The sequence below is a fragment of the Natator depressus genome, chromosome 1 (genome assembly GCF_965152275.1).
Source record: "Natator depressus isolate rNatDep1 chromosome 1, rNatDep2.hap1, whole genome shotgun sequence".
Lineage (NCBI taxonomy): Eukaryota > Metazoa > Chordata > Testudines > Cheloniidae > Natator > Natator depressus.
This window is the reverse complement of record NC_134234.1, coordinates 267,080,298-267,368,655: the sequence shown is the minus strand read 5'-3', so window position 1 is coordinate 267,368,655 and position 288,358 is coordinate 267,080,298. Positions and strand designations below refer to the sequence as shown.

The 288,358-nt window shown below is 42.5% G+C and overlaps 3 protein-coding genes and 3 long non-coding RNA genes across 9 annotated transcripts in view; 4 read left to right on the top strand and 2 right to left on the bottom strand.

Annotated features, from left to right (window-relative positions):
* Positions 1-103,294: 103,294 nt before the first annotated feature.
* On the bottom strand, positions 103,295-178,804 carry LOC141980573 (uncharacterized). 2 transcript variants are annotated; one of them, XR_012637580.1, is made up of 4 exons: positions 178,676-178,804; positions 174,927-175,038; positions 108,032-108,250; positions 103,295-103,401 (listed from the first exon to the last, which is right to left on the bottom strand). It is a non-coding gene; the product is annotated as an uncharacterized LOC141980573 (long non-coding RNA). The 2 variants fall into 2 exon arrangements; XR_012637579.1 differs by lacking the exons at positions 103,295-103,401; positions 108,032-108,250 and adding an exon at positions 157,971-158,711.
* A 449-nt stretch (positions 178,805-179,253) lies between these two features.
* On the top strand, positions 179,254-232,722 carry NUDT4 (nudix hydrolase 4). Of its 2 annotated transcripts, none has more exons than XM_074941911.1 (5): positions 179,254-179,411; positions 200,492-200,602; positions 219,018-219,062; positions 225,393-225,477; positions 228,839-232,722. In XM_074941911.1, exons 1-5 carry the CDS (start codon positions 179,313-179,315, stop codon positions 229,039-229,041), a joined length of 543 nt encoding a protein of 180 aa, XP_074798012.1. In that variant the 5' UTR covers positions 179,254-179,312; the 3' UTR covers positions 229,042-232,722. The 2 variants fall into 2 exon arrangements, with proteins under 2 accessions (XP_074798012.1, XP_074798011.1); XM_074941910.1 differs by having other exon boundaries at positions 225,390-225,477.
* A 3,567-nt stretch (positions 232,723-236,289) lies between these two features.
* Positions 236,290-263,958, bottom strand: UBE2N (ubiquitin conjugating enzyme E2 N). Its single transcript, XM_074941909.1, has 4 exons — positions 263,657-263,958; positions 241,032-241,278; positions 240,693-240,833; positions 236,290-239,972 (listed from the first exon to the last, which is right to left on the bottom strand). The coding sequence occupies exons 1-4, from the start codon at positions 263,684-263,686 to the stop codon at positions 239,932-239,934; spliced, it is 459 nt and encodes a 152-aa protein (XP_074798010.1). The 5' UTR covers positions 263,687-263,958; the 3' UTR covers positions 236,290-239,931.
* Positions 240,944-247,107, top strand: LOC141980571 (uncharacterized). Its single transcript, XR_012637578.1, has 3 exons — positions 240,944-241,313; positions 243,966-244,137; positions 245,821-247,107. It is a non-coding gene; the product is annotated as an uncharacterized LOC141980571 (long non-coding RNA).
* Positions 263,959-274,056: 10,098 nt separating the features above from the next.
* Positions 274,057-285,499, top strand: LOC141986511 (uncharacterized). Of its 2 annotated transcripts, none has more exons than XR_012639305.1 (3): positions 274,057-274,171; positions 281,790-281,929; positions 285,448-285,499. It is a non-coding gene; the product is annotated as an uncharacterized LOC141986511 (long non-coding RNA). The 2 variants fall into 2 exon arrangements; XR_012639304.1 differs by having other exon boundaries at positions 274,083-274,171; positions 281,746-281,929.
* A 611-nt stretch (positions 285,500-286,110) lies between these two features.
* MRPL42 (mitochondrial ribosomal protein L42) overlaps positions 286,111-288,358 on the top strand; it is a 12,083-nt gene continuing 9,835 nt past the window's right edge. Inside the window, exon 1 of the mRNA XM_074951049.1 lies at positions 286,111-286,266. The gene's annotated coding sequence lies outside the window, so the exon portion shown is untranslated. The remainder of the gene's footprint in view (positions 286,267-288,358) is intronic.

The window sequence follows — 288,358 nt, the reverse complement described above, 5'->3', positions numbered from 1 at the left end:
GAAAAAGGAACGCTTGATGAAAAGTTCAGTGCCATGGCCAAATTTGTCCACTTTTAATAAAATCAGATAAAGGCGCTTCTGTTCCAGACTCAGTATTTCCATTACTGTTAATACAATCCCTAATTTCTGAAGAGGCAGAAGTGCCCCCAAGCCTCCAGCTGTCTATGCCCACAAGTACAGTCACATACCGTACTGATGTGGCTCTTCTCTTTCGACCCTGCAGTGAGTGAAATTTTCAGGAGAATTTTTTCCTTTTTGCATTGTCACGGACAAAGAATTGGTGAGCACCATTTTCTGGTACATGAAACAGTGTTATCTGTGAGATTCTGAGCACCTTGTGAAAGCAATGCATTTATATGACATACAAGCCTTTGTACTTGCTACAGCTTTTGATGGTAAAATGATTTCTTAATATGCTGTTGCTTTTTTTACACTCTGTCCACCTGCTGTGAGGCATCCATGTCAGCATCCTTTGTGTTTGACTGTCATGAGACACATCCACAGCAAGTCTCATCATATTCTTCTATTCAGATGTGGGGTACCTATCATTGCGATAGCTGGGCACTGGGCTGAAGTTAAAGTGAATGAACAACTCCTGCCAACATTTGGCACTAATCACATCCATCCCTGTCTTTCTCACTCATGCATGTCGATGGATGGAAACCCTCTGGCGATGGGACTAAATTAAGAAAATGCCAGAATAAACTGATGCATCTTGCTACATGCTAAAACTCATGCAAGTTAAGCTTTGGATCGTAGGATGAAGCAAATTCAGGCTCCAAAGACCCTCCACCAAAACCCCCTACCTCCCATGCCATGGGGCTCTCCAGCAGAATGGATATGCTGAGCACAGCACAGACTCGGAGGCAGCACCGGAGCACATTCTTGACAGAACATGAAACTTATGAAAATTCAGCTTTAAACAAAAAAGGAGCAGAGATTTCAGGCTTGTGCTGAAATACAACCCCCTGCTCCTCATCCCGCCTTCTAACAAGAAAGTAACAACGTAATTGAATGGTGGCAGTTGAGCCTTTTACTCATAGTTTACTGGCTATGATAGTATCCTCTATAGCTAACACTATAGAGGATACTATCATAGCCAGTAAACTATGAGTAAAAGGATATGGAACACTACTAATGCGTGTTAGCAGTTCCCCTTATTCTTTCCATGTCAGTCTTTTCCCTCCAAGTTGTTTCCTTACTTTTCCCCGCTGTTCCTAGCTCTCTCCGTCCTTTAGAATATTCTGCTGCATTTCTCTCCCTTCCTATCCTATCTACACTCCTGAACATTGGATTTGTCAACTCCCTGACTTTCTCTTCTTGAGTCATAGAATGATAAACATAGGATTGGAAGAGACCTCAAGAGCTCATCTAGTCCAGTCCTCTGCACTCCTGGCAGGACTAAGTACTATCTCTAGACCATCCCTGACAGGTGTTTGTCTAACCTGTTCTTAAAAATTTCCAGTGATGGTGTGATAAATGAAGGGGGGTGGGGGGGGAGCTCCCTTTTATGGACACCCAGCCAGCTAGTTAGCTATAAAGTCCCTCTTGGTGGCTGTGCTTGCTTAAACTGTAAAGGGTTAACAAAGTCCCCCAGGTAAAGAAAAAGGAGTGGGCACCTGACCAAAAGAGCCAATGGGAAGGCTAGAACTTTTTAAAATGGGGGGGAAAATCTTTCCCTTTGTCTCTCTGTTTGTTCTGGGTTGAAGAGACATGGGCAGCTGGAATGTTGTGTAAAGTTTGGACCAGGTATGAAAATTTATCTTCCATACCTAGAAGGATTCATTGGGACAGGGAATGTTTAGATAGATGCGGTTAGGTTATTTTCTGTAAGGTTTGTGGACTCCTCTGTGCTAAGTCCAGATGCTTCTGATTGCTTGTAACCTTTAAGCTGAACCCCCAAGAAAGCTATTTTGGGTGCTTAATTTTTGGAATTGTTTTAAAATCTAGCAAAAGCCTAAGTTCCAGATGTATTTTCTTTCTTTTTGTTTTTAATAAAATTTACCTTTTTAAAGAACCTGATTGGTTTTGTGTCTTAAAGGGTCTGTCCATATGTTTTTCAATTAGCTGGTGGCAACAGCTGGGTTTCCCTTTTGTTTCTTTTCTTCTTGGCTTCCTCGAGGGAGGGGTGGAAAGCCGAGGGGCCTCAGGGAAAACTTCCCAAGTGAGTTTTTCCAGGATATGCAAGAGGCAGTTTTTCACTTGAGTGGTGGCAGCGTTACCAAGCCAAGGTCAGAGAAAAGCTGAAACCTTGGGGGTTTACTACAAGCCTGGAGTGTCAAGTATTTTTTTAAATCCTTGTGGACCCCCACCTTCTGCACTCGAAGTGCCAGAGTGGGGAATCAGTAATGACAGATGGAGATTCCACAACCTCCCTAGGCAATTTATTCCAGTGCTTAACCACCCTGATAGTTAGGAAGTTTTTCCTAAGGTCCAACCTAAACAGCCCTTGCTGCAATTTAAGTCCGTTGCTTCTTGTCCTATCTTCAGAGGTTAAGGAGAACCATTTTTCTCCTTCCTCCTTGTAACAACCTTTTATGTACTTGAAAACTGTTTATCATGTCCCCTCTCAGTCTTCACTTCTCCAAACTAATTAAAACACCGTTTTTTCAATCATCCCTCATAGGTTGTTTTCTAGGCCTTTAATCATTTTTGTTGCTGTTCTCTGGACTTTCTCCAATTTGTCCACATCCTTCCTGAAATGTGGTACCCAGAACTGGACATAATACTCCAGCTGAGGCCTAATCAGCATGGAGTAGTGCGAAAGAGTTACGTCTCGTCTTGCTTACAAAACTCCTGATAATACATCCCAGAATGATGGTTCACCTTTTTTGCAACAGTGTTACACTGTTGACTCATATTTATCCCCTTGTGATCCACTATAACCCCCAGATCTTTCTGCAATACTCCTTCCTAGGAAGTAATTTCCCATTTTTTATGTGTGCAGCTGATTGTTCCTTCCTAAGTGGAGTACTTTGTATTTGTCCTTATTGAATTTCATCCTATTTACTTCACACCATTTCTTCAGTTTGTCCAAATCATTTTGAATTTTAATCCTATCCTCCAAAGCACTTCAACCACTCCCAGCTTGTATCATCTGCAAACTTTATAAGTGTACTTATGCCATTATCTAAATCATTTATGAAGATATTGAACAGAACTGGACCCAGAACTGATTCCTGCAGGACCCCACTTGATATGCCCTTCCAGCTTGACTGTGAACCACTGATAACTACTCTCTGGGAATGATTTGCACTCACCTTACAGTAAGTAGCTCCATCTAGGTTGTATTTCCCTAATTTGTTTATGAGAAGGGCATGCGAGACAGTACCAAAAGCCTTACTAAAGTCAAACTACCGCTTCGCCACCATCCATAAGGTTTGTTACCCTGTCAGAAAGCTATTAGGTTGATTTGACACAACCTTGTTCTTGACAAATCTATGCTGAATGTTACTTATCACCTTATTATCTTCTAGGTGTTTGCAAATTGATTGCTTAATTATTTGCTCCATTATCTTTCTGGGTACTGAAGTTAAGGCGACTGATCAGTAGTTCCCCAGATTGTCCCTATTTCCCTTTCTCTAAACTGGCACTACATGTGTCCTTTTCCAATCCTTTGGAATCTCTCCCGTCTTCCATAACTTTTCAAAGATAATCACTAAGGACTCAGATATCTCCTCAGTCAGTAAATTGAGTATTCTAAGATGTATTCATCAGGCCCTGGTGACTTAAGATATCTAACTTGTGTAAGTAATTTTTAACTTGTTCTTTCCTTATTTTTGCTAAACTTCCTTCCTAGTTTAGCCTGTAGACTCTGTCACAGGCTCTGGTTTCTCCCTCCGCTCTTTCTTCCTTTCCTCCCTCTAATCATGGGCAGGGGGTATAATAGGCCAGGCGAGGAGGCTAAGCCTCCACAAACAGCTGCTGACCCGTCACCTTTGCGAGTGCAGACGCCTGGGCCGGGGCCCCTCTTGCGTTCTACATCAAGGACCCACTCCCACTCTTCCCCCTGACCCCGCCCACGCTGCATCTCTTCTCGCCCATGGTACTTCTCTTTCCCCCCTGAGGCCCATCCTTGTTCCGCCCCTTCCCATCCCTGTTCCCCTGAGGCCCCCACCACCTGCTGCTCACCAAGTCACTCCTCTCCTCCACTGCCCCTCCCCAGAGGTCCCCTGCTTGCTCCTGTCCTCCGCAGCGGACAAGAGGAGTGATGGCGGGGCGGGGGAGGGGGCAAGTGGGGGCTAGGGCTGAGTGGAGGCAGGGGATGGAGCATGGGGCAGAATGGGAGTGGAATGGGGGCAGGGCCTCAGGGGAGGAGGCTGAGCAGGGGGCAGGGCCACAATCCGGGCACCCTGGAGCTTCCGGTGCTCATGCCAGCTTCCCCAAATGCTGGAGCCATATACCTCTCATGCTTCTAATAATTGCTTTCCATAAACTCCATTCATTAGAATGGTCTGAAACAGTATCATGAACATCACGTAAAACAATTCCCTCTCCTTCCACTCTGAAGGTAATCTGGGTTCCAACTGGCTAAATGCATTACCTGATTTTGAATTAACATGTTTTGATCTAAAATTAGGCAACCATATAAGAGCTTTAAATTGCAAAGTATAGTGATACATAGTTTAAAAAAAAAAAAAGTGTGTGTTGTTATAGGTGGAGTTGATAGTGCTGCCTATTATTAAGGATGCCTGACATGTCCCATTGTAAGACCCTGTTTTCAGCTACCTAAAACTTTGCCAGTCTAACTGTTTTGGTTGAAATTTCCCATGCCAGATGTCTGCTTCAGGATGTGTTTGTTTAAATTTTGGCAAAAACGATTCAGCCATTTCCAAGTATGAAACTTTAAAAATTTGTGTCAACCTTTTATTTGAAAACCTCTAATGTTCCCATGCTTTGGAGCAGGGATGTGAAATTTGACAGGGATGTGGGGTTTTGGAGGAGTTGTTTTTGGTTGTTTTTTTGTTGTTGTTGTCCCTGTGAAAATCTACCCGAATTTGGACAAGCTGTAAACCTTTGAAAAATAGCAGTTTGCACATACTCATTAGATATTTGCTAGAGTTCAACAGCTAAAATTTCCAAAGATTCCACCTCCACTGTGTATGCACCAGTCCAGCCCAAGGCTGCAGGGGACTGAGCAGGACTTTCCCTGCAATTGCTGCTGTAGACCAGGCCAGGGCCAGACACTGGAACTGAAAGCAAGGAGACTATTTCTTCTTTGCTCTCAATGCCCCCTCTCATAAGAACTGAAGAACCAAAAAAAAGGCCATACTGGGTCAGGCCAATGGTCCCTCTAGTCCAGTGTCCTTTCTTCTGCCAGTGCCAGATGCTTCAGACAACGTGAAAAGGACAGGGCACTGCATCAAGGAATCTATCTTCCATCACCCAGGCCCAGCTTCTAGCAGTCATGGGGATTGCATCCCTGAGCATCTTGGCCAATAGGACCTATCCTCCATGAACTTATCAAATTCTTTTTTGAACCCACTAATACTTTTGGCCTTCACAACATACTGTGGTAACAAATTCCACACGTTGACTGTGTGCATTGTGTGAATAAGCACTTCCTTATGTTTGCTTTTAACTTGTTGCCTATACATTTTATTGAGTGAACCCTGGTTTGTGCTTATGTGAAGGGGTAAATCACACTCCTTGATTCACTGTCTCCACACCCTTCATGATGTCATATCCCCCCTTAATCGTCCTTCTTCCAAGCTGAACAGTCCCAGCTTTTTTAATCTCTCCTCACACGGAAGCTGTTCCAGTCCTTTAATCATTTTTGTTGTCCTTTTCTGCACCTTTTCCAATTCCAATATGTCTTTTTTGGCATAGAGCAACCAGAACTCTATGTAGTATTCAAGTTGTGGGCATACAATGGCTTCATATAGCGGCACTAGGATACTATCTATCTTATCCCTTTCCTAATGGTTCCTAACATTCTGTTAGTCTTTGACTGCTGCTGTACATTGAGTGGATGTTTTCAGAGAAACACCCGCGATGATTCCAAGATCTTTCTTGAATGGTAGCAGGTAATGTTAGACCACATCTTTGTATGTATAGTTGGGATTATGTTTTCCAGGATGCATCACTTTGCATTTATCAACAATGAATTTCCTCTGCTTTTTGGGGGCCCATTCACTTAGTTTTCTGAGATCCCTTTGTAACTCTTGCTTTGGGCTTAACTATATTGAGTAATTTAGTATCATTTGCAAACTTTGTCACCTCACAGTTTACTCTTTTTTTTTTTTTTTCCTGATCATTTATGAATATGTTGAACAGCACCATTATCAGTACAGTTCCTTGAAGGACACGGCTATTTAACTCTCTCCACTGTGAAAACTGACCATCTATTCCTATCCTTTGTTTCCTATCTTTTAACCAGTTACTGATCCATGACAGGCACTTCCCTCTTATCCCATGACTGCTTACTTTGCTTAAGAGCTTTGGTGAGGGAACTTGTCAAAAGCTTTCTGAAAGTCCGAGTGCTATATTCACTGGATCACCTTTGTCCCCATGCTTGTTGACCCCCTCAAAGAACTCTAGTGGATTGGTGAGGCATGATTTCCCTTTACAAAAGCCATGTTGATTCTTCTCCAACATATTTGTGTTTACCTATGTGTCTGATAATTCTGTTTTTTTATTATAGTTTCAACCTACTTGCCCAGTACCGAAGTTAGGCTTACCGGCCTGTAATTGCCAGGATCACCTCTGGAGCCTTTTCAAAAAAAAAAATAGTCACATTAGCTACACACAAATCATCTGGTACAGCAACTGATTAAGCAAAAGTTTAAATACCACAATTAGTAGGTCTGCAAGTTCACATTTGAGTTCCTTTAGAACTTTTGGGTGAATACCAATCTCCCTCCTGATGCCCAGGAAGCGTGGAGAAGTAAGCTACTTTATCTCAGTGCAGAGGGGACAAGAACTGGACTGGAGGATGAATAGGAAAGCTGAGTGCAACAGGGAGCCTGGGCAGAGGGGTACTGAAAGTAGGGACTAGTAAGCAGAAGCAGGGGAAAAGGAATACTGGGACAAGGAGTTAGGGTGGAAGAAACACTAAGATTAGCTGAGCATGTGAGTGCTTGATTTTGCAACCTTAATAATGTTCTTTTAACATAGTTTTCTGTGTGTAATATTAACATAACTTTAGCATTCTAATCTTTTTTTCCATATCTCCACTGTTTGGAGAGGTAGAATTCATTGCCACATGCAAGAAGACTGTGCTGAAGGAAAGAAGGCAGCAGGGGCTCTGCCTACCCTGAAACACTGACAGTGGACTCTCTGAAGAGATGAGATCAGATTAGGAGAGGATGCATCTCAGGTCTTCTGTTTTGTGAAGATCTGTAACTCTTGAGGGATTTTTAGGAATCAAGTGATTGTGGTTAAGTAATTCCTTTGCTAAGCCTCTGTTCTATGCCTTCATCCCATGTTGTCCCTGACAGAGTTAAAGTAGAAGCCAGAGTGCCCATAACTAGGTGGAACTCTGAAGAAGCATAAGCAAGTAGAGGGCTCAAGCGGTCTGAGGCACTGGTTCCATGATGTGCAGTGGCTGAACTGTGGAGTCCCACATCCCAAAGAAGGGCCCAGACAAGATGTCTGGGCCTGAAATGTGCCTTAGAGACCCAGAGCTAAGAACAGAGAGTAGTCTCAGCCCAGGCCTAGCTTACTTAGGCCTTGTCTTCTCTCCTTAAAAAGGTGCTGGGTTTTTTTTACAGTGAGATAACATACATGCTAGTTTTCTTTCTGTAAAAATCTTAAGTAATATTTGTAGTGTTTACCATGAGGTAGCTAGGCAAGGTCAGCACTATACCCCCACTTGGAGTTTACTTCACAGTAAACCTAAAGTGCCTCATCTCCACTGTGTTTTTACAGCAGGATAAATAACACATTATTTACCCTGATGTTTTTTAAAAAAAAAAAATTGTCAGTGAAGACAAATCCTTAGATGCAGTCAGAACCCAGCATTGGGTTCACTTACAACATATTGTTGAACACACAGAAGGGTACTGGGCTAGGTTGGAGCAAGCTGCCTCCAAAATTATCCCCCAAAGTTTCAGGTTAGCTATATAGTGCTCATATCACACCTTCCATTGGAATGCAGGACACTTTCTTTTCAATTCTTTTATGTTGTGCCATTTCAGAAATGCTATTCATATTCCGTTATAATAACCCAATGATTCAGTATCCAGTTGGATATATTTGCCAAGTTAATCTTTTGTATAACTCCTCTTTGTAAGAATATGAAGCACCATTAAAGTGACCTTTACAAAATTCTTTGGCAAAGCCCCAGATTCCTCCACCACAATCTAGCTTTTGGTTCAGAAACCAATCCAAGTTAGACCATCATATCTATATAAAGCTCTAAGTGCTCTCTGTCAATGAGTCCTTAGTACGGCTATAAAACAGGGGCATTGACATCAAACACATGTCAAAACACAAAGCATGCTAGATTGAGCATTTTTTAAAAATCCAAGTTATGTAACTGCAGCAGCAATCCTCTATGGCCCCTTAACCTGCCAAGGTTTCCACGTCAACCTCTTATAGGAGTTGGCATTTGTTGCTGGCATGGCTCCCCTTTCTGTCAGTTGATTGAGGCAAGCACTATCTGCTCCCTGCCAGTTTTGACACCAAGATTAAATTGGCTCTGAGAACCCAGAACCTTTAGAGTGAAATAGTTTGAGCCAAGTGAATCTAATGTTTGCCAGGAGGCTAAAAAAAAGTGTCCAAGGCAGGCTTTAGCCTTTGAGAGACACTGTAGACAGGGCACTGGACTGAGAGTTAGGATGCCTGGATTCTTGCTCCAGCTCTGCTAGTGACCTGCTATATGCAGGGCTGGCCTTAGGCAAAATGGTGCCTTGGGCACACTTGTATTTTGGCCCTCCGTGCATCCCAGTCACTTTCCCATGGGCTGCATAGGGGGAGGGCAGAGAGCAGCAGTTCCTGATGCTCGCCTCACAGCACAGCCCAGGTGGGGAAAGTGACCTGGATGCACGGAGTGCTTGGTTTTGCTACTCGCTCCCCCCCCCAGCCCCCAAGGGGGTCATGGAGGAATGTTGGGGGAAGGGGGGAACAGTACCTGTGCATCACTGCTCACCCCCCACCCACCCCCATGTTCCTCCCCTGGGAAGGAGCAGAGAGAAATCTGGATGTCCTCCCATGCAGCACTCCCCTGCCAGCAGGGAGCAGGTTCTGACTCCACACTGGCAGCGTGCACAGATCAGCGCTGCCACACGGTGACCCATGGGCCATGGCGCCCTTGGGAGGTCACCCGAGTGGCCCACCCCTAAGGCCGGCCCTGGCTATATGTGACCTGGGGTAAATCATCTCTCTGTGCATCTGTTGCCCCTGCCTATCTTTTATCTGTCTTGTCTATTTAAATTATTAGCTCTTCAAGGTAGGGACTCTGTGTTCATACAGTGCCAAATACAATGGGGGTCCACTATCAGTTGGAACCTTTAGGCATCACTGTAATACAAATAATAAAACAAAGTGGGTACAAGCTGATAGACTAGTATTCAGCTGTGTTATCTGGCAAATTCTGCTGCTATTCACAACATCTATTTTTGCAGTATTTGACCATCTCTAAAAATCAGCCAGGTTCTCTCAGGCTACGGCTACACTAGAGAGCTTTCAGCTGCACTGCTGTAAGCCACTAGTGTAGCCACACTCAGCTGACTGGAGAGAGCTCTTCCGTTTACTTAATACCCCACCCCCACCCTCCGACGAGCAGCAGCAGTTATGTCAGCGGGAGAAGCTCTCCCTCCAACATAGCGCTGGACACACACTGCTTAAATTGGTATAAGTTATGTCACTCGGGGGGGTGGGTAATTCACACCCTGAGCAATATAAGTTATGTTGACGTAAGCTGTAGTGTAGCCATAGCCTTTGATACATCAATGAAAGTCCATTGAAGAGAAATCTAGTGAAAGGCTTGAAAGGGCAGAATGGAGCAGCAGGAAAGGAAGATCATCACTGAGGAAGCATTTGCATAGAGTGGTGAGGGAGATGTTGTGTTGAAAGGGCAGGGAGAGTGGTAGGATGGAGTAATCGAGACAAGTGATGCTTGAATAGCTGGCCGTGAAACTGACTAATGATGAGGACTGCAGAACTCATTTCCAAAGTTCCTACCCAGTTGATTGGGGTGTTTTTTTGTTGTTGTTGTTTTTTAAGAAACCTTGCACTCCATGGCTGAGAGGGGGAAGGACAGCCTGTCCTTTCTGATTATAGAGAATAAGGGCTTCACTTTAGTTAGAAATATAGCCCCTTTAATGAAGGGGAAAGAGAGGATTTAAGGAAGCAGAGCAGCTGGAAAATCTACTTCTTTAAAAATGTTGGTAGACTGTCCCACATCTTCAGCTATTTTCCTGGGGAAATATATTGCTTAGACAAGTTTTTTGAGAGGCACAAAAATAGCAGTGATTTTGGATAGGAGAACAGTTGGAGGAATCCAGTCAGAGGTGGTTCAGATCAGGGCCCTCATTTAGTTGAACTGGGTATATGGTGTGTGGCAATTTCGATATTTGAATAAAAGATTTCAGTATTGCCCCACTTCTAGCCTTAATGATAGAATTGGAAGGGGGACTGCACTTTCAATTGTGCTTGCAAGACCCTTGAACTTCATGAGCCTGAAACGTTGCTGATGACAAATCATTTCAATAGGGCTGATGTTCCAAGAGTGAGACGTGTTTGTATTAAGTAAACACCAACCAACACAGCTTATCTATCCTATCTTCAAAGACCAACAGTCAGTGGGAAGCCTGGTGGTCTTCTGAAATGCCTAAGTTAACTGTAGCCTGTTCTGTTTAACTATTAAAGACCCCATGGTATCTTTCTTAAGAGTAGGGGGGGCTGTCCTGGTGTCTTTGGCCAATATTTCCCCTCTTCCCACTGTTGTGCAATGTGTCGTGCCAAATGGCTGCCTTCCTCCCCTGGCAGGCACAGCGGCTTTTAGCATTGCTGCATTATGTGTAAGCCACTGGTCAGGATGTGTTATACAACTCCCTCTTTGTCTAACGCACAGAGGATAAGAGTGTTATAACTCTCTAGCTACAAAGCCTGGCTCTTTAGATCCAGCTGTGAGACTCATGTTTTAGCTCTAGAGGTCCCCAATTCAATCCCCAGTGTTGATCAAGGTGGCGGCCATCATATACATATAAGGCTAAAGTTTCTGTTTAACTTCAATTGAGTTAGGCAGGCAGACAATTTGGGCCATGATTTTTAAAGCTTTGTGGTTTCCTTTGGGATCGAAGCTGCTGAGCCAGTAGAAGATAGACATTGGGCCCAATTCCCTCTCTGAAGGTAAACCAGTATAAAATTGAGAGAACCTCCATTGATGCAAGTGATAGCACATGGGGGGGGGAAAGGGCCCATTATTATATAGACATACTTATAATCCAGGAGGTACCTTCCTAAATGACAGCGGAAAATGAGAAGCACTGACATGAGATAACACCCAGGGTGTCAGCATGGAGGGGACAGACCCATCAGAAGATTCAGTCATGCTTGGTAGCAGAAGGAAAGAGATGAAGTCAATCCTAAGAGATCTATCTAGGCACAGGCAGAGAGGAGGTTGAGCCTGAGGTTTTATACCGTACGGTATAAAGTAATTATTCAATTAAGGGGGGGAAAGCTACTCTGGTTTTTAATGCAGTCAGAATATTTTCCTAAAATGTTTGTTCTATTTTAGAGCTTTTCTTCCCAAAAATATTAGAACTTACACACACACACAAACCTAAAGTGTTTGAGAACTTAGAAGCTTTACAGCTTCTCTCTATCTTGTTTGATTAAAACATTTTAAAGCTGGGTCATCAGCTTCTGTTTCCAGGGAGATAATATTAAGGTTACATACAGCACACTAAAAATAATATTTGTCAGCCACATTGCTGCTGGATCACCAAAGGCTGCAGCTAGTCACATTGTTACTCTGAGTTGTGTGCTTGATCTGAAGTTGAGATGGCAACATTTTCTAAACAGGGTGAGTCAGTAAATTTAAGATATTCAACCTATATTAGAATAATAAAGAAATGTCTCCAATGTTGTGTTCGTTATTTTATCTTCCTTTTCTAGATAAATTTATCTATGAACCAATAAACCATGAGCAAATGTTTCGTAGTTTTCTCATCCAAGTTTATTTATGTGACTCTTTAACCTCCACCTAGAGCTGTAATCTACAGCCATTATGCATGCAGGTAGTCCCTTAAGAAGCCTCACTGAATCCACAGGATTGTTCATGGGAGGACAAGTATCAGGAACAGGCTCCTAAATATGTTTCTTTTCTTCAAAAAAATTAATATTTCTGTTTTTTTTCCTCCGCTTCCACAGGGCATTTCTCTCCCTATCTTTTTTTTTTTAGAGAATGGAGTTCTGTAAACAAGAGTGGGCTTCTGCCATCAGGCACTGCTAGAGGAAACATCTATTAGGTTCCCAGGGTGAGAAGTATATATTTTTACACACACACACACACACACGAGTACAGCTTGAAGTTTGAACCTCCAAAGTATGGATCATGCCTGTCTAGACTCTTGGCTAGATTTTAAGCTCCTCGGACAGGGATTCTATCTTCCCTGGTCTTTGTACAGTGCTGATCAGGCTGTTTACTCTCAAATAACAATAATGATGAGCTAGATCACCCCTCCTCTGTGAATATCTGCAGGAGTGGGGTGGTCTTGTTTTGCAGAGTTACTCCATGACTCCATCAGGGAGTGCAGGCAAGTTTTCCACATTGCAGGACCACCCTTAAGTGCCACTGATTTGGGGGATATACATGGCTCTCTACAGCGAAGCCCTGTGAATCTGGTGCCCCTCTGTCCTGAATATTCCCTCCTACATAGGAGCTACATTACCAGCATGTTCCCCTGAACCAGTAGTGCTTGCTGCCTCCCAGCAGAGGTCCACTCACTTATTGCACTAACCCACACCCACAGTGAGCTGTAGCTCACGAAAGCTTAGGCTCAAATAAATTGGTTAGTCTCTAAAGTGCCACTAGTACTCCTTTTCTTTTTGTGAATACAGACTAACACGGCTGCTACTCTGAAACACTCCCCCTATGCAGATCTCAAGAGTGTTCTGCAGAGCCCACGGATGGTGGTGCTATAATTCCCCAACCCCCTTTTCTACATGGCAGGGGGAAATTCACACCTGGATTATGGGGTGCTGATTTGGCCTAAATAGAAGTTGCAATTCTGGGGAGCAGCTTCCTGCTGTTTGTCTGCCCTACTCTACATGTGCCTGGTCTTTCTGCCTGAGGTGTGGGGAAAACCACACAAGGCAGTTGCTGCTTTGGCCTCACAACCCTTGTCATTAAGCTAGCTGGTTGAAACTGCTGTAATGATGGGTGGAACAGACCACTCCTTACTGACAACATTTGAATTCTTCAGAGTTGACAATTCACAGTGATTAACAGATCCTCAATCCACCTGCAAAACTGTTTAAGATACATTTTCACTTCCCAAATGGTTTCTACTGATTGGGGGAGTTTTAGCAGCTTGTGATTTAATATTCTTCCCCAATCTTTGTCCATGCCCCACTAAAGCAATTCAGTACAAATGACTTCTTCAGCAACAAGTGGGAAAATACAAAGCAAGGAGTATCCAGACTAAATTTGTAAGATATAAACGTTGAGTGAGGGGGCAATTCTGCAAATTGCTTGTGCTATTCACAAAGCAGAACCAACACTTATACCACAGTCCCTTAAATGAAAATGTAATGGCACATATATTATAACAGCCAGAAGAGCTATTATGTACCATCCCAAAAGGGGCAAGAAGGAGGCAAGACAATGGCCCTACTCCTTTTGGAAAAAGCAATAAAGCCAAGACAGTGTCTCCTGGCTCTCCTGATGGGCTAAGTCCTATCCATCATGAAAAAAAAAAAAATCAGGAATACTGTATTAACCAGCACAAATGATTTTGTAATTAAAACACTGTACTGGGAGTTAAGAGACCTGAATCTCATTTCCAGTTCTGCGGCAGACTTGCATGTGATCCTATGGGGCTCCAGGAAGTGAGCAGGCAAAGCCCGCCCACTGCTAAAGGATCCCCACCCCCACCCCCCCAGCCTAAGAGGGAGATCCACAGGACCTGGACACCAAATAAATCCGGGGGACAACTAATGAAATAACAAGGACAGGAGTGTGGTCAAAGGGTCAAACAAAGTGAACCGGATGGGGACACCGAGCAGAGAACCCTGGACAGCGCCCACTGCTCCTCAAAGGCATCAAGGGAGTCAGTGGACACCTTCCAGAGGAACTCTGCCCAGATAGGTGAATGGACCGAGGATCGGAAATAGGCCCCACAGTCACAGGAGACTCCATCGGCCAACCTCCTCACTCTGGTTTTATAGATGGCCATTTTAGCTAGGGCCAGGAGGAGGCTGACCAGGAGATCCCGTGACTTTGTGGGGCCGTAGATAGGGAGTGCATAAATAAGAAGGTGAGGGGAAAAGTGCAACCAAAAACGTAATAAAATATTGGTGAGGAGCCGGAATAGGGGCTGTAGCCTGGCATACTCCAAATATATGTGTGCCAGGGTTTCCCTTATGCCGCAAAAGGGGCAGGTATCCGGGACAGGGATGAACTGTGCCAAGTACACACCCGTGCTCACGGCTCCATGAAGAAGCTGCCAACTGATATCCCCAGCAGGCCTCGGGACCAAGGTGGAATATAAGCTGGCCCACTGAGGCTCCTCACCCTCCAAAGGTGGCAGGAGGTCCTGCCATTTTGTATCGGGGCGGGACACGAGGGTGAGGGCATGAAGGGTGTGGAGCACGAGCGTGTATAGATGTTTCCTTGGCATGGTCTGGAAGCAGACCGGCTGCAGCTCGTGCAGCCAGCTCATGGTGAAGGGGTGGGGCGGTCAGTTGGGTCCATGGGGCATGAGGCCCAATTAATAGGTCCGGCGGGCCTGGGGTGGAGGGTGGGCGGGGCGCGCCCTCGTGCAGGACCTGCTCGAGGTAAACCCGAGCAGCGGGCAGCAAAGCGGCCTTCACCTCCTGAAGTACGCGTCAGGGAGTAGGAGGTCTGGAGAGCCGCATGCGCTTGAAGGCAAGTGACTCATTCAGTCTCACTGTAGTGTGTGGTGAAGTGATAGATTCACTTGCAGTACATTGTGCAGCCACTAGAAATCTCTATACCTCGTGGAATTCCAGTCAAAGGGGATCAAGCTGTAATTTGAGCTGTGTGGAAGCCTATCTGGAAGCCTGTAGTTAATTTCTTTAATAAATGCCTCCTGATTAAGGACTGCAAATTAACAAGGACATATATCATGACACCTTGTACCTCAGTCACCTATAAACCAAGAATATTTCTCGATATCATAGGCACTTCCAGTGATGGGAGAAGTACCAGAGGTGTTGCAAGGATAAATGGATATATACTTGGGAGGTCTTCAATTACTAGACCCATGGATCTCAAAGTTTTATATTGGTGACCCTTTCACACGGCAAGCCTTTGAGTGTGACCTGCTCCCCCTTATACATTAAAAACACATTTAATATTTAACACTATTATAAATTCTGGAAGCAAAGCAGGGTTCGGCGGTGGTGGCTGACAGTTTGCGATCCCCCAGGTAATAACCTCATGACCCCCAGTTTGAGAACCCCTGTACTAGACCATAAACGCACCTTAATAGAAATATTGTCTCAATCAGTATTCTATCACAGTTATTACACTGGAAAGTCAATAGAGTTGTGAAATTTGCGCTTCATCTATAATATATCTTTGGACAAAAATGTTTACACATCAATTTTATAGGTCCCCATGACAGCATTCCTGCCCTCCAGTTTATCATTGCTCAAGAAAGCTACCAAAGCTGTAATTACAGTTCCTAGTGCCTTTTCAAAATGTAACAGCTGGAGCCAGTGGATAATAATCCCTGCCCTATGACATTTGTAACCCTGCCTCATTGCATATGAATGGGGCCAGGAAATGAAGACTAGACTTTTACCAGCCCTTCTGTGTGTCACACCTTTATTACAGAAATAAAACATTACTGCTGTATACCTGTAGCCAGAAATGGTGCCAGAACAATTAAGACATTAATCTCCTATGGTCTCCCAACAAAAATACTTGCATATTAAAATGTGGCAGTCTTTACACACAAGTTAAAAACAATAATTTGCAGTGGCAGGGGAGGGAGAAAACAATGGCTTGATCTGGATAGTGCTTTGGGCATAAAACTGCCTTTGAACAGGCCCCCAAAAACTTATCTCTGAGACACTCACTTTAAGAGCTACTTATGACTCATTCAGCTTGTTATCAGAAAATTTCTTCTCAGTATCATGCCAGATGTCCACTGTACACAAAAGAAATATGGCACAATTATAATTGATAAAGTGGCATCATTTGTCAATAGTATATATGTGGCATGTTACTGGGCTCATCGAAGGGGGGGGGGTGAAAGTAACCCATGCCCTAGCCTATGCCAGAAATAGGTCACTGTGATTACTATGACCTGGCAAAGTTACAATACTTGAAGCTGCTTGTAAGCAATAAATCCCCAGGTAGTTTTTTTCAGTTAATTGTGTCACATGGGATGGCGTTTGTAACTGCTCCCAGCACTGACAAAGGGACATATTCACACCTATTGGTGAGGGGGAGGGGTTTACAGGTTGCACTCTCCAAACTCAGGGAATCAGCTACACCACAATTGTGATTATTCCCCATGGGATAGGACTGCCAGTACCACAGACTTTGTGGGGCTTTCAGTGTTGCAAACTTGTCTTGCAATACTTGGTATTTTTCTTAAAGACCCCACTCCTGGACTTTAGTAGTTCCATAAGAATTTCAGACTTCATTTTACACACCACACACAGACACAGACAAACTAAAAGAATGCATTTAGAAAAAACAAACATGATTTTTGAACTCTTGAGGTTGGCAATATTGGACAAAATTACTGAACTCCTCTATGCCTCCATTTCCCCAGTGAAAGAATAGAATTAAAAATTTTGTTAAGATGTTTTAAAAAAGTGAATGGTACAGAGTTTAAGCATAGGAGTTTCTGGTTATCAGGGAATAACATACAGATTATCAAGGGGTGCAAAGTTTGGTTTAAGATTGGGTGGCGTAAGGAATACATAATCTGCAATATCCCCAATTGGGGGTAAAAGGTTGACGGATCAAAGTACAGACATTGAGATAAGAGGGTATGTTGTTCATATAATGGCTATGTTCAGGTGTGGAGTATGAGTGGATACAATGAGGATGGATTGACCCTTATTTGGTGAGATTTAATGCTCAGTGAGTTTATGGTTCTAGTTCATATGGTCCAACGGACAGAGTCTCTCAGTCCCTTTCTCGTAGTCGAAGCACGATGTCGCTCCGGCTCACGCCTCCTGGTACTGTCGATGGTCGGTGACGTGTTTGATGTAGATGTCCCTGGACCATCGGATGGTGTCTGAGACCATTAGGCGCCACATGAGCTGTTACTACTGCTACCACCAAACCTTAAAGGGATGTTATGAGATTAAATTCATTGATCTTTGTAGAGTGATTTGAGATTGGCTAGAAAGCATTAGAAAAGAGCAAAGTGTTATTTATACCACCTTTTAGAGTATTTTATTTAAGTAATATATATATATATCTTCTTTGGCTATCCATCGATGTGAGGATGATGTCTGCCAAGGGGGTTCATTGGTGGGTTTTTAAGTGGTTGAGAAGCCCAATTCATGCCCTGTAGATTGTCCCACAGAAATGACAGCTGTAATCTTGGAGGAGACATAGCTGTTGTCTGGACCGTTGTGCCCTTTCTTTCCTCCTTTATCTCATGAGTACATCTGTTCTCCTCAAAGTGAGCTGTGGTGTATGGTGTGGTGCCACTGTTCTGTTCCATGTTGAGTCCCCCCAGTTTGTTGGGTTGATGCCTCCCTTTTTAAGGTGTGCTTTCAAAATGTCTTTGAAGTGCTTCTGCTGCCCTCTGCAAGCCGTTCTTCCCTACCTTAACTGAGAGAAGAGTACTTGCTTTGGGAGGCAAATGTCAGTCATACATTACACACAGTGGCCAGCCCAGCAGAGTTTGTGTTTCGTGACCTGTACTTCTATACTGCTGATGTTGGCTGCAGAAAGAACATCAATGCTAGTGCGTCGGTCTTCCCAGCTGATCTTGAGAATCCTCCTGAGGCAATGCTGCTGGAATCACTCCAGCCACTTGAGATGTTGTCTATAGGTTACCCAGGTCTCAAACCCATAGAGAAAGGTGGGAATGATAACTGCCTTGTAAACCAAAACCTTGGTGCCTGTTTCCAGATCCCTATAATTGAAGACTCGTTTGAGTAGTCTTCCAAAAGATGTGCTGGCACAGTGGATCCTGTATTTAATTTCTGTGTCAATGCTGGGTGTTTGGGAGAGGTGGCTGTTAAAGTATGGAAAATAGTCCACATTTTCCAGGGATTCTCCACTAATGGTGATTTGTGGAGTGTGAAGAGTAGTTTGTGCAGGTGAGGGCTGGTAGAGTACCTTGGTTTTCCCGATGTTGAGAGAGACACCCAGGCTGTGATAGGCATCTGCAAAAAGATTTAGCAAAAAGAAAAGGAGTACTTGTGGCACCTTAGAGACCAACCAATTTATTTGAGCATGAGCTTTCGTGAGCTACAGCTCACTTCATCGGATGCATACTGTGGAAACTGCAGAAGACATTATATACCATAGAAAGCTCATGCTCAAATAAATTGTTGGTCTCTAAGGTGCCACAAGTACTCCTTTTCTTTTTGCGAATACAGACTAACACGGCTGTTACTCTGAAAAAAGATTTAGGGCACTTTGCAGGTCAGCTTCTTTGTGTGCAAGAATGACGCAGTCATCTGCATACCAAAAGTCAGTGATTTAATTTGGAGACGTCAGAAACTGGGGAGCTGACTACCCATAGGATACTCAATCCCGATTGCATCAGGAAGGTGGTCCCATATGAGAATCAGTGCTTGACACCAGCGCAAATGATGAATGCTTCGGTCTCTGAGCTATTGCACTGAATGGTGGCAATCATCCCATCATGGAATAATCTGATGATGGAAACGAATTTCTTTGGACAGGAAACCTACAGAGAACCTTCCATAGGGCATCACGATTGGTAGAGTCAAAGGCCTAGGTTAGATTGATGAATGCCATGAACAGTTCCTGGTGTTGCTCTCTGCACTTCTCCTGAATCTGTCGTGCCATGAAGATTATGTCAGTTGTGCCTCGGGATGTCCTAAAACACACTGTGATTCAGGGAGGAGTTCCTCAGCAAGGAGGAGAAGGCGGTTTTGTAGGATCCGGGCAAGGATCTTCCCTGAGATGGAGAGAGGACAGCAATATATACTTCTGTAATTCCCACACAAAGATTTGTCCCCTTTCTTGAATATTGTAACAATAATGGCATTCTTAAAGTCAGGTGGAATTTCTTCGCAGGTCCAGATTTTGTCGAGGAGTTGGCAAAATTTATGCTGGAGCATTGTTCCACCAGCTTGAAAAACCTGAGCTGGGATGTCTTCTGGGCCTGCTGCCTTGTAATTTTTTGTCTGGGTGATGACATGCCGGACTTCCTCAGAAGATGGGGGAATCAGCAGGTGTTCTATTGCTGAGCGTTGTGGAATAGACTTGATGGTATACTATATTAAAGGCAACTCTCTGACTGAGTTACCTTTACACTACTGTCATCCGAGAATAAGAGCTGTTCAAAGCTGTGAAACCTCCTGATCAACATCCTATACAGCAAACAGGGACAGATTAAGAATGACTTCTCAAAACTGGATACTCTCATAAAAAACCAACCTTCCACACAAACTTCCTCATGGATAGATTTTACAAAAACTAGACAAGCTATTTACAACTCAAACTTTGCTTCTCTACAAAGGAAAAAGGACACTAAACTATCTAAACTACTACATGCCACAAGGAGCCACAACAGTGGTTCCCTCAACCCACCCAACAATATTGTTAATCTTTCCAGCTACATTCTTAGCCTGCAGGAGAGTTTGTCCTATCTCGGGGCCTCTCCTTTTGTCCCTCCAGGCCCAGGAACATGATACAGTTCTGTGGTGACCTAGAATCCTACTTTCGACATCTCCGACTCAAAGAATATTTCCAACACACCTCTGAACAACTACTAACCCACAGAATCCTTCCTACCAACACTACAAAAAGAAGGATTCTGGGTGGACTCCTCCTAAAGGTCGAAACAGACTGGACTTCTACATAGATTGCTTCCGTCGACGTGCATGGGCTGAAATTGTGGAAAAGCAGCATCACTTGCCCCATAACCTCAGCCATGCTGAACACAACGCCATCAACAGCCTCAGGAACAACTCTGACATCATAATCAAAAAGGCTGACAAAGGAGGTGCTGTCGTCCTCATGAATAAGTTGGAATATGAACAAGAGACTGCTAGGCAGCTCTCTAACTCCACATTCTACAGGCCATTATCATAGAATCATAGAATCATAGAATATCAGGGTTGGAAGGGACCCCAGAAGGTCATCTAGTCCAACCCCCTGCTCGAAGCAGGACCAATTCCCAGTTAAATCATCCCAGCCAGGGCTTTGTCAAGCCTGACCTTAAAAACCTCTAAGGAAGGAGATTCTACCACCTCCCTAGGTAACGCATTCCAGTGTTTCACCACCCTCTTAGTGAAAAAGTTTTTCCTAATATCCAATCTAAACCTCCCCCATTGCAACTTGAGACCATTACTCCTCGTTCTGTCATCTGCTACCATTGAGAACAGTCTGGAGCCATCCTCTTTGGAACCCCCTTTCAGGTAGTTGAAAGCAGCTATCAAATCCCCCCTCATTCTTCTCTTCTGCAGACTAAACAATCCCAGCTCCCTCAGCCTCTCTTCATAAGTCATGTGCTCTAGACCCCTAATCATTTTTGTTGCCCTTCGCTGGACTCTCTCCAATTTATCCACATCCTTCTTGTAGTGTGGGGCCCAAAACTGGACACAGTACTCCAGATGAGGCCTCACCAGTGTCGAATAGAGGTGAACGATCACATCCCTCGATCTGCTCGCTATGCCCCTACTTATACATCCCAAAATGCCATTGGCCTTCTTGGCAACAAGGGCACACTGTTGACTCATATCCAGCTTCTCGTCCACTGTCACCCCTAGGTCCTTTTCCGCAGAACTGCTGCCTAGCCATTCGGTCCCTAGTCTGTAGCGGTGCATTGGATTCTTCCATCCTAAGTGCAGGACCCTGCACTTATCCTTATTGAACCTCATCAGATTTCTTTTGGCCCAATCCTCCAATTTGTCTAGGTCCTTCTGTATCCTATCCCTCCCCTCCAGCGTATCTACCACTCCTCCCAGTTTAGTATCATCTGCAAATTTGCTGAGAGTGCAATCCACACCATCCTCCAGATCATTTATGAAGATATTGAACAAAACCGGCCCCAGGACCGACCCCTGGGGCACTCCACTTGACACCGGCTGCCAACTAGACATGGAGCCATTGATCACTACCCGTTGAGCCCGACAATCTAGCCAGCTTTCTACCCACCTTATAGTGCATTCATCTAGCCCATACTTCCTTAACTTGCTGACAAGAATACTGTGGGAGACCGTGTCAAAAGCTTTGCTAAAGTCAAGAAACAATACATCCACTGCTTTCCCTTCATCCACAGAACCAGTAATCTCATCATAAAAGGCGATTAGATTAGTCAGGCATGACCTTCCCTTGGTGAATCCATGCTGACTGTTCCTGATCACTTTCCTCTCATGTAAGTGCTTCAGGATTGATTCTTTGAGGACCTGCTCCATGATTTTTCCAGGGACTGAGGTGAGGCTGACTGGCCTGTAGTTCCCAGGATCCTCCTTCTTCCCTTTTTTAAAGATTGGCACTACATTAGCCTTTTTCCAGTCATCCGGGACTTCCCCCGTTCGCCACGAGTTTTCAAAGATAATGGCCAAGGGCTCTGCAATCACAGCCGCCAATTCCTTCATCACATTATCCTCTGATCCCACTGAGGGTTACCAAAAGAAACTACATCATCTGCTCAAGAAACTCCCTGAAAAAGCACAGGAACAGATCTGTACAGACACACCCTTGGATCCCCGACCAGGGGTATTCTATCTGCTACCCAAGATCCATAAACCTGGGAATCCTGGACGCCCCATCATCTCAGGCATTGGCACCCTGACAGCAGGATTGTCTGACTATGTGAACTCTCTCCTCAGGCCCTACACTCCCAGCACTCCCAGCTATCTTCGAGACACCACTGACTTCCTGAGGAAACTACAATCCATCGGTGATCTTCCTGAAAACACCCTCCTGGCCACTATGGATGTAGAAGCCCTCTACACCAACATTCCACACAAAGATGGACTACAAGCCATCAGGAACAGTATCCCCGATAATGTCACTGCAAACCTGGTGGCTGAACTTTGTGACTTTGTCCTCACCCACAACTATTTCACATTTGGGGACGATATATACCTTCAAGTCAGCAGCACTGCTATGGGTACCCGCATGGCCCCACAGTATGCTAACATTTTTATGGCTGAATTAGAACAACGCTTCCTTAGCTCTCGTCCCCTAACACCCCTACTCTACTTGTGCTACATTGATGACATCTTCATCATCTGGACCCACGGAAAAGAAGCCCTTGAGGAATTGCACCATGATTTCAACAATTTCCATCCCACCATCAACCTCAGCATGGACCAGTCCACACAAGAAATCCACTTCCTGGACACTACTGTGCTAATAAGCGATGGTCACATAAACACCACCCTATACCAGAAACCTACTGACCGCTATACTTACCTATATGCCTCCAGCTTCCATCCAGGACACACCACAGGATCCACTGTCTACAGCCAAGCTCTAAGATATACCGCATTTGCTCCAATCCCTCAGAGAGAGACAAACACCTACAAGATCTCTATCAAGCATTCTTAAAACTACAATATCCACCTGCTGAAATGAAAAAACAGATTGACAGAGCCAGAAGAGTACCCAGAAGTCACCTACTACAGGACAGGCCCAACAAGGAAAATAACAGAACGCCACTAGCTGTCACCTTCAGCCCCCAACTAAAACCTCTCCAGCGTAGCATCAAAGATTTACAACCTATCCTGAAAAATGATCCCGCACTCACAGATCTTGGGAGACAGACCAGTCCTCACTTACAGTCAGCCCCCCAACCTGAAGCAAATACTCACCAGCAACCACACACCACACAACAAAAACACGAACCCAGGAACCTATCCTTGCAACTAAGCCTGATGCCAACTCTGTCCACATATTTATTCAAGTGACACCATCATAGGACCCAATCACATTAGCCACACCATCAGGGGCTCGTTCACCTGCACATCTACCAATGTGATATATGCCATCGTGTGCCAGCAATGCTCCTCTGCCATGTACATTGGCCAAACCGGACAGTCTCTACGCAAAAGAATAAATGGACACAAATCTGACATCAGGAATCATAACATTCAAAAACCAGTAGGAGAACACTTCAACCTCTGTGGCCACTCAGTAAAAGATTTAAGGGTGGCAATTTTGCAAAAGAAAAGCTTCAAAAACAGACTCCAACGAGAAGCTACTGAGCTTGAATTAATATGCAAACTAGACACCATTAACTTGGGTTTGAATAGAGACTGGAAGTGGCTGGGTCATTACACATATTGAATCTATTTCCTTAACTTAAGTCTCCTCACACCTTCTTGTCAACTGTCTAAATGGGCCATCCTGATTATCACTACAAAAGTTTTCTCCTGCTGATAGAAAAGGAGTACTTGTGGCACCTTAGAAACTAACCAATTTATTTGAGCATAAGCTTTCGTGAGCTACAGCTCACTTCATCGGAGCTCATCTTAACTAATTAGCCTCTCACAGTTTGTATGATAACTTCCAACTTATGTGTATATATATATATATATATTTTATCTTACTATATGTTCCATTCTATGCATCTGATGAAGTGAGCTGTAGCCCATGAAAGCTTATGCTCTAATAAATTTGTTAGTCTCTAAGGTGCCACAAGTACTCCTGTTCTTTTTGCGGATACAGACGAACACGGCTGCTACTCTGAAACCTGAAATTTACTTTTATACATCTGATGATGAGCATAAACCAGGAAATACATGCAGCATTTACCTCTAGAGGTATAGATTAAGTGAAAAGTCTGAATGTGTTTTATTCATGTTTAATAATAAAATATGAGTACCCATTCTGAAGGCACCTTCCTGTGATGTCTGATATGTGAAGACAACAACCTCAATGAAAATACAGGAAAGTGTAGATCTGTATATCTGAATGAAATCCACATGAATTGTTAAGTGCACCAATCAGCTGGTGATAGAAAAAAATCAAGCCTAACATAAACCCCTTCAAAGCAACCAACAGTGAATCTCATGCAGATGATAAATTAGAACCATAAGCCATCTGAAGCAAATGGTGAGGGAGGCACGATGCAAACCACCAGAACACAATGCTGTAGATACCAATTAGTAACACAATGGAGACAGTATCTTATGTTCCAGTGTATGGAATCCCAACAGCTCTAATATGATCAGAACAGAAGACGGCAATTACAACAAAGTCACCATGTAGTTTAGATTTTTAAAAGGGTGAAGCTTGCCTATGTGGGGAAACAGAACTTCCTTGCGTCAAAGACTACGGAATGAGTTATCCCAAAAAATATGGACCGTCACAAGCCACACCATCTTCCACTCCGAGTGAAGACACATTTCTTTGACCAGGTCTCCTCTAACATACATACAGGTATATTTATTAAAAACCCAAAAGAAACAAAACATGCACAGTGTGTGAACCCCCAGTTTGGGGAGGCTATAGCCCCTGCCCCACCCCTTCTGTCCAAGGCCCCACCCCCCCCACTCTCGCCCACCGGGGCCAGAGACACCCCAGCCGGCCCACCCAAGCCCCAGCTCGCTGGAGGAGCCCCAAGCCCTGGCTGCCTGAAAGAGCTCTGTGCTCCGCCGCAGCCCAGCCCTGCAGCCAAGGAAAAGAAACATCCAAAACAAGACATTCCACAGCACACACTTCTCGGCCTGGGAAGAGAATGAGAGAACAAATAATATGTGAAAGGTGTCAGTCTCGTTGCTTACTGTAGTACTAGAAGATACTCAGATACTACAGTAATTGCAGTTTAAGAACCTATACAGAATAATTCTAGTCCCTGACTGATGAGAGTCTAGCTGAGGACAGAGGTGATTAGTAAAAGATCATTCAGAACAATATTTTCTAGCAGTTTTGAGATTAAAGGGAGAAGCTATTATACAATAAATACAGCAATTGATAAATATGAGCTATTGTTGCGTGATACGCAGAATACCCTATAATCCTCTTTGTATTCCCAGAACAGGTATGGCATGGATGATACACCACCAGCATGTTTCCACTCAGATTTTGAGGCGCCACCTCTGTGTGGGAGGGTAGGTTAGTCTACAGTGAATCCTTGGCCTCCCATCTTGAGCCTCCCAACAAAAAGTTTCAGAGTAACAGCCGTGTTAGTCTGTATTCGCAAAAAGAAAAGGAGTACTTGTGGCACCTTAGAGACTAACCAATTTATTTGAGCATGAGCTTTCGTGAGCTACAGCTCACTTCATCGGATGCATACCACAGTATGCATCCGATGAAGTGAGCTGTAGCTCACGAAAGCTCATGCTCAAATAAATTGGTTAGTCTCTAAGGTGCCACAAGTACTCCTTTTCTTCCAACAAAAAGTGTCGATTAGTGCCAATCATGAATTCTGTGATGTGGAATGTCATCACCAAACTCATTTCAACGTGATGTGATAAGATCTTTCGACCGCTGCCAAGATAGGCTAGCTGACATCCTAAAAGTGAGAGATGGTATACTGCTATCATCCTAATCACTACTGTTCCCTCCAGTGTCTCTCCAACATCAGCTTCCTCAGCTTTAGGTCTAACAAATATTGAAAATCTAAACAGGTTTTTCTGTCACATTAGGCCTGTCACATTAACAACAACAACCTACCTACTTATCTACCTGGTGGTCCCTCATCATTCTAGTATCCGAGAGCCTCACAAATATTAATGGATATATCTTCACCACAGCCCCTGCAAGGTGAGGAGTATTGTCCTCATTGTACAGAGGGAGAGACTGCGGCACATATCTGTGCCTTATCTTCACTCTGTGCTAACCCCAGGATAAGTAATGGTGTGCTTGTCAATGTGCGGTAGCCTATCCTGCTACTGCACAGACACATTGTGGATGTTAGCGTGCTGTTGTATGGGCACTGTACCTGGCTGTGACAATCAATACAGCTATCTGGGATCATATCCCAAGATTCACAACACCACAACGCATGGCAAAGCACTCTGAGGAGGGAGCTACTAATGGTCCAGAAGCATGTTGCTATTGCCCTCTGGAGTCTGGTAGCTCCAGACTGCTACAAATCTGTTAGCAATCAGTATGAGGTTGAAAAATCTACAGTTGGCATGGTAGTCATTGAGGTTTGCAAGGCAACTAATGCCTTGCTGTCTCCCAGGCTTCTCCAAATTAGAAATTTTCCCGACATAATGGCAAGGTTTAAATAAGTGGGCTTCCCAAATGGTGCAGGTGCAACTGATGGCATGGGATGCATAGACCCCTCCTATGCCTGACACTTCAAGCAAGAGTATTTTAGCAGTAACAGACACTACTCCATGGTTATACAAACCCTTGTGGCTCACCATGGCACATTCATGGATACTTACATCAGATATACTGGAAGGATGCAAGATGTTCCTTAAGTCTGGCCTGTTTCAGTGTAGGCAAGTTGGTACATTGTCCCTCCTAACTTTCCTAGCAGTCATCAGTGGGATAGCCATACCAACTGTGATTTTAGGCAACCCCAGGATACCTCTGCTGCTCTGGTGGATGAAGCCTTACCCTGATGTGGGCCAACAAGACAAGAGGCAGTCGAACTACAGTCTGCACAGGTTCAGGATAGTGGTGGAATGTGCGTTTGGCCAACTAAAAACCAGATGGCACTACATACAGAGCCATTTGGACTGTAATGCGTTGAATGCCAGACATGATTGGGGTATGTTATGTTTTACAATATATGTGAGCTTAAGTGAGAGTACTTAAGGATGGACTGGGTTACAGACTCACAATTATGAATCAGGGGATATTTATAGACAACCAAAGAATGAACCTCTTGATGCCACAGGGGACTTTCTAGGAAAGTTCATAGACGATACCATTTGCACTCATATGTGAGCTGCATGGCAAATCCACTGGGGCTGAATACTGGGGTTGCATGATAAATTTGAGCTGCTGTATGGTGCATTGAGGCTGTTGCTTTGTATTCAAATGTAGCATTTATGCAGGTGTTCAAGAAATAAAAATTCTTGTCTCTTTACCTTTATTGAAATTCAGCTGATGCTAAAAAAGTGGCATATAAGACGCCCTTGCCTGAAAGGATGTGCAAAGAAGAGACATAAGATAAAAATGGGTCACTCATATGGACTGTAGAAATCATTAGTTTGTTCTGTTTCTGGTGTATTGGATCAGTGAAGTATAGAGTGAAGCTGATACTGCTGATGGTGTGAGGGTCCATGGTTCCATGACTGGCTCCCCCAGGAATATTTCTGCATATTTTGTAGTACACGATCATTTCGAGGTAGTTCCATGAGACTCATGATTCCGTGGGGTTTGCCCTCCCAGCTCATGACTTTGAATAGTGCCTCAAATTTGTCCCTGTGAAAGTCCATGTCTTGCTCCCCCATCTCATGATTATGGTGGAGATACTCTGACAGCAACTCTTCCTTCCTTCACTTTCCTCAGCCTTCTCCTCCTCCTCCAATTCCATGTGCTTTTCTGACTGCCTGGAGTATTCTTTATGCACCTCCATCATTATGTCACGCCTGCTCCTCCATTGCTTTGCCCTCAAATTCAGAATTCTGTTACTGACAGTGAGTGGTCTGTAAGTTGCTGGGCCATGCTTAGTGCATCAAATACTGTTGCACTTGTTCCTCACAGACAGAGGGGGGGAAATTTGGGAAGTGCCCTTGAATTCTTACATTTTATTCTCTGAGTCACAAGCCAAAAGTGACCATTTTTATTTCAAAAGAATGCTAGTCTGTTGGCTTCCTCATTCTGCTGAGAACTTTTTGAAAGCAGTTATTCCAGGATAAGAACCGGTCAGTTAATTTTACCTTTCCAACTATCCAAAACATTTGCGGGGGAGGGGGGGGCAGTTACTGGAAGACAGAGCAGCAGTGGTGACTATGTTGCACCCTTTTCAGTTTGCTGCAGCCTCACAAGGTGTTGTGCTCCTTCAGATACCAGAATAGAAGAAAGTCCAGGCATTGGAGAGGAGACCCTCAATTTAGGTGAGGGAAATCTTTCCACATCTTGTGATAGATAAACTGATCATTGACTGGGCAGGGATTGCAAGTTACAACACTGGCAGGCAGAGGCTTGCCTTTCTAAGAAATCTCAGAGACTGCCTGGAATTTTTACGGAGCAAAAAATTCTATTTTGTTACTCTCCAGAAATGGACCAAAATCAGATCAACAATAAGCTGGCTTCTGCAGTAGTGAGAGGGTGCCTTCACATCCAAATGGCGTGGGAGGGTAATGAATGCCTTCAAACGTAGTTTTATAGCAATTTACATTTTGGCAGGGATAGAGCCACAAATGTTTTATCATTTTTGTATTCAGGCTTTTTCATTAAGAAAAAGCGACTGCGTTCATGTGCTATGAAATGCCAGTTTGCATTTCTTCCCCTGCCCCAATTTGTCTGTCATTTTGAATCGCATGATCAGGAGAGGGAGGAGAGCAAAGTACGGGGAAGTGGACAAGTGTAAATGCACTCCTTCAGTCTGCAACTAATACCCAAGAGCTAGGATTACAGGCTACAAACATGTCCAAATGTTTCATAATAATAACAACAAAGAGGTAGCCTCCATTTTACCTGCCTGAGATACCAAGACCTCTCCCACTTCTTTGGTGTGGGAAACCTCCTCTGCACTGTGTTCTTCCTAGTATGTATAAGGGAACAGCTCCTGTGAATCAGAGCCAAGCTCAGTTCTCAGGCTAGGGCCACCACCCCTGCCTCTCCCTGCTGGCTGTCTTGGGTGGGCTGGCGTTGGATCATATTAAAGAAATTCTGTATTAAAATCACAAATGAGTTTGAGTCCCCATACTTTAAATTCCAGGGTATTACTAATTAAAAGGTCTCTTGGTTTTTGGTACTGTTTCTCTCCCTCTATGTGTGAAACTTGCAAGCTGCTAATTGTGTTAGTACATTCTAAGACAGAGTCTGTTCTCAAAGCAATTCTTTGTAACAACAACTACTCACACAGAGAGAGACTCAAAGCAATACTCTGTAACAACAGAAACAGCACCCAGAGACTCCCCGCCCTTTTGTTGTATTTATCTCGCTTTGTTAATAATTGTGATTAAAATAGAGATAGAGGATGTATGTGGATGGATGCTTGGTGTGGATAATAACTGAATGATCAGGGAGGTGCCAGCCTAAGAATCCAGTGTCCATCGGCTGAAGAAGGCGTCAAGTGGAAATAACCAGAGGACCCCCGGAGGGCAGACTGGAATCCACCCAACAGCCTCAAGAATGGGAGAACCAAAGAACAAGATAACATCTGGCAGCACGGAGCTGTCAAGAATGTGCCATCTGCTGATTGATTCAGCAACAGCATGATGAAGCAATTCCCATAGACTGGCATAGGAAGAAATTCCTATAAAAATTCTAAAAAGTGAGAACTTTGGGGTCTGATTCTGCAAACCAACTTCCAGGAGCATCAGATGAGCATCTGACAAGGCCCTGCTCCCTCCTCATGTCCAGGCCACCTGGCCAGTGGCTTGGCATGAGCAACTCTAAGGCTGGTAACTATGATAACAACCTTGCAGAACCTGTGAGTGTGTGTGTGTGTATATGAATGAATGTGTGAATAAATATGAGATTGAATGGAATGTTATAGCTATAACTAACTGCTTACTATGATTCTTTCTGTATTCACAATAAATGTGGCATTTTGCCTTTTCTCCTTTAATAAGATCCTGCTGGTTTTTATTTTATTGGCATAACACTGGGTCATGACAGACATCCAAATTCTGAACCCACACCCATCCCAGCTCCACCGAGAAGTCCATGCTGAAATGGGGCTCCTTGATTGCGTGGCTGCTCAGAACTTGGTCCATTTCATTGTAAAATGGATAGGCTGTTGGGGCACCACCATTTGCCTTATTCTTGTCCCTGGCCATCTGGTCATTCACCTTGAGCCACTTTATCTTCTCCCTGCACTGTTGTCCTGCCTGTTCAATCCAAAGTTCAGCCAGTAGCTGCTTAGATATACCTTTGTACAGTTCAATGTTCCTCTTTGTACTGTTAAAAGTTGTGAGTTTTCCTCACTTCAGTCCAAAGCTGCACCAAGATTCCAATACGTTCATGTTGCCAAGTGGCGACAGGCTTCTTAGAGGCTATTGTTTTGCTGTATCAAACACTGCAGATGGGTGAATCTAGACAAACTGCAAGTAGGATGAAACAGGGGATGCTGAGCAAAAAGATATGAAGGTAGATTAGCTGTGCTCTGATCCCTGATTGGAAGCAGATTGCAAGGTAGTACATAGGAGGGCTCATGGGGGATTGGAGGACCATGAAATCTTGATTGTTGTGGATGCCCATTTTCACTGCATTAACTTTATGGTCTGCCCTATAGCTCAGAGCATGGTGGCTGCATTGCTGTGTGGCACTGACAGCTGTATGTGGCTGTGTGAATGTGCACCATGTTATGCAGGGAACAAGGGTTAAATATGATGTTAGCATGCAGTGAAGACAAGGCCTGGCTCTAGCATCATTCCATTGTCACAAATTAGTCTGCCCTCACAAACAAAATGGAAAAGCAGAATTTGAATATTCTAGGTAAGATGATAAGCTTCGCTGAGAAAGTACACAAACCTCCTGTCACACTGGGGAACCACTGTGTGAGTTTCAGAGGGTACATAGTAACTGACTGGTTAGTATATGGCTGCCCACAGATTTGTACTTTCATAGCAACATCATAATCCACATCATGAGAAGTTTTTCAGATTAGAGGCGCACCAGCGCAAGTCACTCTTTTGTGCCACTGCATCCAAACTAGGGGTTGAAATTACCAGTGTTGACAAGTCTGATCAAGTGAGCATAAAAGGAAAAAATGTATCCATAGCAGGATTAATGGCACTGTGTTACAAACACAGTAAAACTTACCCGCCAAAGGAGATGTATCATTTATGTAACCATGATTCAGTCACAATTATAAAGGTTCCCAAACGAACAAAGGCTTCATTTATTTCTGCTGGAGCTTTTTCCTTGGTAAAAACACTGGATATGCATGTCTTTAGATACAAATTTAGCAGATCACTTACCTGACAATCCATATACAAATGAAAAAACACAAATAGGATTTTGGCAAATTAATGAAAACTAAACGTAGATTTCTTTCCTTCCCGCCCCAAACAAACAAAAATAAAAAAGCAGACATTTTTGTAGGCTACAATAGTTTCAGATTTGATCAACTAAAGTCATCTACATATAGTATGAAAATTTGTCAAAATAAAATGCTTGCCATAAAGCTATTAATATAATCCTATTTTTGAAAGGTGATGGAGACCAAACAAGCAGAGCTTTCCAAAAATAATGGATGACTTCAGTGTATGAAACCAGCTTTGCACAGCTCACACTAGTATATGGTTACACTGGAGATCTATTTTTCACAGATCAGTCTCATGGTAGGTTACATTATGGATCCACATATCATGGTGTCAATTCTGGCTTCTGCACCATTACAGGAACTCTGCTCAGCTGACCAGAATTATGTAATTTGCGTAAATCAATCCCTCATACAGTGTACTGAAAGACAGCTGGAAACAACTGACTCAGTGGGTAACAAGTATAACCACACAGGACAAGACTATAAACTGTTCACTGAAAATCCCCATAGATTATCAATGCACCTCTATTTCCCTGACTGTTTCAACATTCTACATAGTTGTATTAATAGGTAAAATAGGTAACTTTGGGACAGACACTAGAAATCTCTCTATAGGTCAAAAAGCTGAAGTATGGTGGTAGGAGCCAAGAGAGTTTTCAGTTCTATTCCCTTTTCTGCCACTGAGATTCTGTATGGCACAAGGTAAGACACTTCACCATACTGTGATTCAATTTCCCCATCTGTGAAACTTAGATAATGGATTAGTTACTGCACAAAGGTATTGAAAGCATTAATTAAGGTACTGTTCTTTTTTTCTTGCACTTGATTCCAATATACCACTCTTCTTAAACATGCAATGATCCTATTACCATCAATGAGACGTCCCACGCATGTAGAGAGAAAAGCAATATTAGAACGCAGGTCCAGTCTACAAATCAGAAGGTATAAAATCCAGCCATGCCAATCCATGGACAAAAGTCACAAAATAAATTATAGAAAAATCTCATCAACTTCAGTGAATGAAAGAAAGTGGAAAAAAACAAGGAAAGGCTCCTCACCCAAAGCAAAAAGAGTAAGCGGGGATGTAGCAGATCTAGAAGAGAAAGCTAAAGAGAGCAAAGTGATTTTTAAAGTGTATAAAAAACATAATTCCAAGGCCCATATTAATGAAGACACTGAGAAAACATCTCACATAAAAAAATCTTTTCATTTCAAGAGATTAATTTATCTTGAGGAAGTACAAGTATTAGAAGGATATTTTCTTGGTTATTTTAACTAGTTTATTAAAGGGGAAAAAAAACACCTCTTCAAGAATAGTATTTATAGGAGTACTAGCTCCCCTTCTAATGTGACTGAAAATATTTCACCTTCAGCCTTACACTTCTCAGTGCCCCAGAGTCATCCTGTGTCAATACCTCCCTACAGCTTGTTCTGTTTAACTGTACTGTTAAGGAAAAGTTATCACATGTGACTCCATTTTGGTTTGGGACCCACCATTGTTTAAATGCCAGCATATCATACACCAGGAGGAGTAATCCTTAGATACTGAATCCATGTGAAAATCCTCCTATTCGTAGCACTTGTGTGCGTGTCCTACCAGGTGTAATTCGTAACAGTATACAGAAAGAATCCCACTACCAAATGAAGGAATAGCCTCTCATTTATTAATCACCTCCACTTTATTTGATCATTTGTTAATGTGATCCTCCAACTGATAAATTTCCACAGGTACTTGTTGAAATAGTGAAGTCACTTGTTTATGACTAATTTTGATATTGTCAGCTAAGAAAACCAGATCTAACCAGGATATCTGGAAGCACACAGAGGGAATTTACATGAAGCAGAAGAAAAAGGCCTTCCTTCTTGTCTTTTTTATGCCATAATTTGCCTATAGGGAGTGACAGAAACCATCCTGAAAGAAATAAAAAGAAAGGTATTTCCTCTCAAGGATATTGAGAGGAAAACCACACTAAAGAATACCCTCACCCTTTAGTCATCTTCACAAGGCAAAGCACTGAGGATTGGCACAGGCCATTGTGAGTGTTTTGCTGACAAACGGGCTGGAGTGGCAGAGCAGCCAATCTAAAAAGCAAACAAAGAGGCAGAAAAGTCATTAACAGACATCTGTATCTCCTGCTAGGTGATGGGAACGTGAAAATGTGAAGGGGCAACTTCCCATGAGCTCATGGAAGAAGTGGTTCAAATATTTTGGGCTAGAAGCAGGGATGGCCAGACCACAGCTTGCAAGCTGCATGCAGCTCTTTTACAGCTAAAGTGTGGCTCACAGAGCACCCCACCCCCCATTCTCCATCTACCAGACTGGGGTGGGGAGCTCAGGGCTTCTGCCCTGCAGTGGGGTAGTGGGACTAGGGACTTCTGCCCAGTGGCAAGGTGAGTCTCGGGGCTTCAGCCCCTCGGGGCTCGCCTGCCGGGGCTCAGAGCTTCACCGACACTATTAACTAACACAATATGCCTAATCTGAATTTGTCTGGCTTCAGATTCCAGCCATTTGTTCTTTTTATACTCTATTGCATTTATAATATCTCACTTCAAGTACTTAGCTTTCAAAAGAAGAGCTCACTTCTAGAGCTGAAGAGGATGCTCATTACATCATGGAAATATGTTCCTCCAACCTGACTAAGTACTTGGTATGTTCTGATAGCCCATTGCAATGAACAGACAAGCTGTCAAAAATAATAATGGTGACAAGCATGTTTTGGTAGCAGTGGGGAGGTTAAACAAGCAACATATTAATTTTCACCCTGCTTTTATATTAGCTTCAAGAGTACTAGAGACAGTCAAAAGAGTCAGTAAATAAAGTTCACTCATGACCTGCAGCGCAACCTGATTGTGGTCTAAAAACTGCTGGTGCTATAAAAAGTTCCTCTTTCCTACAAGTAAACAGTTTGAGGTTTCCAAACACATAATATTGGTTTCAGAGTAGCAGCCGTGTTCGTCTGTATTCGCAAAAAGAAAAGGAGGACTTGTGGCACCTTAGAGACTAACCAATTTATTTGAGCATAAGCTTTCGTGAGCTATAGATCACTTCATTGGCTGCATCTGATGAAGTGAGCTGTAGCTCACAAAAGCTTATGCTCAAATAAATTGGTTAGTCTCTAAGGTGCCACAGGTCCTCCTTTTCTTTTTGCAGATAATATTGGTTGTTTCCTAACTAAATGTACAAAATTGAAAGGAAGTTCAGCTTTAATGAGCATGTCTGGATTACTGGATACAACAAGACAACACTAAGTAATTACAAATTCCTTGCTTCAGAGAAGTATTGGAAAAATTCCTCTGAGTATGATTTTGAATTTCCACTTATGGAAGATGTGTGAGCTTAGCACCTCTGATAATCAGGTGCATACGTAAGGAGTTAGGTGCCCATGTATTAAAGGATCCAGATTTGAGCTTTATGGCCATACTGTTTAAACCCAGTATATTCTGGTACAGAATCAGGCCCCAGGCTTCCTGTAGTACAGATCAGGCCACACTATAGGTGGTATAGTACAGTACAGGCCACAGGCTACCTGTAGCAATGCACTTACCTCCCTGATGCAGTATTACCAACCTCAAGAGATCAAAAATAATTAATCAGACCTCCCCCCCACACACACACACACACAAAAAATAATCACAAGATTGGTCCCAAATCACGAGTTTTTCAAACAGATTATATTGTTGTTTTTGTCTGTCTTTAGGTTTTTGAACTGGCCCTATCACTCGTGTGTGTGTGTGCTTGCATATGTACATGCATATGGAGATACTCACCGCGTCGCTGCCCAGCAGAGGTATGGCAGATTGTCCTCTTTACTGCCACTCTCTCCTGGGGTGGTGTGTCCTTCCAGTGACTTGGCCCTCTAGTCATGTCAGGTATTCAAGTCTCTCTCTTTGGGGGGCATGTATAAAGAGTCCAGAAACAGGGAGGGCTTCAGGATTAAGCAGGGGCCTCAGGCCCCCCACATTAGGTCAAGATCACACATCTCAGACTCTTCTCTTCAGTGCCTTCTCCCCCCATCCAGGTTCCCCACATCAGGGACAGGCCTCTGGAATTGTCCCTCTTTGGAGATTGCTTTGGGAGCCCAGGCCTTCCTTCTCCACCAAGCTCCAATCCAGAGCCAAGTAGTAGGCAGCTAAAACCTGCACCCTGGGGTGCTCTGCAGCTGCCTCCCTGAATTGCTCCCTACCACTGCCTTCTCTTCCCCTGGAAGAGAAGGAAAGAGCTAACACACAAAGATGAAGTCTCTGCCTTCAGAGAGTCACCAGCACCTTTTCTGCAGGCCTGATCAGGCCACTCTTGCCAGGTCTCAGGCAGCAAGAGCTCTATGATGCTGCTTCCTCAGGAGCTGAGAGCGCAGTAGGTTAGCTCACCTCCTCTGCCTGCCCGCTATTGCTCTACTCTGCTCCCCCTTTTAAAGCTCCTGCTCCAGACTGTTTGGGTGTTCAAGGTGCAGTGCAGTGGGACCTTCTTGGCCCAGAGCAGCTGCTTTAACCCCTTCCTTTCCAGTCTGGGGTTTATACACCTGACTCACAGTGTGTTGTAATTAGTGTTGCCCTCTCTTCCAGATACTCTGGGTATGGTGATTTTGGCCCCCCAGTGCGGGAGCTATCATAGCTACATTTGCCCACCCCAGCAATTAATTGTCTTCAACTCCTGTATCAATCCTGCCCTCCCAGTCCTGTATTATTTCTGCCTCCACCTCAGTTCTGCCTGGCCATGCACCTTCACATCTGTCCAGACCCCACCCAAGCATCAGTTCTGCTCTCCCCGAAATCAATCCAGCCCCCCCACACACACACACCAATTCAGCTCCCACCCAGCCCCCCATCAGTTCAGTCTCACAGCCTCACCTCGGATCCTCCTGGGTTTCTTAACCCCATCTCCCAGGCCTGGACATCTGCAGTGGGGTCCCCTTCTCCCCTTTCCAAGCTTGAGGGTGGGGGGAAGCTCCAAAGGCTCTTCAACCCCCTCTGCTCTTTCCCAGGCCTGATATTACCAAGAGGGAGTGGGGGGAGGAGGGAGGAGCAGACAGGAACTGTCCCGTTGCTCGCTGCAGGGGAGGGGAGAAGGGAGCAGATCCACCCTGTGCTGGACTCTTTCTGCTAGGTCAGGCAGCCAATCACTGGGGATTTTCATCCAGTGGGTTGTTCCCTCTCATGAGAAGTTGGTTTAGCCCCCAGGTTTACCAAAAACTGCATCCCATGTGGGGTAACAAAGGCCAAAATGACTAATGCTGTCCAATGAAAACTAGCTAAGTCTTCCCCCAGTCTCCCAAGTCACAGGCATCTCATACGGGTCTGTGTCAATTCGTACCGTGGCACAGGGTGGAGTTCAACAGGAATTTCCCCATGTTCTGAAAGAAGCTCCAGCTTGGATCTCTAGAAGGAAGAAGCTGCTCTGTCCAGACTCCATTCCCATGCTGCTCCTTTACCAGGGACTCTTCCTTCACCTTTCCCAGTTTCCACCCTACTCTAGAGCTTCTAACAAACACCACGACACAAGAAAGAAGCCAATACAGTACCAAAATAAACCAACTTTCCCCTCTCTTGAGTTTCCTTCTACTCATTCATCTGGCTTTTCCCCATGCTTCCTCCAAAGCCCTTTGGTGAAGTGACTCAGAAGCAGTTCTTCCTCCCCCCCAGATCTCTGCCTCACATTGAGTGAGGGTGGGGAAGAGGTTTTCAATGTCTCCAGTTTCAATTTCCTTCAACCACTGGCTCCTTATGTCACTACCCCACATTACCAGGATGCAATCTTCTGAGGCCTACTACTCCCATTAGTTCTTCACAGGCAGGCAAACGTGATAAGAGGGGAAAAAATCCTTTCATGGACCAATAACTGGTTAAAAGACAGGAAATGAAGGGTAGGAATAAATGGTCAGTGTTCAGAATGGAGAGAGAGAAATAGCAGGGTCCCCCACGGATCTGTAGTGGGACAGTGCTGTTCAACATATTAATAAGTGATCTTGAATAAGGGGTAAATAGTGAGGTGGCAAAGTTTGCAGACTATACAAGATTGCTTAAGATAGTAAAGTCCAAAGCAGACTGCAAAGAGTTACAAAATGACCTCACAAAACTGCGTGACTGGGAAACAAAATGGCAGATTATATTCAATCTAGATAAATGCAAAATAATGCACATTGGAAAACATAGTCCCAACTCTCTGTCTATATATATCTATAAAAATGATGGGTTCTAAAGTAGCTGTTACCATTCAAGAAAGATCTTGGAGTTGTTGTGGATAGTTCTCTGCAAACATCCACTCAATGTGCAGCAGCAGTCAAAAAACGTTAACAGAATGTTAGGAACCATCAGGAAAGTGATAGATAATAAGACAGTAAATATCATAATGCCATTATATAAATCTATGGTACACCCACATCTTGAATACTAGGTCCACTTATCTCAAAAAAGATATATTAGAATTGGAAAAGATGCAGAGAAGGGAAACAAAAATGATTAGGGGTATGGAACGGCTTCCATGTGAGGAGAGATTAAAAAGGCCGGGACTGTTCAGCTTGAAAAAGAGACAACTAAGGAGGGATATGATAGCAGTCTATAAAATCATGAACAGTGCGGAGAAAGTGAATAAGGAAGCGTTATTTACCTCTTCACATAACACAAGAACTAGGGGTCACGCTATGAAATTAATAGGCAGCAGATTTTAAACAAATCTAAGGAAGTATTTCTTCACACAGCACACAGTTAACCTGCGGACCTCCTTGTCAGGGGGTGTTGTGAAGGCCAAGACTAAAACTGGTTGAAGAAAAAAAAAAAAAGAATTAGATGAGTTCATGGAGATAGGTCCATCAATGGCTATTAGCCAAAATGGTCAGGGATGCAACCCCATGATTTGGGTGTCCCTAAGCCTCTGACTGCCAGATGCTGGGACTAGATAACAGAGGATGGATCATTTGGTAATTGCCCTGCTCTGTTCACTCACTCTGAAGCATCTGGCATTGGCCATTGTTGGAAAACAGGATACTGGGCTAGATGGACCATTGGTCTGACCCAGTACGGCCATTCTTATACTACAACGGGCTGCCACAGTAACTGGACCCTGGGCCAGTCCTTAGAGAGCCAGCAAACTCTGTTACCCTACCATTTAGCCACATGCTGCTGACGTGGTACCATGTATGCCAGTTGCACTGTTTCCTTAGACAGGGATTTTTTTCAGAGAACTATAGTATAGATTATCTCAAGGCTGTTGTTAGTTTGGCCTCAGTTGTAGTGTGCAGAGTCTTAGGTGGGCTTGAAAGGATTAGATGTCAATGTCACCATGCATACAAACCTCAAAAATATTCCATCCATAATAATAGAAATTTACAGAGAAGCAAAGTAAGAAAAATGCTGCTTGAGAACTTATTAGAGTTTGATTTAAGGATATTTAGTGTGTATATTTTGACATGTGATGCTGACAATTTGTGTTTTACCTGTTATACATCTTTAACTTTTTGAACCTCAGTGTCTACTGTCATTAAGTGATTATTGTTTGACCCTCTCCATAATTTCCCATAACTGTGGAAATTTAAGTCAATACATTTTTTAAAAATTGCTTAAAACAAACTTCAATATTATCCCTCAAAAGTATTTAAAAAAAATTCTGCCAAGCCTAGTCTTTTGGCTTCCACCATTTTTCCTGACAAATAAATGTTGGAGTGGGATGTAGAGGTAACTGCAATAGTTTGATGGTATTTAAGAAAATGATATAAAGTAAAATCTACTTAATTTAAAACAAACAAACAAAACACTTAAAGAATAAAGGGGTCATTTCAGGGCTGGTTGAAGTAAAATTAGACCAGCCAGCTTTCTTTTGGACGCCAGGTGTGCCTGCATGACACTGCTGCTGTTACCCACTGAGCCTGTCATCTTATTTCTTCTGAAGAGGCAAGACATTCACATTTGCTTCAGCCCTACTCACTGTGTTGAGAGTGTCAAAGCACCAGATCTGTGTCAGTTTGAATGCTCAACCTCCTCACGTGAATGCGGGAGTCAGGTTCAAACACAGACCATGTAACAGAGATGTAGGTGGCCACAATCAGAGGAACCCAGTGCTATGGACAGTCCTTGTGAGGTCACCTAGGAACACTACTGGTTGAATAAAATTCATGAATAGTTTATTCAATTATTTATCACTTGACAGGAAAAAACATTAGTTGTTAAGAAAGGATGTTTTGTCTTGTTTTATTTTTCCTTATTCAACCAGTTCTATAGGTGGTCAAAACATATTCACGAAATAAATAAATTCCAGTGTTTTTTGTAGGATAGCAAATATATGTTATGTGAGCATAATCTTGTTCCATCATCTGACCAGCCTGACCCAGGAAGGTAAATGTGGATAAAAGATTATAGTTTCAAGCTTTGTTTTCAAATGCTAGATTTCCACAAAGATCAGCATGACAAGGTAAGAAAGGATTTCCATTTTAAAATAATACAATTGACTATTTATCTGAAATTAATCATAGAATAGAATATCAGGGTTGAAAGGGACCTCAGGAGGTCATCTAGTCCAACCCCCTGCTCAAAGTAGGCCCAATCCCCAACTAAATCATCCCAGCCACGGCTTTGTCAAGCCTGACCTTAAAAATATCTAAGGAAGGAGATTCCACCACCTCCCTAGGTAATGTATTCCAGTGTTTCACCATCCTCCTAGTGAAAAAGTTTTTCCTAATATCCAACCTAAACCTCCCCCACTGCAACTTGAGACCATTACTCCTTGTTCTGTCATCTACTACCATTGAGAACAGTCTAGATCCATCCTCTTTGGAACCCCCTTTCAGGTAGTTGAAAGCAGCTATCAAATCCCCCCTCATTCTTCTCTTCCGCAGACTAAACAATCCCAGTTCCCTCAGCCTCTCCTCATTGCCCATTTAAGTCAAAAAGATCAAATTCTACTGCAGCTTCTGACAAGGACAGCCAATTAGCACATAAATCAAATCCTTCTTGTGCTTTATTTGACTAGTCAGAAGGGGAACTAAATTTTGAGTTGATCCTCCATATTCCTTCCTCCCTTCACTGTAAGCTACTGAAACCTACTTTTCAATACTCACCTCTACCATTAAACTAGCTTCTGTGTTTTCTACTCACAATCATTCCACCTTTGAACTTCCTAGCATTGTTTGAGTGTAGGAAGACACCACCCACCTCACCTTTATGAATTTGTTTTCTCCTTTAGGCCTCATTACATTAACTTTTAACTAATTTTATATACATATTGGGCATTAACTTTTTAACTTTCAAAGTGCCTTATCAGATTCTTTTTATGTGTTTGGTCTCATTAAAAAACACCCTGTTCCCAACCTGAACAAATAACATCCACAAGGACCTTGAGAAGATAAAGAACTGCTTTTGCAACAGGCACTAGAGCTGCGTGGATTGGTGGGGAAGCCACATTTCAGTTTTAAATACTTGCCAGAAATCAAAAAGCTCTTATTGGGCTTTCTTAAATTCTGTTTGCAACAAAGAGATTACAAGACAGAGACCAAGGAACAGTGTAGGGTGTGACTACTCACTGGACTATACAACTGTCTGCCATAATGTGTCATCGCAGCCACCTCTTGAGCATCCCATCAGGTCCAGAGGTGGTTTTGCCACACCCTGCCTCTGTTTTCCCTCCTCAGGAGCCCTACACAGTCTTTCTTGTGGCTAACACCAGCCCTCACCTGGGGCTGATTTAATAACAGACACAATTCAAAAACAGGTTTCAGAGTAACAGCCGTGTTAGTCTGTATTCGCAAAAAGAAAAAGGAGTACTTGTGGCACCTTAGAGACTAACCAATTTATTTGAGCATGAGCTTTCGTGAGCTACAGCTCACTTCATCGGATGCATACCGATGAAGTGAGCTATAGCTCACGAAAGCTCATGCTCAAACAAATTGGTTAGTCTCTAAGGTGCCACAAGTACTCCTTTTCTTAATTCAAAAACAGTCCTCAAAGTCCCAGTCTTAAAGTCCATCACCACAACCCAAAAGCTTATACTCTGCTCTGGCTCTCCTACCTCACACAGAGCTCTTCTTCTGTCCATCTGTCCTTCACAAAGCTGCCACTTGCAGCCTTTCCTAGCCGCCTCTCAGCCACCTGGCTCTGGCTTCCTTCTCCTGTCAGCATCTCCTCTTTTCTGAGGGAGAAAGCAGCATATATACTATGCTTCTTCAGGGACATCCTGCCAGTTGGCTGGGAGAGAGGGGAGCCCTGATCCACCCTTTGCTACAGGGCTTCTGATCCCAGGCCCTTACAGACACAGTGTCCTGAGTTTTCCCGTATCCAACTACTAATTCCCAGGACTGCGGCCTCTCTTCTGGCTTCAGCTATTTTCTACAACTTTGCTTGTTCCAGTGTTCCTGGAACAATCTTCTGGACCCCTCTAGGCTTACAGAGCCAGTATATTCCACTACACATTAAATTCAGAATTTGTGGCCCAATCAGATTTATCAGCATTAGTGATTCTATATACCATAGTAATCCCCCTCGGTCCTCCAACATCACCATTTATACAATGATGTTGATGAATGCACTAAAGAGTTCTATTGTTAACAATAAAATGGGATTAACAACCTTGAGGGGACAGGTTTTTCCCTAGAGATCTTTACAAAATAAATTAAACTGAATTGGAAGGTTTAAAAACGCATACCTTTCATGTCACAATTATGCAAAAAAACTTGGTCTGAGTTAATGAAATGACAGGAAGAAAAGGAGGACTTGTGGCACCTTAGAGACTAACAAATTTATTTGAGCATAAGCTTTCGTGAGCTACAGCGCCCTTCATCGGATGCATTCGATGAAGTGAGCTGTAGCTCACGAAAGCTTATGCTCAAATAAATTGGTTAGTCTCTAAGGTGCCACAAGTCCTCCTTTTCTTTTTGCGAATACAGACTAACACGGCTGTTACTCTGAAACCTATCAATTTAGCTTAATTCATCAATAAACAGATCACATCTTTCCAGTGTGGAAAAGGCGGTGGGGGAGAGAAGGGTCAGTTGTCTCTACAGCAGCATTCCCCACTTTTCTTCTACACCTTTGGAGGCTCTCTATGCGTCTGTCTTCGCTGCACAGTTAAACCAGGTGATTGGCACCCAGGTCTGAGTACCTAGGTTAGCCTTGCCCAGGTGCAGACGTCCCAGCTGCATAGCGCTACTAGTCTTCCTGGCTCTGCACTTGCCCAGGGGTGCAGGGGAGTATAGCACAAAGAACCATGGGGTGAACTGCTCTAGGATTATTTCCTAATCAGTTGCAGGATAATTATTATTTTCTTTGGGGGAATTGTGGGCAGGGCATTGGAAGCCTGTCAGGTGATTTAGCTTGTGTCCTCACTGCAATGTGGGTGGATTCCAGTCCAAGTTAAAGTGGAGTTCAGGCTCTAACCTATATCCCAGCCATGGAAGCTAGGCTGAAAATACCTCTAAACCTGCATCAGAGGTGTTTCTGTTTGGAAGGTAGGCCTAAAACTCAGGTACAAGCGGAGTTAACTGTGCAGTGCAGACATACCCTATGAGTCTAGGGATTCACAGGGTTGGGGGAAGGGAGCCAGCTGGCTGAGAGAGAAGAGAGTGAACTGGGGTTGGTCAGGAGCAGAAACCCATTGTTCCCCAATAAAGTTAGCTAGATCCAGGCCTTCCGAGCTGGGGAATCCAACATTTAAAGAGGGGTATCTCAGGCAACTGCTTCCTGAGAAGCCCTGTCAAAGGCTCTGTCTAAAAAACTATGATTTAAGGTGTTAGCTCTTTGGATGGAGTGAACATTTGAACTCTACTAGTTCAGCACATACTAAAGCCAATGTGCCTTGTCCACACCAGACTTTTCAAATGTGTTAGCTTGTGCAAACACCATACATTTTAATTTTTTATCCTAGCCTAGACAAGACTAAAAGGGGCCTCAGTCAGGCTCTTTAGCGGACATGAAAGCTGCCTGCACAGATAGCCCTGGCCTCCTGTCTATCCACCAGGATTCATGAGGTTTGCAAGCTTGCCCTATGGCCTGTTCTCTGTGTGGTGGGGGGCAACTCCAGTCCCCCCGCCCCACCCCGAGAAAAAATGCAGGGGGAACTTCTCAGAGATTTCCCTCTCTTGAGCCCCCATCCCATGGGCTTTCCTGTGGGAGGGGGCAGTCAGGCTATATTTTTCTGGTATGAGAATAAAAAGAGCATAAAAAAGGAAAAAAAGTGTGGCAGGAAGACAGACAGTTGAGGTTTTGAAATGCACAAGACTTCCAGAGACTGGGTTCTTTCTCTAGGAGCCCAAACTGGCCCTGGATTCTCTAGTAGTACATCATCTAGACACTGCAGAAATTAAGATTCTGCTACAGAAAAATCCTACAGATTATGGATTAATAGCAACTATTGTGTGTCAGATTCGACAATCAAGTTTCAATGGGTATGAAAGTCAAAACTTCATGGTGAACCTCAAAAAGCATAAGTAATTGTCTTATCACAGGAGCTGTGTAATGTCCTGATTCTCAAATTCCAATGTGCTATAAACTTGACTGCACACACTATTCTGCAGCTTCTTATTTCTGCAGTGTTCAGGTCTTGTTTACATTAACTTCACATTGGTGTAACTACATTGCCCGTAGTTAAACTGGTGTACATTTCCTTCATAAAAATATGGCCTGAGGGTTGGTCTACATACAAACTTATACCAAAACAACTAAACTTGTTTTAATGCACACCTTTAACGTTTTATGGTACAAGCCCATATGTGGACACTTATTTAAAATTAAAAGTACCCTCTTTTGATTTAGTTTAAGTTGCTTTTTTTCCTCTTGCCTCTCATGCAAGAAAAGCCAGAATCTGATCCCAAATTATGGTAAAGAAAAATAACGTTGCCATGCTGTAGTGTTGCATCATGCATACTAAAAAAATTTTTTAAAAAATTTAAAAATCTACCGGTACATACATATTGAAGGATCAGTGATCAAAACAAGTGTTTTTCTTTTCAACCCTATTGTTTTAGTCAGGCTAAAGAAGCTGAACAGCCTCTTGTCTGTTCCATAATATAGACAGAACAACAGGAAACTGAGTCAGATTCCACAATGCTTGTCACTGGTTGTGCTGTATATGGTCTAAAGCAGATGGTATGGACTGTTTGATTAACAGATCATCAGCCTGCAGGACTAACTCAAATGAGGACAATAGTTCTGATTAATACCATAAAGAGAACACATGAGTAAGTGAGGAAGAAAACAAACCTACATGAACTCCAATCAAGTATTTTTAGGGGGAGATTTTCAAAAGCACAAAAGGCAGTTGTGCACCCAACTCCTATTGAATGACAATGGGAATTGGGCACCTGACTGCTCATTGTGCCTTTGAAAAAAAAAACCAAACACCAACCCTTTATCTGATAAACAGAATATGAACTGACACCAAGATGGCATAAATATATTCATGGCACACAGTCTGGATGGAATGCAGGAAGGTTCATGGTTCTGACATATGCATATACGTTGGGAGGAACTGACCATCCAAGCTGACAAAAATATAATCCCCATCAGAGAAGGTTGCTCTCCAGTTTAAAATTCTATCATTATCTCAGCAGTGGTAGTCTGATATTTATTTAAAATAATGGACAGTCATCCATGAATGGATGGATAAAGTCATCGCAGAGAAACTAAATGAAGTCTTTGCTTCAGTCTTCACGGCTGAGGATGTTAGGGAGATTCCCAAACCTCAGCCATCTTTTGTAGGTGACAAATCTGAGGAATTGTCACAGATTGAAGTGTCACTAGAGGAGGTTTTGGAATTAATTGAGAAACTTAACAGTAACAAGTCAGCAGGACCAAATGGCATTCACCCAAGAGTTCTGAAAGAACTCAAATGTGAAATTGCGGAACTATTAACTATGGTTTATAACCTGTCCTTTAAATCAGCTACTGTACCCAATGACTGGAAGATAGCTAATTTAACGCGAATATTTAAGAAGGGCTCTAGGGATGATCCTGGCAATTACCGACTGGTAAGTCTAATATCAGTACCGGGCAAATTAGTTGAAACAATAGTAAAGAATAAAATTGTCAGACACATAGAAGAACATACATTGTTACGCAAAAGTCAACATGGCTTCTGTAAAGGGAGATCATGTCTTACTAATCTATTAGAGTTCTTTGAGGGGGTCAACAAACATGTGGACAAGGGGGATTCAGTGGACATAGTGTATTTAGATTTCCAGAAAGCCTTTGACAAGGTCCTCACCAAAGGCTCTTACGTAAATTAAGTTGTCATGGACAAGAGGGAAGATCCTTTCATGGATTGTGAACTGGTTAAAAGACAGGGAACAAAGGGTAGGAATAAATGGTAAATTTTCAGAATGGAGAGGGGTAACTAGTGGTGTTCCCCAAGGGTCAGTCCTAGGACCAATCCTATTCAACTTATTCATAAATGATCTGGAGAAAGAGGTAAACAGTGAGGTGGCAAAGTTTGCAGAGGATACTAAACTGCTCAAGATAGTTAAGACCAAAGCAGACTGTGAAGAACTTCAGAAAGATCTCACAAAACTAAGTGATTGGGCAACAAAATGGCAAATGAAATTTAATGTGGATAAATGTAAAATAATGCACATTGGAAAAAATAACTGCAACTTATATAAATCCATGGTACGCCCACATCTTGAATACCACGTACAGATGTGGTCCCCTCATCTCAAAAAAGATATACTGGCATTAGAAAAGGTTCAGAAAAGGGCAACTAAAATGATTAGGGTTTTGAAATGGGTCTCATATGAGGAGAGAGTAAAGAGGCTAGGACTTTTCAGCTTGGAAAAGAGGAGACTAAGGGGGGATATGATAGAGATATATAAAATCATGAGTGGTGTGGAGAAAGTGAATAAGGAAAAGTTATTTACTTGTTCCCATAATATAAGAACTAGGGGCCACAAAATGAAATTAATGGGCAGTCGGTTTAAAACAAATAAAAGGAAGTTCTTCTTCACTCAGCGCACAGTCAACCTGTGGAACTCCTTGCCTGAGGAGGTTGTGAAGGCAAGGTCTATAACAGGGTTTAAAAGAGAACTAGATAAAGTCATGGAGGTTAAGTCCATTAATGGCTATTAGCCAGGATGGGTAAGGAAAGGTGTCCCTAGCCTCTGTTTGTCAGAGGGTGGAGATGGATGGCAGGAGAGAGATCACTTGATCATTACCTGTTAGGTTCACTCCCTCTGGGGACCTGGCGTTGGCCACTGTCTGTAGACAGGATACTGGGCTGGATGGAGATTTGGTCTGACCCAGTATGGCCATTCTTATGTTCTTATGACAGCTTGAAAATAAAGAGATTAATCCACAGAAGGCTTCTGCTAGTGACATGATATCACAAACTACTTGAATTTTGTTCTAGTGCACTAGACAAATATATTATGGAACAATTCTGTATTGACAGGAATAACTTAGGTGGTCTTTACCATCTTTGATTTCTATATACTAAAGTACAGCTTTCTGAATGCTATCTACTTTTGTTGTATTAAAAATTGCTTGTAAAATGTATTTGGGTTTATGTATCATGAAGAATCCTAGATAAATAAAATAACATACTTTTCCTATAAAAGTGCATGTGACACCATGCTGTCTGCTATGCTCACAAGAAATTTTACAAGAAGTGTTTAAGGCTCTGCTTCAGCAAAGCCTTTAGACACATACTTAAGTCCCCCCTAAAAATCAATCAATGGGACTTAAATACATACTTAAGTGGTTTTTTGAATCAGGTTACCTACTTTTGTAAAATGGCATAATAGCAGAGCAGTGTTGTTGTAGCCATGTTGGTCCCAGGATATTAGACTACCATTCACAGACCTGAAGAAGAGCTCTGTGTGGTGTAATAGCTTGTCTCTTTCACCAACAGAAATTGGTCCAATAAGAGAGATTACCTCACGCACCTTCTCTCTATAATAGCAGATCAACAGTTCTACTAAAGTTAAAGTTAAGACCAGCTTTCTGTTTAAAGCTTGACTGTTCAAAGTGCTCTAAAATCCATACAATTAATCGAATTGCCTTGAAATTTGGTGTGGGGTACGGTCACAGATCCAAATTTGGGGACATTTGACCAAGGGTTTGCCAAGATACAACCCCTGGGGAAAAAACAGCTTTTCGTAAAGTTGACACAGTCTTGAAATTTTTTTGCTCAGACAGAGACCAAACCAGGGTTCAGCTCGTTGCACCAGGGTCTCAAACGCTTGAGGGTTACCCCATCAGAGTGCGTGGCATCCACCAGCCCTTTCGGGGAAATCAAATTAAAACATTGTTTGAAAAAGCATTTGCTTCTCCAGTTAGGCACACTGAGACTCACACGCCTATTCAGGTGCCTTCTGGATTATACTGAGCAACATAGCTATGCCAACCTAACCCCCTGTGTAGATGCAGCTATGTTGACCGATGAAAGTTTCCATCAATGTAGCCATCTTTGTTCAGATGTTCAGAGCTAGTGTTCCTACACTGATGGAAAAAACACTTTTGTCCACATAGGCTGCATCGACACTATAGGGTTACGCCCTATATGTATCATGTATCATGAAGAATCCTAGATAAATAAAATAACATACTTTTCCTATAAAAGTGCATGTGACACCATGCTGTCTGCTATGCTATGTGTCAGTTTTCATAGACACAGCCTAAATCTTTTTGATTATTACCTAAATATAGTACCATATAAATAGGAAACCTAGGTGAGAACTACAGCTGCCTAAATAATCACCAGCTCCTGCCAACAAATATTTCTTTGTATTAAAAAACTAGGAAGTTCAATGGCAAAACCCTTCATTAAGTTTGCCCAATGATAGCTCGTAGCCTTCCAGAACATCAAGTTCAGCAAAACTCAAACTTCTGAAAAATAGGAAATACAGAGTTAAGGTAAATGCCCCCACAACCTTAGCTCTGCCCTCTTTGAGTGATGCCCCATAACACACATACTCACACTCTGCCTCTTGATTGTCGTGGACAGGCACTGCCTACATTTGCCCTACACTCAAACACTGAGCCTACTCCCTCTGCAACAGAATACTACCCAAGTAAAATGTAACAACCACAACCACTTTGTGCCCTTTAAATCCCCTGGACACTTTCACACAGGATACCACCTAAATCTATACATTCCCATACCCATCATTAAATCCACAGACTGCTCTCATATCTCACCTCACTACTAATAGCCATGGCAAGTCCACCACAGTGCCCTGCTGCTGATACAACCTTCAACTCTGTATTAAAATGATTCGGACTGGAACATCAAGATGCACACAAACACCTGTGTCTTTTGGGAACATGCATGGAGGGACTCGGATTTCCTCATATCACGGCCAAAGCTCTTCTAAACTGCTCCAACTAATCCCTCTGTCAGAAACTGGGATGGAAACAATCAGGCCTAGTGGTCCAAGCTCATAGCAGGAGTCCAGGGTGGGGTTGGAGAGAGGCTGGAGCAGGCTAAGGTCTGGGGAGTCTGTTGTCACCATCAGGCAGGAGAGAGTTCCAAGCCCTACAGTGACGTTGAGCAGACTGAGCAGCTGTTCCTCCTGTGCAATTTATATACCTGGCCTCAGTGTCACACAACCAGTTTCTGGCTTGTGGATTGGCTGGAGCCTAGCACAGGAGTGACTCACCACCTTACAGGCTCCACCATTCGCTATGGGTACATCTAACACACTGAATGCAGATAGAGCACATGCTGATAATTCCAGGGGCTATTGCCAGCTCCAGGGGGACTGAGCTAAGGTGCCATGGGAATTTAACTCTGTATTTTCTGAAGTTTGAGTTTTGCTGAATTCAACATACTGGAAGGGCACAAGCTATCACAAGGCAACCTTAACTTTCCATTCATGAAGATTCTTTTCCCATTTGGTTAATATCTTGAACACCTCCTCAATAAGCCATCAACCCACTGGGGATTATTGAAAGACGCGGGACAGAAAATATATGAAAGCTTGAGTCTAGAAAGAAAAGTGTTGGCTAGAAATGGTTGAAATACAGCAAATTGTTTGCACAAAAAATTAATTACAATGGGTTTGTCAGGTTTTGTCAAAACTTCAAGAACACTGGGCATGTTCTGACTTAGGCAGTGACCCCGAGGCTCCGAATTGCGTGTACTTATTGATAGTTAGAATATGGCTGTGGTTTGCAGTAGAAGCTCATTGCAATGGGATTGTCAGTCTTATTTTAAAAAAATAAAGTGAAGTGAAGTGAGCTGTAGCTCACAAAAGCTTATGCTCAAATAAATTTGTTAGTCTCTAAAGTGCCACAAGTCCTCCTTTTCTTTTTGCGGATACAGACTAACACGGCTGCTACTCTGAAACCTGTCAGTCTTATTTGTTAGCATTTGACTTAAAGCACAAGTCATCTAACATAGTTAAGAACTTTGTTTCTTTGCAAAACGCTGTTTGTTGTTGAAAACACCAACCCTTTATTTTCATTTCAAAACTTGTCACATGACACAACATTTATAGCCAGCAGATGCTTAACACCCATAACAGAAAAACACTGTATACAAGGACAATCTCCTTAAGAGATTCATATTGTACTCTAATGAACATGTCAGGACATCCTTGCATAATAGCCTGAAGACCTCTTCCATTAGAGAAATTAACATACCCTTGTGTAAACTGCTCTTGGGGCATTCTTCTAAGTGGTCCCCCTTGATTCACCTACTATACAATTAGACCAGTCTATAAATTCTTAACCTAAATTGAGTCTATCAGCTCTTAACCACCAGGGCTTGCAGTTTTCTTGTCTCATTGACAGTTCCCTAAAAGCAGCCTGGGGTGAGAGTGTTGCCCCTTCCATATAACAGGCCTTTCTGCCTCCCCTTCCTTTCCTGTTCTTCCTTCTTTATAGCTGGGCTTGTTTTCTTCATTGGTCCAGCTGTGGCTGAATGCCCCATGCGTCCACCATTGGCAGTTCTGGCAGCTGTGGGAGTGTCTGGTCACCCTGATTGCCTGTAAGCAAGGAAGACTCTCCTCTCTCTTCTACCTGTGCTCAGTATGGGGTTTGTAAATCCCATATTAACACCTTGCTTTAAACACCACACAGATCTTCATAGGCTTGAAGAGTAGTCGCATGATCTAATGGATCGAGCAGGAGACTGGGAGCCAGAAACATGCCTTCTAATTTTAGCTCTGCCAAAGACTCCTTGTGTGATCTTTCTTGAGCACTGAACTTCTCAGTGCCTCATCAGAAAAGCAGGGGCAACAGTACTGCTATACCTCTACGGGGGTGTGGGAGGTCTAGGCTGAACAGTCTTTGGAGGCGTGACAGATTTGCTTAGTTTGCAAACTTCTGTTACTCATGATGATGCATGGGATGGAAAGAACCCAGCTTGACTGTTAGATCCCAGCATGAATTTGTGGGGCTGCCAGGTAGGGAAAATAAAACCAAGCATCTTTGGCCAAGAACAAGGCCTTACACACCTAAAATGCTTTAGCAGCATTGCTGTGAAACTACCTACACCGACAGGAGGCGTTCTCCCGTCACCACTGGTATTCCACCTCCCCAAGAGGCGGAATACCAATACTCCTGTCTATAAGTAACATGGTAACTTTCTACATACCCTATCTGATCAATTCCAACATTTTAGGGAATCTTCTAGGCATCCCAGCAGTGATTTTGGTGAAAAATTGAAAAACCAGAAGGGTGAAATGGGGGACATACACAGCCCCTTATATCTGGTTAGCAGACTCAGCAGCTCAGCAATCACTCTGTAATTGTATATAGAACTCAGAACCAGTTGACAGCATCCATTAACACCTTCCAGTAAAACAATACCCCCCCAACAATACTCCCACAACTCAGCTCTGCCCATCATCCCAATACAGGTTAACATGTTTAACCTTGAATGACTTATCTCCCAGACAGAAAGAAGTGAGGGAGGGAGGGACGGAATGGGACTCCATAGAGCCCCTGGCATGGAGGGAGAATGGGGAACAATGGTATGGGGGAGGAGGACACACAGAGCCCCTGGTAAGTGGAAGGGGGTTGCAGGAGTCCCAGAAATAAAGGAAGACTCTTCACCTGGGAAAGGGCAAAGGAGGGTGAAGAGGCCCTGGAGCTGCTGCCCCCAGCCTGGGGAAGAGGGGACCCTGATGCAGCTGTCCCAGGCCTGGAAGGGGGGGCGGGGGTGAAGAGCCCCAGGAGAGGTAGTAGGAGTGGAGGTGAGGCTGAGGGGACAGAACTGATAGGCTGGGGATGGGTAGACATGGGGGAGGGGGGGTAAGAGATCCTGCAGCTGGGGGCCAAAATAATCTTAATAAATTTGGGAGCATTGGCAACACTATTTGTCACACACACACACACATACACTCCACGCGGGGAGGGGGCAGGAGGAGACAAAAATTAAAAGACAGCCCAAAAACACCATAGGTTTTTAATCTCATGATTTTAGGGGTCTGACTCATGATTTTGAATCTTAGGGCATTGGTGATACTGCTTTCTTAAGCACTAATTTTACTTTAAATTTATTAAAATCTGTTTCCTTGTGTTTCGAAAATTCAGTAATCAGTCACCACAACAATAAAGGGTGAATTTTGAACAGAGGGACAGAGGAGCCTCCAACAGCAAACAGTGAGTAGTAATTAATCACCTTTATCAGAGGCTGCATACCCAGCACTGGTAAACAAAGACATGCATGCCAAGTAATAATGAAAACAGTGCCCATCTCATCCCAGTGACATTGGGGTAGGGTAAGTCTCTCATGACTGCTGCAGACACCAAAATGCAATTATTTCCTTAGGTCCAGGGTTGACTGTGTAGCACAGTGGAATCATCTCCCAGCTGCCATTATGGTCCGTAAGAACAAGACACCTGTTCAGATGTAAAGGAGGAGGCCATTAGTTTAAAGTGGTACATGGAAAGAGACTGACACAGACGTTGCTTTGGCAGGGGAGGAAGCAGACCTTGAGAAGTAGGAGCAAAGGTCAAAAAGTGCTGCTGAGTGCAGAACGATCCAAATCCAGGGGATCTGTCTGGCTAGCCAGGCTGAAAATCAAAGGGTTAATCTGAAAGTATGATTCTAATCGTTCTTTCAAAACGTTCTTGGGGGGTTTCTCCCATTCCTGTTACCCGCAGCCTTGAAAATACACAAACTCCAGCAACCTTCTCCCCACTTCAGTTAACAAAAATAATTCAGCTTTGCCAAAAGCTGGTATTTGCAGTGCTGAGGTCATGAAAGGGCTAATGCCTCTGGGGTATAGGGCCCCTTTAATTGTAGGGTGCTGTAGCCTCTCATTCAATTACTGCTCAAATTGTGCGCCCACCTCTACTGGAGGGAAGTGAGAGTCTACTTCAGAAACTGAAGGACTCACCTGGAGAGTGCCTGCACCCTTGTATGCTCCTTCTTGCGGTGCAGGGAGTTCTGCTTGGCAGGGGCTTCTTGCACCCCAGTAAAAAGGGATTGGAGGCAGGCAAGCAGGCCTCAAAAAAAGCAGGGTCAGGTGATGTGGATTATGTCACTGCAGGGATTCCATCATTTCCTCTCTTCCCCCTTTAAAGGGTTAAGGGGATATTGCAACTAGCACCCTGCAGGCTGGGACAAGGAGTCCTTCTTCCATGTGCAAATGAGAAGCCCAACCACTCAGTCTGCACACTGGCTCAACGATTAAGCCCTACAGAATCACAGTAGCATCCCATAAAATGTTAGACATTGCACAAGGATGTTTAGGTGGTCCCAGGTACCTTAATGTAAGCTCCCTTAATCAAAAACAGATGGATTTCTTTGTTTTAAGGTGATGGAATTTCATGTCACATCATTAAGCAATTATCTTTAGCAATGGAGAAACCTCAGAAAGGTTCAGCTAATTTCTAAGAAGCATTCAGAAGTGAGCTCAGAGGCTTATCTGGACCTTTCAAGATAACAAAATTATCCTGGAAATTTAAAAGATCAGGCTTTCTAATGAAGTTTCAGTGTTCCTTGCTTCTAGTCTGGCTAGAAATAGTACAAGAAAAGCCACTCTCCTAGTACTCTGGCCTTTTCACTTTGGGTTTGGGCTCAATTCTGGCAGCAAGAGGTTCCTGGAAATGGGGAGGAAAAAATGTGGGAGAAAGAGGGTGGCATTTTTATAATCTCTTCTTCTACCACCCAAAAGGGTTGATTTTGAATTCAGTTAGGTTTGGGGCAAAAGTTGAGAGGAGAAATTGTTCTTAATTTTTCCATACTGGTTCACCCCTCCCCAATGTAATTATTATATATTATAAGGCATTTATCTAGGGTTAACATGTCACAACTCTATTGTCACCTAAGGTTATTATTATTATTTTTAAAAATATCCCGACTTTGAGAATGAACATACAGCTGTTTGTCTCAGGCAGCCAGTATACTTCCATTCTGCTTCTTTCTGACTGTTCACCAAATGGATATTGGGAGGTCTGCTGTTCATCTTGGCTGAAAGGTCTTATTTAGAACCATAAAGCCAGATTTGTTCTGTTAATTTTTAACTATCCACCCCACCCCAGTAAATGCCTGCCTTCCTTCCTGAAGGCCACCCATGCTAGAGTATTCCAGCAAGATCCGGTTACAGATCAGCACACAGCCCTAGCTATGCACTCACTTTACCTTCACCAAAGGGATTTTAAGATACTTAACCCCCAGACAATCTGGAAAATCTAAGTTGATCATTTACTGCTATTCAACCTGGCAAAAGATTCCACTGGGTTGGTGGTGTGCACAGGTATTTATAGCATTTGCATTCACAGGCACCATTCTTGGTGCCTCTGTATACCTATAAACAGGGTGTCGCCAGCAATTTGAAATCATTATGCACACTGCCTGATCTGCTACCCCTACACTCCCCACCTTCACTCCTCTCTGAGGCGGATAAACCAATACAAACAATGGGTCTGATTCTTCAACCAATGAGAATCAGAAGTTATCCCTTTGTATTCAGTGAGTTTACACTGGTGTAAGTGAGGGCTGGTCTACAGAAAGTTTTTGCACCAAGTTAACTAAAACTGGTCATTAAATTGGTGCAAAAAACTGTAGATTGACCAGCCAGCTCTCAGAGACGAAACAAGCCGTTATAGTCACTAACGTAACAGGTGCAGTTTGATACAGTAATTCAGCAGTGTGCTGAGAAAAGGGATGATGAAAAACAAAATAAATCACCTCTTTAATCATAAGAGCTCTAGACTCCAGGAAACAAATATTGTTTGCCATGCTCTTAACCTGCCTCCAGCTATGCATGTGGTCCAGGCACGTCTATTGGGAGGGAAATAGTATTGAAATAGCTGCTAATTTCAAAGACCATATGTTGCGAATACTTTAACCTGTCTATACGCAGCCAGCGGTTACGCTGTATAGAATGTAAAGTGGGAACACCAACTCACTTAGATCCCCGCAGGTGCCCTGTCTGTCAGCCACTATCTTGGACTAAGAAAAGGAGGATTTGTGGCATCTTAGAGACTAACCAATTTATTTGAGCATAAGCTTTTGTGAGCTACAGCTCACTTCATCGGATGCATGCAGTAGAAAAAAGTTGAAGTGAGCTTTTCCTTTTCAAGTCCTCCTTTTCTTTTTGCGGCTACAGACTAGCATGGCTGTTACTCTGAAACCTATCTTGGACTAGTAGTGGTCATAGTTGTGTACTTCATGTGAACAATTCTTTCCTGCACCCTTCAGTTCCTCAGCCCCCAAGTGTTGGGTGGACGCTTCCGCCATCAGTTTGGCTGACAGGCAGCCTGCTCCGATATGCTTTAAGATCTTTTTGATGCTCCAATAACTGCAGCTTCAATTTTGCTTCTTTCCGACAATTCACCAAATGGCTATCGGGAGGTCTGCTGTTCATCTTCCTGGTGATAGTCCCCAGTGGGCCTCTCTCTGCCTCAACAAAGAGTTACAGCAGCAGAGTGTTTCCCTGGGGCTTTCTCCCCTGCGATAGAGAGCAAACCAAAGACAGAGAGTGGCCAGTACGTGGAGGATAAAACTGCAAGACAGGTGTTGCCTCCCTGAACCAAGGGAGCTGCCTCCATTGAACAGGACAGAGTGCTACAGGCAGATACAAGGGAAGCTGCTATGGAATCTATGGCCCCCCACCTCCCTCCTTGCTCCATTTGAGGAGAAGGGAGGAGTGGCAACTTATACCAACACAGCAGACAGGCCAAGTGACGTAAATGGAGGGAAGCCAGCCCTAGCAAGGGCCATTTCTTTCCTGTCCACCTGCCTCTTATCTGACAAACCCCCTCAATACTGCTGAGGCACTAGCCAGGAACTCTAGCATTCCTCCCCTGATGTGTCTCCTCTGGGACTCCTGTGGCTCTCTTCTTTGTGGCTGTGTCAGACCACCAGCCCTTATCTCAGTTCCCTCTGGCCAGCTTTTCCAGGTCTCACGTGCATCCCCTGTAGCTGCTGCCAGGTCGTGTAGTGGGGTGTGGCGCTTTTCTAGTCAAAACTATGCAGTCCTGAGTCTGCTGATAGATGCCAGCACCTGAGCTGTAATATTGTAGCTCATTAAAAATTCTAATAACTTTAGCATTTCCAAGTAGAATCTGGGCAGAACAGAGTGATTTCAACATAGCAGGTTATTACAACTTGTGAAGTCAGGCAAAATTAGTTAAATAAAGCAAGAGCAGCATTTGGTGAGAGAAATCCTGCAATTAGAAGCTAGTCTGTTCAACCAGTACCAAACAATTAGCTTTATCTGATAACTAGCTAAGCAAAGAAATGCTTTACTCTCCTGTCAACAGGCTCAAACAGACTTCACCACCTGGCCAAGCAGAGCTGCTGTGTTTTCAAACTATTTGCTCACACAAATGCTTGAAATTCTTGCTGAAGTTGTATCCCCTCAGCTATTGGAGAGCTGTTAATGTCTGCATGACGACGCTACAATATTTGGGAAAGGCTCATGTGTATCAGCTGCACGCAGTGCTGCAACCTGGCATGTGCAGTGAATGTGAAAAATATTTGGTTAGTCCTCGAACCTTGAAAAAACAGGATTTCAGACTCCTAAGAGAACAATCGCTCTATTTGTTTCTAATCCCATTGTCATGGCTGCCTTCCCCCCCGACACAAAAACAAGGGAAGCTGGTGAGTGTTTGGTGTGCTCACGGAATGGAATGGAAGAAGGCACGGACACATGGTCTGGGTTTTAACTAGGCTTTATTAGTTGAATTACATCCAAAGTTCCTGTTGGGGAACAGCCCAGCACCGTTACTCACACCCCATTGATCCTTTGCCAATTCTTGCAGGCTCCCACTACTGGAGGAGTCAATTGTCACACAAGGAGGGTCTTTGGGCACCTCCACTCACCCACTAGCATCCCTCCCTGTTTCAGGGGTGGAGGGAAGAGGGGACCATAACCTCCAGAGAGCACCACCATCAAGTGCATTGCTGGGGCGGTCTCCCCAGATAATGCCCCATCCCCTAGTTCACATGAGCGCCCAGGGAGTTAGACATGATGCCCCCATCTTGTAAGGAGATGCCCTCAGAAGACCCACTGTGTTACCTTTTTGGATCTGGAGCCTAAATCAGAGAGTTCCTGCCACTAGGCATCTGCCACAAGGAGGCGCCAGCTTCAGTTTGGCTGCCTCCACCCCCATCCCTGACAGGCTACATAGAAGTTCAGCCAACCCAATACCAAGATCATCCAGGAACAAAATGGCACCTGTACCAGAGAGGTGTACTCTGTCCTCTTGTTAAAGCTCAGCCACACACTGGGCTGATAGCTGAGCCACCTCAGGACTCCAGCCATGTCAATACTTTCCAGTTGGCCTTCCTCTGGGCCCTGTCAACCTTTTTTGTAGGTGGACTGAAATCATGTCCAATTTCCTGCTTTGCCTTCCAAATCAGTTGGAGACACCCCCCCCCCCAGGTCATTCTCCCCTAGGTGGATAATGATGTCCGGCATGTACATGTACATAGGACTTATAGGCCCTGGATCATCCACGCCTGGACCTCTGATGCCCTACACACCCCACTGAATAGCTGCTGTTGCAGCCCCTATATGGAACGAGTGGGATCCATACTCTCCTAGAGGCAAGCCCTAGAATGACAGCCCCTTCCTACACACTCCCACAAACTGGAATTTGGTTAAGAAGGAACGGTCCTCTGGGCAGAACCCTCCCCAGGTGGCCATGGAGCCACATGTGCCTATACAGGACACAGGTCCCCCTCCCCAGATCAGTGCAGAGCAACAGCCTCGCCCACCCCAATTTTATCAGATTTTTGATCTGTGGCCCTTGAGCTGCAGAGTCCCCTCTTGCCTGAAGGGAACAACTCACTGACCCAGGAGACCCCAAATAAACCTGATGGAAAGGCTGCCTTGAAGAGTGCAGCCTCACCCCCGAATGGTAAACCCAAGGAAGAACCTCAATTAATTGCCAAGACACCTGCAAGGTCACTAGCTTCCTAATGTTGCTCCATGTCCTGACAGCTTGGGCCCAACCCTCCCACATCCTGCAGATCATGAATCCCCAATACGGATCCCGAGGACCCACAGCCCTACAGTAAAAGGCCACCCCAGATAACCAGTTAGCTGTAGCAAGACCATGAAGCGTCGGATTTGGGGTTCTGGTATAGGCCAGGCCTTGGCCAGACTCTCAGCCCCCCCTGAAACTCCTAAATGCTGCTGTGCAAGCTAAAAAGGTGTGCAGTGCAAGTGCTCCCTTGGCCATGGATAATGCCTTTAGCAAAAAAGATGCCATAGGGCTGCCGGCATCTATTCCAGCACTTCCTTGGCCTCCAGTGCTTGTGCTCTGAATCTGTTGACCTGCAATTAAGAGAGCATCAGCTATGTCGTTGTTAAGCCCAGGCACATGCATGGCAGTGAAGTGAACATTGAAGTGTTCGGCAGTGTTAACTGGTAAACATCTCTAGACAGAAGAGAGTGCATTGAGAGCTCTAGTTGCATTAAGGATTCCATGCTGTTGGAGTCACTCCTTCCCCTCCCTGTGAAGGGCTGCCAAGCCCCATGCTAGGAAGGGAAATCTCTCTTCCGCAGGGCAGTGGGTGAGACTTGAGATAGAAGATGTCCTGCCCTTAATCATTCCAGCAAGAGGGGAATTCAGTGCATTCCAGTTTCTGTCAGGGAGGACAGAGGACACAGACAAGCCTCTGTTCAGAGCAAAATGTGCACATTTCACAAAGCGCGGACCATTTGGGGAAAGTAAGACTGCATCCTCGGAGCAACTCACTCATCTTAGCACCTGATCTGCATGCTGCATGCCCACGTGAGGGCGCACAAAGAAAGAGATGGAAAATCACGGGAGCCACCAAAACACACCACTTGCCAGGCTCAGGGCCCTCTTGGGGAGGGAAGAGTTGAATTTGTTGGCACTGCAATCAACCCCAGTGTTTTGTACGACATGCTCGCTTTTAAGGGTTGTCTCCTTAGCCTTGCCTACACTAGAATACCTTGCACCTTATTTTACAGCCACACTGAAGCTGCATTAGTGCTAGCAATGGTTTAAGGGCTACTGTCATTAAAGCTCAATTAATTGCTGTTTTTCATGTTTAATCCATCATTCTTAAGTGTCAGAAAAAATAAATCAATGTCCTCTTAATTTCCCTCATCAGGACACGCACAAGGTCTATGTGCCACTCCAAGCTCAGTTGAGCCAATAGTACAGGGGTCAGCAACCTTCGGCACACAGCCCATCAGGGTAATCTGCTTCCTGCAGCTCCCATTGGCCATTGGGAATGGTGAACCGCAGCCCCTGGGAGCTGCGGGGGGCAGTGCCTGCGGTTGGTCAATGCAAACAAAATGTCTCGCGGCCCACCAGCGGATTACTCTGACGGGCCGCGTGCCAAAGGTTGCTGACCCCTGCAATAGTAGCTGCTCTGTACAGTTAGGAAACAGTAAATGGAGGAGTTTATGAACCAAATGTGAGCATCCTGAAACAACATGCTCCCATTACAGCTTTACTGAGGACTCAGGGTTGTGTCTACATTAGCACTTTTTGCAAGAGGCAATTCAGTGTCTGGTCCACTTGCACAGTTCCTGGATCCCTAGGTTCAGCAGATGCAAGGACTCCACAAGTTTTGCATAGCTGATGATGGCACTAGATTCCCCAAAGGGAGTTTCAGAATGAACACCCCATCCCTGCACAGGCTGGTGTCCAGCTCTTAAAATGATAGGGGGTCAGTAAGCCTTTTCAAAAATGATCCAATGATTTTGCATCTCTGTTGTCTGTGAATTGCTATTAAACAGCTCCCTACACCATCCTGATAACATGAGAGAATTGTACTGTCTTCAGTCACATAATTTGGTAGGGTGCAGAAAGTGAACTCCACATTACAGCTTTTAAATCAATCAAGTGGTAAAATCCTCCTTTCCACTATTTACAAAATGAATCACAACTAAGGTCTTCTTCCCAGTGGGTCAAATTCAGAGGAAAGTCTGAGGTGATGTAACTTATAGCTCCTTCTGGGCCCTCAGCCTGTTATATCAGATTTGACCAGGTCTACATGAGAAAAGCTTCACTAGTATAGCAATGCTGGCAAACGCTCCTAGTGTAGATGCAGCTTAATCCAGAAGAAAAGTGCTTTTGCCAGTTACCAGAGCAAAATAAGTTATACTAGCAAAATCATTTTTGTCCTGCTCTAACTGTGTCTAACTAGGTATGCCGGGGCGCACTTGCCCTGCACTGGATGGGGAAGTGTTAATCCTACATTGTGGGTTGAGGAAGCCACACCCCCTTTACTCTCCTGGGCATGCTCCAGGTGCACTGGTATAAAAGGGAGCAGCTTAGCTCAGGACTGACTGCCAGGAAGGAAGGGTGGGCTCTACTGGCTTGAGCTGAGGCTCAGCTGAAACCAGAAGCCTAGGAGGCTGGAGATGCTGTAATCCAGGCAGATGCTAAGGTACCCACAGAGACCCTGCTGCATCAGGAGTTGCCAGGGACAGCACAGACCAGGGTACCTGGACACAGCAGAGACACCCAGACTGCAGTAATGGGAACTATGGTGGGAAGCAGCCTAGGGGAATTAGATAGTGACCTGGTTAGTGAACTGGAGTTATGAGTCAGCATGTTATGGTTGGGATCCCACTGCTGACTCAGTGGCATGTGCTCCTGCCACTACCAGGGTGCTGGGCTGGGGCCCAGTGGAGAGGGAGGGCCTGGACTGCCCCTGCCCCCCCCCCCTCCTTGTGTGTGGTGGCCCCCTTCCTGACTGACTTTAGCCACTAGACCTCACTGCCCTATGGAGAAGTGCAAACCTATGGACTTGGCTGCTAGGCCTTACAACTCTGCTAATGGGGGAAATTTATTGATGGTGACCAGTGGGCCACACTGCCTTGCAAACCAGGGTAAATTTATTGACTTTGGCCACTAGGCCTTGCTGCCCTGCTGAGAAAGATGGATCTCTGGCTGCTAGGCCTGACTGTCCTGTCTTCCTAGGGCAAATGTACTGATTGTGGCTACTAGCTCTTTCTGTCCTGCTAAGAGGGGTGAATCTATTGACTTTGGCCATTGGGCTGCACCACCCAGCTAGAAGAGGTGAATACATTGACTCTAGCCATTAGGCATCATTGCCCTATCACGAAGGATGAATCTGTGGCCTCTAGCTGCTAGGTCTTACTGCCCTGTCTTCCTGGGGCGAATGTACTGATTGGGGCTACTAGGCCTTACTACCCTGGTAAGAGGGACAAAACTATTGATGCTGGCCATAGGGCTGCATTGCCCTGTCCCATTAGGGCAAACTTACTGACTGTAGCCGCTGGACCTTACTGCCCTGCTGACTGGGGCCAATTTAGTGACTCTGGCCATTGGGCCGCATTCCCCTGCTAAGAAGGGCAAGTATATAGACTGGGGGTAGGCATGTGATGGGGTGCACTTGCCCTGCACTGGACGGGGCTTTCCCCAACCCTATCACACTAGGGCTTTTGCAGGTCTAGAAATGTCATTTAAAAAAATCACACCCCAACAGACATTGCTATTCTAGCAAAAGTTTCGTAGTAGACCTCGCTTTTGACTCTGTTTCTCTTAGGGTATGTCTACCCTGCAATTAAAAACCTGTTGCTGGCCTGTGCCAGCTGACTTGGACTTGTGGGGCTCAGGCTAAGGGGCTGTTTAATTATGGTGTAGATGTTCAGGCTCTGTCTGGAGGACCCTAAAGTGGGAAGCAGCCCTGGAGGACCCACCTTTGTGCTGCTTCCTGGGGCAGGCTGTGGTAGGACTGTGGGGCCTCCAGCACAGGGCCTTGAAGGGCCTGGTATACCCCATCAGATACACTAACACAGTGACATTATCAGTAGGTTAAACAAGAACTTCTCTGGTCTATAGAATTGTGCTAGACCTCTAGGAACTAGGTGGAATATACTTTGACAGGGAAAGACTGCAAAAATAGCACCCCAAGGTCATTAGGCCCTCCTGGACTTGACTCCTGACCAGAAATGGAAAGCCCAGGTGTGCACAGAGATATAATAAAACACAAAGAGTAGGTAACTGAGCCCCAGTCTACACAAACTTTAGATCAACCTAGCTTTGTCACTCACAGGTGTGAAAAATTCACACCCCAGAACACCTAGTTAAGACCAGCTAGATCAATGGAAGAATGGGTGGATTTCCTACACAGACAGAAAACCTTTTCTATCTATTTAGAAAGTGTCTACATTACAGTGCTTCAGCAGCATAGCTGGAGCACCGGCGGCTGTTCTGCTGGGCACCCACGGTGTAGACATGTCCTGAACTCTTGCAAGTCTGTCAAAAGTTTAATGCCATTCTGATTTTATCCAAACCAGTTTAGCTGTCCTTAGAAATCACATCTGAGCAGGCAGGTCCACGATTTCAATCCCTATAGATTCCAGGGAGTGTCCGGGTTGAAGTTATGCTAGGATTGAGCCTCAGTTGCTCATGAAGAGGCCCCAATATTACAAGGGAAGAAAAAAGCATGTGAAGCGTTGCCAAGGCTATAGTTCCAGGAGCTGTGCCAGCCAGTCCTGGTTTGGCTCCTGGTCTGCTGTCAGTCTGTATTACACCAGCAGACAGGTTCTACCATGAGATGGTGTGAGGCTTTGGGCTATGAAAGTAGATGCAATAAGAATCTTTCCCCCGGGTTTTGGCAGATTATTTTCCAACATGATCTACGCACATCAGCAATGACGTTATTCAGCGCCTAATCTCGAGCACAAATCCTGGGTACAGCTTCTCGACGCTCAGTCCCATTACATAATGCTGCTGCAGGTGATGGGAAGTTCCAGATTTACATCATTGAGAAGTCAGGCCGTTTAAGTATTTACATTCTAAAAATGATTGTCAGGGTCCTGGGAAAAGAGAGCTAACAAAGTAACAAATATACTTTGGCTTCTCCCACAGGCACTTGCAGCCACTGTATGGGAAAAGTCAAAGCTCTGCCATGGTTTCATTCGCTAGCCTGCCCTCCCTCCTTCCTTCCGGAGGCAGAAAAAGAAAAGACACAGCACTCCCTTTCTAACTTTGTTTACACAACATAAGTGTACATGCTGCTCCTTCAACCTTAGCTGTAGCTGTGGTGCGGTAGCACAGACCTGGCCTTAACTGCTTCCCTGTTTGCACTTGTAACATGAGAAATAATGTGGAGATTTTGGTTGTTTGATAACAAACTGTGACCTCTGCTTCAGAATTCCTTGTAATGAACATTGCCCTTTGTTTTGGGCTGTCTAGTCTGAGTTACTTTTGAAATCTAAGACTGAGTGAACTAAAATCTTAAATATTCTTGCACTGATATTTTATGAAACAGTCCATCCTGGCTAAAGAAGGAACATAAACATAGCTCAATTCCTGTTTATTTTTTTATTCAACTCAGTGAAATACAGGACAATGGACCAGAGTAGACAATGGACTCTTAGGCCTGGGCTACACTGGGGGGTTTCCAAACTAAGATACGCAACTTCCGCTATGCTATTCACGTAGCTGAAGTCGAAGTATCTTAGTTCAAGTTACCTGGCCGTCCTCACGGTGGTGAGGTGACCGCGGAGAGGTGACCACGGCGGCTCCCCCTTTGACTCCGCTTACTACTCCTGCCAAGGTGTAGTACAGGCATCGATCCCCGATAGATTGATCACTACCCACCGAGGTGGCGGGTAGTGAAGGCGTATCCTTAGTGTAACTCCACTGACAACTGAATTATATCCATTATGATTAAATCATTTCTGATTTCCTATTTGACAGATGTTCTCTGTTACAGGATTTCTTACACAATGAGCTAGTGGATTTTACTAAACATCAATTAGGCTCCATAAGAACTTGCCTATTACTTTTAACCACTTGCCTGATAATGAACATGTGACATTCCATATTCCTTATGAAAATATTATATGAATGACATAACTGAGATACTTTATGCAAGATGGGTCATGTGAGATCATTGGAAAGGTTATGATTTGCTGAATGCAATCATCCAATTTGTATGCCTGTATCATTTCTGTATCTGAAGTTAATATCGACTATGTATCTGTATTTCAACTATGCTACTTTGGGTGACTTTGCTAACGCTTCAGGTACAACAATGGAAAAGCCAGACAGATTGGATGGCCCATCAGCGAGGACAATGAACTGTGAAAAGCTTGGCCTTCCTGTGGACGCTCCATACTGCCATTGACTTATGGACGCTGTGATCCCACTTAGTCAATAGTTCTTGTCACCCAATACTAAAATATTATCTGGGACTTCTTGTAACTTTCCACTGTAAGGGAAATGGGGGGGGGTCAAGTTTGGGAAATAGGATTCCTGCTTTATGTAAATCCTATTTAAGAGTGGGGAGAAAGGCAAACAGGACTCCTCCTCTCCGTGGCCTGTCTCCCCAAAAAGAAAGACTGAAGGCAAGGTGAGAGTCCAGACTGAGACAGGGGTCCAGTCTGAAAAGGAATATAAGTGGAATTCTGAACCACAGAAACTTTACAACCTGCCTGCAACAATATCTAGGGTGAGAAATGCTATTTGTAACCAATTTCTTTAGTGAAACTAGCTTAGTTTGCATGTTTGAGTTCATTTGCCTAGTAATCTGCTTTGTTCTGTTTGCTACCACTTAAAATCTGCCTTTTGTAGTTAATAAAATTTGTTTTGTTTATAATCAAGTTTCTGTAACTTCTAATGGGGGGGGGGCAAGAAGTGTGCACACCTCTCTCCACATTGGGGAAGGGGCAAATTTAATAATATATCTTTGGGTTTGTACTCCCAGGGAGGTGGACATCTGACTGCTGGAGCAAATCCCTTAAATTGAGTCTTTCCAGAGCTGATCTGCAGCTGGGTGTGGCCCTGCCTGTGTGTTACAGAAGGCTTTAATAGCCTGCCTCAGCAGGATAGGTTAAAGAGGGGGCCCATGCTGGCAGAACAGGTAGACTCTGTGGTATCTCAGCACCCAGGTAAAATGCCCGCAAGGCAGCCTAACACCACTCATTTCTGTTAATAGGACAGGAACATAGCAGGTGCAGTGTAGCAGCAGCAAGGAGTTGAATACTGAAATGTTAGATCTAGAAAGGAATTCCATTATTCTTCACGGTGGATATTTTCTGATGTGCCATTTCCTCAGGAGTTAAGGAAAGGAAAACCAGGGGTCCTCCTTATCTTATGACATGGAGGGTTGTGCCGCTAAAAGCACTGCAATCCAAACCAGCCACTTTAAGGCTGCAACTGTTTGCCTTTCCCAAATTTAAAGGGACAGCAGCCAGAAAAGTATGCTAGCAAAGGTTCCTATAAGAGTGAGCTCATATTAAAGAGTCTGGTGTTTCTAGGCAATCGCAGCAGAAATAGCTCCCAGGCAAATGGTTTAAATCCTACCTTCCTAGGGACTGAGTGAGAGATACTGGGGTTTCCAAACCTGGAGCCTACTGTATTGAAACAGTTCTGCCCATTTGTTTTCCTTTAAATAGAATTCTCTTATAGAAATCTAGGGTTTGGGGGCTGTACTACATACATCCTGTGATTTAAATCTTCTCATCAATGCATCAGAGTGCCCCCATCCAGACCTCTGGGGGCAAATGCTCTGCAGGGGGTAGTAATAACCTACAGCAAACAAAGGCTGGAGCCAAAGTGAGCTATGTTAGCGACTGCATCAACAAGACAAGAGTTCCAACACAATAGCGTGATGTGAAAGAGGTGCAGCCATGGACATGCTAACAGTTGAATGGCAGAATTCCAACCCTGCTTAGAAATCTGCACTCAAGTTTTTTGTGCTCCTCATCTCCCTCCTTTTGCTCTGCCCAAGCCTTCCGCTTAATCACTCCCACATCCTCTTCCCATTCACCTTGGTACCGTCTTTCACATTGTTCCATCATAAAGAGCCATTTCTGACTCTTGTGTGTCTTAACTACCGCCCCTTCATTCCAATCCCTCTTTAAAAACACAATCTTAATAATAAGCCACTTAATAGTTTATATTTTCAATTTTTACAGCTCTGAAATTGGGTCTTGCAATCCTTGGTCATCCTGCTTTTTTTTTATTATGCATTGTTTCATAATTGCATTGCCTGTACTATGCAGATGCTCCAGGGCAGCAAGAACAGTCACCTATGTACTCTACTGCACTGAGCAAACACAATGCTGGCCATTCTAAATTTAGAACCATCACCTCTCTAATTCTATGTAAACAATTCACTAAGCCTTTGCTCATTTAGAAATTATAATTATGTATATAAATGTCACTTTTTATTTCTAATTTTAACTCATCTTTCTCTTTTGAAGTATCATTAGAGACCAAAGTTACTATGGAAAATGACATGCATTCCTGATTATTCAACTTATCTGCTCCCTGCACATTCTTAAGTTATTTTCTAACTTAATTGACATTAACAAATTTTCGCTCCTGTTAGCATTGCAGAGACAATGCTGCTATGATAGAGCAAATTGATTTGTACTCTGCTGCCTTCATCAACCCCCATATTGTCAGCAGTATCTTTCATATTGATGATGCTGGATGAGGGAGAAAGAACACAGTTTAATTTTTAGGACCCTGGTTCAGTTTTACCAGGCTAGCGGTTAGGAAAATAGTCTTGACTTAGTAAACTGAATGAATTTGCCAGGGAAGTAATTGAGGAAGCCTAGCTGTGGAGCTTTATGGTGTCACTTTTAGTCACCTTTCTAATTATACCCACATGTAAAAATACATTTGAACATGAGAAACAGAGGCTCACATCACTGATGTTTTTCTATCTTTCATCAGCAACAGGATGCGCAGCTCCCAGTTAGTGTGGGACACATCTTAGATGTCAGAATATTAAATCTGATTTCTAGGTACCTCATCTAGCAAGTTCTGTGGGTAACCAAGTTCCTGGTGTGAAGCTGTTCTCAGGCTCTTACTTATCTAAGTCACTCAGAGCTGACTCTGAGTATGTCTCTTCTCCCCCCACCTCACCCCATCCTCCTTTTTAAATCAACTTGGTGTACATTCTCTCTCTACAAATAAGTTCTTTAGATATTCAGTGTTGGTTTTAAGATTCTAAAATGCATCCAGACATTAATTTCCTCCTCCTCAAGTCCAGGTCACTAGGCCCCCATAAGCTGCTTGTGCAGATCAAGTGATTTACCAGACTGATATATCATAATGTCAAGAAGATCAATTTCAGTATTCTGGGGGAAACGCTGCATCAGACAGGAAGTCTTCAAGAAAGAAGCAACCAGTCTAATCAACCAGAGACCAACTCTGTTGGCTTGCCAGTACAATATGTAATAATTTGTACCATAATAACACATCTTTCAACTGAACAGCTATCCCACCTGCATACAAATTAGAGATCAATACAAAGCACAAAACAGATTTGGATTCTGGCCCACAAAGCTTGGGGGTATTTCTGTCTGAGATTCATGTGCAGCCCATTAAAGAGGTGATGCTCAAAGGCAAAATTCAAACAAGATGCAGGTTCAGTGACTGAATATCTCACAGTCCATGGGTGTTCATTACAGGTTTTTGGTCCATTTGAATTACAACTATGTACACATGGTTGTGAAATTTATTAGAACTGTATCAGGCACATTCACACTTCTGAGATGAAGTAATTGTTAAAAGTCTATGCAAATGTACCTTCTAATCATTCTATTTCATATTACACACACAACTACCCATAACGAACGTTACTGAGGTTGCAGAGTCAATCACTGAACAGTTAGGAAATGCCAGAATTAAGGTTACTCATGCTCCCTTTTCTCAGTTCCAGTGTGAAGCCCCACCTAACCTGAATCAGCCATTTTAGGGAAAGGCCTTCTGAGTCCCCTTCACCCTGGGCTGCAAGCTCAGTGGCTGTGTGGGGATGGTGCCTGCACAGTCTGGCCAGCACTAGGAACTATGAGAAGCTAAGGCATGCTAAGTAAGGATAGACTCATCTAAGAATTTAGCTGCTAAAATTAAAGTCTTTACTGACCATGTGCAAACTGCGGTTTTTCAAAGGTCTATATCATCACCAAAATTGTTCCAAAGTATGGGCACTTTAGAGCATTTCAAAGAAAAGGACTCAAGAATATTTTTAACATAAGCAAAGCCAGGTATTTCCCCCTAGCCTTGCTCTCAGAAATGGCTCCGCTGGTTTGACTGCAACTTTTAAACAGAATAATTCAGCCTGAGACAGGCACCCGGCATGGAAAATCTGAACCAAAATGATTAAAGTTCAACAAAGTTATAATCCACTAAAAACAGGGTCTTATAATAGGAAGTGTCAGGCAACCTTATTAATAGGTGGTGCTATCAACCTGTCTATAACTTTAATTATGTATTTTTGTAGTGCTTTCTTTTGCATTAATACTCCTGTATTGGTTTGACTAAATATCCATTCGTTCCAGTAAGTTTAACTCTGCTTCAGTAAAAAACATGAGCCATAGCTAAATATTGAGGCGCTCAAGCATACAGAGTTTGCTCAAATATACTAGCTTACTAAATATTCCATACTTACCCATGTGATAGTTAAGATCCAGTTCCAACAAAGCAGCAGCTCATTTGTATCACATTCTAGATCTTGAATATAGAACGCTGCATCAAGAATGCTGACAATCATAAAGTTAATTCCTCCAGTGCCAGTTGTCTTCTGTACCTGCTGTACAGCCATTCTATTCCCAACATTGTAAATGGAACATTAGAACATACCTACATGTTCTACTTGGAATATCAGTCACAGGATTAATCATAGAAATTTACTCTAACATTTTAAAAAGTTATATTATTTGGACTTTCCAAATATAGTATTTGTAGGTTCCCCTTTTAGTTTTGTTCTGCATTGTACTTTACAAAGAAGCCTCTGTTGTTGAAAGTTAGATATAGGGACCGTATGCTGAGCAGTAAGAAGAAAGGGATTAAATATATATAGTATAGATGAAATGGTAAAGCAGTAACAAAGTTTTCCATTAAACAAAGATTATAAATTAAGAGTAAATGATCTTTACAGACTACACACACTAAGTTAAAAATACTTCATTTTAAAAACAATAACAGGTAAACAAGTGCAGAGTCTCCCACACAGACTTCTAAAAAACAAGCATAATATCCTATTTTGTCCTTGAAATAGTCAATTACAGATAATTGAATCTACTAAAAAGCTTTTTTTAAAAAACCACAGTAGTTTCTGTATGTGACTGAGAAATGAAAATCTTATCAGATGCAATATAGGAGGGGAAAAATCACTTAGGTGAATAAAGGTTTTATGTTTTGAATATTAAAACAACTGAAAACCAAAGGATTTAATATGCCACTTATTAGAACCAACTTTTTTAAAAAATGGGTTTCAGAGTAACAGCCGTGTTAGTCTGTATTCGCAAAAAGAAAAGGAGGACTTGTGGCACCTTAGAGACTAAATAAATTGGTTAGTCGCTAAGGTGCCACAAGTACTCCTTTTCTTTTTTTAAAAAAAATGTTTCTCATCCTCCATTTAATTTCTACTTTTGTTCATTCATTCACCAAGGCTTCAGAGGATATATGTGTTGTTTTCCTTCAGATTTCAACAGGCAGGATACAGAGCTTTTGCAAGGAGAGTGCGTAAGGTAGTGAATATATTTTCTAAATAAATGCATGAGCACATACAACATGTAACCTATATGAGTTCATATTTGGTCAGATAATGTTCTTCCACCTGTTCATTCAGGCTTTAGACCAAAACACTTGTGAAGCTAATGAATGACATCTGAACAGGGCTGGATAAAAATAGTTTGAACTGTTCTTGTAACATTAGCAAAAGGATCTGACCTAATAGATGACATCATCTTATTGGATAAATTATCTAAACTGGATGTTTCCTCATGGTCTATGACTTGGTTAGTCTTATTTTGTATGTATAAAATAGCTGACCTCCACGGTGGGGCACCGACCTTGTTCAGTTACACGCACCATTCGCTGAGTCAGTCCTACACAGTTTATTTTCTGTATCTATGATACTAACATTTTTACCTTATAACTATCACAATCTTATTTAATCACAGATCAGCTTGAAAGGTACAAATTAAATTATACTATATAAAATTGGTGATAGATAACATTGCTTGTAATGGCCCTGTTTTTGTATGAGCGCAGTATCTCTCGCTGTCTATCGTATGTAGGTATAGATACTTACTCTGTTCTTTACTGCAGTCTCTCTTCTTTAAAATTCTAAGATTTACTAATGAAAGTGGGCACATGAATAGAACAATAGTTCCAAGGAGCAGATGAATACACGTGCAGTGTGTCTGAGCTCTGCTCTAATTACTAAGGTGTAGCCTTCTGGCAGTAATCTTCGTTTAGCTTTGCCCGTGTAACTCAGGGCTGCTCGCCCCTTGCAGAGCCCCACAGGATGGTGGCTAAGGAACAGCTTTGCACAAGGGATACAAGGATACAAACTGCACCCGCCTCCTGCATCCATGGGGGTGAATGAACCACAGCATCTGCAGTCAGGCAAGAGAGAGCACAGGCAACCAGCTGTCCTGCTGCTCCATCCCTATCACGTGTCTGATCAGCTTTTTCAGGCACTGGTTCAATTTAGAGTGACAGGTCACAGCTCAAGCATTAATGGGGCAACAGCAACAAGACGCCTCATGACCTAGAAATCCATGGGTGCTCCATGTTGACTCAGAGTTTAGAATGAGTCCCAGCTCACGGCATGTGAAACATAGCAATCTGGGCTTGAATCTTGTCTACACGCAAGTAAGTTGCACTAGTTTATGCAGTTTTTACACTGTTTTAGGTAAAATGGTGCAAACTCTTCTGTGGAGACACTTATTTGGATTTAAGCGTGGCCTGCTTTGATTCACCAACTCTTGTCCAGCAGCTCCTGATCGACTTAAGCTAAAACAAAATAAAGGGTTCTGTTTGGTTGGGTATTTATTGAGCCATGGCATACTGTAATAGGAAGGACTGCAGGCTGGGTTTAAGAGTCAGTGTTTGGGGTGTTGCTTCATTTCCCTAAGCCCTGGTCTACACTAGGAGTTGAGGTCGAATTTAGCAGCATTAAAATCGATTTAACCCTGCAACCGTCCACACGGCGAAGCCCTTTTTTTCGACTTAAAGGGCTCTTAAAATTGATTTCTTTACTCCACCCCCGACAACAGGATTATCACTGAAATCAGTCTTGCCTGGTCAAATTTGGGGTAGTGTGGACGCAATTTGATGGTATTGGCCTCTGGGAGCTATCCCAGAGTGCTCCATTGTGACCTCTCTGGACAGCACTCTCAACTCAGATGCACTGGCCAGGTAGACAGGAAAAGGCCCGTGAACTTTTGAATCTCATTTCCTGTTTGGCCAGCGTAGCAAGCTGCAGGTGACCATGCAGAGCTCATCAGCAGAGGTGACCGTGATGGAGTCCCAGAATCACAAAAGAGCTCCAGCATGGACCGAATGGGAGGTACAGGATCTGATTGCTGTATGGGGAGAGGAATCCGTGCTATCAGAACTCCATTCCAGTTTTCGAAATGCCAAAACATTTGTCAAAATCTCCCAGGGCATGAAGGACAGAGGCCATAACAGGGACCCGAAGCAGTGCCGCGTGAAACTTAAGGAGCTGAGGCAAGCCTACCAGAAAACCAGAGAGGCAAACGGCCACTCCGGGTCAGAGCCCCAAACATGCCGCTTCTATGATGAACTGCATACCATTTTAGGGGGTTCAGCCACCACTACCCCAACCGTGTGCTTTCACTCCGTCAATGGAGAGGGAGGCAACACGGAAGCAGGTTCTCGGGACGAGGAAGATGATGATGATGAGGTTGTAGATAGCTCACAGCAAGCAAGTGGAGAAACCAGTTTTCCCGACAGCCAGGAACTGTTTCTCACCCTGGACCTGGAGCCAGTACCCCCCGAACCCACCCAAGGCTGCCTCCCAGACCCGCCAGGCGGAGAAGGGACCTCAGGTGAGTGTACATTTTTAAATAGTATACATGGTTTAAAAGCAAACGTGTTTAATGATTAATTTGTCCTGGCATTCATGGCTAGTACAGCTACTGGAAAAGCCTGTTAACATGTCTGGGGATGGAGCGGAAATCCTCCAGGAACATCTCCATAAAGCTCTCCTGGATGTACTCCCAAAGCCTTTGCAAAAGGTTTCTGGGGAGGGCAGCCTTATTGCGTCCTTCATGGTAGGACACTTTACCACTCCAGGCCAGTAACACGTAGTCAGGAATCATTGCAGAACAAAGCATTGCAGCGTATGTTTGCAGGCATTCAAACAACATCCGTTCTTTATCTCTCTGTGTTATCCTCAGGAGAGTGATATCATTCATGGTCACCTGGTTGAAATAGGGTGCTTTTCTTAAGAGGACATTCAGAGGTGCCCATTCCTGCTGGGCTGTTTGCCTGTGGCTGAACGGAAAAGTTCCCGGCTGTTAGCCACGAGGAGTGGGAAGGGGTTAGCCACGCGGTGGGGGGAGGCAAAATGCGACCTTGTAACGAAAGCACATGTGCTATGTATGTAATGTTAACAGCAAGGTTTACCGTGAAAGAGTGTACCCATTGTTCTATAAAATGTGTCTTTTTAAATACCACTGTCCCTTTTTTTTTACTCCACCAGCTGCATGTGTTTCAAGGATCACAGGATCTTCTCCTTCCTAGAGGCTAGCAATGGTTAGAAGGTGAAAAAAACGCATTCGGGATGAAATGTTCTCTGACAGAGCACAGACGAATGTGTGGAGGAAGACAATGTCAGAGTGCAGGAAAGCACAAAACGAATGCGAGGAGAAGTGGTGGGCTGAAGAGAGTAAGTGGCGGGCTGAAGATGATAGGTGGCAGCAGCGTGATGAGAGGAGGCAGGATTCAATGCTGAGGCTGCTGGAGGCTCAAACTAATATGCTCCAGCGTATGGTTGAGCTGCAGGAAAGGCAGCTGGAGCACAGACCGCCACTACATCCCCTGTGTAACCAACCACCCTGCTCCCCACGTTCCATAGCCTCCTCACCCAGATGCCCCAGAACGCGGTAGGGGGGCCTCCGGCCACCCAGACACTCCACCCCAGAGGATTGCCCAAGCAACAGAAGGCTGGCATTCAATAAGTTTTAAAGTTTTAAAGTGCTGTGTGGCCTTGTCCTTCCCTCCTCCACCACCCCACCCGGTGGTTCCCTCCTCCACCACCCCTCCTGGGCTACCTTGGCAGTTATCCCCCTATTTGTGTGATGAATTAATAAAGAATGCATGAATGTGAAGAAACAATGACTTTATTGCCTCTGCAAGTGGTGATCGAAGGGGGAAGGTAGGGTGGTTAGCTTAAAGGGAAGTAGAGTGAACCAAGGGGGGGAGGGTTCATCAAGGAGAAACAAACAGAACTTTCACACCGTAGCCTGGCCAGTCATGAAACTGGTTTTCAAAGCTTCTCTGATGTGCACTGCACCCTCCTGTGCTCTTCTAACTGCCCTGGTATCTCGCTGCGCGTAACCAGCGGCCAGGCGATTTGACTCAACCGCCCACCCCGCCATAAACGTCTCCCCCTTACTCTCACAGATATTGTGGAGTGCACAACAAGCAGCAATAACAATGGTAATATTGGTTTCGCTGAGGTCTAAGCGAGTAGGTAAACTGCGCCAGTGCGCTTTTAAACGTCCAAATGCACATTCTACCACCATTCTGCACTTGCTCAGCCTGTAGTTGAACAGCTCCTGACTACTGTCCAGGCTGCCTGTGTATGGCTTCATGAGCCATGGCATTAAGGGGTAGGCTAGGTCCCCAAGGATAACTATAGGCATTTCAACATCCCAAACAGTTATTTTCTGGTCTGGGAAGAAAGTCCCTTCCTTCAGCTTTTGAAACAGACCAGAGTTCCTGAAGATGCAAGCATCATGTACCTTTCCCAGACATCCCACATTGATGTTGGTGAAACGTCCCTTGTGATCCACCAGTGCTTGCAGCACTATTGAAAAGTACCCCTTGCGGTTTATGTACTCGCCTGCTTGGTGCTCTGGTGCCAAGATAGGGATATAGGTTCCGTCTATGGCCCCACCACAGTTAGGGAATCCCATTGCAGCAAAGCCATCCACTATGACCTGCACATTTCCCAGGTCACTACCCTTGATATCAGCAGATCTTTGATTGCGTTGGCTACTTGCATCACAGCAGCCCCCACAGTAGATTTGCCCACTCCAAATTGATTCCCGACTGACCAGTAGCTATCTGGTGTTGCAAGCTTTCACAGGGCTGTTGCCACTCGCTTCTCAACTGTGAGGGCTGCTCTCATCTTGGTATTCATGTGCTTCAGGGCAGGGGAAAGCAAGTCACGAAGTTCCATGAAAGTGCCCTTATGCATGCAAAAGTTTCACAGCCACTGGGATTTGTCCCAGACCTGCAACACTATGCGGTCCCACCAGTCTGTGCTTGTTTCCGGGGCCCAGAATCAGCATTCCATGGCATGAACCTGCGCCATTAGCACCATGATGCCCACATTGCCAGGGCCCATGCTTTGAGAGAAGTCTGTGTCCATGTCCTCATCACTCTCATCATCGCGCTGACGTCACCTACTCGCCCGGTTTCGCTTTGGAAGGTTCTGGTGCTGCATATACTGCTGGATAATGCGTGTGGTGTTTAATATGCTCCTAATTTGCCAAAGTGATCTGAGCGGGCTTCATGCTTGCCGTGGTATGGCATCTGCATGGAAAAAAGGCACGGAACGATTGTCTGCCATTGCTCTGATGGAGGGAGGGGTGACTGACGACATGGCTTACAGGGTTGGCTTACAGGGACTTAAAATCAACAAAGGGGGTGGCTTTACATCAAGGAGAAACAAAAATAACTGTCACACAGAATGGCCCCCTCAAGGATTGAATTCAAAACCCTGGGTTTAGCAGGCCAATGCTCAACCCACTGAGCTATCCCTCCCCCTGGTATTCCAGGCAGGACTGAATCTCCATTAAACTTTCCTGACAGACCTCACCAAAACGATTGTCGGCCATTGATTTCACAGAGGGAGGAGCAAATGAATACAAAACAAATCTGATCTATTTCTTGTTTTGATCCACTCCATATATCTTTTACATCTTTGGCTGGCAGTAGACGGTGCAGTAGAACTGCTAGCCATCCTCATCTCCTGGTTGCTCGCCAGAAGACAGTGCAATACGACCAGCAGGACTAAAGAGAATGACCTGGTCGAGTCACTCCTATTTCAGTCCCTGTGCCCATGTCTGCCCAGGCGCTCCTGACCGACCTTACCGAGGTGGCCAAGAGCACCTCGGACATGATGATGATGATGGTTAGCAGGCCTATTGCACCGTCTGCTGCCACAAGACAATGAACTGCTGCTGTGTAGCAATGCAGTACCGTGTCTGCCAGCACCCAGGAGACGTACAGTGACAGTAAGCTGAGTGGGCTCCATGCTTGCCATGGTATGGCGTCTGCACAGGTAACCCAGGAAAAAAGGCATGAAATGACTGTCTGCGGTTGCTTTCACGGAGGGATGGAGGGAGGGAGGGCCTGATGACATGTACCCAGAACCACCAGCGACAATGTTTTTGCCCCATTAGGCATTGGGATCTCAATGGCTTTTTCTGTACTATAAGGGAAGAATATTGAGAGAGCCTGTTTAGGAGGCAATCCTGTAAAGAATCAGTGCTGGCTCTGACACAGACACACTCTGAGGCTTTCGGCAACATCGCTGCCCCGTTTCTCCATCTGGGAAATGAAGATAAATATCTTTCTTACCTACCTCACAGGACTGGGAGGATTAAGTAGATAATGAATTAGGCCATGTCTACGCTACAAAATTATGTCGCCCTCGCTGACATTGGCATACAGCCACTGCAGTTATTAAATTGCTTGTGTGTGTGCACACTTGGCTCCTTGTGTCGGTGGTGCGCATCATCATGAGAAGTGCTTGTAGCAATTGTATATGCTTGTACAATACATCACACAATTGTCAGTGTGGGGCATTGTGGGATGGCTCCTGAAGGCTAGTAACTAGGTTGCCAACTTTTTAATCGCACAAAACCGAACACCCTTGCCCCACCCCTTCTCCAAGGCCCCACCGCCACTGACTCCATCTCCCTTCCCTCCGTCATTTGCTCTCCTTCACCCTGTTGCTTGGGCTGGCTGCTGAGGAAGTGAGTTACTTTCATTTTCACTTCTTCAGCATGCAGCCAGCCAGCCCCGCCCCTACCCCCAGCACCTCACCCAACTCAGCCCTGCTGGAGGGGAGGGGGGAGAGAGGGGTGCTCCGTGTGGGGGGAGAAGAATGGACGTTATGGGGGGCAACAAAGGATACTGCCAGAGCTGCTGAGCCTGCCTCATCTCACGCCGGGGGAGAGAGTCACACTCACAGGTGAGTTTCTTCCCCTACCCCTAGCCCCTCCCCTTCCCAGAGACCCCCAGCAGCCAATCCCCTCCCTCAGACTGTGCTGCATTCGGCTCTTTCTAGGACCCAGCATCCCTGCTTTTACATGCTCCACTGCTTCCTGTCTATCCGGGCTTCTGGCAGAGTGGTGCCCCAGACATACTGGTGCCCTACGCAGCTGCCTATTCTGCCTATGGCTAAGGACGGCCCTGTGGATAGCATTTTAACATGGCAAAGTGCAAGCCTTTATCACACTTTCACTAACCATTTCCAATAAATTCTGTCACCAATCCCCATGTTATCTTTTCACATCAGTTGATGAAGCCTCAAGAAAAGGAAGTGGAATGACTTGAAGATAATAGAGAGAGAACCCAGTTCTGTCTCTAGTATCCAAATGAATGTCAATAAACTATCAACCAGTTTCATTGCCAAAACAAATACAAGGGACTGGCACAGGAAAGGGTTCTGCAAAGCTAGAAATGTGGAACAAATCCTGTATTTGCTTATCTCGAGGTGGTACTGCAAAACATAAAAGGGGGCCTCATGTAAAGCACTGGAGATGAAACTAGGAATCCACAAAGCTCCTATATTGCAGCTGACAGTGCATATAACACAACCTGCTTTTTGCACACAATCTGAACAGCTGTTTGCAGGAACATTTGCCACGTAGGTCACTCGAGAAAAAGAGTAAGGCGTTGACAGACTGACAAATGAGTTAGGTTGGCGTAGCTCCGACCCAATTGGAAGACAAACACTTTCATGTACATGCATGTGCAGTACTAACCACACACATTCAGATGAAGCATGCACCTACTTGGAATCACCCAAAACTAAGAAATGCCAACCACATTACCCCTCAATTCTCTGTTAATTTAAAAAAATATATTAGAAGTTCAAATGAAACTTATGAAAAGGCCTTCATTTGAAAGGCTGCAGCTGCTGTGCCTGGAAAGGATCGTGCTACTGTGCTCACAGACCTAAAAGATAAGCAAGTGCCCAATTACTATGCAGAATTGCTCCCTGTTTCTCAGCCAGAAGCAGCACTCCACTGGTGTCTTTCAGGGTTTTGGCAACACCTGCGTAAGGAGAATTTTGCTAAATGGTCAGCTAGCCATGGACACACACGAACACAATCTAGTCATTGTTCTAATTACTTGGCGTTCAGTGGTACATGAAATCCCAGAAATTTAGTCCTTTTACACTCTACAGGAAATTCAATATTGAACAACCCCTCCCACCCCCCTCCCAAAAAAAAAACCTTGCAAACCACACTTTAAATGAAAGAAGGATTTTTTTTTTCTTTGCTCTTCATTCCTAGGGTAAGGACCAGCCTGTTTCAAGGAAACCTTTCCTCAATATAGGCTTCATAAGGAGGTGGATTATCGCACCAGTATGGTAGATACTAGACCTGAAAACTGGTTTTGACCTAATGATTAGAACAGGGGACTGGGAACCAGAAATCATGAGTTTCAAACCCTGCAACTTGCTTGCCAAATGGCCTTAGGCACATCATTTAACTTCTCTGTACAACACGTGTAATAATACCTTCCATGCCATACAGTTGTGTCTCACTGGTTTGAGCATGGGGTTGGAAATGGAGTTGGAAGACCTGTATTCTATTCTTGACTGCCACTGACTCACTGTATAACTTTAAGTTCTTTAACCCTTTGTACCTCAATTACTGCATTTGTGAAGTGACAAATAACACTTACCCACCTTTGGAAAGTGCTGTGCAGCCTGTGGATGGAGAAAATGCAACTGTTCAGAGTACGATTCCTCTTTATTTTGTATTATGAGTAGAACACTTAGAATATAGAATCATAGAAATATCGGGCTGAAAGGGACCTCAAGAGGTCATCTAGTCCATCGGCCAGTGCTGAGGCAGAATTAAATATACCTAAATAATCCCTGACAGGTGTTAGTCTAACCTGTTCTTAAAAGCCTCCAATGACAGGTATTCCTCAGCCTCACTAGGGAACCTGTTCCACTGCTTCACTATCCTTATAGTTAGAAAGGTTTTCCAAATAGTCAATCTAAATCTTCCTTGCTGCAAACTAAGCTGATTACTTCTTGTCCTACCCTTGGTAGACATGGAGAACAATTGACCACTGTGTCCTCCTTAAACAACCTTTTACATATTTGAAGACTGTTATCAGGTTCTCCCTCAGGCTTCTCAGCTCTTGACTAAACCTGCCCAGTTCTTCCAACCTATTCTCATAGGTCAGGTTTTATAAACCTTGGATCATTTTTGTTGCTCTCCTCTAGATTCGCTCCAATTTGTCCTCATCTTTCTTCAATATATAACTGACTACCAAATCACTTACTTACCAAATATAAAAACTCTTCAAAGAGATTTATCTCCATCTCTCCTTTCACCTGGTGCTACTTTGGAATTTTCATGATCTTAACTCTTGTTTATTAATAATAATAATAATATGTAGCATTTATATATTGTCATATAGTGCTGTAGTGAGGGGGCATGGCCTCCCTTGGAGACTGATGAGGAGGGACGGCCACGCACTCCTACAAATGTGTTTTATCTTCAGATCACTTTACAGATATTGCATTCAATTCACCTCCTCTGGCACTGGGGGACTGACCTCTGTGGAAGGTAGTTGGTATTTATATCTCATAGCCTTTAAGGCCAGAAGAGTCTATCATGATTATCTAGTCTGACCTCCAGCACATTGCAGGCCGCATAACCTCACCCACTCACTCCGGCAGTAGGCCTATAACCTCTGGCTGAATTACTAAAGTCCTCAAATCTTGATTTAAAGACTTCAAGTTACAGAGAATTCACCATTCACTGTATTTCAAACCAGCAAGTGACCTGTGCCCCATGCTACAGAGGAAGGCACAGAAAAAAAATCTGCAGGTTCTCTGCCAATCTGACCTGGGGAAAATTCCCTCCTGGCCTTAAATATGTTAATCAGTTAGACTCTGAGCATGTGGGCAAGCCCCTCAAGTCAGAAACCTGGGAAAGAATTCGCTGTAGTAATTCAGAGCCCTCCCCATCTCCGGCCATTGGAGATATTTGCGAATAGTAGTTGCTGATGGGCCATATGTTCTGTGCTCCAAGAGGTATCTTTCCTTGCTGGTCCATCCTATCTTCCATTCCTTGTAGGCTTTCTGCTTTCTCTTAATAACCTATTTGAGATTCTTCTTCACCCAGTTTGGTCTGCAACTCTTCCCTACAATTTTTTCCCCTTGCTTGGAATGCAGGCTTCAGGTAGTTTCTGCAACTTTGACTTAAAGTAATTCCAAGCTTCCTCCATGTTCAGATCTTTGAGTTCTTCAGTCCAGTCCACTTCCCTAATCAGTTCCCTTCATTTTTCAAAGTTTACCCTTTCGAAATCAAGGACCCTAGTTGCAGACCTATTTTTGTTTATCCTTCCATTTAGTTTAAACTGAATTAGCTCATGATCACATGAACCCAGGTTGTTCTCTACAAACCATTCTTCTGTGACATCCTCACCACTTACCAGTAATAAATCTAAAATGTCATCACTTGTTGTTGGTTGACTATTTGCTGAAGAAATCTGTCAGATATCACATCCAGGAATATCTGGGCCCTACCATTATTAGTAGCACTTGTCCTCCAATCTATGCTGGGAAATTAAAGTCTGCTATAATCACACAGTTGCCAGTAGTATTTATTTCATTAAAAATATTAAAGAGGTCTCGGACCATATCCAAACTAGATCCTGGGGGTCTGTAGCCGACTCCAAGCACTATCCCAGTGGAGCCTCTGTTACCTTTCTACCCAAAAGTGATTTTGATTAAACAGATTTTGTTTTATCTGTTCCATCACTTCTAATTTCTTTACAGTCTATCTCATCATTATAATACCATGCTACTCCATCACCTTTACTTTTATTTCTGTCTTTCCAGAACAGCACATACCTTTCAATACCTGTAGTCCACTCATGACTACCATTCCACCATGTTTCCAATTTATCTGGTTTCACTTCCTGCACCAGTAGTTCCAGTTTCTCCATTTTGTTAGTCCAACTCCCTGCATTGGTGTATAGACATCTTAGTTGTTTCTGCATCTCTGTCCTCCCTCGTGGCTTTTGCTGGAGGGGCAGTTTAAGTTGCAACAGGGCTTCTCAGGCGTTCCTCAGTAGAGGCAGCCGGGAGGAGTTTTAGCTGTATTCCCTCCCTGGCTACAGCTGCCCATGTTTGCAGCAGTGACATTTGCCGGTGGAGTGGTGCTGCAGGCACCTTGTCCCTCTCCAGGAAGTCTTTTCACTGCAGGGAGAAGGGGAGGAGCTTGTTTCCTGGGTTATGTGGTAGAAGCTGGCATAACTCAGGGCTGAATCTAAGGCCTGGTCTACACTACATGGTGAGGTCGATCTAGCAGCAGATCATACTCGAGCTGTGAAAATGTCTGTTTTTGACGGAACTTGAGAGGCAGTGATTTATCATGTATTTCCGGCCGAGCCCAAAATGTGCTGCTATTGCCAAACAAAAATAAGGCACAATAGGACTTCTGTAACATTTCTGTGCTACCCTAATCTAGATGAGATGAGTCTGTGCTGACTTCATTTTGGTCACTTTGTGCTTTACCTAGGAATAAAACTGGGGTTATATTTTCCCACTGCTTGGAAACCCAGCTTATTAAACTGGATAATGCCATTGATCTATTTACAGTATAACATTGATATAGAGTTGTAACTAACATAAGACTCATGCCCACTATACATTTAAAACTAAAAAGTGGCTTTGTAAAAATGACATGGGTTTCCAACTCTACTGTGTCTCAGTCAGGGTGGATCGCCTTGTGAGGTGTCTTCAGACTAGCTCAAGGTCACAGACTCTATGATTCTATGACTCATGGCTATCCTATATTAGTTATTTTAAATGATATTTCTGATAATCTGATAACAATTTAAACAGTTATTTCTTTAAAAAAACACCCTTATAAGTTATGTCATATCGAAAACAACTTTCTAGGTCACAAAAAAGAAAATGGAAAGATGAAATAGGATTAGCTGTACAAGCACAGAAGGGTACTATACTTAAGTTTGTACGTCATGAAAACAACAAAGTTGATCAAGAGCATCAAGTAACTGCCGAAGAAAATTTTTATGCAGATGAAGCTCAAGAAATGCAACAACACAAAGAACAATCATTTGAAACAGATGCAGACACAAAACAAGAAATTACAACAGTTGAAACTGTACTAGCATGGGATATAGATGACACTGGCACATGGCCGCAATCTTTAAACAATGAATTCTGTGCCATTATACTTGAGAAAGGCCCTGTGAGAATAAAAGGTCTTGAATATCCTAAAGACATTAGAGGTAGGAAATTCACAGAAAAAAATTACTACAAAAGACTTTCTAATGGTGAAATTGTCAACAGATGGTGGCTTGTGTACTCTAAATGCAAGGATGCTGTATTTTGTTTCCCATGCAAGATTTTCAATAGTTGCAATTTTAAGATAGCAACCATGGGTATTAATGATTGGAAAAATCTTAGTCACACATTACCACAACATGAAAAGGCACGACACCACATTGAAAGTATTTACAAATGGTGTGAGCTGAGTGTAAGGTTAAAAAAATCAGACAACTCTTGATGCCCAAAATCAAAGATTGATGGAGTCAGAGAAACAGCATTGGCATTGTGTTCTTGAACGTCTATTATCTATTGTTGAATATCTATCAACAAACAATCTTGCTTTTAGAGGAAGCATTGAGAAATTATTCCAGCCCAAAAATGGCATTTTGGGGGGCCTTGTACAACTGCCGGGAAAATTTGACACAGTGATGAGTGAACATCTCCGAAAAGTAACTGAAAATGAAATATATGACCACTATTTGGAACCAAGAACTCAAAATGAACTGATCATGCTAATGAGTGATAAAGTGAGAGACAAAATTGTTTCATTGGGTACTTTGGCAAAATATTTTGCTGTAATTCTAGATTGCACTCCGGACATAAGTCATCAAGAACAGAAGTCATTAGTAGTGAGATTTGTCGACATTAGTGATTCAGCACAGATTACAGTTAAGGAATCGTTTATCACATTTTTAGAAGTAGAGGACACTACAGGTTTTGGACTTCTTCAAGCTCTCCTTGATGAACTAAAACGAATGGGATTGTCCATAATGAACATTAGAGGACAAGGCTATGATAATGGTGCCAATATGAGAGGATGCATTTCTGGCGTGCAAGTTGGATTGCTGGCAGAAAATCCATGAGCCTTTTTTGTTCCGTGTGCATGCCACAGCCATAATTTGATTTTGTGTGATATGGCCAAGTCTTCTGTAGAAGCTATTTCTTTTTTTGGTTTGCTGCAACGCATTTACGTGCTGTTTTCAGCTTCCACTCAATGATGGCAAATATTCAAAGCACATGTCAATGGTATTACCGTTAAGCCTCTATCTGAGACACGCTGGGAAAGCAGAGTAGAAAGTGCAAAAACGTTGAGATATCAATCTGAGGAAGTTTATGAAGCACTGGTTGCTATTTCGGAAGAAGCCAGAGATCCAAAAGCTAAAAGTGAAGCACAGTCACTGGCCTTTGAAATATCCAGCTTCAAGTTTCTAACACCTGTCCTAATCTGGTATGACATTCTTGTTAAAATCTCAAGTGTAAGCAAAATAATGCAGAGTCCAATGATGCAGCTTGATTCAACACTTACCTTACTAAACAACACCCAAGACTTTTTAGTGAAATACAGAGAAAATGGATTCAAAGAAGCACAGGTTACAGCAAGAGAGCTTGCACAGGCACTTGGTGTAGAACCAAAATTTCCATGTCCGAACGTGACACGAGTTTCAAGGAAAAACGGCAAGCAGAATATGAAGGCGCAGATGAGACCATAGACGATCCAGAAAAGAAATTTGAGGTTGAATTTTTTAACGTTGTGATGGATAAAGCAATATCTGCCATTGATGAAAGGTTTAATACCTTTTGAATACACCATGAACAGTTTGGATTTTTGTATGACATAACTAAATTCAACGAAATAGGAGAACAAGAGCAGCAAATGACAAAGTGCAAGAACCTAGAGAGCTTCCTGAAGCACAGTGATAGTTTTGATTTAAATGGACTTGAACTGTAAGAAGAATTGAGTACATTGTCATCAATGTTGCCATATGCAAAATCGGCAATGGACATTGTACAGTTTATTCATACCAGCAAACTTGTTGACATATATCCTAATGTGTATATTGCCACTCGTATTCTACTGACAATTCCTGTAACACTAGCATCAGGAGAATGGAGTTTCTCAAAACTAAAATTCATTAAAAACTATCTCTGTTCTACAATGAGTCAGGAACACTTGACTGGTCTTGCTATTCTTGCAATCAAACAAGACATCACTTTGTCTTTATCATATGATGACATTATTACTGATTTTACAGCCAAAAAAGCCAGAAAGATTGCTTTTAATTAGAAACAAATCCTTTTTTCAATACCTCTTCATAGAAATTTCCAATAAAATGTTGACAAATTTAAAAAATTATATTATTTGCATCATTCTGTCAATAAATCAAAATTTTTTCTATAGCGCTACTTCTTTAGTGCTAGTCCATCAGCATTACAGTGTGCTTAATTAAGTTAAACTGTTTTTAATAAAGTGCATGTGGCAAGTTTTCCAATACTGTAAGCTTATGTTTGTGTTGCTAAGAGCAAGTCAGGCACAGGGGCACCAGTTTAATAATCCCGCCAAGGGCACCATAAATCCTAAGGACAGCCCTGGCTATCCAGTTGTATGAACTACTTGCATTTGCAAGGGCCCTATGGGTACATTTTTCAAAAGAACCTAAGTGACTTAGGCTACCAAGTCCCATTTCAAAAATGACTTGGGCACTTAGGAACCTAAGTCACCTTGAAAGTTAATATAATTTGTAGTTTAATAATCTTATTTTACTTAATTTAATGCATAAATCTGCTGTATAAGCAGGATTGGATGGATTTGATTTTTATTGGAAAATGTCGATAAATGTCAATTTCACCACGCACACAAAGAGACAAAAAATATTTCCGTTGATAATTATTGAAATGTACATCAGGCAAAGTAAGAAAAATGCAGCTTGAGAACATATTTAGAGTCTGGTTTAAGGATATTCACTTTGTATATTTTTACATGTGACGTTGACAATTTGTGTTTTAACTGTTATAAAACTTTGACTTTTTAACTCTCAACTTCTTCTGTCATCAAATAATTATTGTCTGACATCTCCCAATTTCTGATCCCACCCAATAACTTCCCACAGCTGTGATAATTTATATCGATAAAAATAGAAAAAGCTACTTAAAAATAAACATCGATACTATCTGTCAAAATTATAAAAAAAATAAAAATGGAATTCTGCCAAGCCTATATAAGTCATTTCAAAAATAATAATAGTAATAATTAATAATTAGAACAACAACAACAATACCATTCTCTTATATCACACCTTTAATTAGTAGATCTCAAAGTGTTTTACAAAAAGAAGTCAGAATCATCCACATTTTATAGCAGGGGAAACTGAGGCATCTAAATTCTCTGGTAACTCAATTTTGAGACTAGATTATATCAGGTACAAGTGTTTCCCACCTGCTGCTGACCTTTTATTAACGTTTTCCTCAAAATGTGACCTGCAAAGAAAACAAAATTTGGATTTGTGCCATGTTTGCTTCCTTATAATGAAAGGCTTTTTTTTTAAAAAAAAGGTATTTGTTTTTTAACTCAGAAATTCACATCTTGTTTACTTACCAGCCATCTACTTGTGGCTTCCATCATTGTACCTGGAGAGAGCACCTCGGACATTACAGAATGTTGCTTCACAAGACTGCTGTGACGTGAGGTATTATTATCCCCATTTTACAGACAGGGAGTTGAAGCACAGAGAGATTGTAACTTGCCTGAAATCACACAAGACGTCTAAGGCAGAGCCGGAAAGTGAACCCAGATCTCCCAAATCCAGTCCACTGCCTTAACAACAAGATGACATGGAAAACTTTCTAATGACTGGAGGACTGGTAAGATGACATTTATAACTTTGATTTTTAAATGTATGAATTAACTTAACACTCTTGAATTGAAAGTCTGAGTAAACTCACCATACATAATTCTGAGACTACAAAGAAGAGTTCCAGCAAAAATGTGGCAGGTCAGAACTGATATTTCTGGAATTTCTAAACATGAAACACAAACAGAAAAAAAATTCTGGCAGAGACAGAAGGTAGAAAAAGAGAAAAATCCTGTCTAGTCCATGTTGGTAGCAACAGAAAATCATTCTCCGTTGGTGGCCTACAGTATTTGAAGTGAGGTAGGAGCATCTCATTTCCAACATGTGTCCATATCACAAAATCCACCAAACACAACTGCCAGTCTCCACAAAGAGGATAAGTATATTATAGCCATAGAGATTTAACTATCCTCTAGTCCACTGGTTCTCAACCCGCAGCCCAAACAGCACACAGGTGCGGCCCATGTGACATCCTCAGAGCCACACAGGTAGCACATATATTCTGTGGATGCAGCCCACATAACACATAGAGACCTGCATATACAGCCCACAATGGTAAATAGATTCAGAACCACTACTGTAGTCCCTAATGGCTGGACCCTCCAGATGAGAACTGAGGGACATACTAAGAAAAACGTGAGGAAGGTTGCAGTGCAGGCACACCGCAGTAGTTTGAGTGTTTATATTACCTTTCAAGGACATTAGAGTTGTTTCTTAAGTGTTAGAAAGTCTAGAGAGTCACAGTAACTTTAACCAAAATACCTTAATTGTCATTAGCCAAGCACCACCACAACCAGAATTGGGTGTCTTCATACAGAAACCTCAAACTCCCAGATCGTGAAATTGGAGTCCTTGATTGAAAAGAACAAGTTAATGTGGTGAGAAAGCAAGAGATATGAATCAAGCACATAAAATTCATTTTCTGTAGGTGCACATTTTTCCATACTGTAGATGCAAAGAAAGGAAGATGCTATCTCTATGGAGGAGAGTTAAGGTATTTTTTGACTATCTTAACTGTGAATTTCTATAACTACAAGAAACCCAAATATTTGAAATGTTAACATTAATTTTGAATTTCCTTGGTTCGGAGGTGATTTTTGGGAAAAAAACTTGAATTCTTGCATGGTAGTATACACTGACACCATGAATGTTTCTGCAACCTTAATTTTATTTTCTCCTTGGTTATTGTGTTGGTTTGTTTGAGGCAGTATAACAGTACTACTTAGATTAGTGTGTTTTGTTAACATTTTGCAGGGGTTATATTTTGCATTCACCAAAGTACAAGTCTGTGTTTACAATACATTATTTATTTTTTTTTGGCTGTTTGCCTATTCATTAACAAAGTAAATTAAATATTTTTCAAGACATCGTCTCACTTTGTTTGCTGTTTGTCCTAACCCAACTACAAAATCTAATGGACATGGAAAATTACTGCCCAGTGCGATGTTTTAATTATGGGGATCTCTTCAACTATTTAGCTGTCATAGTATCAGTTCACTTACTGGAAAGTCAACAATGGCCACCACAGGGCTATACTAAAATAACCTAAATCTCCTCTTTGGATATATTTAATTACATAAACAGAAAGCAATTATGCATTTTGCAAAATATGTAATTAGTCTTTATTCTTAACTTGGTTCTCACATGCTGAAAACATTGAATATATTGTCTACTGGTTTATTTTTATACAGGCATTACTGAAAACCAGGGCAGATCACTCACTTGTTTCTATAGGGTCTCATAAAAAGCCACCGTGATTTTACTGGCCTAATTCTCTAAAAAGGTATACTTCTCCATCCCACTGAGATCTTTTGTGTTCTTAAAAGATCCAGTTATCAAACTTTGCTACCTAAAAGTAAAATCTGTGTTTAGACACCTAAATCAGCCCATAATGTTTAGGTACCTATCTACAAACACCCATATTTGATTCCCTCAAGTCCCCTCCGATAAGAACATGCATTGCAGTGACCAACCTCCAAAAAAGGATTCAAAGCCTGGCCTGTTAATTTTGCACTTAAAGTGAGCTGGCAGAGGTAGCTGATGAGTGACACTGGATTTACCATCATCTTGCCTCACTTTCAGTCTTTGGGCAAATCTACATGAGGACATTAAATCAGATTAGTTTGCTTGCTGTAAGTACCTCAACTTAACTATATCTAACTGAAGTGCATCCACACTGCTTTGTCATACCATTTTAAGGTACTTCCTTTGTTAATTATGTCCACACATAAGGACAACCTGCAGAGATGCACATGGAATTGCTAACCTGCCTTTTACCCACCCACCTAGCATTGCTACAGGGGACCTGTACAGGGGGGAAGTAATTTGGCAAACATCCTACCATCTTGAAGCAAACCCCGGAATGGAACAAGAAGATGGAAATGGAATTCCAAAATTTGTGCGGAAAAGCAACATTTTATCATTGTTGGAATGGAGATTAACACTGGGACAATAAGTACTTATGCTTTTTCTGATTTATCTTAGCACGTACCTTAGCCACAGCCTACACATACAGGGGCCTTTTCTTCTTCTTCTTCTTCTCCTCCTCCTCCTCCTCCCACTTTTACCATCATCTGGGGTCAGGTCATTGTGCAAGCGTCTGCCATCTTTATCTCTCTGAGGCAGCATTAAGGTTTGCCTGATTGCCATCTCCTGGCTGATCCAGGTGTGAAACCACGCAGTGTAGAATAGCAGTGGGAGTACTGCCAGACACAAGTAGTTAGGAATGGGTCCACAGAAACCTTAAAACGTATGACTACATGGTCGCAAGCCTCCCAGCCCAGGTCGACATACTTGGGCTTGCAGAGCTCATATGAGCACTGTATTCTGAAAGCCAAATACATTTTGGAAAGACACCTCATCTACACTAGTTTTGAAAACTATACACTACAAATATGAGAACTTTCTAGAGAGTAGCATTTAAATCAATCTACTGTAGCAGAGAATGGGAATTCCCTATAGCAACTACTAGGTAAATAATACAGGAGGTCTGGGTCAATCCATATTCAGCAGACTTAGGGTGCAGGAATTTCAAATGGGATTGTTCTCTCATCCATTCAGCACACATAGCAGCAAGTGCAGCAATTGGTATGTTGAGATCAAATGCCACTTTAAAAAGACATTTAAAAACTAGACTGGACAGGACACTAGACAATACTGCTCTACAGGGGACAGGTGATCTTGCATTTGAAGGAAGTGGACTCAATGACCTTAGTTCATGTCATCGAGTCCATCTCCCTAACTGAAGTTAGTGATAGAAAGGACCTGTAATTAATGACAGCAGAGCAGACAGTTTGAATCTTCTGCTACTGGGAGATGTGTCAAAGAGACCAAGTTGTAAGCATGACCTCATACATTTTTCTGTCCTCTCTGACCGTCTCAAGCACCACTGAAGACTGTACTTCGGAGCACATACCCACCCCATATGCCTCAGTCCCTTACAGAGCTTACTGACAGTACTTCCTTCCTAAAACACATTTCAATTTGTCTTTCAAGGCTGCCTCTTCACGGTGTGAAGTCAGCAACTAGTCTCACCAAGGTAGTCTTGTTCACTGACTATGCTATCTCCAGGACACTCTTTACTAGACCCTTGCCAAGGATTTGTCACCATGCCTGTCTTGTGAATCATTTGGGTCTTAAGTAGCCAGATATTAAAATCTCATCTCTGTATCTTCTTTTTAGTTTAACTAATGGAAATTTGCCTAACTGCAGTCAAAACTGAAAATCTCACAAGGAATTCTCAGGCCAGGATGGAGCACTATTCCAGGGAATCCAACCATTCTGCGGGAAAAGTAAAATTGATTAACAAGTTTCACATGGGAAACTAGATAATCACAAAGTAGTAGTATCATTTCTGGGTTACCAAAGGTGGGGGGAAGAAGGGAGAGATAGATGCTTATAGCCAAGCAGGAAAAGACAATTGGGAAAAGAAAAGGAACTCTCTAAACACAGATGATGTCTTTGTGTGCTTAAGTACATGCAGTGTGTGTTACTGTTATGTTTACAAGAAGCACACGCTTCTAACTAATTCAAAATTAGCAAAATGGAGTATGAAGCAAAATAAGCAAAATGGACTAAGATTTGCTTAAGACAATTTTCCACCATTAGGCTTTTGGCCTACATTACTGAACTCTAACAAAGGTCCGATGGTCACTGCTCCCTAATGACGGCTGGAATTTGCTATCAAGTTACAGCAGGGGTTCTCAAACTGGGGGTTAGGGACCCCTCAGGGGGTCACAAGGTTATTACATGGGGGGTTGTGAGCTGTCAGCCTCCACCCCAAACCCCACTTTGCCTCCAGCATTTATAATGGTGTTAAATATTGTGACAAGGTCGGGCCAGATGGCTACAGGAGAGTAATAGAAGGCAGATATATTAGCCCCAGGTTAAGTGGGTCCCTTTTCCCTGGGTAAGGTAACAGGGAAGGTTCCAGAACAATCAGGAACCTTCTGGAGACAATTAAGATAGACAGGCTGATTAGAACACCTGCAGCCAATCAAGAAGCTGCTAGAATCAATTAAGGCAGGCTAATCAGGGCATCTGGGTTTAAAAAGGAGCTCACTTCAGTTTGTGGTGTGCATGTGAGGAGCTGGGAGCAAGAGGCACTAGGAGCTGAGAGTCAGAACGTGGACTGTTGGAGGACTGAGGAGTACAAGCGTTATCAGACACCAGGAGGAAGGTCCTATGGTGAGGATAAAGAAGGTGTTGGGAGGAGGCCATGGGGAAGTAGCCCAGGGAGTTGTAGCTGTCGCACAGCTGTTCCAGGAGGCACTCTAGACAGCTGCCTTCCACAGGGCCCTGGGCTGGAACCCGGAGTAGAGGGCGGGCCCGGGTTCACCCCAAATCCTCCCAACTCCTGGTCAGACACAGGAGGAGTCGACCTGGACTGTGGGTTCAGAAAAACGGCCAAGCTGAGGGCTGCCATGAAGCTCCAAGGCGAGCAAATCCGCCAATAAGCGCAAGTCCCACAAGGTAGAGGAGGAACTTTGTCACAATATATTTTAAAACTGTTTTTAATTTATAAGGGGGGGTCGCACTCGGAGGCTTGCTATCTGAAAGGGGTCACCAACAGAAAAGTTTGAGAACCACTGGGGTACAGACACTGTTCCCTCTAAGCTGTGCACGTGTGCACGCGCACAGAGATCCTAAACCCCGTGCACACAGCGAAACACCGCAAGCACAAAAATTTGCACAGAAGCACAAAAATTTGCACAGAAGAAATTTTTTGCACACGCGGCCTGTCAAAAATTAGAGGGAACATTGGTTACAGGGTTCAGAGGATGAGGCACGATGTGATTAAGAGTGTTGGAGTACTTCACGTTTGGAAGTGAGCATCAGGTCCATCACAGCAAAATTTGTCTTACCCAATTAAACTCTTTCAGCACTTACAAGCTATGTGGCATGAGTAACCTTACATGGCAGTGGCCCATTTTTGCCTTTTCCTTTGTTCGGGATAGAAGTGCATTTCTGAATTTGCAGAAGCATAAAGATCTCATTTGAAAAGAAATCTAGTCAAGGTATTCGGTAAAACTGAATGTCCTAAATAACAATTCTGAGACGAGCAGTCAGCACATAAGTTTAGAGTAACTTCTTTCTATTGATATTGTTATTCCTTATCAGGTCTCTCTCAATCTCTATTTATCGTCCTATATCCAATCCTACTATTCTTTCCAGGGTCATAGAATTCGTAGCAGCCATAGAACTTCAGTGACAGCTCTCCCTAATATGCTCAAAGTAGTTTCACTCTTTGGACTTCACATCATGGTCACATAGGGCCAAATGCTACCACTGTTACTCATGTTGAACAATACTTTACTACTCCAATGGATCCATTATTAATTATTAGTATTAGAAATAATATCTATTATCATAGCACCTCTGAGCCCTAGTGATGGACAAGCACCCCTTTGTGCTTGATGATAAACAAACAGAACAAAAAAAGACAGTCCCTCCCCCAGTGAGCTTACAATCTAAGTACAATCATTTTAATAGGACCTTGAGGTGTACAGTACAGTGTGAGAAAATATATGAGAATCTGTCCCAGAGAATGTTCTGGTTTGTATAATAAATTATCTGTTATGATTAAGATTCCATTACTCCACTATGTTCTCTCTGTCCTTCCCAGGCATAGACACTGGGGGTCATGGGTCACTTCCGATCCAAATCTGTAAGGCGGAAATCAAAATGATATCAATAGAGAAATCTATTCTCTAAAATAAAACAAAACCAAAAAGCCACCAAATACATTGAGAGATCACTGCAGAGGGTGAGGGTGTATGTGTGTGTATGTTGAGAGATCACTGCAGGGGTGTGGGTGTGGTTGTGAATAAATCACCACTTGTAAAAGTTTTCCATTAGATACTGAATGACTAAACTGTGAAGTTCTGCAAATTGACTTTATGCACAGGAGTTTGAAGCAGCATGGGCTAATGGCCTGAGCTCAAGACTAGAAGCTAAAAGTTCCCAAGGTATAATCCCAGTTTTGGCATTGATTTGCCATGTCTGATTTTTCCCCCATTTGCAAAATGTAAATAATATGCTGTCAGCGGTTCGCAAGCTTCATTGCACCACAACCCCCTTCTGACAACAAAAATTACTATGTGACCCCAGGAGGGGGGACTGACGCATGAGCCCACCTGAGCCCCGCTGCCCTGGGGGGGGAGGGGCGGCGGCAAAGCCAAAGCCTGAGCCTCATTGCCCCAGACAGGGGGGCCAAAGCCAAAGCCCAAGGGCTTCAACCCCAGGTGGGAGCCTTGTAACCACCTGAGCCCCGCCGCCCAGGGCTCAAGCCATAGCCTGAGCCTCAGGCCTCACCGCCCAGTGCTGAAGCCCTTGGACTTCAGCCCCAGGTGGTGGGGTTCGGGTTTTGGCTTCGGACCCAGCAATCTAACTCCAGCCCTGGTGACCCCATTAAAACGGGATTGTGACCCACTTTGGGATCCTGACCCACAGTTTGAGAACGCCTGCTGAATGTAAGTCCGTGCAGCTCCACTGACACAAGTAAGGATCTGGCCCAATATTGCTTACCTTACGGGGTGTTGTGAGGATTAATTAATTGAATCTATATGATGCTGAAGATAGATTACACTAAATGCCAAGTATTGTCATATTAAAATTCTACAGCCACCTGCAGGAGGCTGTTAGTTACTTAATCTGAGAAATCAAGAAAAATTGTTAAGTAGTGGAAGAAACACTAGTCAGAAATTAAGCAAGATCTCCAGCTGCCATCACCTCCTGAGTGCCAGGTCAGGAATAACGATGGCAGTTCTGGTGCAGCTGTTATTCCACATAGCAAGCAGAATTCAGATTAATTATCACACTGGGCCTGATGTTTATACTTTATCCTTTCAGCCTTTCACTAGTTTCAGTGCTCCTGTGTCTAGTACTCTTAAAAGGTTGGAATAGCTGATCTGAGGCTGATCCAGTTTTAAGTGACTGTCTGGTTCAAGTATTACATTTCAATTTGGTGCTGATCTGCCCCAATCCAGCCCCTCTCCTTCCCCACCTCTAGCATGCCAAGGTATAAATGCTGCTGCAGCAGGTCTCCCTTCTGTTGAGCACTGCTGTGAACTTTTTTTAATCAGACTTGCCAACACTGCTGAACATGACCCTCAGTCCTCACAAGATTTTAGCTTACTAAAGTCCTACCATTCACTGTGATGACTTGTTCTTAAATGCAAGTGGAATATGAGTGCAATCAAGAGTGATCTGAAAAAATCCTGCACTGGCCAATGCCCCTGGGCCTAAGCCATTGTATAATTCATACTTGCAGACTCCAAGGGAGACAAGTGTGCTGTTGAATAGATAATCTGGAAAGAGGAACAGTATCAGCGTATTATATATGTAGAATGGGAGGGCCCCAGAAAAGAGAAGGGACATGCCCTAGGCCAGAAATCTATGTTTGTGACACACCCAGGCAGGAAGAGAACATTCATGCTCACTGACCCTGATTAGGAGAGAGTATCCCTGTTTTTCTAGCAGTGTATTTGCCATTTTTCCACTCTTTCACTTCAGAGTATTTCAGTGTACTTCAACAGATTTGAAAAGGTGTGTCTGTTTTTCTTCCCTAATATCTATATTTATAACTTTCCAGAGTTGGCAGGTGCGCAAAACAGAGAAAGGAACATGTGTTGGATACCAAAACATTTTAAAAACATCACTGTTTTTTGCCTCCTATGAAAAAGACAACCCCCATTTATTAATCACAAGCAACTCAGCATGCCAGATTCATATCTAGGGTAACTCCACTGATGTGCAAGCCAGCTCTCCTTTCAGTGAAATGTTTGTCCCCTTTGATAGAGGCAAGCACGAAGCCAGTAGAGTTCAAGCAGGAATGCATCTGGTCCATTATTTCATGTCTTAAAAACAGGTTAATAGATTGACATTGCACAGATTGTTAGTACTCTTCTAGCACAAGTTTTAGTTTTGCTTTGTCAGAGATTTGTGAGACTCTTGCAGAAATTCCAATAGTCCTGCTTTGACTGGATATAATGATGTTTTCACAAAGAGCAAAGTTTAGATAGACTAATAGATAAGGAAGAAAAGGTCACTTGAATGAAGCAATCTGAGGCAAAATGTACATTCTGAATTAACCAATCTGTAGACTTTGAACAAAGCTTTCCTCTCAGATCCACACACTTCTTTCCAAAAATGGGGACTGGTCGAGTGACTAAAGCACAGGACAGAATCACGAGAGCTGGCTTTTATTCCTGGCTCAGCTACAGACTTGCTGTGTGACCTTGGGCGAGTAATGAAACCTCTGCAGTTCCTCATCTGTAAACATGAATAATAGCTACCTCCTACCTCACAGGTTGAATTCATGAATGTTTGTAAAGTGCTTTGACATCCTTGGATGGACGTGGATGTAGAAACACAAGTCAAAGAGCTACAATACGGTATTGTTCATTTATTGATCTATGATACTTCTGTGGTCCCCACCTCCATTATGGTCGTATCCAAGCGTCTCAACATCTTTGTCGTATTTATCCTCACAGCACCACTGAGAGGTTGGGCAGCTTTATTATCCCCATTTTAGATATGGGGAACTAAGGCACAGAGGGACTAAGGGCTTGATCCTGCACTATTGAAGTCAACAGGAGTTTTGCCATTGGCTTCAATGGGAGAAAGATCAGGGGGAAGGATCTTTCCTTTCTATGCTCTCCATATGTGTGGAACTCCCACTGATATCACTGGGAGATCAGCACACTGAGCAGATGAAGGTGAGAGAGAACATGATCTAAACCAAGAGTTTTGCTCAAATATATTAAATCCAAGTGTTTGTAAATGCCATTCCTCCACTGAGCTCAACATATATACACAAATAGTTTAATTCACTTACTTTGTTTCCTGTTTGTTGTCTTTAAATGTTTGATAAGAAATAGTTAAAGAGCTAAATAGTGATATTATTAGATGCCACTCTTCTTCAAAATTTGATACTAAGCATTTGTACTATAAAAAGTTTTGCTTAATCCTTGATAACTTGACACATGCATTTAATATCAGGTTTGCCTCTATGTTGACATTTGTCATACGATTTCTATTAATAAGTTTGTTTACTGAAGCTTTTTGCCCTCCCCATCCTGCCACCAACATTGTGCACAATCAATCAGTTTTAATTGTACCTCTTCTGGCTGTGAAATGGGAAGATGCTAAATTCTAAGTTCCTTTAGGATCTAGTAATTAGGCACCAAGTTGAATGACCCTATAATGCACTTACTCTTAGTGATACAATCACCAGTATAATATTCAAATAGAAAAAAGAGCAAGCAGAACTTTGTGTGTTTACTCATTAGCAGTCACATCTGGTTGCAAAGATAAAAGGGCTGCTTCCACAACTACAGGACTCAAGCCTGAATGACAATCTATATCTTCTAGTTTATTTGAGGCATTCCCAATCATTTTGTATGGTTGCATGATAGTTTACAAATCCAGTGCAGTATAAAGAACTGGACTCTAGAGTTTAACTTAATTATGTTTGTCCATGTATTTTGCCCATTCATGCCAAGAAGTTACCCTTTTTCAATGTACTATCTTAAGAAAATGGAGTATGTAGTGTTTATAGAAATGATTGGCTGCTAGTATTTAATTCAGGACAATCAACTGAATATACAGCTTGCTACATAAAACTTTCCTAAATATTTTCTCTCCACTGCTGCAATAAGAATGCTTGACCTAATGCTCATTTCTTTTCTTGCCATTTGACTTTTAAAATCCAGGCCTACTCAAGCCTGTACATTTGCAACAACTGTACTTTTCCTCTAGCTGTTTTACTGGTTGAGGATGATGCAGGCATTTCATCTGATACATAGACATGATTGCTGGTGCACCCCCAAGCAAAAGCTATTAATATCATTTACCGCAGTGGGGGACTCAAGCTATTTCTTGCCATGCAACTAGATAAGCTGCATATTTGTAAAAGAAAGGGGCAGCTCATGAGCTAGTGCTCCTGAGAGCAAATTACCATAATAAGAACTCCATTGTTCAGTAGCCAGGCAGATTAGCTGTTGCCCCGACTGAATCTGGTTTATTGGGAAGAAGATGCGACTGCTGTAAATTCTGGCTGCCACCTCCCCTGTTACATCAGCATCTGCAGCAATGGCACTTTTTCGGCCTCTGCTTTTTGAGGAGAACTATGTAGGAGAACTATCAGGAAGGGGACACTCCACTCTGCATCCTCTGTTTCCCCCTACTCCTTACCCATTTAAAGTCATCAGCCTGCTTTCCTGATTCTCCACCAGGAACATTTTGGGCACCCCACAGAAAAGACAGCCATTTATTTTTTTCTTCAGGCCCTGGAACGTTTAGCAGTTAAAAGTACAGCTGACCATTTTTAACACTTAAATTTGCAACATTTATAGAATCTCCCTCAGAAGAGTTTCCATGAGATGCCCACCCATACAAATCACTCCCTCTGTGAACTCCGTTGCAAGATTGACAATGCTGCTGACCCTATGTGAATGATTCAACCAATGACAGCATATCCCCTTCATTCCAACATGCAAGTCTAATTTTCACCAGCAAAAATCTTAATACTGCTGTAGCAACAAGTTATTTTGCATTTTCTTTTATTTCACTTTCCACATCACTCCATTAACTATACTTTGTATAGGTTCTCTGCATGTAGGACATTTATGTTCTGGCAACACTCACTGATTTAATGGCTAGAAATGGTAAACCTGAAAGCCTAAATCTGATAATTTTAAGGTCCTTTCTCATGATGTCTCATTGCCATAGGGGAGAGATAATGGTCGCTGGCAGTCTATTTTGCTTTCTTTTCATAACACAACCCCTACCTCCCCAATTTAACACAGAATGCAGTGTGAATTTCTGCCTGCAAAGTCAAATCATAAATTCCAAGTGGTTACAAAACATGCTCTTTTGTCAATCTCATTTCAGCTACCATCATTTTTCTAGTGAATCCTACACATCAGATTACAATAGACTATCGTTTATGAAGGACATTATTCTAAACTGTTGAACACAGATTATTAATTATAAATTGAATTATACTAACTCATTAGAAATGACCAGATAACACTACAAAGGTACAGACAACAAAATAAGAGATTTGGCTGGAATGTCTCTTCAAAGAGCTAATTTAGCAGATTTAGTTGTAATCTTATAATTATTGGCTCCGCTGTCATATCTATTACTATGCTCCCAGCCACTGCTGAATATATACATGTTGCAACATTGAGCATTTCTTGCTATCTAATCAAGGAAATTAGTACGTCTTTTTAAAAATGAAAAGGCAAAAGCTATGATATTTTCATACTGTACATTTACTGCTAATGTTGCAAACAAGAAGCCAAATCAAAATCTAATTACACCTAATAGCTTTCTTATTACATTTAAATTCAAATGGAGGTTGAGCATCCAGGTAGGGCAAAAAGATCTTTCTGCCCTATCTTCAAAGGAGTCAAAGAGCAACAGTTTAAGAGGCTGCAAGCACGCCTGCCTGGATTACCATGTTTTGATCTCCATTGAGGAAGCCCTTGCACATCTTTAACTGGCTCACCTCAGAGTTCTCCATGAACACAGAAGAGTATTTCCCTGTTCTTCATATCCTTCTCCAAATCCTTTGATTCTAGTTATGACTACATTAATTTATCTACCTTGTCAGCTAGAACCCTACCTCCAAGAATAGCTACTGTAGTTCTGTTGAAGAACTAGTGATCCTTTCATGCACTTTGTTACAATCCCTTTACATTTCCACAAACAGCTACCCAAGATCTCTGGTTTATGGATGTCACAGCCCTGCTGGATCACTCTGCTTTCCTTTCACCATTTTAAAGAGACTATATGGAATAAGTCAAGTACCAAAACTATGGTTACGAAGCTCCAGATCCGTCATCTTCTATTAAAAAAAAAAAAATCTAGACTCCTCATTAACAACCAACACAAAGCAAAGCAAACTGCCTGCCAAGTAGGCCCCTTTTCCTGGTCAACATCTCCGCTGCACTGAAGTCACAGACCTCTTGTTATTCCAGAGTGGAAGACTAACACTGTTGGCCTACTGCAGAAGCTGAATGGATCTTGCTGGATACCAAAGTCTCCTGGAAACAGACAAAGCTCTCGCCAAACATAAGGTAGGAGACAACAATCCATCAGCACTCTGGCCTCAGATTCCTTTCCTTCTACTGTCCCTCAAAAGGCCACCTTGGTATGACAGATTACCTATGACAGATGAAGGGACATGGGAGGACATTAGATCACCACCAATGGTGATCCAGTACTGAATCTGACCTATTGCAACACAAGATGATCTTGCTTCCTCTAATGGGGCTCTTCTACAGATCAAGGTGCATGTTTTCAAATATGATCTCAAATTGTGGGTGCCCAACTTGAGATACAATAGGTTTGATTTTCGGAAGGGCTGAGAACCCACACTACCAAGAGGAGCTACAGGTACCCAGAATCTTTCAAAAATCAGTTTCAGGTTGGTCATCCAAGAACTGAAGCACCCAAACGTGGAGGTCTTGACTGAGAATTTGGTCCTAAGAGATCCTTCTCATTTGACACAGCACCTGTAACATCCCAACCTGCAGAACTGTTCTGAGTGGTGGCATCAACCCAGAATGCTTCCAAAGAATGGCAGAGTCTCCTGTTTCTCACATTGAAGAGCTTTCAATCTATGTTGCACATAAGACTGATCAGATCTGTGGCAGTTTTTCCTGGAGCCATAGTAGAAGCATCAGAGCTGGGGTAAGCAAGATTTCCTTTCCCTGTTTGACTTTCAGTGCCTCACTTGGAGTTTCTCGATATACCGCAAGGTCTGCTCAAAACACCTGTGGGTTGGACCCAGGCCCTCATGATGGTAGAATGCCTTCTCTTTATTTACAGAAAGAGGCCAAGCTGCTGGTAACACTTATATGTTGTGAATTAGGTTTTGCTCATCTGTTCACAGTAGGTAAGCCAGTCATGTGATTAACCATCCCTTTCTGGAAAGGTAATTGAGAAGGATGTGACAGGGCATCTTCAACATCTGCTATCCTCCAACTCGTTGGAGTCCAACCAGTCAGTTTTCATATCTAGAAACAGCATTACTCATCTCAGGTGATGAATGTTCTGCTTGAAGCAATGAAGAAAGGCTAAGTCATTGCCAATACTTGATTTTTCATCCTGTTGCTCATGAGATGCTGCTGAGCTGACTGCATGAGGTAGGGGCAGACAGATTTTTTAAATGGTTCTACTTATTCCTTTCAGAGACATCTTACAGGATGGTGGTGAGCGAGTGACTACTCTACTTTCAAGGCCATCAGTTGTAAAGTTCTATGCACTCCACTGGAAGGGAGCACCCTTTGGGATAACGACATACTTCCTTTGAAGAACTGTTAACTTCTTAAGTCTTTAGGGTTTCTCGTAGAAGTGTCCTCTCAATTTGGTGGTCATTCCTCCTCCTGTCTGGGCCTCACATAACTTTCACGCAGTCTCTCCTGCAAACTGGACCTGAGGATCATAATCCACAACAGTTGGACATCTGATTGCGGAGTAGCTGTTGGTGTTGTTGATGATGGTTCCGGAGGCAGACCAGATTGGGAAGCTGAAGCTTACAGCAGTTTCCCATTGCTGTGTTACATAACCTCACATGTACTGCAAGCTGGAAAGGTTACAACAGGCTCTTCAAAATTAACATAGGACACTACAAGCCAAATTTTCTCGTGGTATAACTTCATTGAAGTCAATGAAATTATTCCAGCAAAGAATTTGGCCCCACCACTTTAAGTGCAAACTCTTGCACTTTCAAGCACTTCCAAACCTCAGGAATTTTCCTGGTTCCAGCCCCTGCAGTGAAGTTTCCCTTCTTTGAGCTCACCTAGCCATCCTGAGTCCTAATCCAGCTCCCTGATTATCATCTGGTTCCCCTAGAGACGGTTCTGCAGCTCCCCAACCTGCTGCTTTTCTTGGGCCCTTTCTGACTAGATGAAAGGCTCCTTGTATAGGCCTCACTCAAGTCTCCTTCTCTTCTCACCCCTCAGGCTGAATTCCTGGACCCTCCCTCTTTGCATTATAACTGCTTGACTCTCTCCTTCCACTGCTGGCCAAAAGAACATGGCTTCCTCCTTGCTTTACCCCAGTTACCTACCTCTGATTGGTTGGGAAAGCGCTTGTCCTGTTCTCTTTATATTCTAATTAGCTGCCCATTTTCTGATTAGCCCTGAAGCTGCAGCAGACCAGCAGCACGGAGTCAGGTTCCTTCTGGAAAGACATCAATAGCCGTTTTCATTGGCTATTGCAATGCACAGAGGCCTATCAGAGCAAGATTGGAAATATTAGCAGAGAATAACAGTTCGATTCAGCTTGGAAAGAGGCAAGCTACTACATGTGGGAGAAAATAAGCCACAACACACGTGCCCAGTAGGGAAGGATAGCCTGGGAAGCAGTACTATCTAGGACTACACTGCCTCATCTTTACCTAGCAAAGCCCTCATAAGCAGGTTCCAGTCACTTTCTAGCTGCAAGGCTCACGCACAAAGCAACAGCATTGAAGCCTGTTTTTAAAAAGTAATGTTACCTACTTTAACTCAGCACCTACAAAACTGACTAAGTATGAAGAATGGATGCAGACTGCCACTTCTGTTGTTCCAATCATTCAAAAATTTGCTGGTGCTGAAGTGCGCTGCATAATTTCCCCTAGTATTTCACTGGTACCACACATTTCTTCAGTTCTTTGCAAATCAGCTAAACTGATTTCCCTTTTAATGTTACAGCATTCCTGCAGCCATATACGTTGAACTTTCGAGAGCCAATAGAGGAACCTTGGCTGATTCACACTCCCCCAGAAATATCCTATTACTCTAAAAGGCCCAATACCAGATCTCATGGAAACCAGTATAGCTGACCATCCTGACTGACAGGGATGACCCAGATACATGTCTTACTTCATGCTTTAACCCATATCTGGCTATAACAAATCACCAATGAGAAGATATTCCAATACGACGATCTTGTTTACAGCCATGCCACCTCATCTCTGCCCAGTTTACTCACACACCGCTCATGGCTGAGTCTTTTCAGTTATGTGACAGGCTGCCACAGATCATATTTATGTTTAAGCCTCATGCTATCAGAAGTGCAACAGTTACTCATTCAACTAAAAATGGAGTCTTACCGGAGTGACAACTGCTAAAAGTTTTCTACAAGGCCCTTCATGTGTCATTACTCCCACTTACCTCTTCCATACACATTTCATCTGAACCAGAGCATACATGATCAAGTAAATCAGAGTGCTTGGATACCATGGAATTAGGCAGCACAGCAACACTGCTGATAGAAGTATGTTATCACAGCAAGCCTGTAGGGATCACCAAGCCCACAACTATGTTCCTGATTTTGGGGACTCTAGAAGTATCAAAACTAATCTTCAACTTTTATTGTGTGGGGAGAGGATATAGAGGGAGAAGGGGGAGATGTATCTTTCCCTTTTCATTAGAAATGTAAGTCAATCAGTAATGTTCAAAGTTAGTTAGTGATTTTTCCTTTAAAAAGCCATGTGTTAGTTATGTTCTTGCCACTCCCACCCCCTAGTTGATAGCGCTGGATTTTGGAGGCCTGTGAAACATAGTCATGGGTCCCTCCATTTCCAGAAAGCCTACAGACCAGTTCACAACTGTGAGAGGCTGCCAACAAGGCTGCTCTGAAAGCACTTAGTCTGCCACAAGCTCCCTTTTGGTTGATGGCCAGCTGCCTGCAGCTAATGTGGCCACAAGGAGGAACAACAAGGAGTCTGGTGGCACCTTAAAGACAAACAGATTTATTTGGGCATAAGTTTTCGTGGGTAAAACACCACTTCTTCAGATGCATGGAGTGAACAGTACAGATGTAGGCATTATATAATGACACATAAAGGGAAGGGAGTTACCTCACAAGTGGAGAACCAGTGTTGACAGAGCCAATTCGATCAGGGTGGACGTAGTCCACTCCCAATAATAGATGAGGAGGTGTCAATTCCAGGAGAGACAAAGCTGCTTTGCAATGAGCCAGCCACTCCCAGTCCCTATTCAAGCCCAAAATAAGGGTGTTAAATTTGCAAATTAATTTTAGTTCTGCTATTTCTGTCTGAAGTCTGTTTCTGAAGTTTTTTTGTTCAAGTATAGCTACTTTTAAATCTGTTATAGAATGTCCAGGAAGATTGAAGTGTTCTCCTACTGGCTTTTGTATGTTACCATTCCTGATGTCCGATTTGTGTCCATTTATTCTTTTACATAGGAACTTTCCGGTTTGGCCAATGTACATGGCAGAGGGGCATTGTTGGCACATGATGGCATATATAACATTAGTAGACATGCAGGTGAATAAGCCTCTGATGGTGTGGCTGATGCGGTTGGGTCCTCTGATGGAGTCGCTAGAGAAGATATGGGGACAGAGTAGGCAACGTGGTTTGCTACAGGGATTGGTTCCTCGGTTAGTGTTTCTGTGTTGTGGTGTGTAGTTGCTGGTGAGTATTTGCTTCAAGTTGGGGGGGCTGTCTGTAAGTGAGGACGGCCTGCCTCCCAAGGTCTGTGAGAGTGAGGGATCATTTTCCAGGATAGGTTGTAGATCGTTGATAATGTGCTGGAGAGGTTTTAGCTGGGGGCTGTACATGATGGCCAGTGGTGTTCTGTTATTTTCCTTGTTGGGCCTGTCCTGTAGTAGGTGATTTCTGGGTACCTGTCTCACTCTGTCAATCTGTTTCCTCACTTTCCCAGATGGGTATTGTAGTTTTAAGAATGCTTGATAAAGATCTTGTAGGTGTTTGTCTCAGTCTGAGGGATTGGAGCAAATTCGGTTGTATCTTAGGGCTTGGCTGTAGAAAATGGATTGTGTGATGTGTCCTGGATGGAAGCTGGAAGAATGTAGGTAAGTATAGCGGTCAGTAGGTTTCCAGTACAGGGTGGTGTTTATGTGACCATCATTTATTTTCACTGTAGTGTCCAGCAAGTGGATCTCTTGTGTGGACTGGTCCAGGCTGAGGTTGATGGTGGGGTGGAAATTTTTGAAATCCAGGTGGAATTCTTCAAGGGCCTCCTTCCCATGGGTCCATATGATGAAGATGTCATCAGTGTAGTGCAAGTAGAGGAGGGGCGCTAGGGGATGAAAGCTGAGGAAGCGTTGTTCTAATTCAGCCATAAAAATGTTGGCATACTGTGGGGCCATGCGGGTACCCATAGCAGTGCCACTGACTTGAAGGTATAAGTCATCCCCAAATCTGAAATAGCTGTGGGTGAGGACAAAGTCACAAAGCTCAGCCACCTGGTGTGCCGTGGCCTCTTCAGGGATACTGTTGTTGACAGCTTGTAGTCCATCCCCATGTGGAATATTGGTGTAAAGAGCTTCTACATTCACGGTGGCCAGGATGGTGTTTTCAGGAAGATCACCAATGCATTGTAAAAAGAAAAGGAGTACTTGTGGCACCTTAGAGACTAACCAATTTATTTGAGCATAAGCTTTCGTGAGCTACAGCTCACTTCATCGGATGCATACTGTGGAAAGTGTAGAAGATCTTTTTATACACACAAAGCATGAAAAAATACCTCCCCCCACCCCACTCTCCTGCTGGTAATAGCTTATCTAAAGTGATCACTCTCCTTACAATGTGTATGATAATCAAGTTGGGCCATTTCCAGCACATTGTAAGGAGAGTGATCACTTCAGATAAGCTATTACCAGCAGGAGAGTGGGGTGGGGGGAGGTATTTTTTCATGCTTTGTGTGTATAAAAAGATCTTCTACACTTTCCACAGTATACATCCGATGAAGTGAGCTGTAGCTCACGAAAGCTTATGCTCAAATAAATTGGTTAGTCTCTAAGGTGCCACAAGTACTCCTTTTCTTTTTGCGAATACAGACTAACACGGCTGTTACTCTGGAACAATGCATTGTAGTTTACTCAGGAAGTCGGTGGTGTCTCGAAGATAGCTAGGAGTGCTGGTAGCGTAGGCTCTGAGGAGAGAGTCCAAATAGCCAAATAATCCTGCTGTAAGAGCCGATGCCTGAGATGATGGGGCATCCAGGGTTTCCTGTTCAAGGAGAAACAGTTCAGCAATATGAGATGCAGCATGGGTTAGTGCTGGAGCTAGTTAAGGGACTGCTGTGTTCTAATTCCCAGTCTGCCACTGACTCCTGCTTTTTAGCCCTGGTTAAATCATATAGGCTTTTTGCTTTAGTTTCTTGAAAGTGGGATAGAACATGTCTACTCCACAGGGCTATTTTGACGATTAGATAATGTCTGCCTAGTGGAGTACAAAAATTATTTATTAGAAAGAAAGGAAAAAATACGAATTGTTATGGACTGTCAAGAGCCAGGGTGATAGAAGAGAATGAGGAGCATAAGTTAGAGAACAGAAGGAGAGTAAAGGCAAAGCCAATATGATGTAGAAGAACAAGGGGGTATACAACAGAAAATGAGGTGAATATGAAGGAAGGAATTAAAGAATAAAAACTGTAGACAGACTTGAGAAAAGAGATGGCAATGATTAGATAGGTCAGATATGGAATGAGGAAAGGGAATAGGGAAATGGTAGAAGGCAATGAGTAAGATTACAGCTTTTAGGTAGAGGGCTATTTTGAGTACTTATACTATAGCTGGCATCTCTTGTTTCTAAAGTTAAATAATTGGTGGTAATAAAAGACCAAAAATAACCTAAAATTCACTAGGATGTGCACAAAGCCCTTCCATGACCAGGTACCTAACAATGCCCAAATGCCAGTTTAATTTAGAGACTTCTCCATTGGTTTTTTTATTTTAGGATCTTGGCAGCTACTCCTAGACACTCGCACAAGCAGCTGGGCTCCACCTTCGCTGTAGGCCCAATGTTTCCCTCTTCACTTCAAAAAATATGAGCTAGTTACAAAGTATCTTCTTGCAGACCCTTCTCAGAATGCTACAGCTGGTCCTGGTTATCCTACTAGGCAGAAGTCAGTTACCTTTGGTGGCCATTAAAAGGTGTTTTGCAGGCCTACCGCTAACTTCCAAAGTCAGCTCCTGGCACTATTTTGTTTGCCTGCCAAGGCAAATGTTTTACATAAAACAAAGACCTTCGGGATCCCTTTGCTAAGCAGTAGAGCTGGGCAAAATTTTTGTCGACAAATAGTTTATTCGCCAAAAAATTCAGTTTCGGGTCAACCTCAATGCCACAAATTCAGGTCCAATTTGGCAGATAATTTCAGCCAAAAATGAATTAAAAAAAAAAAAAGTCAAAATATTTTGACATTTTCTATACAATATGTTTTGATTTTGTTTACAAACAATTCTTTTAGAATTTAGCTAGATATTAAAAATTAAAAAGAGTAATACATCTGAAAACTCATTTTTAATTCTTTTGTTTTTTAGGTTGACCAGCAACAAAATTTTTGGCCATTTGTGGTATAGCCACTGAACTGAAAAGTCAATCATTCTCTCAGCTCTACTAAGGAGTACTGCAGTTGCCCATGTTGATTATTGCAAGTCTTTGGTGGCTGTAGCTAGCTAGTTGGTACTAACTGCTTGTATAACAGCTTTTGGGCTATGAAGCAGTAAACACAAGGCAGTGTCTGTATGGATATGAAACATACAGAGCTGAACATAGGGTTTTTTTGCTAGGCGACACATCTTTGTTTTCTTTTACAGCCTTGCTTTAGACTGACATGCAAGGCTGTACTACAGTATTATAAAAGATTCTTGTTCCTTTCAGAGGCTAGCGGAGGAAGGGAACGTCTCTACTTCTTTCCTTTTGCCTGTGAACAGAAGGCACAGATAGTGGTGTGGTCTCCCTCCTTGTTCTCTCCAATTCTGACATGGAGAACCATCTCTTCCTCAGAGTAGGAGATGGATAGTCTTCTCCCAGATGACACACCTCTTTTGTCAAGTGCTTCTGCTTCTCCACATATTGGTGGGAAGGCTGAGGCCCAGAAATTTCTCAGCTAGGCCCCAAGAGCTTTTGCTGCTTCCATTTAAAATTCCACTTTCAGGAGTATCTTCCCTTCACCAGTCTTGATCTATGAAACAAGCACTCCCCATCAAGCTAGAGAATGGGAAGTAGAGGAGAAATGCTGTCTGCTAAAAACAGAAGAGGGGAGCTGTGTTCCCCTTTCCCCTTGCCTCTCCTGGTACTTTTAGAAATAGATTATGTCCTTGGTTTTTATAATTTCCTTTTATTTTGTTAACATGGATATGATCACGGACCTCTGGAAGAGAGAAGGCCTGACTAACAGTGAGCCCTAGGAAATATGGGGTCAGGGCTCCCTTTGTGCTAATGCACATTCAGTATATAAGTGTCTGCAGTCTAGTGTGATGTTTATAATGCCAATAAAAGTCTACTGGATTCAGTCCAGAAGCCAACATGAACTTTAAATATTAGCATCTATCATTTATATGAAAATCTTTATATAATCTTCCTGTAGAAATGGAAGGCCATATAAATACTAATGGCTTGATTCTGCACTGCCTTACCTTGTTGATCCTTTACATCAACACATGAGGGTGTAAGATGCCATATTTCTTATTTGGGAGCCATACATACTCATTTTCCTCTGGTATACAGAACCCCACACAGTGCAATGCAGTGGGGAATTAAGCCCTCAGACTGTTCATGTGGAGTATCAACTTGACAGCACTGGAGACCAAAGTAGTTCATTTCTTGACCACAGGAAGACCCCATAATGCCCTACCAGTGTGTCTCAACCTGCCATGGAGGGATCAACATCTAGGCATGAGACTGAATTTTAAGTTTCTATAACCAGTCATTCTTTGGCTCCTGTTGAGATTGCTAATTAATGTGTTGGTCATGGTGTTATTTTTGCTGTAGATACCTGTCAACTGGAGACTTGACTGGAACCACCAACTAATTTCAAAAAGAACAGGAGTACTTGTGGCACCTTAGAGACTAACCAATTTATTTGAGCATAAGCTTTCGTGAGCTACAGCTCACTTCATCGGATGCATCTGATGAAGTGAGCTGTAGCTCACGAAAGCTTATGCTCAAATAAATTGGTTAGTCTCTAAGGTGCCACAAGTACTCCTTTTCTTTTTGCGAATACAGACTAACACGGCTGTTACTCTGCAACTAATTTCAAGTACTTAAGACATTAAATGGTAACAGCTTCAGATTAACGGGCAATTAATTCACGCCCTAAAGATAAAGGTCTCCACGCCCTCCAAGCTAACCTGTCCCCTCACCCCCAGCTCTCTCTCTTTTATACTATTTTATATTATTTATACTAACTATAGTCCCAAAACTTAGGTTTTAAATTTTTTTTTACAAAACTACTGTGTTACCATGTACGTCATTATCCAAACTGAACGTAAATAGACGTTATGGTTTTTTCACCCTTTCATTCAGTGAACAATGTCTGAGTTCCCATCAGTGCAGCACAGAGACATTTTACATCAAGTAAAAATTGTTGTTTTTGAAATCTAAAAACAACCCTTCATGAAAACTTCTGTAAACATGGCAGTGTAATAAAACCAACAAAATATCTAAAATGTTGGGCCTAGAGGTAGTATGCCTGTCAGGCCTGATTCTGAGAAACACAGAGATGCCACATTTCCCATTAAGGCAATATTTATGTGGTGGGGGCACCACAGAAGAAGACCTTTTATGTGCACTTTGGGTGAATGGGTGTCACTCTACTTTTCCTAATGCCCAGCTAAATGTAACTCACTGGCGACTGTGTGTTACATATCTGTGCTGATCCACAGAAGACATGAGTTGCTACATCCCCCTAGCTATTGAGTCTTGGCTCCTGAGCTAAAGCTATAGCAGTTCTTGCTTTTATTTCTGGAGGTCTCCAGTTCAAACCCCGCTGTATGTCAGCCAAGAGGACGGGTGTCATATAAGCAATAGTAAGTGTATTAATTAGTGCTCTTACATGGTCTGCTGTACCTTATTGCCCAACTATTTTATAACTAAGGGGCATGTACGGCCCTAGATCCAACTCCCATGAATATCAAGGGACTTTTGTGCATAGGTCTGATGTAGTCTAGAGCCCCAAGAACTGTAGTGGTCTGACCTCCACAATTTTTTTTGGAAAGCAGAATGCTGCACTTAGCAAATGTTTGTACATTTGACTAATACGTACTGAAGCTGTACTTACACATGTAACTCCAGCAGAGTGCATTCATGAGGAAAACCATATAAGCTTACAAGTTAATCATTCTCTGAACGTCAAAAGCCAGGGCAGATTAGGATGTACAGTGTGTTGGCTGGGCTACAAACCAAGCTGTTTTAGTATTAATAATAAACTTCTGAGGCAAAGAGATTTTTAATAGCTTTGTAGCACTTCTTCCGAGTCTGTGCAGGTATGGAGATTCTCACTCTACTGATTGTAGGGGGGTGTCACGGGGTTGATACATCCATCACCCTTTGGGGCGCAGGAGTGGGAGTCGTTATGGCCCCACACTTGCATCTGTAGGGTTGTCCCCGGTCTCGGGGCTGCATGGCCCTGTGGCCTTAGTCAGATGACCCTTGAGGTCAGGGCAGTGCGGCCTGATGGCTGGAGTCAGTACTAGGGAGCTGGGCCACCACCCTGTGGTGGGCGGTGGCCAGGATAGGGGGACCTGGGCCCTACCTCTTCACTGGGTCTCAACCCAGGGCCCTGTAGGTGGTGGGATTGCCCGCCACCTGCTCGACGGGGATCCTACCAAGCCTGTCTTCCTGGGTCACTTCCTACCCGATGCTCAGCAGTCCGCCGTCTCCGGGTCTCCACAGTCTTTCCCCTCTGTGTGGCGTCTTGAGCCTGAGCGTAGGGGTCCATCTCTGGTTGGCTGGAGTGCAGGAGTCCTTCCCCAGGAGTCAGCAGCACACCTCCTTCCTCACCGATGGTCAGCCCAGACTGAGCCACTCTGCTGCCTTTTATATCCTGGCTCCAGTTGGAGCATACCCAGCAGAGCTGAGGGGGCAAGAGAGAAGGGTTAATCCAGGGATCAGCAACCTTTGGCATGCAGCCCGTCAGGGAAAGCCGCTGGCAGGCTGGGATGGTTTGTTTATGCAGCATCCGCAGGTTCGGCCGCTCGCAGCTCCCACTGGCCACGGCTTGCCATTCCAGGCCAATGGGGGCTGCGGGAAGCAGCAGCCAGCACATCCCTCGGCTCATGCCGCTTCCCGCAGTCCCCATTGGCTTGGGACGGCGAGCGGCTTCCTCTGGCGGGCCGCGGGCCAAAGCTTGCTGATCCCTACGTTAATCCCTGTTGTACTGGTGCAGGGTTGCTACACTCCATCGCAGGGAGAAATAAAAATATTAAGAAAGAGAAGGGCTTTTATTGCATTGCTAAAAACAAAGAATGGTGTGGAGAATTTTTCTTTTATTTAGTTATATGTGTTTCAGTAAAGCAGATATTCTGCCTCAGTAAAAGTGAGCTGGTCAGTGTATAATGCATCCCCCTCTGTGCCCAGTCGACACAGGATAAGAGTTTGTTACCTTAGTAGTAGTAGTATAGTGCCCAGGAGTCCTAGTCATAGATCAGGACCCTTTTGTGCTAGGTATTGCACAAACAGAACAAAAAGATGGTCCCTGCCCCCAAAAGCTGACAGGTTAAGTGTAAGACAAGAGACAACAGATTGACACAGATGGGGCAGTAGGAGGAATTAATATTGGTCAGCATGATAGCAGTGGTCTTAGCACCAGTAGCCTAATCAATGTCAAGTTTACATAGGTATCATGGCAGATGAGTGGTTTGAGGAGGGATCTGAAGATGGATGAGTTGTGGATGTTACAGAACTGTAACATGTTCTTCTTATCTCTGTTCCAGTTACCCCCACCCACCATGTTTTATGTTGTGTAGTTGTTGCACATGACAAGATGTAATGAGTTTGGAGATACGGTATGACATATGTACCCCTTCCTCTGCCCCCTCTTCTCCCCTTCCTTAAGAAGTGTCCTTCATGGCTCCTCAAATCAGATTAGAGAGTGTTTAGGGATGGGGGAGAGAAACAGACACTACCACATCACTAAATTTTGCAAAGGGGAAATTGCTTCTCCTACTTAAGGCTGCAACCTGCTCCCATTATAAACCCTTTAAAGTTTGTTTTAGCCTGGAAAATTGCCAGGTTTTCTTTGCAGGCAAAGGAAGAGAAGGTTTCTGGAAAAATTCTATCTACAGAAGTCAATAGGGGTCTGCCTGACCAGACAGTTTGCAAGATTGGGGCCTAATTTTGAATAGTCATTTTTCCTGTTTCCCTTTCATAAATCAAAATGTTGTCAAATGCCAAAAGTAAACAGTTTTTTTCTGATCTCAGTCAGTCATCCTAGCTGTTACTTATAACAACAGCAGGTAAAAATATTGACTGAAGTGTGAATTTTAAGCTGACAGTGGCTGTCTAAATTTTGGCAGATGCTGTAGGATTGCTTGCAGTGTTAGCAGGTGAGAGAGAACTGATGATTGGTAAGGTAATTTCTGCTCTCTGCAGCTCTCACGACAGAAGGCACTATTGCCCAGTGAGGTCAGGATGACAGTTTTAATAGTGTGAAGTCAAATTAGCTTTCAACTGCTGTCTGCTGCCTCTAGGCTCTTGTCACATGTGAGAGGCCTTGTATGGTAGATAACCTTAGGCTAGTACTCTTTGTGAAGTAGTAACTTGGCACAGTAGTAACCCTGGCAGTACTGTAACTCCAATAACAAAAGCCTGTTAAGAGTTAACCAAAGGGTAACCAAAAAGAAAAGGAGTACTTGTGGCACCTTAGAGACTAACCAATTTATTTGAGCATAAAGTGTAACCAGTTCGTCCTGTCTGATCAAAGACACTGGTGTGAGCAATATGAAGTACTCAGACATCATAAACCCAGGATGAAATTCAAGTCTCATTGAAATGAGTGGGAATTTTGCCATTTACATTAGTGAGCTTAAAATTTACCCCAAATGATTAATAAAATTATTTTTCAGTTATCTCAAAAACAGATCAAAAGAGATTATAAACAGGATTGGCATGGGAACCAGGGTTTCAGCAGTACCCTTTCTGAGTTTCATGGTGCTATGGTAGATTCTCACTCTACCGATTGTAGGGGGGAAATAAAAATATTAAGAAAGAGAGGGGCTTTTATTGCATTGCTAAAAACAAAGAATGGTGTCGAGAATTTCTCTTTTGTTTAGTTATATGCGTTTCAATAAAGCAGATATTCTGCCTCAGTACAAGTGAGATGGCCAGTTATGCATTCCCCTCTGTGCCTAGTCTACACTTGCTTTCTATTTTCTTGGTTTTGTAATGAATTGAATTACAATTTGTAATTGCTGTGCGAGGACTTTTTGGTTATTTGTTGCCATGAAATTTGTTTAGGTCTGTCATATTTGTACTAACATGATTAACTTTGAGCAAAACCTGACAAGAATTTTTGGAACAGATTCACAAGCATCAACATCACCAGGTATTAGATATTTTGCCAAAATTTAGCAAAGTTTCAAGTTATGAAATTAACTGGGGAAAGTTGGACAGCAATGAAACTTATAGATCAGAATTCTCTTGCTGGAATTGTAAACAGGTGAACCTCAGATATAAATATCAAAACCAGTAACTAATTAAACTGTAATTAAAATATACCCACAATCTTGTAACTGGATCTATTAAAATGGACATTGATAAATGAAAACAGCTGATCCTGTCAAGTTGAGAAAAGGTCAGTAACACAAAGAAAAATCTCTTACCAAGGTTGTTACACATCATTAATTCTCTTCCACCATATTTTTGTACAAGTGCAAAGTATTGTTTTTAAACTGATAATGAGCATATAAATGTAGCATTACCTACATATATTGTCATTGTGAAGCCAAATTCTGCAAGTGTGATGGGTTTGTAATACCTCAGATCCTTTGTAAAATTTGAGGAGGAGCACCTGCTTTCAGAGAATAAAAAGTGTTTAGTTTTCTATCCCCAAAGGCACTGACAGAATCTGCCCCATAAAGGGTGAAGAAATTCTTGTACATTCTTGAATACCAATGGTGTATCCGGCACTTTGCATTTATTTAATAGGTCAGATTCCCACTGTTTTTGTGTTGGTCCTGTGACACAAAGGGAATAGAGAATTGCCCTGAACTAAGAGAAATCCCAAGGTGGTGAAAAGCCAGCATAAAGGACATTTCTGGGAGTAGCTGGAGTATAATGTGATCCAACAGTCCCTGGTCAGTGAAGCAACCCTTAAGGAACTGGTCTGGCTGGAAGAATTTAGAGCAGCCTTTCAATAGGGTCATGGATCAGGGAAATGCCCTGCCACTCCAGGTGCTATTCCTAATGCAGAGGTGTTTTGACACTCTGGTTAGAGTATAGCAATAGCCTGGGAAGCGTATTTAAAAACATTTCTAATTGATTGTTTGGTAATGTCTTGATGTAAAATGCAGGGCATTTAATCAGTTTTCTGGCAAAGGACACCCAAAGTAGTTATTGTTTAGGGTTACTTGCTGTAATTGTTTTTATTGTTATAGTCACTAGGAGCACAAGTTAAGTTAAAAGTTTAAATGCTTCACGATCTTGGCCCCTTGAAATACAATGGAAAAGAGCTTTCTGAAAATTGTCACAGTTCCAACCTATGCTTAAACTATAAGGTAAGCAGATCTAAATCAGACAGGTAGGACTCTGTGCATCATTACCATGTCTAAGAGGACAAACAACCCAATACTCATAATTCTCAGTTGTCTTTTTGTATAGCATTATAGAAATGACTCAGTTAACTGATGGAACAAAACCTCTTTTGTACCGTACGCTGTCATGAGCAAAGTACATCTCTCTAGTCTGTTCAGTTTGTGGATGTTTAGTGTGGAATTCAGAAGCATTTGGCATTGGCCCAGCTCTGCTCCCATGGTTCTAACCATCATGCTACTTTCAAACTGAAAAAAGAAAAGGAGTACTTGTGGCACCTTAGCGACTAACCAATTTATTTGAGCATAAGCTTTCGTGAGCTACAGCTCACTTCATCGGATGCATACTGTGGAAAATACAGAAGATGTTTGTTTTTATACACATAAATCATGAAAAAATGGGTGTTTATCACTACAAAAGGTTTTCTCTCCCCCCACCCCACGCTCCTTCTGGTAATAGCTTCTGTAAAGTGATCACTCTCCTTATAATGTGTATGATAATCAAGGTGGGCCATTTCCAGCACAAATCCAGGGTTTAACAAGAACGTCTGAAGAAGGGGGGCGGGGGGTTAGGAAAACAAGGGGAAATAGGTTACCTTGCATAATGACTTAGCCACTCCCAGTCTCTATTCAAGCCTAAGTTAATTGTATCCAATTTGCAAATGAATTCCAATTCAGCAGTCTCTCGCTGGAGTCTGGATTTGAAGTTTTTCTGTTGTAATATCGCAACTTTCATGTCTGTAATAGCGTGACCAAAGAGATTGAAGTGTTCTCCGACTGGTTTATGAATGTTATAATTCTTGACATCTGATTTGTGTCCATTTATTCTTTTACGTAGAGACTGTCCAGTTTGACCAATGTACATGGCAGAGGGGCATTGCTGATACATGATGGCATATATCACATTGGTGGATGTGCAAGTGAAGGAGCCTCTGATAGTGTGGCTGATGTTATTAGGCCCTGTGATGGTGTCCCCTGAATAGATATGTGGGCACAGTTGGCAACGGGCTTTGTTGCAAGGATAGGTTCCTGGGTTAGTGGTTCTGTTGTGTGGTATGTGGTTGCTGGTGAGTATTCGCTTCAGGTTGGGGGGCTGTCTGTAGGCAAGGACTGGCCTGTCTCCCAAGATTTGTGAGAGTGTTGGGTCATCCTTCAGGATAGGTTGTAGATCCTTGATAATGCGTTGGAGGGGTTTTAGTTGGGGGCTGAAGGTGATGGCTAGTGGCGTTCTGTTATTTTCTTTGTTAGGCCTGTCCTGTAGTAGGTGACTTCTGGGAACTCTTCTGGCTCTGTCAATTTGTTTCTTCACTTCCGCAGGTGGGTATTGTAGTTGTAAGAATGCTTGATAGAGATCTTGTAGGTGTTTGTCTCTGTCTGAGGGGTTGGAGCAAATGCGGTTGTATCGCAGAACTTGGCTGTAGACAATGGATCGTGTGGTGTGGTCAGGGTGAAAGCTGGAGGCATGTAGGTAGGAATAGCGGTCAGTAGGTTTCCGGTATAGGGTGGTGTTTATGTGACCATTGTTTGTTAGCACTGTAGTGTCCAGGAAGTGGATCTCTTGTGTGGACTGGACCAGGCTGAGGTTGATGGTGGGATGGAAATTGCATAAGCTATTACCAGCAGGAGAATGGGGTGGGGGGAGAGAAAACCTTTTGTAGTGATAAACACCCATTTTTTCATGATTTGTGTGTATAAAAACAAACATCTTCTGTATTTTCCACAGTATGCATCCGATGAAGTGAGCTGTAGCTCACGAAAGCTTATGCTCAAATAAATTGGTTAGTCTCTAAGGTGCCACAAGTACTCCTTTTCTTTTTGCGAATACAGAGTAACACGGCTGTTACTCTGAAACCTTTCAAGACTGAGTAATTTGCGACATCTTGAGAGATTATTGGAGATGGGATAACTAATACATTTGCTAAATATGTATGTCAATTATATTTGTCTAGCTGAATCAAAGTCTGCCAGATATCTGGCAATACATATTACCAAAAAAATAGGGTTAGATGTAGAAGTTATTGAGACATTTTGAAGTCTCATAAGGGCAAACCAGCCACTCAGTGACAGTATTTAGATTATCAGGTGTGTGCCTGAACCATTTTGCAGCCATTGAGATTGCTTCCTGGAGGCAAGGAGAGGTTTACAACAGATTCTCTCATTATTACAAGGCAACAAGCATTATGTAAACTGTCAGGAGAACTTCTGACAAAGTTAAATAGGTTTTTATTCTTGTTGATTCCCCACAGAAATGGGAAGAAGCTCAAAGAGAGAACCAAGCTGTTATCCTTAGTAGCTGTCCTCACCTTAGACAAAGGTGTCACATGCCAAAACAGTCAGAAATGTACATACATCTCAACAGAAGACAGTAAATAAAGCAGTATCTAAGACTATTTTTGTTTCTAATCACTGGTGTTACTGGTATTGCTCAGCTGATACAGTTGGCTGCTGGGCTTAGTTTTGAATGTATTTAATATTATTCCAAGGGATCTAATTTTCAGCTCAGACTTTAGAAGAGCAGCATAAAAAAATGAAAGAACAGTTTAGTTTGAGGGATCTAAGTACCTCATTACATTATTTGTATTACAGTAATTCTTATAGATCCTAACCAAGATGAAATGGCTTTAGACTTCCAAATAATCATTTGCACTTACAAACGAATATCGGTCAAAGACATCTGCTTTTATTTGACTCTAAAACGTATGGGTACAAAAAAGGTGAACTTTTAACCTTCTGGCTCTCCATGTTTGGAAAGACTATTGTTTGTGTTTCAGCTAGAGAGCTAGGAGTTATGCCTGCCAAATATGACTCACCTTCTCCGTTTTCACCCTTCAAAGAGGTAGCACCATCTCCACTGCTTCTGCCCTTATGTCAGCTTTGCTTCCCAAATTCACTCTCCTCTGCCGCTGTCCCTTACAAAAAAACTAAAGCCAGCAGTAGTAATGACAGCATTAGTATTAGTGGCTGATATTTGTCTCCCTTGTAAGGTGCTTTGAGGCCCACGGATGAAAAGCACTGTATAAAACCTAGTTATTTTTCTACCCGTCCTGCCATGCAGTCTTCTCTTCCTAAGACCAAATTTAGTTCCTCTCACATCACTGCGCAGCAGACTGCATAGGTAACTTGGAAGAAGAAGACATTAGGTCTTCAGCCTTGTCCAACAGCTGAAGAGGCTGGCTTTAACCAACAGCTAGCCACAGCTCTTAAATACTGAAAGACAGGTTCACATTACACCTGTTGATTCCATTATAAGTTCCTCTGAATCTCAGTATTTCCAAATAGAACCTCCAAATACAAGTATCATCTGAATACAGAGACTAGTCAGTCACCATCTTGTTCCTTTGTCCGGTTTCTCAACTCAGCTGCATTGGAAAGTTTTCAGAGTAACAGCCGTGTTAGTCTGTATTCGCAAAAAGAAAAGGAGGACTTGTGGCACCTTAGAGACTAACCAATTTATTTGAGCATAAGCTTTCATGAGCTACAGCTCACTTCGTCGGATGCAAGGAAAGTGACAACCTTTTCTCATTTTCCTGAGTGAGTTCATTCTAAAGAGTAGTGATTGTCTGGTTTCACCTACAGGGTTCCTATTGGGGTATTTAGTGCAATGGATGAGGTACACCATATGTTGTAGTAGGCATACGTAGGACCACGGAACTTGACAGGTGTGTTGTGGAGAGTGTTGATCATTGTAGTAGCAAAGGTATGTCTGCAGGTTTTGCATCTGTTGTTCTGGCAGGGTCTGGTACTGCTTTGAGTCGGTGAAGGTGTATAAGCTCAAAAGCTCTCACCAACAGATGTTGGTCCAATAAAAGATATTACCTCACCCACCTTGTCCTTCTAACCTCTGATTAACTCTGTCACCCAACTCTGTCTCTGAAATACTAATCACCTATATTTGGAGAAGTGATCAGGTCAGACATAAAAAAAATCTTTAAGAAAGGATTTTGGAGAGAAAAAACAAATGTTTTAAAAAGGAAATTATAGAAGGGGAAAGATACATTGATAATGAAGTGAAAAGGGAAAGGATTGTTTTTAATAGGAAGTTTGCAGTATATAATATTTTGATTTAATAGTGGTTTTGCTGTTTTTAGCACACACACAAATCTGAATTTTCCTACGTTTGGAAAGAGAAACAGTTACACCCCTTCCCCAGACCTGACCTCTCCTTTAGATATCCACTTGATTTATTTCTCTGATTCTCTTTTTAGAGGATTGACAGATGTTTTTATGCATATATTTTAATGCTTCTATGCTTAGCCATTCTGTTGCTACAGACATTCTGTTGCTACAGAAATCCAGAGAGATAACAGGAGCAAGCAAAGATATATCAGATTTGTCTTCTATCAGATAAAAAAGTGGGAGTTTAAACAAATATATTGCTATCCCAACACTCCAAGTACTAGGGAGGCTTTGGTCTGCTTATATTAGTTCTGAAGAGTAAAATAAACACTGGAATGAGTCTGAAAACACCATATTTAATACCTAAACATACAGTTTTAATGCTTATGTCTAGAGGCCAAATGTAAATCTCCCATGCAAGGGAGTTTACATTTAGGAGCTCAGACTGTGTGCTAAGCCCACATGACAAAGTCCTTGAAAACCTGTTAGGCAATCTGTTTGTGGAGATTTTCCTGAATTACCACAGTAAATGTATAGGGTATTGGGAAAATAGCCACATTTGGACATGAAGGTTCCAAACCTGCTCCTATGGAAATCCAAGGCCAAACTCTCATAGACTTCAGCTGGGAGCAGGCCCAGGCCCAAATCCCGTAAAATAAAATGTAGTCAGACTGAGCTATGGATGTGGTGGATATTTCCAGTCCCTTCACTGAAGTTATCTGAGTCACTCTGTACCGAGTGACCAAACACCACAAGTTCACAATATGTATTGCATACTTTTAAACTTACTTTTACATTTAAAGTCCCCAAATGACCTTCATAAATGAGATACAGTGTGAAAGGATGAGTAATCCCGCAGTAATCAGTATTGCCAGACCTAAGCATTCAGAAGTCATGAGCTTGCCACTGCCCTGAAAATGCTGAGATTGGTTGAAGAGCCATGAGATTTTTAAAATAGAGTCAGGGTTCTGCTGCCTTCTGATTCTTTAGAGTTCACATTTTTAAGCTTCTCTCTGCAACCATAAGTGGCTAGACACTTTCCATTTATATTTTAAAAAAAATATTTTTAAAAATTAAGTTAATCGTCTCACGTAATTCCAGGAGCTGGGGCTTTAAGGAACACTAAGTATGTGAGAACTGTGATACTGTATTTACAGCTGGGAACATGGAGTCATCTTCCCAAAGATACCTATGAGGGTCTATAAGAAAGTAAGAAAGGACCTGATTTGCATTACGGTAGGGTCTATAGGTCCCACCTGAGATCGAGCCCCATTGTTTAGACACTGTACATGCCCTTAGGCCTTGTCCTCACTGCTGATAAGTGTGTTTTTACCTCAGTGTTAGCTATCCTGCTGTAAAAACAGTAAAGACAAGGCACTTTAGTTTTATTGTGAGGTAAACTAGGCGAGGACAATCATGGGCAGGGGTTTTGCCTCCTCGTAGCTATGTGTTACACTGAGGTAAGACAGTGAAGACAAGGCTTTAGTAAGGGATAGTCCCTGGCCCCAAAATCGTACAGTCTAAATAGATAAGACAAAGAGCAGAACTAGAGACAGACTTGTCCACAGTCACAGTGCAGGCTAGTAGCAGAGCCAGGAGTACACAGCGGGTTGCCTGGTAAAATGCTCTGTCCACTAGGCCCCACTGCCTTTGTTACTAACTCAGAGCTTTAAAAATAAAGAGGATGAGGGGGTAGTGATCATTAGTAAACAAAAAATCAATTATCTGTAATAGTAAATTATACCCTGTAAATCAGTTACTGGATTGGGACACAGAAGAGCTTGCTCCTATTCCCAGCTCTCCCGCTGACCAGCAGTGTGAAACTGGACAAGGCATGTCACCTCTGTGCCTCAATTTCCCCATCTGTAAAATGGGATTCATGAGACTCATTTCCTTTGTAAAATGCCAAGATCTGTGGCGGAAGAGTGCTATGTATGCTATTATCAATGGGCAAACAGAGCTGACTTGCAATTAGTGTCCCCACTGGGTAAGAATACAGATGACATGTTCTCCAAACACACCCCAACACAACATTATGCTGTCCTGCTGATCTCCACCTCAGTGAGGTTGCCTGACCTTTTACATCTTCACTCCCTCATCTTTATTTATGTAACTGCATCGTAACCGCAAGCTACACAATAAGTCTGTGGGAGGAACAGAAGTAGAACCAGGAGTCTGACTCCCAGATGCCTGCTTTGACCCAAGTAGCTTGTTAAAAAAACATATAATTCTAACTCCAAGAATCTTGAGGTGAAATGCTAAAAACAAATTATCAGAATTTCTCTCTTAAAAAAACCATACTCCCTCAGGAAGAGAAATCCAGTGCTACAGAAAATAACTGGGGCAAAGGGTTCAAGTCTCAGGAACAGACAGACAACCAAGTAAGGTGTTTTCCAAAAAAATCCACAAAGAATTGTACTTGACAATGTTAGGTCTACTGCACTAATGAGCACTCTAAATTTTCAAACCAGGAACAAGTTTAGAAGTGGGATGAATTTTACACTTCATTCTAAACCGTTCTGAAGCAGTAGTTTGGCCTGGTCTACACTGCAAACTCTAACTGCTGGCACAGCCTTTCATGAATCTACACTCAATTTTGTACCCTGCTGACAAAACCCTCAGCTTTTGCCAGGGAAGTTAAACCAGTTCCCCAAACAACGTTAAGTCTCCTACTGGTATATTTCCACCAGCAACATACCACTGTGGATGCAGAAGTACCTGTACTAGTGTCCTCCAGCAACAAGCCTCCAAAACAACTGTCCCTGCAGCAGTGACCACTCTAGTCAAATTTCTGAGCTCCACTGTCCAGAGGGTCACCGTGACCAGAAGGCCGTCCCCCATTTGAAATCCACAGTATGTTTTTGAAATGCCTCTTTGCTGTCTGTCCCACCTTTGAAAGCACATCTGTACAGGCATGTCTCCACATCACTCTGGTGCTGCTGCATGGTCTAGAGAAGATGTCCTAGACTTTCTCAACCTGTGAGGGAGGAACATGTGAACACATAACTGGAATTCCCATAGGAATAAAGATATATACTAGGAAATTGCAAAGGCTATGAAGGCCCGGGGCAGAGCAGGTGTGAGGGCCAGTACCAAGCAAAAGGGAAAGAGCTGCATCAGGCTCACCAGAAGACAAAGGAGCACAACCTCCAGGCTGGTGTTGCCTCCCAAAACACACCCTATTATGAACAGCTTGATGCCATGCTGAGCTGGTACCCCACCACCTGCCCATCAATGACAGTGGATACCCCTTAAATGGCAACTGAGGAAGAGGTCACTGAGGATGGAGACATGGATGTTGCAGGAAGCAAGAGCCAAGTGCTCTTTGAGACCCATCTGGACCCACAGGATATAGACTCGGCTTTCAGAGAAGGCCGTTCGTCTTAGGTCAGAGTCTTGCAATCTGCTGGCACCATTTCACATAAGTTTTCCGGCAAGTAGTATTTAATCTTTGCCTGGACGTCTCTAAGTAGAGCTGCCTTGTTTCTCCTGCCACTGTAGGACACCTTCCCAAGCCACTCTAATAAATTCTTGGAGAAGGAGGGGAGATCAGCTTTCAAGAGCCTGGCAGCGTGTGGCCCCAGCTGACAGCCAGCCCTCTCAAGCATCTCCTTTCCCCGGCCCTCTGAGATCCTCACTGATCTATCCTCAAGGATCACAACTGCCTATAATAAGTTTAGCAGTCTTTACTACACTATCCAGAAGTTACCTATCCTCCCCCCTATGCCAGGCCTTTCACAGCTACAGGGGTTAGAAAGCAGCCCCAATATATGCACCAGGCCGTATGCTGCTAACAGCTCCTGGAGCAATGCTGATTGTGAGACTTATTATTTTCATACATCTTTGCCTGCTATAATTCCTTACATTTTCCCAGCTATCTGGCATCTCCTCTACAATTAGCAAGGGCTCTGTCTATCAGAGACTTTGCTGGGGTATCCTTGAGTACCCCTTCTACACCTTTTGAGTGACTTTGCATAATGAGGACAAAGAAGATGGGGAGACATGTTTTCCAGACTGATCCAGGCAGCCTAGGCCAGGGTCCATGAGACTCTGGAGTAAAAGGAGTGCATGCTCAAGGAGATACGGAAAGAAAATAAGAGGTGCACAAAGACTTTAAATCCTACTGAGATGCTGGAGCACATTATTGATCAGCAACTCAGTCACCACTACACAATGTGGAGAACAAATCCTCTGGCTAGGACCATATGCCCTGACCCCTTCAAGCAGCAGCATTCCTGGCATTCAACCCCAGTGAATAACAAGAAGAACTGCTATGAATATACCTAGTGCATACTGTGATGCAGCTGCATGAGACCAGCACCTTGCACTTTAAACATCAGTGACAACAAATACAAGTTCTGAGTTTTCACAAAATAGATTCTCTGTCTTACAACAGACATGAAAGTCCTCTAAAACAATAGCCCCTATTTCCCCACCCCAAACAATTGATAAACCAATTACTGAACATGCACTAACACAAAGTAAAGGGCTGCTTGACTGCTGCCTTCTGTCTTAAAGCTTCCCTCAACAGCACAGCACCGCTAGTGGCAATCGTAACTGGCCCTGCCTCAGGCTGCTCAAAATCAGCAGACAGTCTGGCCACATCATCCTTCCACCCTGGCGGTAATGTTTCCCCCTTGGCCTCACAGATGTTATGCAATAAACAACATGCAACATCAGGACTATTTTCCCCACTGAGATCCAGCCTTGTCATGAGACATTTTCTACCGGCCCTTGGATCCTCCAAAGGCACACTCTGCAGTGGCTCAGGAGATAGTTAACTCTGTCCTTGCTTCTGTCCAGGTGCCTGGTCTACAGCTTCATGAGCCAGGGAAGCAAAGGGTAGGATAAGTCCCCAAGAATCACAGCTGGTAATAGCAACCCCATTAATGTCAATAAGACTGTGTGGGGAAAATCTCCCTGCCTGCAGCTTTTCAATAAGTCCTGTATTCCTAAAGACGTGAGCATCAAGGGCTTCTCCTGATCAGTCAGCATTAGCATTGCTAAATCATCCATGATGACCCACCAGTGGGTCTCATCTGAGTGTTTCTCCACTGAAGGGCTGGGTGAGTTTGGCGCACAACTCCAGGAACACAACCCTCTGCATGTGAAAGTTCTGAAGCCACTGTTGATTGTCCCAGGTTTGCACCATGAGCTGGTCCCACCACTCCGAACTCAAAACTGCCACTCTACTCTGTGCAGTTGGTCAGTGAATACCTGCAGGTATTACAGCTGGTCACTTCTCTCTCTTGCACGTATCCTCTGTGTTCCTGCTATGATTCTGAAAATACAAAAGAATCCCTTTCCCTTGTCCTTAAAATTGACAAGGCAGCTCCACTGATTGGTACAAAAGCCATGTTTCTGATAGTAAGAAGGAAAAAGGTGTAAAAAAGAGTAGACTATGGGATGGGCGAGAGGGATATGAGAATTTGATCCAAACTCTCATAATTCCCAACCAGTAATTGTGACAGTGCCACAAAGCACTGCAGAAGTTTTTCATAAGGTAATGCACCAGGTGATGACATGGGTGACACTGGGATGCCTATCCACAGTGCCAATAAAACCTGAATCTGTGAGGATATACTGTCTCAGCAAAGGCAACCAAGTGTGAACATTCTCTCCCAAAAGAGCCACGTTGGTTGCAGGATGCAGCAGAACTTATGCTGATAAAACTTTCTAGTTTGGACAAGGCCTTAGACAGAGCAGCGGAAAGAGGCTGGAAGTCAAACCAAGATTTTTGTTAATTGATGAATTAACATTTTAGCCAATAAGGTGACACTGATTTCCTACATATGTGTTGCTAGAGAGCAGAACCAGCCAGCCTGTCAATTAGTTTATACAGCCATTCACATTCAATTGCTTAACACAAAGGCTGTAAATATCTATGAGTCACTGTTAAAATCCATGAATGCTTTGTGGACTTAACTGTGGAATTTGAGAGAAGACCTTGTTGGGATTATTTTCGCTGATGCATCCACTATGGGCTCACTGCAACCACACAAACAAACATCCAGCATAGACCATACTCACATGGCTTTATTGGTATTCAACAGTGCAAGTCACTAATGTAGATGTGTTGCATTGGTACAAAAAGTGACTTCACCAGCACAAATCACTCTTTATGCTAGTGCAGTGCAAGTGCAGTAGGGATTTGCACTGGTGCAGCTGCCAAAATATCTACATCAGTGCTGAAACCTAGTGTAGATAAGTCCTATAGGTTGTAAGTGTAGTGTTGCCTCAATCATACAAACACAAGGCTATTTCTAAAATGTTATTTGGCATTCTTTTTTCATCACTTAGAAGTGGATTTAAATCATGTGTTGCCTTGTACAGTTCTGTTACCAGTATTCAAGAAAGATTAATTCAAACGGGAATAGATGCAGAGGAGGGCTACTAGGTTGATCAGGGGGATGGAAAACCTATCTTACAATAGGAGACGAAAAACTTTGCTTGTTTAGCCTCGCAAAATTAAGGCTGAGAGGGTATATGATTACTCTCTGTCAATACGGAGTAGACACCAGGGAGGTAGAATAGCTAATTAAGCTAAAGGAAAATATTGGCACAAGAAGAAATGGGTATAATTGGCCATGAATAAATTTAGGCTGGAAATTAGAAGGTTTCTAACCATCAGCAGAGTGAGGTTAAACAAGGTGCATAAAGCATGAAGTGCCTGAAAGTTAGCGGCATCAATGTTCAGTAAATGCCCCATGCCACACTCTAGAATTTATCTACACTAGTTAAATTAGTGCACATATTACAGAAACTACCATCAAGGCCTGGTATGCACTCAAAGATTTAATATGTTTAATTCACAGGCTGTGACTGTTGCTTATTCCACTAATCACAACTGTCTCATTGTTACTCTATGCTCTTATCTATCTTGTTGTATCTATTTGTTGTCTTTTGTCTTATAGACTGTAAGCTCTTAAGGGCGGGAACATTTTCGTTGTACTTCTATAATGTACCCATCACAACGAGGCTCCAATTCTTGATTAGTGCCTTGAGATACCACCATAATACAAACAGAACAGAGAGAAAATTCCCTAAAATCCTGTGTTGACATGGCCCAAAAATACATCAGTGGTAAATGTAGACAGAGTTCAGGTCTTTGTAACACATTCTTAGTTGGTCATTATTTAAGCAAAACTCTGATCAATTACACTGGGATCAATGTAACAAGATAGTGTCATCTGAGTCAACTCTTAGAGCAGGGGTGGGCAAACTACAGCCCGGGAGCCACATCTGACCCTCCAGATGTTTTAATCTGGCCCTCGAGCTCCCTCCGGGGAACGGGTTCCAGGGTTTGCCCTGCTCCAGCCAGGGAGCAGGGTTCGGGGCTTGCCTTGCTCTGTGCGGCTCCCAGAAGCAGCAACATGTCCCCCTTCTGGCTCCTATGCATAGGGGCAGCCAGGGGGCGCTGCATACTGCCCCTGCCCCAAGTGCCGCCCGCAGCTCCCATTGGCCAGGAACCACAGCCAATGGGAGCTTCCAGGGTGGTGCCTGCGGATGGGGCAGCGCGCAGAGCCACCTGGCTGTGCCTCCATGTAGGAGCCGGAGAGGGGACATGCCGCAGCTTCTGGGAGCTGCTTGAGGTAAGTGCACCTCACAGCCTGCACCCCGACCCCCTCCTGTGCCCCACACCCCTGCCCCACCCCTGATGCCCCTTCCGCCTGCCAAATCCCTCAGTCCCAGCCTGGAGCACGCTCCTGCACCCCCAACCCCTCATCCTCAGCCCCCCCCAGAGCCCTCACACACACCCCGCACCGCAACCCCAGCCTGGAGCCCACTTCTGCACCCTGAACTCCTCATTTCTGGCTGCACCCCAGAGCCCTCACCCCCCAGCCAGAGCCCTCACCATCTCCCGCACCCCAACCACCATTTTCATGAGCATTCATGGCCCGCCATACAATTTCCATACCCAGATGTGGCCCTCGGGCCAAAAAGTTCACCCACCCCTGTCCTTGAGAATACATGACATTAGTGGGTCAGTAACTACCATTAAAGGAACATTATTCTGTTGAGTTTTATACCTTTATCACTTACATATGCTTTTCTGGAGTGTCAAAGATTGGGTATCTTGACTGTAGTTTTAAGAACAAATATTTTTGGAGCAAGAATAAGTGTCTGAAGTTTTGGAAGATTCGGGTATATTTTGTCATTTTGATTAAAAATTTCATACTTGTGTCATCATCAAGCAGCTCTTTAGAGGTCTAGCCAACAGTCTTTGGAAAAGTTTGCTTGTTGCCTAGAGCTCATACCAGAGTGTTTGTGAACTGAAAAGCTCAGCAGTATAAGAAACAGATACTGAAACTGGACTGTTTTCTGTATCCCCCCTGCCATCTAGCCTGAGCAATTTTCTGACAGTTATGAGGGTGACCAAAGAGGAAATCTTTGCAAATAGTTTTGGTTTCCACCTCATGAATTAGAGAACCTGCTGAATTGTTTTCCTTAACGAGCAGAATACAGGCAGGGGTGTCATACACAAAGCTCATTGCTACATTTAGGCTAGCTGCACTAAGGGATTCTTAACTACTGTTTAAAAACATTATGGGTTCCTACATTTTTGGAAATTTCAACTCAAAATAAATATGGATGAAAGCAGACTGAGTCAAGCACACATACAAAAAGTAGAGGATAGAAAGGAGTCCTGGTTTTGGGAAGACAAATGAAGAAATCTGTAGATTATTAAATATTGATTGTTAGATCCTCAGTGGGTATAAATTGGCTTAGCTGCACTGAATGAAATGGAGCTATGACAATTTATACCAGCTGATGATCTTGCCAAGGTTTTTTTAAATTACAAATAAATCTACTGGAAAGAAAGTCCCAGTCAGGTTCACAGACCCTAAAGCTTTATGGCTTTCCAAAGCCAATCAGAGCCCAATATTCCTTAGGTAGTAGATTTCTGAATGAATGTTAATATAATTTGTGTCTAATTGGTCAAACACTTTGTACACAAACAAGTAGCACATCAATAGTTCATGGAAATGTTGAGAGTATTTGAGCATTCATTAAATATCATTGATTACACTTTGCTTTATTATTTTGAACACTTATGCTCTCCATCTTGTATGGGAAGCTTTGTGAAAAAGACCAGCTCCTATTACACCTGGGTCTGCTAAGTGAAGAAACCTGTTTTTGTTTGGAATCTCATAATCTGGGAGAGGCCTCCCATTTCTAACACAACACAGAAAAAGATGTGCAATAACCTTTCTGGCTGTAAGGGAAAAGGGTGTGTTTCCTCCTTCCCCTTTGGCTAGGCATTACAGTCACCTACTTCTCTTTCCTGGCATCCATAACGGAGAGTTCTTCAGTATCACTGGGAAAAAATCAGATGTGTTCCATTTAATAGATAGCCAGTACTGTAGAGCATGTAAACTGTTTATTACTATAACAAGGCACAAAAAAACAGCTTAAAGCTAACTCACTCTGTTGTTCCTGCTTCCTGAAAATGGCACAATGCCTAATTTCCAGAGGCACCAAATGCCTTCAGTTCCATTGACTTCACATGGGGTTGTCAGAGCTCAGGGGGAATTGAATAAAGTGCTGCTATTTCTATCTTACTAAAAGAGACTAGTAAGGGAGAGGAGAGGAGAGGAAGCTGTAATGTTATTGATTCTACAAGTTGGCCTGAAGAACCTGATTCTGCCACAGAATCTAGCCCAAGTAAATGATGATATAAGTGATATATAAAAATAACTCAGCAAGGACATGGAGACTCTGTTGTTGCTCAGACCCTAGTCCTGTTTAAGGTCAGGTGTACATGACAAGTGTGTAACTATGTCAGTCAAAACCCCCAGTGTTGATGGAATTATGCTGACAGAAGAATGCTTCTGTTGGCATAGCTAATGTCGACTGGGGAGGAGGTGTTACTATACAGACAGAAAAACTCCATCAGCATCAGTTGCATCAGTTCTAGAGGGCTCTTTGATCAGCCTCAATCAGCCTTGTGATCACCCTCCCCCTGTGTGATTAACGAGGGGGTAGGGCTGACTAGGAGAGAAGGCCTTCAAAGCCAGAGGCTAAGCGACCAAGGGGAGCTCGTGAACAGGAGTTTGAGGGAAGGAGACATAATGTAATCACTATGGTTAGGAAGGGCCACATCACCAGTGCCAACCCTGCTCCTGTCTCCTCCACCCGCACCTATATCCAGACAGACAACCTAACCATGGATGCCTCTACCCAGATCTTGGTGTGGATTTGCAGACACTGTGGCCTGCATTTCCCATTCACAGAAAGCCAAGCTGTTGGGATCATCCAGTGTGAAATGTGCCTGCTGGTGGAATCTCTCAGGAGCAGGAGGGTGAGCTACAGGAGGAGGTGGCTAGGCTGAGGAGCATCCATGCACACGGGGGATTCTTCTAGAAGTATTCACATGGAGACATCTAAGGCTGAGGAAGCTATCCAGCTACAGAGGACTGCTGTCACCCCACCGGGGGAGGAGGACATGACTCTGTCTCAGGGAGGACACTGGAGCTGGTTACTTCTGGCAGCAGGCAGTGCTCTACCTCTACTCCCAACCCACCCACTATGGTGATGGAAAACCGATATGCTGCCCTGGCAACGAGTGATGAGGAATCACCCCCAGAGGAGGAGAAGAAGCCATGCACCCCCAAGGCTGGGAGGATCACAGCCACCATTCCCAGGAGGAAATGTAGGGTAGTGGATGGTGACTCTCTTCTGAGAGGGATGGAGGCACCCATCTGTCACCCTGACATGGCATCCCAGGAGGTACGCTGCCTGCCAGGGGCCCGTATCCGAGATGTTGTGGAGGGACTGTTGAGGATCATCCGGCCCTCTGACTACTACCCCATGCTACTCATCCATGTGGGCACTAATGATACTGTGAGGTATGACCCTCAGCAGATCAGAAGTGACTACAGGGCTCTGGGAGTAAGTGTGAAGAAGTTGGGAGTGCAGGCAGTGTTCTCTTTGATCCTCCCGGTGAAGGGTAGGGGCCCAGGCAGAGACAGATACATCCTGAAGGTGAATGCCTGGCTGCGAAGACGGTGTCGCCAGGAGGGCTTCAGCTTCCTTGACCATGGGATAGTGTTCCAGGAAGAAGGACTGCTAAGCGGAGAGGGGTCCATCTATCGAGGAAGGGGAAGAGCATGTTTGGATACAGACTCGCTAATCTAGTGAGGAGGGCTTTAAACTAAGTTCAAAGGGGGCAGGTGACCAATGCCAACAAGTAAGTCAAGAACATGGAGACCTGGGCAAAGGTTTGAAATTTGGGGGGAGCATGGGCTGTTATAGCAGGGATAAAGGAGAGACAAGACAGAACTGGGGGGAGGGGGGGGAAATCCAATCAGTATCTTAGATATCTGTATACTAATGCAAGAAGTATGGGAAATAAGCAGGAAGAACTCAAAATGCTAGTAAATAAACACAACTATGACATAGTTGGCATCACAGAGACCTGGTGGGATAATACGCATGACTGGAATACTGGTATAGAAGGGTACAGATTGCTCAGGAAGGACCGGCAGGAAAAAAAGGGAGGAGCTGTTGCCTTATATATTAAAAATGTATACACTTGGACTGAGATTGAGATGGAGATAAGAGACAGACTTGTTGAAAGTCTCTGGGTAAAGATAAAAGGGGTAAAAAACAAGGGTGATGTCATGGTAGGGGTCTACTACAGACCACCTAACCAGGAAGAAGAGGTAGATGAGGCTTTTTTAAAAAGAAGAGGTGGATGAGGTGGATAACAAAATCATCCGAAGCACAAGACTTCAACTACCCAGACATCTGTTGGGAAAATAACACAGCAGGGCACAGATTATGCAATAAATTCTTGGAATGTATTGGAGACCATTTTTTATTTCAGAAGGTGGAGACAGCTACTAGGGGAGAGGCTATTCTAGATGTGATTTTGACAATAGGGAGGAACTGGTTGAGAATTTGAAAGTGGAAGGCAGCTTGGGAGAAAGTGATCATGAAATGATAGAGTTCATGATTCTAAGGAATGGTAGGAAGGAGAACAGTGAAATAAAGACAATGGATTTCAAGAAGGCAGACTTTAGCAAACTCAGGGAGTTGGCAGGTAAGATCCCATGGAAGCAAGTCTAAGGGGAAAACAATAGAAGACAGTTAGCAGTTTTTCAAAGAGACATTATTAAGGGCACAAGAGCAAATTATCCCACTGCGTAGGAAAGATAAGAAGTATGGCAAGAGACCACTCTGGCTTAACCAGAACATCTTCAATGATCTAAAAATCAAAAGAGAGTCCTACACAAAGTGGAAACTAGGTCAAATTACAAAGGGTGAATATAAACAAGTAACACAAGTATGTAAGGACAAAATTAGAAAGGCCAAGGCACAAAAAAAGATCAAACTAGACAGAGACATAAAGGGTAACAAGAAAACATTCTACAGATACATTAGAAGCAAGAGGAACACCCAGGAGAGGGTAGGCTCGTTACTCAGGGGCGATGGGTGGGGAGAATAATAACAGAAAATGTGGAAATGGCAGAGGTGCTTAATGACTTCTTTGTTTCGGTTTTCACCAAGAAGGTTGGTGGTGATTGGACATCTAACGTAGTGAATGCCAGTGAAAATGAGGTAGGATCAGAAGAAGCTAAAATAGGGAAAGAAAAAGTTAAAAATTATTTGGACAAATTAGATGTCTTCAAATCACTAGGACCTGATGAAATGTATCCTAGAATACTCAAGGAGCTGACTGAACAGATATCTAAGCCATTAGCAATTATCTTTGAGAAGTCGTGGAAGATGGAAGAGATTCCAGAAGACTGGAAAAGGGCAAATATAGTGCCCATCTACAAAAAGGGAAATAAGGACAACCCAGGGAATTACAGACGAGCCATCTTCACTTCTCTACCTGGAAAGATAATGGACCAAATAATAAAGCAATCGCTTTGCAAACATCTAGAAGATAATGAGGTGATAAGTAACAGAATACGGACCCTGGACTTCAGGAAAGCAGACTTCAACTCCCTCAGGGAACTGATGGGTAGGATCCCCTGGGGGAATAACATGAGGGGGAAAGGAGTCCAGGAGAGCTGGCTGTATTTCAAAGAATCCCTATTGAGGTTACAGGGACAAACCATCCCGATGTGTCGAAAGAATAGTAAATATGGCAGGCGACCAGCTTGGCTTAACAGTGAAATTCTTGCGGATCTTAAACATAAAAAAGAAGCTTACAAGAAGTGGAAGATTGGACAAATGACCAGGGAAGAGTATAAAAATATTGCTCGGGCATGTAGGAATGAAATCAGGAGGGCCAAATCGCACCTGGAGCTGCAGCTAGCAAGAGATGTTAAGAGTAACAAGAAGGGTTTCTTCAGGTATGTTGGCAACAAGAAGAAAGCCAAGGAAAGTTTGGGCCCCTGACTGAATGAGGGAGGCAACCTAGTGACAGAGGATGTGGAAAAAGCTAATGTACTCAATGCTTTTTTTGCCTCTGTCTTCACGAACAAGGTCAGCTCCCAGACTGCTGCTCTGGGCAACACAGCATGGGGAGTAGGTGGCCAGCCCTCTGTGGAGAAAGAAGTGGTTCGGGACTATTTAGAAAAGCTGGACGTGCACAAGTCCATGGGGCCGGATGCATTGCATCCGAGAGTGCTAAAGGAGTTGGCGGCTGTGATTGCAGAGCCATTGGCCATTATCTTTGAAAACTCATGGCGATCGGGGGAAGTCCCGGATGACTGGAAAAAGGCTAATGTAGTGCCCATCTTTAAAAAAGGGAAGAAGGAGGATCCTGGGAACTACAGGCCAGTCAGCCTCACCTCAGTCCCTGGAAAAATCATGGAGCAGGTCCTCAAGGAATCAATCCTGAAGCACTTACACGAGAGGAAAGTGATCAGTAACAGTCAGCATGGATTCACCAAGGGAAGGTCATGCCTGACTAATCTAATCACCTTCTATGATGAGATTACTGGTTCTGTGGATGAAGGGAAAGCAGTGGATGTATTGTTTCTTGACTTTAGCAAAGCTTTTGACATGGTCTCCCACAGTATTCTTGTCAGCAAGTTAAAGAAGTATGGGCTGGATGAATGCACTATAAGGTGGGTAGAAAGTTGGCTAGATTGTCGGGCTCAACGGGTAGTGATCAATGGCTCCATGTCTAGTTGGCAGACAGTATCAAGTGGAGTGCCCCAAAGGTCGGTCTTGGGGCCGGTTTTGTTCAATATCTTCATAAATGATCTGGACGATGGTGTGGATTGCACTCTCAGCAAATTTGCGGATGATACTAAACTGGGAGGAGTGGTAGATACGCTGGAGGGCAGGGATAGGATACAGAGGGACCTAGACAAATTGGAGGATTGGGCCAAAAGAAATCTGATGAGGTTCAACAAGGATAAGTGCAGGGTCCTGCACTTAGGACGGAAGAATCCAATGCACCGCTATAGACTAGGGACCGAATGGCTCGGCAGCAGTTCTGCGGAAAAGGATCTAGGGGTGACAGTGGACGAGAAGCTGGATATGAGTCAACAGTGTGCCCTTGTTGCCAAGAAGGCCAATGGCATTTTGGGATGTATAAGTAGGGGCATAGCGAGCAGATCGAGGGACGTGATCGTTCCCCTCTATTCGACATTGGTGAGGCCTCATCTGGAGTACTGTGTCCAGTTTTGGGCCCCACACTACAAGAAGGATGTGGAAAAATTGGAGAGAGTCCAGCGAAGGGCAACAAAAATGATTAGGGGTCTGGAACACATGACTTCTGAGGAGAGACTGAGGGAACTGGGATTGTTTAGTCTGCAAAAGAGAAGAATGAGGGGGGATTTGATGGCTGCTTTCAACTACCTGAGAGGTGGTTCCAAAGAGGATGGTTCTAGACTATTCTCAGTGGTAGAAGAGGACAGGACAAGGAGTAATGGTCTCAAGTTGCCGTGGGGGAGGTTTAGGTTAGATATTAGGAAAAACTTTTTCACTAGGAGGGTGGTGAAACACTGAATGCGTTATCTAGGGAGGTGGTAGAATCTCCTTCCTTAGAAGTTTTTAAGGTCAGGCTTGACAAAGCCCTGGCTGGGATGATTTAATTGGGGATTGGTCCTGCTTTGAGCAGAGGGTTGGACTAGATGACCTCCTGAGGTCCCTTCCAACCCTGATATTCTATGATTCTATGAGTCAGCATGGTTTTGTCAAAAACAAATCTTGTCAATCCAACCTGATAGCTTTCTTTGACAGGGTAACAAGCCTTGTGGATAGGGGGGAAGCAGTAGACATGGTATATCTTGACTTTAGTAAAGCTTTTGATACTGTCTCTCATGACCTTCTCATAAACAAACTAGGGAAATGCAACCTAGATGGAGCTACTATAATGTGGGTGCAAAACTGGTTAGAAAACAATTCCCACAGAGTAATTATCAGTGGTTCACAGTCATGCTGGAAGGGCATAACACATGGGGTCCCGCAGGGATCAGTTCTGGGTCCGGTTCTGTTCAATGTCTTCATCAATGAGTTAGATAATGGCATAGAGAGTACACTTATAAAATTTGAGGACGATACCAAGCTGGGAGGGGTTGCAAGTGCTTTGGAGGATAGGATTAAAATTCACAATGATCTGGACAAACTGGAGAAATGGTCTGAAGTAATTTGGATGAAATTCAGTAAGGACAAATGCAAAGTTCTTCATTTGGGAAGGAACAATCAGTTGCACGCATACAAAATGGGAAAGGACTGCTTAGGAAGGAGTACTGCGGAAAGCGATCATAGTGGACCACAAGCTAAATATGAGTCAACAGTGTAACGCTGTTGCAAAAAAAGCAAACATCCTTCTGGGATGTATTAGCAGGAGTGTTTTAAGCAAGAGACGAGAAGTAATTCTTCTGCTCTACTCCGCTCTGATTAGGCCTCAACTAGAGTATTGTGTCCAGTATTGCGCCACATTTCAGGAAGGATGTGGACAAATTGGAGAGAGTCCAGAGAAGAGTGACAAAAATGATTAAAGGTCTAAAAAACATGACCTATGAGGGAAGATTGAAAAAATTGGGTTTGTTTAGTCTGGAGAAGAGAAGACTGAGAGGGGACATAATAACAGTTTTCAAGTATGAAAAAGGTTGTTACAAGGAGGAGGAAGAAAAATTGTTTTTCTTAACCTCTGAGGAAAGGACAAGAAGCAATGGTCTTAAATTGCAGCAAGGGAGGTTTAGGTTGGACATTAGGAAAAACTTCCTAACTGTCAGGGTGGTTAAGCACTTGAATAAATTGCCTAGGGAGGTTGTGGAATCTCCATCATTGGAGATTTTTAAGAGCAGGTTATACAAACACCTGTCAGGAATGGTCTAGATAATTAGTCCTGCCATGGGTGCAGGGGACTGGACTAGATGACCTCTCGAGGTCCCTTCCAGTTCTATGATTCTATGCCTAGGGGCCCCAGCCAATTGGGGGAGCTGAAAAATGGGTGCCCCCCCATGTCCTGACCCACTCAGCCCGCCCAGTGCTCCTGCCGGGGAGTGGGGTCAGGGCGTGGGGGCAGAGCGTGGGGGCTTGCCCTGCGCCACCCACCCAGCACTCCTGCCGGGAAGTGGGGTCAGGATGTGGGGGTCTGCCCCACTCCGCCCTGCCAGAGAGCAGGTTCGGGGTGTGGGGGCTTGTCCCACTCCGCCCACCCAGTCCTCCTGCCGGGAAGTGGGGTCGGGGTATGGAGGCTTGTCCTGCTCCACCTGCCCACTGGCTCTGGCCCAGGTCCCCACAAACTCCTAATCTGCCTCTGGCATTGCCAGTATAGCTATACCAAAGTAGCTGTACTTTATACTATATTTATAAGTATCTCTTATGTTACTTTTAAGCTGGTATTATAACTTGAAACTAATCAGTTGCACACCCTTGCCCTTGCAGGTCAAATTACATTATGATTCTTTAGCCAAGTCTGCCAAATTAGGGCCATATGCTACTTTTGATACATAAAGCTTTTCACAACATATGGTGGATTATGACTCTTATACATAATGCTTAAAATGGTCTGAAAGTGGGGGGGCAGGGTCTATCATTTTCTACAGAAATGAAAGCAACAGCAATTCTGCCCTCCCAACCTCAGCTCTGCTTCTCCTGCAGTTTCTGGAGTTCTTTACTCCCCTGTCCTCCTCCCCCGACCAGGTGTTGCAGAAATTAAAGCTGTTTCAGGTTGTCTGCAAAGTCAGAGATGACTATTCATTAGTTACACTTCTCCCTCCCACTCTTTTGGACCTCAAGACCACCATAATCAGCCTCTGATATGAAGTATGTTATGTTTTTCCTTCAGATAAGTTGAAGATTCAGTAGTGTCCTTTCCAAAAGTCAGCCTTTTATTCACAAGCCAGATCTAGCCCTTTAGTACAGTGTGAAGGGAGCACTGCTAGCAAACGAAAGATAGTTGGGGAAAGGGTGTTGATCTTTTCTTTTTCATCACACATTCAAATGCTTGGTGCAACCCAATATCAGGGACTGGGTCCAAATTTCACTATGTGCTGGAAGTCACCATGTTATAACTTTACTAAGCAATTCTATAACTGGATTCTACTATGTAATTTTCATCACCAGACACTTTTGAGGTAATAAATGCGGATATGACAGATACTATGTACAATAAAGTGGATTGTTTTGATAACTTTTTCCTGGTGGCAGAGTGAGTGTATGACTCAGTCCTTGCTCGACCAATATAAGGAGCCCTATTTTCACCTTCAGCTCATTTCACAACCAGGGGAGTAGTCAAGAATACACCCCACTTACAGGCCTGGTGGCTGCCTTCACTGTAGGAGAATTTTAGCAATGTAACGAATATTATGCGCACCCTGGTGTATGTGTGTAGGGATTAATCTTTCCTTTCTTATTGCAAAGGGGAGACAACATGCCAGGGTAAAACAGTGATTAGACAAGACAGAAAAGGACTGAACATAAATGGACACAATGCAAGTACAGAAACCCCTCCCACATCCCCTCGCCTTTCACCCTTTCTGCTTCCTTTTCCTCCCCCCGTGCTATATGGCTAAATGTTAGGAACAATGATTTATTGAAAGCAAATAGCTAGATAGCTTATTCAAGCAAATCAGTAACAAAGACTACTGCACAGATTAGCAATAGCCAGGGTTCTCTGTCTTGATATATATTTAACTCTTACCTCCACACTAATTCTGATGCCATATTCCGCTATAATTATATATTCCTGCCTCCCAGTTAAGCCATACACCGGCAGGGTGTTTAACCTTAGTCCAATTCACTTACCCCTCTCCCTTATTACAAAATCAAGTTCAAACTTATGCTTTACACAGCTCTCCATTACTTCACATTCATGTCACTAAAATGTCAATGGACAAATAGCTTTTTCAATAATGATTTGTACTGTAATAGTTTAGGATATCACTGACATGTATGCCAAACTGGTATTTATCAGTTAAAGGGCAGGAGGAAACATCGCTAGCCAAGTCTCATTTGGAAGTGTAGTTGTGGTCAGGGCCCCAGCATATTTGGAATCACTGATGCAACTTGATAGCACACAGTAACTCCAAACACCAGCTGAGTTGACCTTTGTTGTACCATGCAGAAAAATATTCTGGGACAAAAACTTAAAAAATACTCGCCTGCTAATAGTTGGAATCTGTTACCCACTGCATTAAGAGGAATATACTAGATACTCTTTCACTGAATTAGGTTATACACACACCTCTGATTTTAGAAAATCATGCATTTCCTGGGCACTGGATTATTTAGCACTACTGAAGCAGGTATTGAAAGATTAATATAGGATTAGTGGGGAAAGCCAGTGATCAGAGTGGAGCTGATTCTCATTTACACTAGGGCCACCTTACACCTCACAAGCAGCAGTCTTAAAGTGAATGCAAGTGTAGCTTACTTCCACTTTAGGGTAGCTTGCATTGCCAGACAAGTGTAAAGTGGCCCTAGTGTAAATGAGAATCAAGTCCAATAACTTCATCACTGACTTCATCCACTTTAATTCTAGTAGTAGTCAATGACCAAATTAGTCTGTCTATGTGTTCTATTATTAAATCAAAGAGGAGGGTAAAGGGGGCAGCCTTGCCTCATATTAGATGATAACAAGAAAAGCAAAGTGACCTTTCCAGTAACTAGAGAGGATGTTATGAGACCATTCAGTGTTTTTATCCACTTCCCAAAATCTTGGCACTATCACTTGTGTGCACAATAATTGAATGTACACTTACAACGTTCATGAACATGCAAATGTTTGTGCACACAAATACAGCCCTATGTTAAAAATGGGACCTCCTCTGTTTAACTGTTTCATTATAAAAGCTACGTAGATGGAAGATCAGTTGGTTTTGGCATCAGGTTTACTCCTGCCAAGTTAAATTATGGAAACTAAGAAAACAAGGAGACAGATCCTCAACTGTGCTGTGCTGACATTTAGCACAATTGGAGACTTGGGATGGAAGGTGGCTCTAAGCCAACTTTCCTAATCCTGAGGGAAGAAGAGTCCCTAGTGCAAACTAACAACTGATTTGAGGCATGCCAGCTGCAGCCGGCTCATAGCAACCAATCTCAGCCAAAAATCAGCCAGACCACTACATTCTGGCCCAGCACCCTTGCACACTTGGCACCTTGCTACATGCTCCTGACGCTAGAGATGTCCAGCGCTAGGGAATCCTCAGCAGCCCTATAAAGCTGTTCTGAGCAGTGCAAAGGGACCTTAGCAGGGCTGAGGCTTTGGCCCAAGGTGGACAGAATTCCAGATTAGGTGTTTGTTTTTTAAATGGATAGTAAATCTGTATTTTCAGATATTGAGATCTGAGTTTCTTCAAACCTGCTCCCTGTGAACCTGTAGTTTTATATACACAGGAACATATAACATTAGGGTGAAACTTTCAAAAAGCACCCAAATGACTTAGGAGCTTAAGTCTCTGAAAGTCAGTAGGACTTAGGTGCCTAAGTCATTTTTGAAAATGGGACTTAGGTGCTTTGAAAGTTTTACTCTATGTCTCTAAATTAGGGAGAAAACTAAAATAAAAACCTCAAAAGTACAACAGAGGGCCATGTGATTAGATAGAAATGTCCCTGAGCAAAATTAGTGTAACTTTTAAAACAGGTTATAATCAGTTTGGAAAAATGGTGGAAGGCAGAACACCAAAGGAGGGGGAAGTTAATGCAGGAATTACTTATAAATTATGATGTAAATGAAATACCATCCCCTGGCATCTTGAGGCTTGGGATATGTTTTCTTCATGAGACACAAGTTAGCCATCCCCAGCACAGACTTGGTACAGCCATGTCACAAGAACATGTTTCTCTCCCTCTTCTCAGAGATTCTGAAGGAAAGTCAGGCAAGAGAGAGGTGTTGTAAAGACTAAGAGGTTGTCTATATGGTGATTTAGTGCGCAGCAAGCTGCAGTGTGAATCTGTGGCGCTCTTAGCCTGTCACACACTAAGGCCTTGTCTACACTGGCAAGTTTGTGCACGGTAAAGCAGCTTTTTGCGCTGTAACTCCCGAGATGTACCTACTGCTGAGCCGCTTAGTGTGCAGAAGCCTCACAGCTGTAGCACTGTAAAAAAAACACCCCAATGAGAGGCGTACAGCTTTCTGCACCGGGGCTACAGCACCACGGTGCCAGTGTAGACACCCTGGTCAATCACAGCGCTACGATTGGCCTCCGTAGATGTCCCACAACACCTGTTCTCGCCTCTCTGGTCATCGGTTTGAACTCTACTGCCCTGACCTCAGGTGACCAACCATCATCTTCCCCCCGGCCCTTAAATTCCTTGGGAATTTTGAAAGTTCCCTTCCTGTTTGCTCAGAGATGCGTGCAGTGATCTCAGCGCATCTTTCCAGGTGACCAGGCCTGCTCCATGTACCAGACGATTCCCCACTTGGAGCAACGCCAAGCTGCTGGACCTCATTAGCATTTGGGGAGAGGACGCTGTCCAGTCCCAGCTGTACTCCAGCCATAGGAATTATGGTACCTACGGACAGATTTCACGATGCATGACAGAAAGGGGCCATGACTGGGACACACTGCAGTGCAGGGTCAATGTGAAGCAGCTGCGGAACGCCTACCACAAGGCGCGGGAGGCAAACTGCCTCTCCGGTGCTATGCCCTCGAGCTGCTGGTTCTACAAAGAGCTGCCATGGAGATACTGGGCAATCTACTGTCGCAGGTTCTTTGGCAGAACTGCTTTGTTTCTTGCCCCATTAAGGATAACTTTCCCGCACCATTCTGCCATCACTTGGGGGGACTGGGCAGGGGACCATTGCTGGACACAGGTTTGGAGAAGACCCTCCCTTGATTCCCTGCTCACCCTCAGCAATGAGATATCTTCCAGCCTGTGGAAAATGTGGGGACAGGAATGATTATAAGCCCCGCCCCCCAGTGCTGTCTCTCCCCAAGAGCCACATGCCCAGTGTACAGTACAATCCAGTAACACTGATTTCCCTTGCCCCTACAGTTACTCACCATTCTGGGGGTCTTGGGGCTCATGTGTGCTTGCATGGGGTCAGCCAGTTAGTGACAGGTATGTGAATAGTGGCTGTTTTTTAAATCATTGAATCACGGCTCTGTGTGTTGCAAACAATACTGTGTCTGTAAAATGTTGTATTTTGGCTTCACAGATATGATCTGCAGAGCCCTGTCTCCCTCTTTGTTATCACCAGCTGAATGGCTGCACAGAATTAGAAAGTGACCATGAAGAATTAAAGAAGATTTTCTACGTGATGTCATGATGCACTCCATGGCCCAAAACCAAGAATTGAAGGAGTGGTGGGACAGCAAGAAGAGGGACCAAAAGGAGAACGCGGCGCACCAGAACGAAGCCATGGAGCAGCTCTTAAACGTTATGGAGCGCCAAGCGGACATGCTGCAGGCACTACTAGCACTGCAAACCAAGCAGCTCCGTGCCCGCCCTCCCCTGCAGCCGCTGTCACAAAACTCTTTCCCATGCGCCCCCCAGACACCAACAACACACTGTCAACCTCCTGGCTCCAGTCTGTACCCGTGCCATTCCATTCCTCCCCCGTCACAGTCCAGCACTGTGGACTCCCAGTAATCACTGCACTCAACACCCATCCCTCTGCAGTTTAGCCCTGCTGAAGTACAGTACCTACTGCACTGTATTCCAAAGGAGAAGGCTGGATATGATACCTGGACATACACAAATCTTTAACCGTCCTGGGACCCCACCTCCTCCTGGAACCCTCCCTTCCCCCATCCCCCTCAGTGCTGATGTGTTTTTTATTTGTCTCTCTCCTCCGGTTGTTGTTTTTTAATAAAAGAATTGTTTTGGTTTGAAAGCAATCTTTATTCCATTAATTGAAAGCAAACAGAGCTCTGCAAAGCAACAGGCAATTTTCTTACACCTTCATAGTGCATCGTCTGCACCAATCACAATCACCTGCTAGCATTATAAGCACTGCACTCCCAAGCATAGCAGCAAATATTAGTGGCTTTCAGCTTCAAATTGCTGCCTCAAAGCATCCCTGACCCTTATGGCCCCATGCTGCACACCTCTAATAGCCCTGGTCTCTGGATGTTCAAATTCAGCCTCCAGGCGCTGAGCCTCAGCAGTCCAGCCCTGAGTGAAGCTTTCATTGTTCCCTTCACAAATATTATGGAGCGTACAGCATGCGGCAAAAAGCATAGGAATATTGTTATCAGCCAGGTCCAGCCTCCCATACAGGCAGCGCCAGCGGGCCTTTAAATGGCCAAAAGCACACTCAACAATCATTCGGCACTTGCTCAGCCTGTTGTTGAACCACTCCTTGCTGCTGTCAAGGTGTCCCGTGGATGGCTTCATAAGCCACAGCATTAAGGGGTAGGCAGGGTCTCCCAGGATCACAATGGGCATTTTGACTTCCTCCAAGGTGATCTTCTGATCCAGGAAGAAAGTTTCCTAAACAGGCCAGTGTTTCAAAAGATGCGTGCGTCGTGCACCGTTCTGGACCAGCCTGCGTTAATGTCTGTGAAATGCCCACAGTGATCCACAAGCGCCTGGAGAACCATTGAGAAATACCACCTCCGATTAATGTACTCGGCTAGGTGGTCTGGTGCCAGAATTGGTGGTCTGGTGCCAGGGATATGCGTGCCATCTATCACCCCTCCGCAGTGAGGGAAGCCCATTTGTGCAAAGCCATCCACAATGTCACGCATGTTGCCCAGAGTCACGGTCTTTCTGAGCAGGATGTGATTAATGGCCCTGCACACTTTTGTCAACACGAGTCCAACTGTCAACTTTCACACTCTGAACTGGTTAGCAACCAATCAGTAGCAGTCTGGAGTAGCCAGCTTTCACAGTGCAATCGCCACATGCTTCTCAAATGGCAGGGCAGCTCTCATTCTCATGTCCTTGCGTAGCAGGGCTGAGGTGAGCTCATCACACAGTCCCATGAATGTGGCTTTCCTCATCCGAAAGTTCTGCAGACACTGCTCATCATCCCAGATGTGCACCATGATGTGATCCCACAATTCAGTGCTTGTTTCCTGAGCCCAAAAGCAGCGTTCCACTGTGGTCAGCACCTCCGTGAATGCCACAAGCAATCTCGTGTCATAGCTACTATGCGTGGCAAGATCAATGCCAAACTGCTCTTGCCTTTGTAGTTTAAGGAACAACTCCACTGCCACTTGTAAAGTGTTAGTGAGAGCAAGCAGCATACTGGTCAACAATATGGGACCCATTCCTGTAGACCAAAGAGGGAGAGCAGAGCGTGCAGCACACAAACGATTGAAAGATGGTGCCAAATGCGGGCGGTAGCACAGGGATTGCTGGGATGCGAAGCAATGCATCATGGGGCATTGGGACAGGACCCAGAATGCCCCGCGACCCCGCCTTCCCACAGCTCTTAGCGGCAGAAGAGGAAGAGATGCTCTGTGGGATAGCTGCCCAGAGTGCACCGCTCCAGATACTGCTGCAAGTGCCACAAGTGTGAACCCGCTACTGCGCAGGCCGCTGTAACTGCCGGCACTAGAAGTCTGCCAGTGTAGACATACCCTAACTAGCTGTGTGGACCCTGCTAGTGTGCATGAAAAGTCCGACAGTGTATTTTGATCTAATGCTCTTTAAACAGTAAGTCAAAGCATACTTTTAGTGCACAGTAGCAGGGTCCACATGGCCTCTTAGCATGCAACACACTAGAGTGTTGTAGATTTACACCCCAGCTTGATTAACATATAGACATGCCTTAAGTGAGAGATCTCACCCTCATATTAAATGATTACAGATCTACCTGATAGCACATCGCTGCTCTTTACTTCTATTTATAGCTACAGTGTGTTTTTCCAATAATAACTTGTTTCTTTCTGAATATCTGCTACGAACTGTATTGCATATAACTCATTTATGAGTAAGGGCCTGAATTTCAGAGGTGCTGAGCACCTGCAGCTCACATTTCCTTCAATTCACTTTGCAGGGAAGGAATCAAGCTCTGAGTTTCTAGATAATTACAATTAATTATTTTATTTTGCAGAATTAGTGAAAAAGTCTAAAATGTAAATAAGCTGGAAAAAACCCTATTTGTCTTTCATAGGTAGGATTCTCCATATACACTACTTATGTATTTTGTTACTAAAGTAATTTTAGAGGTTAATAGTTTGGAAGAAAAAGAATCTCACCCCAGTGCATGTTAGTATGTAGATGTACTGTAGCTAGAATTACAGGGTAAACATCAGTGCACTAAGACCTCATCTCCTGATCTTTTGCATTATGCATATCTAAACCTGAGTATTTGGGTAGATATATTGCTAAGCCTTCTGCTGTTTTCTTTAGCAGAATGCATTTGCTTCTACCCATTTATATTTAGTTATTGACTTTCAGATTTTTAAAGTCATTCCATAGAAAGGAATGTCTATCCTTTGCTTTAGGCACTCTCACACATTTTAAAAATAGATCAGGCCAATAACTTCTCCCTTTGCCCAACATAATAACCTAGCAGCTGGAGATATCTTTACAATCTCTTACCAGAATCCTCCCAACCCCTTACTGCTAGGGAAAACAAGTGGGCCTTTGCAGTATGCCCTGAGGGTTAATAAACTAGGACTATTTTGGAGACTCAGGGGTGTGAGCTCCAAAGCAGAGAAGAATGCCCTGCCAACTGACCCTTCTCACAGAAGTGGGACTCCAGCTTAAGCACCCCCACTGATCAACTATTGCAGGATAGCAGAGAGAGATGGTTTTTCAGAAAAGTAGGTCCAAAGTCATTTAAAGCTTTACAGGTCAGACACCAACACCTTACGTTACACTCAGTACTTAAGTAGCCAATGCAGCTCCAAACACATTAGTGTTGTGTGTTCCTGGAAAGATGCATGGCAGTGTCGCCAACTATTTTTATTCATGTCATAATATTTGTTATTTTTTAGAGCCTCAATTCCCTGGAGTCACATGATTATATGAGAATTTCAACTTTCCTTTAAAAAAAGATTCTAGCCTTCACGGTTGTGGAGGAAAGATTGAAAACATAACCTCTAATGGCTCACGTGGCAGGAAGCAAATGAAAAGCCCAACTTTTTTCAAAATCTCATGATTTTCTGGGGCCTGGCTCACGATGTTTGAAAGCATGCAGCTGGCAATCATGCCACTAACAAACAAGCTGCTGTATTCTACACCACCTTCAATTTCTGCATTGAGTGCAGATGTAGCCCAAATAGTGTGCTGCTGTACTTCAGTCTGGAGGTGACTAAGGCGAGGATGACAGTTGCAAGGTCTGCATCCGGAAGAAACAAATAGCCTTCTGACTGTACATACAAGAAAAAACTGGATCTGGCTGGAACTGCTATCTGCTCTAACAGCAGCTAGGGGTTGAGCCAGATTTCTGGCTGAAAAGGGTAATGTCCCTCGGCCCGCGCCGCTTCCCGCAGTCCCCATTGGCCTGGAGCAGCGAACCGCGGCCACTGGGAGCCGCGATCGGCCGAACCTCCGGACGCAGCAGGTAAACAAACAGGCCTGGCTCGCCAGGGGCTTTCACTGCACAAGCAGCTGAACAAGTTTGGGAACCACTGATGTAGTGGATATAAACGTTGCTTGCACATATTTTAAGCTTTAATTTCAGAAGATGTGAAATGTATATGCCCCAGGGGAAGGGCACAGACATATTAGAGGAGAAATTTCAAAAGAGTGCTAGGAATTGTCCTGGTCTTGCATTACCTTATAGGAGTATTGGACCGTCAACTGAAGTATTGTTCTCACTGAACTTGGTCCTTCTCCCAGTTACACTGTTACAGTGGAATTACATCAGTTTAATGGATCCCAATTTGGCCAACCTCTTTTTTGTCTGTAACTTACTGTTGAGCCACTCAGTGCTCTATTCCTCTTAAAATTCCCACTGAAGTAACCAGGAGCTTTGCCTGGTTGGAGAGTATGGCATGAAGAGTCTGATATCCCTTCCACCCACCCCATCACTACAACCCAAAAACTGCTGGCCAAAAAAAACAAGTGTGAAGAAAACGTTGGCAAAGGTTTTCAAACAAGATCTGCAGAATTCTACAGCTTCAAGAGGTAAATTGCCCTCTCTGCTACACCAGTTCAACCACACTGAGGTCAATGAGGTTGGCCAGTGCAACTGAGAAGGGAATTTGGACCAACTAATCTTCATTCTAACCATCACAAGTTTTAACATACTAGGCATTGCAACAGTATGTACTCAAAGGGTAGAGTGCATTGAGTTCAAGGGTTGTCCCTGCCAGATACAACAGCAGTTAAACGAAGCTGCCACTTACTCATCCTCTACGTTTACTACAGAAGAGGCAAGATTCGAGACAGATGTTGCCCACAGTATGGTTTGCACTATAGCCCTCCCACTGTTGCTAATCCAACTTTAGCTGCACTGAAAGTCCTAGTAGGTGTTTTTCTGGCACCAGCACCAGTTTTTGACATGTCAGTGAAGTCTCCACAGAACTGACTCAGCCACAGCGTTCCAGTGTCAGCAGTCCATCTATGCTGGGGTTCCAATGTTGAAACACTGGGTGCAGCTGAAAAGGCATTAGCAATGGTGGGCTTTTCACACACACACAACTTCTAGTGTTGAAAAGGTTTACAGCTAGATAGCTTCAACAGTTGTTGCTCAAAAGTGGCTATTTTCAGAAAAATGGCAAGCATTTTTTCCTGTTTGTAAAAGGGTCTGTCCAATGGGAATTGGAATTTTGTTTTAGCACACATGCTAAATGAAACTAGTTAACCCATACACAATAGCAGATTTAAAGGTAGCCATCCTGCAGCAAAAAAAATTCAGGACCAGACTTCAAAGAGAAACTGCTGAGCTTCAGTTCATTTGCAAATTTGACACCATCAGCTCAGGATTAAACAAAGACTGTGAATGGCTCGCCAGCTACAAAAGCAGTTTCTCCTCCCTTGGTGTTCATACGTCAACTGCTAGAAAAGGGCCTCATCCTCCCTGATTGAACTAACCTCGTTATCCCTAGCCTGATTCTTGCTTGCATATTTATACCTGCCTCTGGAAATTTCCACTACAGGCATCCGACGAAGAGGGTATTCACCCATGAAAGCTTATGCTCCAATACGTCTGTTAGTCTATAAGGTGCCACAGGACTCTTTACCGCTAGTTAAGCTATAGCACAGTTTGGGACACAAGCTGTTATAACCCATACTGTTATAACCCATTCTGACAGGGCCCATACATAATGCAAAAACCTAGCAGGGACACAACTATATGGTTACTTGTCTGTCCCACAACATGATTCTTCTGTGGTTTGCCTGGAGAAAATTTTCTGCAGAGCTTTCATATCAGAATTTCCAAGCAATTTACCAACAATCAAGTGAGTGCCATAGTGTCACTGCGGTAGGCAGGTATTAGTCTCCCATTTTACAGACGGGGAAGCCAAAAGCAGGGTCCTGTATGGTCTGGCTATGGAGCCTGGCCAGAACTTAAAACCACTTCCTATAGCCAGTGGACAAAGGAGATATTGACACCATCCTAGTAAAAATACTAATGTAAGATGAGATTTAAACTTAGTATAAACACAGTTCTAGCTTGGTCGATTTCTTATGATTTGACTGACCAATATGGGCTGGATCAAGCCACATTAGAATCATGTTTAGTTAAGCTACATCCTGGGACACGGGGGGAGGAGGGGTGGTTATTTTTAAAAAACATTCTTCAGTTCAGTCCACACTTGCAAGGTATAACTAACAAGAAATGAATTCCACAGGTTCAGCAAGTTTAGTGTAAATGAAGCTGAGTTGATTTGGCCAAGGTCACACTGGGCCCCATCTACACTATATGATTCATGACATTGTTATGACACAGTTTGGTCCCAAGACAACTGTGCTATCATGTGGTTGGAGGAATGTGATAAAATGCCTTGGAGCCAGCCTCTGGTGAGTTAGGCCTGGTCTACACTACCAAGTTAGGTCGATGCAAGGCAGCTTATGTCGACTTAGTCGTGCATGTGTCTACACTTAAATGTGTCTCCCACTGTTGCAAGTGTCCTGTTACGCTGACATATTAGCACCACCTCCCCGAGCAGTGTAGCGCCACAGTCGATGTACTTAGATCTATGCAGTGTGAATGTAGACACTGTGTTACTTATGTTGACCCTAACTGTCCTCCTGCAGCTGTCCCACAATGCCCCATGCTGACTGTTCAAGTCACCATTGTGAACTTCACTGCCCAAGGTTCACGTAGACTGGAAGACCTGCTCCCCCCCACCACCCTGCTTCTCTTTAAAGCCCTGCTAATTTTTGAAATTCCTTTTCCTGATGGTCTGGCTTGGCACCTAGCAGCTCTCCATTGTTGAGTGCACCCGTCCGGCTGACCATGCCAGCTACACGCTCCAGACACGCTCCTGCCTGGAGCACACAGGAGGTCGTGGATCTCCTGGGCCTGTGGGGAGAAGAGGCTGTGCAGGCACAGCTACATACCAGCTGCAGAAACGTCGATATCTATGAGCAGCTTGCTCAGAGAGTGCAGGAGAAGGGGTACGACAGGACCAGCAGCAGTGCCGTGTGAAATCCAAGGAGCTGCAGCAGGCATATCTGAAGGCCAGGGAGGACAAAAATGGACCCAGTGCCAAGACGCAGACCTGCTGCTTTTATAAAGAGCTGCACGCCATCCTCGGCGGAGACCCCATCACCATCCCCCATACCACCATGAACACCAAGGCGCCTGAGTTATAGGTCCCTGCTGTGACCAGAGAGCAGGAGTATGGGAGACAGGAAACTGGGTGATCCAGCTGTGCAGTGAGCCAGGCCTGGTTTCTGACTCTATCACAGTCCAGCCAGCCCTGCCAGTCAGGCACTGGTGAGCCTGATGCAAGGGAAGGAACCTGAGATAAGTGTGTAGATAAATTTTCAATTACAGGGATGGCACCCACAAAGTAACCCGACACAGCTTTTGACTTTTCATTAATTTACCCGTGCTAGAAGAGATAGTGGTATAACCAACAGAGGTAGAATTGCTATCTGCCTTTCATTCCCCTCTAGAATGTACGTGAAGTTGATGTACAGGGATATCCCTCGAATCCTGCTGAGAGATCTCAAAGAAACTTTCATGGAGAGACTCTGCAATTTTCTGCCAAAGTTTCTAGGGAGGGCTGCTTTATTTCTTTCCCACACCACTCAGCGATTACTTCAGCAGGCACTACTGCAGCACACAGGCTAGCAGCATATGGGTCCAGGTGGCATCAGGATGCCACCAGCAGCTGTGCTGTCTCTGCATCTGTTAGCCCTGAGGAGTGAGACACCAGGTAAAATCACCCACGCCTGTGGAAAACGGTGCCAGTATTCAGTGCCATTGCTCTGCACAACTTGAATCATACAACCAAGCAATTCCCTCCTCATTTCCCCAACTCCCGGAGGGCCACACTCACCATGGTTGGCGCTGTGACTGGTGCTGTGCAAAAGCAAACCCAAACGGAAGTGAGAATGCATTGCTTACAACTTTAGGGGAGCAAGAGAAATGAGTTCATCATCTTAAGTTTTGCTTTCTGACAAATGGTACCTCTGACAATGATACCTCTGTGTGTTTAATCTTCAGCTGCTACCATTGCGGCCTTCAGGGTGTCTCCTCCACACCCACGAAATGCCTGAGCCAGATAAGGAGGATAAAGGAGAAGGACTCGGAGTGATATGTTCAGTGAGATCCTGCAAACCAGTGCTGCATCAAGTCGTGAGCACAGGGCCTGGAGGTTGAACATTGTGGACAGCCTGGAGAAGAAAAGAGTGGAGAGGAGAAAGGCCCAGGAGTTGCAGCAGGAAAAGGAGAGGGAGATGCACCAGGACATAATGGGGCTTCTCAGGCAGCAAACACAGATGCTCCAGACTCTGATGGTCCTGCAGATTCAACAACCCAGGGCTCACCTCTCTCTGCAGTCCACTGAGAACTCAATACCGGGACCTTCCTCTACCGCCTCTTCTCATTCTACACAGTGTCAGTGGTCGCTGCACTACCACTATCACCAGGGCTAGCGTTAGACTCACTGGGGCTCAGGGCACAAACTCAGGAGTGGGCCCCTACCCTGTTGAAGCCCAAGCCCGAGCCCCACCACCTGGGCTGAAGCCAAAGCCCAAGGCCCATCACTCATAACTTAGCTTCACGGGGCCCACTATAGCATGAGCCCCTGGGCAATTGCCCTGCTTGCTACCCACAAACACCAGGCCTGCCTACCACTCTCCCCAGGGGGAGATTAAAGATCATCATAGCATCACATACATTGACCTGCAAAAGCCAGGGTTGGTGTACGTGGAGTTGAAATGGACATGACTGTTCTTTCCCCTTCATAAGTTCTGCTCTCTTAAGTTTTTAATTTGTTTTAAAATTGCAAGGTTTTTTTTTCTTTGTTTTTTTGTTTTAACGCTGATTTTGTTACAGAATAAAATTCTATGGTTTGGAACATAATTCATCTTTCTGAGTTCATAGTATATGCTGCAGAGTGCTCAGCAGTTCTGAGAGCAACCAATTAGCCATTACTGCAGTGTCACACAACTCATAGAATCATTCACCAACAAAATTAATAGGAGTATTGACAATGTTATATTTCTACATGTACAGCAATCACCACACAATTCCTATCAGAACACAAAAGGCGACTACAGCAACACACTCTACTCCAGCTCATTGTGAAAATGGTCTTTCAAAGCCTCCCTGAGCCATATAGCTCCACGCTACACTCTTCTAATAGCCTTTGTGTCTGGCTGTTCAAATTCAGCAGACAGCTACTCCACCTCTGCCCTCCACCCCGGCAGCAATTTTTCCCACTTTGCCTCATGGATATTATGCAGGACAGAGCAGGCAGCTATAACGATTGGGATATTTTTCCCACTGGGGTCCAATCTTGTGAGTAAACAATGCCAGCGACCCTTCAAAAGACCAACACACATTCAGCTGTCATTCTGCACCTATTGAGCCAGTAGTTGAATCATTCCTTGCCTCTGATGAGGTGACGGGGGAAGGCTTCATGAGTGCAGGGAACAAGGGGTAGGCTGGGTCCCCCAGGATCACACTAGCATTGCCAGTGGTAATCCGCCCGTTGGGAAAGAAAGTCCCTGCTTGTAGCTTTCTGAACAGTCCCATGTTCTTTAAAGATGCAGACATGATGTATCTTCCCTGACCAGCCTACACTGAGTCAGTGAAGCATCCCCGGTAGTGCACCAATGCTTGCATTAGCATAGAAAAGTAGTCCTTTCTGATGATGTACTCAGTGGTAAGGTGGTCTGGTGCCAAAATAGGGATATAAGTGCCACCTATTGCTCCACCATAGTTCAGGAACCCCATTGCTGCAAACCCATCCACTCTGTCCTGCACATTACCGAGAGTCACAGTCCTGCATAGCAGGAGGTGATTAATGGCCCTGCACTCTTGCATCACAGTGGCCCCCACAGTGCATTTCCCAACTCCAAATTGATTCCTGACTGACCAGTAGCAATCTAGCATTGCAAGTTTCCACAGTGCAATCACCACTCACTTCTCCATTGTCAGTGCAGCTCTCATTTTGGTGTCCCTATGCTGGAGGGCTGGGGTGAGCTGAGGACACTGACCCAGGAATGTGGCCTTGGCATCTGAAAGCTCTTCAGCCACTGTTCGTCATCCCAAACCTGCATTATGATAAGATCCCACCAGTCGGTATTTGTTTCTCAGGCCCAGAAGCAGCACTCCACCATCTGCAGCTATTCTATGAATGCCACCAACAACCTTGAATTGGTTCTTGCTGTGTCCCACCGCAATCTGCCCTCCAACGAATCGTCATATTCCCCACTCAGTCGGTTCTTCCTGTGGCTCTGCAGTACTTCAGGATCATGTGCCCTGTGTTGCAACACTTATGACAATAGTGCAAAGCTGTGCAGCCTCCACACTTCTGTCAGAGATGGTGGATAGAGACAAGGACAGAACCATCTGTGGGATTTTGAAAAAAAGGTGTGAAAATCATGGACTACAGATAACATTATGAGATGGAGACAGTTGCAAACTGGGAATTTGACCCCATGCTCCCAGTCATCCCTGCGCAACTCATTTCAGCCCCACCATGCATTGCCAAAACTTCCAAAAGACAGTGCACTGGATGGAGGTGAGTTGTAGAGTCGAATACCTACCCATGGATCGCCGCTCTCTGCATCGATACAAGAGTATCTGGTGAGTACATGCACTGCCAACACAAGGAGCCAAGTGTGCACGTGCACAAGCGACATACTAACTGTGGCGGCTGTATGCCAATGTAACTTGTGCCAATGTCAGTTTGTAGTGTAGACATTGGGTTCACCACATCTCCTGTGGAATTCCTACTTGTGAACTTGCTATGGAGCCTGGCCAGAACTTAAAACCACTTCCTATAGCCAGTGGACAAAGGAGATATTGACACCTCCATTCTTCATGGGCACGTCCTCACTCTCAAGCAGCTGCCCCAAAGCCTGAGAGAGCATGCCAATAGCAAACATCCATGCCTCAGGGTGAATCAAATCCTAATGCACGGAGGTCACTATATCTCTGATTAAGATGTGAAAATATGGCAAATGTGTATCCCAAAAGAAACCTGGCACAGAAGTAATATTTTATATTTCCTTAAACAAGAACCATGATAATTTAATGAGAAATACAATAGCTAAATTGGTCAGTGTGAACTATTACACTGGTTTAAAACTGAAATATCTTGCACTGACTTCAGTAGAAATACATTCCTATAAATCCAGAACAATAGATTTCATAGTCAAGCACACAATATGTAATGGTTTGGGTATTATTTATATGTAACATTTTGTTAATGAGTATCTGTAAAGCACTCTGAACACATAAAATGCCAAGTATTAATGAACATCTCACAAGCTAATGTCACTGTCGCATAATGAGGGCATGCTGCACAAGTTGGTAACAGTTATAAAGTACCTTCTGTATTTAATTTGTAGCCAAAAAGATATTCAAGAGATGAATCTTAGTGGCAAATTATATTGAGGCCTACAACACCCTCACAGCTCTGCAATTGGGCAAAAACACAATATTAAGAAAACTTCATGAATCTTGATGAATCTGGGTTTAGGGGGACCTTTGCCCCTATATTTACTGGGGAGGCATTTATGATTCAAGCAAGAGTACAGCTTTTTAATTACCTTATGTGCTGGGTGATCTATCATAAGCCCATGTTTACCTATGTTTTCCCTCATAAGTCAATGACATTTCGATTGGCATATCCTGGTGGATTCGTTTTTAATAGTAAGTTTGGCATTAGTTGGTTACTGCTACAGTACTATGTCTTTTTCTTAAAATGTGGCTTTGCACTAACATTATAATATGTAATCTCTGATGGTCTTATTTATTTTTGTTTGCCCCCTTTTTTCAAACTCCTTTCTGAAATAGCTCAAAGGCTTCTACTGCGTATGAACTATGTTTGTTAGCTATTTTATAACCAAAATATTTGAAAGTAAACTTGGGTATAGTTACCATGTCTGTCAACCAGTCTGTTTGCATCAGTTATTAATAACACAATGAAATAGAAGTTGGAGTAGTGTACAGCTGTATTTAAGGTGACCTTCCTTTGGAATGATCTTGTATAGCAGTTCAGCCTCCTACATGGTCTGATATGAGGGGAAACAGTATATTGAGGAAAAGAGAGAGCACAAGGCAGCTATTTCCAAACAGAGGATTTGTTACAGCTTTCACTGAACTCCTCTCCCCCACCTCCCCACTCAAACTTCTGTGAGCGCAAAAGAATTGAAGGAAAATATTTCATTTTCATCTGCCTTCTGTCAGAAAATGTGTGTGTTCATTATTGGGCTTGCAACGGGACACCTTTGGGTGTACTGTACATTGTAAAGTTATGATTTGGGCCCTACCAAATTCACGGTCCATTTTGGTCAATTTTACAGTGTGACGCTCCTCTCTGATGTTATCCGGACTGGTGATCTGCTAGGTCACTCCAACCCTTGACTCTGGGAGCCAGCTCCGCTGTGAGAACCCCCACTCCGGGCTTTTCATGCACAGCCTCTGGCATGTAAGCTGCTCCTTGGATTGTGCAACAGAATGATACTAGCCAATATCTTCGGTCCCAGACACAACCCTAAGAACCTCCATCTTGCAGTGTCCAGTTATGCCTGCTGGATGCTGAAAGCTTATATGAGTTCATCAATTTAACAAAGAAATTGATATGTGCCAGGTGTGTTATCCCAAAAGGAGTCTCTGACACACTTCAAACCAAATGCACTGCTTCAGGTAGAATAAACAAACAAATTTATTAACTATAAAGATTGATTTTAAGTGATTATAAGTCAAAACATAACAAGTCAGATTTGGTTAAAAGAAATAAAAGCAAAATGCATTCTAAGCTGCTCTTAACACTTTCAATGTCCTTACAAACTTAGATGCTTCTCACTACAGGCTGGCTGGTTGCTCTTCACCCAGGCTCTCCCCTTTGATCAGCGCTTCAGGCGCTTGGTGTGGTGTCTGTAGATGTAGGTGAAAGAGAGACAGAGAGCATGGCAAATGTCTCTCCCTTTTATCATGTCCTTTCTTCCCTCTTGGCTTTGCCCCCCTCCCCTTCAGAGTCAGGTGAGCATTACCTCATCGCAGTTCCAAACTGACCAAAGGAAGGGGGGTGACGCCCTCGAGAGTCTAACAGATTCTTTTGTTGATGCCGAGGCCAGCGTCCTTTGTTCCTGTGAGGCTGGGCTGGGTGTGAACTGCCTCTCTGTTCTTGGAGAGTTTTTGCCTGCACTTGCTTTTAAGTCATGGGATACATTTTCAGTCTCATAACTATACACATGAAATTATAAGCTATAACATTACTGTAACAATTACTGTAACATCACTAAAACAACCATGCTCAGTGCATCATGAGCCTTCCAAAGACATCCGACATGACAAACTTTGCACTGGATACCACACAATCATTTTGCAAAGAGGAACATGGGGGTGCTGGGTGTTCTCCGGAGGTAAAGAGCATCACACACAGTCACAGAATTTTAAAAATAGTAAATTTAATGATTTCAGCTATTTAAATCTGAAATTTCACAGTGTTGTAATTGTAGGGGTCCTGACCCAAAAAGGAGTTGTGGGGTGGTTGCAAGGTTATTGAAGGTAGGGTTGCAGTACTGCTACCCTTACTTCTGCGCTGCCGCTGGCAGCAGTGCAGAAGTAAGGACTGGGCCCTCAGTCAGCAGCTGCCACTCTCTGGCTGCCCAGCTCTGAAGGCAGCAGCACAGAAGTAAAGGTGGCCTGGTACAGTATCGCCACCCTGACTTCTGTGCTGCTGCTGGCGGGGCGCTGCCTTCAGAGCTGGGCACCTGGCCAACAGCCGCCACCCTCCGGCAGCCCAGCTCTGAAGGCAGCATGGAAGTAATGGTAGTAATACTGCAACCCCCCTAAAATAACCATGCGACCATCCCTGCCCCCCACAACTCCCTTTTGGGTCAGGACCCCCAATTTGAGAAATGCTGGTCTCCCCGTGAAATCTGTGAAAGACCAGATTTCACGGTCTGTGACTTTTTTTCATGGCAGTGAATTTGGTAGGGCCCTAGATATGATATTCACCAAAAAAAGCAAGACAGTACTAAAGGACATGAACCTCAATGAAAACTGTAAATGCTAGCAGCACAAGTTGAATCTTGCCCTGTAGCATTTTCTTTGGAATGTGTTCCTGCCAGGCTTCAGCCTAAGAAAACATGGATTTGAAGCAGAAATTCTTGTTGCTGAGGAGGTAAAGATAAGTGCATAAGATGCTAGACAACAAGCTATATACTGATGATGAAATATACTAGCCTTGGAAATGCAACTAGATTTATTTAATCAGTTTAGTAATTTAGTATTGTATTATATTTCTACATTAAGAAATTATATATTTCTATTCTATTTCTCAATTAAGGATCATATTACATCATCCTTGCTTGTGCTATTACTTTATTCCATTAGTAACCCTCCCATTGATTGCCTTAGCATGCCACAAGAATATTTTTTTAAAATGCTCCACGATGCGTACCAGCAGCTTGCAAATTTCAGGTTCTGGTTTTAACTTTTAAAGCTGTAAAAGGGTTAGGATCTGCCTACCCATTAGACCACCTCTCTCTATACCATACTGTCATAGTAGCGATCAGAAGAAGTGGTTGAACTGGAGCCCTTTTGATATAAATCAAGGGGAAACTGACTGCTCCCCAGTCTGAAATAGCCCAAATCTGATGATCTTCAGGGCACACTGCAAAGCCTCGCTTTTTCCTCGCTCGGCTGACTATGGGGTTTGTTTCCTGGCTCACTGGCAGTTCATCATTTTAAATTGTACAGTTGCACTTAGAATGTATTTTAACTATACCGTTGGGTGAAGAGCATGTAAATAAGTGACCTTTTAGCTTTTATAGAAATCTAGATAAATAATCTAACCATAAAAGCTTTTTATGTTCCTAGGAATGCAGAATAACTAACCCAGGAACCTATCCTTGCAACAAAGCCCGTTGCCAACTGTGCCCACATATCTATTCAGGGGACACCATCACAGGGCCTAATAACATCAGCCACACTATCGGAGGCTCGTTCACCTGCACATCCACCAACGTGATATATGCCATCATGTGCCAGCAATGCCCCTCTGCCATGTACATTGGTCAAACTGGACAGTCTCTACGTAAAAGAATAAATGGACACAAATCAGATGTCAAGAATTATAACATTCATAAACCAGTCGAAGAACACGTCAATCTCTCTGGTCACGCGATTACAGACATGAAAGTTGCGATATTACAACAGAAAAACTTCAAAACCAGACTCCAGAGAGAGACTGTTGAATTGGAATTCGTTTGCAAATTGGATACAATTAACTTAGGCTTGAATAGAGACTGGGAGTGGCTAAGTCATTATGCAAGGTAACCTATTTCCCCTTGTTCCCCCCCCCCCCCCAGACGTTCTTGTTAAACCCTGGATTTGTGCTGGAAATGGCCCACCTTGATTATCATACACATTGTAAGGAGAGTGATCACTTTAGATAAGCTATTACCAACAGGAGAGTGGATTTGTGTGTGTGTGTGGGGGGGAACAAAACCTGGATTTGTGCTGGAAATGGCCCAACTTGATTATCATACACATTGTAAGGAGAGTGATCACTTTAGATAAGCTATTACCAGCAGGAGAGTGGGATGGGGGGAGAGAAAACCTTTTGTAGTGGTAAACACCCATTTTTTCATGGTTTGTGTGTATAAAAAGATCTTCTGTATTTTCCACAGTATGCATCCGATGAAGTGAGCTGTAGCTCACGAAAGCTTATGCTCAAATAAATTGGTTAGTCTCTAAGGTACCACAAGTACTCCTTTTCTTTTTGCGAATACAGACTAACACGGCTGTTACTCTGAAACCTAGGAATGCTTTGACTTGCAGGGCTGGATCTTGCAAGCTGATGACTACCTCCTTGTGACATGCCAAACACCTGTCACTCATTGACATAAAAAAGAATTGAGCATGCTCAGTGTTTGAAGGCTTGGACTCCTTATAAGGTACTGAAAAGGTAAGTGTCTTATTTTCATCCAGATCTTTCAAATTCCAGTGCCCATGTACATACAGGGACATATCTTACTCCCAATGAAATGGCTGGTAAAACTTATGTTAACTACAGTGAAAGCAGGATCAAGCAAAGCAAGCACAAAAAAGGTCATTATAAGTCAAGCATTATAAGTTTTGGCATTACTAAATAAATGTCAATAATTATAATTAATAAAAGTCCAAGTCTTCAAGGTTGAGGTATGAAGCTTCTAGCTACAACAGTCCATGACAAGCTATTTGTGCAGTAATAAAATTAAGGAGCCAGGTTGACATCCTTTGGGCTGCATGTTAGACTCCGCAGAACAATTTCTAGGGAGCATATTTTAGGAACTAGAATCTGCAGTCTCTGAAGTCACAGCAGTGAAGCAGGAAAGTCACATTTTGACAATTAGGTGAGCAGAGACACATCCTGGAAAACAATACAGGATTACTCCAGCTAAGAGCTTGGTTCAATTCAGATTTAAATCCAACAAGGATGTCATGGATCCACAGGTCTGGTCTGTGTCCCAGGCTGTAATCAGTCTCTTGGGAGTCACCCCTTTAATGTGCAGGGTCCCAGCTCTGAGACCCAGCCTTCAGCACCAGTAATTCCTGTCTCTCTCTCTCTGGCTCCCTGCAGTGAATCCAGCCGAGCCAGAGTCCTGTGAGAGACTTGTACTGTAGCCCGTCAGGGTGCAATGATCTCATTGAGTATTTGCAGTGACACCAGGCAGCCTTTCCAAAACGAGGTAACAGTTTATTAGTCACCTGGCACACAAAATCTGAAAGTCTTTAGATTTGTAAAGAGAGGCAGAGGTTAAACCATAGTCCATTCTGGCCAGGCAGTGCCACAAGCCAGCTAACTTGTCATGGACTCCAGTTCCAGCACTCCCTCCCCATCTCTTTGTCCTTAGTCCCATGTGAGAGAGCACCTGAGAGTCTCTCCAAAGGGCAGCTCTTATTCTAGCCAGGTGACCTGACACCTTCTCTTCTTGGTTTTCCCGGTCAGTTTGCATATCATGTCTGCGGGGGTTTCCTGCTTTTAGGTGTTGATTGTTCAGTGGCTGGGGGGGCCTCCTTGTTTTCCTGGATCCTCTGTTAATTTGGGTCAGTTTCAGCCAGTTCTTTAATGATCCAGCCATTCCACCCAGACAGCGAGGTTACAATCATACCTCCTGTCTCCTGCGCTGTTCCAGGAGCCCTGTTAACCGTTTTGCTCCCACTGGGTAGCAATGTGCAGTGCAGAGAAAATTGAGGCATGCATCAGAATCATAAAAATATTACAGAAAAATTTTCACTTCATCACAAAGGGTTTGCAGTTAGAATTGATCAGCAAAAAATTATGAAAAGATACATTTTGCTTGTTCTGCTTGGGTTTTTGTTTGTTTGTTTACCCTAGATTAGGTAAAAAGAAAAGGAGTACTTGTGGCACCTTAGAGACTAACAAATTTATTTGAGCATAAGCTTTTGTGAGCTACAGCTCACTTCATCGGATGCATTAGATTATGTGACATTCCTGATATTTCTATTTTTGCTGCAGAACTTTCTTAAAGGTATGAGAAGTGCGTGAGCTCAGAGCCTCACAAAAGTGGCAATGATGTTGAAATTAAGTCATCCTTTTTTCCAAATACTCATCAGACAATTAGAGTTAAACAGGCATAAACAAAAAAGTTTTACAATGTCTGACTTAAAAATCTCTCCCCTCTCCATTTCACTTTCCGTTCTTACTCTTGTCATGGTTTTACTAGTTCTCCCATAAGCAGGGTCTTCCAGGATACAAATTCAGGTGTTGTATACATTTGTTAGTGAAGTTTGGCATGCATTAGACATTATGAAGCTGCAACAAAGGTCAAAACTTGTTTCCTTTGCAATTCACCTTTAACACCAAAGGTAAGAGAGTCTGGAGGGTAGAGTTGACAAGTTTGGTGATAATATTGTTTAGCTAGGGAACATCAGTTTATCATGCAAATTCTATGTTGCTAATCAAATCTTGAAAATCCTTTTTGTAAAATATAAACTTGGTTTCATGAAATTGCAGAAACACCCCAAAACTACAACCCCTGTCTCTTTCCAAGTGGTTTTCCTATAACCTGTCCCTGTACAACATTAAGGACAAATCATGACACAGTTTTAACACTGGTTATAATACGATATAATACAATGCAGAAAGACAAGAAATATGCTTCATTTTCTGCATCTATTCTTTATTAGGAATTTTATGCCAAAGAACTTAGTTATCATTAGACATAGGACATGGCATATCTAGCCTGTTACTAAACAAACAATCTTTCCCTACCCAAAGGGTAATGGTAATCAATGTAGTTTAATCAACCAGGTGATAAAAATGTTATTTCAGAGACTTGGATTGCTTACATTCCTCTTAAGTATCCTACTGTAAAATTTGCTAAATGAATGCTTCTCTTCAGAAGAGTTTTATATTTTGTTGTTGCATCTGAATGTCTGGCTTCTGTGTAACAAAACAACAACAACAAAAAACCACACAGAGAGAAGCCACAACTTGTGAAGTCAAGCAAAGCTTTGGATGAATTTTTTTCTGTTGCCTAATCACCAAGGATGAAGTGGCGGCCCTCTATTCAGGGTGGCATGTCCCCAAGGTGATAAAACATTTCCTCATAGAAGGTTTTATAACCAAATTAGAAGTTCACAGTATAAGAATCTGTTTTTACTGTCGCAAAGGTCAAAACTTCAAGGCGAGCACCTGAAGTGTCACATGAAGTGAGCTGTAGCCCATGAAAGCTTATGCTCAAAAAAATTTGTAAGCCTCTAAGGTGCCACAAGTACTCCTTTATTTGAGCATAAGCTTTCGTGAGCTACAGCTCACTTCATCGGATGCATGCAGTGGAAAATACAGTGGGGAGATTTTATATACACAGAGAACATGAAACAATGGGTGTTACCGTACACACTGTAACGAGAGTGACAAAGCCAGAAGAGTACCCAGAAGTTACCTACTACAGGACAGGCCCAACAAAGAAAATAACAGAACACCACTAGCCATCACCTTCAGCCCCCAACTAAAACCTCTCCAACGCATCATCAAGGATCTACAACCTATCCTGAAGAATGACCCATCACTCTCACAGAACTTGAGAGACAGGCCAGTCCTTGCTTACAGACAGCCCCCCAACCTGAAGCAAATACTCACCAGCAACCACACACTTCACAACAAAAACACTAACCCAGGAACCTATCCTTGCAACAAAGCCCGTTGCCAACTGTGTCCACATATCTATTCAGGGGACACCATAATAGGGCCTAATCACATCAGCCACACTATCAGAGGCTCGTTCACCTGCACATCTACCAATGTGCCATCATGTGCCAGCAATGCCCCTCTGCCATGTACATTGGCCAAACTGGACAGTCTCTACGTAAAAGAATAAATGGACAAAAATCAGACATCAAGAATTATAACATTCAAAAACCAGTTGGAGAACACTTCAATCTCTCTGGTCACTTGATTACAGACCTAAAAGTGGCAATTCTTCAACAAAAAAACTTCAAAAACAGACTCCAATGAGAGACTGCTGAACTGGAATTAATTTGCAAACTGGATACAATTAACTTAGGCTTGAATAGAGCCTGGGAGTGGATGGGTCATTACACAAAGTAAAACTATTTCCCCATGCTTATTCCCCCCCACTACTGTTCCTCACACATTCTTGTCAACTGCTGGAAATGGCCCATCTTGATTATCACTACAAATCCCCTCCCCTGCCCCCGCTCTCCTGCTGGTAATAGCTCACCTTACCTAATCACTCTTGTTACAGTGTGTATGGTAACACCCAGTGATGAGCTGCCAAAATCTTAACAACCAGTTCCCTCCTCACCCCACGAGGGGGTTGTGGCCCGGCCCCGCCCCCAGGACTCCTGCCCTGCAGAGCACCCACGGAGTCGGCACCTGCGCACGTAGACATATCCCACGTCACTTAGGCACGTTTGAAAATTTTACCCATAATAAGCAACATTGTACACCTGTCCATCATATCTAAAAATGACATCACAGCATCTCACATATAGTAATACATATGTAGGCATGTGTAGGCTCCTGTTGAAGACTTGACATAGCGCTTAGCCCTTTTTTCAATCATTTTTTCATGTCTGTTTTCCCAAAGTGTTTTTATTCTTTATTGATAGTTGCTCTCCATTCAGTTCTGTCCTGGGATGTGTCTTCAAGGTTATCTATATCCATGTCACGCAAGCTGAGATTCTACTTAAGGGTGTCTTTCAAGTGTTTATGTTGACTACTATTTCTGTGCTGTCTGAGTTTCAGCTTACCATAGAGGACTTTTTGTGGGACTCAATCACCACCCATTCTGATAACATGACCTGTCCATCTAAGCTGAGTTTTCCTGATCATTGCCTCAATGCTGGTTGGTTTTGTTCTTTCCAGGATGATAATGATTTACACTTATGGACCTTCAAAACAGAGCAAAGACAGCACATGTGAATTTTTTCAAGTTGTTTGACGTGTCTGGGGTAAATTATCCATGTTTCACGTCTGTATAAAAGAGATGCTCTGACAGCTGAATTGTACCTCAGTTTTATTGACAGTTTGTTGGTATACAGCTGAGTATCCTATAGCGAAGTCTTCCAAAAGCCAGGCTTGCCTTTCAGATTCTATTTGATATTTCTTGATCCAAGCAACTGTCACTTGAGATGGTACTGCCAAGGTATGTAAAGTGATTGATGTGCATTAGTTTTGTACTATCAATGGTGACGTTTGCTCTGTGATAGTGGTTGATGGGACTGTTTGGAAGAGGACTTCGTTTTTTTCCAGACTGATGGTGAGTCCAAACTGTTTAGTTGCTTTTGAGAACCTGTCAAGGATAAGTGGTAGGTCACCTTCACAATCATACACAAAAAGGACTTCACATATGAGTTCCTCGAGGACTTTTGTCTTTGCAATAAACTTTCAGAGACTGAAGAGTTTTCCATCAGTTCTGAACCTTATGTAGATGCCCTTTTGAAGATTGTTAGCTGCATAATTCAGAACAGCTGCAAAGAAGAGACCAAAGAGGACTGGTGCCAGCGCAAAGCCTTGTTTCACCCCCCTTAAACATGGGAAATTGATTAGAGAGACAACCATCTGACAGTACTTGACCAGTCATGTCTTTGTAGAATTGACATATGATGTTAAATTTGGTGGGCCAGCCAAACTTTCCTAAAATTTTCCAGAGGCCATTTCTACTCACAGTCGTTGAACACTGGTTTTTAGATCAATGAAGACAGCATACAGTTTTGTTCAATGCATTTTTCCTGAACCTATCTCACAATGAAGCATGTCTGTGGTGCTATGACCTGATCTAAATCCATATTGGGTCTCTAGTAGAAGCTTCTCCAATACTGTTTTGACATGTCAGCTGAGCAAAATATAAGCAAGGATTTTACCACCTACAGTGAGATTGCTGAAACTGCCACTGTCCTATAACTGAGCAAAATTATCACTGAAGTCATAGGACTTACCATATTTGTCAGGTCAGCGACCGATCTACTCTAATAGTGGCTACTAATTTTACTAAAAGATACTTCATATGGTGTAACAAGAAGACCAGAAATGGGAAGTTATGGAATAATGTTCCCGTGTGGGAAGATTCATGTCAGTTAAAGAAAAGAGGTTGTCCCTATATTTTCAAGCTTGATTGACATTATTCTATGTTGCTTCGAACGGGTTATTTGTTTTACATTGAAGTTAGAGGCTTTCATTGCCTTGAATGAAGGTGTGAAAAGTGCAGAGTAGTAATTTAAGTTTTTAATTTTGCAAACTATAAAAACCAAATTTTTAAGACATAAAAACCTTTTGTGACAGACTCAGACCAGAAGGATATAACAGAGTAGTAAAAGCTTCAGAATGAGCAGGTCCCTGTTCCCTGGATAGCCAAACAAAGGCTACTCCAGGCTAATTGAGACACCTGATGCCAATTAACCAGTTAAGGCCATTAGGCTAATGGAGACAGCTGGAACCAATCGAGGTCTCACTCATACTGCTTAAAAGCTCTCCTTCCCAGCCCCCTTGTGGGAAGTCTAGGTGAAAGGAGCTGGAGGAGAGGAAGCATTACTGAACCCTGAGGTAAGGGTGAAGCCAGGAAAAGGGGACCATGGGGAGTGGCCCTGGGAATTGAAGCAGTGTCAGTGGTGAAGGGAAAATTGCTAACAGCTGCTACCATTAGGGTCCTGGGTTGGAACCTGGAGTAGAGGGTGGGCCTGAGTTCCTGCCCTTCCCCTCATGCTTTACAGAGATCCCCTTGAGAGGGAAAGCAGACCCTCCTCCAGGCAGGAGGCCAAGCTGCACCTACTGAGCTTTAAGGAGCAACAGAGACTGTGGGTATTCCACCTCCCATACTGGCCTGTGATGAAAGTAGCTCAATAAGCTGTGACCTTTGCCATTATACTGAGAAAGGGAGATCATATTGAGGGCCTCAGTGAGCTTCTGAGGCCACTGAATCCACCTGGAAGCATGGGACCCACCAATACAGGCTTGGAGCTTTGTCACACTTTCCAAAATCCTATTCATATGCAATTTTATTTGGATAAAATGGAAAACAAAGCATTGAAAAATACAGCAGGCCTAATGCTGTAATTTTGGTGAAGGCAAAATTTTCACTTAAACCAATGAGTGTTACCTGCCTGAAAATACAAGACTGGATTAATTTATTTTTCTTCAAATACAAATTTAGGTGCCTAATTATGTTGAACATGAATAAGCATACTTATGATGGCCTTGCTTCTAGCCATACCCACTTATATTTGTGGTCAGTTAGGCATCCAGAAGGTTTAAATTTCTTAAGAGCTACATACTGAAAATATTAAAGTGTACACTAATACAATTACACACTATCAGATTGAAAATTTAGACCTCTGTGTCTACAGTTATGTCACTCTTCACTAGTGATGAAGGGCTCTAGATCAGGGGTTCCCAAACTTGGTTTGTGGCTTTTTCAGAGGAAGCTTTGTTTACCTGAGCATCCACAGGTATGGCTCAATGGGAAAGTCAACTAGATTTCACAAAATTGAGTTTTGGAAAGATGAAGTGTGAGAGTTATGACTGATCTGTAAAAAATAATTCTGTACACATGTATAGTCTGGAGTCAATGGGGAGAAGAAGCTGCTGTCCCCCAGGCTCCCTCCTTTAATCCCTGGACTACAGGCATGTCTAGTATTAGAGAGCAGAGAGAACATAGTCAACTGTGTGTGAAGATTAGACTATGTAACCCATCAAAACAAGCCATAAAAGCAAGGAAATAACCACTTAAATAATGCAATTCCCCATTTCTCATCCATAATCCACCTTCCAGTTCCCCTTCTCAGCCTCAACTACCCCCCATTACGCCACCTACAGCAGACATATTTCCACCCTTACCCTGAAAAAGGAGTGGGTGCCCTTGAGCTCTGACCATCTTTGTTGGCAATATGTTCCTGTATTGCAATGACAAATGTAGGATTGGGGTGTGCATCTTTCAAAAGTTATATTGTATACACTTTGAGCTGGGAAAAAAAGGAGGACATTTTCTGGCAAAACTTGTTTTCAGAACAAACCATTTCAATGTCTCATTTCAAAATGAACCACTGTCTTTTGAAACATTATTTCAAAAATGTCACTTTGAATCACATTTCATTTAGAAATGACAACTTGAAGCATTTAACTTGACCCAAATGAATTTTTTTCAGTTTTTCATTTTGGCAAGAAAAAAAAGAATCAGTTTGCATTCAAAAGGAAATGACCTTTTTTCCCCCCAGATTTGTCAGTTCAACCACTGAACAAATAAATACATAAATGAATTTTTTATTTGCTCAGCTCTACTTCCTAATTCATGTAACAGGGAACTAAAACACATTCTCTTCTCAATACTGACTGCAACACTATAACAGCCTGCAGAGGTACTACAAATCAGAATTTGCAGTTTATCGATAGTACAGGAAGGAAAAGTTTGCACACCATGGACAGATTCTGATCTCAGTTTTCCCTACTGGGTGAGGTTGCATTTATGTAAAAGACAGCAGAATTCTACTCCAACCACCGAAATCTAGGCCTAGTTATTCTGAATATAATATTCATTACCTTATGAAGAATTTCTTAAAAAGAAAGTGCTTGAAATATTTATCTAGATTGTTTTACTATTAAAAAGTAATACTATTCATAATAGCTCACTCATTCTGGAATGTGATGTGGTAATCTATACTGTACAACTAGTTACAATTTCTATGATGGCAGAGGCTCTATTGTTATATGTAAATTAGATACCTTCAGGTATCTGTGAGGGCTGTATCATGGTTTGATCATATCCATAAGTACACTGAAGTACACATTTCACAGTAATTATATGCCTTTAAGACTAAGGCTAGTGAAATAGTTTCACAGCTTGAGCCAAAATGATTATATAACAGAGAAGTTGGTAAAACAGTCATTATTTCTAATTATCTTAGAATAAAATTAACATTTTGGTTTAATGCTTGCATATAATATTTAAAATTGTTTAATATGAGAGATGTAATACCAGTGTGCTGCAGCTCAGTGCTATTATGAAACATAAACATGCATAATTAAGTCTTTGCAACATCATGCTTGTTCTATGTTACTTTATATAAGAAGTCTGATTCTCAATGTAACTTGATGTACAATCTAATGGCAGCCGTTACATCAAAGAGAATAGGAATGCTCAACTGTTTCTGAATCAGGAGAAAGTATATTTGAAGTTGACACCACAGAATTAGCACGGCACTCTGTAATGCTTTAGAGTGAAAGTGACCTCCAGGTACCTCCCCCAAAGCTTCCATTGGATGCAGTTCCCCATTCCCAGCCAATGGGAGCTGCGGGGGGTGGTGCTTGGAGGCAAGGGCAATGTACAGAGCCCTTTGCCCCCACCCCAGGGACGTGGTGCCCGCCGCTTCTGAGAGCGGCACGGGGCCTGCAGCACCACGGGGGGGCAATCCCATGGGCAAGATCCAAAGTCCTGAGAGGCCAGATCCAGCCCGTGGGCTGTAGTTTGCCCACCCTTGGTCTAAGGGCTTGTCTACACTGGCAAGTTACAGCACTGCAACTTTCTCGCTTGGGGTGTGACAAAACACACCCCTGAGCACTGCAAGTTCCAGCACTGTAACGTGCCAGTATAGACAGTGCAATTACAGGACAATGGTATATTTCCAGGCCTCAGGCTGAAGTGACACAGGCTCGTGGAGGTGGGTTTTTTAGAGCACTGGGAGACCTCTCTCCCAGTGCTGGTGCCGCGATTACAAAAGCATGTTAAAGTGCTGCCACGGCAGCGCTTTAACGGTGCCAGTGTAGACAAGTCCTAAGTGTCAACCCCTATTCTAAATCTAAATTTTTGGTTTAAAATACCATTTCTTTGGCTCATCTTTAATACAGCATCAACTTTTTCTTTTCTATCTAATAACAAACCTTGTAAGATACGTCTGCAGAGCACTCTGCAAAAGGTGGGCTTAGCAGGAAATTCAGGTGGAAATGATTGTAAAAACAAAACAGATATGCTGTGTTTCAACAGCCCAGCTTTACCAGTCCCTCCCTGTAAGGAGTCTTCATTGTGCAAATAGCAAAGCAATGCAACAAACAATGAACAGTGGGTAGAGCTTGGTCTTCTTTTTTTATTTTTCCTCAATCCTATCTTTTTGAAAAACAAAGACCCTGCTAATGGCTAACTTTATGTCTGCAGTAGTGCATTGTTCTTGTCAAGATATTTCTGATGTAAAAAGATGTTTTCTGTAGACTTTGAACTGCACTAAATCTGTTCATTAACTCCTTTATTCATAAGAACAGTCTCAGGAAAGAGTGTAAAAAATCAACAGAAGTCATATTCTTCTACAGCTTGTCTATAGCCTCTACTATACTACCAGAAATTTTAAAAATCACTTCAGAAACAAAAGATGAGAAATAAGGTATGTCTTGCTATCTGTACAGCATGAAAAACAATATAAATGAAGTTTGAGAACGAAGATATATTGGCTGTCGTTGTCATTGTTTAAAAAAAACAGGCCTATCACATTAATCACCTCACTCTTTGAAGAAAGTATTATAAATCCATATAGAGGGATTGATTCTGATGTCTATTGACTAAATTAGAAATATTCCTGATTTACACCAGTACAAGCAAGATCAGAATCACACTCCAAACATATACCAAAAAGCAAAGGTTTTTATAAACCATATTTTAGCATTGAGAGCTTGATTCTGCAAGATGAAGAGCACCTTCTAAAGTCTGATTGCCCTACCGTCCCAGTAGTTTTACTGGCAGTGGAACATGCTTAGCACCTTGCAAAATCAGGCTAGAGAAGTTTAAAAGGCCTGCTCCTGTTTCCATTGACTTCAAGGAGGCCATGGCTTGGGACCCAAGACAATATTTTTAGAAAGTCTTGTGATGAATGTGCAATTGCTACCTACAAATACTGAGATGTAGTAATTTTTATGAACACTGACTTGGCCAGAGTGGGCAAGTTACTGTACAACTATGGAGGGTTATTATAAATTCCTGTATTAATGTATTGATCTAACTCAAAATGGGACTACTGGAAAAATATGCAGGGAAGCAACGTAATGGTGCTTGATAAGCAACCCCCAAACAACTGGGGAGGCAATTACAGGACAATGGCAGAAGAGAGCTGTCACTTCAGCCTGAAAATATGCCAATGCTGAAAACAAAGATCAAAAGTACAGTACACTAAGCTGTTAAACCCTTTTGGGGAAGAAGGAGGGGTCAATTGTCAGGATCTGTCATCAGGACAGGTTAACTGAGAGAGGCTGGGCGGAGGAGTCTGAAAGAGTTGGGCCTTTAAGGAAAGACAGGCCAGCATGTGGACTGTCTATTTTAAGATGTATTTTCTCTATTTTTTTGTTCAAATAGATTATACATTGCTTCAAGAAGGCTGTTTGGTCACTGGTTACCACTGCCACTGCTCCAAGAGTATAGGTATGGAACATAGGTCACACCTCCTGAGGTAATCATAGTTAGTACCAGGGGATTGCAGCCTGGGCACAGTTTGAGAGTGGAAGAATATGATTTCATCCGAGAAAGGTGACAGCGTAATGCCTTAGGGGGGGTGTCCTCAGAGTCTAGGAAGGGTCAGAGGTGCAGTTAGCCTGAAACGGTGATCAGTATCACCAAACAAATAAATAATCATTAAGAGGTTTATTTGTGGTTTAGCTTTACAAACAGTAACTGTGCATAAAGCCTTCACTTATACAGTGCTTATGCTAGAGACCACCTCAGACTACAGACAATATTGCCAGAGTTGTTGTCGTCAGAGGCACTAAAGCTGGAGCCCCATTAAAATAAGGGAAGGGAAACTGCTGGTAGAGATTTCCATGAGGAACTTAACTTCAGACCCTACTCCCCCAGCCTTGATCTGAAATGGCCCTTATTTGTTGGCCTTCAGGGCACACTCCAAAGCCTACTGACTCAGACTTTTGGGAAGTGGGTGGTATTTGTGATAAGGGAACAATGGCGGGCTTATTTTTGGGTTTCAGAGGGAGGAGCAGCTGCTAACTTAATTTTTTTTTCTAGGTAATTGTATTTTTCATTTATGCCACGGGCATCTAAGACCTAGCAGATCTACTTAAAATGTGCATTAGAATTCAGAATAAATATGGGACTAATTAATACTTTTCAAAGAATATATGGATGTAAAGTGGGCCTGTTCCCAGTTGTGGTATAATGGGGGGAAAACAAAATCATAGTAAAAAAATAAACACATAAGATTTCACAGTTGTAAAACCCAAGAGGGGAAATCCTCCAGTATTCATGGAAGGGTCATTATATGTCCTACTAGTGTGAGGTTTGCAATAAATATGTTGCAGAGACAGGCTTAAAATGTACCAGTAACAAAGGTCCCTGAAGTTTGACTATACTAACAAAGTTACAGGCTTAACATGTGTTCCATCTTCTGACAGGAGCCTGATCTTGCAAAGTGGGGAGAGGACAAACTTGATACAACAGGTCATTTTCATTTCCAACTACTATGATTCTAAGTGAATTCACAAAAAGAAAAGGAGCACTTGTGGCACCTTAGAGACTAACCAATTTATTTGAGCATAATCTTTCGTGAGCTACAGCTCACTTCATCCCTTATGCAGCCGATGAAGTGAGCTATAGCTCATGAAAGCTTATCCTCTAATAAATTTGTTAGTCTCTAAGGTGCCACAAGTACTCCTTTTCTTTTTGCAGATACAGACTAACACGGCTGCTACTCTGAAACCTGTCATTATGCAAGTAAGTGAATTCAGATTCCCTCCCAGTGCCATTGATGGAAAGAGTTAATATTTCTGAGTCATTCAAAATTTAAATGGGGATAGTAACTTATACACGCACTCACACAAAGTACCAAAGAGATCTTACTCTGTAGTTTGAACTAAGGACAAACTTTTGCTTTCTGATATATAGGGTATACCTCTACGTAACAGGGATGTCACTGGGAGATTTATGCATGTACATCAGACTACTTGTGTTGAGATCCATCATGTGGATATGTAAGAGCAAAATTTTGCCCTATGACTGCAAAATTCAGTCTAGTCATTCTACAGATAGTGCAAAAAGCTTCTGAAACTGGCCATAATGCAGTTCCCCCCTCACCTCCTCCTGTATATACTAACACTATTAGATGCCATGGTCTTGTGCCTCTATAGGTGAAATTCATGCTACTTGCATGAAGGTTGTGTTTTGTGGCTCTAGAGAAAGAAAACAGGGACATGAAATCCAGGGGCAAGGTGTGGGGCAAAATGGTAGACTCAGTGTCCCTTATGTCCATTTCTTCTGGGATTTTGAGATGTTATCTCTTTCTCCACAGGCTGGTGAAATAATGGCAGCTGGGAGACTAAGGGAGTTACCCAGCTGTTGAATATCTCTTGAGTACTTCTGTCTTATTGCTATTGATTAACTTGGGGGGGCAGGGGTGGAAGGTGCACTTTGTGCCGGGAACTTGTCATCAAGTTTGGCAGGACTCTAGGCTTGTTTGCTGTTCGAAATCTAGGCTTGGCTGCCCAACCTTCTGGGGTAAATTGCTGACCATCTGGGCTAGATTGCCATGCAGTTAGGTGGGGTAACACCTGATTTCTAGCAGGGCTCTTTAAAGTGAGAGCAGTGAATAGCTCAGTGATTAGAGGCAGCTGAGAGGGTTGAATTACCCATTCCAGCTGGGTGTGGGGTCCAGGCTTTAAAAAACACAGGCTCCCAGTGGCTGGTAAGATAGGTGGCTGGGACACTAAGGGAGTTTGCAAGCAGAGGAAACCAGGGAGGGATTTTTCCCTTAATTTGCAGGTACTTGGAAGAACCTGCAATAGGAGGAAATACACATGTTGCCAACACCACTGTTAGCACTTCCTCTACTTTCATGTGGTGGGGGCGTTGGCAGCGGGGAGAGGAGGGGGAAAGAGGTAAAGGAGAGCAACAGAAGTGATAAAAGGTTTAGAAAACCTGACCTCTCAGGAAAGGTTTGAAAAAACTGGGCACCTTTAGTCTTGGGAAAAGAAGTCTGAGTGGGGACTGGATAACATTCTTCAAATATCTTAAGGGCTGTTATAAAGAGGATGGGGATCAATTGTCCTCCGTGTCTACTGAAGGTAGGATAAGCGAGATCTACATTAAATATTAGGAAAAACTTTCTAATTATAAAGTAGTTAAGCACTGGAATAGGATTCAGGGAAGGTTGTAGAATCCCTGACAGTGGAGATTTTAAAGAACCAGTAAAACAAACACCCATCAGAGATGGTCTAAATATGCATGATCCTGCCTCAGTGCAGGGGGGCTGAACTAGATGACTTCTGGAGGTTCCTTCCAGCCTTACATTTCTCTGATTATATGTATCCATCTAGGGTGACAACCTCATGTCTTTGGGGCAACATCTTGTGACACCACTGCTGTTTGCAAACAGTATTCCCATCACAGAGATGCACAGCCTCATTTTCATGAACTGGTGCAGCCATTCCACACAGCTGCTAAACTAGCCAATGCAGCTGTGTGGGGTACTGCAGCCACATGCACAGAGATAGATTTGAAACCTCCCTCCAGGTCTAGTCTCTAGATCAGTGGCTCTCAACCTTTAGGAGTTTGATTTTTGTCTTGTGTACCCCTAAGTTTCACCTCACTTAAAAATGACTTGCTTACAAAATCAGACAAAAATACAAACATGGCACAGCACACTATTACTGGAAAAGTGCTTACTTTTTCATTTTTACCATATAATTATAAAATACATCAATTGGAATATAAATATTGTCCTTACATTTCAGTGTATAATATATAAAGCAGTATAAACGGGTCATTGTCTGAAATTTTAGTTTGTACTGACTTAGCTAGTGCTATTTATGTAGCCTGTGTAGTAAGAACAGAGCCTTGTGCACACGCACAGCCAAACATCTGTCAACAGCCTCTTGTAAAACCAGGCAAATATCTAGATGAGTTGATGTACCCCCAGAAAGATCTCTGCGTACCCTGAGGGGTATGTGTACTTCTGGTTGAGAACCACTGCTATAGATTGCCCACAAACTGCTCTTTCATGTCAGTCCCTTGTAGGCTGGCGGAGAGACCAGCTCTGTGGTGTGCTGGGGTACACAGGCACCTGTCTATGATCACTCAGTTAACTTCACCCTATAAAACCCCTAAGCTGGGCTTTAGTGGTATCTTGTGCTGGCCCTCCACACCAAGCAGAATTTGACTGTATGTGCAAAAAGATAAATCACTGTATGAAACAAAGTGATAGTAAATGAACAAAATGAAATAAAAGTGATAGTATCAGGCCACCCAGTGATTTGGCACCAGAGTTTGGAACATATTCAAACATCACCTGCCAGCTCTGCTGCTTGAAAATGCAGCAACAAGCTGATGTGCATGCCTACCTACTTCCAGAGAGCCTAAAACTTATTATGAGATATCAAAGGCATATCCTTTTGTAATATAGATTGTTATGACAAAATTCCATAAAAAGCTGATAGGGCAGATGTGATGAGTCTTCCCAGACTCACGTGTAAGCTTGCAAAAGTGTTTTGTAGGAGAAAGGTTGTGCTTGACTAAACAAAGTGGGGGGGGGGGTCAAAAGTCAACATTTTTGAAGAGAAGCTTTCTGATGAAAACAGCAAAGAAATGAGGTCAATAAATTTTTTATTGCTTTTTCTGCCACATCACCCCTGCATTAATTTTTTTCCAATAATCTGGTTGATGTTTAAAACAGAACAATCCTGCAAAACATTATGAGGTGATACAAGAGGTACATTTATTTAGGAGAATTCATCATTATATTCTGTCTACTAAAGTTTGCTTCACAAGTTCTATTGGGTATAATGTGGTTCATCACTGCTTTCCCTGATCTATTGTATAGAGTTCCCATCAACTGTTAAAGGACTGCTGCATTCCACTGTAAAGATGGTTGCATTTCAATGATTCTAGCATTCAACATTTTGCAGCAAGGTGTCCGAAGTTTGCAAAAATCTGGAGATTCTTTGGATGAAAGTATTCAAGAAAAAAATTCCTAGATCAATGCACAGTGTCATTTGATCCACCTTAGTGGGTTTTTTCCTCGGTACTCATGGAGACAGGATATAATTTTACTTATGTTTAGTGTGAATCTTTATCCAGTGTATTGTAGTCAACCACCCAGTACATTTCCATTCCATAAATAACCACAGACTCCTCTGCTTAAACAAAAAGCGCCCCTCTTTGTTAGGAAAAACCTCACATATTAGATTTCTATAACCTCATATCAGAAGTTCAAATGCCCTGCCCATTGCCTGGCTACACAAACATATCAATATAAATATAACAAATAAACAAAACAACCTAAGCTGTAGGGCTTGATTATCAGGTCTAGCCAAGTAGATTCGCCAAGCTTCCTAGAGAAAAGGAAAGAAATTTGCTCAAGCAATCTTTTGTCACTGGTCTGTGTATCCTTTATAAAGCTCCTCTATTAATAAGAATAGCACCATTGCCTTTCTAGGCAGAATGACCTTCTACCAATGACCTTCCAGGGGAGGAAGCTCAACAGGGAAGTTCTCTGCAACTGGGGGCCCAACCTGGATGGGACAGGTCTTTATTTTGATATTGCTGGCAGGTTTTACAGAGCAAGGTTGGCTTCAGGCCCTGCCTCCAAAGAGAGACCATTAATCTCTTCCTGCCCTGCTCTGGGGTAGGGTTCATTCACCCCATCAGAAGAATTTTCTTGTAATGGTGCTTCCTCCTACAAGTTTTCTTGTACGGGGGTACAGGCTGGCACAGGGACACATCTGCATGCTTCACGGCTCTGCTTGGTATTATATGTCTTTCGAGAGGATGTAAAAAACTCAATAGCTAAAGCTAGACACAAGACTGGTGTCATTAGAAGAAGCACATTTGGTGCCCAGCTCATTGATTGGTTTATGTTCTAAATCATACTATATTGTACAAAATTCTGGAAATCCAAACTGAGTGCATTACTGGTGTAAATTAGTGTAGGAGATTGGTGCTCTGGAGCATGAGGGACAATCTTCAACAAAAAGAGGGCTAATTTCCCTGTCTGATCCATTTGGTCACTGGAGCCTTATCATATAAGTTTTTGGCATTGTGTCCTGCCCAAAAGGATTATGTATGTACCAGCATTTTCTACATTTCCATATTTTGAGGTGTACTCTCTTCCCTCCCTCCCCCCGCATTACCTGTTTAGAGCAGGATTATCCCTTACCCTATGCACCTGCATAGGAGAGTAAGGGGCATAAAATTAATCCTGAGTGTGAACTACCTACATCATGGGTCACAGTATGGGTCCACTGAGCTGCTACAATGGTACCAATGGTTTTTCAGACTGAACATGAATCTGCAAAATACTGGATTCATATCAGGAAATGTTACTAAATTAGTAATACAATACACCGAAAACACCTATTCCCCACCGCTGATCCATCCCCAACATGCCCACTATGCTAGGGATTGGAACAAAGCTATTACATCAGCTCTACACCAGCTTGGGAGGCCTCCTATACAGGGGATATTGCTGGGAACTGTTTCTCCCCTTTCAAGAACCCTTTATGTCGTCGGCAGAGTACAAAGGGGCCATAAGGTAACTAACAATGAGGCCCATTACTCACCAAAATATTTTTCAGTATTTATCCAGTTGTTTTATGGATAAATAGCATCTGAAGTATCTTGTGACATTTTTAAGAGAGTAGCTATCTTCACAGGAATACAAAGATTATAATTTTCAGTAACAGAATCACAGAACTATCACCCAGGCCGTTTGACCTGCCTCTCAATAACAAATTGGTTGGAGATATGATTATCAACAACTGCAATGGTTCAGTCTGAATAAAAGTGGTGATATGCATACTGAAAGTTCAATCCACATATCTGGTAAACCTGTACATTTTGAATTTAAAAAAAATATTTTTCTAGTATATTAGATTCAAGAAAACAGATTGTAGATCTGGGGCTAAGGAACATAGGACCTAGTATTAAAAACTGCTTTAATGGGGAGTAATAGTTGGAAATAAATATTTACTAGTTTCCTATGTTGCATGTTAATTAAAGAAGCATGTGTGTGTTTCTTGGTAGGCTTCTCTGATGGCAGTGGCATTTACAAAGGTTGTAAGTCTAATGTTGGCACATTCATAACTGGTGAAAGCATCATAGAGATTCTCTATTTACAGTGAAAATAGATTGGCATTTCTCTTGATCACTTCATCAGGGCTAACACAAAGTGGCATTATTAAATCTCAGAAGAAACATCACCCATTTCATTTGTAACGTGGGAAAGGTGAACTGTGTTAAAATAAGAACCTAGCTAATGAATCTTTGCTCTTCCCTCACTCTGAACCTTTTTTTAAGATAAAGAAAATACAGTTAAGGCTGTGTCCTGGCATAGAAAAGGAGATAAAAGTTCCGCAATATGACTGTCTAGTTGACCTTCCTATTCCTGATCACTACAATTCTTGGTAAATTTTATTGATATGATTACAGGGCAGCCTCTTTACTGGGTTGTGATGCAGCTGAATTAGGATATAGTATTCTCCGAGGCATTCAGTGTGCTCCAAAGAGGTTGTTTACCTCTGGACTATAGCATTTCTGTGGCAGTCTAACTGATGATATACCAAAAAGGGTTATAATCATGAAGGAACAAATGGCAATTTAGCATGAAGACAGTTAAAAACAATGAGATCTAATTAATCTGACTCACTGATTTGAGAACAAAGTTGGGCTTTCTCTGTTTTCAGGATAAATGGTAAACAAATGACTAAAGCACCTCCAACACAAATATCTTATTTTTATTAATCATAATAAACTACATGAGTGCAAAATATATTTTTTTCTGGTATCAATTCCCAGAACACAGTTATTAAACCCTGCAGTTTCTAATCTGGGCAATAAAATGTAGGTCAAAATTCAGAAAACCTACATCTGTAAATTTTTAAACCATTTCTTCAATCTCAAGGAAGAAAAGGTTTGCTCATAGTCACACCAAGGTAAACTTTGCTTCACTCAAGATTTTAGTTAAAACTAGTTGGAGATCTATTTTTGTTTGATTACCAAGGCTTTTTGAACCTTTGTTACATCATCATTACATATAACATTGTGTAAACTAGTTCTAAATAAATTTGAATTCAAGGTGTCCAATTTTACTTTATAACCAAATCATTATGTTATTGTATGAGCTCCAAACAGAGACACTTTAATAAAATATTATTTTGAATCATTACGAAGTTGAAATACAAGTGACAGATACTGTGACTGCATGGTAATATACAATGTATAACCATTATTTACTTTATTTCTTTTAAAATATGCCATAAGGGCTCCACATTACAGCTACTGGTTTAAAATTCTAAAGTTTAATGATATGTAATTCTAAATAACATGGCCTTTTTACAATTACAAGACCATAAAATGGTCAAAACTTGTAACTTTAAAAAAAATAGACTTTAAAGATTACAAAATCTATAATAATTTCAGATTTCCATCCGTAATGGAAGCCACATCACTCCAGACATTTAAAACTAGACCATGATGTTCAAAAATCATGACTCAGGCTCCTCAAAACTGTGTAATTTTAAAAAAGAAATGTGTTCTTACTTCCCTTCTGTTTTTTGAATCTTTAGTATATGCTTGGGTCACATTTTCAAGCTTTTTTCCACAACTAGACGGGTTAGAAACTTTTAAATGAAAGCCTAATCACAAGCCTCTCGAAACTAAGGCTTCTGGGAAAACACAAACTATGAGACTCATGATTAAATCATAAGAATTGGCAACACTGACTGGACAAAACACAGAAGAATATACTGTTGATGCTTTAGAAAGGATATGGACTAGATGAGGTAATAGGTCTTTTCCATCTCTAGCTACTATGAATCTAAAGTTTAAAAGGAATTACACACATTGTTATCCTGCTTCTCTGAATGCATCATCTTGCAGGATTCTTATTCCTGGCTCTTATCTCATTAATACAATATTAATGGAACTACCTAGTTTTTAAAGTTTTTTGACCCTGAAGGGCAGGGAGTTCTCCTGCTGGCATAGGTAACGCAGCTCCCCAAGAGGTGGTAGCTAGATCAATAGAAGAATTCTTCCGTCAACCTAGCCAAATCTATACCAGAGCTAGGTCACCTTAACTACGTCTCTCGGGTGTGAATTTTTCACACCCCTGAGCAACATAACTAGGTTGACCTAAATTTTAGGTGTAGACCAGGCCTAAGAATCCTGCAAGATTATCTTTTTAGAAAAGCAGAATGACTCAGGTCCCTTAATTACCTGAGTAATTATGTTGAACACAGTGGGACTACTCATGTATCTGAAGTTAAATACCTTATTGAATTGGGGTAGGGGACAAAAGTGAGGGCTTGGCTACACTCACATTTTATAGCGCTCTAACTTGCTGACTCAGGGGTATGAAAAATCACCCCCCTGAGCGCAGCAAGTCACAGCACTTTAAAGTGCCAGTGTAAACAGGCTCCGGCACGCTCCCAGCGCTCAGAGCTAATCCCCTCATGGAGGTGGATTACCAGGAGCACTGGGGGAGCTCTCTCCCAGCACTTGCGCGCGACCACACTCTCACACTTCAAAGCGCTGCCATGGGAGTACTCCCGTTACAGCGCTTTGAAGTTTCCAGTGTAGCCAGGCCCTAAAGTTACCATCTGAGGAGGATTCCAACTCCTGGAGCTCAAGGGGTGTCCCAAAAGAACATGTGAGCACAACTGCTTTGCTAACAGTCTATACAGGAAAACTTTTTACATATACACAGAAAGACTATGTACACGCTATGTTTATCTATACTATATTAAACTATGTAAAGAGAATGTTATGGTTGCCAAGTCAATGAATGGGTAATTACTCAATACTTCTTTCTATTCTCCTCATTCAACACGTAGAAACAGGCAGGCTTGTCTCCACTACAGAGCCTTTGGGGTAGAGCTATGCCAGCAAAGCCTCCTGATGGAGATGCAGCAAATGCTGGCAAAGGAGTTCTTCTACCCATGTAGCTATCCCACCTCATTGATTCCAAGGCCAGAAGGACCATTGTGATTATCTAGTCTGACCTCCTATATAACACAGGCCATAGAACTTCCCCAAAATAATGCCTAGATTATATATTTCAGAAAAACATCCAATCTTGATTTTAAAATTGTCAGTGATGGCTAATGTTAGCTATGCAGACAAAGGCACTCTTCTGTTAGTATAGTTGTGTATCTACTCTAGGGGTTCTGCTGGCATAGATATGTTGCTTAGGGGGTGTGAATTTCTCTCCTAGCTGCCATAGCTATGCTGGCAAAACTTTGTAGGGCAGACACAGCCCTTATTTACCACAGACCTTCAAACCCTGCGCTGAATACAAAATTAATTACCTCATGGGAATTTCTAAGGTGCTTTCACTATAGTATCTGAGTACTTCACAAATATTGATGAATTTATCTTCACAATGCCCCTGTAAGGTGAGGTGGTTTTAACACCCATCCATATCCTTTTACAGTGGGAGAATGGAGACACAGAGAGATTGAGGCCCAAAACTGTCAAAAGTATGCACTAAACTTGGATAGATAGCTTAAGACATCTAAGGCTCTGATTTTCCAGAGTACTTACCATTTTAATAGGACATTATATGCTCAAAATACAGTGTCAATTGACTTCAGGTGAAGTTGTGAGTGCTCAGCACTTCTGCAAATCTGACCTCAGGTGTTTCATGTTCAACACTCTGAAAATGAGGAATACACAATTAGTGGCTAACTGTGAAAATTTTGGCTCAACTTGTTAAGACTAGTATTCTCATAGGAACTCTGTTGCAGAGGCAGGGATAGAGTCCAATTCTCCAGGCTTTCATTCAGCAGCTTTTGCAACAAATGATAAAGGGGTACTAGTGCCAACAACCTTATTCACTACACAGTCCTGATTCATACCCAGCGTAGGTCCATCCTGTGCACTGAGTGTGCAAAAAATAGCACACAATCATGTAATTAAATACTGAATCATAGTGCATGCTGCACAAGCAACCTTAATGCTGGTATTTTCCAACTTTTGAGTCTCTGACTTTGCAAACTTAATGTTATTTTAATGTTTTATTTGTTTGTTTATTTTGGGTTTACTTTCCTAAGTTTCTTAGAAAACAAACTGAAAAAACAGAAATCTGATCATGTGGATCCCAAACTTAAGTCATCAGCAGGGTTTGGACCTTTAGATTCACAGCATAGATTTCTGCCAAGGGAGCTAACAGAGTAACTGATAGTAGTCCTAGGCTGTTGTTCTCTTCATGCCCCTGCCACTAGAGCAGTGGTTCTCAACCAGGGGTCTGTGTATCCAGCTACTTTGCACTAAGAGATATAAAATGGCTGAAATGGAACCAAGACTCAATCTATTTTAGGATTTTATACTTCTGCCCATCACCGTAGTAGCCAAACACCTTCCACATAAAATCAATAATAATACAGTAGTCCCCATGGGAGTTCATGCAGTTGCTAGTTCTTTCCCCTTTTGGGGGTAAAAACCTCCATTTCAGGTAAGTTTTTGTTTGCTTGTTTTTAGGGATTATGGAGTAGAAGAAGGTGTCAGTATAGTGAGTGTAAAATTCTTACAGTGACTTTTTCAAAGATGAAGGTTTTGCAACATTTCATGAAGACAGTCAATCTGCACTGCCTGATTTCCTCTGCAAATTCAGTGCACAGCCAGACTGCCTTGATTAAAAATGTTTTGTTCTGAGTTCTCATATGCTTCATCCTGGACTTTGTGATCTTCATTGGACCAGAAGAATGCAGCTGTAAGGCCAAATCCTAATAGTAATGCTATGTAAATGTGCAGAGAGAGCAGCATGAAGCTGTTTTGAAGATGTCTGTGTAAAGAACTTCCTTGGGTTAGGCAGTGATGGTCTTGCCTCAAATCAAGTGAACCTGATGATTTTAGCAGCTGATTCAGGATTTTTGAGTACTTGAGATTGACAATACTGTGCCACTCACAGCAAATTGTTCAGATCTTCCCACTTCCTTCTACATACTTTGATCAAAGTGAAATAGTTAATGCTGACATTTTAAATTACCACTAACAGGCATCTATATTAACACCCATCCAGATGACTGGCCAGCTCACACTTCTCTGAAGAATTATTAAATCAGCACAGTATTACTAGAAAGGGTTTGCCTGTATAGCTATATTGGTAACTCCTCCTTTTGTGTAGATGCATGGGCTATACCAGTTCCCCAAAGAAAACTTAACTGGTAAAAGCATTTTGCTGGTACAACTGCATCTACACGAGGGCTTTTGTCTGTATAAATATGTCATAAAAAACACACACCATAAGAGACATTACTGGCCAAAGTTTATAGAGTAGATCAGGCCTCAGATAAAACCAATGGCATGATGTTTCCGTGAGTTTGCAGAATTGTAATAATTGAGGTTGGTCTACAGCCAGAACTTGCCCCAGTTTAACTAAAATCAGATTTCAAATTGATTTAGGGCTTGTCTACATGGGGAAGTTATACTGGCGTAAGGTAGGGTATGAATTTAAAGCTCTATAGTTATACTGGTATATCTCCCTGCCTGAACACTCTTATTCTGGAATCAGGCTATGCTAGACTACGGATTTTACAATGGCACAGCTGTACTGCTACAGCTGTAAGGTCTCCTATGTAGCTACTTTATGCCAAGAGGAAAAAGCTCTCCTGCCAGCAAAATTAAACCTAAGAAGCAGAGGTAGTTATGTTGGCAGGAGAGCATCTCCTGCCGACATAGTGCTGTCCCCACCGGCACTTTTGTTAGTGAAACTTGTTGATCGGGGGATGTTTTTTTCACACCCCTGACTGACAAAAGTTTTACCAACAAAAGTGCTAGTGTAGACATAGCTTAAGTCTAGTGCCTTTTTCCAGTTTAGCTTATGTCACTTTGAAAGTGTTTTAAACTAAGGGCTTGTCTACACGTAAAATGCTGCAGCTCCACCACTTTAGCACTTCAGTGAACTTTCCTGTCGTCCTTGCATTTGATCTTAGCCAAAAGGCCGAGAAGCCCCGAGTCTACACTGGGGCTTAGACCAGTTTAACTGCATCACTTGGGTGTGGATTTTTCACACATGGGAACAACATAGTTATATTGACTTAATTTCCTAGTGTAGACCAGGCCTTAGAGCATGGCTACACTTGGAGATGTAGAGAGCTTTGAGTTAAACCAGCCTTTGTAGAGCACAGTAGGGAAGGCGCTGCAGTCTGTCCACATGGACAGCTTCAAGCGCTCTGGCGTGGCCACATTTGCGGCACTTACAGCGGCATTGGGAGTGGTGCATTATGGGCAGCTATCCCAGCATCCAAGTGGCTGCAAGGTGCTTTTCAAATGGGGGTGATGGTGGAGTGTGACAGGGAGTGTGTTGTGTGGATGTGAGGGGAGAGAGAGTGGGTTTTTGGGGGGCTGAGAGCATGTCAGCATGCCGTCTTGTAAGTTCAGACCCCCCTCACTCCCCCGCCTCGCTCTCTCACACACAGCATTCCACAGTAATGGTTGCTTTGTCTCGGAGGAGACAAGCAGCTGGCTGTCAGAAACAGAGCTTTCAACGGGCATTTCCGCATTCCTACAGCTGATTCCAAACAATGACAAGAGTGGCCACTTGATTTAAGGGGATTATGGGACATTTCCAGAGGCTGATCAGAGCACAGTAAAGCAACACCTTGTTCATGCTGGCGCTGCGGCTCTCCAGCGGGGGTGCAGCAAATGTTATTCCACTCGCCAAGGTGGAGTACCAGGAGCGCTGTAGCCGCGGAGTCAGAGTGCTCTACGTGTCTTGCCAGTGCGAATGGGTAGTGAGCTAGTGCACCCGGGGCTCCTTTATTGTGCTTTAACTCGCAAGTGTAGCCAAGCCCTTAGCCAAAAAAGCCACGCTTATTCCAGAATAAGAGTGTTCATATGGGAGAGTTATACCTGTATAGCAGTTTAACTACTAGTATAACTGGAAAAAGCTTGTGTAGACAAACCCTTAGTTATTCCCGTGCAAACCCTTAAATGGGCATTCTGACAGCCGTTTGCCAGACTTATCTTTTTTAGGCCTGGTCTATGCTTAAAATTTTTGCCAGCGTAGCTAAGACAGTCGGAGCATGATCAACCCCAGTCAACACAACCCTGCTAGAAAAAGCCCTAGCACCCACAAAGTTATATTGGCAAAAAGAGCCCTCCCCGCAACACAGCTCCTTGCATGCCAGGAACTTGCACAGGAGTGAATCTACAGCTCGGGGTGCTGAGAGCCATTGACCCAAACTGTAAACCATGTATATGATGGAAACTACTTCAAGCCAAGGGTTGCGGCAGCATCCCTACTTCCAGCACTTAGGCTATAGCTAAACCACTAAGTAGACCCGGCCTACCGGTTGACTAAGCAGAGAGAAGGATGGGCCACATCCACCAGTGCCTCGGTCCCTGCTCCGCACTCAGGACACCATCCAGTGACGGACTGGCCTCTCCCTCCAGCTGCCACTCATCGCTTCCAGCCGGCGCTACTACGCCCCGTCCTCCCCTTCCCTCCCCTCCCCTTGTGCTCCAGCTCTGCTCGCCTCCCCCCGCCTCGCCAGCCCCTCCCGCCTCTGAGCTCCCTCCCCCTCCTCTCTCTCTCTCACGCGCGCGCGCTCCGCTCCCCCGCCCCTCCCCAGGCCTGGCGGCGCCTGCGCAGTGCGGCGGGGAGGCGGTGGCGCGCGGGGGGCCGCGCGGGCGCAGGAATGTGCGTTACAGTTAAATAGTGGGCGCAGGGGCTGCCGCCGCGGCGCTCGGAGCCGGGCAGCGCAGGGAGCCGCTAGGCTGGGCTGGGCAGGGCAACGGGCGGGCTCCATGGCGCGGCTCCCTAGGCGGTAGCAGCAGCGGTGGCGCCGGCGCCTCGCTCCTGTGAGAGACGCTTCCCCGCCGGGACCGAGCGGAGCTTGGCCGCGGCCGGTGCCGGGCGGAGCGGGGCCGCGTCTGCCGGGCGCGCCGGGGCTTGGGGTGGGCGGCGGCCGGGGCACCTCCGCCTCTATGATGAAGCTGAAGCCGAACCAAACGCGGACCTACGACCGGGAGGGCTTCAAGAAGCGGGCGGCGTGTCTGTGCTTCCGCAGCGAGCGGGAGGACGAGGTGAGCGGCCCGGGGCAGCGGCGGGGCAGGGCCGTGAGCTGGGCACTGGGGTGGGGCGGGGGCCGGTTCCCCGCGCCGGAGCCAGGCTGCGGGGCTCCCATCGCCCGTCCCCGCCGGTCCCTTTGTCCCGCGCGGGGTGTCGGGGGAAGGGGCTGTTCCGTGGGGAGTCCCGCTCTCTTTCCACTTCCCTGGCCCTGGGGCAGGGTAGCGGCAGCCGCATGGTTGGGTGCGAGACGCAGTCCCTCCCAGGCTCCGCGGCGCTTGCCTAAGGCCCGATCGGATCGCTTTGCGGTCTAGGGCGCCGGTCCTAGCGCGGCGCTTCGCCCTGGCGAGCCGGGGCGCTGGGAGGCGGGCGGCCAGCTCCGGGTTTCAGACAGAACATGTCCCGGTGACGCTGTGAAGAAAGGTTGCGGGGGGGGGGGGTCTCAGACCTCTCGGCTGTTGTACGGTGAATGGGGGCTAAAAGCCGTCTGTTCACATCACTGGTTCCGCGCATGTGGCAAAAGCGGCATCATCTCGGCATAACCCGTGCGCATCGCCCTCCCGGGCGTCTCGTTCCACTTGCGCACCCGTCGGGCTCCAGCAGGCGAAGAGATGTTTCTCTTTCAAAGTATAACGTAGCGAAACATCACTTGGATTACTTTCTTTCATGTGTTTCAACTTCATTATTTCGGGGGACAGATATTTGGGACTGTCACCATTTTATAATCAACAAACCCAGCGTGTAAAGCGGAGTGCTGACAGATAGGCGGCACCAGCTCTGCTTTGTGGCCAGAATCGTTATAGTGGGCGAAAACGGTTTCTCTGAATCTATTGTTTTCTTAGTTTGTAGGTTATTTAGAATTATGACTTGACTGTACAGCAGTCTTCGTGCTGACGTTAACCAGAACATGATTAGCTTACAGTAACTTCTTAAATGCTGACTTTCTCTTAATTAAATGTATATTCATTATTTGCACTTTTTTACCAAACATTTGGTAAGGGGATTTGTAATTTAACAGATTGTACTGCATATATTTGAAGATGAGGCATGCTTGCTATGTGACAACATAGTGTTATGATGAATTTGGGATAAACCTGATTGTGCCCTTCTAGTGAATTTGTGTAGTTGTCTTGGATTTTTACTTCTCATTGAGAGAACTTTGAGTCTTTAGCACAGAGTTTTGTGGAGAATGAACACTTTACAGTTCAAAAATATTTCATAGACATTTTCTCCATTGCACTGAATTTTAGAGGAAAGTTGAAATGGTGAATTTAGATGTGAGCAGGGTCTTATGTTGCAGCAAATATAGGCGGCAACAAAGTTCTGTACCCTTAATCAAGGTCAATTGCACAGGCAGTCATTTAAGAACTTTTTTTGATGGTTGCATTGCACAATGTAATTGGACATTATCTGTGACTTGGAAGCATGAACACTAGAAACTTGAGTTAATATTGTTTTTAAATAACTAAAATGGTCATGAAACTATCTACCAGAAATTTAAGACTTGGATGTTCTCTCCCCCCCCTTCATCTGCATATGGGAAGATGTCTTTTCTAAAGATACCATCTTGCAGGTTTCTTATTCCTAGGACATGGCACCTTAGTTTGAGACAGCAGGAGTTCCTTATCAGAGTATTGACCCTTGAGGTCTGCAATAGCTGGGGAGACTATCCTAACTTCTGGACATTCCACTCAATTCCTCCTTTACCAGGGTTTGCAAAGGAGCAACCTACAAGAGACTATGCCCTGGTTCACACTACAAACTTGTCAGTATAACTGTGTTGCTCAAGGGTGTGAAAAATCCACACCCCTGGGGAATGGAGTTATACTAACCAGACTCCCAGTGTAGATAGTGCTCGTGCTTTCTCTGGTCGGGAGCATCTTCACTAAGTGCTACAGCAGCATTGTAGGTGTAGACAAGCTCCATGTCTCCTCAGCTATTGCACCACCTTTTCGTTGGATCCCAGCAGCACTTCAGGTGTTCTGGCACACTTCAGTGCTTCTGCAGTTGTTTTTCTCAAATTTGAGTGCCTAGCTCAGTACTCAGGAACTGCTGGTTTTTGCCTTTCTTGGTGCCCAAACACCTGTTTTGTTCAGCACTGTTACAGCTTTCTTGTCTCACTGAATCAGGTGACATTAGCCAGTTGTAGGTGTTTAATTGCAGTGTAGACAGAACCTGTTTTTTCACACCCCAGAGCAACAAAAGTTTTGCTGACATAAGTGCTGGTGTAGACGTGGCCTTAGTTTAGGTGTTCAGAAATATACTGTTTCTTTACATTCCACATACTCCTTTCCACCCAGACAACTCCATTGAACAGCTAGTCATTTGTTGAATTAACTCTTAAGTCACGTGAACTATATCATGTAACCTCAATAGAAGGTATGAAAAAGCAGTAACTTAAAATTCTTAATTTCATTAGATTCTTTGTGTTCCTCAAACCTCTTGTTAGGCTTCTGGTGTATGTTCATCACTTGTTCATATTACTTAGCCTAGTGCTTTCAGGAACACTTGGGGTGTACTCTCTAGTATAGCCTCCCCAGTTTGCTTTTGAGATGGGGCTTGCCAAGTGCTGCAGTAAATTCCAAACAATTAGCTGCTGTAATTAGAGTTCATCCATATCTGCATTTAGCATGCATTAACCTCTTTTTGGTACTGTCCAGGACACCCTGAGAGTGTACACTTTTTTAAATGTGATGCAGTCAGATTGTAAATTAAATCTTTTATTTACCATATTCAAGGCTGGCAAACTCCCCAAACCAGAAGTGTATGGAAAGATGCACAGGTTATCTATTTTGACTTACGTTGAATGTCAATACATTTCTTAAAAGCAATGTTGTTGCCTATGTAGCATCATATATAAAAGCATTTACTGTATAGCATAATATAAAAGCTCAAAGAAGCAACTAGCATGTACATGTAGTGAATGTTTGCCTCCTTTTGTATTGTAGCTCCTTATTGATCTCTGTATTCTTTTTTGTGGGGAACTTAATAAAATAGAAGGATCTCCTGCCTGATTTCGTCTGAGCTGTTTCGAACAATGTCTCCTTATTAGTAGGATCACTTTTTCTTCTGTACAGGCCTGGATTGAATGAACTTTCCAAATGGTTAGCTTTGATGTAAAAATCTGTCTAGCTTCTGTGCATTTGAAAGACCAGTTCTGTTCATGTTGCATCCCTGCAGACTGCAGTCACTTAGGATATGTCTGCACTAGGAAAAAAGGTGTAGTTTTGAAACTTTATCTGAGCTGTGTTTAAAAACACAGATGTCTTCTGTACACTAATATTTTAATATTTAGCTAATACATGTTAAAAATGCGTTCTTTTGCCTAGAAAACATGGCCACATACCCTGTCTTGATTATGGGAGTGTGTTTTTAAAAATTAGCTAATCTGACATTAAGGTGTCATATGCGCTGTTGCATCCGTGTTGGTCTCAGGATATTAGCGACACAAGGTTCAATAAAAGATATTTCCTTACCCATCTTGTCTCATCAAGATGTCATGTTTAACTTAATTTTAAAAAACAGTGACCTTGTTTTTAAAACCACCATTTCCCCCAGTAAATAAAAGTCCTAATTGAGTGTCTGAAATGTGCTTTAGGCAGTATATAATACCTAAATCTGGGGGCATAGGGCTTTTGACTGGAACATATTCTGCTCCCTTAACTGTCAGAGTAGAATTTGTTCACAGGTATATTGCAAAGTTTTTGTTCAGTGGAGTTTTCTGTTAGTGCTGGCTTGATAGAGGATGGTCTTGGTTTTGTAGTGTTCTATAATGGGCTATTACCAGCAGGAGAGTGAGTTTGTATGTGTGTCTGTGTGTGTGGGGGGGGGGGGGGAAGAGTGAGAAAACCTTGATTTGTGCTGGAAATGGCCTTCCTTGATGATCACTTTAGATAAGCTGTTAGCAGCAGGACAGTGGGGTGGGAGGAAGTTTTGTTTCATGGTCTCTGTGTGTATATAATGTCTTCTGCAGTTTCCACGATATGCTATGCATCCGATGAAGTGAGCCGTAGCTCACGAAAGCTCATGCTCAAATAAACTGGTTAGTCTCTAAGGTGCCACAAGTACTCCTTTTCTTTTTTCTTTTTACGATATTTGACCAGTTTGACCTGTTAAGTTTTTGATTTCGTTGGACCTAAAGAATTTTGGAGCCACTCTCTAAATTTAAATACTAATAAAATCAAATACCTAGAAGCAAAACCTCTCCTCTGCAAAAAATGTAATGTGCTCTTCTAGGTATCTTAATGCCAAGACAGGTCAGTGATATTTAATTGGTCCTCCCTAAAGCAGTGAAATTATTTTACCCACAACTGAATGATTCTCAAAGGTATGGAACTTCTTCCTACTTCTGCAAAGGAAATATTGGCATGCTGATCCATAAACCACACTCTTTCCCCACTAACTACAAGCGGCGGTAAGCACAACACGAAGAGGAAAAATGGCTCTTGCAAAGAGCCCAAAGTGATTATGGTTTTTACTGGTAATTCAGTACCACATTCTGCTGCAATTTGGGCTCATTATTCAAGCTCAAGTGAGATCCTGTTTGGTATGGCTGTGGTGTGCGTTTAAGGTGAGGGAGATGTTTGCATAGTGATCTAAGTCTTTGTCATTTTAATTTTCTCAACCAATTTTCAGTAGAGTATAGATCTGTCTAGCTTAACCATACAAAGACGGTCCTGTTCAAGCTCTTGGGTATTAACATATGTAAAGGAACTTGAGTTCATGTCACCTGTAAGTAATGTTGGCCACACCACCCTGTTATGGTGTGGGGCCTTTCAGCACTACAATTAAAAAAAATAAATAAATAATCGGGGAACCTGGTTACAACAGTTTGTACTCAGGATGGATTTAAGATTGTAACAAAATTGGGCAAGTAGAGTACAGCTTGGGGTACAACTGTAGGACTAGTAGGATCATGTGATCACAGGTACAAAGATAGTGAAAGTGATTAAATGGAAGGATATTTTTATTTATTGAACACTAATTTAACTTAAATGCTTTACAAATAATTGGGAATGTCTGTCAACATTCCTGAATCATCAGTTAAGGAGAGCACAACTTCCCAATTTGGGACCTCCAAAGTTAGGCTAAACTTCCACGTTTTGTTTCCAAGGGTGGATGGGTGTGGGGTGTGTATGAAGGGGGAAGGCGGCGCAACCGGAAGAGTTTGAGACCTTTCTGGCCTTCATACAACATAAGGGCAAACTCTTTCTTTTTTTCCTTTGGAGGTCACCTTTCAATGCAGCAGCTGCATGCTGATTACTCCACATTGTTTAATCTAACTTTAATACGGTCTAAAATGCAGGTAAACTTTCAATTTAAAGTTTTGATAACTATAACAGTGTAAATGTAGCTAATGAAGTTACAAACAATGAAATATTTGTAAAAAGTGACTTTTTAGCCCATTCACAAATACAGCTACTTAGTGTTGTGTGAGTTAAGAGCGGCACCTTTTAGCATTTCATGTTAAATCACATCAGCCAAAAAGACTGCTTTGCTGTTCTGTCATAGTAACATGATCATGAATTTAGCATGGCAACCACTCTGTGGCACTTTACATGGAACTGAAGAAAACAATGCCCCCAAACTTTAGGTAAAACTTAAATATCTTACCTTCTTTGCCACTAGCAAACAGGAAGCTTTCCCTGAAAAATGGGGTGGACCAATGCTATCAGGTTGTGCATCTAAGGTTTTATTAAGTAGCATTTCACATATATTGATGTCTTAGGGCAGTGGTTCTCAACCTTTCCAGACTACAGTACTCCTTTCAGGAGTCTGATTTGTTTTGTGTACCCCCAAGTTTCATCTCACTTAAACTACTTGCTTGCAAAATCAGACATAAAAATACAAAAGCATCACAGCACACTTACTGAAAAATTGCTTACTTTCTCATTTTCTGTGTATGAAATTTTAGCTTGTACTGACTTTTATGTAGCCTGTTGTAAAACGAGGCAAATATCTAGATGAATTGATATACCCCGTGGAAGACTGCTGCATGCCTCAGAAGTATGTGTACCCCTGGCTGAGAACCACGGTCTTAGGGCTTGCCTATGTGGGAACATTTACTGGCATAACTATACTGTTGTAATTATCAGTATAACTTCCCATATGGACAGTTACTGCAGAATAAGAGTGCTTTTTTCCAATTTAGTTTGTTGCGAAGTAGAAAAAGGCTCTCTGGAGCAAGTGTGGTGACCAGAGTTACACTGATAACTAAGTTATGCCAATAAATTCCCCATATAGACAATTCCTGAGGCATCAACCACATGTAAAATGCTACTTAAAGCTGCACAGCCTGATAGCATTGGTCCTCACCAGTCTTCAGGGAAAGATTCAGTTTTAAAGTTTCATTGCAGTCTTCTGCAGACTTCAATTTTCTGGAGTCCAAGCTGAAATGGTAATATTATGGACCCATGGTAAGCTCAGTTACAGAAGAGAAACTGAGAAACTATTTTAGAATTACAGGAACTAGGCAGTGATGCTTAAAGACAGAGCAAGGAAATATCTAATAGTATTTTAACTAACTAAAGCAGGCTTAACAGAATTCTTTAGTCCAAAACCCCATATACATCACTTCTTGAAAATGTGATAAACCCTTTGAACAAAATACCACCAGAAGCTGTAAAAGCATCTACTGTGACATGTAGTCAAGAACACAAGCTTTTCTATGCTCTGTGATATGGGGCGTATGTGTATTACAGGTGTATTATAAGTTACTATTATAGTTAAGGCTTCACTATACTTCTCATTATAAACTTTAACCACACAAGCTGAAATTTTCCATGATGAAAAGGAGTACTTGTGGCACCTTAGAGACTAACAAATTTATTTGAGCGTAAGCTTTCGTGAGCTACAGCTCACTTCATAAGCTTATGCTCAAATAAATTTGTTAGTCTCTAAGGTGCCACAAGTGCTCCTTTTCTTTTTGCGCATACAGACTAACATGGCTGCTACTCTGAAACCTGTCATTTCTATGATGGTTATCCATCTTGGATTTATTTAAAAAAAAAATCATCTGAAGTGGCTTCTTGGTTTTTGAGATTAGGGGAAAAATGTTTGGCCCATATTAAACAACATTTACAACCATTTTGTTGAGGAGCTCTAGCTTTGGAGCAGAAACTTGAAATTTGGCATAGGAGTTGCCCTGTGCAAATTTGACCAAGTTTGGTCAAGTTACAAGATTGTGCACACTTAGATTTTTCAGATACTCAGAATAGCTAGTTTAGTAGTAACAATTCTCCAAATATTCTGTCTGCACTGAGTAGGGTTAGGCATTTGACAAGTCAGATACTGTCAAATGTCAAAAATGGTGTAGTAATTTAAAGCACTAATTTATTAAAATAGTAATAAAAGAGTAAGAGTTATGGTTTCCAGTAAGCTTAGCCTTAGATACTTAGGCCTAATTCCAAAAAACAAGTTAACAGTTATTTTAACTCAGAAAAATGGGACAGGGAAATGAAGTTCTAAAAAAAACCTACCTTTTAGCAATGTTAGGTTAGCACTTAAATGCTAAAGTTTTTCAAACTAAACAGTTACAAAAGATGTATGAAATTAAACAAATGCATATCAACTGAGACATTTTTAAATGCAGTTATGATAGGTAGGTAGCCTACCAAATTTTCAAGGAGCTTAATGGCTATGCATCTATTCTTTTTGTTGAGGGAGGAAGTTTAATGACTGTGAACTCTCTTCTCCCTCCCCCCCACTCTGAGTTAATTTCTCTGTTTGTCGAGTCAGTTTAGATTGTAAGCTCTTTGGGGCAGGGACCATGTCTGTTTAATGGGCTTTGTAAACTGCCATGTACAGTAGAACCTCAGAGTTACAAACACCTTGGGAATGGAGGTTCGTAACTCTGAACAAACCATTATGGTGGTTCTTTTAAAAGTTTACAACTGAACATTGACTTAATACAGCTTTGTAATTTTACTATGAAGAAAAGTGTCTTTCCCTTTATTTTTTAGTAGTTTACGTTTAACACCATACTGAACCGTATTTGCTTTTTTTGTCTCTGCTGCTGCTTGATTGTGTACTTCTGGTTCCAAATGCAGCATGTGGTTGACTGGTCAGTTTGTAACTCTTGTGTTCCTAACTGAGGTTCTACTGTACATTGATGGCCTAGTATACAAATAAGGATAGTATTTGTTGTAGAAGATTCTAGCCAACTAAGATGCTCAACTTTCAGTTAATTCATCTTGCTAGCAGGTGGCAACCAAAAAGGCAGGCTGCTGCCTACATTAGGACTTTCTTGCAGGAGTATTTACTGATATCTGATTATGGTCAAATTGACCAGCTTGCCAGGCCTAGCACTGAGCATGAGTTATCCCCTCTCAACACCTGTGTGCTGTCCAAACTGCACGTGCCATCCCCATAGAGTGACTGAGCATTCCTAGGGCTGCAAAGGCTGAGCAGGACTTACCCTGCAATTGCTCTTTCTAGCTGTTGTGGGTCACTATGGCAATAAACACTGGAACTGAGAGAAGGGAAACGCTCCTGTCTTTCAACAATCCTCCTGACATGCAGTCAGAGAGGAGGAGGTGGCAGTGGCAGCAGGTTGAGGAACAGGGTGGATAGAAGAAATGTGTGGGGGAGAAATTGTGGGGCAAGAGCTGCCCAGGAGGAGACGTGTGAGGGAGAGGATACAGATGAGTCTCTAACCACTAGGACATTCCCCCTACAGAACCTGATGAAACTGAACAAATTATTCTTGAGTATAAACACTCCTTTGCTGGACAGCAAATAGCAGTGAAACCCACTTGTGAAGTGTCTCCATCCCCCTCTAGTGGCTAGACCACATAGAAAATAGCAGTCTACTGCCAGTTATTCCATTAGCTAAAGTGGTAGAGGACTGTGCTCTGGATCTAAAGATCCCAACCCTGCTGATTCCACCTTTTGGGGATGGGTAATATGGTTCTACAAGACTGGATTTTTTTGTTAACCTTTTAAAAACTGTATCCAAGGAACTTGAGTGGTAAGGTTCCAAAGACAAGCACTCAAAAATTAGGATATGACAGTATTCAGGTACAAGAGTATGCGCAAGGCAGCTTTGATTTTGGCATTTTCTAACTTGGAGTGGATGACTTTGCAACCTTACAATTTTTAAAGTAGATTTTGAATGTTATATAGCTTTATTACATAACATGTTATTCCAGAACATGAGGTTATATCTTAAGCATTTTATTACAAGCCAAGAGATCAAAAGAGCCCAAAAGAAACATGCAGTAATGTTTCCTTCAGTTACTAAAGACTAGTCCAGAACTTTTACAGCTGCGTCTTGAGTTTCTTCCCAGAGTTCTTTAAATCCTCCTGTTTTTTCTAATAGAGCTTTCTGTATAATGAAAGCCCCATGATGCTACATGTTCTGTCAATTGGTATATACCTGTGACTTTCGGTTAACCACAGCTGGACTAGGCAGCTTCAATTGCTTCTTATAACCAGGAGATTGCTAGCAGCTTCTCTTCCTCCTTGAATGCAGGGTACGACTATTTCTGTACTTCAGATATGGGGTAAAAACTTGCTCAGTAAGACCTACTGGGAGACCAGCTTTTGCCTCCCTGCTGCCACACTGGCTAACTTATCTTCTGTGGCAGGTGGAAGAGATTAACTTTCTCTCAGCTTCTGGGAGAAGTTAAATTTAGAGGTGGGTGTAGCTAGCTAACCTATCCGAATCATCTTCTTTTCACATAAGAGAGAATCTCAGAGGGAACTGATCATCAAAGGCAAAACCTCCCCAGGCTTTTGGGAAAGGGGACAAAATTTGGGTCAGGGATCCCAAGTAAGTAATAGTATGGCAAGAAATCGAATTCCTTGCTATACAATTTGAGAGCCTTCCTTCATGGACAAGAAGAAAAATTCCTCAAGCTGTGACCATGTCAAATAAGTGTTGCATTGTGTTCTGAACCTAGTGAGATTTTGATGTAGAACTCCAGGAACTGTCAAAAGCCATGTGTTAAAGTTTGCTTTCTTGCTTGCATTCATCTCATCATTTGTAGTTGACAGCTCCATTGTTTCACTAAAACAGAATTGGTAACGATTGTGTAGAGAAAAGCCTTCGGCTAGCATTTCACAGGTTGCCCCAGGTTATCAGAACCTGGAATATGATTCTCTAAAGAGCAGAGCAGTGGGGGAATGGGTTCTTGGCAACTTGTGCTGCTGGGTTGGTGAGCTGCTGTACTCTGAACAGTTGGAGCTTTTCAGTGCTTTCATTCTTAAGTCACAAATGCGTGGATCACTGTGGTCAAATCAGTCTGATGGGGTGGGATGCATCTTCTAGCCAGCTATAGGTGGCCGGTGGTGTTAGTAGCTGTAGTTAGTCTGGTATCGAGAGCTAGTGAGGAGTTGAGTCCAAAATTGCATGTTGCCTTCATTGGAGGAAGCGAGCTCTCTATGGAGATTGTATATGTGATGAGTTCTCCAAAGCACTTCCTTCTCCCCATCAGCATAACCTATTATCTCCCTCTTCGTTTTCAGCCAGTTATTTATTCTGGGGCAGATAATACTCTGCTGGGAGATGGTGCTGGTTTTTATATTGGTAAGAACTGGGTGCCAGTGAATTGGTGACACCTCCCATAGGGTCTCATGAATGTCCCAGTAGCTTCATGTTTAATAGGATAAGGGGGAGTATTTTGCATTGTGGAACTTCACACGTGAGGTTCCTAGGTGTGGTGTAGTCATTTCTTCATGCTCTGAACCCAGAGGATCATGAAGAGTTGCAGATTTTTGTGCTCATTCATTCAATACTGGTACATCTCTTGAGGCAGGACAGATATATTTGGTGAATGACTGTATCAAATGAGAAATCCAGCAGTATGTCTGCCCATTGAAAGATGAAGTCATTCATTGGCACAATAAATACTGTTTGTCCTGTGTCCTGGCTGAAACTTACTTGTCAATATTCTGGGTCCTTTTTAGTTAACAAATTAGAAGTGACTTTGTTAGCACCTCTGTTGGCTTGCTCACAAATGTGGTCACTGAGTAGCATGTGATAATTTCTTAAGCGTTGGCCATGTCTTTGCCTGGTTCAGTTACACTTCCTCCTTCAAAGAAGGTGCTAATTACTTATGGTAGGGGTCCCAGATTTTACTGACTGTTCCACTAGCCATGAAGAGTATTGAACTTGCAGGATTTTCTCATCCATGAATGGACCAAATTTGTGGATGGAGATACTCTTATGGTCTTATGTTGCAAAATTAGAATGAACTGAATGAGATCTGTGCCTTAAGATTTTTCTCTTGGGGGCGTGTGTTAATATTTTTGGATATTTAATCTAGTTAATATTGCCTCACATTACACACTTTACAAAACTTTCCAGGACAAATGGGAGTGGGAGGAGGGGTGTGAGCCAGACAAAAGCTTCAAAGTGAGTACTGCTGACTTGTAACCTTCACACTTGTGGGTTTCCTTACTGTACCTATAATTGTGAAGTCTATTTGGTCATCTTAACATGCATTTGTGTCCATTTCTCAAAGGGTATGTTCACTCTATAAACAATCCATCATACAAACACAATTTAGTGCTAACTGTTGTTCAGGTCAATGGTAAAATCAAACATTTTATAGAGTAGTGTAAAAATGCATGGCTTTATGCTAAGCTTCCAGTCAGGGCAAGCAGCCTGATTTATCCCCTACTAGTAAACTGGAATTTGTTTTCAGTCCTTAACTAAACAATAAATGCTGATTAAAACCATTCCACTAAGCTCTGAATGATTTAATGTAATAGTCATCACTATTACTAGTTGCTTTCACATAAGAGCTTTAAACTAGGAATTTGGGGGAGATGGTTGGGAGATGTCCAGGTAATCTCCATGCTGGATTTTAACATTGAGAGGGAAGAAAACAAAGTAAGAAAGGATACAGCCATGGGTAGGAGAATGGACATAAGGACAAAGGGCAGTGTGGATACCAGTCTAATAGGTCATACTGGCTGTAGAATGTCTGTGCCTAATCAGGTAAAGAATGTGAGCGAGGCCAAACAGCAAAAATTAAGATGTTTGTACACCAATGCAAGGAGCCTAGGTAACAAAATGGAGGAACTAGAGCTACTGGTGCAGGAAGTGAAAACTGATATTATAGGGATAACAGAAACCTGGTGAAATAGTAGTCATGACTGGACTACAGGTATTGAAGGGTATGTGCTGTTTAGGAAAGACAGAAATAAAGATAAAGGTGGTGGAGTAGCATTGTATATCAATGATGAGGTAGAATGTAAAGAAATAAGAAGCGATGGAATGGATAAGACAGTCAGTCTGTCTGGGCAAAAATCACTTTGGGGAAGAAAACTACTAGAGCCTCCCCTGGGATAGTGCTTGGGGTGTGCTATCGACCGCTGAGATCTAATTTGGATATGGATAGAGCCCTCTTCAGTGTTTTTAATGAAGTAAATACTAATGGAAACTGCATGATGATGGGAGACTTTAACTTCCCAGATATAGACTGGAGGACAAGTGCTAGTAATAGGGCTCAGATTTTCCTAGATGCAATAGCTGAAGGTGGGTGGATGGATTCCTTCATCAAGTAGTTGCTGAACCGACTAGAGGGGATGCCATTTTAGATTTGGTTTTGGTGAGTAGTGAGGACCTCATAGAAGAAATGGTTCTAGGGGACAACCTTGGTTCAAGTGATCATGAGCTAATTCAGTTCAAACTAAATGGAAGGATAAACAAAAATAAACCTGTGACTAGGGTTTTTGATTTCAAAAATTGAGGAAATTAGTTAGGGAAGTGGATCGGACTGAAGAATTTATGGATCTAAAGGCAGAGGAGGCCTGGAATTCAAGTCAAAGTTGCAGAAGCTATCGGAAGTCTGCATCCCAAGAAAGGGGAAAAAATTCATAGGCAGGAGTTGTAGACCAAGCTGGATGAGCAAGCATCTCCGAGAGATGATTAAGAAAAAGCAGAAAGCATACAGGGAGTGGAAGATGGAAGGGATCAGCAAGGAAAGCTACCTTATTGAGGTCAGAACATGTAGGGATAAAGTGAGACAGGCTAAAAGTCAAGTAGAGTTGGACCTTGCAAAGGGAATTAAAATCAATAGTAAAAGGTTCCATAGCCATATAAATAAGAAGAAAACCGAGAAAGAAGAAGTGGGACCGCTAAACACTGAGGATGGAGTGGAGGTCAAGGATAATCTAGGCATGGCCCAATATCTAAACAGATACTTTGCCTCAGTCTTTAATAAGGCTAATGAGGATCTTAGGGATAATGGTAGCATGACAAATGGGAATGAGGATATGGAGGCAGATATTACCATATCTGAGGTAGAAGTGAAACTGGAACAGCTTAATGGGACTAAATCGGGGGGCCCAGATAATCTTCTTCCAAGAATATTAAAGGAATTGGCACATGAAATTGCAAGCCCATTAGCAAGAACTTTTAATGAATCTGTAAACTTAGGGGTTGTACCGTATGACTGGAGAATTGCTTTCATAGTTCCTATTTTTAAGAAAGGGAAAAAACGTGATCCGGGTAACTACAGGCCTGTTGGACACCTATAGTATGAAAGGTCTTGGAAAAAATTTTGAAGGAGAAAGTAGTTAAGGACATTGAGGTCAATGGTAAATGGGACAAAATACAACATGGTTTTACAAAAGTAGATCGTGCCAAACCAACCTGATCTCCTTCTTTGAGAAAGTAACTGATTTTTTTTTAGATAAAGGAAACGCAGTGGATCTAATTTACCTAGATTTCAGTAAGGCGTTTGATACAGTGCTACGTGGGGAATTATTCGTTAAATTGAAAAAGATGGGAATCAATATGAAAATTGAAAGGTGGATAAGGAATTGGTTAAAAGGGAGACTACAGCGGGTCATACTGAAAGGTGAACTGTCAGGCTGGAGGGAGGTTACCGGTGGAGTCCCTCAGGGATCGGTTTTGGGACCAATCTTATTTAATCTTTTTATTACTGACCTCGGCACAAAAAGTGGGAGTGTGCTAATAAAGTTTGCGGATGATACAAAGCTGGGAGGTATTGCCAATTTAGAGAAGGACCGGGATATCATACAGGAGGATCTGGATGACCTTGTAAACTGGAGTAATAGTAATAGGATGAAATTTAAAAGTGAAAAGTGTAAGGTCATGCATTTAGGGATTAAGAACAAGCATTTTAGGTATAAGCTGGGGACGCATCAATTAGAAGTAACAGAGGAGGAGAAGGACCTTGGAGTATTGGTTGACCACAGAATGACTATGAGCCGCCAATGTGATATGGCTGTGAAAAAAGCTAACGTGGTCTTGGGATGCATCAAGCGAGGTATTTCCAGTAGAGATAAGGAGGTGTTAGTACCATTATACAAGGCACCGGTGAAACCTCACCTGGAATACTGTGTGCAGTTCTAGTCTCCCATGTTTAAGATGAATTCAGACTGGAACAGGTACAAAGAATGGCTACTAGGGTGATCCGAGGAATGGAAAACTTGTCTTATGAGAGGAGACTCAAGGAGCTTGGCTTGTTTAGCCTAACTAAAAGGTTGAGGGGAGATATGATTGCTCTCTAACTATATCAGAGGGATAAATACCGGAGAGGGAGAGGAATTATTTAAGCTCAGTACCAATGTGGACACAAGAACAAATGGATATAAACTGGCCATCAGGAAGTTTAGACTTGAAATTAGATGAAGGTTTCTAACCATTAGAGGAGTGAAGTTCTGGAACAGCCTTCCAAGGGAAGCAGTGGGGGCAAAAGACATATCTGGCTTCAAGAGTAAACTCAATAAATTTTATGGAGGAGATGGTATGATGGGATAATAGGATTTTGGCAATTTGATCTTTAACTACTCATGGTAAATAGGCCCGATGGGATGTTAGATGGGATGGGATCTGAGTTACCCAGAAAAGAATTTTCTGTAGTATCTGGCTGGTGAATCTTGCCCACATGCTCAGGGTTCAGCTGATTGCCATATTTGGGGTCGGGAAGGAATTTTCCTCCAGGGCAGATTGGCAGAGGCCCTGGGGGTTTTTCACCTTTCTCTGCAACGTGGGTCACTTGCTGGAGGATTCTCTGCACCTCAAAGTCGTTAAACCATGATTTGAGGACTTCAATAGCTCAGACATAGGTGAGAGGTTTATTGCAGGAGGGTGTGGGTGAGATTCCATGGCCTGCATTGTGCAGGAGGTCAGACTAGATCATAATGGTCCCTTCTGACCTTAATATGAGTCTGAGACTCCAATGAACGCTAGTTTGATCAGCATGAAGTTGTGTGTAATGTTCATGTTATGTGGAATATCAGCTGTGCTTAGCATTTAATCCTCTTGTAAGGTTTTAACGTTGCTCTTTGAGCATTGTTTAAGTGGATCCTACTCAAGAAAATACACATGCCCTCAGGTTACAAGCGCTAAACTTTCTGAATAGCGCCATGTATGTATGCACCCTGCCTATGGACCCATACCAAAGGATATGAGGGGAATCAGCCTTAATACATAAGCATTGAGCAGAATCTTGGTGATCATTGCTTAACTCTGTTTTTGTCTGCTAGGAAACTACTCTGGGCTTTCAGTTAAGTAAATAAGGTCTTCTGCTTTGGGGGCCTTGTTTGGCTGTTTTCTTTAGTCTTTATGGTTGCCCACTTGTTGTGGGTCTGCTTCCTTGTTTGGGGGACAGTGGAGACAGTCTTCAAGCTATGTCCCCCTGCATTAGCACATGCTGATGACATGAATACTCCTGGTGTTTGCTCTGCCTTGGAAAAATAAAATTCCAAATTCTACTCATGTGCCTGAGCTTCTCCAAATTCATATGTGGAGCATGAGCATAGCTCTCAAGAACAATTTGTGGGAGGTGGCAATGCAGGTCTTATTGCCTTCATGGAAGGCACTGATCTGGAACAGACCTTGATGTTGAGTCCAGCATCAGCAGTCAAACACTCTACAGCCAGAGAAGTCTTGATGTCGGGGGTCTCAAGGTCCTGTAAAGCAAGTTCCAGTACATAAGAATATTCTAGAGAATTCTCAGATACAACTTTCCCATTCCCCAAATCTTCTGTTAATGGTTTTAGAAGAGGTAAATGCTGCCATTGAGCACTATGTCAGCATTGATGTAAAGTCTTCACAGCAACTTTGAGGTTCCTTCAGGTGATGCTGTTCTCTGACACCATTATTCTTTGGAACCAAGGGAGAAGGGGTAAAAAGTCATGAGTCTTGTGATTCTTTCCAACATAGTAACTGCTTTCACACCGAAAGCTTGGTGTTGGGGAAGAGGCAGGGTTGAGGGACTCATTTAGTGACAGGAATCTGATGCCTTGCTTTTGGATATAATCTTGATAGGCAGTTTTCACTGCTGGATGCTTCTACACCATCAGATTTGGTGATTCAAAATGTCTCTGGCATCTGTGGTGACGACCTTTTTATTGCCTTTCCATATGGCAATTTCTTCCTCTGCTGTCCTCAGGAGAGGGCACTCTTATTTGCCCTTTACATACATCTTGTATTTAGTTCACAAAGATCAGATTGAAAGACCCAGAGGATTAGTCAACCTCACCCTTAATCATGATGGGGGTCTGATGTTGAGAGAGATCCTAGAAAAAACAGTATGCACCTGTATTTGGGTAAAGAGATGTGCCACTTACAGGATTTGTTAGCCCTTGGATTTCAGAATTGAGATACCGTGAGCTCCTTGACCTGATTGGCAATATAGGCTAAGCAGTTTGAGGTCCAGAAAAGCAAAAGATTCCCCAGTGCCCCAAAAGGATTGCTTTCAGTTAGATCTTCATTGGAGCTTCTGTAAGGACTCATGCATCTCAGGTGTCCTTATAAAGGTTGTCCATTCTCTGAACAACTAGTAGTTGCATTTAGAAGGGCTGTTGCCATCTTCAGTTTCTGGAGGGTTGTCCCCAAACTTAGTCTTTCCATCTGATTTCAAGTTTCTATGAACTCTTAAAGGTGACTTGCTGAACTTTTGGAATTATCTGTATAATGAATGACAAAGATCTGACTTTTCATCATTCTTCAATTCAAGCAGTCTTTGAGAGACTTTCTTCAGCTAGATCCTGCATCCCAACTAGAGGTACCAGAGTACAACAGTCTGGTTGCTGACTAGTTCAGCAACTTGGACAGATTCTTCTATAGAAGTCCAGAAAATGGTGTTAGAAAGCAGAAAACCTTCTATTAAATTTCCTTTCATCTGGACAAGATAAAGGATATGATTCGCTCCAGTTTTCCATTCATTCCCTTTATTCTGGACTGCCTGCTTTGCTGCAGTCTGTTCTCTTCCTGGGCTTGAGTGCACACCTGGCTTCAAATTTCTGTCTTCAGTCTCACTAGTATAGGAATCTTTGATCTCTCCTTGTTAGTGTTGAGACTTTCAAAGGGCATATGTCTGTCATTTTCAGGAGTTGTCCCTGTCCTGGAACTTGCATGTAGTGCAAACCAAATCAGTGGCACCACTTATCTGCTAAGATGTTTTTTACATCAATTTTATTTTCAGTCTTCATTCTTATTAGACTGTCCAAGCTGATGCATACTCCTTTTCCATTCTCCATGCTGATGCATCAGTGTGTTCTATAAAGATAAGATGCTGCTCTGACCTCTCAAAGCTCTTAGCAAAGCCTCTTTATATTAATCTAACCATACTGTCTTTCTCCCACACACCACTTGAGACCAGGGGAGGAGACTAGGCTGCAATATTAAAGTATAGAGGACATTTTGTAATGCATGAAATTTCCAAAGTCTTAGATTTGTGGCACTTGATGTGAGTTGGCTTTCTCCCAGACACTAAGTGGTGAAGACTGACTTCTTGCTTGAGACCAAGGGTATCACTAGGTTGCTTGAGCACACTGACAAGCCCAGGAGGTAAAACTGTCTAGTGTGGGCTGGTACTCTTTCTGGAAGATTCTATCTTGTGCTTAAAGAAAAAGAAAACTTATGTGACTATGGCTCTTGTGGTTGCAAAATCTTAAATGCAAATAAAGGCATTCCTGATAGAATAATGGTAAACTAACACACTGATGTCTGCATGAATCTACAGCCTTAAGACAAATATTGTGAATGACTCCATCTCAGTGTTAACTTTAGCATTAACTAATGAAAGCACAGAGGTACCCCGCTGTGGGAGCAGCTTGTAATCTGCCACTGTTCCTTTCCAGCTCCTACCCCATCTGTTCTAAGGTAGCTTCAACAGTTTCAGTAAGACTTATTCCTGGGGGAATTATGTGCCACTGTGCAATGAATTTTCACAGAATTAAAGTTCTGTGCAGAATTTAATCTTTCCCTGCAGAATTGGTGCCACAGAGCTGCTGGCCACCAGTAGGAGCCGCTGGACCCAGCAGAGCCTGGCTCTCTGGCTTGCAAATACAGGACTCTGTCAGGGAGAGGGAGCTGGAGGGTTTCGGGCAGCTGTGGTTTCCAGCATGTCCTGAAGGAAGGAGGTGGCTTTGTACAAGCTCAGGACCCAGCATCAGGCCGTTTCCCTCTTGCATGCTCTCGAGATCCCTGGGCTGTGGGGAGGAGGGAGTGTGGATGTCTGGGCCAGGGGATGCCTCAAAGGCTCTGGGGGTGGAGGGGCGTGTCTGAGACCACAGGGGAATAGTTCACACACGCATGCACACGTGCCCAGGTGGCATTTGTGACACACCCAGACTGAGGCACCCAACAAAAAGCAGAAGAGGAACTGGAACTGGGTTGTTGTAGGGGGTTTCTTTAATTCTTTACTCCTGGGGGGAATCTTTTTTCTTTGTTTGAACTGGTACAGACATACTTGCTGACGTTTGTTTTGGAATAAATTACCAAAATAATTGAAACTGGTATGATTATATTGTAGTATTCTGACAAATAAAATATGCAGAATTTTAAAATAGTGTGCAGAATTCCTCCAGGAGTAAATACGGACCTTGCTAGGACAGCATTTTAGCCATCTTTTTAAAACACATCTTTTCCCCAGAGAGGCAAATAGGCTACCTGGATTTATATTAATACATTTACACAGCATTACCCCTTGTAATTAGCTTGTAGAGCAGATACTTGAGTAGAGAGCAGTTCCACAATCATTGTTCAGTGGGTCTTCTCACACTCTCCTCCCTGGGTTAAAGACTACTTTGTAATCATCTTGTCTGGGAACCTCGCAGGTAATGCTCTTACATTTAATTAACATAACTGATTTTTGAAGACTCCCTATGTTTGTTCTGTATCTCCTTCCCCATAGTCTCTTATAATAGATTAACTGATTTAGTAGGAAGAAATTAGGGGTATTGAGTATGGATCCATATAGGCAACTTCATGAGCCATAGTAATCTCTATTACTAGTAGTTTTAGGTTTTAAACAGCTATGCTAACAAAAGTAGGTTGTAAAATATGTGGGGTGATCCTGTGGTCAGTGTTTGGCCTTCTATACAAGAGACTGAGTTCACTTCAGAGGCCCAGTAAGTAGTGGGTTCCCTTCCCTGCTGTGAGAAAGAGTCCAACTTAGTTCTTCTATACCACCAATAACTGGACCATAGGAGTTACTGCAGAGCATTATAGTGCTGTGACAACTGTCTCCACAAATTAGGACTTTTGTCTTTGACAAAGTATTAAAATAGAAGCCAGTTCTGTCTAAAAATCACTTGAGTGATAGTGGGGAAAATGTCATCCATTGGTGGTAACACTGGTATGTATGTGAAATTAAAACAAGCTCTCCCCCAGCTGCCGTGCGCCCCCCCGACCGTACAAAACACCCCATATCCCAGCCTTAGGTTGTTACATTGTTCTGTTTAACTTTATTGCAATCGGATAGTAATCTGCATATTTTCTAGAATAATATATAATTAAGAACTCCTTACTCTGATTTGTTTTTGTTCTGCAAAAAGTCTCTGTGCCCCTTCTCTCCCTGGGCCAATCTCGCAGTAAGGCCAAATGTGATCATCCAAACATCTAGCATAGCTAAACTGAGCAATATGTAGTGGATCTGAATTTTCAATAGAACGTAATTTGGTTTTTTGCACTTATTGGCTTCATTTCTGCAAAGAGCTTGCTTATAGTACATGTTTGTATTCCTTTCCATCCTTAAAAAAGGAAAATGTATTTCCCAAGGAGAAAAGTGGTTACATAAGCTATCTTGTGCTAACTTCCAAGAAGCTTCTTACTAAACTACTATAGATAGAATCTACTAGTCAGAGCAGAAATGGCCGCAAATACAGGTAATCTTTTACTAACTCCAGATGCTCTTTCCATCAGAGTTCCATTTTCATGGTCTTCCTTACCATATTTGACTTTTATATAAAACTATCCAATGTAACCTTTAACTTCACTACATTCTTGGATAAATGGTAAAATAAGTATTTTAAATTGCAGTGGCTGGCTAATGGTGAGAACTGCACAATGCTAAAATTCTATTGTGGCAACAGTTATACAAGAAAGCTCCTTGGGCGAGAAGCCATCTTTGTCCTCTTTGTACACTGCGTAGCACAGTGGAGTGCCACTCTGACTTGGGGTCCTAGGCACTATGATGATATTAGTTTTATTAAAGGTCTGTTATACATTTCTGCCCAAAATGTCCTTTCCAATTTTAATGCAAAATAGATGGCTAAACATGAAGACAAAACACATTTTAAATAGGTTTTTCCTAATTTACTAATAACGGATTAGTACGTTTTGAAAACATTTTTATAATTAACTTGTTTTTGATTCTTGCTTTTTGTATTTCTCTAACTTGAACAAGTTCCAGTGAAGTTGCATCATTAAATCATGCAAAGTCAATATTGTAAAAATTGCAGGGAAATATCTAGTTTAAACTTTATATTTTTGACAATTCTACTTGTTTGGACTTTTTACAAAAGCCTCGTTATCAGCTGTCTAGAAAGGTGTGTCCCTCTAAATCCACTTGATATATTTCATTGTACAACAGTCAGGAAAGTTGTCACCAATATGATGTAAGAAAATGCCCTATTTAAACAAGTGCAGGGAGGTGAGTATACGACTGAGGACCTTGACTCTTAACCTTCATTAATCTCAAGATTTTTAATAAGAGTTGCTACTTCACATGTAAATCTAGCTGCAGGTTATTTTTGATTTACGTTTTTGAAAGCTATAATCCATCTGGCATGAACAAGTACACTGTAGGAAAATGGTCAGTAGCCTTCAGACTCTCCAATCAGATTGTTTTCAAATGACTGCTTAAATGTGTGTATTTTGACCTTTCAGGTGCTGTTAGTGAGTAGTAGTCGGTACCCAGATCAGTGGATTGTACCAGGTGGAGGAATGGAGCCAGAGGAGGAACCAGGAGGTGCTGCAGTCCGAGAGGTTTATGAAGAGGTAAACATAGATTTAACAGTCCCACTCATATTCAGACAGGGATCCTTTTTTTTTTTAAAAGGAACTTCAGCGACTTTTCACAATTTAATTTGCCAAAATTCAAATGATCCACAAACTCCAAAGAATTTATAGCTTATCCTATTTCATAGACTTAATTTGGATTCAAAATGAGATGAGTCATAAAATAAATGATCAGAATATGTTGCTCTGGAAATAGTTATAGTCAATATTTAGATTATATTGAAACCTGGATTTTGCAGATGTTGTAGTAAATTCTTAAATAGTGTGACATTCAAAGAGTAGAAGGGTAGCCTATTTGCCTTTTTTTTCCTGAAGAGTTATAAAGAAGCCTGCAAGATGGTAGTGGGGAAAAAACCCTTTCTGATTATTTTTACCTTAATTTCAGATTTTTCGGTCTTACCTATAAGACGTTATGGACTACTGGAGGACTAGTAGGTCTCTTAAATCAAGTAACGAGACCTGAGTAGTTGGAAGGAAAGGGATTCTTAGTGTGTTCCTCAGTTTTAAAATAATCTGACTCAAACTCCTGACAAAGTATTGAGAAAATATTTTAATAGTTAACCTCTGCCTCTTCATTTGAGGGCTGAGTTTGTTTTAATACTACAAGAAAATCTAATGTTTTGGCATCATGTAGTGTTTGTATACTTGTGTGAGAACACTATATAGGCAGTAGCTTAGTACCTAAAATTTCTGTAAAAGGTTCTGGCAGTGAATATTTTTTGTTGACGTGCACAGCTGCTAAAAACGTTGCACCACAACATTTCTTCAAGATCATATATAGTAAGTTAAACAATTTACAAGTGGCATGTGGTGAACACCAATCGTGGTAATTCTTCAAGAAGAGACTTGATATTTCAACGGTAAAAATAGTGCTTCTGGCTATTATCCATCAATAAAGCAAGACAGGAACAACCCACATTTTTCTTCTAAAGCCAGCTTTAGAGGTCTAAGTTTTGATGAACAAACAGTTCCTTTCAGTAGCTTGACACTTAAAGCAAATGAGGATTTTCTTTAAGTAAACCGCTAATCAAATTTTAAATATTGTTCCTAAGCAAACTAGTTAAAAATACTATCTAAACACAGTTACAGGCTTCATCTGTATCTTTAGTCTGCAGAAATACTTCAAGAATATCATACTTAATTTTTGATAGCTACTTCACAACTAGATTTGCATTGCTAGTTTCTAGCTAAAATAAAGTACATCAATGATCAACTGCAGTAAAGTGAAATGTGTATAATTAAACTTAAAGTGAAAGTGTCATGAACTAATAAATCTCACGACTGGAATATTGGTATAGAGGGTTATAACTTCAGGAAGGACAGTCGGGTTAAAAAAGGTATTGCGTTGCACATAAAAAAAATATGCATTTGTTCTGACCTCCAGAAGGAGGTGACCAGTGAAGTCCCTGGTTGACCATGAAAGGGAAAAATACAGGGATGACGTCCTGGTAAGGGATTTCTGTAGATCCTCAAATCAGGAGGAAATGGAGGAGAGATTTCTAGAACAAATAATAACGTATCCAAAACACAAGGTAATATATCTTACTGAGGAGGAAGGGGGGCAGTTCACAATTCTAAACTGTTCCAAGCTCTCTGTAGACTCACCAAAACATCTCTCCATTGGCTAAACTAGTTTGTTTTTATGCTTTTTTCCGACTATGGTAGCTAGCTTTATTTTAAATGAATACTGAGATTCTAGGGAACACGTTTGAGAGGTACTGGTAACTGTATTGCTGCATATTCATTTTCCTAACCCTTGCTGCGTGTATCTAGTGAACAGAAGTAGAAACTAGCTGGTTTCTTTAGTAAGCTTTCTGCCTGTGTGTGAAAGACTGCAGTCTGCACTGGCATTCTTTCAACCTTTTATTTAAAATCATAAAAGCCACAGATTTAAAATATTTAGGTATTGTAAGCAAATGTTTAATCTGGGCTTCAATTAAATTAATTTACATTTTAAATCACACTCTTATTCCAGGTTTGTTTATTGCTTTTTTTATAATGTAAAACAAGCGTTAAAGGATGGCTTCATCCGCTGACAAAAGCAAGTAACAATCTTTAAGATCCCTTGACACCTTGAGTTTTCTATTGTAGTTTGCATTTAGAGGAAAGAAACTTTGTATGTCCTTGTACAGATAGATATCTATATAATGAGGCATCTGAGTATACTTAAAAAGGAATGCAAAACCTCTTAAACAGCATTTAAAAAAAAATCTGGGTTACGGAAGAGGCCTTGGCAAGCCACTCCAGTAATTAAGGGTTTCACTTAAAGAATGAAGCCTTTGATTAATAAAGTATGGAGGATGGAAATAAAACAGGCTGTGATTGCAAAAGGGAAGGGTCTCCAAAAGTAGTGAAAGATTGGCCAGCTGAAAGGACCAGGCCCTGTCTCTCAGCAAACTTAAATAAGAGTGCCTGAAACAAAGTGAGTCTTGGCATTGTAGAAGATTAAATATAAGGATAGAGATCTGTAATTATATTAGATCTCTATTAGCTGTAAGCACCTGACTCCTCCCCTTCTCCCCCTCCCCCCCATGACCTTCTGCAGAAATTTAACATATTGGTAGTCCCATGTCTGAGAGAACTTTCATAGGGGGATTAATTTAGACTAGGAAACTCACTCCAGCAATTTTTAAATACATGGAAAATAATGAAACACAAGTGGTGGAGGGATACATAAGGGCCTACAAAAACTTCCCCTAAAAAGTGTTCTGCAGTATGTATGATATCTACTGACTGCAATTCTTCATTATTTGCAGCAATTGTGTTTCCTGCAGGAGAAACTCATTGGATTTTACTTTATATGAGCATGCAAAAAAGTGCAAGAATAGTGTCAAAGTAACTTACTGCTTGGTTATTCAGTGTCTTTGGAATATAAATCTGGCAGAGCTTGGATGCCATCTTAATTTCAGCTCACAAAATCAAACTTCAAAGCTTGTAACTGTGTTATAAAATATACAGGAGTTTGCTTCACTAAACTAGATAACTACAGCATGTGTTTTGCTCCACCTAGAGGAAGCAGGAGGTAAGACTGTCAGTATTGTTGCCTGACACTGCAATATATGTATAAATCAGCTGATGGCTTATGACTCCTTGGCCTGAAAGATTACAGGCTAAAACTGAATTTATTTTCCAATTTAGATGCATGTTAAAAGCTACCAATATTTGGGAATGCATAAAATCTGATAAAGCAATGTCTTAAACTAAACACTTTCCTGCATCAGGTATTTCAAAGCAGTGACTTGACAGTCCTATCCTGCATAGGAGTAACAAGCTAACACTATTTGACGCCCAAAACCTGAATAAAGGCTCTAACTTGCTATTGCAACTGTAGAAACAAAATTCTGTTCACCTGCAGGAATAACTACTTTTTAAGTAGTTTATAGCACAGCTGTTTTTTTACAACCAAGACTTTGCCACCAATATGCATATGGTGACAAAAAGAAAACTATATATTGGGCAGCAGTAAAGTGGCTGAAGGGTTGTGATTCAACTGATGGATTAGAGTAAGAGTTCACACTCCAGAAGTGTAGTTCTTACCTTGCCTCCTAGGACAAAGCATAAACTACTTTGATCCTCCCTAACATTTAAATCTTACCTTCATATGCTTGAAACAAAGTGTGGGGGGTGGCAATTAAAAGGGCATGTAAACAAAATCATGTTCTCATATTCCAGGGCATGAAAATATGTGCTTATTTTCATAATTCAAGCAATGCTGTGATTTGAACAAGCAAAGAACTATTTATTCTACAAGGAAAACCACAAACAATTCATCTTAATTCTCAACTTTTCTGTTGTAACTAGTAGACAGCTTCCAACAAAAACTACACTTCTCTTTAGGCAAACTAGAAGAGCCCTGGAGATGGACTATAACAAAAAAAAAAATCGGTAGGTGGTTTCTGACTGCTTATCCTACTTAATCCAGTCCTGGTTAGTTGCTCAAATAGAAGCTCTTTTAAGAGTGGGTTTTACTAGAACCTGCTAGTGTATATTCCTGGCCTTTCCTCAAAACTAGAACGAGGAAATGCTCTTTAATTCGGTTCTTCAAAGAAGCTACCTATAGCTACTTAACACAACCTGTTAAACCACTGTTTGCATAGTAGCTTGACACTTCTTGTTCAGTGGAAATCAAGAAATCAAATAGAATGCCACCTAATGTTTATCTTGAGAGAAGCCTGTTCACTTATCTTCAGGAGCATATTGTCTGTTTAGGATTTAATAGAAGCTTACCCAATAAGCATAAAGGTATTCAATATTGATCAGTCCAACTTGTAGTATTGCTTATGCAGAACATCCTTAACTGAAGCCTGGTGCTGGATGCCAGTGATATATTACAAAGTACCACTGACTGGGCCCTTTAGATGAATCGTTTCCCCTTTCTCTTAATGTTGAAGAGTTGCCATAAAATTGTCCTAAGTAACATGTCAACAGCTTTTGTGCTGACATGCTTGTTCCCAGCTCTGATTTACCTTGGTTGATCCAGAAAAGAAAGCCAAAATGAATTCATGAGTTTGAGTTGGGTATCAGTCTGTTGGCTCACTAACTAGTGGACTGGTCTCAGTTGCTTCAGCAGTTGATGCATATAGATCAGGTAACCTTGTCAGGAGGGAATTTATGATCTTTCATAGCAGAGATGCTCAAGCCTTCTCTACTCCAGGTTTGCTGGCATAGTTATGTCTGGGGGGGAGGGAGGGGGAAACCCCTAATAATGAAAGTCCTAGTATAAAAGCAGCATATCAGCAAAAAGGTCATTTGGCTGAGAGTCTATTTTGTTTAGGGGAAGGTGAACTGGTGTAAGTGACACCAGCAAACCCTTCCTACTGTAGACAAGGCCTTAAGCTTATTTGAAAATCCCAGCCCGAAGTCTCATCTTCTGAAGCATCTTATAATTTAGTAAGTGTCTGAGTATTTGGAAAGAGCCTTTTGAATATGGCTCTGTAGCCTATATTTGACTCCTTTCTGTTTTACATGAAATCCTGAAATTCATACTAAAATACACTTCTAAGCTGTTTTTCATTAAATAGTTCTCTAGGATTCTTGTATAGCTTGGATTTGGGAATAGCTGAATGAACAAACCACGATCCTGCAAGTAAAATTATATATTTGAACAGCTCACGTATTAGCTAAAGGAACACTTAAATACTTGGTGTTGCTCACTGTTCATACTGAAATATCAAGGAGATCATGACAAACACTGCTTTTAGTCATGAAATATTTGCTATGAACTAGCATTTAAAAAAAGTAGAGGCACAAATTAATGACTAAATATTTATGCATGAAAAAGGTCAAGTGATTGTCCATACAGACTACACTGTGGTTGTGCATGCACCCTCATACGTGCAAAATCAGATTATTTTGAATAGTGTCCATTGGGACCATGCAGGAGCTTTTGCAGCCACCTTAGCTGACAGTATAGTTAGACCTTTTTATCTGTGAACTATTAGAATAAGTTAGTTTAGACCATTTGTAAAGTTTTTATTGTAGTTAGTGAGGTTCAAGGTATAGATGGGTTTTCTTACCACCTCCACCTTCTGTGCAAGGGCTCGACTCCCTGCACATAGGTATAAATGGGCAAAAGCAAGTCTACAGGATTTAAAATAGGCACTGCTGTATTGTGAGGTGCATAACAATGACACACTTGAGGTGCCTCATGCTTGGGAGGGGGACATGTGCTGAGCACTGTTCAGTGTGCAGAACTTCAGAGCACACCCTGAGGGCAAGAAAAGTCAGATGGAAACTTCATTTCTTAAACATTCATGCAAGCATCTGATTCCAGTAAGCAACCGAAGAGGCCACCTCCCTATCTCACTCATTTGTCCAGTGAGTCATGATGTCACCCCAAATATGAGGCACACCCAGAAACCTTGCTCCTATGCTCTGATTTTCCCCAGGAGAGGGGAGGTAAAGAGCACCCCTCCAAGGATCAGGGAAGGACCTAGCTTTCCTTTCTCAGCCAGAAGACACAGCCCCTCCTAAAGCTCCCATGTGTCAGGGCTTCAGGGCTGAGTCTTGCCTAAGCTCCAAGGCAAAATTTGTACAAAAGATGGTAGCTTTCCACAACAAGCACCACACTGCTACTGGTACCATTCAGGTGGCCGATCCTACACTAGCTCTGGGTGGTGCTGTGCTGATGAATGCAGTGCTGAAGAAAACTTTGGCATTGACCACTCAAGAGCTGGCAGTGTGTTTGGTACCAACAGTCTTATCTGCACTGACAGTTCTACACACCAGCAGACTTAGCTGTAGGAACAGTGCCAGAGTCTCCAATCCTGGACAGACTTAGAGGCAATCAGTAGATAGACAGGTCCCTCATGACTGATCAGAACCAGCCATAGATCTGACTGAGAACAAGACACCTGAATGGCATGCCCCGCTTATGGAGGAGGATTTTGCCACCTTTGCCTCCCAGGGAGCACAGCAGACAATCCTCATTGAAATATGACCCATCTCCACTGAGGATAGCACAGTGAGACATGGCTACACAATGGAGGAAGGAATCCCATCATTTTTCAGAGTTCAGAAGGGCACCATCAAGCTGGTCTACACGTCCCCACTCCCACAGTGCTCCTATCAACATTGGCTCTATTGGGGCCCCTTGAAATGTCAAACCATATGTCATAAAGCAGGCTTCCAAAATAAACAGATAAGTACTTTGATATTTGGGTATCTTTTAATACCCTTAAGTACACTCACCTGCAAGAAAAGTGTACCTATCTAATTTCTTTGAATATTTGGTAGACATGCCTGGTCTATTAAATGTGTATAGGTAGAGATTTCACTTAAGTGATTTTATTAAATTGACGTGTCGTTATGCTTGAGAGGTCATCTAGTCCAGTCCCCTGCACTCAAGGCAGGACTAGGTATTATCTAGACCATCCGTGACAGGTATTTGTCCAACCTGCTCTTAAAAATCCCCGATGATGGAGATTCCACAACCTCCTTAGGCAATTTATTCCAGTGTTTAACCACTCTGACAGTTAAGTTTTTCCTAATGTCCAACCTAAACTGCCATTGCTCCAATTTAAGCCCATTGCTTCTTGTCCTATCCTCAGAGGTTAAGAAGAACAATTTTTCTCCCTCCTCCTTGTAACAACCTTTTATGTACTTGAAAACTTATCCCGTCCCCTCTGTCTTCTCTGCTCCAGACTAAACAAACCCAATTTTTTTCAATCTTCCCTCATAAGTCATGTTTTCTAGACCTTTAATCATTTTTGTTGCTCTTCTCTGGATTTTCTCCAACTTGTCCACATCTTTCCTGAAATGTGGCGCCCAGAACTGCACACAATACTCCAGTTGAGGCCTAATCAGAGTAGAGGGGAAGAATTACTTCCCATGTCTTGCTTACAATACTCCTGCTAATACATCCCAGAATGATGTTTGCTTTTTTTGCAAAAGTATTACACTGGTAACTCCTATTTAGCTTGTGATCCACTGTGACCCCCAGATCCCTTTCCACAGTACTCCTTCCTAGGCAGTCATTTCCCATATGGTAACACCTTGTCAAATAGAAGGCTCTGATGATTATTCTGTATAATGTTTCTTTAAAACAAAAGCTATAATGAGGTTTCTTAAAGGACTGACCCATGTCTTTCAACCAGTTGGATTCCCCTGTTCGGTAGGATCTCTGTCACACTAGCTGTCCCTTTGAGCCCATGGCTACCTCTCCATGAAGACTACCTTCGTAATGCGCTGTTGAACAGAAGAATAGGAGATCCGGGCTCTTAGGTGGAGGGCTCCTTCTTAAACAAGTAAAGGTTGCAGTGAGGTAGTATCTGAAATTCCTGCCTATGAATGTATCAGACTTTCATATTCATCCTGTTCTGCCAGTTTCTCTTCCCAAACAATGTTCTTCACTGAAAGCTTCTTGTGCTCGATGTGGTTAGAGCATTGTCCTTTTGCCTACCTAGGATCTTGCCAAAGCTATTTGTCACATTTGCAGAAGATGAGGACAAACTCCTAGCCATGCAGATGCTGTCAAAATGGGTTTTGGACTGCACAAGTGCCTGCTGTCTAAGAAATTCCCTTGGACACATTAAGTCTGATTCGACTCAAGCCCAGGTGACTACTGCTGCCACCTTGAACAATGTCCCCTTGACTGACTGAAATTTATAGGGCATCAACTTGGAGTTCACTCCACTCCACGCTTCTACCACCCTACGTCCATACCTTGGTGCAGGCCTCTGGATCAGATGCAAGCTTCAGAAGGGTGGTCCTCCAATCTATAGGTAGGACTCTGTCCTCACAGTATCCTGTTCCTGGAGGTGGGTAAATCACTCAAAAGAACAAGTTATTTACCTTACAGTAACTCTTATTCTTTAAGATGTGTTGACCATACAAATTCCATGACCCATCCTCTCTCCCTGCTAACTTGGGATTCTTCATTGGCAAAAGAACTGAGGTGTTGAGGCTTCCCCACCCCTTATACCCTCAGCACTGGGGGTCATGAGGGTATCCAGGGCCCAAGCACTGCTCCAAGACATTGCTATTCAAAAGAATCCAATCTTGGGTGCACATGGTGCATGTGCACCCAGAGTGCAATCTGTGTGGACAACTCAGAACCATGGTAACTGTAAGGTAAACAACCATTCTTTTCTAACCTTTGGGTAAGTGAGTTTTGTAAATACCCTGAAACTTCAAATCTAGGCACATTCTGCCAAAGACTTCCTTTGTTTACTAAACATTCCAGGAGTAAACACTAAACTATTCTAAAACTCTTAAGATTGTCTTGAGTAAGAACTTTTAATGAGTTTAAAATCTCTCCCCTTGTTAAGAGATGGGGAGGAGGGGAAAACTTCTATTTCTACTACAGAAGAGTGCCAGATATAAAATTGAATCATTTCACTCCTGTCTTTAAACTGGCATTTTGATCAAAACAAGCTCTTTAAGAAACATAAGTGACTTATTTTTGTGAGAACTTGACTGTCATGGGTGCCACAATAGTTTTAAGGGACAGGGTTCTGATATTAAAAAAAAAAGTCGGTGGAATTGGGACTGGAACAATATAACTTGCGGAACACATTTACAAGGCTTTATGCTAGCTAATGGATAAGCATTCAGTAATGAGCAAATCTGGTGACACAGCTGACCCTTTTAAGATCAGCATAGGGCTTCCTTCACCCTAAAAGTGCTGCCCAGCCACCTTGATCTTCTGCTAGTGGTTGGATATTCTAGTCCCCGCTACTATGTTTGCAGCAGCATCTGCAGAGAACTTTTTTTAACAATTTTAACAGGGCTCCAGGTAGTTCTTTGTAAAGTTCTGGCCACTTATAAAAGCTGCTGGAAACATCTGCTCCTTTGAAACTAGCCATCTCTGAAGACAACCACTTGGGAATCACTAAACTAAGATAAACTTCAAATTCCTGATATCAACTCAGTTCAAAAGTTTGAAATTTATTTCTACAATATATTTAATTCTTGGACATAATTTCAAATTAAGATTTTTATAATGCCACCTCTAATTGAAACTGAATCACTTTTTGAAGGGATTTTCTTTCATAAGGGCCATTTTGTAGAAAACCTCTAGTAAAAAGCCAGACAAACCAGAATGCTGACTGCCTGGGCGTTGGGAGACTTTCTTGTTCACAACTTAAATCTAAAAGCAAACTAAGTTCTTAAATGTGATTCAGTAATTATTTCTGAGATTATGAAAACAGGACAAGTAATTTATGTAGATGTTGCAACAATACATCCTGTGTACACAGTATTCAAGCAACAGCTCTTAGTCCCTGAAACCCAATGTCACGACTAGTAAGATGAAAGCTAGCCTGCTTGACAGCATGTCAGGGGCTTCTTACCTAATAGTATCTCAAAACTGAAAGCATGTGGATTGCCTTTCTGTATAATTTAATCTAATTTCTTTGTAAAGAATTCAAATTTTCACAAATAGGTGGCTTAAATGGGCAAAAAAGCAGGAAACTCTAAACTGCCCTATGTTTCTCATCTAGTTTTAGGAGACTTTTATATACTTACACACTACAATATTTAAGCAGAAAATCTTAGACTAGGACAACTGTCAATTTAAGAAACCAGGTATACTTAATACCATAGGGAGTAAAACTTAAGAAACATTAAGTTGCTGTTGTGTAGTAGCAGCTTTCAAAACAGCAGCACCACCTGTCAGAGGCAAAAGCACAGACCATACTGTCCCTACGAAGACTGCCATCAGCACGGAAATCCTCTGTACCAACAACTTTTAAACAACCCTTGTCAGACTGTCCATGTTAAGTAAGGTTGCCAATTGCCTCAGTACAGACAAATCAACCCTGACAAACTGATCACCACAGCACTGCAGGAGTTTCATTTTTCCAGGGACCTGGTGGTATGAGATCCCAGTAGTCCCCTCTACTCGGTACCAGTACCAAGTGCATCTCAAATCCCGGAATCAACAGCGGCACCAAGGCATTCACTTCCACTCTCCTGATCAGCTCCATGAATATCCAGCAGATCCTCAGATAGGATGTCCTCCTGGTTACTTTCTCTGTATTCTCACCATGGTTCCGCTGTCTACCAGTTGGGGACTTCCCAGATATACCCTCGCTCTGAGCCTCCACTCCTGTGGTATAACCAGCCAAGAGTTCCACCACCCCAGGGGCCATATTGGGATCCGTGGGCAGTCTACAGGCACCATACTTCCTATGTATCTATTGTCACCAACTCTGAGTCTGAGACACTGTCTTTTCTGAGGCTCTGAATACAGAGCCTCAGAACCTTGAGGAAACTTTTGAGGAACAGGAGACCAGACTAACAGAGGAGGCCACACCACAAACAAATCTCCATCCTAATCCCCAGATGTGGTGATGCCCCCTCAACTATCCATGGCAAACTATTTCAGACTCTTTCAGGATTTCACAAAGAGGGTGACAGACACTGCAGATCCCTCTCCCGGAGGTGAAGGACACCTGCCATAAGTTGTTGGACATACTGCACCATCCTCGAGGATTACCCTCCCAGTTAACTCGGTGCTTTTGGGTCCAGCTGAGGTAAGATGGCAAACACCAGCCTCAGTCACACCAACATGAAAATGGGCTGACTAAAAACTACATACATGCCCATGGATACAGAATTATTTTTTTCACACCCTTCATGTAATTTCATCATTGTGCATGCAGTGAATTCCCATGGCCACCAACATCACACAAAATACCCCCCATAAGATAGGGACTGGAAAAGACTTTACTACTTTGAAAGGCAGGCATACTTCTCAATAACCTTGTGCTTCAGAATCACAAATTACCAGGCCTTGGTGGCAAAATGTGACCACATGAATTATGCCAAACTTAATGCTTTTATTGACCACCTGCCAGGAGCACAATGAGAACAGTTTTAGGCCATCATTCATGAAGGGCAGTTAGTGGAGAGAACAGCACTCCAGACTGCACTAGATGCTGCGGATACAGCGGCCAGCTATGCATCACACCTTTCAGAGCTGCCAAAGAAGGTATAGACAACATTTGAGGGCTCCAAATTGTTTGCAGATAAGAGTGACGCATCACTCCATCCTCTCAAAGACTCCAGGGCCACACTGAAATACTTGAGGATCTACATACTGGGACAGAAAAGAAAATTTAGTCCTCTGTCTTCTGACAAATCATGGCTGCCCCAGTACCTGCTGCAGCACTACTGTGAGCCACAACAAAAGTCTACAGTTGAGAGATGAAAAAAGTCAGCCTCTCAATCCTCAACATCTCAGCCTTTCACCTTAAAATACCAATTTTGGTGCTCTGATCAAGGCCCTGAGAGACCACTCCCTAAAACAGCTGCAACTCTCAAACCATTTGCATCCCTTTGGATGCTGCCTTGCTCTGTTCCTCCAAACTGGGAAAACTACTGACTGACTGGGTCTTGGAGACTATCTCCAATGGATTCTCTGTCCATTTCACCACCTCCTCTCCCCATCCCTCTTCAGGGACCCCTCTCAAGAGTGACTGTTAAGATGAGAAATAGGTTACCTGGGAGCCATAGAAGCCATTCCGGTATACCTCCAAGGCAACGGCTTTTATTCCCAGTGTATCCTGATTTCCCAAGAAAAGAGATTGAAGACCAATACTAGACCTCATAGCACTGAACAAATATGTGAAGGCACAAAAATTCATGATGGTCACGCTAGCCACGAGAGAGGTTTTTTGTTTGTTTTTTTAAATTTCTAGAACAAGGAGATTTGGTTCTTGCTGTCTACCTCCAGGATTCCTATTTCCACATACCCGTTTAACCACTCAAAAGACTATTCCTGAGGTTTACCCTAGGTCAGGACCATTACCAGTACAGAGTACTTCCTTTTGGCCTTTCATCAGCTTCCAGAGTATCTTCGAAGGTCCTCTCCATAGTAGCAGCTCATCTACGCACCCTGGGAATGATGATTTACCCATACTTAGGCAACTAAGGATGTATTCACAAGGTTGGGTCTACAAATCAGTGACCAAAAATCAACCTTAACTTCAGTACAATGCTTGGAGTTTATAGGGGGCCAATCTCTCCCAACACCAATTTCACAGCCTGGCCACTCTGAGACAGTTCAGGCCAGCCCACAAATGTCAGATAGACATTGCCTTCAGCTTCTTGGGCATGTGGTGGCAGGCATGTTTGTAATATCTCATGCCAGACTACACATGAGGTGCCTACAGACATGACTCAATCTGTCCTACAGACCAGACACAGATTAGACAAACCTCTGTCAATGCCCTCCAGGGTCACGCTCCCTGGAGTGGTGGAAAGATCCAACAAATGTCTGTACAAGAGTCTTATTCACGCACTGTCCCCCCCAACATACACAGACACACACTCTGCTTCTGACTAAGGACACATTCCTAAGAGGCTGGGGAGCACATCTGAACAATCTCAAGACTCGGGGCAAGTGGTCTCCTGTGGAGGCGACTCTCCATATTATCCTACTCAAATTCAGTGGTCAAATGTGTGTGCTCACTTTCTCCCACTGATCAGGGACACGCACACAAAAAACCATGACAGACAACAGCATGCATGTACTCAAACCACCAAGGGGACGCCAAGTCATCCCCATTGTGCACAGAAGCGCTAAAGCTATGGAATTGGTGCATTTGCCACAATGTTTTGATGTCAGTGACTTACCTACTGGGAGTACAGAATACAACAGCAGACAGTCTGTTGCAAGTTCTCACATGACCACAAGTGGGAAATGAACCCAACAGTACTCCACAGCATATTCTATCAATGGAGGACCCCAACGATACTTATTCACTGCTTATCTGAACAGGAAATGCCCACTCTATTGCTCCATAGCTGGACTGAGAAAACATTTGTTAGGAGACTGTCTCCCATGGGACAAGGGCCTCCTATACTCCTTTCCCCATTCCCTCTGCTGCAGAAGGTCCTGATAAAAAATAAAGAGAAAAAGCAAACATTATACTGATCGCTTCTACCTGGCTGAGACAGATGTGGTACCTGTACCTGTCACAGCTTGTGATGTGTCCATCAATCCTTCAACCCACTCCTTAACGCCTCTCACAGGACAAACTCTCCATCCAACCTGCAGATACTCTGGCTCAAGGCTTGGCTCCTTCATGATTCCAGCACAGAGCTACTGCTCTGAGGAGGTACAGGAAATGCTACTAAACAGTAGAAAATTAGCTACCCAACTCACTTATCTGCAAAAGTGGGCAAGATTTCAGGTTGGTGTGATTCCGAACAAATCACTGACTGACATCTTCCGTCCTCCCCGTGATGTTGGACTGCATACTAGATCTCAAGAGGACAGAGCTATCTCTGTTTGCTCAAAGTAAACCTTGCAGCCATAATGGCTTTCCATCAACAGATAGAGGGAGACTCTATTTTCACTCACCCAGCTACAAATAGATTCCTCCCCATTTTTCCAAACCAGACACCCTGTTCCAACATGGGATCTAAATCTAGTTTTAAAAAGCCTAACTAGACTGCCCTTTGAACCTGTGGCCACCTGCTTGATTACCTACCTGTCCATGAAGATGGCATTCCTAAGGGCTATCACCTCAGCAAGGAGAATAGGGGAGATTGCGGCACTAATGGCACACCCCACCCCTCCTTCATGGTATTCTTTAAAGACTAGGTCACTCTTTGGCCATATTCAAAGTTCATCCCCAAGATGTCCTCATCTTTTCACATAAACCAACTCATTCACCTCCCCACCTTTGACCCAAAGCCTCACCATGACAACAGGGAGGCTATACTACATACACTCAACATTAGGAGGACCGTGGCCTTTTATTTTGACAGGGCGAGGGCCTTTAGGAAATCACCGAAGCTCTTCCTCTCTATTGCAGAAAGGTCAAAAGGCTCTGCGATATCAGCTCAGAAATTCTCCAAATGGGTCTTGAACTGTATTAACCATTGCTGTCATGCTTGCGATAGGTTATCTCCATCTGGAATCCATACACATTCCATGAGATCAGTTTCCACATACATCACCTTCCTCAGGAATATTCCTAACTCATAAATTTGCAAGGCAGCAACTTGGGCATCTGCTCATATCTGCAGAACACTATGCGATTGCTGGAGACTCTGCTTCCAATGCTATCTTCGACTCCACAGTGGTGTCATCCATAAAAGACTCGACTCTGAAGCCGCAGCCTCCCATCAGAGATACTGCTTGGGAGTCACCTACAGTGGAGCACCGATACGGACTCTACTCCAAGAAGAGGAAGTTATTCATCTTGTACAGCAACAAAGGCTCTTTGAGATTTGTTCCTATGGGTGCTCCAAAACCCACCCTCCTCCCCTCTACTTCAGAGTTCTCAATGGAGACTTTGCAGCAGAGAGGGAACTAAGGGTGGCTTACCTGTGCAGCGCTACTTAGCCTCAACACAAGGGAGGGAGAGCATATGTGTGGGCCAAACAGACACTGCTACCAAAGATCTCCGATCAGTAGTGCAGGGATTCAGACACACCTAAAGTGGAGCAACCATAGGGACACACTCACCTTGCGTAATGATGGTTCTTTGAGATTAACTTTCCTCTTCTCAGGCTCAAAAACCGGGTACTAAGTCTCCTTTCCTGTCTTATGGTGGAGCCAAAACCTTTTATCTTCAAGTCCTGTTAGTCTGACACATTGTGTGTGTGTCTGTTCTCTTCTCTCTCCTCCACCCACCACCCCGCTCCTGGGAAAGAATATTCTAGATTGCTGCTTAGTGTCAGTCCCCAGTTAGGACCTGCTGGCCTTAGAGCTTTAAATAGACTTGCTCCAAGAACTAGACACCAAAGATGGCGTTGGACTCAGGAAGGGATGACCTGCCAGCTGATGTTGCTCCAGTTTGAGACAGGAAAAACAGAAGCTATCTACTTTCTCTGAATAATTTGTTTTATATACTTTTGTCACATCCTTTCTTACTCATTTCCTAAGGTAAATAATCCCAGTTTTTCCCCTTCACTTCATACTGCTTCTTGGAATCCCTCTATTTCTGCAATATTTTTGAAATGAGGTAACCAATACTGCAGGAGTTGCACCACGTGTGTGTATATATAAGGCATTATAAATTCTTACACTCAATCCTATTCCTTATGAATCCTAACACCTTTTTTTTTTTTTTTTTACACTGCACCTAGAACCGAGGTCTTCATTGAGCTGGCTACAGTGACACTTAGGTTCCTTTCCTGTGTTAATTTAGAACCTTCTAAAGAGTATGAGCACTTCAGTTTTTCCCCCTCCAGTGTGCATTATCTTGCATTTATCAACAGTGAATTTAAATGGTCATCCTGTTGCCCATTTGCCCAGTTTGTTAGGTCTCTCTGAAGTTCCTCTATCCTTCCTGGTCCTGACTAATCTAAACTGAGTCATCTGCAAACTTTGCTACCACACAACTTGCTTGAATTTCCAGTTCATATAAATATATTGAACACTGGACCTAGTATGGAACCTGGAGGCACCCTGCTTGTTGTTAACCCTTCATTGGTGAAAACTGATCATTTTAATTCTACTGTCTTGTTTTCTAGCCAATCTTTTACCTATGCCTCAGGACTTGCACAAAAGGCTACTAAAAATCGGGGCCTTTTTGGAAGTCTACATTTGTTAACCAGTTCTCCCATATCCATTACTTTACTGACATGATCAAAGAATTCTAAGATTGGTGAGACATGATTTTCCTTTGTAGAAACCATACTGATTAGATCAGGTGCATCATGATCTCCTAGGTGTTGAACTAATTAAAAATAGGAAAAATCCTATTTGCCAGGAACAGGTGTAAGACTTACTGATCTGTAATTCCCTGGATCAGCTCTAAAGCCTTTTTCCAGACTTTCCAATATAAAATGCAGCTCTCCTATAATATAGACTAAGTCATTTGCAGACTTAACCCTGAGTTGCTGGAAGATTTGACTAATACTGCTAAATGATTAAACTAATATGTTATTTTAAAACTTACTACTCTAAGCCAGCAGTTCTCAACCCGCAGCCTAATTAGCACACAGCTGCAGCCCACTTGTTTGCTAAAGGCCGTGGCCGTGCAGGTCCAGGTTACCAGCTGTCCAGTGCCGCAGGGTCCAGGCCGCCCGGCCAGGCAGGGCGGGTCAGGGTCCCTGGCCAGCCCCTCATAGTGGGGCTACCACCAAGCTCACATAATCTGGTTCAGTGTTGGGGCTGCCGTTGGGCCCCCTGACCAGGGCTCCCCTCCTGGCCCCACTTTGCGGAGGGATCTCTGGGTGGGAGGTGCGGGTAGAGGGGAGGAATCTGTGGTTTTCAACCTGTGGCCCAGGTAACATGCACCCCACAATTATAAATAGGTTGAGAACCACTGCTCTAAGCAGTTGAATACTTCGTACCGATTTTAACTGATTTTGTAGAAAAGTCCCTGTGGCTTTTGAGGTAGGGAGGAGCCATACTGGTGTATTTGTAGTGAAGTGCACTAAGCTAACTCTGCCAGACTTCTGGAACCCAATTTAACATGGTCTGTCAGACTAGGGTGCTTTAGAATCAGGACAAAGTTGAAAAGCAAGCAAGCAGAACAAATCAATTTACTTAAAGCTTTTCTGGGTCAGATTAAACATAACCTAACTATATACTAAAAAAGTTGTCAGTAGGGTAGCTTCTGGAATGACACAATTTTCTCAGTTCACTGAACCATTCTATGGAATTCCAATTGCATGACTCTTTTTTTCTGACTTTCTCAAATGACACCCACTGCCTATCATTTTTGTCTTGGTACAGTTACAGAAGAGAATCAACAGGTTTCCTTTATTTGCCTTAACTGTAGCCACACTCTCCATTAACTTTACTTCCAGTAAACTGTCATTTTTACTACAGAATAGCTGGTTCTTTCAGGCTTCGGATTCTAGGAGTGGCAAGACACAACTTCTGGAAAGAAGAAAAAATGAATACTTCTGATCTTGTACAATAAAGTTTAGAATTGACACATGCTAAAAAGGGTATGGTTAAAAATACAAGTCTGTATTTCAGGCAATTTACTAAATTGCCAAGTTTTACTTATACACTAGGAGAGTAGACTGGTCAAATAAGAACGTCTGGGCCGCTGCACCTCAGCAGAACAACCAGAGAAATTCCATCTGAAGTTACAATAGACACAGGGACCTCCAATGAATTACATAGGGTGGTAAATATTCTGAATCTCCGCTGTGTTGTTCAGTGGTATACAAAGGATTATTTAGTAAGTATGCTCAACAGATGGCTCACTGCTGTTTTCGTTGAGGGTATGACTACACGACAAGCCGCTACAGCAGGACAGATGTGGCGCTGCAGCTACGCTGCTGTAGCGTAGACACTCACTACAATGACAGGGTTTTTCTATCACTAGTAAATCCAACCCCTCAAGAGGTGGTAGCTAGGTCAATGTTCTCAGACATCACTGGCTGGACTTCTACTTATGGAATGACTATTGACCTGTTAAAGGGGTTTCTGTTAGTTCTTTAGTTTTAATTTATTACTCAACCTCAGTAAATTATGCCTCTAATACTTTCATTTATTTCATTCTACTCACCTTAGCTCACTGTATCCATTTGGTTTCTTATTAATGTGTAAGCTTACGAGGAACATGGCAAATAAAATAACATTTAGGTTCAGATGCATATGTGAGTTAAGCTATTCTTTGTTCTCTGCACTTTGGTGCTAATATACTCTTGCACACCACCTTACGTCAATAAAATCAGATATGTACCTTCCTATTCCTATTAGGCCCACAAATTATTGAATACGCAAATTTGTTGCACCACAAGCATATTCAGATGCCAGAGAGTTTGGGGTCATTTTGAAGTAATATAATGGTGTCTAGGTAAAATTTCTCTATGAACTAATATTCTACAGTATCTTCTAATAAAACTCTGTAATCCACTTTTATATGGCTTGTAACAACTCCATTACAAAAGCACAAGTCAGACTTCAGCTTTGAACTAAAAAAACTGATATGATAACGCTTTCTTCTTTTTTTTTTTTTTTCCCCCATAGGCTGGAGTAAAGGGAAAACTAGGCAGACTGCTGGGGATATTTGAGGTGAGCTATTTAAAAACAAAACAAAAAAACCCCCACATACCTAACTACAGATGTGTTGACTGCAAGTAGATAGGCTGGTGAAACCGACATCTATGCAGTAGTACCAGATTAGAAGTTCTCGAAGAAAATAAATGTTACTTGTTTTAATCTTCCAAAGTAGATTTAAACATGGTTGGAAAAGGAGGAGGGGAAATGGGCTTGTGCTGTTTTGCTTCTCTAATGTGTAGGGCCTGGAAAGTAGAAAGTCTTCAAGATGTTAGAAATTCTGGTGTTCTTTTCCCTATTTTCTGGGAAGAAATGTATGGATATCTGAAGAACTAATATAGGTTTGACACTTGGAAACCAAAAAAGTGAAACCAGACTGAGCGGGGAGAGGCTTTTTAATTCAGACTAAACATTTTGTTCAAAACCCAACTTTCTAAAATAGCCAAAGATCTTAAGCCCAGAAAAGACCACTAGATTATCTGGTCTGACCACCAGTATATCACGGGTCACTGAACACTACCCAAGCACCTGCACACTAAAGCCCACTGGAATTAAACCAAAGTATTACTGCCGTTGTAAGACTTCTCTGTTGTATGCCACATAGAACAGGAGAGACTGAGGTGAACCAGTGCCTGAAGCCTCTGAAATCAGAGAATGAGACATCCAGGTGATTCTAGCAAGTGACTAGTCCCATGCTGCAGGGAAGGTGGTTGTGTTTTTTTGTTTTGTTTTTGTTTGGGGGGGGGGGGCAGTTAAACCAGAAAAACTAGTCACTGCTGGGGGGGGGGGGGGAATTCCTTCCTGATCCGAATATGGGCATCAGTTAGTTGTTGAGCAAGACCCGAGAGAATGGCTACCACCTTAGACCACTGGTCAATACCATCCAGTGTCCCTTCTCCAGCTGTGGCCATCTCTGGTGCTTCATATGAAAGACCCCCCCCCCCCCCCAAAAAAAAAAAAAAAGTGGGGAAAACTCAGATTCAATACCTAGTCCTTTTAAGGTCTCTGAGAGCTTTCAGTCCATTTCCTTGGTTTTACTTTTGGCTTCAGGCAAGATAAGATTAAACATTCTTAGTATCTTGGAGATTTCATAAATCAATTCTAAAAATCGGGCAAAAAGAGAACGAATTCCTTTTCCCTTCAAGTGTGGGTGACAAAGGGACCCAATCTAGTCCGCTTGAGTTACTTTTTAGCTTCTGGTGGTACAACTGCATCTTCCAGTTTTTGTGGTTTGACAGTCACTATATTATCCTTTTTTTTTTTTTTTAAATGTTTCCCCTGATGCTTTGTGACAGACCCACACAAATGGGGGAACTGATACAAAGTAATGTCAAATGCTCACAAAGAATTGGGGAATAAAACCTCTAATTTTTTCTATAGTTATTTTAAATGTTGATTGCAACAGTAGCAGGCCAGACATTGTTCTTTATTCCTTGAAAAGAGTACTACATCAATAGTTTCAGAGACAAGTGGAGTCGTCTCCTGCTCCACAATCAAAGCAAACCTTGAGTAGATGTGTTAATTATATCTCCCATATAAAAGCCTTTCCAGGTACTTATGAATAAATGGCTTATATTAACAATGCCAAAATAACTAAAATAGTTTATGGTCCAATTTAATACATAATACAATATGCACCTGAAGCGCCACTTAAGTGTGTGGTGGGATCTATTAAATGATGCCAGGCTGTCCTGGAAAAGGAATGCTATACAAAATAAAGTTGAACGCATTGCATTGACTGGCCACTGTATGAAAACTGTTTTATTAGGAGAAGGTGTTACATATAAGCTAACAGATGCTGTCTGGCACAGGAAATTAAGTTATAAGGAAAGGTAGAGGTGAGTTACATCTACTACAAAAGGTTCTAAAGTGATAATTTTACCATTATTTCATGGCTGAAATCTAACACATGCACTTGAACTCATTGCCAGTATGAAAAATAAGTGGTGTGATCTTAAACTAAATTGGAGTAAGTAAAAAGAGATGAAATTCGTCAACAAGAAAATAGTCTCAGTATAGCATTGCTGCTTTAAAGAAAATTAATGTTTAGGATTACAGATTGTTAAAGAATAGATTAAAAATTACAAATCTTATTTTACATAGACCCTGAAAATAGTTCTCAGTTTCCACCTTATTTACCTCCCCAAACTATGCCTCTCAGGGTCTGATTCTCAGATAGTAGCTTAGCTGATGACATAACACACCAGGCAGTGCAGTGAATGTAGCTCTATTTTAGATGGTTATGTCAACTGTTGCACAAGTGTCTGAACTGGAGTCCTAACAAGTGTTTAGAAACCTGTAGCTGCCTCAGAGGAAGACAAAGATAATATACCTGCATACTTCGATATGCTATACCATGCAGAGCAGAAATTCCTTGAGAGAGCTGATAGTAAGCTTGGATGTATAGTACTGATGTTCAGAGTAACTCTTAGCCCAGTTAAACTACAAGTGCTTTTATTTTAATCCGGCTCTTGTCTGTTTTCCATATTGTGCAGCAGTCAGTCCCATAGGCTGATGATACCCTGTTTCAAAATTTCCAGTCATGTGACTGTCAGACTTTATGTTGAACTGTTATGAATCATCAACAGATTAAAAACTAGAAATAAAATTAAAACAAATTCACTTGATTGTCAGATGTTTAGTTTTAAGACATGAGTTAAAAGATATGGCTTCATATACCATCTGAGAGAAAATATGGCTTCAGTGGCTAAATGATGTCTGAGTACTCGCATTCCTAATTTTTTCTTTCCACTTTGAAAACCCAGATGGCTTGAAATTTTCTTCCTCCCTTGGATTGTAAATGGCAGTCCTAGTAGAGACATACTATTTTTTATGTGGTGGTATGAAATACATCAAGGATAGGCACTCAGAGTACAAAAGTTCTGAATCAAATATTAGGTGGAGTTTATCTAGAGCAGCAATCTGCCAGTGAACAGACTAAAAAAAAAAGCATTTTATCCTACTCACAGGCTGAACGACAAACTTTGAATCAGCTAAAACATAAATGGCCCAGGGATACACTTCCATCTTTGGAAATGGCAAAAATCTGTCTCCCATACTTAAAATACCTCTTCCACATTCCATGTCAAATGACACCAACAGAAGTTGGTCCAGTAAAAGCTGCTACCTCACCCACCTTGTTTCTCTAACATCTTTAACAGTATAATACTCTTACCCCTTGAGGAGGATACTGTGGAACTGATGGATTGATGCCCAAGTCATGTAGAGCGAGGCAGTGAGATTACTGCATCTGCCATATCTACTTTAGCTGTAGGTTTCCAGAAACCAATAAAATGTTGGAGGTCAGCCTCATTGGTGAATATTTTCTCCAAGTTCAGCCACTGTTCATGTGAGTGTCGCCATAGTATCCAAATATTTCAGAGGTAAACTAGATATGCATGAGATCCCTAATAGGTAGACTTTTTGGAAGCTTCTGTGCTGTTTTCTTCCTAAACTTGTATAGGTTATATACACAAACTATATCATTTTGGTACAAAATCTTACTCAGGATTTGTGGCATGCTCTAAAGGTGGTCAGATTTGGATTAGCCTAATTGCAGGCAGCCTATTCCTGTGGATCCCCCCTCAATGGAGAACACCCAAGATTTTTTTTTTTTGGTACCTCTATTCTTTGGTTGCTTCCACTTTATTGCTCAGATTGTTTCATAGTGTAGCCCTTGCATTTCTTTTAGGCTGCATCTAACACTATAGGACTCCTAGGCCTGGCTACACTGCCGCTTAAGTTGATGTAAGTTATGTCGCTCAGGGATATGAAAAAATCACCCCCTCAAGCAATGTAGCTTACATCGACCTAGCGCGGTGTCTGCACTGCGCTATGTCAGCAGGAGATTTTCGAGGAGGTGGAGCACTGAAGTCAACAGGAAAGCACTCTGCCATGAACTTATCACATCTTCACGAAACCTCCTAAATCGGTGCTGCCGCATCGATCGCAGCGGTACCAATTTAGCATGCAGATCTAGGTAACACAGCTGTACCATGTCTGTCTAGTTACTCATCCCTTATTTGGCTTGTCAGCTGGAGGCATGGCCACACCTTAAACAGCTTCACTCCCCCTAGGTAACTGACTTCAGTTTTAGGGCACATTGGATGGAGCTCCTTACCAGCTAATATAGTTAACTTTTTAAATAGAAGGCAGTTTGTGATGCCTCATCTCTAAAGCAAAGCTAGAAGGTAAGGAACTAGCCACTAAGTACAACCTCTTTTAGGAGAAGGGTTTAAAGCTAGGAGTTAAGCGACATATTTGAATAGTTTGTTAGGTTGTTTTTGGGCAGGCATGCTGGACTCCAGTGGTAAAGCAATAAAGATGCCTACACTGTGAGGACTAAGTTGACTGAATTGCAGAAGTTCCCTCTACCACTGTTGCGGTTACATGGCTAACTACACCTTTTTTACCCCTTTTTAGTCTGAGTTTACCCACTTTAGGTATTTGGTCTCTTGTCCTTACCTGTCCCTGTGTGGAATTTCTCAATTCTTCTACCCTTAGACTGGGATCTGGGTACACTACTTGCTTATTAGCCTGCAGCTCTAACAGGGTTTTAGGAATTTGACTGTGATGTTGACCAACAACCTTCTTAGAATGTTATTTAGTAATTAGAACAAAACATTAAACTATTTAAAACAGCCTACATGTGCACAGTTAGGGCATGTCTGCACGAGACAGTACTGCATGGCAATCTAATACACTGTAGATGCACACCTCGGCTTGCCACACAGTAACATCCAGTATAGAGAAGTCAGAAGTCTCATATGTCACTACATACCAAGTTAGATGGTTCAGTTTTGTTCTAGTCGCCAACTTAAAAATTCCCCAACAAACCCTCCTGTCTCTGATGCTCAATCTGTTTCTCTGTTCTACCTTGTCAAAACTGGCTTTGGAGCTCCCCAAAGAGCAGCCGTTAACAGTACTTACTTTGATATTGTCCATGAGTTACCCATAACTGTAAGCTGTTGGGTGACTAGGGAAGAAGGAAAGAGGCCCTTTCTAATAGGTTAGTGGGGGGTCTGCTAACCAGTCAGACCTCCAGGGTGAACGCAGCGTTCTGTTATATAGTACAGTCACCTGTGTTCCCTCTAAGCTGTGCAGTTGGGCAGCCGCCCAGGAGTGATTCAAGTTCTGCACACTTGATTAGCAGAGCTGTACACATCTGGTAGCTGTGTGTTCAGGTGCTCCTCCCCCCAGCTGCTTTGCAGCCACATTGCTCTTGCAGCTGCTCCTGGGACCCTCCTGCTGGCTGTGCAGGGAGGGGTGGAGTGGGGAAAGGGGGTGCCGATGGCAGGGTATTCCCCCTGTCCCCACCCCATACCCCATCTCTACAGAGCAGGGGAGGGGGGACATGGCTCAGGATAGGAGCAGGAGAGCCTTCAGTGAGTGCCTTAAGGAGACAGCACACAGTGTCTCAAACTTCTCCAGCAGCCAGCACACTCGGTCTGTCACTCTGGCACACTCAGTCTGTGTCACACTCACCTCCCAGTACATACTTGTGGTATTGTTGTTACTTCTTGGTACTTCTGCAATGCACATATATTCTCTGTAATTTTATTCTTTCAAAGTGTGTTATTTTAGTGTTTTGACTGGTCTATGCATTTTCATAACTTTTATTTCTTACACTAAAATTTAATTTTTAGTGAGTTCTAAAATGCTTAACCTGTGCTGGCTGGAGTAATTATCCCTATGATAACTTAAAAAAAAAATAATCTAGGTTTTTTGTTTCTACTGGTAGCACACATCTGCACATTATCTTGGTGTACATAAAAATTATTCCACACGGGTGGAAAAAATTAGAGGGAGCATTAAGTCATACCCTACTATTGGCAGATCTAGATACAGTATTAATTATTAGAGTATTCAATCTTGCTCATGAATCTAGGATACTTACCCTTGTCAATTTCACCTATGCTGAGTGAAATTCTATAGTCTCCATTATACGTGTGGTCAGACTAGATGATCATGATGGTCCTTCGTGGACTCTCTCCTAGGTGTAGATGTTTGAGAGTTAACTAAATGAATATCATCCAGTTTTCACACCATAGCATCCACTATGCTTTCAATTTTGATTCTATTCAATACTAGGGGTGGCTTTCCTGTTTGATGGGAAAATGAAAGTTTTAAATACTCTTGTGTGTGTTACTGCAATAGTAAGACTTATGATGGATTTTATAACCATATCAAATATAGTAAATAAGAGTTGGTTTTGTTGTCTAGCAGATATATTGCACACTTTAATCTAAGGTAAATTTAAGAACATGAATTTTAAAAAGTGTATGTCTTTAAAAATAACTTCTAAATTACTGTGAATTGAAATGTGTATTTCTAACATTCAAGCAGAACCAAGACCGGAAGCATAGAACTTACGTTTATGTTCTTACGGTGACTGAAATATTGGAAGACTGGGAGGATTCAGTTAATATAGGCAAGTTTGTTTTTATCCTTGCTATGTGCTAACTTTAAGTGTATTTTATTTTCTAGAACCCACAACAATGGATTCTTTTCTAAATCTGGAGAGAACCCTAATCTGTGGCAAAACTGAAATGATTGTAAATGGTTTTTCCTCAACTGTACAAAACTTAACCTTCAAATACAATGTAGAAGTAACACAATCTAGGAAGTAGGCCTTGTAAAGCAATAAGATGGGGGAAAACGGCAACTTTTTTAGACATAATTGGAACTCCTAGTTGTCTAGTCATAATTAGTCTAGTCGTAATTGCAAGTGTTCAGAAAATGGGTGTGTTTTATGGAAAACTATTTGTAGCAGATTGTTGCTTTTTGTTGAAAAATTTTCAATTTCTTTCCAGAAAACAGAAAGAAAGATGTATTGATTTCCATAAGAAAACAATGAAAAGGCCATTATCAAACTTTAATGAAAAACTTTGACTAGCTTTTAGTCAAACTTATACTTCATCACTTCCCTAGCTCTTGAGCAATGCCAGTATTAGTCATAAGTAAGGATAAGATTAAATCATGGAAGTCACAGGTTCCGTAACTTTGAGACCTCTGTGACATTTTCCACTTCAGGCTCAGGGCGGCAGGGCCAGAGCTCTCAGCCAGCAGTGGGGTACTTGGAGCCACTGGTTCCCCCTCCCGCAGTGGGGCCTGGGCTCTCTTCCCCCTGCTTGGGCTCTGGTCTCACACACCTCTCCCCCCAATTATTTTTAGTAAAAGTCACGGACAGGTCGCAGGCTTCTGTGAAGTTTTGTTTGCCTACAACCTGTCTGACTTTTAGTAAAAAAATAACCGTGAGAAAATTTTAACCTTAGACACAAGTTATGTTTACTGGCTAAAGCCTGCTAAGTTTAGACGCATAGAGTATCTAGTCCAGTGGTTATCAAACCATTTACCATTGTGGGCTGCATATGCAGTTCCCTGTATTATGTGGGCTGAATTCACACAATGTGTACTACCTGTATGGCCCTGAGGCCATCATATGGGCTGCAGCTATGTGCTGATTGGACAGTAAGCGGCCCATGAGCCGCAGATTGAGAACCACTGATGTAGTCAGTCTAGTTAAACAGCATTTTTTTGAAATGTATCACATGACTCTACCCTTTTGCTAAAGTTAATCAGTTACAGAGATCCCTAACTATTTAGTCTGCCTTCCATATGGCTTTACCTAAATATTAACATGTTGCACTCATTGAGCAGTATGTTGGTCAGTTATCTGATGGATCACAAAGGAATCTGCACCAAAACAGTATCCTTGGTTAGTTGATGGCTTTCCCATTTCAGGAACTGGAATTTTAATACTTTAACAGAATACTATAAATTATAGAATAGAGTTTTTTTTTGCTATCAAGTGGTATGTCAGTCATGACTGTTTCCCTTTAAAAGAATGTTTTAAAAATTACAATAGCAGTGCAATATATGTAATGCAAGTTGTACAGAAAATGGAATTAACAGATTTTTCATGTTTTCAGTGCAGAAATAACTCCTTTAAAAAAAAAAAAAAAAAAAACACCTTTAGTGCAAGGGTTTCCAAACTGTGATAACTGTACCCCCAGGGATATGGAAGTCATCTCTGGGGGGTATGTGGGAGAAATTGTGCAATGGTGGATTTTATTTATTGCATTTTCATAGTAGGCTACTCAAATGAAGCTTTAAAACGCTGAACGTTTGTTATATAAAATATGGTAGTTTAATTTACTTCAAGATATACCAATGAAAACACAGATGCTGACGTACAGAGACCTCACCTCCAATCACTATACAGTGCGGGTTCAGTTGCCCAACAACTGTCCAGTGTACTGAGCTCAGAACTTAAAGGGTTTTTTCAGTTCTATACATCACACTATAACTATATCTGTATGTAACAGTGAAATATGGACAGATGGCTTAAGACAGTGGGGTAGGGGTATGCAGGCAGCTAGTAGATCTGGAATGGGGTACACAAAAGTTTGGGAACCTCTGCTTTAGTGCGTTATGGTACTTTCTGGATCATTAAAGGTATCACAATCATGTATTTTGTGGTATCAAATAAGATTATATGGGTTAAAATGAATACGAGTTTTTCATTTTGGGATACCCTTCATGAACCAGGAAGGAACACATTGATTTCAGGATACAGTAGCAACATTTTTGCAGTTTTAGTGGAAGAGGATTGGGTTTGTGGTTCGAGTCTGGTATACAAACATATCTTCAAATACAAATGGTAAAGAAATACTGACAACTTTTTGTCAATATATTTGAAAAACAAAATGGAATAACTTATACTTAACTAATTCAAATATTTTTAAAATATTCCTTAAAGGACACACTTCTTAACAGCTGTGCTTTAGATGGCTTCAATTAGTCTGATCAGCTGAGACATGAGCTTTAAGAGCATTTTAGCAACTTAAAGGGGTTGCTTCAGCAAACTTCCAGGTTGCTCTGTTCTCATTGGCTGGAGGTATTCCTGGAAGTATTCCTCAGGAGTTGCCTGTTTTTCCTTATCTATTACCAGTGCCTGGAGTTCTGCTACTAATCGATCGTCTGACAAATGTCCGATGTTAAACTTACTACCCCTCTGTCATCTTGAAGGCAGATTAATAATGCATAATAATAATAATAATGAATAATGTTCCCTCTGGTATGTTTAAAGTGAAATAGCTATTCCAGAATAACTTCAGGCATGAACACTTAAAGTGGATTATGCTACTTTGGAAAAAGGCACTGCTTTCATAAGTGTTCACACACAGTTATTCAGGAGGAGTTTGTGTATACATGCCCTATGCCATAAAGAAGCCAACCATGAATCCGTCTGTTCCTGTTCCCAGCCATTAGGACTAGATGTGTTTGTTTTAAAGAGCATGGATTCTGCATAAACTGATGGACTGGATAGAGTAGCTATAGGATCTCTACAAAAGAGACCCTGTGTCTAAAACGTTTTGTTATCATCTATTTAGTTTCAATGAACAAGATAAATTTGACTAAATCTTTGTTGTCCAACTTTCTCTTGATGTCACTTTCCCATTCTCCAGTTGTCAGTCTACCAGAGCACAGACAACCTGGATTTCCAATGTAAAGAAACAAGGGAAAACAAACCTTTTTAGAACTCTATACCCTAAAGAGGGGGAGGCACAAAGACCACCTTTCCTCTGCTGCTCAGGTGTTACTCCTGTGTTACATGCTACCCCCACTTACACTTGTGGGGAGGATGCATGATCTTAATTCAGTTCGTATTTTTGCTTTGCACTTTTAAGTTTTTGGACCTGGAGTTTTTGGAACTGGCTGTTGTAGCTGAACTGCTATTGAAACTTGTTTGTAACATATTTTTCTTTGATTGTAAATTACTCCTTCAGGAAGGAAAAGAGAATGGTTTAAAGTAGAAGATGCTATCAAGGTTCTCCAGTGTCATAAGCCTGTTCATGCGGAATACCTGGAAAAACTGAAACTGGGCTGCTCCCCAACCAATGGGAATTCTGTGGTCCCCAATCTTCCTGATAACAACTCCTTATATGTCACTTCTGCACAGACTTCTGGGTTGCCCTCTACTGTGAGATAAAAATTTGGATTACCTTTTTACTCATGCACCATCACAAGGTGGGGGGTGGGGGAATGTCTCTGTGTTCACATGCAGACACCTTTGACTATCAGTCCTCAGCAAAATGTGTGAATACATCATAACATTCAGACACCGACTTTTTCCCTTTTAGCAATGTAAAATAGTATTTCAGCAAACTAAAGCCATATATGGAATTTTTTAAGATGCCTTAACTGGCCATTTTTTAAAAACTATCAATATATAAATTTACACATCTGCTAAAATAACAAACATCTGGGTTAAGTGGAACTTATTCCAGATTTTGGTTTAAATGTTTTTAGTCAGGTAGTCTTAAAAAAAAAAAAAAAAAAAAAAAAAAAGTTTAGCGGGAAAATTCTTGAACAAATGGCAGTGAAGTTTCTCTTAAACTTCCACTCAAAGTGTACAATTAAAGTGCTAGACGACCTCTAAAATACTACCACTATCTGGGAAACTGAGCATGCTATTCAGCTTAGATTACATAAGCATGACTACAATAAAGCACTAAATACATCCAGCCAATCACAGCAAAGGATTCAGTCATCAAGCAATGTTTTCCCCCCTGTTACCTGGACCTATGGAAACTTAACATACAAAATGTAGTCAGCTTGAGCAAAGATTCGGAAAAGAGGCTCAACCATTGATGCTCTGTTGTTACAATTCTGAAAGCTGTTCTAAGACTTTTTTTGTAGTACTTGGCCAAATACACAAGAAATTCATAATTGTAGAAAGAGGTACATGAAAACTGAAAACATGCTGCTGATCTCTCTTTCCCCACCCCCACCCCCCCAATGATTAAGTGTTGCCTTCCTCCGATATCCTAGCATTCATTTTGCTGATGATGCGATCCCATAGTTTTCTAGGATTGTTCAATTAGTAAAGAAATAGCATCAGTTTCTTCCAGTTTTGTGTCTCTTGTAGCTTCTGTGGCATATAAGAATAAAGTACAGGGTTTGGAAGAAAATTATACCTATAAGGGAACAACATGGCTAGGTCTAAGTCTGTTAGCAAACTAGTGATCAAGAGGAAATGGCACTTTGGACTAGGAGCAGAAAGGGCTGGTATTAACATTTCAGATGTACCAAAATTTTCATTACCTTATTAATGACTGTGCTGGATATCCCAATTAAAGTTGTAATACTTCAGAAATATTTTTGATCATTCAAAATAACTGTTTTTGCTCTCTGACGTGAAAGTAGAGCTAATGCTACAACTTAGCTGGAATAAACTTGGGACAGCATCCTGTCATAATTACCATTTCCCCCCCTGTACCTGTCAACCAAAAAAGGATGGAAACTGAACATGGGTCCCAAACATGTTCTTGCCACTGTGCCATTAAGACAGTTTTCTACAAAGAATGCCACCTAGCTCATGCAGATACTTAACTTTTGGAATTTGTAGGATCTAAATATTAATTCGATCTCCTCTTCTTTCTGGGCAGCAAGCCAAAACTGAGGTTGTGGTAAACGTGTCTTGTGAAGGCTGTTTTGGGTAAACTCATTCTTTTACATAGCATTTGAACCCTTTGTAAATAGTCCAACTGGTAAATAGTGAGTGTAAAATGAAAAGTAAATGTAATTTAAACATTTTGTTACTCAATACACAACTTCTACTTTTTTAGCACAAATTGTGTACAATGCTGCTATAAATTAAACTTTTGCGTGCTGTTACACTTTTTTAGGAAAATATTGGTGCCACAAGTGATCCTTTTTGAAAAATGAGATCTTTGTGCCATATATAAATGCATTTAAACCATGGATAGTAATGTTTTAGAGGTTTCACCTCATGTAAACTGCTCTTTGAAGAGGCCATAAGTACTACTGATTAGAGATGCCCTGAACATGAGCCACAAAACAGAAGCCGCCTGAACTTTGAGGTGGGGTGTTTTTTAAATCCCTAGATTAGCAGTAGCCCTATGGTTCTAGTTCCAGGTCACTTCTAAAACGGGAAGAGCAGGCATGTCTTTTATTTATAGTTCAGATGCACCACAAAATGGTGGGATCATCATGAACAGTTGATCTCATGAGACTTCAGGTATTTGAGGGCCAAAATCTCAACAATTCATGAGATTTTAAACCCATTTTAATTCTTCTGATCTAAACACCACCAACATTGCCTAGCTTTTGTCCTGATTGAAGGGCTTACAAAATTGGAGAGACTTACTAACTAAAACATCTAGAGAGCTGAAGTCAGGTGCTTTGAAAAGAATGTCTAATGTACTATGACAGAGAATGGTTTAATGGTAATAGAAATGTCATTAAGTTGATCTAGTCTCACTATTTGAAACAGTGAACCATTTAATGTTTCAGTCGTGTACATTGACACTCATTTTTGTGCAGTAGTCATTAACACATTAAACTGAGCTCATAACTATTAGCCTTTTGAGAAGTTTCTTTTGATTGTACAAAATCCATGAAACTACCTACAAAAGTCCAAAGTAGTTACTTGGCTTCTAGTTCATAACTGCTTCTATCTCAAAACCATTTCAGACTCCTGGAATTAAAAGAAAACCCATACTTGTATAAGATATTAGTGGTAATGCATGATCTTTCTTTGTAGCTCTCTGTATTTGATAATGGTGTAAAAATGTACAGAATTGCTGTTGCTAACAAACTGATTGCCTATAAATATTTTAATATTTTGGTTGCACACATTTGGACTGTTAATAGTGCCACTTGAATTCTTAAATGCCATTCATTGTACAGATCTCTTCAGTCTCTATGCAGCTTTCAAAATGAAGCCCCATATTGTTCAATTTGATTTCCTATGCTTTTCTATTCACAGAACTTTGCAGTATGTGACAGTAAAGGTAAACGGACAATACTGTGCAGGCTGTTGCTTTAAGTATGCTACAGGAAACTATTCTAGCAAATTCCTTTTGTATGTTTGAGTCTTTTAAGAGTCAGTGAACACTAAAGTTAAATTCTACAGAAATGGATGGTGTAAAACTTGGGATAAGACAGATAAAATTTTGCATCAGTTCCTGCTGTCAAGATTAAATATAGAAGCATGTTGCTGCTAGTAGTTTCCTCACATTCTTACAAAGGCTTCCAGTTTGGTTTATGAAGTAAACTAGTGGTGGTTTTATGGCTTATTGTGGTGCATTATTTGTGCAAATAGGACTGAATTTACATTTTTAATCCCCCCTCCAAAAAAAGTGAGCTGCTGGCAGCTCTGAGGCTTGCCTGGCTATGTGAACAGAAAAAGGAATCTGATTTGCATCAATGGTTTTCCTGTAGCAGCCATGGTTTGGGATAATCATGATCTAAGATAAAATAAATGTGATAGGTATTGCCAATGGAAATAGCTTCAGCTCCACCTGAAATGGAAGTTTTGTTACAATAAATACCTACTTGAAAATGGATGTTTTAACACTGCAAAAGTATCAAGTGTATTGCACAGAGGCTGTTAAAGTGAAAAGCATAATTTGGTGATTTATTGCACACTAACTTTGCCCAAAGTTGGCCTGTTGACAAGTCACTGTGGAGAAAATCAAAAGGAAAAATCTAGTTGGTCTGTTTATCAACTTGGTTCTCAGAAGAGAAATTTGAAGGAAAACCCCGTAATGTAAGTTATAAACATTTTGAACTGCTTGCATGGATTTTCTTTAAAGATTGATGTAAGAATTTTGACTTTTTATATGAGATAAATATCAAAATAAAACCTGAACTAGTGCTGTGGGTGTCATCTTTTGGTAGGCACTAGTTTTACCAGTGATGGCAAAGTGCTGATATACAGTGCTTATGCCCCATCTGAAAAGGGTTTAAGGCCTGCTTAAATATAGCTCCATCAAGAATCTTTATAACCTTGGTTAGCCCTCTCCATGATCCAGTTCAGACATGGTAAATGTGGCCTAAAACTGACAGTCATGCACATGTGTTCTTGTTGGGTTCTGAATAGTCCAGGTAATAGTGTGGGTGTGCAAATGCAATTGAGAAATAAAACTCTGCTTCTACAGATCTGTGCTGTAGGAGTTGTCTAGCCACAAACCTTTTTAAACAGAACTTGGCTGAGTTAAGCTGTTTTCAGGCCACCTATTTAATTACTAGGGTGTGTAAATGTTCAAGACCTCTCTGCTCCAGCCAGATTGGTCATATTCCTTACTCCTGTCTACCATGTAGACATTTGTTGACAAGCTAAACTAGTGCTACTGTTTAGGACTTTTGTAGGAAAAGCAGTTTTGAAGCTTCCTTTGTCTTTTAGTGCCAGCTTTCAAGGGCAGGTTCTCTTCCCCCATCATGGCATGTGTTCCTACTTAGAGAGGGAATCTTAACAAAGCTTCATACTCATTCTTTCTCCCACATCCTCCCATATGATAAATGTCTCATGTAGGACACCCAGCAAACAGTGATGCTACTTTCTGAGAGAGCCATGGAGGCTAGCACCAAAACATTTCACTCTTTTCCTGCAGGAAGGCCCTAGGCTAAAAGGAATAGTGTTGGAGAACATCTAGAAAGGTCACAGCCAGTTGCAGAGGCTGAGGTTCAAGCACCATGTTTCTGTGTACCATTCTGAAAGATGGGATCAAGGGCAGTCTGTATTTACTGTCAAAGTGCTGCTCCCAAAAAAACCCAATCCTGACAACTGCCTTTTCCTCTTGTGTCTCATCTCTTCTACCCCCATGTATGCCCCCCATATCTCCTATAGACAGGGCTGGGAGTATGAAAGAAGACAAGGATTGGCTGTGTATCATGCAATGTTCACCTCCCTACTGCTCTCACTGACAAACCACTACCAGTTAATCCTGTTGCACTCAAGACTGAAGCTGGAGAACTTTTTGACATAAGTGGGTGCATATGGTGTGTGTTGGAAGTGTTACAGAAGAGTATATTTTAACATCTCTATCTGCTGTGTGGGTTTGAAGCTCTGACACAAGGCCTTGATTCTGGTTGACTTGTAATAACAGCTAGTCAGAGTGGTCTTAAGCAGCCATTGTGCCCCTTTGGTCTGCTTGGTTACATGTAACCTAAGCAAATTGGAAGCCTGAGAGCATTCTAGTCTACCCTGTTTCAGTTGCTGCTGCTTAAACACAACCCCTACATACATGTGATATTTATGGCTAGGTATCTCTCTTAAGACATGAAGGTGTATTATCTCAGTTTGGGCAGCTGGTCCTCTGCTGTAGCATTTTTTTAATTGGTATGTACTAGTGATGAGGCCTACATTTGTATTTGATTGTCTGCCTCCTTATGTAGAAAAGACAAACAGGGATCTCAACTTTCCTGCTTGCCTCTGTGGCATTGCCAGAGGTGGCTTTGCTCAGCAACCCTGCAGGCACAAATTGGTCTGATGTATCTAACCTCAGCACCTGATAAAGCAGCATAGATATAAACTAGGAGTGGGCCAGCAGTAGTTTTCATCTCATCCCTGACCCTAAACTACATCCTTACTCTTTTGAGGGCTGCTTCAGCAACACAATTGAAATTAGGTATACCTTAGAGGTGAGAGGCACCAAGAGGTCTTAAGTGCTATCCCTGTGTAAGGATGTTATATACCTCACAGGCATAAAGCCAGATTTCCACTGTGTAGTCCCCTACTGAGTGCAGTGGAAGTGCAGAGTACTTACTGGAGGCAGGAGGAGAACAGCTATCATCTTCTCTAAAACTGTCAGCTGGGGCATCTGCATTTTTTGGAGGTAATATGTACCATTCTGCCACATTTGTTCAAGGACATAAGCTGTGTTCAATACCTCTCACTAATGGAAAGGACAGGTACAGTCTGTCTAACCTTTAGAAAGCAGCAGGTAGGCTATTAACCTGGTTACTGCAATCTCAACTACTTTTGCTATATAGCCAAGTTGTCCTTTTAGGACAGTTTTCCCACCTGTTCCCTGGTCTTTACATAAGGGGAAATGTTTGTCAAAAGAAATGGAATCCAAGAACTGCACTGCCAGTGGCTGAGGCAGTAGATTCAAAGCTATGAACACACCTGTTGTATAATCAGCTTCTACTTGTTTAAGGGGCTAGGTTCAACTCCTACATCCAGTCAGTTAATGTTCCAACATTTTTCCTTATACCAGCTTTGTCACCTTCAGTTAGTCAAGTCTTGCCCCATAAGATGGGGGTTCTGTGCAGCTAACCTAAGTGACCAAGCCCTTGCTCTCGGGCCTGCTCCCTTCCTCCTGGTTGGAGATGCAGCAGTTGAAACCCATCACAGAGAAGCAAATTAGCTGGGTGTGCCTGCTATTACACTGCAACATCTAAACCGGTATCAATATGCTGCATATAGTTAAACCAGCCTGCTTGTTGCACTGGGTTGCATCTGCAGCCTTAGGAAGGTACATCACTTTACAATTTTTCCACAACCTTAGAGGCAAGAAACTTGTTTTAAAATGCAAGTTCTGGAGCACTGCATAGCAGGAATGCTTCTGCAGGTGCTGCAACCACAACTAAAGACCCATATGTGACCAATCTTCCAGTGATGTCTTATTTATCACACAACCAACCATGTTTTCATGTCATGTGCGAACCTCTTCTTTAGGCAAAGGGTGCTTTATAAATACAAATTTGCATAAATTAATCCCTCAACTTTCTCTTTAATGTGAATGTGTCTCCTCTAGTATCTGATGTTCTAGGGCTAGTCAAATTGACAGCTTCTTGCCAACAAACAGATCTAGGTATACCAGTTTAGTTAACTCAGGTATATTATTATTTTCCTTTACTAGTGCATGTTACCTGAGTAATTGTGTTTTGCTAAACTAGTTAGACTTTTAGTCCACCTCTTACAGTCACAACACATACTTCATGTTTGGTCAGTGCTTGGAAAAAGTAAAGCAGCCCTCATTACTCATTCCACTCACCTCCAGGCTGCTACTTACTATAGATGATGCAGCAAACATCAGGAATAAAGCAATTTAGCTATTGTGTGCCACTTCACTACAGAATTATTAAGTGGTCACTAGGAAAATCTTGAACATTTTGATAGCATGAGTAGGATTTATGCCCTGAAGTTCATTACCTCTGGTGGACTTATGCAGTTGTATTAACACCTCAGTGTTTTATGCATGTATTTTTACATTAGGCAATTAGGAATGTTGGCTGGATCGTTTAATTACACTTCCAAAGCATTCAAAACTCCTATATTGTGCAAGAAACCAGAAAATAACCTTTCAAGACCAAGGGAACAGTTTAACCTTTGTCCGAGAGGTTTTGGACAGAATGGTTTACTTTTCTTCCCACTACAAAGCAGCAGCAGCAAATGGAAAACAAGAGTTATGGAGGGCTTAAAAATTTGTCAAAGTTTATTTTCTTATTTTGCACAGACATTATTTAAAGACCACTGTGAAACTGAACAATACCATGGTCATACTACAAAAGGGACCACTGTTTGTAAAATGATGCTCAATGTATATGCAATGAATAATCACTTCCTTTTATTTCAAGTGTCTATTACATTACAGTCATGACAGGTTCTGTTTATAACATATCAGACATTTTATTTTAAAGTAACCCTCAACATAATTCCAAGTAGGAACACACATAAATTGAGGGAAATTTCACAACTTTTGATTTTACTATTCCATTAAGATGTTTTACAGTAACCATAATGTGTTGGAGATACGCTTTCTTGAAAGCTATAGAAGCAACACTTCACTGTTTTAGGCTACAGAAGTCACCTAATATCCAAGACATTTATTCTATCAGTTCTAAGTGATTTATACACAACCTCATTTCCATGTAAAATCATGGCTAAATGTTTAAAAGACAGTTCAGATTTCAGAACGTTAAATGCAAGAAAAAGGACCTTCCAGTGTATTTCCTTGACCTAGATTAAAATTAGTTATTGCAAAAAAAAATAAAAAAAAATTAGGGTCTGGTTTACAATGTATGCCTTCTACCTACACAATCATCATCCATAAACTAATATGTAAAATACAGCTTCGACTCTTGTTTAGGCTTTCAGGTCAGTTAGCTCTTAGCACCAATAGCATTGAAGGAAAGCTATACATGGAAACACTGTAATTCTTCTGTAAAGGTTAAAAATTCTAACTAGTACTCATTATGGTAAGGCAACCACATTTGTACTTGTGGCAAATTTTAATTCTAGAGGTCATTAGATAACTGAACATAGTGGGGCATCTCTAATCACCATTTGAAAAATAAATTCCATTAATCTCATTTCAGATAATTCAGGAACTATACAGATGAGCTAAGAACTTCAAACATTCTCAGATAGGAGTCAGGAAGTCAAGTATATCTGCAAGCATCACTTGATGCAAGGCAGAAAACCATCTGACATTGCATTTTAAGCTTCATTAAAAGCATGAGATTCAGATGTTAAGTGACTATTGTAATATAAAATTATATTTTCATAGATCCTACTTTGCTTTAATTTATTTTGGACTTGAAGTCCACACTGAAGGATTCTTACAATCATAGTGGATATCACTGAAGTTATGCCATGAGAAGTTTTTAGAATCCACACTTGTTTTAAAAATAAGCATTTAAGGGCACGTCCTTCGAAACAGCTGAAATCTGTAGACACATCTCACAGCTATTTACCCCACACATTTACATTGTCCAACAGCACCGAGAAAAAGCAGGTAGGGAAGTGACTCAACACCCAACCAGTGGCTCTCTCAGCTACATTCCAGAATTAGATCCTTCAAAACCCTGGGATGCATTGGCTTCTCTATGCACACGATGAAATTTACTGCACTCCCCTTTCCTTTACCCTGGCTTCACTTTGGAGGAGTACTTTTTCCCATTCAATTATATATTCAGAGTATGCTAATAAAGGCATTAATTGGTAAATGTGAACAGTAATAGTATTAAAGGTTTGGGGTTTTTTTTAAGTGTATCTTTAGCTAGATTCATTTTAGAAGAATCCAGAAGAGCCATCTACCATGTTAAAAATCAGTTACTGTACAATTAAAGGTACATGTATGCTCAGTTAACTAGTCACCCAAATAATGACACGCAAGAGAACTACAACTAAACTGCACAAATGTTCATCTCAACAACAAAAAACCTGATTTGTTAGTAACCGTAAAGAGGCCTGGCTACTCAACCTGAAGACTAAAGTTCTGCTGCAAGCCACAGACGTGAGAAACTCCATCCACTAAGGAAATCTAACTTTAAATCCATCTTTTTAAGTGTCTTAATCTTGTGCTGAACTAGATTATTCTGAACCAAGTTTTATGATGTTACTATGCAGTGCACTTTGAGGGACAATACCAGTTACCAGTCACTGAAAGCATTTGTATGTTGAAAATGTAACTTTAATAGATAATCTTCATCTTACATAAGAGCACAATAAATACACCACATTCTATAGAAACTCCAGATGACACTAGAATAGGAGTGTGGGAGGCAGAGAATACCAACGGGCTACATAATCATCACCGTGAATTGCAAGACATACATTCCCACTGCAGGCTGTCATGTATACAGTTCAGACTGGCCACACAAAGCTTAGAGATCAGAAAACATTCCTGGGGTGGGGGTGGGTGGGAGCGGGGGCAACTAGAAAAAAAAAAAGAAAAGGAAAGAAAAGAAAAAAGCATTTAAAGGGATATGAAGTTGAACTGAAAAGGAGATTAAAATGGGCTTCCAAGAGACATGAAAAAAAATTATAAATGTAAAAGCGAGGAAGCAAGACGCTATTCTTTACTTCCTCCAAATGAATAAACCTTTGTGATACTTATCTTAATTAGGGTTATAGATAACTCAGTGGTTAAATGGGGCTAGTTGAAAGTAGTTTAGCAAATATCAACTGACTGATCAGCTGGTCTGTAACAGTTGTACTGTACACTGGTGTTTTATGCTTTTTTTGAGACATGAGTTAGAATTAAAGAGCATAGTGTAATACCTGATAATATTCAGCACAAAACAGACAAGTCACACATTTACCTAGTTACTGCTGTCATTTGCTCTGTTAGCCTCCTGCTTTAATGATACATAACATCTTATGTATATACACGCTAAAGCATTGTCAAACCTTTCTGACTGATAAATTATACTCAGAGGCTCATTTTGAAAGAATCAGTTACTAATATAATTTTGTACTATCTTGGCCAATTTAGGAACACGCTGTGGCATGAGCTAGTAATACAAATCAGCAGCAACAAAAGTAATGGAATTTGCAAATTCTTCCTCTTACTATTTAATCTGTCAGACTGGAAAAGACACATTGTTCTGTTCTGGTTTCAATTTTTTTAAATACAATTGTCACAGTAGAGAAATGAAAACCACAGCAAAATAAACTGTACAACAGCAAAGTAGAATAACAAAAAATATTTTACTAAAACATAAGATTTACAGAAGATTTTCCAGAAAAGCCATACAAAATAGTCACAAGCTTTTTCTTGAAAGGAGGTTTCTACACTTGACAGCAGAATCACAATATTATTAGTGAAGGTGATGGATGTTTACTGTTCCCATTTTTGTTCAAACAATCAGGCTTGTCCATCTACAGCATCTAAGTTAGACTTAGCTAGAGGGCATATCCTAAAGTGTAACTGGTTAGCTGCTTTAACCAATGCATTTAGCATCACCATAAAAAAGGGAAGAGGAGGAGCTCACAAAATTAAAACAAAAAACCCTGCAGCTAACCCTGACTACCTTCATTCACAGTGCTTATACTTAAGCCATGATGGAAAAAATGATTAAAAGCAGAGATATGCTACTGCTTTTAAACAGTTTCACAACAATCCAGATGATACTTCTAGCCTCTGCTCATGCGTTACAACAGTGAATTAGGACAAGACACAGATTTGCTAATGTGCATTTTATCACCAAAGGACTGAAGATGTCTGGACTTTTATTCTGTAATGTTTCTAAGACTGTGTCCATTAAATGCAAACAAAAGAAAAAAGAAAAGAGGTCTTGGCAGAATAGGAGAAGTGATGCACACTTGATGTTCAGAGCGAATTTAAATATTATTCATGGCATATAGCCGAGTCCATGCTCTGGCTGTAAAGAAAAAAAGATGCATACTCTTAAAGTGAAATAAATCTCATTTTATTCATTTCAATATACTCCATTTCCCAAACTTTTGATTAGAAGAGCTTGTTAAACAGAGGCACCTGAGTATTTTAAATTAAGTGTTATGTCACTGTTTCACAAATATAAGCATGTTAGTTGTGGAATGTTAGTCACAATCCAAGCCCACAAGATTCACAGAAACAGATGCCACTGGGAACAGATGGCCTGGCTGCAGAGGATCCTGTAATGGGAAGGCGTAATGCAGCCTGTTTATTCTATTACCTCAGAAACTACATTCTATTAGAGCCTGCAACAGAAGCAGATTTAGAGATGCTGCAGAGCTCTGTGGAACTAAACTGCAATTTATTAAAGAATCTCTCTCATGATGTACAAGGAATGGATATAAAGTACAAAACTGAATGGTTTCTCTTTCCCAATTAAGAGTTCAGTCAAATACTCTTGTACTTTTAGCAATGTGACATGTGCAAACTAAGTGGATCCTCAGAAAAGAAAAACCTCCACTCTGGCTCTGATTCTGCACCTGCATTCAGGGCTATCAACTGCACAAGCAAACAATTGTTCTTGTGAGTCTCAAGCACTAAACCGGAGGTCAGGTTTTAAAATTAAGTTCCAAAATAAAAACACAAGAGTAATCTAGTTTTCATAAAATTTCACACAAATACAAAAGTAACAAGTGCGATACACTACCTGTTTCTATGGCTTGGGCTTCATTGGTCTTCCACTGCTCTGCTACATCATTTGCTAAAGGATCATCTGGATTGGGAGCGCTTAGCAAAGCCTGGATTGATAGCAGAACGGTACGGATCTGCAAAGCTGGGGACCATTTATCTAAAGAGAAAGATTTACAGTAGTATGAAATACCACACTCTTTATTACCACCCCCAGATTTAATATGTTTTCCTCTCAGATTAAAGCCATTTAAACCAGCCTCGTGACCAAGCTAAAATAAAAAATTTTTGTAATCCTTTTAAACAACTGAATTGTCAGTTTTCCCTGCTTAGAATGAATTAAGAGAAATGTACTTACCTTTCAAAATATCTAAACATATTCTTCCCAACTTGTCTACATTAGGGTGATAAATTTTGGTCATGAAACGTACTTTAGGAGCTGCCATTGGATATTCTTCTGGAAGGAATAGTTCAAGTTTAAATGTCCCACCCTCAAAGGGGGAATCCTGTGGACCTGCAATGACCACATGAAAATAACGTGCGTTGCTCTCATCTGGCTCTGCTTTTATCCCAGGGACTGGTTCTGCCAGCAAGCGCTGGGTTTCCTGGAGGAGGAGGAAGGAGTCATGGTGTAACAAAGGCAAGCTATTTAAAACACAGCAAACATTTAGACAAAATTTGTACCAGGATACCAAATATTCATTTTAAGTAGATTTATGCAAAACCATAGAAAATGACTATTCATATTAGGTGAAGTATAAAAAGAAACAACAACAACAAAAAAAATCACATAGGAAGAGCGAGACAAATTCAGAATGGAAATTAGGCATGAGAGTAATTAATCATTGAACAATTTACCAAGCATCATGGTGGATTCTTCATTACTGACAATTTTTAAATTAAGGTTGAATGTTGCTAGACAGGAGGTCAGACTAGATCATTACCAGGGTGGATAAAAATCAATGATTTTTAAAAAAAATTTTTTTTTAAACCCACTTTTTTAAAATTTAAATCTTATTCTTTTGATAAAAAGCCTTTTGAGGGAAAAACCTATCTAAAGATAGGTTTAATTAAGATACCTTTGAGCTATAATGTATCTCATCATGAAACAGGGATTATAAATTCTAATTCTATAGTATGACACAATATATTCATGTCATGTTTAAGAAAAGTTTTGTTAATGAGTTCCAATAGTTCAAAGATTAGGGACCCAATCTTATGGGGTTCCACAGGCTTCTGTATAGATTTAGGTTAATCTTTCTATCTACCCAATGGGACTGAGTGCTCAGTCTAGAACAGGGGTGGGCAAACTTTCTGGCCACACTGGGGTGCAAAACTGTACAAAGGGCCAGTTGGGAAGGCTGTGCCTACCCAAACAGCCTGGCCCCTGCCCCCTGACCTCCCCCTCCCACCCTCCCCACTTCCCACCCCCCTCAGAACTCCCTCCCAATCCAACCCCCCGCCCCCCCCACTCCTTGTCCCCTGACCTCCCCCTCCCAGGACCCCCACCCCTAACTGCCCCCCGTGACTCCACCCCCTAACCCCCCAACTTCCCCATCACCTGACTCCCCCCCCCCCGAACCTCTGCCCTATCCAACCGCCCCCTGACCGCCCCCTCCCAGGACCCCTCGCCCCCCCAGGGCCCCGTCCCCTATCCAACATCCTCTTCTCCCTGACTGCCCCCCAGGATCCCCTGCCCCTTATCCAACCCCCCCGGCCCCCTTACCATGCTGCTCAGAGCAGCATGTCTGGGAGCTGCACCGGAGCAGCCGTGCTGCCCTGCATGAGCGCGCAGACACGCTCCCCAGAGCACTGTCCACGCAGCGGCATGGCTGCAGGGAGTCAGCAGGGGAGGGGCTGGGGGCTAGCTTCCTGGGCCAGGAGCTCAGGGGCCGGGCAGGATGGTCCCATGGGCCAGACGTGGCCCACGGGCAGTAGTTTCCCCACCTCTGGTCTAGAAGATACCATCAGAGAGGCTTAGTTTTGCAGATCTCAAAACTGTGGATGTGTATCTCCAGAGATAACATGCTTGTTAACAGCAAAAAATGTTTTAAAATAAATATATACAGGTGAGAAATAAGACCTCAACTCTACTGTCCCTTTGCAAATTTGTGTACACAGAGTCAATCCCTTACCTCTCTCTAAAAGTGCAAAGTTTCGAAAAGTTCAATGAATAGAAGATTGTTGGGGGCGGAACAGATCTGGACAAGGAGAAGAAGTCTGGAGATAAATGTGAGAAGTGAAGGACATACGCTTGTTTTGTTAAAATATTGCATGTTTGCTGTTGAAGGAAAAAAATCCAGAATATTTAATGTAAATTGTTTTATTTAACTAAAACAACAAAATGTCTGTCTGTCTTGTGATGTTCTCCTTCTAATACAACATGGCAAGAAAATCCTCCAAATATTAATCATTAACCTGTTGAATTGGAGATATTTATGAAGTCATTGGGAGGTGAACTATCTGCTTCAATTACCTTTGGTAAATGAAATAACCAAACAATCATTCATTTTCTAATACAGCTGTAAAACTAATCTGAAAAGTTTTCAAGATAAAGCACTGTTTAAAAAATATATAGTGTGTACCTTCTAAAAACGAAACCTACAGCTCTGAGTTGTGAAGAATACGTATTAAGGTTATAACAACCAACAAAAATGCACTTATGTAGAAAACCATGGTTAAATCTAGTCTTCCTGACTAGTGATTTAAATCAAATCCACCCTGATCATTACAATGGTCCCATCTGACCTTAAAAACTGATGAACCTATGAACAAGATGGATTGCTACAGAGAACTCTCCAAGGAAAACCACACCACCATGATGCTGAGGAAAGTGCTTCCCACTCTGCACTACACAAAAATGCCTAGCAGACAAAGAATCAGAAGGAAGAGCTATTTCATATGCAATGTAGTAGTGAGAGGACTTGAGAATGACTCAATAAAACAAACGTCTGTGCAATGTATTCACAGCCATAAACCAAATTTAAGGTATCAGACTAAAGTTGCACAATTCAATTCTTCTGCATTACTGAAAAAAGCTTTATGGGGTATATCACTTTAAAGAGAAACCCATCCTGGTGTTGAAGTATTTTTAATCTATTTCTGTTACTCTGACCAATATTGCAAACACATGCAGCATCTTTATGTTTAGAACATGAAAACCTGTGGAATCTGGAATCCCTAAGGGGCGATTAATGCGGTGGGGACGGGACAGAAAAACAAACAAACAAAAAAAGCCTTTTGAAGCTCCCCGGGGGAGGAAAGGGCCACTGACTTGTATTACCTGTTACAGGAGATCAGAGATCAAAAGATCAAACTGATAAAGAAACAGTTATACTGTCCAAAGGAGTCTGGATCTGAAACCTGACAAACTGGTAACCAGGAGAGCAGACCAAGCTGAGGGGTTTGACAGACTGATATCTACCAGAGCCATATGTTGGACAGGGGGCGCAACATGACCTCTGGTAAGCTTTTAGCTTGTACATAGGAACTTTTTTTTTTATGTAATGCTTTTACCCTAAAACTAAGTGTATTTTACTTTGTGAAGACTGCTTGATAAGTGGTAGAGAAAGATTAACCACAAATGCTGGACCATGCTCAGATCCACTGGGGGAAAAATCACAGTGAGGTACAGAGGGACTGCAAGCCTAAATCCTTGATCTGAAGGAGAGAGGGTCAAAGGTGTAGTTAACCCTGAAACTGTAACTATTACCATATTTAAAATTACTGTAACTGAAATAAAGAAAAACAGCTGTTTTCTCTCTCCTTTGTGTGTTTGACTACTTCTAGTCAGTTTCACTATTTCCCCTCTGAATCGTTCACAAAGCAATAAGGGAGAGAAAATTATAAAAGTAAAACAAGTTGTACAACTACAAGAATTAAAGCTTATGCAGTGCACACTACATGACGTTTATAAAAATATTTTATGTTGGGTGCCCACAAAACATAACCCCAAATACTGAAGCACTACTACAGCTGCAAATCAGCAAGATTACAAAACAAGATGGATGTGCCTCTTTGTACTGGAGTGCAAAGTAATGTTTTGATAAAATTCACTTATTAAATTAACAAAGAAACTAATAATATTTAAAAGGCTATGTTTACCATTTCGACACAGGTGTCTTTCTCAGAGCCAAAAGGGCATCCATTACTTTGAGCAGAAAAACCTCAATTTATAGAAAAGCATCAGATCATAAAGAAAGTAAAGCACCACAATCATTAATGGCAAGTAATATCAGTTTGCTCATCTCATACAGTAATTAGCTGTAAAGCACTTGCCAAATAAAAATCTGCTACAAGCTATATTATAAAAAGACAAAGATAATACAAATGTTTTATTCAAAGGTCACTGTTAAAACCATTCTTGATCAGCTATGATTAAGCAGATAATACCCACAAAATGAGAAAAAACTAAATTAAGAGTCTTAAATGAAAATAGAATCGAGAAAGGAAAAAAAGTACCCAAATCACAACAGACAGTCCACACCACCAAGTTACTTAATTAAATATATATATAAAAAGGAAAGTCTATAAAAACGCCTGCTAGGTTATATAACACATGACCTTAATCTCTGGCTAAATATGTTCTATTTGACTACTACTTATTTTGTATCAACAAAGGTAGTATTCATCTTTCTAGAAGCGACAGTTAACACATTTTTTGGTATATCCACCAGTTTAAAGCTCTGAGTGATAGTAAGTAGGTATAAATGGTGGGAAGCTTTTCACAGAAGTGTTCATTAAATTTCGATTTTCTTCAACTTTCGTCAACAAAATTTTGCCAATCGGGTGTAGGGGAGAAAAGCTAGGCTTAGACCTCACCGACTGAAAGCACTGACTGCCTAAGGCTGCGTCATAAATTTGGTGTAAGGCTATCTATGTATTGTGACAGGGTCGGGCCAGATGGCTACAGGAGAGTGACAGAAGGCAGATATATTAGCCCCAGGTTAAGTAGGTCCCTTTTCCCTGGGTAAGGTAACAGGGAAGGTTCCAGAAAAATCAGGAACTTTCTGGAAACAATTAAGGCAGACAGGCTGATTAGAACACCTGCAGCCAATCAAGAAGCTGCTAGAATCAATTAAGGCAGGCTAATCAGGGCACCTGGGTTTAAAAAGGAGCTCACTTCAGTTTTTTGGTATGCATGCAAGGAGCTGGGAGCAAGAGGCTGAGAGTGAGAAGGCGAAGGCGTACTACTGGAAGACTGAGAAGTACAAGCATCATCAGACATCAGGAGGAAGGTCCTGTGGTGAGAAGAAAGAAGGTGTTGGGAGGAGGCCATGGGGAAGTAGCCCAGGGAGTTGAAGCTGTCATGCAGCTGTTACAGGAGCCACTGTAGACAGCTGCAATTTACAGGGCCCTGGGCTGGAACCCGGAGTAGAGGGCGGGCCCAGGTTCCCCCCACTCCCTACTTGATATCGGAGGAGTTGAACTGGACTTTGGGTTCCAGAGGGGAAGGTCTCTGGCCTGTTCCCCGATCCGCTAGGTGGATCAGCAGAGACTGTGGGGATTGTTCTTCCTTTCCCCATGCTGGCCAGTGATGAGGCTAACTGAGTGAACGGCAGATTTGAGCCACGAAAGTGGCCAAGCTGAGGGCTGCTGTGAACCTCTGAAGCGAGAAAATCTGCCAATAAGCACAGGACCCACCAAGGTAGAGGACGAAATTTGTCACAGTATTCACTGCCAAAAAGGGTGTTTGTTGTTTTGTTTTAAAACAGAAATAAAACTAATTCATGTTAGTTATCATACTCTCTCTTCCAGGATTTACAAGGGACAGCTAGTTTTACAAACCATGAGGTAGCGAGGCACGGTCAATACTATACCCCCACCTAGCTACATCAAGCAGCCTGGTCTCTGCTAGGATTTTAAAGCAAGATAGATAACTAATGCAAGTTAGCTATGTTAAAAAAAAAAAAGGAGGGAGGGAGGGAGGGAGAGCAGTGAAGACATAGTCTTAGGCCATGTCTATACTACAATATTATGTTGACCTAACTTACTCTGGCATACAGCCACCATAGTTATTAAATCGCTTCTGCGTGCGCACACCTGTCTCCTTGTGTCAGTGGTGCACATCCTCACTGGGAGGTTGTATTGTCAGTGTAGGATAACGCCTGAAAGCCAACAGCTGATGTAAGCAACACAATGTCCACACTGATATGGCACTGACCGTGACGCTGCCGCTCAGGGAGGTGGTATTACTGGAGCAGAGAGGAACTTATGTCGGCAGGAGCCAAATTTAAGTGAAGACACTTTCACAGCTAGGTTGATGCAAGGCAACCTACGTCGACCTAACCGTGTGATGCAGACCAGGCTGTAGTCTTTGGCCAGGTCTGAACTTGAGAGTTGTACCACTATAGCTACTTTGGTTAAGGGGGTGTGGATTATTTTTAGATCAATATAGTTATACTAATACAATCCCTAATGTGGATACAATTATTCCAGGAAAGAGATGTCTTACACCAGAATAGCTTATTCCCTTTCCCATGAGGGAATAAACCATACTGGTATAAACACAATAAAACTATGCCCACACCGGGGCGGGGGGGGGGGGGGGGTTATAACTGTTTTATCTACATCAGTAGAACTTTTATGCACTTCATATATTTCTTGCAGACTCTTCTGCTTGTTAACCCAATGTTTGCTGTCCCAGCAGCAAAGCTCCCATTAAAGTGCTTTCTGCCTTGTGGAGCTTTTTAATTCCTTGAAGGGAAGCAAAATGTCGGGTATAGAAACAGAAGTAGTGACACCATACCGGTAGGTTATGCAGCATCTAAGTACAGTAAATTTTGTCCCTGGTTGCCCTGATTTCTGGATTCCCATACTTGAACAAAACACCCAAACACCCAAGCAAGGCACTAGAACACACAAACTTGTTGGAATATGAAGCCAGGCATTAAAAAACCCCAAAGGTTATTAATCATTACCTTTTAGAGAATGCTGCATAGATTAATTATAAAAGGCAAGGTAATGCTTGCATTTTAATACCCTTTTACACCATGTGCTAAATTCTTACAGTGGGAACTGGAAAGTGACTGGAAAATAAAGTTGTCAGACAAATGCTGAATGCCCTTCTTGTACCTGCCATTTTGAAAATAAAGGATATTTCATATGCCCCCACATTAAGTATTTGCCAGTCTCCTATAAATTCAACTCACTAAGGCCCTGATCCTACAGAGCACTTCAGCATGTGAAGAATGCCAATATCATCAATGTAACTACAGCTCTACCCCGCTATAAGGCGGTCCGCAGGAGCCAAAAACTCTTACCATGTTATATGTGAAACAGCGTTGTATCGACCTTGCCTTGGCCCCCCTGCTCCTTGTCCCCTGACCGCCCCCTCCAGAGACCCCCTGTCCCTAATCACCCCAGGATCCCACCCAACCCCCCTGCTCCCTGTCTGCCCCGACCCCTATCCACACCCCCGCCCCGATAGGCATTCACCAGCAGCAGCGGAAGCAGAGTAGCCTGGCCCCAGCCGTGGTGCTCCACTTTCTGCCACCAGTAAGTGTGGGGAGCTTGGGGAAAGGACGCCCCCGGCGCTCACCGGCGACGGGAAGCGGAGCGCCGCGGCTGGAAGCTGGCGGCGTGGAGCAGGCTGGGGCCAGGCTGCTCCACTTCTGCCGCTGCCGGTGAGCGCGGGGAGGTTGGGGACAGGACGCTCACCGGCGGCGGGAACCAGAGCGCCGCGGCTAGGAGCTGATGGAGTGGAGCAGGCTGGGGCCGGGCTGCTCTGCTTCCGCCGCTGCTGGTGAGTGTGGCGGGGGGATCCTTTCCCCCAAGCGACATGGCTGGGGCAGCGGAGGGGGCTGCTCCCGGCCCCCCACTTATCACCCGGGCCACTCTGGGCCTGCAGGGCCCCCACAAGTGCCCCCCCACAGCTCCTGCCTCCCAGACGTGGGGGGGGGGAAGGCATGTGAAGAGTGAACCCATGCGAACCCATGTTACAGCAGGTCGCGTTATATCGGGGTAGAGGTGTACTCAAAAACTTGGAGCATGTGCTTGTGTACTTTACTGGCTCAGGACCTAAGAAAGTCCTATGTTTAGAATTAACAGGAGATTTTAATCAGACAGCAGACTTATTCACAGAAAAATAAGAGACAGACCAAGATTTTTACAGGTATTTAGGCATTGCTGTGCTCAGTGTCACAATGCTTAACTGATTTAGGAGCCTAAGTCTCATTTTCAAAAGGGATTTAGGTAGTCAGGAGTCTAAATCCCATCAAGTATCTTTACAAATCTCAGCCTAAATAAATAAAATTATGTCTGAACTCCCTATTTTATACAAGATAGAAAAAATATGCAGTATTCTCTATTGTTATTGCAAAAATATTTAAGGGTATGTCTATACTACCTGCCGCATCAGCGGGCGGCGACTGATCCAGCGGGGGGGTGGGGGAGGTGTCTCTTTATCGCGTCTAGTCTAGAAGCGATAAATCGACCCTCAAGCACTCTCCCGTCAATTCCTGTACTCCAGCACCGCGAGAGGCGCAGGCAGAGTCCACGGGGGGAGCAGCAGCAGTTGACTCACCCTAGAGAAGACACTGCAGGGGGTAGGTCTAAGTATGTCAACTTCAGCTATGTTATTCACGTAAATTGACATACTTCCCTGAATGAAAGGAATTAAGAGGATTTCCTGCTGTAGGGTATCCGTAAAGTTGGATTTTTACCTGACCAGTTAGGTCACATTTTAGCTTCTGTTAATCTTCATTAAACTTTTTTTTTTTTTAAGAGATGGCCAATTCCATGGCCTTCACAAAGGAAATGTCAATTCAAGAAATCTGTAAACAGAGTTCTATTTATACTAGCCTCTAAGACAACATCTTGTAAGGGTGGGGTGGGTTTTTTTTGGGGGGGGGGCTGTCTTGTACCTCTTCTTCTTTCATTTTAGTCCTTAACATGCTATCCTGCTTGACATATCTTCCTATTGAATGAATTGGCACCAGTACGTGGGACATGGAATTCATTAAGATAAAAAACAAGAGGAATCTATTTCCCTCCTATAACTAGCAGTTGATGTAGCATATCAGAACACTGCATTCTCTTTCTTCTGTGATCAGCTTCAAAAACTATCCCAGCCAGTTATGTGTTATAAATGGCCAATTCAGCAACTTTTTATACTAGTAAGAGTATGGGTACAGCAACCTTATGAGAAGTAACTTTACAACACTGCCTTACTGTTACTGTCTGCCTTGTTTTAAGTACAGAATCAGCTCAGTACCAAATGGAAGTATCATCTGAGCAGTCTGAAATCTCTCAACACAAATGATTAGTTTTCACATTTCCATAGCCTGTTAATTTGAACATTAATGTAACACCCTCTAACTCAAAAGAAAAAAAAGTTACAGGTCAGTTAAAAACTTCAGAAACACCGAGGAGTATTTTTTTTAAAACCCTGTTACTTCCCCCCCCCCTTTTTTTTTTTAAATCCAGAGTCACAGGACAATGACTCTTCCTCACCAAAATACATAATTGCGAGTAGAGAAAGCCTTGCTATATGGAAATTTCAGCCAATCAAGCAATTTGACTGACTATTCCCAGATGCACTATGGAGCATTCTACTAGACAGACTGCTCTACTGGCTTAAAATTCTGACACCTTTTGCCAAGACTCAAGAGACATGTCAGTTCATACAAACGAGACTGCTCCACTGTGCTACTGGGATTAAAAAAATAAAAAGAAACCTCTGTGCCAAGAAGCCAGTTAAAACACCTCACCACATTCATAAGTGGACCCCAAGAGCACAGCTCCTCCCATCCAGCAAAAAAACCCTCACACACACACACTCTAGCTTAGTACCTTTGCAAAGACAAAAGCATGGGAACCATTTCCCGCCCCCCCCCCCCCCCCAAATTCACCAGTACTTTGCAAGACTTAGAGTGCCTGATTTTTCACATATTACATGCTCTTGCTCACTTAAGCAATTCCAAGATCCACTTGCTTGCAGCTTAGAGTTTCCTATCATCCAAACAATTCACAAGAGCACTTTATAACCAAAGTGTATCATATAAAAACACCTTTCTAAATATGTTTTAGGAACTGGATTAACTAATCACAGCAACTTTGGTACCAGCTGAAGATGAGAGACAAGAAATGAGGAAAAAGTTTTAAAAGGAATGCTCAGAAGATTTAAACATGTACAATTCAACCAGTCTTGACAACATGCATGATAGCGTACTAAGGGAATTAGAAGGTGATATTACTTGTAACAAGTTATTTTTGAATAGTTGTGAAAAAGCAAATTTAGTACTTGTCTCCAAAAACAAAAAATAAAAAAAAAATAAAAACCCACCACACCAAACACCTTCACAAGGGGTGCGGCTCCCAGCACTGATGCACTGTCTACACTGGCACTTTACAATGCTGAACTTGCTGCACTCAGGAGGCTGTTATTTCACACCCCGAGCCAGAAAGTTGCAGCGCTGTAAATTGCCAGGGTAGACAAGCCCCAACTTTCAGTCTGGGACTTGAAACTCCACTCAGACCATGTCTACACTACACACTTACTTCGGTATAATTATACTACTCAGGGGTGTGAAAAATCCACATTCCTGAGCGACATCTTTATACTGACCGTAACTCCCCACCCCACCGTGTAAACAGCAGTGTAGGCAGGAAAGCTTCTCCTACTGACATAGCTACCACATCTCAGAGAGGTGGAGTTAAGCTGATGGGACAGCTCTCTCCCCTGTCTGCTTAGAGTGTCTTCACAGAAGCGCTACAGTGATGCAGCTGCACCAATGCAAGTTTGTTGTGTAGACCTGCCCTCAGTGCACTGCCAGGAAGCTATTTCTTTATAGAGAAGAAATTTGGGGAGTGTGTCTACTCTACAATTAGATGCATGTGGCTGGCTCATGCCAGATGACTTGGGATAAGGGGCTGTTTAATTGTGGTGTAGATGTTCAAGGTTGGCCTTCAGCCTGAGCTCTGGGACCCTCCCACCTCACAGGGTCCTAGCACCCGAGCTCCAGACTGAGCCTGAATGTTTACATCACAATTAAACATACCACTGGCCCAAGCCCAGTGTGTCTAATTGCAATGTAGACATACCTTGGTGGCCCAAAAGCCACTAGTCTTTTCTTGGGAGAGAAGCAGAGATTGAAGGGCAGAAGGGGGAGTGGATGTATGCTTGAGACGGAGGGAAAGAATGAGGAGATGCACACTTGTGGATGCTCAAAAATGCAACAAAGTAGGAGACTGAAAGGTTTGGGAGAAGGAGAGAAAATCTAGGAGATGATAGAGACCCAAGTAATAAAAGCAAGAGGAAGGTAAAGGGATAGAAGGAGCAAGGAGGAAAGAGGAAAAGATAGACTGATCAATGACTGAAAAGCAGCAGCACTGCTATGGGTACCCGCATGGCCCCACAGTATGCCAACATTTTTATGGCTCACTTAGAACAACACTTCCTCAGCTCTCGTCCCCTAATGCCCCTATTCTACTTGCGCTACATTGATGACATCATCATCTGGACCCATGGAAAAGAAGCCATTGAGGAATTCCACCATGATTTCAACAATTTCCATCCCAACATCAACCTCAGCCTGGACCAGTCCACACAAGAGATCCACTTCCTGGACACTACTAATAAGCTATATTAATAAGCGATGGTCACATAACCACCACCCTATACCGGAAACCTACTGACCGCTATTCCTACCTACATGCCTCCAGTTTTCACCCAGACCACACCACATGATCCATCGTCTACAGCCAAGCTCTACGATACCACCGAATTTGCTCCAACCCCTCAGACAGAGACAAACACCTATAAGATCTCTATCAAGCATTCTTACAACTACAATACCCACCTGCGGAAGTGAAGAAACAAATTGACAGAGCCAGAAGAGTTCCCAGAAGTCACCTACTACAGGACAGGCCCAACAAAGATAACAACAGAACGCCACTAGCCATCACCTTCAGCCCCCAACTAAAACCTCTCCAATGCATCATCAAAGATCTACAACCTATCCTGAAGGACGACCCATCACTCTCACAAATCTTGGGAGACAGGCCAGTCCTTGCCTACAGACAGCCCCCCAACCTGAAGCAAATACTCACCAGCAACCACACCCCACACAACAGAACCACTAACCCAGGAACCTATCCTTGCAACAAAGCCCGTTGCCAACTGTGTCCACATATCTATTCAGGGGACACCATCATAGGGCCTAATCACATCAGCCACACTCTCAGAGGCTCGTTCACCTGCACATCTACCAATGTGATATATGCCATCATGTGCCAACAATGCCCCTCTGCCATGTACATTGGTCAAACTGGACAGTCTCTACGTAAAAGAATAACTGGACACAAATCAGACGTCAAGAATTATAACATTCATAAACCAGTCGGAGAACACTTCAATCTCTCTGGTCACTCGATTTCAGACCTAAAGGTCGCAATATTACAACAAAGACTTCAAAAACAGACTCCAATGAGAGACTGCTGAATTGGAATTAATTTGCAAACTGGATACAATTAACTTAGGCTTGAATAGAGACTGGGAGTGGCTGTGTCATTACACAAAGTAAAACTATTTCCCCATGTTTATTTCCCTCCCCCAACTGCTCCTCAGATGTTCCTGTTAACTGCTGGAAATGGCCCACCTTGATTATCACTACAAAAGGTTTTCTCCCCCCCACTCCACCCGCTGGTAATAGCTCATCGTAAGTGATCACGCTAGTTACAGTGTGTATGGTAACACCCATTTTTTCATGTTCTGTGTGTATATAAATCTCCTCACTGTATTTTCCACTGAATGCATCCGCTGAAGTGAGCTGCAGCTCACGAAAGCTTATGCTCAAATAAATTGGTTAGTCTCTAAGGTGCCACAAGTACTCCTTTTCTTCTTGCGAATACAGACTAACATGGCTGCTACTCTGAAACCTGTCATTGTGAAGCCAGAAAGGGAAATATATACACTAGCAGAAATAAGTTATAATCATAAGACTGTAAAAGTCAAGACCTGAAACCAGTTGTGTGTGACTGAGCCAGAGCTTTCGTAATTGTGAATGTTCACTCAATCCTAAGTATTTACATGGTATGGGTGATAGAATATCCCACTCTTATCCACCCACAAAGAATTCCTGAAACCAGGAGAGAACCAGATATATGTTCATGCATCTAGTGTTTCACCAACAGGAGAAGATTCACAATTCCCTGCTGCAGGGCTGATTAAGACAAAACAGAAAGATTCACTGAGAAGAAAGAGGGAGAAAAACAGGAAACTTCCTAAAGAATGTAGGTTTGGGGTCAGTGATTAAACAGTTCAAACTTCAGCCTGATCCTTTTCTCGTCAAGCCAAAAGGAGCAGTCTTCTCCCTTGTGGAAAGAGCACCTTATCTTGCCTCATCTTCCAGGCTGGCTGAACACAACGATGGACTCTGGAAAAAAAGATTCCATCTCTCCTTTTTCACGAGAGACCCACTGATAGTGAGAGGTTTCAGAGTAGCAGCCGTGTTAGTCTGTATCCACAAAAAGAAAGAGTACTTGTGGCACCTTAGAGACTAACAAATTTATTTGAGCATAAGCTTTCGTGAGCTACAGCTCACTTCATCGCTGTAGCTCATGAAAGCTTATGCTCAAATAAATTTGTTAGTCTCTAAGGTGCCACAAGTACTCTCTTTCTTTTTACTGATAGTGAAGTGATCCCAGAAAACTCCCCAAAAGGAAGAGGGACAGACTGAGTCTGGGGGACTAATGGGGAAGAGATGTATAGGGAACAGGAGGGGAATGAGGATGGAAGACATACAAAAAAAGGGGGGGGGGTGTTGGAAGGAGAAAGGGTCAACTATTTTATTTTAAGAACAAAGAGTACACGATTTGTTTTTTAATGAATCCAGTTAACTACTATAGCCAAAAGGAACTTAAATACTCCATCTCTTGCAGGTGTCTGGCTTTTTTGATTTGGGTTGGGAGAAAGGGAGGATAGCAGAGGGAAAAGATTCTCCTCCCAACATACAGAAAGTGAACCCCAGCAAAGTGAGAAATCTAACCTATGGGACAGATTTTATTCAGTGTGGTTAAGCTCCACAACATTGTACTCATTGTTTAGAGAATGACAGTTGAGATCAGAGAAGATCAATATTTCCCATTTATACCATGCCACCGAGCAACAGCATGCTGAAGCTACTAAAATATACACAAGGGTATATACAGATTATTGCAGAGTGCCGTAGCACCTTACATCAAAGGATCCCAAAGCATTTGATAAAAATGGGAAAGTATTCTTTTTATTTTAAAGGGGAAACTGAGCCACAATAATTACATGAATTTCAGAAGTGCCTTTTATATTGATTATAATTGTTTCGCTGATCTGCAGAGTCAATATGGAAGTCCTTTTAAACACACTATGCCTTCCCATTTGAGTTTCCTAGTCTTTACAGGATAAATGCTATAAAAAGTACACATGCACTCTGTTAAAGCTTATCAAGGTGAAAGTTAAATCAACTCCACCTACTGTACATGCAAACAGCTTGATCTTATTGTGCATGACTAGCAAACCAGCAGAAGTAAAGGCAAGAATTGGTTGGTGGCTGTAAATCCTACCCCTCTAGTTATCTGCAAAGTTTTCCATCTTCAGGAAAACCTGGAATAGTTTAGTGTTACAATACAAGAATTCCTTAATCTGCCTGTTTCTGTAGCTGCTGACTGTGCTCATCTTCTATACACTCCCCTCTTGACTTTTTGCCTATGTTTTACTGGTTCTGTCTTTCGGCGCATTCTTTAATGGCTCCTCACCCTCATCTACTGGTTCTCCTCATGGTTCTTTTCTTGGATCCTTTCTCCTCACTCTGAACATATCTTCCCCTGCACCCCCAGGAGAGTTTAAGCCAATACCTCTACCCCTGATCTCACCTCTTCTATTCAGCCTCACACCTATTTTAAAAGGTTTTCACTATGTTTAACTTTGATGGGTGAATAGTCACTTAGCCACTATGTAGTTAGCGAAAACATCTACACAGCAGTTGGTTAGAGAACCATTTTACATTTTTCCTCCTCTCATTACATATTAAATGTCAGTTATGCCAAGAAGGCGCACCCAAATTTGAAAGGGATTTGTTATATTTTTCGTTTTACAGTCGTTCAAAGGGAGATCTTTTGGCCAAAAAAAAAAGAGATAAGATTAGATAGATTAGATAGATTAGATAGATTAGATAGATTAGATAGATTAGATAGATTAGATAGATTAGATAGATTAGATAGATTAGATAGATTAGATAGATTAGATAGATTAGATAGATTAGATAGATTAGATAGATTAGATAGATTAGATAGATTAGATAGATTAGATAGATTAGATAGATTAGATAGATTAGATAGATTAGATAGATTAGATAGATTAGATAGATTAGATAGATTAGATAGATTAGATCCAACAACTTCCACAAAAATAACTGTCACAACCCATCCAATACAAGTCCAATTTTCAAAAATAAGTGAATGTTTTAATCTTAAGATTTGTTTCCAGTTTATATCAGTGTTCATAATTAAAACACTTTAAATGCTACATAGACGTGCTATCTTTTAGTCGAAGTTTAAAACAAACTCCAGATCAAGATTCATCAGCATGCATCACTCCCTAGCACACATTTGAAATATCCAGTAAAAGATATCTATAATAAAAGACTTTGTTTACCCACAAAAATTCTGATATGATCAAATTAATTTAAGAATTGATTTAGTTACATCAGTGTAACCTCAAACGGCACTCTTAAAATGGCATAAAGGACAGACAAGTTACAGTCAATATCAAGCACTCAAACCAGAGTGCCCACAAAAGGGGGTTGCACCATATTAAGTCAGTCAGTTTAGACAATGATTTAGTTAAAATGGTGCAACCTGTGTTTAGACCAGGTCTAAGCTAGCAGTAACTAGATCTGTGTAAATCACCAAAATAAGTTTCAAATATGATAATTAACTGGTGTACATAAAAGCCTGTTATTAAAGCTGCACTTGTCAGCATCAGGTTCTGGAGACAACTGCTGTTGAAAATTATGATTTTTAAAAAAAAGGTTTATTGTACCTTTATTTACTGAATTGAAATGGAAAATATTACTAACCCATTTTTCAAGACTGGGTCTCTTCAAGTTCACTTTCTGCAACAGTCATAAGGATGACATTTAGTACTTGGAGGATGCCATGCAAATAGTTGGGGTAAGAATGCAGGAACGATGAGAATGAAGAGAAATGGCTTTTAGTTTGAAATGCCTACTAGTTTGATTCTTTAATATTTGCTGTCTAGCTGAGATTTAGGTGTGATCCCAGCTCTCCACAAAAACGTCTAAAGGAGACAGAAACAGCAAGTCTTAGCCAGTAATCAGAGATCAGTCAAGTGATCATTTAAAGAACTTGAAATTATCACTCACCTGCCAACCATACAGGACAGGTCATTTCTTTTATTCTACCCTGCCTTCAACTACTGACTCCCCCATTGAGTCAGACCCATTTTTCTCCTCCCTGCGATTTCAGTTTGAGTCATAGACACATTTCATCCCGGCCATGCTCATGCAAGTCATGGACCTGTTTCCCAGTTTTGGCTTCCCACCATTTCCTTACCATGTGCACATGACTGACCTGAGCATAACTGTCTGGGGATTTCCCCCTGCCCCAACTTAGTCAATACACTGGTAAACCAATGTAATCACTATGCATCTATCTTATTACAATGTTGATATTAATATTAAACCATTTATTTTGCCAGGACTTGTTTGAATTAAGACTTTAACATAAATCATCATAAATTTACCTGCGGTTAGTAAGAATCTGGAGTAAAGTAAATTAAGATGTTCTACCACTATCTAACTCCATCACACAATAGGAGAGTTAAACTGAAGTATATGGAATGAAAACTACAGCTGGTTAGAGAGCAGTTGGGGTTAAAATTATTAAGCAGCATACTGGCATGAGGACCAAAAAACAGATTGCAACAAGCTGCATGACATGAGTGAACATTCATTTTTTCACTCTGTCAGAGTGGGGAAATATGATTTTCTCCCTCTCCAGGGCAGATTGGCTCCATGTAAGAAGGTAAAATGTGTAAAAAGAAAAGGCGTACTTGTGGCACCTTAGAGACTAACCAATTTATTTGAGCATGAGCTTTCGTGAGCTACAGCTCACTTCATCGGATGCATACTGTGGAAACTGCAGGAGACATTATATACACAGAGACCATGAAACAATACCTGGAGAGAAAAAAAGAAAAAAAAAACTCCCCCGCTGCCCCTTCCTGCTGGTAATAGCTCACCTTATCTGATCACTCTCGTTACAGTGTGTATGGTAACACCCATTGTTTCATGTTCTCTGTGTATATAAAGTCTCCCTGTTGTATTTTCCACTGCATCCATCCAATGAAGTGAGCTGTAGCTCACGAAAGCTTATGCTCAAATAAATTTTAGACTCTAAGGTGCCACAAGTACTCCTTTTCTTTTTGCAAATACAAACTAACACGGCTGCTACTCTGAAACCTGTCAGTATACTGAATATTGATGGGAAAATAGTTTTCCTGTTTTGGGACAGAGCTGTCTGAGGAGATGCAACCATAGACCTATTTCACTGACTTCATATATCAATACATCATCTTCTGTATTTTCCACACACAAAGTCTAGAAAAGGAGTTTAGCAGATGCATAGGTAATGATGAAGAAAACAAAGTAGCCATAGCCAGCACCATATGATATGAACCAAACTGGTTTTATTTTACTTGCTAATATCTTAATACAATACGGCATATTCTCACGTTTTAAAACATTTAGGTATAAAACATCTGAGTTGATTGTAAACTTCCATTAGTTACTTTTAAGAAAATCACTGGACAGAATGCTACACTTTTCTCAAAAGAAAATGTCAGCACAGAAATGTTCGTATGAATGTGCACAGTGAAGGTCAACTATCCATAATTAGGCACCTACCATCACCTGGAGAACCATCAAAAACCAAAAGATATTTCTATCCTTAGGCTCATCATCACCATACTGTTGATTCTGAAGATTAGTAGTGCAGTTAAGCAACTTTGCAAAGTATACTTGCTTTTACCTCATTGTAGCAAAACAGTTCTTTAAGATCAGTGTAACTGGAAACAGTCTTATATCTCTTCACCAAAAGTGACCACACACAACCATTCCCCAGAAGTATTATACAATGAAGCTGAGTTCCTGTGTACACTGGGGATGGGTTGCACTGGTGTAATTACACTGATGTAGCTACACTGGTGCAAATTTCTCTAATGCAGATGCACTACTCCAATGAAATTCACTGAATTAAAAAAAAAAAAAATCACATTGATGTGCCATTTACATTAATGAAGTCCCTAATGCAGAAAACACTGCATCAATGTAGCTATTCTGGTGCAAGTTTCTCTAACAAACAATGTCTTCGGCTCAGGACTTGAAAAAATTACCAACCCAGCTGAAATACACCAGCCACTAGCCTCAAGCTACACCCCATCCAGCCCTGTCTCCCACCCCCATTGTGTAGGCCCAAACAGCCTAGTCTCTCCTGCTGCCTGAACTCAGTGCTCCCAATTAATGCTGATGAACACACACACACACCAAATCAACTAAATTTTACGCCCTATAATACATTAATGCTTGACAGTAGTGCCATTAAATAACTTTATGCTACCCTCCAAAATCCTTTACTGGAGTAGCAAGAAGTCCCACATACATGCAGAGTCCTCTGCTGAGGAGGGATGGGGCAGGTTTCCCTCCTCCTGGAGGAGACCCAGCCTGTACAAAAACACGAAGCAGCAAACTGAAGAGTACTGAGACCTTGCCCTGGCCAACCTGAAGACCAGGAACAGCAAGCCCTTTGCCAACAGCAGACCAACAAGAGGAGGAATGTCAATCCCCTGCAGAAGAGAGAGGGCTGGATTCCATATGGCCCATCAGCCAGAACATACATTTAGAACTTCATACTCTCCTCAATCCACAGCTATCAGTGGAAGGCTTGCAAAGATATCAAGGGGAGAACAGAGTCTTTATTTAGTAACTAAACTTTTATTTATTCATACACAGATTCAGTAAAAAAAAAAAAAAAAAGCTCTCCTTTAGGCCACCACTCTTTCCAACCTTCTCTGTTTCTATCCCTTTGACCTGTCTTCCCTCTATTTTTCTCTGCATTTGCTTCCCCACAGCTCCAAATCCAACCACCAAGGACTTCACTCCCACTCCCTTTCCTATGCCATCAAAACGATCAGCAATCAAATATCTGATGTTGACATTCAAGTATCACTGGCTTTTGGAATTCACCATAGCTATTTGTTTCAGACATAACCAGTTTAGACTGGGAAGGATCTCTCTCTGCAGCCATGGTGGCTAGAAACTTTCATTTAGACAAATAAACTTAGACTTTGGACAATCTTTGCCACGTAGGCCAAATGTGACCCAAAGGCTGTATGTCTGACACCCCTATTTCAAGGCACAGTATGGACATTACAAAATGGACCACTACAATCCACAATGACCAATCCAAAATTCAAAAGCTCTGGAGTCTATGGAGGCATCATAATACATTCATCTATATATTTAACCTAAAGCACACATTATCCTCTTAATAATCAGCACTCTCCAAAAGATCAAACAGCACCCCCAAAAATAAGACAAATATTGAGTGTCTAGTTTTAAGCTGCAAGGGGCAAAAAAGGATTGGGATACTTTTCTAGATGTCACACTTCCATCCATACCTTGGAAATAAATTGTTATTTGCTTCAAAGTTCTCATGAAAAGAAAGCAAAAAACTCAGGGAGAGGAACCTGTTACCAACTCAGAGGTAGTTTCATTAATTTTTGGTGAAGATAAGGAGGAGAATCTAAAGCCACCTAAGATGAATCTCCCATTATGTTTTAACTATAGAGCATTTGCTGCATCTCCATAACAAACAGTGTGGGCTTATTTAAACCAAAGCAATTTAAATCATGGATTTTAATCAGCAAGCAGGACACTTATTTAAATCTTCAATTTTAATTGTATTTTGTATTTGTACTTTAATTTTTTCCTAAAGAAAAGGTTGATTCTCACTGGTTGGTAAGAATTAAAACATGTTGATTTACAATTAAATAAATCCTTTACACTAATTTTTATTCTTCTTTTTGTTAACCAGGAGGATACACCATACTACACATGTCTATTTAAGCAATTTATATAGTTTAATTTACATTTATTCAGATTCTTATTTTTTCTATGTTTTATTGTTTGAGAATGGTGCATATTGCATTTCTTATTTACTAGAGGATTATTATTTCATTTGTGATGAGTCTAGCTTTGAATTTGAATTTTCATCCAAATACAATTAAAAATGAACAAAAATATTTTATATATTTAGGTGAGAACTTTTCTGGATTAAATAAAATTATCTTAAATGTGCTGGAAACCAACTTTTTAAAAACATGTTTTGCATATAACACTCTTAAATCAGTTTAACTGTAGTTAGTGAGTTGAACCAATTATTTCTGGTTTCCATCTCCTTCAAGATTTTAGATCTAGTATATATTTCATCCCCTCACACCTAGTATTTATTCACATATTGTGAGAGAAAAAAAAGTAGCTTCCTTGCTTTCTCAACTCCCAATTAGTTGTTTAACTTTGAATGAACTAGTCATTTAACTAAATTGAACAAACAGAAGTGAAGAAAATTTTCTCTACACCTGCAGAAGAGGCTATTGCTGTCAAAAGCTGATTTAGCATTCAACAAATTCCAATTCTAGATGCTCTGCCAGTAACTTCCACCAGTTCATTGATTAAACTTTCTTTAAAACATGGTAGCAAATATGTACTTTTTTTTTTTCTTTATATGATTTACTAGATTATAAATTTAGGCCTTAACAGGTTGTCAATTTCAAATTTAATTTTAAACAGATTTACATATTTAAATTAAAATCCAATTTAGATTAAAATCATTTATTTTTTTCAGCCCCAATAATCTTGTTTCCACTACATGTTGTAATACTAAGTATTCTACCCTTACATATTTCAGTAACATTTCCAGTGTTTGCTGTTCATTGAGATAGCTGAATGGAGTGACAAATCAATTAATACAGTTTTGTCCTTAAATTCTTAACATGGCTTGTAAACATTAAGAAATTGATAATAAACTTTAATCTTAATAATACCCCTGCATAGTTTTACTGTGATTTGTTTTTCTATTCTAATTTCATTATCCCAGCCATTTATTATGTAACTTTTCATTTTAAGACAAACTAACTTGCACATTTTCCTGTTCTTTGCTGTTTGCATTAGTTGCAAACTTTCAGTGTGTTCAGCCAAGAACAGCTTCACAGCATTATTTGTATAACATTCATTCAATTTAACAGGAAACAAGAGTGTTATTGCCCATCAAACCTAATGGACCTTACTTGAATAAGATAAGTTACTTTTATAGAACTAGTCATCACATCACATCTTAAAAGTTGGAGTTGTAGATGCAGGTAGTAAGAAGGATATTTATGTTGTACTAACAAGAGGAGACAGATCCATATCAGGTCAATATTATGCTGCATTTGTGAATTTGTGTTGTGATTTCACTTCCATCTGGTGTGACATTTATATAAGTTGATACCAAAGGAGGTTACCAGATTCAGCTAGAGCACTCAGGGGTTTGAACTAACTAGAGTAGTTCTGAAGTAATCATATTATTACATTATTTTAGCAAACATCATATTAGTGTGAGCCAAGAAATTTGTTGGATTCACATTGCACTGCATGAATGTATTGTTACAAGACAGATATCATTAACACACTGCTTGGTTTATACAAACGCTACTGAAAGAACTCTACTTACAATATCCAAAAATATTTAAGCCCTTATTCCATATACAATTTTATGTACACACCACCAAATATCCGGAATTCAAGAGGTCTTCATTGTTCTGACATTTCAATGTAATATACAGTTTAAAGATTAGTCTGAAGTCTTGTTTACTACATTAGATGCATAGAAAAAGTCTTTTTAGAATTATCTTGCTCACTACCTACAAATTACCATCCACTTAGGAAGAAGCATCTACAATGAAAATAATTTCAGACCTACTCTAAGTGTTAAAGATGCAGAAACAGCTAATTTGCTGGAGTTATTTAATAAAACATTTTAAAGTTAAAATTCAAGCAAAACACATACTTCACAGATACTGTAAACAGTCACAACACGTTAACAATTCCTAACTGGTGTAACCTTACTTCCTCAGACAGTCAGTCCTGAGTCATCAAGAGATTAACAAATCGTCACTAGCGCAAACTAGGAAGCCCTAATTGCAAGGCTGAAGATGGGTTTTAGTGGCGTGTGGGTGTCACAATCTTTCCTTGGAAAACCCGGATGGGAGCAGGATGTTGGTGCCCGACGCACGGAAGCACATTCAGTTTCATTCAGCCCGATACCGCGTTTTCCTCGTTGCCGCTGTCACAGAAGGCGCAGCCCCCTGTGAAATCCACTCCCGGGCCCTGCCCCGCTGAGAAGCCCGGGGCGCTCTGCGCAGTAGCTGAGCGTCTCCTCCCACGAGGGGGCTCACAGGCACCGAGTCCGGGGTGGGGCGGGCAGGGGGAGCCACGCCGCGGCTCACGGATGCGGTGCTCGCGGCTCACGCCGCTCCCGGGGCCAAGAGACAGGGGGCCCAGAGGCGGCGCACAGGCCGCGGCCTCATCTGTTCATTCATTCCCCGCGCCGCGTCGGCGGCGGCGGCGGCGCCAAGACTCCGCCCGAGCCCCGCAGCCGCTCCTCTGGCCGCCGCATGGGGCCTCCAGCGGCACCGTGCTCGCTCACACAGCCCGGAGGTGGGAGGGGGGCAAATGGTTGCACAGGCACGGGCCCCACCCGCTCCCGCGCCGCTCCCAGCCCGGCGGGGCCTGCCCGTGGCTCCCCTGGTCAACGGAGCGGCCGAACCCGGCTCCCCGCGCTCTACCCAGCCCCGCTCACCGGAAACTCTGCGCCCCGGCACAGGGGGATGGCGGCCTGAGGGGGCCGGGAAAGACGGGCCGAGTGGGGGAGGGGGGTGGTAGTTACCTTGATGATCCTGCGGGGCAGCCCGGCCATCTTGTCTTATCGGGATTCAGGCTCCGCTGGGTCTCGGCTCCGCTCGGCACTCACGCACAACCGGAAGGAACGCGTGCTCTATTTCCGCTGACGTCACTGCACTACCTACAGCCTTCTGGGAAATGTAGTCACGGTAGCGGGGAGGAGCGAGAGGCCAGTCTAGGTTAAGGGACCGCCGCCATAACCGGGTGAGTGGGGCGTAACTACTGTGAGGTCCGCGGACCTACCGCTGCCCCTCACAGAGCACTGCCCCTTCTCCCGCAGTGCCTAGACCCCCTGCAGCTCCTGGATTCCCGCCATAGCCTGCAGCCTCCAAACCCACCGGCCTAAAGCCCCCAGGCCCCCTCACACGCCCCTTGTAGTCCCCAGCCCCCACTCCTGACGCGCCAGGCCCCATACACACCCCTCAGCACCCAGCTCCCACCACACGCTCCCTCAGCCTCCTGACTGTCTGCCGCACACACCCGGCAGCCCCCAGACCCCCGTGCCAGGTAGCGCTCAGATCCCAGACACATAACGCACGGCAACACCCAGCAATACGTAACTACAGCCACCCGCACATACACACAGGCGCACCTAACCCGCACATACACACAGCTGTACCTAGACACCAAGCCCCACCAATGCTGCCAACCAGCAACACGCAAGAAAAGGCCTCCTGCCTCTCAGCTACAGGTTCCCCAACAGACCTAGTCAACCACAGGCTCACCCACGCAGTTATAGGTTATTCCACACATATGGGTGTTAAATTTACTGCAGTTTTCTCTGTTGTTCAAGGCCTTTCTTACCTTTCTTATCTCCATGTCATCCTAGTCTCACACTCATAGGGGAGTTATGGTCTCAAAAATAAATTTTAAAGCAAGGTATAGTTCTGTGACACAAGATAAAAAGAAAAGGAGTAGTTGTGGCACCTTAGAGACTAAGAAATTTATTTGAGCATAAGCTTTCGTGAGCTACAGCTCACTTCATCGGATGCTGTAGCTCACGAAAGCTTATGCTCAAATAAATTGGTTAGTCTCTAAGGTGCCACAAGTACTCCTTTTCTTTTTGCGAATACAGACTAACACGGCTGCTGTGCTGAAACCTGTCAAGATAAAAAGATTTTCCACAAATAATCTTTCAAATTACTCACACCTTCTTGTCAACTGTCTGTAATGGGCCACTCTCTTACCACTTCAAAAGTTATTTTTCCTTTCTTGGTATCCTGTTGTTAATTGATTTATCTCGTTAGACTGACCTCACACTTGGTAAATCAACCCCCATCCTTTCATGTATTTATACCTGCTCCTGTATTTTCACTCCATGCATCTGATGAAGTGGGTTCTAGCCCACGAAAGCTTATGCCCAAATCAATTTGTTAGTCTCTAAGGTGCCACAAGGACTCCTCATTATTTTTGGTGATACAGACTAACAGCTACCACTCTGAAACCTTCAACTGTGTGTTTATGCTTTCTGCAGGTGAATTTATTATCAGGAACCTTTACCAAAAGAGCACATTATAAGTAGGCTTGAAAGGATTAGACTCTTATCGGTAAATGTTGATTTCCCTGTACACACAAACTGATTAAAAATATTTCCATCATTGATAATCAAAATTTACAGATAGGCAAAGTACAAAAAATGCTGCTTGAGAACTTATTAGAGTTTGATTTAAGGACATTTACTTTGTATATTTTGACATAAGGTTGACAGCTTGTATTTTAATGGTTATAAAGCTTTAACTTTTTGAATCTCAAGGTCTACTGTCATTAAATAATTTTTCTGATTCCCCTATAGCTGCTCACAGCTGTGAAAATTTAAATAAATAAAAATTGAAAAAGAAATGCTTAAAACCTACAATTTTGTGCAACTGTGAAAATTTAAGTAGATAAAGAAAAAATTCTTAAAAATAAAAATTGATAATATCCGTCAGTTACACAAAAAATCAAGTTCTGACAAACATAATTTAAGGGAATATTGCAGAAAGCAAATTTTGTCCTCCTCCAAACAAGAAACAGAAACACAACATGCAACTTGTGTGTCCATAACTTGAATTCTGAATACTGTATCAAAATCTTGCAACTGTTTTTGAGCAAGCTGTAGGTCAGGGTTATTGACAGAAATGATTTGACTTCAAATTACAAATAAATTCAAGAAAATGCTAATCTTTTTGCAGTCAACTCATGAAAAAGGATCAAAATTTGTTGAATAAGGTCCCAATCCAGTAAATGTTTATACACCTTCTTAACTTTATGCATGTGAGTAGCTCTGTTGACTTAATTGACTTCAATGACACTACTCCTACTTAAAGTTAGGCATGTGTTTGCAGAATTATTTGCGCTCTGTCATGTGCTGATGGAAGAGAGTCCAACCTGAATGCATTGCTGGGCCTGCGAAACAGCATGTTTAAGCATGGATGTATAACATATTGGTCTTGCCAATGTATATAGACCCAAATTGTTTATTAAAAAAGAAAAAAAAAAGTCTAGGACTTTTTTTTAACCTAGTTACAACAATTTGGTTCCCACCAGTTAGTCAGGTATTAAGCAACCAAACTTAATGGGATCAGTTTCACAGGTTAGATGAGTGCTGTCACACAGTACACAAATGAAATCCTAATCCTTAGAGGAAGAGGCTATAACACACAAAGAAAAACCTTTCTGAACTAAACTATGTTTTTGACCGGGTGTTAGCATAGATTTGTCCTTGCATATAGGCAGGACCAAACTGTCAACCCAGTCCCTTATAAATAACTATATGTTTAGCATGGGTTCTTCTCTCTGGGGATACTCTACGATTTGCTAAGTGTTTTTTCAACAGGAGAAACATACTGTTTTATTCATCATAGTTTGAAATCTCCTTTTCAGACTGATCCAGCAGCAGCTTGAAAGCAGCCAGCTACTCCAACTGTGTGTCTTAACTGTCAGCAGCTGGACCCTGGCTGAAATGAAATCAAGATAATTTGAGACATATCTTGATGCAAGTAATTATTACATTTAAGAGCTTTCATCTTGTGAATAGACATGGCAGTTTTAGAACCATACAGGTTTTTTAATTACTACTCATTTAAAAAATCCATATGGTACTAAAAGTGCCATCTCAAGAAACTTTTGGTTAATTGACTCAGGGAATTCTGAGACAAATAACCCCTATTTAGCACACATTTCCAACAGTCAAAATTAAATCTTCTCAAGCATGACAAACCTGCAGCAAATTGTAACAAAGAATAAAATACAGTGGCATTCTCAAGAATTTTAGCATTTTGGAAAATGGTGGGAATGGGATAAATAAATTAGTTCAGACAACGAACTGTAGGGCCTGCATATTAATAATTACTTAACACGGTCCAGCATAAGGAAGGATTAGAGGATCTGATCACTTCAGAGGGATGGGATTACAGAAGGAGATATCTGACCATTTGAGGGGGATCGGATTGCACTTGTGGTTTATCAATGAGATGGAAGAGGAGGGTAAGGGGAGGGGATTACTGAAAAGATGAAGTTAGTATTCAAATCATCCAGAGACAGCCTTAGTAACTGAGAAGTAATTAGTTATTAAAACATATACCTTTATTTGTAATAATGATGTGCTATTCAATGGTAACTGTGAATCATTATTCTAACTTAATAGATCTATTAATTATGGACTATGAACAACGTATCTATTTAACGTATTTTTAAGCATCTTCATTTTCAGTTTAAACTGATTTTTACCGAAAAAATCCCGGATTTTACAAAAAGTATTATCTGGGGTTTTTTTTTTCAATTTTCACCCTACTTTTGTATCTTTCAAATATGTAAAAAATAACTTGTTTTGTTAGGAAAATACAATACATTTCATGAGATATACGTATTATGATAATACATTAGTCTGTATATGCAAAGCTGCATGTTGAAGTAAGGCTATGTATTAGTCTAGAAGATATATATACGCAAACAGGCACGAATTTACTGATGAGTCTCACACCTACCATGCACACATTTCAAGTCGTTAGCAGATAATGGTTTAAAGATCTAAACAAAAATGGGAAGAAAACAAAAATCCATATCAGAATACATTTCAGAACAGAAACAAATACTGTATTCAAAAGATTTTAAAAAACAAAAACGGGAGAAAAGGATGAAGTTGGGTGTATGCACTGCAAATGTTGTAGCATTGAAGTTACAGGCTAATAGTTCTAAGTATACAACAGTAAATTGTTTATTCAAATGAAAAGTTTTACTTGGGGATTAGAGATATATTGTTTTCTTAAACTTATCAGTGGCATTTTGTTTTGAGTTCTGTTTTAGTTCTGCAGCAAACCACATTGAATTCCGTTCATCAAAGCATTAATCTATTGAATACTTTTCCCCCCTGTCCTTCCGTCCACCAAAATAAACCCCGATATTTACCCAGAACAATTATTATTAATAGTTTTTGTACCGATTTTCACCTGTTTTTGTTGTAGTAATAAACACTGATAAATTCCTGAGAAAAATTAAATTAAAATAAAAACTGAAAACAAAGGGCCGTAGGTATTTTTAGGGTGGTTATCACTGTGCTATCTAAACTCCATATGATAACTCTAGGTATCTTAAACCAACTCTAAATGAGTTTCATTCTTCCATCTATTCATATTCCAGAACATTTTTCTCAGTGTTCCTTTTAATCTTGTCTTTCCTCTTCCTCCTCTTTCTCTTATCCTCCGTCTTGAATAGTGGTCATAGCAGGGGCTGGTGTTACTGAAGAAGGGCCCGGGAAAAAAGATTGGTCTTGCATTTAGATTATAAACAAAGTAAGGTCTTCTAATAATGAGCTGCATAGCTTGCTGAGGAGACTATCCTCTGCCCTGAGAGTCTTATCTCATGTCTATCTAGCAGCAGCATCCTTATTGGAGTATAGTTGTCTTGGTGTGTTGTTTCTGAGGTGCCACTAAAATTAAAGGTACTGTAGATTAGGATTTTGAATTCAAGAGAGCCAGTGGGGTGCATGATGTTTTGCTAGTTTTTGTCACTCACTCGGTGACCTGCTGTATGCTGGGCAAATTTCAGTTTTCTTGTGGCATTTACCTTCATACACATGTAGAATGAGTTGTTGTAGACTGTTTATTCGGGATGTGACAAAAGGGCAGATCACAGAGGCAAAGTCTTCACTTAAAAGAAAAAGACAGTTTCCTGACTGTCTGAAGATGGAAAAGGTATTTCTCATTAATATTGCAATCTGTATGTACAGGAAAGGAGCCATCAACATTTTTTGGCTGCTTAATAAACTTTGTCTTCTGTGGTCAGACCTACAAAGACCTAGACCCAAGACCTACAATGAGTTTCCCATGTGGACCACCCCTGGGTACAGGGGTCACCACTTAAAATGTGGCCTTAAACCTGGGATCATTGGACAAATCCAAAGCTCCATCTATCAATGGGTATCTTCCACAAGGGAGTATAGTAAGACTTGCCCTTCATTTATGGTCTTTTTAAATTCTACTAAGATGCATCTTAATGCACCTCTGCGTGGAATGGTTTGTTCATGCATCATGGGCTTTCAAGGTAGTTACTATTCAGGTACCAAATGAGTTAATTCCTTTCTGTCATATCATAACTTTGAAATGGCATGGCAAAGGAATTCTAGCAGCCATATAGTTATGCAATGACACAAATGGTGCTTCTCTGGTTTGTGTGTCATTAAAAAGTGTGTTTGAAGGGAAAAAGGGCAAGAAAAAATAGATTGGAAAAAAATGGATTTCCACACAGGCTATAATGTATGGGTTCCAAAACAACATTTTTTAAATGTTATCCAGGTAGTAGGAGTTGCCTTCTTTCAGCTTGACACAAACACACATTGTCCTTTAAAATTTCCTATCTTGTATTAAAAACATTTGATTGTGTGCATGGCTCAATATGCTTTTTCTCCCCCACACAACTGCAAGTTTTTAAACGGTAACAGGCTTGTAGAAGCCATGGGCACTGAGACAGCATTCTGAAAGCATACTGTAGGGTCTCTATCTCCTCATTTCTTCTTATATGGCAATATTTTTCCCACAATGGCTTATCCAGTTTTAGTCCCCTTGAGAAAGAAGTCCTTCTTTCTAGAAGCAGTTCTTGTTGGTTTCTTACCTGTGCCATTATCCTTTCTTTAAATTCATACCAGCATTGTTTATTACTCCATTTCCTACTGGAAAGGGGGGCTTTCCCCTTAGCTATACCAAAAAATACATTATTTTAGCTTCTATGAAAATGATGCATAATAGATATATGTTCATTATTATTATTTAACATTTATATTGTGATAGCTCCTAAAGGCCATAGTGAGGTTGGGCCTTTGTGCTAGGTGCTGCACGAACATGTAATAAATGATAGTCCCTGCCCAAAAAAGCCTAGTTCTACCTAAGCTTTTACTTGAATAATTACATTCTGCTTACCCAAATTTCCCCTACATTTGTAACAGGGTATAGTATCCTCCAGGTCCTGTCTTTATACTCCAATTCTGCAGGCTGTTCCATATGGGTGGAATTCTGTTGACTTCAGTGGAGCTCTAGGTGAAACCTCTTGCTGATGTAAATCCAATGAAGTCAGTGAAATTACACCAAGCATAAATTTGGCTCACCAGATACATCTCTGACACACCTCCTTCAGCAAGTGATTATTGCCTATGTCCTGAGGTCATTTAAGAGCGATTTTACAGTATTCTGAGAGTCTTGAATGAGCGGTGCTATACAAGTCCAAAGTATTATTATTAATGAAATTATGCAACGTCATGTGGACAGCTGCTCCCTAGCATGACATAAGCTGTAATTTTTCATGGTCTGGGAATTATCCAGGATTGTCCTTTTTGGCAGTAATTTAGATTGATATGTTAGTTTAACTAAAACTAGAAAACTGACTCTAAAGCTGATAAAGCTTTAGGAGAATGTTAGCATTGCTACCCCTAGGACATTTGTACCACACCACGCAGCTACACATGACAGTTTTCACAATGGTGCACTAGTGTTTCACCCCATCGCTGTGACTGCACTCCCTCTGAGAACAAGGCTAAGCATCATGTCATCCACCAACGTTCCATTCTGCACAGTTGCAGTCCCACTGTAGGCTGCAAGCATAAATAATTAATTTAATTATGCAGTTCTCCCAGGGCAATCCTTCAGTGCGCCTGTTCACCCTTCAGTGACAGCTCTGGCTCTGGTCAAGTTACTCATGCCCAGATCCTTTAAGATATTTAGGCACCTAGCCCTAGCTAATTTAAATGGGAATAGGTACCTAAATATCTGTGGCAGGTTTCAGAGTAGCAGCCGTGTTAGTCTGTATCCGCAAAAAGAACAGCAGGAATTGTGGCACCTTAGAGGCTAACAAATTTATTTGAGCATAAGCTTTCGTGGGCTACAGCTCACGTCATCAGATGCATAGAATGGAACATATAGTAAGAAGATATATATACATACAGAGAACATGAAAAGGTGGAAGTTGCCACACCAACTCTAAGAGGCTAATTAATTAAGGAGCTATTATCACTACAAAAGTTTTTTTTCTCCTGCTGATAATAGCTCATCTTAATTAATTAGCCTCTAAATTAGCACTTCTAACTATGATTATTTTTGTAATAATGTAGCACCTTTTCTTTTAAGGATCTCAGAGGACTTTCATACATTTTAATTAAGCTTCACAAACCCCCTGTAAGATAGGTAGCTATTGGACACATTTCACAGATGGGCAAACTGAAACACAGAGAAGAGGCTTCCCAAGGTCACGTTGCAAGACAATGGGAGAGCTAGCACTAGAAGTCCTGACATTCAGGCCGCTCTACTAATTACCATGGAACACTTCTTGCTTGAGTATTGCTCTGCTGATAAGCTAATTCCTCAGAATGTTTCCTACTGACGTTCTCATCTGAATTTTTAGGAAAGTATAGATGTGTTTTTGATTTGGCAGAAAAGCCAGTCTAGAATAAAACTGACCACCATATGATTTTCCAAAGGCGTAGGTTCCCAGGGGCCGAGACTCACAGTCCCATATTATTACAAGTATATGCCTTTACATTGGCCCTCATCATTGAACAGTTAGTGGGCAGCACAGTCTATCTCAGATTTAGTTAACAGAGAATGAGACTTTCCTCTTCACTATCCATGACCTGCTAAGGCAAATGAAGTAGTTGGTAGTTCTTCAAGTAGATGCAGACTTGTATTTCACTTAGGTGTGTGTGTGCCCAGCATGCCGGAGCCAGGGATTTTACTTAGCAGTACCCATAGAGGGGCAGTACTCATGCCTTGTGGCTGTGGCCCATCTCCTGGTTATATGAGGTAGCGCCACCCCAACCCTCCTCAGTTCCTTCTCACCACCCGGGGCTGGAGCCAGAGCTCTGTGTGGTTGTAGCCTCACAACCTCGCAAATAGACTTATCATGTATAGTTAGTGGTTGTTAGTAATTAGTGTTCGTTAGTTGTCTGCTTCTCTAGTGATGCCCTCACCGGGGTTTAAACGTTGTCCTTCAGGTGGAGGAGCAATCCCCACATGTGGTGCTTACTCTGTCTCGGCAAGGCTCACCTCAAGGAGTGTTCCATGATCTCTAGATTGTTCAAGAAAAGAACTCAGGTGACTCATTTCGCCTCCAGCAGCACCTGCTCGAACAGGCCATGTGGCTTGAACTGGTACCGAGGCCCTCATGGGGTCAAAGATCAAGCTTGGGCTTCGAGAGCTCTGCCGCTTCATGTTCGGGAGCAGGCACCTCTCCAAAGAAATGGAGAGTATTTTGTATCTAGTATCTTGCTGTCATAAATATAAAGGGAAGGGTAACCACCTTTCTGTATACAGTGCTATAAAATCCCTCGTGGCCAGAGGCAAAACCCTTTCACCTGTAAAGGGTTAAGAAGCTAAGATAACCTCGCTGGCACCTGACCAAAAATGACCAATGAGGGGACAAGATACTTTCAAATCTGGGGGGACACACAAAGGTTTTGTCTGTCTATGTGATGCTTTTGCTGGGAACAGATCAGAAATGCAGCCTTACAACTCCTATTAAGTTAGTAAGTAATCTGGCTAGAACATGCGTTAGATTTCCTTTTGTTTAATGGCTGGTAAAATAAGCTGTGCTGGATGGAATGTATAGTCCTGTTTTTGTGTCTTTTTGTAACTTAAGGTTTTGAATCTGATTACCCTGTAAGGTATTTACCATCCTGATTTTACAGAGATGATTCTTTTACCTTTGCTTTCATTAAAATTTTTCTTTTAAGAACCTGATTGATTTTTCATTGTTCTTAAGATGCAAGGGTTTGGGTCTGTGTTCACCTGTACAAATTGGTGAGGATTCTTATCAAGTCTTCCCCAGGAAAGGGGGTGTAGGGTTGGGGGGGGAATATTTTGGGGGAAGACGTCTCCAAGTGGGCTCTTTCCCTGTTCTTTGTTTAAAACGCTTGGTGATGGCAGCAGCATACGGTTCAAGGACAAGATAAAGTTTGTCCCTTGGGGAAGTTTTTAACCTAAGCTGGTAAGAATAAGCTTAGGGGGTCTTTCATGCAGGTCCCCACATCTGTACCCTAGAGTTCAGAGTGGGGAAGGAACCTTGACACTTGTCCACTGCTCCTCTTGGGACAGAAAACTGCATTCCTGGTAGCGATTACATCCACAAGGAGGGTGTGTGAGTTGCAGGCTCTGATGATAGGGCTTCCTTAGACACAGTTCTCCAAAGACCAAGATAATTTTACGACTATACCCCAAATTTTTGTCTAAAGTGGGGTCTCAGTTTCATTTGAACCAGGAGTATATTTATCTGTTTTTTTCCCTAAGCTGCATTCATTTGTGGAGGAGCAGAGTCTACATATCTTGGACTGAACCATTTTGTGTTTCACCTTGCCTGTTCATATCATATGCAGACCACATGAAGGGTCAAGTAGTCTCTTCACGGACCATCTCTCAGTGGATAACATCCTGTATCAAGACTGCATATGAAATAGCTTTGGCTATGCCTCCTCAGCAGATAAGAATGCATCCAACAAGAGAGTAAGCAATGTCAATAGCATTCCTCAGTAACATATCCAAATTGAATATTTGCAAAGCTGCCCTGTGGTTTTCCATTCATATATTTACAGACCATTATGCCATTACTGCATCTTCCAGAGTGGATACAATCTTCGGAAAGGTGGTCCTGTGATCCTTATTTAGGTAAACTCCAAGCCCCACCTCCTGGGAATACTACTTGGGAGTCACCTAAGAGGAATACACATTGCAGCTACACAAAAAAGAAGAAATGGTAACTTACTGTAACTGGTTCTTGGCGATATGATGCAGATTGTGTATTCCATGACCCACCCTCTGTCCCTTCTGCATCAGAGTCTCCTCTCATGGGTGTTTGGTGCAAAGGAACTGAGGGGGGTCAGGGCAGCACCACCTCATATAGCCAGGGGAGGGGCCACAGCCACAAGGTGCAAGTGGCAGAACTCTACGGGTATTGCTAAGCAGAATCTCTGGCTCCAGCAGGCTGGGTGCGCGCACCCCGAAGTGGAATACACATCTGCATTGCATCCCAAAGAACCACAGTTCTAGTAAGAAACCATTTCTTATTAACTGCATTTCCAGATATACGTGGGAAGTGTGCAGTCATGCTTCTTAAGAGTCCTGAAGCAATTTCTGTCGGTCTCCCAGAAAGCTGTTATGTGGCAGAACCTGTTTCTAAGAATAGAATTTAGGAACATTATGTGTCTGAGGCGAAATGGAGTTAGTATACTGTAGCTTAAATAACTGTTTGCTGTTTTCAAGATATAGTCTTGAAATATACTGGGGCAATTTGGTTGACTTGGAAGACATTTTTTGCAGATACCGCCAATTGTGACCTTTTAGAATTTAGAGATAGGGGTTAGGTTACAGGATTTTCAACTTCAGTCCTAGCTCTAAAATGGAAACATTTCAGGAAGGGAATTGCTCAGTAATCCAGTGGCTACTTCATTTAGAACTAATTAGGTCAGAGGATGTAAAATTAGGGAATCTTAAAATCCAGTGGAAGGAGGCCTTGGGAATCACAGTTCCAGAGCTATTGGCAAGTAGATTAGGTTTATACATGGGATAGTTAATTACATGTACTCCATGGTAAACTATTGCACAGAATGTTACTTCTGGGGAAATTCTGTGCCACTGCATGTGTGCAGAATTCATGTTCCCCCAAGATTTCTTTGCTTCCCCACAGAAAAATGACTGTCTGATGGGGAAGCAAAGGGAGGCCGTAAAAGCGGTCACGTGCCCCTCCCCAGAAGTATGGGTGCATTGTTTTGGGCACCCGGAGCAGCTGGCAGAGAGGTAAATCACCGTGGGTGCTGAGAATGCCCCAGCCGGTGGCTCCTACCCTGCATTGGGTTCAGTTGCTAGTCCCAGCTGAGCTAGGGACGGGCAGGACAGGACTTGCTCTTCCTCCTGCAAGGAGTGACTTGGGCCGGGGCCAGGTCAGACCCACCCCAGAAACCTCCTCCAGCTGCAGGACGCACCCAGCCCCCTGCTTTCTGCCCCCATTACACCTCAGATGTGGGAGAAGCGTCCCTGTACAGGGAGCTGCTCCCCTGTCCACCCAAACCCCATGCATCCAGACCTCTGTGATGGGTTCACCGCAGGGTGCCACCTGGAACTGGGGTACCACTGAGCCCACCTGGCCTACCAGCCTGGACTCCTTTTACACTCTACTGCTGTGACAGGCCCTCAGGCCCCCACCAGCACACATACGGGTAGGGACACAGCGAGCTGCAGCTACACACACACATCCTGAAATCAGCTCTGCATGGGAAGGCTCAGTTAAGGCACCTCCCACTTCCTAAGGCACGCAGCCCCCTCTGGAGTGTAAACCCAAAATTATACCGTCTTGCGCTGCACATGGAACTGTACAGCATAAGATCATACCATTTGCCACCTCCCTTAATGTGGAGAGAGATATGCAAGAGCTTTCTGCCCCAAGTTATAATTTCCACACACTGGTGTTATACAAAATAAAAACAAGTTTATTAACTACAAAAGATAGATTTTAAATGATTAGAAGAGATAGCAAACAGATCAAAGCAGATTCTCACCTAGCAAATAAACAAAACCGCAAACTGAGCTTAACACACTAGATAGGTAGGATATGATTTAGCAGATTCTCACCCTGAGTGATAAACAGGCTGGCAGATTCTTAAAGCACAAGCTGCCTCGGCTTTTTAGCTTGGGTTTCCCAGGTTTTCATACACAGGCTAGAAATCCCTCTAGCCTGGGACCATCACTTCCCACAGTTCTGTCTTTGTTCCTCAGATGTTTCCAGGTGTGTTGTTGTAGGGGGAGTGAGGTACCATCATGATGTCATTGTCCCCCCTTTTATATCTTCTTCCCACTTGCTGGAAAGCTCTTTTGCTGTGACCTGGGCCAAACAGTTGCCATTGTGTAGGGCTACCTCTGACAGGTTTCTATTGTACACAGTTCCTGGGGTAATCCTTGTGCTTGTGTGAATTTCCTCAATAACATTAACATTGTTTGGCCTTTATACTGTTGTACCTGAAAGGTTGCTTGTGGGTGTTTTCAACCTCACAACATTTTTCAGTAACACATACATAGCCAAACTTCATAACTTCACATATGACGATAACACATACAATCCAATGAGATATTAATATCTAGCAGATCAAGACTTTTAGAATGATATCACACAAGGCATACTTTGTACAAAACGTATCCTAATTACGTGACGGTGGTGAATATTGGGGTGTGAGGGTGTCACCCCACCCATATCCAGACTCCCCACCAAGCTTCACCCCCCACACACACACCGAGAACCCTCCATGGAAACCACCACTCCTGAAAACCCCACCCCACTGAACCTTACCCTCTGCATCTGGACCCTCCCCAGATCCTCCCCAATCAAGCCCACCCTGCCAAGCCTCACCTCTTGCATATGGAGCCCCCCTGCACACGGACCCCCCAGTGAGTCTCTCCCCCCCCCCAGCATCTGGACCCCATGACTGCATCCAGACTACGCCCTATATTTGGAGCCCCAACACCCCTGCATCTGAACAACCCTGACAAACCCCCTGCACCTGGACCCCCAACCCATTGAGCCCCAAGCAACTGCACCTGGACCCCAACATCACCAAGCCCAACTCCCCCACTGTGCCCCCCACACCCAGACCCCTCCTGCTGAGCCCCTACCACTGTCACTTGGAGCCCCCTGCAGAGTCCCATTACCCCTGCACCCAAAACACACACCCCATGAGCCCCTTTGCATCCAGATCCCCCTGCACCACCCATTGAGCCACTTGCACCCAGTTTACCCCACAAAGAAACCTCTCATGAGTCTCACCCCACATAAAGCCACTCCACATGTGGATCCTGCTGGGCTGGGCTTGCCTGCCCCACACCTGATGTGCCTGGTGCGAAGGTGCAGGGCCCTGGGGTGTTTCTGGGGAAGGCCCAGCCCTTGAGCTGTGTCAGGATCAGATGTAGCTTTACCACCAAGTCTGTGCCCCTGGGAGGGGAGGAGCTTCAGGGTCATCTCTGTGCAGCCAGTGGCCTGTGCTCTCCACTCCATCCTGGAGCCTCCACATTTATTTATTGACAAAATCTGCAGAATTTTAAAATATTGTGTGCAGTATTTTTATTTTTTTGGTCCAGAATTCCCTCAGGAGTAATTGAATGTATTCCACTCCAGTAGTGTACCAAAAAGATAGGAGTATAGAAGTGAGACACAACCCTAGCTACCAGTTCTTCATACTCTTGCAGGTGGCTCTTCTTCTGAGTTCAGTAAGGCATCCTACCCCTTGCAGAGGACCATGTGGTGTTTACACTGTGAAAAAATGGTAACGGAAAACTAGTAACACAGACAGGGTGGCAGGTATATTGATAGAAGAGGACTTTTTGAAAATAGTGAGATAGCAAATTATGTATCTTTTATGGTTCGTTGAGATATGCTCTGATTAATTGACTCTAAATTAGCTGTTACTACTCAAGAAAGAGATCTTGGAGTCATTGTGGATAGTTCTCTGAAAACATCCACCTAATATGCAGCAGCGGTCAAAAAAGCTAATAGAATGTTGGGAATCATTAAGAAAAGGATAGATAATATGACAGAAAATATCATATTCCCTCTATATAAATCCATGGTACGCTCACATCTTGAATACTGTGTGCAGATGTGGTCACCCCATCGCAAAAAGATATATTGGAATTGGAAAAGGTATAAAAAAGGGCAACAAAAATGATTAAGGATATGGAACAGCTTCCATATGAGGGGAGATTAGTAAAACTAGGACTTTTTAGCCTGGAAAAGAAACGACTAAGGGGGGGATATGATAGTGGCCTATAAAATCATGACTGGTGTGGAGAAAGTAAATAAAGAAGTGTTATTTACTCCTCCTCATAATGCAAGAACTAGGGGTCACCAAATGAAATTAATAGGCAGCAGGTTTAAAACAAACAAAAGGAAGTATTTCTTCAAACAATGCACAGTCAACCTGTGGAACTCTTTGCCAGAGCATGTTGTGAAGGCCAAGACTATAACAGGTTTCAAAAAAGAACTTGATAAGTTCATGGAGGATAGGTCCATCAACGGCTATTAGCCAGGATGGGCAGGGATGGTGTCCCTAGACTCTGTTTGCCAGAAACTGGGAATGGGTGACAGGGGATGGATGGATCACTTGATGATTACCTGTTCTGTTCATTCTCTCTGAAGTCCTTGGTATTGGCCATTGTTAAAAGACAGGATACTGAGCAAGATGGACCTTTTGTCTGGCCAAGTATGGCCATTCCTATGTTATGTTCAGTTCATGGTTGAGTGCCACTGGGCTACCGGTTTCTAGTGTTAGGGAAAATGTAGTTTCACAGCCACCTGTTATATTCAAACTCTAGAATTGTGGCATTTTCCAGACTTCTATCAAAATGAACACTTAGAAGAGTGTGCGTGTGTATATCATCTCCAGCAAAGTCACACTTCAAGATAAAAATGATCTTTGTACAAGCAAATACACCGATATAAATAGCATTTGTTCTTTCTACATAGATACTACAGTGATAAGGGCAGTATAAGAACCTATGTACCTTCCAATAGTGTATTAAGCAACATGACTAACATGTCACATGGTTTGTTCTTTCTCATGCTCACCCTAGGGGAAGAGCTGTGTGTGCAGGGTAGCGTTTTGTTTTGGTAGAGCTTAATTTTTTTAGTTTTTTTTTTTTTTTTAATTCACATGCTGCTCTCTATTTAAATTAGAGAAGACAGGTTGAAGAAGTAAACTCTGGACTGGAAGGTGGTGAGGTTTGTGAGGGTCTTTAATTTCTGGGAGAGCTTGCTCTACAGTCTTGTCCCAAGAAAGATCTGTCTCCTGGACAGTTGAACTTTACCCTTATTGTACAAAACTCCATTGGGCCTGAGGAGCAGAGTTGTCAACTGTAGTCTTCATTCCAAAGCATTAGGTGATCTTGTAGATATCCTAGGCCCAGGCTAGGGAGTATTTGGAGGATAAGACTGAGGTCTTGAACTTGACTGGATATGCTATAGAAAGCCAGTGTAGAGAGCAGAGGACAGGTCTGATGTGCTTCCAGCACATGCTACAGCATTCTGTACTAGCTGAGGTTTCTTAAGTACTGATGGTTTCACATCAAGGTGTATTGCCTGGCTGTAGTTCAGATAGGAGGTGACATAGGCTTGTATAACCAAAGCAGATCATTGTCTGCCAGGATGGGACAGTCTTCTAGCCAACTGGAGATACTAAAAGCTTTACTCATGGATGCTGTTGTATGTGAGAGGTTAGAATCGGCAAGAATCTAGGAGCATTCCTAAGCTACGGACTGAACTGATCAATTGATGTGTGTGCTTTGTCATCCCACCTGGAGCACCCTCCTGCAGCCAAACAGATCTGTCTGCCTAAGTTTCCCCTTTAAGACACTCCACAACATTCTTTTTTGACTCAGAAATACCCTCCTTGCAGCCAGTTTATTACAAAAACATAGTACAAACAGTCCATAACAAAAGTCCCCCACATAATCCATTTCTCACCTCCCTGCATGTACTCCTTAAAATCCCAAGACATCTAGTCCTTCAGCACCCCTCATACCACACTCCATCACACCTGGGCTCTTTGTCAGTCCTCTTCTGTCCCTCTGCTAGGACTGCCACCCAGTTGGAGTGCAACCCTGGTCTTCCCAGCAGGAACCTCCACAGCCTCTCTACTAGGAGATTATCCTCATCAGGAGAGTGTCCCTCACTCCTGGCCCACAGCCTTCTCCGGCTCAGAAGTCAGCAGGCAAATCTTTCTGCTGCTCTCCTGCCTTCAGCCTCCTCCATCCTGGCTTGAGGAGGTCAGTCAGCAAGCCTCTCTTGCTGCTTTCCTGCCTTCAGCCTTCCTCAGGGACCTTCTACAGTCTTCTGATCTTTAATATCTCTCCCCTTCTTCTTTTCCTGACTGACCCTCCAGGAAGCTCCCATTTATGTGGCCCATGTGCCTCTCTTGGCCCAGTTAGAAAGCAGCTGACACAGGTGCACTGGTTTCTTCCTTGTTAAAGGGCCAGTGCCACCCTGTGATATGCCTTAAATGAAACAAAGCAGCATTGTGGTTGCAAGTTCTTCAAAGTGCTTTCTTCTGCCCAACAGCATAACCTCTGTCTTGCTTGGGTTTGGCTTCAACCAGCTGTTCATCTATGACTATCTCTACTTTACACACTACTGGTAGCTGCATGTAGTGTACTTGTAACTACATGCCGCAGAGAAAAGCAACCTGCCTTTATACCATGGTATGTAGCTACAGTGTAAGGCTCTGTCAGGGATGAAGTAGAAAGGAAAGGCTTTAGTAGCTCTCTGCTGCCAGAGCCTTTCACTGCCGTGAGAAAAGGCCCTGGCAGGGTGTAGCCTTTTCCCACAGCCGGACTACTTCCCTAAGGTAGGGGAAGGGCTCCAGCAGCAAGACGCTATCAGAGCCTTTCCCCACTGCCGGAGTCTTTCCCTGCAGCAAGGAAAGGCTCCGGCAGCAGGACACTTCACTGCTAAAAATAACAGCATAAATACCCACATACCCATACTTTTCAGGTATGTCTTTACCCTACTTGCCTAAACCATGCTTCATCATCTACACTGCTATTGAAACCCATGCTAGCGGGCTATATAGGTATATACTCTACATGGTGCCAAAAGGAGAATGCAGTCTACATTGCTCCTACTGGAACTCTGCATCACTACATAATGCAGAATTTGCACAGAATTAATAGTCCCTGCAGAATTTTATTTTTTCATGCAGAATTTGTGATTTCCACCAGAATGCTTCCTTTGTCCAGTTTTTTCAGCTGGGATGCCGCTGTCAGCCCCAGGTAGCTGGGGCTGACAGCCTGAGCTGCAACCACCTGGAGCTGAAAGCCCAAGTCCCAGCTGTGCGTGATTATATTGTGTTATTTTGACAAAATATGCAGAATTTTAAAATATTGTGCAGAATTTTTAATTTTTTGGCACAGAATTTCCCCAGGAGTAGTAGATGTACCCTATGAGCTGATCTACTCCAATCACTGGGCTATCTTGGTGGTAGTGGTATGTGGTGAAGGATAGATAGACCTGTGTCTGATCTGCATATTGCTGGCACATGAGTGCATAACTAGGTCTGGACAACATTTTTTGACAAACTTTTTTGGTGAAAAATACAGATTTTGTGAATTTGTGCCAGTTTTGCTGAATTGTTTGAGTTGGAAAAAAACTTTTTTTTAAATCTAAATGTCTTGTTTTGCTGTTTTCAAAATGAAATGAACAGATTTTTCAATTCAAAATGACTTTTCATTTAGAAATCTCCTTCAATTTTATTTTTAAGCATTTAAACATATATAAAAAATGCTTGAAACCAAAATGAAATGTTTCAGGTCAGAATGTTTAGTTTAATCCACAATTTAAAAAGATGTTCATTTTCAATATGACCCAGAACAAAGGTTTTATTGATTGATTGATTGCAGCATTGCCAGCAAAGCAACAACTTTGTTATTTGGCCAGCTCTGTCTAATAAAACATCTTACCAGGTCACCTAGAGGCAGCATGTTGAAGTTGAATAAGACTTAAGAGAGAATTGAACCTCCACAAGTGACAGAGTCTAGTGGTGGAAGTGCAGTTTCTCATCACTGCTTTTTGCCTGAGTCCTTCTAGGAAGGACTTAAACCATTTTAGAGCATCACTGCCGCCTCTCTCAGGTGGGACTGCAGCATCTCATGATCAGCAATATCAAAAGCTGCAGAGGTCCAGGAGGATGAGAATGGATATCTGCCTTTGACAAGAGGAGATCATCAAGGGCAAAAATGTTTTTCTGCTGGAACTGAGAGATCACTGACTGGTAAGTTCTAGTTAAAATCCTACATGTAGCCTTGCAAATTTAGCAGGGCAACTAATTATTCTGCAGCAATAGAGATAATTGCAGAATGAGGTAAATTTTGCTGAAGGGGGTGAGGCTTCCAAAGATGACTGCACTGAAAAAAGATGACACCTAGGATCAAAGGTAAACAAGATCAAATGGTGTGAAGATGTCTCTAAGGCCCTAGAGCAGCGGTTCTCAACCTATTTATCATTGTGGGCCGCATATTCCCTGCTGGCCGGCTCAGACCCCTGCCTACGCTAGGCTAGGCAGGTGTCCCGGACCACTGACCGTGCTGGCCGGCCATCCCAGGCGACCGGACAGCCAGGAACCCAGACCGCACTGCGCGAGCCCGGTGGCCTTTAGCACACAGCTGGGATGCAGCTGTGTGCTAACTGGGCTGCAGGTTGAGAACTGCTGCCCTACAGACTTTTAATAGGAGAAAATCTGAGTATTTCCAAAATGGGAAATGACCCCACTGAAGGAGTTAAGAACTGGCTGAAGTGACCTCGAAGGACAGGGATGTTTCAATGGCATGCCAGTAATGTATGACACTGATCTGTCTCCTTCATTTTCATAGTTTTATCATTGTTACTGAGACTATAAAGACACACTTGAATTGTGCTGGGACTCAAATGTGTGCTGGGACTCAATTGTGCTGGGACTCAAATTGTGCTGGGACTGCAAATCAATACTGCATCTCCACAGCAACTGAATCGCTACACACTTCAAGCATCTGAAATTTAACTAATTCAATTTTATAAGTCAACAGAGAAATAAAAATGCCTTCGTTCCCCCTCCTGAGCAGTTACAATGGAACTGGCTCTTGCTCCAGAAGCCACTCCAGTCTGAAAGATCCTGTACCACTACTACAAAATAAGGTTACAAATATTCTCCCAGTTCAGCAAGCTGATAGACTGAACCTCTCAACTACTATGCAATTTAATGCAGAAAGCTGCTGCCAACCCACAAGTTTATGAAATCAGTAATAATTATCAATTAGAAACGTACCATCAAATTATTGTATCAATATACTTTATTTTCTAGCTATCACTGAATTATTACTAAATGCTTAGGAAGAAAATTCCCCATGGACATGTTAATATGTCATTATACATTGTAAAAAGAAAAGGAGTACTTGTGGCACCTTAGAGACTAACAAATTTATTTGAGCATAAGCTTTGGTGAGCTACAGCTCACTTCAACGGATGCATTCAGTGGAAAATACAGTGGGGAGACAATGAGTGTTATCATACACACTGTAAGGAGAGTGATCATTTAAGATGAGCTAATACCAGCAGGAGAGCAGGGGGGGGGCGAGAGGGGGGGAAAAAAACCTTTTGTAGTGATAATCAAGGTGGGCCATTTCCAGCAGTTGACAAGAACGTCTGAGGAATAGTGGTGGTGGTGGGGGGGAAATAAACATGGGGAAATAGTTTTACTTTGTGTAATGACCCATCCACTCCCAGGCTCTATTCAAGCCTAAGTTAATTGTATCCAGTTTGCAAATTAATTCCAATTCAGCAGTCTCTTGTTGGAGTCTATTTCTGAAGTCTTTTTGTTGTAATATTGCGACTTTTAGGTCTGTAATCGAGTGACCAGAGAGATTGAAGTGTTCTCTGGCTGGTTTATAAATGTTATAATTCTTTATATCTGATTTGTGTCCATTTATTCTTTTACGTAGAGACTGTCCAGTTTGACCAATGTACATGGCAGAGGGGCATTGCTGGCACATGATGGCATATATCACATTGGTGGATGTGCAGGTGAACGAGCCTCTGACAGTGTGGCTGATGTGATTAGGCCTTATGATGGTGTCCCCTGAATAGATATGTGGACACAGCTGGCAACGGGCTTTGTTGCAAGGATAGGTTCCTGGGTTAGTGGTTCTGTTGTGTGCTATGTGATTGCTGGTGAGTATTTGCTTCAGGTTGGGGGGCTGTCTGAAGCGAGGACTGGTCTGTCTCCCAAGATCTGTGAGAGTAATGGGTCGTCCTTCAGGATAGGTTGTAGATACTTGATGATGCATTGGAGAGGTTTTAGTTGGGGGCTGAAGGTGTTGGCTAGTGGCGTTCTATTTATTTTCTTTGTTGGGCCTGTCCTGTTGTAGGTGACTTCTGGGTACTCTTCTGGCTCTGTCAATTTGTTTCTTTACTTCAGCAGGTGGGTACTGTAGTTGTAAGAGTGCTTGATAGAGATCTTGCAGGTGTCTGTCTCTGTCTGAGGGGTTGGAGCAAATGCGGTTGTATCGTAGAGCTTGGCTGTAGACAATGGATCGTGTGGTGTGATCTGGGTGAAAACTGGAGGCATGTAGGTAGGAATAGCGGTCAGTAGGTTTCCGGTATAGGGTGGTGTTTATGTGACCATCGCTTATTAGCTCCGTAGTGTCCAGGAAGTGGATCTCTTGTGTGGACTGGTCCAGGCTGAGGTTGATGGTGGGATGGAAATTGTTGAAATCATGGTGGAATTCCTCAAGGGCTTCTTTTCCATGGGTCCAGATGATGAAGATGTCATCAATATAGCGCAAGTAGAGTAGGGGCATTGGGGATGAGAATTGAGGAAGTGTTGTTCTAAGTCAGCCATAAAAATGTTGGCATACTGTGGGGCCATGCAGGTTCCCATAGCAGTGCCGCTGGTTTGAAGGTATACATTGTCCCCAAACGTGAAATAGTTATGGGTGAGGACAAAGTCACAAAGTTCAGCCACCAGGTTTGCCTTAACATTATCGGGGACACTGTTCCTGATGGCTTGTAGTCCATCTTTGTGTGGAATGTTGGTGAATGTTGCCATTACAGTAAAAAGAAAAGGAGTACTTGTGGCACCTTAGAGACTAACCAATTTATTTGAACATAAGCTTTCGTGAGCTACAGCTCACTTCATCGGATGCACGCTCAAATAAATTGGTTAGTCTCTAAGGTGCCACTAGTACTCCTTTTCTTTTTGCGAATACAGACTAACACGGCTGCTATCCTGAAACCTCTCCTTACAGTGTGTATAACACCCATTGTTTCATGTTTTCTGTGTATATAAATCTCCCCACTGTATTTCCCACTGAATGCATCCGATGAAGTGAGCTGTAGGTCATGAAAGCTTATGCTTAAATAAATTTGTTAGTCTCTAAGGTGCCACAAGTACTCCTTTTCTTTTTGAGAATACAGACTAACATGGCTGCTACTCTGAAACCTGTCATTATACATTGTAGGGATTTTATGCTTTTACTGAAACATCTCAATTTAGCAACTTGCCTAGATGGACCACTTGCTGATCTCCTCTGTGGAAATTCCTGTTTCCATCTAATAAAGTATCTGTTAAATACTAGTCCAAATATAGGGACCATTGGGAGAGAAACAAAAGCCAGTAAACAAGAATCTAACCATGAAGTATTTAAGGAGCCAAAAATTAAACAAGCCATTGCCTGTAAACTACCTAGAATTAATGCTGGGTATTTATCAGTGACCTATGAATATAACCTGGGCCCAATCCTGCAACCCTTATTTCAGGCAAGACTCCCACTGAAGATTAATGGAAGCATTACCTGAATAAAGACTGAAGAGAACAACTTTTGAGGTAACATTACAGAGATGACCTTGCACTTCAGCTAAAGGTCATGCGGCCCAACACCACTAGGACTGGGGGGATACTAGGGCCTGGCACCCCGGCTGGTGGCAGGCAGGGCGGGGGCTGGGCCTGGCACCCTTGGTTGGTGGCAGGAGGGAGAGAGACGTGGGGCTGGGCCTGGCACCCCTGGCTGGTGGTGGGACAGAGCTGCTGGGCCTGGCACCCGTGACACCCCTAGGGGTGAGGTTGGGCCTGGCACCCCTAGCTTGTGGCTGGCAGGGGAGGCGAAGCTGGCACCCCCAGCTGATGGTGGGCAGGGTTGGACTTGGCCCCCCCAGTGGTGGCACGTGAGAGAGTGTGGGGTTAGGCCTGGCACCCCTGGGTGGGGGCGGGGGGTAGATGCTGGGCCTGGCCCCCCCCCGGCTGGAGGTGGGTGGGAGAGACGTCTGGGTCTGTCCCCTCCCCCTCGCAGCTGGTGGTGGGTGGGAGAGACGGGTGGGTCTGGGCCGGGCAGAACACCCCGCAGGAGGGAGGTTTGGTCGCTGGCTGTTGGTATCCAGCCTATACACGGCGTAGGACTACAATTCCCAGCATGCTTTGCGGGTGAGTTACGTCACCGGAAATGTACGTCGCGCTGCGTCCGGTCCCCGTGAGGAAGGCAGCGGGCCAGAACGTACAGACTGACTGATCGAACGTCTCTCAGTCGAATCTGTGGAGCTCCGCAGAACAAGATGATGGCGCCGCTCTCCGGGCTGGGCCAGGTAAGCGCTGCTCCCCCAGCGGTGCCGTTCCCGACTGGCCGGGCGCGGCCTGGCTCTGCGCTCTCGCGGCGCTGTGTGACTGGCGGGCTCGGCGGGGCCGCGGCTCCCGGGTTGGGGGTGCAGAGGGATGGAAGGCGACGATGGGCTGTGGCGGGAGCCTGAACAGCGCGTGAGCGACCAGAGAGGTAACGTCACAATCTGCTCCTGCCGGCAAACCGAATTGTTCGGCTGCTAATCAGCCTGCGAACTGAGCATGCGCAGTAACATCCGCTGTCGTCTCCGCCACTCTCCCAGCCTGGTCCCTGCCGTTCACGGGGCTGGAAGGGGGAGGTGAGGGAGGGGCAGGATCTGAGGTTGGGGGGGGGGTATGGAAGCCCCGGAGGGTCAAACAACTGTTCTTGTGGCTGTTTTGTGGCTTCCGGTTCCGAACGCGTTTGTTGGTTCTCTGGGGCGCTCTCCGCTGGGTGCTTCTCGGGACCCTCGGGCTTCCGGGGAGACCGACCGACTCCGGAACAATCCGTGGGTAGGTCGCACTTAGGGGATAACAGGGTTATAAGGAGTAGCCAGCAGGGATTTGTCAAGAGCCAATCATGCCAACCAACCTAATCGCCACCTTTGTCAGGGTGAGCGGCCCAGGGGCTGGGGGGAAGCGTTAGACGTGGTAAGTTTGTTGCATTAAGGCTTCTGACCGTCCCATACGATCGTCTCATAAGCAAACTAGCGATTTGTTAGTGGTCTGTGTGAAACTAGTGTAAGGTGGGTGCACAACTGGTTGAAAGATCATACTCAGAGTTGTTATGAATGGTTCGTTGTCAAAGTACATGGGCATATCTAATGGAGTCCCGCAGCACTCAGTTCTGGGTCCTGTACTAGTCAATGTTTTCATTAACGAAATAGATAAGGAAGTGGAGAGAGTGCTTATACAATTTGTGGATGATGCCAGGCTGGGCAGGAGTGATGAGCATTTTGGTGGACAGGATTAGAATTCAAAGTGAGCTTGACAAATTACAGAATTAGTCTAAAAACAATCAGGTGAAATTCAATAGAAACAAGTACAAAGTACTGCATTTAGGAAGGAAACCTCAAATGCACAGCTACAAAATGGGGAATAACCGGTTAAATTGTAGTACTGCTGAAGAGGCTGTGGGATTATAATGGATCAGGAATTGAATATGCATCAACAATGTGATGCCTTTGTGAAAAAAGGTTAATAACATTTTGTGATGTATTAACAAGAGTGTAATATGTAAGATGCAGGAGGTAATTGTCCCACTCTACTCAGCCCTGATGAGACCCCAGCTGGAATATTGTGTCCACTTCTGGGCGCCACACTTCAGGAAAGATGTGGATAAATTGGAGAGAGCCCAGAGGAGAGAAACAAAAATGATAAAACGTTTAGAAAACTTGACTTCTGAGGAAAGGTTAAAAAAACTGGGCATGTTTAGTCTTGAGGAAAAAAGACTGCGAGGGGACCTTAATCCTTTATATTGGTTGGATGGAGTCCTAGTGCTGACCATAATTAGTTTGTCTTTTGGTGAAACTGAAGTGCCTTGTGTCCACTATGTTTTTACAGTGGGATAGCGAATACATGTTAGTTACTCCCTGGTAAAAACACACACTGTCTTAGCATAGGGACAGACAATAATGCTGACTCATATTAGATGCACCATTATTGTTCATGGCTTTGCAACTCTCATGCTGATTGTGTGGTTAATACTGCATCAGAAGCATTTGCATCTGATCGTCTGCAGCGCCTCCCCCTCCCCCCAATTTGTATGGGTGTCATGGAAAACCAGTTAAAGCATTTTAATGTAAAGGAATTAACAGTGGCTTTTCCTCCCTCAAATTCCCTTCCCTTACTAAGGGCTTGTCTATGTGGACACAATAGAGGTGTGAAGTTAATGCACATCCATTACAGCTCTTTAAATAGCTGTATGAATGCTCTTGTTCATAAGTAAAGTGGCCTTAATTTTGATGACAGGGCAACCTAGAAGATTACAGGAGTCTTTCCCCAAAACACGATATATTAATCATCCATCCTTTGATCTGTCTTGAACATTTCTAAAGGCTTTTATAGTCCCAGTGTAACTTA

Coding starts and splice junctions, on each gene's coding strand:
- UBE2N (XM_074941909.1), bottom strand. CDS start 263,686: ATGGCCGGGCTGCCCCGCAGGATCATCAAG. Junction 240,834..241,031: donor ATGTTTAGATATTTTGAAAG/GTAAGTACATTT, acceptor CTTTCTCTTTAG/ATAAATGGTCCCCAGCTTTG. Junction 239,973..240,692: donor AGCCCAAGCCATAGAAACAG/GTAGTGTATCGC, acceptor TTTTCTTTACAG/CCAGAGCATGGACTCGGCTA.
- NUDT4 (XM_074941910.1), top strand. CDS start 179,313: ATGATGAAGCTGAAGCCGAACCAAACGCGGACCTACGACCGGGAGGGC. Junction 179,412..200,491: donor GCAGCGAGCGGGAGGACGAG/GTGAGCGGCCCG, acceptor TTGACCTTTCAG/GTGCTGTTAGTGAGTAGTAG. Junction 200,603..219,017: donor TCCGAGAGGTTTATGAAGAG/GTAAACATAGAT, acceptor TTTCCCCCATAG/GCTGGAGTAAAGGGAAAACT.